This window comes from Lissotriton helveticus, chromosome 2_1, assembly GCF_964261635.1.
Source record: "Lissotriton helveticus chromosome 2_1, aLisHel1.1, whole genome shotgun sequence".
NCBI classification, from domain to species: Eukaryota; Metazoa; Chordata; class Amphibia; order Caudata; family Salamandridae; genus Lissotriton; species Lissotriton helveticus.
In genome coordinates this window covers 2,010,520,289-2,010,808,646 of record NC_136059.1, presented here as the reverse complement: position 1 = coordinate 2,010,808,646, position 288,358 = coordinate 2,010,520,289, and positions in this window count along the sequence as shown.

Sequence of the window (288,358 nt, the reverse complement as noted above, 5' to 3'; positions counted from 1 at the left end):
CATGTGCCTAAGATCGCACTGTGAGTCAAGCTCGATTTTAAATGGATCTGGGTTAATAATTTCCTTAGTTGATGTGTTTAAAAATATGGAAATACATGTTTTTTTAAAGTCAGTTAGGCTTTAGCATATGTACTAGTAGGGAATCTTAGGCAGCATGTCTGTTAGGCCTCTTACTTTGCAAGTAGGCTCTAAGCTGTGGAATCAAGATCTAGGGTGTGCCGTTGAAATGAAAAAGGAATGTTATGTCTTGCTTATATATATATGTGGTCTGTTTTTTGCCAGTAGAGACAGTGAAATAGTATGAGCAGAGACACACATACTGCATGCAGAGACAGACATGGTAGATTACATGTAACATCCTTGTCATGTGCCTAAGATCAGATTGTGAGTCAAGCTTGATTTTAAATGGATCTGGTTGAATAATTTGCTTAGTTGATCTGTTTAAAAATATGGAAATACATGTTTTCTTAAAGTCAGTTAGGCTTTAGCATATGTACTAGTAGGGAATCTTAGGTAGCATGTCTGTTAGGCCTCTTACTTTACAAGTAGGCTGTAATCTGTGCAATGAAGAAACAGGGTGTGCCATTGAAATAAAAAAGGAATGTTATGTCTTGCTTATATATATGTGGTCTGTTTTTTGCCAGTAGAGACAGTGAAATAGTATGAGCAGAGACACACATACTGCATGCAGAGCCAGACATGGTAGATTACATGTAACATCCTGGTCATGTGCATAAGATCACACTGCGAGTCAAGCTCGATTTTAAATGGATCTGGGTGAATAATTTGCTTAGTTGATGTGTTTAAAAATATGGAAATACATGTTTTCCTAAAGTCAGTTAGGCTTTAGCATATGTACTAGTAGGGAATCTTAGGCAGCATGTCTGTTAGGCATCTTACTTAACAAGTAGGCTCTAAACTGTGCAATGAAGATCCAGGGTGTGCCGTTGAAATGAAAAAGGAATGTTATGTCTTGCTTATATATAGGTGGGCTGTTTTTGCCAGTATAGATAGTGAAATAGTATGAGCAGAGACACACATACTGCATGCAGAGACAGACATTGTAGATTACATGTAACATCCTGGTCATGTGCCTAAGATCACACTGCGAGTCAAGCTCGATTTTAAATGGATCTGGGTGAATAATTTGCTTAGTTGATGTGTTTAAAAATATGGAAATACATGTTTTCTTAAAGTTAGTTAGGCTTTAGCATATGTACTAGTAGGGAATCTTAGGCAGCATGTCTGTTAGGCCTCTTACTTTACAAGTAGGCTCTAAGCTGTGCAATGAAGAAACAGGGTGTGCCATTGAAATGAAAAAGGAATGTTATGTCTTGCTTATATATATGTGGTCTGTTTTGTGCCAGTAGAGCCAGTGGAATAGTATGAGGAGAGACACACATACTGCATGCAGAGACAGACATGGTAGATTACATGTAACATCCTGGTCATGTGCCTAAAATCAGATTGTGAGTCAAGCTTGAATTTAAATGGATCTGGTTGAATAATTTGCTTAGTTGATGTGTTTAAAAATATGGAAATACATGTTTTCATAAAGTCAGTTAGGCTTTAGCATATGTACTAGTAGGGAATCTTAGGTAGCATGTCTGTTAGGCCTCTTACTTTACAAGTAGGCTCTAAGCTGTGCAATGAAGATCCAGGGTGTGCTGTTGAAATGAAAAAGGAATGTTATGTCTTGCTTATATATAGGTGGGCTGTTTTTTGCCAGTATAGATAGTGAAATAGTATGAGCAGAGACACACAAACTGCATGCAGAGACAGACATTGTAGAGTACATGTAACATCCTGGTCATGTGCCTAAGATCACACTGTGAGTCAAGCTCGATTTTAAATGGATCTGGGTGAATACTTTGCTTAGTTTATGTGTTTAAAAATATGGAAATACATGTTTTCTTAAAGTTAGTTAGGCTTTAGCATATGTACTAGTAGGGAATCTTAGGCAGCATGTCTGTTAGGCCTCTTACTTAACAAGTAGGCTCTAAGCTGTGCAATGAAGTAACAGGGTGTGCCATTGAAATGAAAAAGGAATGTTATGTCTTGCTTATATATATGTGGTATTTTTTGTGCCAGTAGAGACAGTGAAATAGTATGAGCAGAGACACACATACTGCATGCAGAGGAGACAGACATGATAGATTACATGTAACATCCTGGTCACGTGCCTAAGATCACACTGTGAGTCAAGCTCGATTTTAAATGGATCTGGGTGAATAATTTGCTTAGTTGATGTGTTTAAAAATATGGAAATACATGTTTTCTTAAAGTCAGTTAGGCTTTAGCATATGTACTAGTAGGGAATGTTAGGCAGCATGTCTGTTAAGGCCTCTTACTTTACAAGTAGGCTCTAAGCTGTGGAATAAAGATCCAGGGTGTGCCGTTGAAATGAAAAAGGAATGTTATGTCTTGCTTATATCTATATGTGGTCTGTTTTTTGCCAGTAGAGAAGTGAAATACTATGAGCAGAGACACACATACTGCATGCAGAGACAGACATGGTATATTACATGTAATATCCTGGTCATGTGCCTAAGATCACACTGTGAGTCAAGCTCGATTTTAAATGGATCTGGGTGAATAATTTGCTTAGTTGATGTGTTTAAAAATATGGAAATACATGTTTTCCTAAAGTCAGTTAGGCCTTAGCATATGTACTAGTAGGGAATCTTAGGCAGCATGTCTGTTAGGCCTCTTACTTTACAAGTAGGCTCTAAGCTGTGCAATGAAGATCCAGGGTGTGCTGTTGAAATGAAAAAGGAATGTTATGTCTTGCTTATATATAGGTGGGCTGTTTTTTGCCAGTATAGATAGTGAAATAGTATGAGCAGAGACACACATACTGCATGCAGAGACAGACATTGTAGAGTACATGTAACATCCTGGTCATGTGCCTAAGATCACACTGTGAGTCAAGCTCGATTTTAAATGGATCTGGGTGAATAATTTGCTTAGTTTATGTGTTTAAAAATATGGAAATACATGTTTTCTTGAAGTTAGTTAGGCTTTAGCATATGTACTAGTAGGGAATCTTAGGCAGCATGTCTGTTAGGCCTCTTACTTTACAAGTAGGCTCTAAGCTGTGCAATGAAGAAACAGGGTGTGCCATTGAAATGAAAAAGGAATGTTATGTCTTGCTTATATATAGGTGGGCTGTTTTTTGCCAGTATAGATAGTGAAATAGTATGAGCAGAGACACACATACTGCATGCAGAGACAGACATTGTAGAGTACATGTAACATCCTGGTCATGTGCCTAAGATCAGATTGTGAGTCAAGCTCGATTTTAAATGGATCTGGGTGAATAATTTGCTCAGTTGATGTGTTCAAAAATATGGAAATACATGTTTTCCTAAAGTCAGTTAGGCTTTAGCATATGTACTAGTAGGGAATCTTAGGCAGCATGTCTGTTAGGCCTCTTACTTAACAAGTAGGCTTTAAGCTGTGCAATGAAGATCCAGGGTGTGCTGTTGAAATGAAAAAGGAATGTTATGTCTTGCTTATATATAGGTGGGCTGTTTTTTGCCAGTATAGATAGTGAAATAGTATGAGCAGAGACACACATACTGCATGCAGAGACAGACATTGTAGAGTACATGTAACATCCTGGTCATGTGCCTAAGATCACACTGTGAGTCAAGCTCGATTTTAAATGGATCTGGGTGAATAATTTGCTTAGTTGATGTGTTTAAAAATATGGAAATACATGTTTTCTTAAAGTTAGTTAGGCTTTAGCATATGTACTAGTAGGGAATCTTAGGCAGCAGGTCTGGTAGGCCTCTTACTTTACAAGTAGGCTCTAAGCTGTGCAATGAAGAAACAGTGCTTGCCATTGAAATGAAAAAGGAATGTTATGTCTTCCTTATATATATGTGGTATGTTTTGTGCCAGTAGAGACAGTGAAATAGTATGAGCAGAGACACACATACTGCATGCAGAGGAGACAGACATGATAGATTACATGTAACATCCTGGTCACGTGCCTAAGATCACACTGTGAGTCAAGCTCGATTTTAAATGGATCTGGGTGAATAATTTGCTTAGTTGATGTGTTTAAAAATAAGGAAATACATGTTTTCTTAAAGTTAGTTAGGCTTTAGCATATGTACTAGTAGGGAATCTTAGGCAGCATGTCTGTTAGGCCTCTTACTTTACAAGTAGGCTCTAAGCTGTGCAATGAAGAAACAGGGTGTGCCATTGAAATGAAAAAGGAATGTTATGTCTTGCTTAAATATATGTGGTCTGTTTTGTGCCAGTAGAGACAGTGGAATAGTATGAGGAGGGACACACATACTGCATGCAGAGACAGACATGGTAGATTACATGTAACATCCTGGTCATGTGCCTAAGATCAGATTGTGAGTCAAGCTTGATTTTAAATGGATCTGGTTGAATAATTTGCTTAGTTGATGTGTTTAAAAATATGGAAATACATGTTTTCTTAAAGTCAGTTAGGCTTTAGCATATGTACTAGTAGGGAATCTTAGGTAGCATGTCTGTTAGGCCTCTTACTTTACAAGTAGGCTGTAAGCTGTGCAATGAAGAAACAGGGTGTGCCATTGAAATAAAAAAGGAATGTTATGTCTTGTTTATATATATATGTGGTCTGTTTTTTGCCAGTAGAGACAGTGAAATAGTATGAGCAGAGACACACATACTGCATGCAGAGCCCGACATGGTAGATTACATGTAACATCCTGGTCATGTGCCTAAGATCACACTGTGAGTCAAGCTCGATTTTAAATGGATCTGGGTGAATAATTTGCTTAGTTGATGTGTTTAAAAATATGGAAATACATGTTTTTCTAAAGTCAGTTAGGCTTTAGCATATGTACTAGTAGGGAATCTTAGGCAGCATGTCTGTTAGGCCTCTTACTTTACAAGTAGGCTCTAAGCAGTGCAATGAAGATCCAGGGTGTGCTGTTGAAATGAAAAAGGAATGTTATGACTTGCTTATATATAGGTGGGCTGTTTTTTGCCAGTATAGATAGTGAAATAGTATGAGCAGAGACACACATACTGCATGCAGAGCCAGACATGGTAGATTACATGTAACATCCTGGTCATGTGCCTAAGATCACACTGTGAGTCAAGCTCGATTTTAAATGGATCTGGGTGAATAATTTGCTTAGTTGATGTGTTCAAAAATATGGAAATACATGTTTTCCTAAAGTCAGTTAGGCTTTAGCATATGTACTAGTAGGGAATCTTAGGCAGCATGTCTGTTAGGCCTCTTACTTAACAAGTAGGCTTTAAGCTGTGCAGTGAAGATCCAGGGTGTGCTGTTGAAATGAAAAAGGAATGTTATGTCTTGCTTATATATAGGTGGGCTGCTTTTTGCCAGTATAGATAGTGAAATAGTATGAGCAGAGACACACATACTGCATGCAGAGCCAGACATGGTAGATTACATGTAACATCCTGGTCATGTGCCTAAGATCACACTGTGAGTCAAGCTCGATTTTAAATGGATCTGGGTGAATAATTTGCTTAGTTGATGTGTTTAAAAATATGGAAATACATGTTTTTCTAAAGTCAGTTAGGCTTTAGCATATGTACTAGTAGGGAATCTTAGGCAGCATGTCTGTTAGGCCTCTTACTTTACAAGTAGGCTCTAAGCAGTGCAATGAAGATCCAGGGTGTGCTGTTGAAATGAAAAAGGAATGTTATGTCTTGCTTATATATAGGTGGGCTGTTTTTTGCCAGTATAGATAGTGAAATAGTATGAGCAGAGACACACATACTGCATGCAGAGACAGACATTGTAGAGTACATGTAACATCCTGGTCATGTGCCTAAGATCACACTGTGAGTCAAGCTCGATTTTAAATGGATCTGGGTGAATAATTTGCTTAGTTGATGTGTTTAAAAATATGGAAATACATGTTTTCTTAAAGTTAGTTAGGCTTTAGCATATGTACTAGTAGGGAATCTTAGGCAGCATGTCTGGTAGGCCTCTTACTTTACAAGTAGGCTCTAAGCTGTGCAATGAAGAAACAGGGTGTGCCATTGAAATGAAAAAGGAATGTTATGTCTTCCTTATATATATGTGGTATGTTTTGTGCCAGTAGAGACAGTGAAATAGTATGAGCAGAGACACACATACTGCATGCAGAGGAGACAGACATGATAGATTACATGTAACATCCTGGTCACGTGCCTAAGATCACACTGTGAGTCAAGCTCGATTTTAAATGGATCTGGGTGAATAATTTGCTTAGTTGATGTGTTTAAAAATATGGAAGTACATGTTTTTTTAAAATCAGTTGGGCTTTAGTATATGTTCTAGAAGGGAATCTTAGGCAGCATGTGTGTTAGGCCTCTTACTTCAGAAATAGGCTCTAAGCTGTGCAATCAAGATGCGGGGTGTGCCGTTGAAATGCAAAAGGAATGTTATGTCTTGCTTATATATAGGTGGGCTGTTTTTTGCCAGTAGAGACAGTGAAATAGTATGAGTTGAGACACACATACTGCATGCAGAGACAGACATGGTAGATTACATGTAACATCCTGGTCATGTGCCTAAGATCGCACTGTGAGTCAAGCTCGATTTTAAATGGATCTGGGTTAATAATTTCCTTAGTTGATGTGTTTAAAAATATGGAAATACATGTTTTTTTAAAGTCAGTTAGGCTTTAGCATATGTACTAGTAGGGAATCTTAGGCAGCATGTCTGTTAGGCCTCTTACTTTGCAAGTAGGCTCTAAGCTGTGGAATCAAGATCTAGGGTGTGCCGTTGAAATGAAAAAGGAATGTTATGTCTTGCTTATATATATATGTGGTCTGTTTTTTGCCAGTAGAGACAGTGAAATAGTATGAGCAGAGACACACATACTGCATGCAGAGACAGACATGGTAGATTACATGTAACATCCTTGTCATGTGCCTAAGATCAGATTGTGAGTCAAGCTTGATTTTAAATGGATCTGGTTGAATAATTTGCTTAGTTGATCTGTTTAAAAATATGGAAATACATGTTTTCTTAAAGTCAGTTAGGCTTTAGCATATGTACTAGTAGGGAATCTTAGGTAGCATGTCTGTTAGGCCTCTTACTTTACAAGTAGGCTGTAATCTGTGCAATGAAGAAACAGGGTGTGCCATTGAAATAAAAAAGGAATGTTATGTCTTGCTTATATATATGTGGTCTGTTTTTTGCCAGTAGAGACAGTGAAATAGTATGAGCAGAGACACACATACTGAATGCAGAGCCAGACATGGTAGATTACATGTAACATCCTGGTCATGTGCATAAGATCACACTGCGAGTCAAGCTCGATTTTAAATGGATCTGGGTGAATAATTTGCTTAGTTGATGTGTTTAAAAATATGGAAATACATGTTTTCCTAAAGTCAGTTAGGCTTTAGCATATGTACTAGTAGGGAATCTTAGGCAGCATGTCTGTTAGGCATCTTACTTAACAAGTAGGCTCTAAACTGTGCAATGAAGATCCAGGGTGTGCCGTTGAAATGAAAAAGGAATGTTATGTCTTGCTTATATATAGGTGGGCTGTTTTTGCCAGTATAGATAGTGAAATAGTATGAGCAGAGACACACATACTGCATGCAGAGACAGACATTGTAGATTACATGTAACATCCTGGTCATGTGCCTAAGATCACACTGCGAGTCAAGCTCGATTTTAAATGGATCTGGGTGAATAATTTGCTTAGTTGATGTGTTTAAAAATATGGAAATACATGTTTTCTTAAAGTTAGTTAGGCTTTAGCATATGTACTAGTAGGGAATCTTAGGCAGCATGTCTGTTAGGCCTCTTACTTTACAAGTAGGCTCTAAGCTGTGCAATGAAGAAACAGGGTGTGCCATTGAAATGAAAAAGGAATGTTATGTCTTGCTTATATATATGTGGTCTGTTTTGTGCCAGTAGAGCCAGTGGAATAGTATGAGGAGAGACACACATACTGCATGCAGAGACAGACATGGTAGATTACATGTAACATCCTGGTCATGTGCCTAAAATCAGATTGTGAGTCAAGCTTGAATTTAAATGGATCTGGTTGAATAATTTGCTTAGTTGATGTGTTTAAAAATATGGAAATACATGTTTTCATAAAGTCAGTTAGGCTTTAGCATATGTACTAGTAGGGAATCTTAGGTAGCATGTCTGTTAGGCCTCTTACTTTACAAGTAGGCTCTAAGCTGTGCAATGAAGATCCAGGGTGTGCTGTTGAAATGAAAAAGGAATGTTATGTCTTGCTTATATATAGGTGGGCTGTTTTTTGCCAGTATAGATAGTGAAATAGTATGAGCAGAGACACACAAACTGCATGCAGAGACAGACATTGTAGAGTACATGTAACATCCTGGTCATGTGCCTAAGATCACACTGTGAGTCAAGCTCGATTTTAAATGGATCTGGGTGAATACTTTGCTTAGTTTATGTGTTTAAAAATATGGAAATACATGTTTTCTTAAAGTTAGTTAGGCTTTAGCATATGTACTAGTAGGGAATCTTAGGCAGCATGTCTGTTAGGCCTCTTACCTAACAAGTAGGCTCTAAGCTGTGCAATGAAGTAACAGGGTGTGCCATTGAAATGAAAAAGGAATGTTATGTCTTGCTTATATATATGTGGTATTTTTTGTGCCAGTAGAGACAGTGAAATAGTATGAGCAGAGACACACATACTGCATGCAGAGGAGACAGACATGATAGATTACATGTAACATCCTGGTCACGTGCCTAAGATCACACTGTGAGTCAAGCTCGATTTTAAATGGATCTGGGTGAATAATTTGCTTAGTTGATGTGTTTAAAAATATGGAAATACATGTTTTCTTAAAGTCAGTTAGGCTTTAGCATATGTACTAGTAGGGAATGTTAGGCAGCATGTCTGTTAAGGCCTCTTACTTTACAAGTAGGCTCTAAGCTGTGGAATAAAGATCCAGGGTGTGCCGTTGAAATGAAAAAGGAATGTTATGTCTTGCTTATATATATATGTGGTCTGTTTTTTGCCAGTAGAGAAGTGAAATACTATGAGCAGAGACACACATACTGCATGCAGAGACAGACATGGTATATTACATGTAATATCCTGGTCATGTGCCTAAGATCACACTGTGAGTCAAGCTCGATTTTAAATGGATCTGGGTGAATAATTTGCTTAGTTGATGTGTTTAAAAATATGGAAATACATGTTTTCCTAAAGTCAGTTAGGCTTTAGCATATGTACTAGTAGGGAATCTTAGGCAGCATGTCTGTTAGGCCTCTTACTTTACAAGTAGGCTCTAAGCTGTGCAATGAAGATCCAGGGTGTGCTGTTGAAATGAAAAAGGAATGTTATGTCTTGCTTATATATAGGTGGGCTGTTTTTTGCCAGTATAGATAGTGAAATAGTATGAGCAGAGACACACATACTGCATGCAGAGACAGACATTGTAGAGTACATGTAACATCCTGGTCATGTGCCTAAGATCACACTGTGAGTCAAGCTCGATTTTAAATGGATCTGGGTGAATAATTTGCTTAGTTTATGTGTTTAAAAATATGGAAATACATGTTTTCTTAAAGTTAGTTAGGCTTTAGCATATGTACTAGTAGGGAATCTTAGGCAGCATGTCTGTTAGGCCTCTTACTTTACAAGTAGGCTCTAAGCTGTGCAATGAAGAAACAGGGTGTGCCATTGAAATGAAAAAGGAATGTTATGTCTTGCTTATATATAGGTGGGCTGTTTTTTGCCAGTATAGATAGTGAAATAGTATGAGCAGAGACACACATACTGCATGCAGAGACAGACATTGTAGAGTACATGTAACATCCTGGTCAGGTGCCTAAGATCACACTGTGAGTCAAGCTCGATTTTAAATGGTTCTGGGTGAATAATTTGCTTAGTTGATGTGTTTAAAAATATGGAAATACATGTTTTCTTAAAGTTAGTTAGGCTTTAGCATATGTACTAGTAGGGAATCTTAGGCAGCATGTCTGGTAGGCCTCTTACTTTACAAGTAGGCTCTAAGCTGTGCAATGAAGAAACAGGGTGTGCCATTGAAATGAAAAAGGAATGTTATGTCTTCCTTATATATATGTGGTATGTTTTGTGCCAGTAGAGACAGTGAAATAGTATGAGCAGAGACACACATACTGCATGCAGAGGAAACAGACATGATAGATTACATGTAACATCCTGGTCACGTGCCTAAGATCACACTGTGAGTCAAGCTCGATTTTAAATGGATCTGGGTGAATAATTTGCTTAGTTGATGTGTTTAAAAATATGGAAATACCTGTTTTCTTAAAGTCAGTTAGGCTTTAGCATATGTACTAGTAGGGAATGTTAGGCAGCATGTCTGTTAAGGCCTCTTACTTTACAAGTAGGCTCTAAGCTGTGGAATAAAGATCCAGGGTGTGCCGTTGAAATGAAAAAGGAATGTTATGTCTTGCTTATATATATATGTGGTCTGTTTTTTGCCAGTAGAGAAGTGAAATACTTTGAGCAGAGACACACATACTGCATGCAGAGACAGACATGGTATATTACATGTAATATCCTGGTCATGTGCCTAAGATCACACTGTGAGTCAAGCTCGATTTTAAATGGATCTGGGTGAATAATTTGCTTAGTTGATGTGTTTAAAAATATGGAAATACATGTTTTCCTAAAGTCAGTTAGGCTTTAGCATATGTACTAGTAGGGAATCTTAGGCAGCATGTCTGTTAGGCCTCTTACTTTACAAGTAGGCTCTAAGCTGTGCAATGAAGATCCAGGGTGTGCTGTTGAAATGAAAAAGGAATGTTATGTCTTGCTTATATATAGGTGGGCTGTTTTTTGCCAGTATAGATAGTGAAATAGTATGAGCAGAGACACACATACTGCATGCAGAGACAGACATTGTAGAGTACATGTAACATCCTGGTCATGTGCCTAAGATCACACTGTGAGTCAAGCTCGATTTTAAATGGATCTGGGTGAATAATTTGCTTAGTTTATGTGTTTAAAAATATGGAAATACATGTTTTCTTAAAGTTAGTTAGGCTTTAGCATATGTACTAGTAGGGAATCTTAGGCAGCATGTCTGTTAGGCCTCTTACTTTACAAGTAGGCTCTAAGCTGTGCAATGAAGAAACAGGGTGTGCCATTGAAATGAAAAAGGAATGTTATGTCTTGCTTATATATAGGTGGGCTGTTTTTTGCCAGTATAGATAGTGAAATAGTATGAGCAGAGACACACATACTGAATGCAGAGACAGACATTGTAGAGTACATGTAACATCCTGGTCATGTGCCTAAGATCACACTGTGAGTCAAGCTCGAATTTAAATGGATCTGGGTGAATAATTTGCTTAGTTGATGTGTTTAAAAATATGGAAATACATGTTTTCTTAAAATTAGTTAGGCTTTAGCATATGTACTAGTAGGGAATCTTAGGCAGCATGTCTGGTAGGCCTCTTACTTTACAAGTAGGCTCTAAGCTGTGCAATGAAGAAACAGGGTGTGCCATTGAAATGAAAAAGGAATGTTATGTCTTCCTTATATATATGTGGTATGTTTTGTGCCAGTAGAGACAGTGAAATAGTATGAGCAGAGACACACATACTGCATGCAGAGGAGACAGACATGATAGATTACATGTAACATCCTGGTCACGTGCCTAAGATCACACTGTGAGTCAAGCTCGATTTTAAATGGATCTGGGTGAATAATTTGCTTAGTTGATGTGTTTAAAAATATGGAAGTACATGTCTTTTTTAAAATCAGTTGGGCTTTAGTATATGTTCTAGAAGGGAATCTGAGGCAGCATGTGTGTTAGGCCTCTTACTTCAGAAATAGGCTCTAAGCTGTGCAATCAAGATGCGGGGTGTGCCGTTAAAATGCAAAAGGAATGTTATGTCTTGCTTATATATAGGTGGGCTGTTTTTTGCCAGTAGAGACAGTGAAATAGTATGAGCAGAGAAACACATACTGCATGCAGAGCCAGACATGGTAGATTACATGTAACATCCTGGTCATGTGCATAAGATCACACTGTGAGTCAAGCTCGATTTTAAATGGATCTGGGTGAATAATTTGCTTAGTTGATGTGTTTAAAAATATGGAAATACATGTTTTCCTAAAGTCAGTTAGGCTTTAGCATATGTACTAGTAGGGAATCTTAGGCAACATGTCTGTTAGGCCTCTTACTTTACAAGTAGGCTCTAAGCTGTGCAATGAAGAAACAGGGTGTGCCATTGAAATGAAAAAGGAATGTTATGTCTTGCTTATATATATGAGGTCTGTTTTGTGCCAGTAGAGACAGTGAAATAGTATGAGGAGAGACACACATACTGCATGCAGAGACAGACATGGTAGATTACATGTAACATCCTGGTCATGTGCCTAAGATCAGATTGTGAGTCAAGCTTGATTTTAAATGGATCTGGTTGAATAATTTGCTTAGTTGATGTGTTAAAAATATGGAAATACATGTTTTCTTAAAGTTAGTTAGGCTTTAGCATATGTACTAGTAGGGAATCTTAGGCAGCATGTCTGTTAGGCCTCTTACTTAACAAGTAGGCTCTAAGCTGTGCAATGAAGATCCAGGGTGTGCCGTTGAAATGAAAAAGGAATGTTATGTCTTGCTTATATATAGGTGGGCTGTTTTTTGCCAGTATAGATAGTGAAATAGTATGAGCAGAGACACACATACTGCATGCAGAGACAGACATTGTAGAGTACATGTAACATCCTGGTCATGTGCCTAAGATCACACTGTGAGTCAAGCTCGATTTTAAATGGATCTGGGTGAATAATTTGCTAAGTTGATGTGTTTAAAAATATGGAAATACATGTTTTTTTAAAGTTAGTTAGGCTTTAGCATATGTACTAGTAGGGAATCTTAGGCAGCAGGTCTGTTAGGCCTCTTACTTTACAAGTTGGCTCTAAGCTGTGCAATGAAGAAACAGGGTATGCCATTGAAATGAAAAAGGAAGTTTACGTCTTGCTTATATATATGTGGTATGTTTTGTGCCAGTAGAGACAGTGAAATAGTATGAGCAGAGACACACATACTGCATGCAGAGGAGACAGACATGATAGATTACATGTAACATCCTGGTCACGTGTCTAAGATCACACTGTGAGTCAAGCTCGATTTTAAATGGATCTGGGTGAATAATTTGCTTTTTGATGTGTTCAAAAATATGGAAATACATGTTTTCTTAAAGTCAGTTAGGCTTTAGCATATGTACTAGTAGGGAATCTTAGGCAGTATGTCTGTTAGGCCTCTTACTTAACAAGTAGGCTCTAAGCTGTGCAATGAAGATCCAGGGTGTGCCGTTGAAATGAAAAAGGAATGTTATGTCTTGCTTATATATATGTGGTCTGTTTTTTGCCAGTAGAGACATTGAAATAGTATGAGCAGAGACACACATACTGCATGCAGAGACATACATGGTAGATTACATGTACCATCCTTGTCATGTGCCTAAGATCACAATGTGAGTCAAGCTCGATTTTAAATGGATCTGGGTGAATAATTTGCTTAGTTGATGTGTTTAAAAATATGGAAATACATGTTTTCCTAAAGTCAGTTAGGCTTTAGCATATGTACTAGTAGGGAATCTTAGGCAGCATGTCTGTTAGGCCTCTTACTTAACAAGTAGGATCTAAGCTGTGCAATGAAGATCCAGGGTATGTTGTTGAAATGAAAAAGGAATGTTATGTCTTGCTTATATATAGGTGGGCTGTTTTTTGCCAGTATAGATAGTGAAATAGTATGAGCAGAGACACACATACTGCATGCAGAAAAAGACATTGTAGATTACATGTAACATCCTGGTCATGTGCCTAAGATCACACTGCGAGTCAAGCTCGATTTTAAATGGATCTGGTTGAATAATTTGCTTAGTTTATGTGTTTAAAAATATGGAAATACATGTTTTCTTAAAGTTAGTTAGGCTTTAGCATATGTACTAGTAGGGAATCTTAGGCAGCATGTCTGTTAGGCCTCTTACTTTACAAGTAGGCTCTAAGCTGTGCAATGAAGAAACAGGGTGTGCCATTGAAATGAAAAAGGAATGTTATGTCTTGCTTATATATATGTGGTATTTTTTGTGCCAGTAGAGACAGTGACATAGTATGAGCAGAGACACACATACTGCATGCAGAGGAGACAGACATGATAGATTACATGTAACATCCTGGTCACGTGCCTAAGATCACACTGTGAGTCAAGCTCGATTTTAAATGGATCTGGGTGAATAATTTGCTTAGTTGATGTGTTTAAAAATATGGAAGTACATGTTTTTTTAAAATCAGTTGGGCTTTAGTATATGTTCTAGTAGGGAATCTTAGGCAGCATGTGTGTTAGGCCTCTTACTTCAGAAATAGGCTCTAAGCTGTGCAATCAAGATACAGGGTGTGCCGTTGAAATGCAAAAGGAATGTTTTGTCTTGCTTATATATAGGTGGGCTGTTTTTTGCCAGTAGAGACAGTGAAATAGTATGAGTTGAGACACACATAATGCATGCAGAGCCAGACATGGTAGATTGAATGTAACATCCTGGTCATGTGCCTAAGATCACACTGTGAGTCAAGCTAGATTTTAAATAGATCTGGGTGAATAATTTGCTTAGTTGATGTGTTTAAAAATATGGAAATACATGTTTTCCTAAAGTCAGTTAGGCTTTAGCATATGTACTAGTAGGGAATCCTAGGCAGCATGTCTGTTAGGCCTCTTACTTAACAAGTAGGCTCTAAGCTGTGCAATGAAGATCCAGGGTGTGCTGTTGAAATGAAAAAGGAATGTTATGTCTTGCTTATATATAGGTGGGCTGTTTCTTGCCAGTATAGAATGTGAAATAGTATGAGCAGAGACACACATACTGCATGCAGAGACAGCCATTGTAGATTACATGTAACATCCTGGTCATGTGCCTAAGATCACGCTGTGAGTCAAGCTCGATTTTAAATGGATCTGGGTGAATAATTTGCTTAGTTGATGTGTTTAAAAATATGGAAATACATGTTTTCTTAAAGTTAGTTAGGCTTTAGCATATGTACTAGTAGGGAATCTTAGGCAGCATGTCTGTTAGGCCTCTTACTTTACAAGTTGGCTCTAAGCTGTGCAATGAAGAAACAGGGTGTGCCATTGAAATGAAAAAGGAATGTTATGTCTTGCTTATATATATGTGGTATTTTTTGTGCCAGTAGAGACAGTGACATAGTATGAGCAGAGACACACATACTGCATGCAGAGGAGACAGACATGATAGATTACATGTAACATCCTGGTCACGTGCCTAAGATCACACTGTGAGTCAAGCTCGATTTTAAATGGATCTGGGTGAATAATTTGCTTAGTTGATGTGTTTAAAAATATGGAAATACATGTTTTCTTAAAGTTAGTTAGGCTTTAGCATATGTACTAGTAGGGAATCTTAGGTAGCATGTCTGTTAGGCCTCTTACTTTAAAAGTAGGCTGTAAGCTGTGGAATCAAGATCCAGGGTGTGCCGTTGAAATGAAAAAGGAATGTTATGTCTTGCTTATATATATGTGGTCTCTTTTTTGCCAGTAGAGACATTGAAATAGTATGAGCAGAGACACACATACTGCATGCAGAGACAGACATGGTAGATTACATGTAACATCCTGGTCATGTGCCTAAGATCACACTGCGAGTCAAGCTCGATTTTAAATGGATCTGGGTGAATAATTTGCTTAGTTGATGTGTTTAAAAATATGGAAATACATGTTTTCTTAAAGTCAGTTAGGCTTTAGCATATGTACTAGTAGGGAATCTTAGGTAGCATGTCTGTTAGGCCACTTACTTAACAAGTAGGCTCTAAGCTGTGCAATGAAGATCCAGGGTGTGCCGTTGAAATGAAAAAGGAATGTTATGTCTTGCTTATATATAGGTGGGCTGTTTTTTGCCAGTATAGATAGTGAAATAGTATGAGCAGAGACACACATACTGCATGCAGAGACAGACATTGTAGAGTACATGTAACATCCTGGTCATGTGCCTAAGATCACACTGTGAGTCAAGCTCGATTTTAAATGGATCTGGGTGAATAATTTGCTTAGTTGATGTGTTTAAAAATATGGAAATACATGTTTTCTTAAAGTTAGTTAGGCTTTAGCATATGTACTAGTAGGGAATCTTAGGCAGCATGTCTGTTAGGCCTCTTACTTTACAAGTTGGCTCTAAGCTGTGCAATGAAGAAACAGGGTATGCCATTGAAATGAAAAAGGAAGTTTATGTCTTGCTTATATATATATGTGGTATGTTTTGTGCCAGTAGAGACAGTGAAATAGTATGAGCAGAGACACACATACTGCATGCAGAGGAGACAGACATGATAGATTACATGTAACATCCTGGTCACGTGTCTAAGATCACACTGTGAGTCAAGCTCGATTTTAAACGGATCTGGCTGAATAATTTGCTTAGTTGATGTGTTCAAAAATATGGAAATACATGTTTTCTTAAAGTCAATTAGGCTTTAGCATATGTACTAGTAGGGAATCTTAGGCAGTATGTCTGTTAGGCCTCTTAATTAACAAGTAGGCTCTAAGCTGTGCAATGAAGATCCAGGGTGTGCCGTTGAAATGAAAAAGGAATGTTATGTCTTGCTTATATATATGTGGTCTGTTTTTTGCCAGTAGAGACATTGAAATAGTATGAGCACAGACACACATACTGCATGCAGAGACAGACATGGTAGATTACATGTAACATCCTGGTCATGTGCCTAAGATCACACTGCGAGTCAAGCTCGATTTTAAATGGATCTGGTTGAATAATTTGCTTAGTTGATGTGTTTAAAAATATGGAAATACATGTTTTCTTAAAGTCAGTTAGACTTTAGCATATGTACTAGTAGGGAATCTTAGGTAGCATGTCTGTTAGGCCTCTTACTTTACAAGTAGGCTGTAAGCTGTGCAATGAAGAACCAGGGTGAGCCATTGAAATAAAAAAGGAATGTTATGTCTTGCTTATATATATGTGGTCTGTTTTTTGCCAGTAGAGACAGTGAAATAGTATGAGCAGAGACACACATACTGCATGCAGAGACAGACATTGTAGATTACATGTAACATCCTGGTCATGTGCCTAAGATCACACTGCGAGTCAAGCTCGATTTTAAATGGATCTGGTTGAATAATTTGCTTAGTTGATGTGTTTAAAAATATGGAAATACATGTTTTCTTAAAGTTAGTTAGGCTTTAGCATATGTACTAGTAGGGAATCTTAGGCAGCATGTCTGTTAGGCCTCTTACTTTACAAGTAGGCTCTAAGCTGTGCAATGAAGAAACAGAGTGTGCCATGGAAATGAAAAAGGAATGTTATGTCTTGCTTATATATATGTGGTCTGTTTTGTGCCAGTAGAGACAGTGAAATAGTATGAGGAGAGACACACATACTGCATGCAGAGACAGACATGGTAGATTAAATGTAACATCCTGGTCATCTGCCTAAGATCAGATTGTGATCAAGCTTGATTTTAAATGGATCTGGTTGAATAATTTGCTTAGTTGATGTGTTTAAAAATATGGAAATACATGTTTTGTTAAAGTCAGTTAGGCTTTAGCATATGTACTAGTAGGGAATCTTAGGTAGCATGTCTGTTAGGCCTCTTACTTTACAAGTAGGCTGTAAGCTGTGCAATGAAGATCCAGGGTGTGGTGTTGAAATGAAAAAGGAATGTTATGTCTTGCTTATATATAGGTGGGCTGTTTTTGCCAGTATAGATAGTGAAATAGTATGAGCAGAGACACACATACTGCATGCAGAGCCAGACATGGTAGATTACATGTAACATACTGGTCATGGGCCTAAGATCACACTGTGAGTCAAGCTAGATTTTAAATAGATCTGGGCGAATATTTTGCTTAGTTGATGTGTTTAAAAATATGGAAATACATGTTTTCCTAAAGTCAGTTAGGCTTTAGCATATGTACTAGTAGGGAATCTTAGGCAGCATGTCTGTTAGGCCTCTTACTTAACAAGTAGGATCTAAGCTGTGCAATGAAGATCCAGGGTGTGCTGTTGAAATGAAAAAGGAATGTTATGTCTTGCTTATATATAGGTGGGCTGTTTCTTACCAGTATAGATAGTGAAATAGTATGAGCAGAGACACACATACTGCATGCAGAGACAGACATGGTAGATTACATGTAACATCCTGGTCATGTGCCTAAGAACACACTGTGAGTCAAGCTCGATTTTAAATGGATCTGGGTGAATAATTTGCTTAGTTTATGTGTTTAAAATATGGAAATACATGTTTTCTTAAAGTTAGTTAGGCTTTAGCATATGTACTAGTAGGGAATCTTAGGCAGCATGTCTGTTAGGCCTCTTACTTTACAAGTAGGCTCTAAGCTGTGCAATGAAGAAACAGGGTGTGCCATTGAAATGAAAAAGGAATGTTATGTCTTGCTTATATATATGTGGTATTTTTTGTGCCAGTAGAGACAGTGAAATAGTATGAGCAGAGACACACATACTGCATGCAGAGGAGACAGACATGATAGATTACATGTAACATCCTGGTCACGTGCCTAATATCACACTGTGAGTCAAGCTCGATTTGAAATGGATCTGGGTGAATAATTTGCTTAGTTGATGTGTTTAAAAATATGGAAGTACATGTTTTTTTAAAATCAGTTGGGCTTTAGTATATGTTCTAGTAGGGAATCTTAGGCAGCATGTGTGTTAGGCCTCTTACTTCAGAAATAGGCTCTAAGCTGTGCAATCAAGATACAGGGTGTGCCGTTGAAATGCAAAAGGAATGTTATGTCTTGCTTATATATAGGTGGGCTGTTTTTTGCCAGTAGAGACAGTGAAATAGTATGAGTTGAGACACACATACTGCATGCAGAGACAGACATGGTAGATTACATGTAACATCCTGGTCATGTGTCTAAGATCACACTGTGAGTCAAGCTTGATTTTAAATGGATCTGGGTGAATAATTTGCTTAGTTGATGTGTTTAAAAATATGGAAATACATGTTTTCTTAAAGTCAGTTAGGCTTTAGCATATGTACTAGTAGGGAATGTTAGGCAGCATGTCTGTTAAGGCCTCTTACTTTACAAGTAGGCTCTAAGCTGTGGAATAAAGATCCAGGATGTGCCGTTGAAATGAAAAAGGAATGTTATGTCCTGCTTATATATATATGTGGTCTGTTTTTTGCCAGTAGAGACAGTGAAATAGTATGAGCAGAGACACACATACTGCATGCAGAGACAGACATGGTAGATTACATGTAACATCCTGGTAATGTGCCTAAGATCACACTGTGAGTCAAGCTTGATTTTAAATGGATCTGGGTGAATAATTTGCTTAGTTGATGTGTTTAAAAATATGGAAATACATGTTTTCTTAAAGTCAGTTTGGCTTTAGCATGTGTACTAGTAGGGAGTCTTAGGCAGCACAACTGTTAGGCCTCTTACTTTACAAGTAGGCTCTAAGCTGTGCAATGAAGAAACAGGTTGTACCATTGAAATAAACAAGGAATGTTATGTCTTGCTTATATTTATGTGGTCTGTTTTTTGCCAGTAGAGACAGTGAAAAAGTATGAGCAGAGACACACATACTGCATGCAGAGACAGACATGGTAGATTACATGTAACATCCTGGTCATGTGCCTAAGATCACACTGTGAGTCAAGCTTGATTTTAAATGGATCTGGGTGAATAATATGCTTAGTTGATGTCTTTAAAAATATGGAAGTACATGTTTTTTTTAAATCAGTTGGGGTTTAGTATATGTTCTAGTAGGGAATCTTAGGCAGCATGTGTGTTAGGCCTCTTACTTCAGAAATAGGCTCTAAGCTGTGCAATCAAGATGCAGGGTGTGCCTTTGAAATGAAAAAGGAATGTTATGTCTTGCTTATATATATGTGGTCTGTTTTTTGCCAGTAGAGACAGCGAAATAGTATGAGCAGAGACACACATACTGCATGCAGAGACAGACATGGTAGATTACATGTAACATCCTGGTCATGTGCCTAAGATCGCACTGTGAGTCAAGCTCGATTTTAAATGGATCTGGGTTAATAATTTCCTTAGTTGATGTGTTTAAAAATATGGAAATACATGTTTTCTTAAAGTCAGTTAGGCTTTAGTATATGTACTAGTAGGGAATCTTAGGCAGCATGTCTGTTAGGCCTCTTACTTTACAAGTAGGCTCTAAGCTGTGGAATCAAGATCCAGGGTGTGCCGTTGAAATGAAAAAGGAATGTTATGTCTTGCTTATATATATATGTGGTCTGTTTTTTGCCAGTAGAGACAGTGAAATAGTATGAGCAGAGACACACATACTGCATGCAGAGACAGACATGGTAGATTACATGTAACATCCTGGTCATGTGCCTAAGATCAGATTGTGAGTCAAGCTTGATTTTAAATGGATCTGGTTGAATAATTTGCTTAGTTGATGTGTTTAAATATATGGAAATACATGTTTTCTTAAAGTCAGTTAGGCTTTAGCATATGTACTAGTAGGGAATCTTAGGTAGCATGTCTGTTAGGCCTCTTACTTTACAAGTAGGCTGCAATCTGTGCAATGAAGAAACAGGGTGTGCCATTGAAATAAAAAAGGAATGTTATGTTTTGCTTATATATATGTGGTCTGTTTTTTGCCAGTAGAGACAGTGAAATAGTATGAGCAGAGAAACACATACTGCATGCAGAGCCAGACATGGTAGATTACATGTAACATCCTGGTCATGTGCATAAGATCACACTGTGAGTCAAGCTCGATTTTAAATGGATCTGGGTGAATAATTTGCTTAGTTGATGTGTTTAAAAATATGGAAATACATGTTTTCCTAAAGTCAGTTAGGCTTTAGCATATGTACTAGTAGGGAATCTTAGGCAGCATGTCTGTTAGGCCTCTTACTTTACAAGTAGGCTCTAAGCTGTGCAATGAAGAAACAGGGTGTGCCATTGAAATGAAAAAGGAATGTTATGTCTTGCTTATATATATGAGGTCTGTTTTGTGCCAGTAGAGACAGTGAAATAGTATGAGGAGAGACACACATACTGCATGCAGAGACAGACATGGTAGATTACATGTAACATCCTGGTCATGTGCCTGAGATCAGATTGTGAGTCAAGCTTGATTTTAAATGGATCTGGTTGAATAATTTGCTTAGTTGATGTGTTAAAAATATGGATATACATGTTTTCTTAAAGTTAGTTAGGCTTTAGCATATGTACTAGTAGGGAATCTTAGGCAGCATGTCTGTTAGGCCTCTTACTTAACAAGTAGGCTCTAAGCTGTGCAATGAAGATCCAGGGTGTGCCGGTGAAATGAAAAAGGAATGTTATGTCTTGCTTATATATAGGTGGGCTGTTTTTTGCCAGTATAGATAGTGAAATAGTATGAGCAGAGACACACATACTGCATGCAGAGACAGACATTGTAGAGTACATGTAACATCCTGGTCATGTGCCTAAGATCACACTGTGAGTCAAGCTCGATTTTACATGGATCTGGGTGAATAATTTGCTAAGTTGATGTGTTTAAAAATATGGAAATACATGTTTTCTTAAAGTTAGTTAGGCTTTAGCATATGTACTAGTAAGGAATCTTAGGCAGCATGTCTGTTAGGCCTCTTACTTAACAAGTAGGCTCTAAGCTGTGGAATCAAGATCCAGGGTGTGCCGTTGAAATGAAAAAGGAAGTTTACGTCTTGCTTATATATATGTGGTATGTTTTGTGCCAGTAGAGACAGTGAAATAGTATGAGCAGAGACACACATACTGCATGCAGAGGAGACAGACATGATAGATTACATGTAACCCTGGGCGTAGTGGGCGTAGTGGGGCTCCGCGGAGCTACGCGGAGAGGGCGAGAAGCTACGCCCACTCCCGCACTCCGCGTAGCCCCACTACGCACCTCCCTCCCGCTCTCCCCTACATCCATTATTTAACCAACTACCCTTAATGAAACTATTTTAAGGCACTTACCGTGTCCGGGGGCTCGTCCGGGGCTCCCTCTGTGAATAGCGTTGTCCTGGATACCAATGCGCATGCGCGGGCGGCCGCGCATGCGCATTTCTCCCGAGAAATGCGCATGCGCGGCTGCCCGCGCATGCGCATTGGCATCCAGGAAAGGACGCTATTCCCAGAGGCAGCCCCGGACGAGCCCCCGGACACGGTAAGTGCCTTAAAATAGTTTCATTAAGGGTAGTTGCTAAAATACTGTATGTAGGGGAGGGCGGGAGGGAGGCGGGTGGCGGCCGACTCGGCTACGCTCACGGAGTGGGCGTAGTGTTGCCGGCTATGCTGTCTACGCAAAATGCGTAGGAGGCAACACTACGCCTACTCCGTGGGCGTAGCCGATTCCTCCGCCCAGGGTTAATTGCATGTAACATCCTGGTCACGTGTCTAAGATCACACTGTGAGTCAAGCTCGATTTTAAATGGATCTGGGTGAATAATTTGCTTTGTTGATGTGTTCAAAAATATGGAAATACATGTTTTCTTAAAGTCAGTTAGGCTTTAGCATATGTACTAGTAGGGAATCTTAGGCAGTATGTCTGTTAGGCCTCTTACTTAACAAGTAGGCTCTAAGCTGTGCAATGAAGATCCAGGGTGTGCCGTTGAAATGAAAAAGGAATGTTATGTCTTGCTTATATATATGTGGTCTGTTTTTTGCCAGTAGAGACATTGAAATAGTATGAGCAGAGACACACATACTGCATGCAGAGACATACATGGTAGATTACATGTAACATCCTGGTCATGTGCCTAAGATCACAATGTGAGTCAAGCTCGATTTTAAATGGATCTGGGTGAATAATTTGCTTAGTTGATGTGTTTAAAAATATGGAAATACATGTTTTCCTAAAGTCAGTTAGGCTTTAGCATATATACTAGTAGGGAATCTTAGGCAGCATGTCTGTTAGGCCTCTTACTTAACAAGTAGGCTCTAAGCTGTGCAATGAAGATCCAGGGTATGCTGTTGAAATGAAAAAGGAATGTTATGTCTTGCTTATATATAGGTGGGCTGTTTTTTGCCAGTATAGATAGTGAAATAGTATGAGCAGAGACACATACTGCATGCAGAAAAAGACATTGTAGATTACATGTAACATCCTGGTCATGTGCCTAAGATCACACTTCGAGTCAAGCTCGATTTTAAATGGATCTGGTTGAATAATTTGCTTAGTTGATGTGTTTAAAAATATGGAAATACATGTTTTCTTAAAGTCAGTTAGGCTTTAGCATATGTACTAGTAGGGAATCTTAGGTAGCATGTCTGTTAGGCCTCTTACTTAACAAGTAGGCTCTAAGCTGTGCAATGAAGATCCAGGGTGTGCTGTTGAAATGAAAAAGGAATGTTATGTCTTGCTTATATATAGGTGGGCTGTTTTTTGCCAGTATAGATAGTGAAATAGTATGAGCAGAGACACACATACTGCATGCAGAGACAGACATTGTAGAGTACATGTAACATCCTGGTCATGTGCCTAAGATCACACTGTGAGTCAAGCTCGATTTTAAATGGATCTGGGTGAATAATTTGCTTAGTTGATGTGTTTAAAAATATGGAAATACATGTTTTCTTAAAGTTAGTTAGGCTTTAGCATATGTACTAGTAGGGAATCTTAGGCAGCATGTCTGTTAGGCCTCTTACTTTGCAAGTAGGCTCTAAGCTGTGGAATCAAGATCCAGGGTGTGCCGTTGAAATGAAAAAGGAAGTTTACGTCTTGCTTATATATATGTGGTATGTTTTGTGCCAGTAGAGACAGTCAAATAGTATGAGCAGAGACACACATACTGCATGCAGAGGAGACAGACATGATAGATTACATGTAACCCTGGGCGTAGTGGGCGTAGTGGGGCTCCGCGGAGCTACGCGGAGAGGGCAAGAAGCTACGCCCACTCCCGCACTCCGCGTAGCCCCACTACGCACCTCCCTCCCGCTCTCCCCTACATCCATTATTTAACCAACTACCCTTAATGAAACTATTTTAAGGCACTTACCGTGTCCGGGGGCTCGTCCGGGGCTCCCTCTGTGAATAGCGTTGTCCTGGATACCAATGCGCATGCGCGGGCGGCCGCGCATGCGCATTTCTCCCGAGAAATGCGCATGCGCGGCTGCCCGCGCATGCGCATTGGCATCCAGGAAAGGACGCTTTTCCCAGAGGCAGCCCCGGACGAGCCCCCGGACACGGTAAGTGCCTTAAAATAGTTTCATTAAGGGTAGTTGCTAAAATACTGTATGTAGGGGAGGGCGGGAGGGAGGCGGGTGGCGGCCGACTCGGCTACGCTCACGGAGTGGGCGTAGTGTTGCCGGCTACGCTGTCTACGCAAAATGCGTAGGAGGCAACACTACGCCTACTCCGTGGGCGTAGCCGATTCCTCCGCCCAGGGTTAATTACATGTAACATCCTGGTCACGTGTCTAAGATCACACTGTGAGTCAAGCTCGATTTTAAATGGATCTGGGTGAATAATTTGCTTTGTTGATGTGTTCAAAAATATGGAAATACATGTTTTCTTAAAGTCAGTTAGGCTTTAGCATATGTACTAGTAGGGAATCTTAGGCAGTATGTCTGTTAGGCCTCTTACTTAACAAGTAGGCTCTAAGCTGTGCAATGAAGATCCAGGGTGTGCCGTTGAAATGAAAAAGGAATGTTATGTCTTGCTTATATATATGTGGTCTGTTTTTTGCCAGTAGAGACATTGAAATAGTATGAGCAGAGACACACATACTGCATGCAGAGACATACATGGTAGATTACATGTAACATCCTGGTCATGTGCCTAAGATCACAATGTGAGTCAAGCTCGATTTTAAATGGATCTGGGTGAATAATTTGCTTAGTTGATGTGTTTAAAAATATGGAAATACATGTTTTCCTAAAGTCAGTTAGGCTTTAGCATATATACTAGTAGGGAATCTTAGGCAGCATGTCTGTTAGGCCTCTTACTTAACAAGTAGGCTCTAAGCTGTGCAATGAAGATCCAGGGTATGCTGTTGAAATGAAAAAGGAATGTTATGTCTTGCTTATATATAGGTGGGCTGTTTTCTGCCAGTATAGATAGTGAAATAGTATGAGCAGAGACACACATACTGCATGCAGAAAAAGACATTGTAGATTACATGTAACATCCTGGTCATATGCCTAAGATCACACTGCGAGTCAAGCTCGATTTTAAATGGATCTGGTTGAATAATTTGCTTAGTTGATGTGTTTAAAAATATGGAAATACATGTTTTCTTAAAGTCAGTTAGGCTTTAGCATATGTACTAGTAGGGAATCTTAGGTAGCATGTCTGTTAGGCCTCTTACTTAACAAGTAGGCTCTAAGCTGTGCAATGAAGATCCAGGGTGAGCTGTTGAAATGAAAAAGGAATGTTATGTCTTGCTTATATATAGGTGGGCTGTTTTTTGCCAGTATAGATAGTGAATTAGTATGAGCAGAGACACACATACTGCATGCAGAGACAGACATTGTAGAGTACATGTAACATCCTGGTCATGTGCCTAAGATCACACTGTGAGTCAAGCTCGATTTTAAATGGATCTGGGTGAATATTTTGCTTAGTTGATGTGTTTAAAAATATGGAAATACATGTTTTCTTAAAGTTAGTTAGGCTTTAGCATATGTACTAGTAGGGAATCTTAGGCAGCATGTCTGTTAGGCCTCTTACTTTGCAAGTAGGCTCTAAGCTGTGCAATGAAGATCCAGGGTGTGGTGTTGAAATGAAAAAGGAATGTTATGTCTTGCTTATATATAGGTGGGCTGTTTTTTGCCAGTATAGATAGTGAAATAGTATGAGCAGAGACACACATACTGCATGCAGAGCCAGACATGGTAGATTACATGTAACATCCTGGTCATGTGCCTAAGATCACACTGTGAGTCAAGCTAGATTTTAAATAGATCTGGGTGAATAATTTGCTTAGTTGATGTGTTTAAAAATATGGAAATACATGTTTTCCTAAAGTCAGTTAGGCTTTAGCATATGTACTAGTAGGGTATCCTAGGCAGCATGTCTGTTAGGCCTCTTACTTAACAAGTAGGCTCTAAGCTGTGCAATGAAGATCCAGGGTGTGCTGTTGGAATGAAAAAGGAATGTTATGTCTTGCTTATATATAGGTGGGCTGTTTCTTGCCAGTATAGATAGTGAAATAGTATGAGCAGAGACACACATACTGCATGCAGAGACAGCCATTGTAGATTACATGTAACATCCTGGTCATGTGCCTAAGATCACGCTGTGAGTCAAGCTCGATTTTAAATGGATCTGGGTGAATAATTTGCTTAGTTGATGTGTTTAAAAATATGGAAATACATGTTTTCTTAAAGTTAGTTAGGCTTTAGCATATGTACTAGTAGGGAATCTTAGGTAGCATGTCTGTTAGGCCTCTTACCTTACAAGTAGGCTCTAAGCTGTGGAATCAAGATCCAGGGTGTGCCGTTGAAATGAAAAAGGAATGTTATGTCTTGCTTATATATATGTGGTCTGTTTTTTGCCAGTAGAGACAGTGAAATAGTATGAGCAGAGACACACATACTGCATGCAGAGACAGACATGGTAGATTACATGTAAAATCCTGGTAAAGTGCCTAAGATCAGATTGTGAGTCAAGCTTGATTTTAAATGGATCTGGTTGAATAATTTGCTTAGTTGATGTGTTTAAATATATGGAAATACATGTTTTCTTAAAGTCAGTTAGGCTTTAGCATATGTACTAGTAGGGAATCTTAGGTAGCATGTCTGTTAGGCCTCTTACTTTACAAGTAGGCTGCAATCTGTGCAATGAAGAAACAGGGTGTGCCATTGAAATAAAAAAGGAATGTTATGTTTTGCTTATATATATGTGGTCTGTTTTTTGCCAGTAGAGACAGTGAAATAGTATGAGCAGAGAAACACATACTGCATGCAGAGCCAGACATGGTAGATTACATGTAACATCCTGGTCATGTGCATAAGATCACACTGTGAGTCAAGCTCGATTTTAAATGGATCTGGGTGAATAATTTGCTTAGTTGATGTGTTTAAAAATATGGAAATACATGTTTTCCTAAAGTCAGTTAGGCTTTAGCATATGTACTAGTAGGGAATCTTAGGCAGTATGTCTGTTAGGCCTCTTACTTTACAAGTAGGCTCTAAGCTGTGCAATGAAGAAACAGGGTGTGCCATTGAAATGAAAAAGGAATGTTATGTCTTGCTTATATATATGAGGTCTGTTTTGTGCCAGTAGAGACAGTGAAATAGTATGAGGAGAGACACACATACTGCATGCAGAGACAGACATGGTAGATTACATGTAACATCCTGGTCATGTGCCTAAGATCAGATTGTGAGTCAAGCTTGATTTTAAATGGATCTGGTTGAATAATTTGCTTAGTTGATGTGTTAAAAATATGGATATACATGTTTTCTTAAAGTTAGTTAGGCTTTAGCATATGTACTAGTAGGGAATCTTAGGCAGCATGTCTGTTAGGCCTCTTACTTAACAAGTAGGCTCTAAGCTGTGCAATGAAGATCCAGGGTGTGCCGTTGAAATGAAAAAGGAATGTTATGTCTTGCTTATATATAGGTGGGCTGTTTTTTGCCAGTATAGATAGTGAAATAGTATGAGCAGAGACACACATACTGCATGCAGAGACAGACATTGTAGAGTACATGTAACATCCTGGTCATGTGCCTAAGATCACACTGTGAGTCAAGCTCGATTTTACATGGATCTGGGTGAATAATTTGCTAAGTTGATGTGTTTAAAAATATGGAAATACATGTTTTCTTAAAGTTAGTTAGGCTTTAGCATATGTACTAGTAAGGAATCTTAGGCAGCATGTCTGTTAGGCCTCTTACTTAACAAGTAGGCTCTAAGCTGTGGAATCAAGATCCAGGGTGTGCCGTTGAAATGAAAAAGGAAGTTTACGTCTTGCTTATATATATGTGGTATGTTTTGTGCCAGTAGAGACAGTGAAATAGTATGAGCAGAGACACACATACTGCATGCAGAGGAGACAGACATGATAGATTACATGTAACCCTGGGCGTAGTGGGCGTAGTGGGGCTCCGCGGAGCTACGCGGAGAGGGCGAGAAGCTACGCCCACTCCCGCACTCCGCGTAGCCCCACTACGCACCTCCCTCCCGCTCTCCCCTACATCCATTATTTAACCAACTACCCTTAATGAAACTATTTTAAGGCACTTACCGTGTCCGGGGGCTCGTCCGGGGCTCCCTCTGTGAATAGCGTTGTCCTGGATACCAATGCGCATGCGCGGGCGGCCGCGCATGCGCATTTCTCCCGAGAAATGCGCATGCGCGGCTGCCCGCGCATGCGCATTGGCATCCAGGAAAGGACGCTATTCCCAGAGGCAGCCCCGGACGAGCCCCCGGACACGGTAAGTGCCTTAAAATAGTTTCATTAAGGGTAGTTGCTAAAATACTGTATGTAGGGGAGGGCGGGAGGGAGGCGGGTGGCGGCCGACTCGGCTACGCTCACGGAGTGGGCGTAGTGTTGCCGGCTATGCTGTCTACGCAAAATGCGTAGAAGGCAACACTACGCCTACTCCGTGGGCGTAGCCGATTCCTCCGCCCAGGGTTAATTACATGTAACATCCTGGTCACGTGTCTAAGATCACACTGTGAGTCAAGCTCGATTTTAAATGGATCTGGGTGAATAATTTGCTTTGTTGATGTGTTCAAAAATATGGAAATACATGTTTTCTTAAAGTCAGTTAGGCTTTAGCATATGTACTAGTAGGGAATCTTAGGCAGTATGTCTGTTAGGCCTCTTACTTAACAAGTAGGCTCTAAGCTGTGCAATGAAGATCCAGGGTGTGCCGTTGAAATGAAAAAGGAATGTTATGTCTTGCTTATATATATGTGGTCTGTTTTTTGCCAGTAGAGACATTGAAATAGTATGAGCAGAGACACACATACTGCATGCAGAGACATACATGGTAGATTACATGTAACATCCTGGTCATGTGCCTAAGATCACAATGTGAGTCAAGCTCGATTTTAAATGGATCTGGGTGAATAATTTGCTTAGTTGATGTGTTTAAAAATATGGAAATACATGTTTTCCTAAAGTCAGTTAGGCTTTAGCATATATACTAGTAGGGAATCTTAGGCAGCATGTCTGTTAGGCCTCTTACTTAACAAGTAGGCTCTAAGCTGTGCAATGAAGATCCAGGGTATGCTGTTGAAATGAAAAAGGAATGTTATGTCTTGCTTATATATAGGTGGGCTGTTTTTTGCCAGTATAGATAGTGAAATAGTATGAGCAGAGACACATACTGCATGCAGAAAAAGACATTGTAGATTACATGTAACATCCTGGTCATGTGCCTAAGATCACACTTCGAGTCAAGCTCGATTTTAAATGGATCTGGTTGAATAATTTGCTTAGTTGATGTGTTTAAAAATATGGAAATACATGTTTTCTTAAAGTCAGTTAGGCTTTAGCATATGTACTAGTAGGGAATCTTAGGTAGCATGTCTGTTAGGCCTCTTACTTAACAAGTAGGCTCTAAGCTGTGCAATGAAGATCCAGGGTGTGCTGTTGAAATGAAAAAGGAATGTTATGTCTTGCTTATATATAGGTGGGCTGTTTTTTGCCAGTATAGATAGTGAAATAGTATGAGCAGAGACACACATACTGCATGCAGAGACAGACATTGTAGAGTACATGTAACATCCTGGTCATGTGCCTAAGATCACACTGTGAGTCAAGCTCGATTTTAAATGGATCTGGGTGAATAATTTGCTTAGTTGATGTGTTTAAAAATATGGAAATACATGTTTTCTTAAAGTTAGTTAGGCTTTAGCATATGTACTAGTAGGGAATCTTAGGCAGCATGTCTGTTAGGCCTCTTACTTTGCAAGTAGGCTCTAAGCTGTGGAATCAAGATCCAGGGTGTGCCGTTGAAATGAAAAAGGAAGTTTACGTCTTGCTTATATATATGTGGTATGTTTTGTGCCAGTAGAGACAGTGAAATAGTATGAGCAGAGACACACACACTGCATGCAGAGGAGACAGACATGATAGATTACATGTAACCCTGGGCGTAGTGGGCGTAGTGGGGCTCCGCGGAGCTACGCGGAGAGGGCAAGAAGCTACGCCCACTCCCGCACTCCGCGTAGCCCCACTACGCACCTCCCTCCCGCTCTCCCCTACATCCATTATTTAACCAACTACCCTTAATGAAACTATTTTAAGGCACTTACCGTGTCCGGGGGCTCGTCCGGGGCTCCCTCTGTGAATAGCGTTGTCCTGGATACCAATGCGCATGCGCGGGCGGCCGCGCATGCGCATTTCTCCCGAGAAATGCGCATGCGCGGCTGCCCGCGCATGCGCATTGGCATCCAGGAAAGGACGCTTTTCCCAGAGGCAGCCCCGGACGAGCCCCCGGACACGGTAAGTGCCTTAAAATAGTTTCATTAAGGGTAGTTGCTAAAATACTGTATGTAGGGGAGGGCGGGAGGGAGGCGGGTGGCGGCCGACTCGGCTACGCTCACGGAGTGGGCGTAGTGTTGCCGGCTACGCTGTCTACGCAAAATGCGTAGGAGGCAACACTACGCCTACTCCGTGGGCGTAGCCGATTCCTCCGCCCAGGGTTAATTACATGTAACATCCTGGTCACGTGTCTAAGATCACACTGTGAGTCAAGCTCGATTTTAAATGGATCTGGGTGAATAATTTGCTTTGTTGATGTGTTCAAAAATATGGAAATACATGTTTTCTTAAAGTCAGTTAGGCTTTAGCATATGTACTAGTAGGGAATCTTAGGCAGTATGTCTGTTAGGCCTCTTACTTAACAAGTAGGCTCTAAGCTGTGCAATGAAGATCCAGGGTGTGCCGTTGAAATGAAAAAGGAATGTTATGTCTTGCTTATATATATGTGGTCTGTTTTTTGCCAGTAGAGACATTGAAATAGTATGAGCAGAGACACACATACTGCATGCAGAGACATACATGGTAGATTACATGTAACATCCTGGTCATGTGCCTAAGATCACAATGTGACTCAAGCTCGATTTTAAATGGATCTGGGTGAATAATTTGCTTAGTTGATGTGTTTAAAAATATGGAAATACATGTTTTCCTAAAGTCAGTTAGGATTTAGCATATATACTAGTAGGGAATCTTAGGCAGCATGTCTGTTAGGCCTCTTACTTAACAAGTAGGCTCTAAGCTGTGCAATGAAGATCCAGGGTATGCTGTTGAAATGAAAAAGGAATGTTATGTCTTGCTTATATATAGGTGGGCTGTTTTTTGCCAGTATAGATAGTGAAATAGTATGAGCAGAGACACACATACTGCATGCAGAAAAAGACATTGTAGATTACATGTAACATCCTGGTCATGTGCCTAAGATCACACTGCGAGTCAAGCTCGATTTTAAATGGATCTGGTTGAATAATTTGCTTAGTTGATGTGTTTAAAAATATGGAAATACATGTTTTCTTAAAGTCAGTTAGGCTTTAGCATATGTACTAGTAGGGAATCTTAGGTAGCATGTCTGTTAGGCCTCTTACTTAACAAGTAGGCTCTAAGCTGTGCAATGAAGATCCAGGGTGTGCTGTTGAAATGAAAAAGGAATGTTATGTCTTGCTTATATATAGGTGGGCTGTTTTTTGCCAGTATAGATAGTGAAATAGTATGAACAGAGACACACATACTGCATGCAGAGACAGACATTGTAGAGTACATGTAACATCTTGGTCATGTGCCTAAGATCACACTGTGAGTCAAGCTCGATTTTAAATGGATCTGGGTGAATATTTTGCTTAGTTGATGTGTTTAAAAATATGGAAATACATGTTTTCTTAAAGTTAGTTAGGCTTTAGCATATGTACTAGTAGGGAATCTTAGGCAGCATGTCTGTTAGGCCTCTTACTTTGCAAGTAGGCTCTAAGCTGTGCAATGAAGATCCAGGGTGTGGTGTTGAAATGAAAAAGGAATGTTATGTCTTGCTTATATATAGGTGGGCTGTTTTTTGCCAGTATAGATAGTGAAATAGTATGAGCAGAGACACACATACTGCATGCAGAGCCAGACATGGTAGATTACATGTAACATCCTGGTCATGTGCCTAAGATCACACTGTGAGTCAAGCTAGATTTTATATAGATCTGGGTGAATAATTTGCTTAGTTGATGTGTTTAAAAATATGGAAATACATGTTTTCCTAAAGTCAGTTAGGCTTTAGCATATGTACTAGTAGGGAATCCTAGGCAGCATGTCTGTTAGGCCTCTTACTTAACAAGTAGGCTCTAAGCTGTGCAATGAAGATCCAGGGTGTGCTGTTGGAATGAAAAAGGAATGTTATGTCTTGCTTATATATAGGTGGGCTGTTTCTTGCCAGTATATATAGTGAAATAGTATGAGCAGAGACACACATACTGCATGCAGAGACAGCCATTGTAGATTACATGTAACATCCTGGTCATGTGCCTAAGATCACGCTGTGAGTCAAGCTCGATTTTAAATGGATCTGGGTGAATAATTTGCTTAGTTGATGTGTTTAAAAATATGGAAATACATGTTTTCTTAAAGTTAGTTAGGCTTTAGCATATGTACTAGTAGGGAATCTTAGGTAGCATGTCTGTTAGGCCTCTTACTTTACAAGTAGGCTGTAAGCTGTGGAATCAAGATCCAGGGTGTGCCGTTGAAATGAAAAAGGAATGTTATGTCTTGCTTATATATATGTGGTCTGTTTTTTGCCAGTAGAGACATTGAAATAGTATGAGCAGAGACACACATACTGCATGCAGAGACAGACATGGTAGATTACATGTAACATCCTGGTCATGTGCCTAAGATCACACTGTGAGTCAAGCTCGATTTTAAATGGATCTGGGTGAATAATTTGCTTAGTTGATGTGTTTAAAAATATGGAAATACATGTTTTCCTAAAGTCAGTTAGGCTTTAGCATATATACTAGTAGGGAATCTTAGGCAGCATGTCTGTTAGGCCTCTTACTTAACAAGTAGGCTCTAAGCTGTGCAATGAAGATCCAGGGTATCCTGTTGAAATGAAAAAGGAATGTTATGTCTTGCTTATATATAGGTGGGCTGTTTTTTGCCAGTATAGATAGTGAAATAGTATGAGCAGAGACACACATACTGCATGCAGAAAAAGACATTGTAGATTACATGTAACATCCTGGTCATGTGCCTAAGATCACACTGCGAGTCAAGCTCGATTTTAAATGGATCTGGTTGAATAATTTGCTTAGTTGATGTGTTTAAAAATATGGAAATACATGTTTTCTTAAAGTCAGTTAGGCTTTAGCATATGTACTAGTAGGGAATCTTAGGTAGCATGTCTGTTAGGCCACTTACTTAACAAGTAGGCTCTAAGCTGTGCAATGAAGATCCAGGGTGTGCCGTTGAAATGAAAAAGGAATGTTATGTCTTGCTTATATATATGTGGTATGTTTTGTGCCAGTAGAGACAGTGAAATAGTATGAGCAGAGACACACATACTGCATGCAGAGGAGACAGACATGATAGATTACATGTAACATCCTGGTCACGTGTCTAAGATCACACTGTGAGTCAAGCACGATTTTAAATGGATCTGGGTGAATATTTTGCTTAGTTGATGTGTTCAAAAATATGGAAATACATGTTTTCTTAAAGTCAATTAGGCTTTAGCATATGTACTAGTAGGGAATCTTAGGCAGTATGTCTGTTAGGCCTCTTACTTAACAAGTAGGCTCTAAGCTGTGCAATGAAGATCCAGGGTGCGCCGTTGAAATGAAAAAGGAATGTTATGTCTTGCTTATATATATGTGGTCTGTTTTTTGCCAGTAGAGACATTGAAATAGTATGAGCAGAGAGACACATACTGCATGCAGAGACAGACATGGTAGATTACATGTAACATCCTGGTCATGTGCCTAAGATCACACTGCGAGTCAAGCTCGATTTTAAATGGATCTGGGATAATAATTTCCTTAGTTGATGTGTTTAAAAATATGGAAATACATGTTTTCTTAAAGTCAGTTAGGCTGTAGCATATGTACTAGTAGGGAATCTTAGGTAGCATGTCTGTTAGGCCTCTTACTTTACAAGTAGGCTGTAATCTGTGCAATGAAGAAACAGGGTGTGCCATTGAAATAAAAAAGGAATGTTATGTCTTGCTTATATATATGTGGTCTGTTTTTTGCCAGTAGAGACAGTGAAATAGTATGAGCAGAGACACACATACTGCATGCAGAGCCAGACATGGTAGATTACATGTAACATCCTGGTCATGTGCATAAGATCACACTGTGAGTCAAGCTCGATTTTAAATGGATCTGGGGAATAATTTGCTCAGTTGATGTGTTTAAAATTATGGAAATACATGTTTTCCTAAAGTCAGTTAGGCTTTAGCATATGTACTAGTAGGGAATCTTAGGCAGCATGTCTGTTAGGCCTCTTACTTAACAAGTAGGCTCTAAGCTGTGCAATGAAGAAACAGTGTGTGCCATTGAAATGAAAAAGGAATGTTATGTCTTGCTTATATATATGTGGTCTGTTTTGTGCCAGTAGAGACAGTGAAATAGTATGAGGAGAGACACACATACTGCATGCAGAGACAGACATGGTAGATTAAATGTAACATCCTGGTCATCTGCCTAAGATCAGATTGTGAGTCAAGCTTGATTTTAAATGGATCTGGTTGAATAATTTGCTTAGTTGATGTGTTTAAAAATATGGAAATACATGTTTTGTTAAAGTCAGTTAGGCTTTAGCATATGTACTAGTAGGGAATCTTAGGTAGCATGTCTGTTAGGCCTCTTACTTTACAAGTAGGCTGTAAGCTGTGCAATGAAGATCCAGGGTGTGGTGTTGAAATGAAAAAGGAATGTTATGTCTTGCTTATATATAGGTGGGCTGTTTTTGCCAGTATAGATAGTGAAATAGTATGAGCAGAGACACACATACTGCATGCAGAGCCAGACATGGTAGATTACATGTAACATCCTGGTCATGTGCCTAAGATCACACTGTGAGTCAAGCTAGATTTTAAATAGATCTGGGCGAATAATTTGCTTAGTTGATGTGTTTACAAATATGGAAATACATGTTTTCCTAAAGTCAGTTAGGCTTTAGCATATGTACTAGTAGGGAATCTTAGGCAGCATGTCTGTTAGGCCTCTTACTTAACAAGTAGGATCTAAGCTGTGCAATGAAGATCCAGGGTGTGCTGTTGAAATGAAAAAGGAATGTTATGTCTTGCTTATATATAGGTGGGCTGTTTCTTGCCAGTATAGATAGTGAAATAGTATGAGCAGAGACACACATACTGCATGCAGAGACAGACATGGTAGATTACATGTAACATCCTGGTCATGTGCCTAAAATCAGATTGTGAGTCAAGCTTGATTTTTTAATGGATCTGGTTGAATAATTTGCTTAGTTGATGTGTTTAAAAATATGGAAATACATGTTTTCTTAAAGTCAGTTAGGCTTCAGCATATGTACTAGTAGGGAATCTTAGTTAGCATGTCTGTTAGGCCTCTTACTTTACAAGTAGGCCGTAAGCTGTGCAATGAAGAAACAGGGTGTGCCATTGAAATAAAAAAGGAATGTTATGTCTTGCTTATATATATGTGGTCTGTTTTTTGCCAGTAGAGACAGTGAAATAGTATGAGCAGAGACACACATACTGCATGCAGAGACAGACATTGTAGATTACATGTAACATCCTGGTCATGTGCCTAAGATCACACTGTGAGTCAAGCTCGATTTTAAATGGATCTGGGTGAATAATGTGCTTAGTTGATGTGTTTAAAAATATGGAAATACATGTTTTCTTAAAGTTAGTTAGGCTTTAGCATATGTACTAGTAGGGAATCTTAGGCAGCATGTCTGTTAGGCCTCTTACTTTACAAGTAGGCTCTAAGCTGTGCAATGAAGAAACAGGGTGTGCCATTGAAATGAAAAAGGAATGTTATGTCTTGCTTATATATATGTGGTCTGTTTTGTGCCAGTAGAGACAGTGAAATAGTATGAGCAGAGACACACATACTGCATGCAGAGCCAGACATGGTAGATTACATGTGACATCCTGGTCATGTGCCTAAGATCACACTGTGAGTCAAGCTAGATTTTAAATAGATCTGGGCGAATAATTTGCTTAGTTGATGTGTTTAAAAATATGGAAATACATGTTTTCCTAAAGTCAGTTAGGCTTTACCATATGTACTAGTAGGGAATCTTAGGCAGCATGTCTGTTAGGCCTCTTACTTAACAAGTAGGCTCTAAGCTGTGCAATGAAGATCCAGGGTGTGCTGTTGAAATGAAAAAGGAATGTTATGTCTTGCTTATATATAGGTGGACTGTTTCTTGCCAGTATAGATAGTGAAATAGTATGAGCAGAGACACACATACTGCATGCAGAGACAGCCATTGTAGATTACATGTAACATCCTGGTCATGTGCCTAAGAACACACTGTGAGTCAAGCTCAATTTTAAATGGATCTGGGTGAATAATTTGCTTAGTTGATGTGTTTATAAATATGGAAATACATTTTTTCTTAAAGTTAGTTAGGCTTTAGCATATGTACTAGTAGGGAATCTTAGGTAGCATGTCTGTTAGGCCTCTTACTTTACAAGTAGGCTGTAAGCTGTGGAATCAAGATCCAGGGTGTGCCGTTGAAATGAAAAAAGAATGTTATGTCTTGCTTATATATATGTGGTCTGTTTTTTGCCAGTAGAGACAGTGAAATAGTATGAGCAGAGACACACATACTGCATGCAGAGACAGACATGGTAGATTACATGTAACATCCTGGTCATGTGCCTAAGATCAGATTGTGAGTCAAGCTTGATTCTTTAATGCATCTGGTTGAATAATATGCTTAGTTGATGTGTTTATATGGAAATACATGTTTACTTAAAGTCAGTTAGGCTTCAGCATATGTACTAGTAGGGAATCTTAGGTAGCATGTCTGTTAGGCCTCTTACTTTACAAGTAGGCTGTAAGCTGTGCAATGAAGAAACAGGGTGTGCCATTGAAATAAAAAAGGAATGTTATGTCTTGCTTATATATATGTGGTCTGTTTTTTGCCAGTAGAGACAGTGAAATAGTATGAGCAGAGACATACATACTGCATGCAGAGCCAGACATGGTAGATTACATGTAACATCCTGGTCATGTGCCTAAGATCACACTGTGAGTCAAGCTCGATTTTAAATGGATCTGGGTGAATAATTTGCTTAGTTGATGTGTTTAAAAATATGGAAATACATGTTTTCTTAAAGTTAGTTAGGCTTTAGCATATGTACTAGTAGGGAATCTTAGGCAGCATGTCTGTTAGGCCTCTTACTTAACAAGTAGGCTCTAAGCTGTGCAATGAAGATCCAGGGTGTGCCGTTGAAATGAAAAAGGAATGTTATGTCTTGCTTATATATAGGTGGGCTGTTTTTTGCCAGTATAGATAGTGAAATAGTATGAGCAGAGACACACATACTGCATGCAGAGACAGACATTGTAGATTACATGTAACATCCTGGTCATGTGCCTAAGATCACACTGTGAGTCAAGCTCAATTTTAAATGGATCTGGGTGAATAATTTGCTTATTTGATGTGTTTAAAAATATGGAAATACATGTTTTCTTAAAGTTAGTTAGGCTTTAGCATATGTACTAGTAGGGAATCTTAGGCAGCATGTCTGTTAGGCCTCTTACTTTACAAGTAGGCTCTAAGCTGTGCAATGAAGAAACAGGGTGTGCCATTGAAATGAAAAAGGAATGTTATGTCTTGCTTATATATATGTGGTCTGTTTTGTGCCAGTAGAGACAGTGAAATAGTATGAGCAGAGACACACATACTGCATGCAGAGACAGACATGGTAGATTACATGTAACATCCTGGTCATGTGCCTAAGATCAGATTGTGAGTCAAGCTTGATTTTAAATGGATCTGGTTGAATAATTTGCTTAGTTGATGTGTTTAAAAATATGGAAATACATGTTTTCTTAAAGTCAGTTAGGCTTTAGCATATGTACTAGTAGGGAATCTTAGGTAGCATGTCTGTTAGGCCTCTTACTTTACAAGTAGGCTGTAAGCTGTGCAATGAAGAAACAGGGTATGCCATTGAAATAAAAAAGGAATGTTATGTCTTGCTTATATTTATGTGGTATGTTTTTTGCCAGTAGAGACAGTGAAATAGTATGAGCAGAGACACACATACTGCATGCAGAGCCAGACATGGTAGATTACATGTAGCATCCTGGTCATGTGCCTAAGATCACACTGTGAGTCAAGCTCGATTTTAAATGGATCTGGGTGAATAATCTGCTTGGTTGATGTGTTTAAAAATATGGAAATACATGTTTTCCTAAAGTCAGTTAGGCTTTAGCATATGTACTAGTAGGGAATCTTAGGCAGCATGTCTGTTAGGCCTCTTACTTAACAAGTAGGCTCTAAGCTGTGCAATGAAGATCCAGGGTGTGCTGTTGAAATGAAAAAGGAATGTTATGTCTTGCTTATATATAGGTGGGCTGTTTTTTGCCTGTATATATAGTGAAATAGTATGAGCAGAGACACACATACTGCATGCAGAGACAGACATTGTAGATTACATGTAACATCCTGGTCATGTGCCTAAGATCACACTGTGAGTCAAGCTCGATTTTAAATGGATCTGGGTGAATAATTTGCTTAGTTGATGTGTTTAAAAATATGGAAATACATGTTTTCTTAAAGTTAGTTAGGCTTTAGCGTATGTACTAGTAGGGAATCTTAGGCAGCATGTCTGTTAGGCCTCTTACTTTACAAGTAGGCTCTAAGCTGTGCAATGAAGAAACAGGGTGTGCCATTGAAATGAAAAATGAATGTTATGTCTTGCTTATATATATGTGGTCTCTTTTGTGCCAGTAGAGACAGTGAAATAGTATGAGCAGAGACACACATACTGCATGCAGAGGAGACAGACATGATAGATTACATGTAACATCCTGGTCACGTGCCTAAGATCACACTGTGAGTCAAGCTCGATTTTAAATGGATCTGGGTGAATAATTTGCTTAGTTGATGCGTTTAAAAATATGGAAATACATGTTTTCTTAAAGTTAGTTAGGCTTTAGCATATGTACTAGTAGGGAATCTTAGGCAGCATGTCTGTTAGGCCTCTTACTTCTCAAGTAGGCACTAAGCTGTGCAAACAAGATCCAGGGTGTGCCGTTGAAATGAAAAAGGAATGTTATGTCTTGCTTATATATATGTGGTCTGTTTGTTGGCAGTAGAGACAGTGAAATAATATGAGAAGAAACACACATACTGCATGCAGAGACACACATGGTAGATTACATGTAACATCCTGGTCATGTGTCTAAGATCACACTGTGGGTGAAGCTCAATTTTAAATGGATCTGGGTGAATAATTTGATGAGAGTTAGAGAGATGGAAACTGTGAGCAGACACAGGTGACATTATTGAAAAATGTGAAAATATAATTCCTTATTTCATACAGACACTCAATGTGATCCTTGTCAAAAATGTTAAAGCCATACTTTTTACTATGAAACATTTAGCAGAGTGAGATGAGACACACACAAACAGACAAATGATACTTAAAAAAGAGAGAGAGATGGGGCAGGCACAATCAATCAATCAATCAAGTCATTTGTAGAGCGCACTACTCACCCGTAGGGTCTCAAGGCGCTGGGAGGGGGGGGGGGTGCCGCTACTGCTCGAACAGCCAGGTCTTGAGCTTCTTCCTGAAGGAGAGGTGGTCTTGGGTCAGGCGCAGATTGGTCGGAAGTGAGTTCCAGGTCTTGGCTGCCAGGTAGGAGAAGGATCTTCCTCCTGTTGTCGCTCTTCGGATGCGGGGGACGGCGGCGAGGGCGTGGTTGGTTGATCTGAGGAGGCGCTTGGGAGTGTAGAAGCTGATCCGGTTGTTGAGGTAGCTCGGGCCTTGGTCGTGTAGGGCTTTGTGCGCGTGGGTGAGGAGCCGGAAGGTGATTCTCTTGTTGACCGGGAGCCAGTGCAGATCTCTCAGGTGTCCGGTGATGTGGCTGCGTCGGGGGATGTCGAGGATGAGTCTCGCCGAGGCGTTCTGGATCCGCTGGAGTCTCTTCTGGAGTTTGGCCGTGGTTCCGGCGTAGAGGGCGTTGCCGTAGTCCAGTCGGCTGGTGACGAGGGCTTGGGTGACCGTCTTCCTCGTCTCGGTGGGGATCCACCGGAAGATCTTACGTAGCATGCGCAGGATGTTGAAGCATGACGAGGAGACGGCGTTGACTTGTCTGGTCATGGAGAGGGAGGAGTCCAGGATGAAGCCCAGGTTGCGTGCGTGGTCCGTCGGTTTGGGTGCGGTGCCCAGGGCGGGGGGCCACCAGGAGTCGTCCCAGGCGGAGGGCGTGGAGCCCAGGATGAGGACCTCCGTCTTGTCTGAGTTCAGTTTCAGGCGGCTGGTCGTCATCCATTCGGCTACGTCTCTCATCCCTTCGTGCAGGTTGGCTCTGGCGGTGACGGGGTCGTTGGTCAGGGAGAGGATCAGCTGGGTGTCGTCGGCGTAGGAGATGATGTTCAGGTTGTGTTGGCGTGCGATGGCCGCGAGGGGGCTCATGTAGACGTTGAAGAGGGTTGGGCTCAGCGAGGATCCTTGGGGTACGCCGCAGATGACTTTGGTGGCCTCTGATTTGTACGGTGGTAGGCGGACTCTTTGTGTTCTTCCGCCGAGGAAGGAGGTGATCCATTCCAGTGCCTTCTCCTGGACTCCGATGTTGCTGAGGCGCTGTACTAGGGTGCGGTGGCAGACAGTGTCGAAAGCCGCGGAGAGGTCCAGGAGGATGAGGGCCGCTGTTTCTCCGTTGTCCATCAGAGTTCGAAGGTCGTCGGTGGCGGCGATGAGGGCGGTCTCCGTGCTGTGGTTCGCTCGGAAGCCGGACTGTGAGGGGTCGAGGGATCCATTCGTCTCGAGGAAGGCGGCCAGCTGTTTGTTGACGATCTTCTCGATGACTTTGGCCGGGAACGGGAGGAGCGAGATGGGACGGTAGTTCTTGAGGTCGGTGGGGTCTGCTGTGGGTTTCTTGAGGAGAGCGCTGATTTCGGCGTGCTTCCAGCTCTCAGGGAAGGTGGCGGAGTCGAAGGAGGTGTTGATGATGTCCCGCAGGTGGGGTGCGAGGACAGCGTCGGCCTTGTTGAAGACGTGGTGAGGGCAGGGGTCAGTCGGAGATCCGGAATGGATGGAGTTCATGGTGCGGATGGTGTCTTCGGTGCTGATCGGGGTCCAGGTGCGGAGGGTGGTGGATGGTGGAGTCGTTGCGGTTGTGGCTTGCGTTGGTTGGTTGTTGAAGCTGTTGTGTATGTCCGAGATTTTGTTGTGGAAGTAGGACGCGAGGGAGTTGCAGAGGTCTTGCGACGGGGTGATGTCGTTGTTTCCGGCGTTGGGGTTGGAGAGCTCTTTCACGATGTTGAAGAGTTCCTTGCAGTTGTGTGCGTTGTTGTCCAGCCGGTCCTTGTATGCGTTTTTCTTGGTGGCGCGGATCAGTTGGTGGTGTTTCCGGGTGGCGAGTTTGAGGGTGGCCATGTTGTCCGTCGTTGGTTCCCTTCTCCAGGCTTTCTCGAGGGCTCGACAGTTCTTCTTGGAGCACTTGAGTTCGTCGGTGAACCATGGTGTTTTTCTGCTGCAGGATCTGCTGGGCGGGGTCCTCAGAGGGGCGAGTTCGTCCGCGCAGTTGCTGATCCACTTCGTGAGGTTGTCGGCGGCCTGGCTGGGGTTCGCTGAGTTGGCGGGAGGGTGCTGGCTCAGGGAGGCGGTGAGCTGGTCGGCTGTGATCTTGTTCCAGCTTCTTCGAGCAACCTGTTGCTGGAGGTGGTGGATCGTCGTTCTTCTGAAGGTGAAGTGGACGCAGCTGTGGTCCGTCCAGTGGAGTCCTGTTGCGTGGCTGAAGGTGACGTCTTTGCTGGAAGAGAAGACGGCGTCGAGTGTGTGTCCGGCGAGGTGGGTGGGGGTGGTCACCAGTTGCTTGAGTCCGAGGTTGTCGAGGTTGTCGAGCAGGGTGGTGGTGTTGCGGTCGTTGTTGTTCTCCAGGTGGAAGTTGAGGTCCCCCAGGAGGATGTAGTCGGCGGAGGGGAGAGCGTGTGGGCTGACGAAGTCGGCGATGTCCTCGCTGAATCGTGTGCGTGGTCCCGGGGGTCGGTAGATCAGGGTGCCTCTGAGGGTGGTCTTCGGGTTGGTGTGGATCTGGAAGTGCAGGTGTTCAGCGGTGGTGAGGGTGTCGTCGGTGTTGGTCGTGATGCGGATGGTGTCTCTGTGGATGATGGCGATGCCTCCTCCGGTCTGGTTGTCGCGGTCCCTCCGGGTGATTTTGTAGCCTTCTGGGATGGCGATGGCGATGTCTGGGGCTGAGGAGGCGTTCATCCAGGTCTCGGTGAGGAAGGCAACGTCGGGGGCGGTGGTGTCGAGCAGGTTCCAGAGTTCTACGGCGTGTCTGTGGACGGAGCGGGTGTTGAGCAGGATGCACTTGAGGTGGGTGCTGCTGGAGTTCGGCTTGGCGGGTGCAGGGAAGGTCCGGACGCAGGTGAACTTGCAGGCGAGGCAACTGAAGGGTCCGTGGGTGTGCTTCGGGGCAGCTCGGTGACATCCTGGGATGTGGCCGGTGTTGAGTGCGACGAGGTCGGAGGCGCTGTAGGATCGTCGGGTCGGCTTCCGTCGGTGGGGGCCAGGGGTCCTGGCACTGGGCGCGGTCCAGGCGCGGACGGGCGCAGACGGGCTTACCTTTGGCGCGCCTTCGGCGCACAATCGGCGCGCCCGCTGCGCGTCAACGCTGCGCGTTTGCACGGTCGCCATTTAAGGCGAAGTGCGCGGGTGGGCGGGGCAGCTGGGAGGCGGGAGCGGGGAGGGAAACAGAAGAAAAAAGGGGCGGGGCTAAGGCGGTGGCGGGAAGCGGGAGCGGGGGGCGGCGAGATGGGCAGATGCGAAGACCAGCACAAATGCGGGCCAAAAAACGGGGAAAAGGCAGAGAAACACGAGGCAAACAGGCACAAATGCAGGCAAAAAGCGGGGAAAAATACAGAGAAACACGAGGCAACAAGCACAAATGCAGGCAAAAAACGGGGAAAAATACAGAGAAACACGAGGCAAACAAGCACAAATGTAGGCAAAAAACGGGGAAAAATACAGAGAAACACGAGGCAAACAAGCACAAATGTAGGCAAAAAACGGGGAAAAATACAGAGAAACACGAGGCAAACAAGCACAAATGCAGGCAAAAGACGGGGAAAAATACAGAGAAACACGAGGCAAACAAGCACAAATGCAGGCAAAAAACGGGGAAAAATACAGAGAAACACGAGGCAAACAAGCACAAATGTAGGCAAAAAACGGGGAAAACAAATGAGAGCGCTCAGGGCGGCAGCGAGGCCGGCGCTGAGACAGAGGCAGGCACTGGGGGCACACGCAGCAGCTGGTGGCCGTGCGGCGCGGGGGTGTCCCACAAGTGGGTCACACTCACCTGCGTCGCACGGTCGCCATTTAAGGCGAAGTGCGCGGGTGGGCGGGGCAGCTGGGAGGCGGGAGCGGGGAGGGAAACAGAAGAAAAAAGGGGCGGGGCTAAGGCGGTGGCGGGAAGCGGGAGCGGGGGGCGGCGAGATGGGCAGATGCGAAGACCAGCACAAATGCGGGCCAAAAAACGGGGAAAAGGCAGAGAAACACGAGGCAAACAGGCACAAATGCAGGCAAAAAGCGGGGAAAAATACAGAGAAACACGAGGCAACAAGCACAAATGCAGGCAAAAAACGGGGAAAAATACAGAGAAACACGAGGCAAACAAGCACAAATGTAGGCAAAAAACGGGGAAAAATACAGAGAAACACGAGGCAAACAAGCACAAATGTAGGCAAAAAACGGGGAAAAATACAGAGAAACACGAGGCAAACAAGCACAAATGCAGGCAAAAGACGGGGAAAAATACAGAGAAACACGAGGCAAACAAGCACAAATGCAGGCAAAAAACGGGGAAAAATACAGAGAAACACGAGGCAAACAAGCACAAATGTAGGCAAAAAACGGGGAAAACAAATGAGAGCGCTCAGGGCGGCAGCGAGGCCGGCGCTGAGACAGAGGCAGGCACTGGGGGCACACGCAGCAGCTGGTGGCCGTGCGGCGCGGGGGTGTCCCACAAGTGGGTCACACTCACCTGCGTCGCACGGTCGCCATTTAAGGCGAAGTGCGCGGGTGGGCGGGGCAGCTGGGAGGCGGGAGCGGGGAGGGAAACAGAAGAAAAAAGGGGCGGGGCTAAGGCGGTGGCGGGAAGCGGGAGCGGGGGGCGGCGAGATGGGCAGATGCGAAGACCAGCACAAATGCGGGCCAAAAAACGGGGAAAAGGCAGAGAAACACGAGGCAAACAGGCACAAATGCAGGCAAAAAGCGGGGAAAAATACAGAGAAACACGAGGCAACAAGCACAAATGCAGGCAAAAAACGGGGAAAAATACAGAGAAACACGAGGCAAACAAGCACAAATGTAGGCAAAAAACGGGGAAAAATACAGAGAAACACGAGGCAAACAAGCACAAATGTAGGCAAAAAACGGGGAAAAATACAGAGAAACACGAGGCAAACAAGCACAAATGCAGGCAAAAGACGGGGAAAAATACAGAGAAACACGAGGCAAACAAGCACAAATGCAGGCAAAAAACGGGGAAAAATACAGAGAAACACGAGGCAAACAAGCACAAATGTAGGCAAAAAACGGGGAAAACAAATGAGAGCGCTCAGGGCGGCAGCGAGGCCGGCGCTGAGACAGAGGCAGGCACTGGGGGCACACGCAGCAGCTGGTGGCCGTGCGGCGCGGGGGTGTCCCACAAGTGGGTCACACTCACCTGCGTCGCACGGTCGCCATTTAAGGCGAAGTGCGCGGGTGGGCGGGGCAGCTGGGAGGCGGGAGCGGGGAGGGAAACAGAAGAAAAAAGGGGCGGGGCTAAGGCGGTGGCGGGAAGCGGGAGCGGGGGGCGGCGAGATGGGCAGATGCGAAGACCAGCACAAATGCGGGCCAAAAAACGGGGAAAAGGCAGAGAAACACGAGGCAAACAGGCACAAATGCAGGCAAAAAGCGGGGAAAAATACAGAGAAACACGAGGCAACAAGCACAAATGCAGGCAAAAAACGGGGAAAAATACAGAGAAACACGAGGCAAACAAGCACAAATGTAGGCAAAAAACGGGGAAAAATACAGAGAAACACGAGGCAAACAAGCACAAATGTAGGCAAAAAACGGGGAAAAATACAGAGAAACACGAGGCAAACAAGCACAAATGCAGGCAAAAGACGGGGAAAAATACAGAGAAACACGAGGCAAACAAGCACAAATGCAGGCAAAAAACGGGGAAAAATACAGAGAAACACGAGGCAAACAAGCACAAATGTAGGCAAAAAACGGGGAAAACAAATGAGAGCGCTCAGGGCGGCAGCGAGGCCGGCGCTGAGTGAGATGACACACAAGAACAGAGTGAGGTGAGTCACAGGCACAGAGTACCCTTTTAGCTTAGAGATGCAAACTGTGAGCAGACACAAGTGACATTATTGAAAAATGTGAAAATATAATTCCTTATTTCATATAGAGACTCAGTGTGATCCTTGTCAAAAATGGTAAAGCCATACTTTTTACCATGAAACATTTAATAGAGTGAGATGAGACACATACAAACAGACAAATGATACATAAAAAAGAGAAAGAGATGGGGCAGACACAGAGTGAGATGAAACACAGGAACAGAGTGAGGTGAGACACAGGCACATAGTACCCTTTTAGCTTAGAGATGCAAACTGTGAGCAGACACAGGTGACATTATTGAAAAATGTGAAAATATAATTCCTTATTTCATATAGAGACTCAGTGTGATCCTTGTAAAAAATGTCAAAGCCATACTTTTTACCATGAAACATTTACCAGAGTGAGATGAGACACACGCAATGAGAGAAATGACACACACCAAGAGAGAGAGATGGGGCAGGCACAGAGTGAGATGAGACACAACCACAGAGTGAGATGAGATACAGGTACAGAGTGACATAAGACACAGGCACAGAGTGAGATGGTGCAGGCAGAGAGTAAGATTAATAATGAAACTGTACTGCACTGTTACTGTGACACAGTTGCTGTGGTATAAAGTAACACATGTTGAAAACTAGTATTTATATTGTTTACTTATTGTAATTGCTATGTAGTATGTTTGTAGTGATCTATAATATGTTATTTTTTCTTTACCACAGATTATAATCATCTATAGAAAGATAAAAGAATATGCCATCAAAGGAAAGACGTCAAAAGAAATACAAACAGGATTTAAGGTCCAAGAAAACAGAAATACAAGACTCATCCAAAACAAAATCTTCAGTGAAAAAAAATAATGTTCCTGGTAAGCAAACTAAGGATTTTTTCAGGAAGTTATTGAAATGTAAAAAAAAAAAAGATGTTGTTTCAAAGAAGAATAAGCCATCTCTAAGTAGAAACAAGAAACTGTGCCCCTCAAAAAATGTTAGACCTGTAGAAGAAGATGATATTGTCTATAGCAATAGAAGGAGAAATCAATTCATTGAAATTCGTAGACAAATGTTTTATAACAGAATAGTTTCAAATTTATTAAAAAATGTAAAGAGGTATCAAATAAGAGTGCTTTTTGCAAGAAAAAAAAGCATAGTGAAGATTGTGGATGAAGCATTTAAAGTGAAAAATAAATTATATAGTTTAGTAATCAATGGAATTCGTACACTAGATAAGGTAATCAATTTGTTCAAATCAAAATGTAAGTGGAAAAGAGTAATTAATCGGACTAATTTTTGTGATGTTTTTTCTGGAGAATGGAAGCATAGTTCAAGTTGTGAGCCATTTTTTAATGAATAAAGTTACTTTCAGGATAATGATTTGGTGCATGCAGTTGACACCAGTGGTCGAGCATATGAGGTGAAGGACGGTTGTCCAGTTGAAAAAGAAAAGATTGTGCCTAGAAATACAGAAGAGGTGTTAGCTGATGAAGTTTTAGGGAGATGTCCTAAGGCTCCAGTGTATACTTGGAATTGTAGTAGTATTTGCAGTGTGCAACAGGATTCAATTGATTTGTTTCGCAGTTTCTTACGGACATATACTAAGAAAAGTCTAAAACAAAAAATGAAAATTTTGCAAGAGTTAGATCCTTGTAGAGTGAGAGAAAAAACAGGTTTGCATGGGCATTCACTGGCTTGTCTTTCGAAAAAAGTATGTCAGAGTTTTTTTCACCATTTTAGGATGTTAGAAGTGCATCATAACAAAGTGAGGAAATTAGTGAGAAGGTTGTATTATGCAAAAAGTCCAGCACTTAAGTTAAAACAGTTAAACAGCGCTCTTTTGCATGGAACTGAATTAGATGTGAAGAACATTTGTGAAGAAATTGAGTTTTGTTACTTTGGTGAAAAAGAGGACAGTGCAGAAACTGATACAGTAATAAAAGCTAATGTGGAAGAGAATGTAGAGATTTCAAGTACAGAAAAATTTGACCATGAAATTACAAAGTTTAAGGTCAATTCAAGTGAAAGGCCTAATTTTACTTGTGTGTGTTGTCGACGAACTCATTATAAGAATCAGACTAGATTAGTTGATTTATATGTAAAAAGTGAAATGGAAAATAATAATGAGTGGAAGGATTTTGCAACTTATTTGTTGGTAGAAAATTGTTTTGATTTGGGTTCTGATCAACGTATTTGTAAATATTGTTATAATAAATTAAATGAAAACAGAATGCCTGCTAGAGCTATTCATAATAATCTGGAGTTGGTAGATATTCCTTCTGAATTGATGGATTTAAATACCTATGAGTCTATTCTGATTCAATGTGTGCATCCTTTTCAGGCTATTGTTCGCATGGAGCCTAAGAGAGGGAAATTGCCTCCTTCAGATTTACAGAGAGGATTAAAGGGAAGAGTTGTTTATTTGCCTCTAGATTTTAAGAAAAATATTGATACAATTGGTGTAGAAAAAGGAGGAACCTCTGGTTATTCTAGTTAATGGTGTTCCGACAAAGAATAAGAAAATCTGGCAAGAATTAGTGGATGTAAGGAAAGCCAAAAAGGCAACGTTGTATTTGGTAAAAAATAATCACTACTACAACAATGTATATGTAGGAGAAGAGGAAACAACTGTAGAAGAGTACAGTGATTTCTCAGCTGGGCAAATTGAAAAAGTTGATGTCTCTAGAAGTGAAGAAATTTATGAACATTATAGTGTTCATCCATTGCATTCCAAAGAAGTAATGGGGAATGCTATTGACTTGTTTCAAATGAAAGAAGCAAAAGGAAGTCCCATTAGTGTATGGGAAGAAAGTTTGGAAGCTCATTGTTTTCCACAGTTATTTCCAACAGGTCAAGGTGGACGATATGATGACCGACCTGTTCAAATTCCTGCATCTGAATACCGAACTTTAAGATTATATGCAGAGGATCCAAGGTTTCGTCAATGCATTCCATATTTGTTCCATCTACTGTTTGAGAGTGACTTGTCTGGACTTTCTTATGCAGTGAACCATATACTGAAAAGTAGAGTACATCTACAAAATGTTTCGGCAAGGGACTTTATGGATAAAGTGAAACTGCAAGACAGTGTTTTGGAATCTCAGCTAATTAATCTCATGGCATGTCAGCGTGGTGCTAACGAGTATTGGTACCGTCGTCATGGGGAATTGAAATGTATGCTAAGAAACGTAGGAACTCCTTAATGGTTCCTCACTCTTAGCTGTGCTGAGTATGCTTGGGAAGACTTACTTGAATTTCTACGAGAGGCAAATAAAAACTTTGAAAATATTGAATACAAGATACCTGGAGACTTTGCTCTTTGGATCCAGTTAATGTATGCAGGTATTCCAATCATAGGTTTGAAGCTATGATGTCTTTTATTACAAAGAAAAAAAATCCTCCTCTTGGAGAGGTTTTGGATTTCTTTTGGAGAAAGGAGTATCAAGCAAGAGGTGCTCCTCACATACATATGCTGCTATGGATTAAAGATGCACCAAAATGTGGAACAGATTCAGATAAGAAAGTGATGAGTTTCATTGAACAGTATTCTACATGTGCTGTTCCGAAAAGTACAAAAGAAAACAATTTAAGACATCAAGTTTTACGCTTTCAAACCCATCGTTGTGGAAAATACTGTCGTCGAAAATACAAATCCAAGGACAAGTTTCACACAAAATGTCGTTTTGCATTTCCACGTCCAGTAACATCGAAAGGAAGAGTGAACAATTTTATGTCTTCTCTGCAACATACTGTGACAAGAAAATCACCTAAAAATACATACAACCTAAGAAGAAATAAATAATCAAAATACATAAATGACTACAATCCAGTCATTTTGTCCATGTGGAATGCTAACATGGATATTCAATATGTTGCTGACAACTCTATTGCTGTGGCTCGATATGTGACGTCTTACATCACAAAATCAGAAAAGACGGAACTGAAGGAAATGTGGGAGGAAATTTCACATGAAAAGAGTCTAAGCAAGAAATTATACAGTTACAGTCTGAAGATGTTGTCGCATCGAGAAATTGGAGCATATGAATGTTCTGATCGGTTATCATCAGCAAGTCTATATGCCAAGTCTAGAACCATCATTTGGGTGAGTCTAGGTCTTGCTGCAACACGAAACAGAGTTTTGAAATCTATACAAGAAATAGATTATTTGGCGGAGAAAGAACCAAACAGTACAGATATTTTGAAGACAAACATGTTGGATACATACTATCCAAATAGAAGTAGTCATCTTGAGAACATTTGTCTGTATGAAGTTCTGCAAACCTATACTTTTAAGAGGAACGTCACAGAAGATATCAATAAAGGTCTATATGCTGTAATTGGATGTGAAGGCTGTCTGGTGAAACAAAGAAAAGGCCATTTGATTAATCATCGAAAATTGAGTTGTGAATCTCCAGACAAAAGAGAATTTTATTACTTAGCTCTTTTGCAACTCTTTAAGCCTTGGCGTACAGAAGAAGAACTACTTGGAGATTTTCGTACTTATGAAGATTCGTTCAATGCAACTAAGGATGCCATAGAATGTCCTGTTTTTTCAAATGATCTGCAAATGTTGAACGAGGAAATACAGCAAGAAGCTACCATTGCAGCAGAGACTGCTAGAGACATTTCTCAAGACAGTCAGAGTTCTGCTTCATTAAGTCAGGATCCACTAGGAGGACCAATTATACAAAATAAAGCTGCCACTGCCATGGATGAAGTTGAAAGAGCCATGGAACAAGCTCAGGAGGATGTAGTTAACTTAGAAGATTTGGAAAAAGAACTAAACGTTGAGCAGAGACAAATATATGACGAAGTCACAGAACAGATTGAGCATGGTTTATCTCATGAGAAAAAAGAGTGCTCATGTACATCATTAATACCTGTCCGACTGTACATGAGTGGAGAAGCAGGAACTGGAAAAAGTTTTCTGATTAAAGCAATTGCAACTTATCTGCAGAAAAGAACGGAGTCATCGCTGTCTTGTGTTGTTACCGCTCCAACTGGGTTGGCAGCACATGACATTAAAGGGATTACTTTACATCGCTTATTGATGCTGTCAGTAGAGCATGATAATAAATTACAATACCACAAGCTATCTGGAGAAGCTTGTTGTGAAGTTTCCCGAGTCTTGAAGAAAATGAAACTTCTTATCATTGATGAGGTAAGCATGGTATCGAATGTAATGCTTGCTTTTGTGCATTTAAGAATGCAAGAAATTCTTAAAACAGAGTATGATGTGTTATTTGGAGACAAACACATCATTGTTTTTGGAGATCTACTGCAGCTAACTTCAGTGAAAGGACAACCGGTGTTTAAAATGCTTACACATGAAGATACAAGGAAGTGCCTAGGAAGCATTGGAAATGTTAGCATATGGTTAAATTTCAAATATGCAGAACTGCTACAAAATATGCGACATGCAAATGATGAAGATTATAAAAAGATTCTACAAAATGTAAGAATTGGAAAAGTAAGTGAGCATGGGAAAGCAGCTTTACATGCACGATTAATTTCAAATTTGTTTCCAAACGAAAACATTCTTCCAGAGAATATTTTTAACAAAATTCCTGAAAACAAATCTGTCATATGCTTGATGCCAACTCTGCAAGAATGTTCAATCTTCAACAACAAAATGTTAAAGTTGGAAAATCAAGAGATTGTGAAACTGGAAGCTATTGATAAAATAGAACATGAAGGAGCTACTATTATTTTATCAGAAAAGTTGAAATCAAAATTGGATTATTTAGAGAAGACAATATCTAAAACTGCTGGTTTGGAAAAGAGTCTGTATGCATCTTAAAATTGTCGTATAATTTTACGACGTAATTTACATGTGGAAAGAGGTTTAGTAAATGGAGCAATGGGTCATGTTGTTGATTTTGTGAATTACCGAAATAGAGATGGAATTGAATTTATAAAAATTAAATTTGATGGTATTGAAGAAGTACAACGAATCAGTCGTTGCTCTGCTCGATTTTTGCTTGTGAAAGATTTATATGTCCGCCGAAAACAGTTTCCTGTTTCTTTGGCATATGCGGTGACTATTCATAAATCTCAAGGTTTAAGTGTAGATAGTGCTTTAATGAATATTGGAAGTTCTGTGTTCAAAGAGGGTATGGCATATGTTGCTTTATCTCGAGCCAGAACTTTATCTGGATTGTACTTGATTGATTTTGATGAGACAAAGATTAATGCAGATCGAAATTGTGTAAAAGAATATGATAGGTTAAGAAGAGAGTATGCTCCAAATTTACCTCATTATCCTCTATTTGAAAAGCATGTGGTAGGCCAAAAAAGAAGAAATGAGAAAAATTGTAGTGAAGTTGTAGCAAAAAGAAAAAACGTAGATGAACCAGTAATTGTAAGCAGAAAGGAAAAGGATTCAGTTAAAGATGTTGTTGGATTTCAGTTTGAAAACAGTTCTGGTGTCAACTGCTATGCTAATGTAGTGGTTGATGTTGTTTTTTTCTCCAAACTCTACAAGAACAGATTGCTGAAAATCGAGATCAAAGATTTTGTTGTTTATTGAATTCTGCGTTTGAGAAATGTAGCAGTGATAGAACAAAAATAGAAAGTGTTTCTGAAATTCGAAATGTTTTAGACATATGTTCTGGTCTAAGTCAATTTTCACAGAATATTCAGCAAGATTGTCAGGAATTTCTAATGTATATGCTTGTTGTATTGCAAGATGAAGGTGTAGATGTAGAAAATCTTTTTGGCCTTTCTTATAAATGGCAGCATAACTGCGACAATTGTTCCTTTTCAAGTAGTACTACAATAGACACTGAAAGATTTATATGTTTGACTTTACCAGACTGCAAATCAGTGTCTTTTAATAATGTAGTTAGAGAAGCAAATCAAAACATGGTCTGTACTCAATGTAAATCTGCAATGCTATCAACATTATTTATACAAAGATATGGACAGTATGTAATATTAATGTTCCAATGATGTAGACCTGATGGAACTAAATTGACAACTTTAATTAAAAATGTTGTGGCTTCTCAATTATCAATTTCAGGAAGAACCATTGCAACTGCAGCAATTATTTAGCATGATGGTCCTTCAACAACATCAGGACATTACACAGCTTATTTAAAATGTCAAAAAGGCTGTAGTAAATGTAATGATACTCAATTGACTTTCAAACAACGTTTGCCTTCTGACTTACAAAATACTTACCTAGTGTTCTTACAACCGAAATTTTAGGGAAGGTAATTGGTCTATGAAGATTGGAGCAGTTAATAAAACTTAGTTTGCTGTTCAAAATTACTTTCCGAGTGAGAGTGATCAAGATAATAAAAAATATGTAGTTCTCATAGAGGTAGTATAAGTGTATCACATAGTGTGTGATGTGAGTATTGTAGGAAATATTAATCAAAAGTAAGCCAGAGGTGGAAATAAAACTATTGTTTCATAATGTAAAAGATGTTGGAGCTTTTCTTTCAGAAACTCGGGTAAATGGGAGATTAAGAATACTCGTGAGTATTTTCCAAAGAAAAGGACTTTCCATATACTATGCCCTTGTTGAAAAGTACGTGGATCAAAAGTGAGTTAAGATATGTTTTTTCTAAATTTTACATTATTTATTGAAACGTTGTATGTTTTTTTTAAACACAATCATTTTGATTGTGGTTTTTTTTGCCCGCTGTCATATGATGAGTAGTATTGAAGTCACTGTTTTAAGTGAAATTCAATATATTCTGAGAACAGCAAAAATGAACCATATAACATGTTGTAGAAATTATTTTGTATTTTGTATTATCAAATATATATTATTATCCCCTTGTCTTATGCTCACTCACATTTTCCCACCTTCTATTACTCCTCTTAACTCAGCCTGACTGGCCTTCTCTCACTCTCCCTCACCTCCCTTCCTTATTCTATGTTCCTCACTTATCCTCATTCCCCATTCCTTCACTGCCCTTTCCCTCTCTCCCATCCACCACTTTCCAGCTGTCAGTCACTCTACTTCACTCCCCTTCCCCTTCTTCCCTATCTTTGCTCCCTCAATAATTCCCCTTCTCTCACTCACCTTACTCCACTTTACTCACTTCTTCTCTCACTTCCTCTGTCCTTGCACATCCTCACTCCCCTTCCCTCACTCCCTCTCTCTTAGCCTCACTCTGTCGGTCCTCTCACTCTCTCACTCCTCTTCCATCATGTTCACTCCCTATAACTCACCCACACTCCCTCACCTACCTTTCTTTGCTCCCTTACTCAGTCCTTTTCTCTCACTCTTTCCTTCACTACCTCTATGTCCTCACTCCTTCATTCCCCTTGTCTTACAATCACTCGCCTTTATCCACCCTCTATCACTCCTCTTTCCTCAACCTCACTGCCCTTCGCTCAGTCTACTTCACCCCGTTCCCTTACTCCACTTCCCTCAGTTATTTTCATTCCCCATGTTTACTGCCCTTTCCCTAACTCCCCTCCCACGCTCAACTTCTTTCCGTCTCCCTTCTTCACTTCCCTTCCCCTCTCTTTCCTTCCTGCGCTCCCTAACTCATTCTTCTTCCTTTGCTCACCTTACTCAAATTCTCTCACTCGTTAAGTCACTCCCTCTGTCCTCTCACTTCCTCAGTCCCCTTCCCTCAGTCCCTCTCTCTTAGCCTAACTTTCTCCATCCCTTCTGTCTCTCACTTCTCTTCTGTCTTGCTCACTCCCTATAACTTACCCACACTCCCTCACTTACCTTTCTTTGCTCTCTCACTCAGTCCCTTTCTGTCACTCTTTCCTTCACTACCTCTATGTCCTCACTCCTTCACTCCTCTTGTCTCATGCTCACTTGCCTTTATCCTCCCTCTATCTTCCCTCTTTCCTCAACCTCACTGCCCTTCACTCACCCTCCTGTAGTGTAGTTCCTATATTCCCAATAGGCTCTGCGCATTGGAATAATATATTCAGCAGTGTAGACGTAGGACTGAAGTCGACTAGGTCTCTACTGACTATTTTAGACTTAAGTTTTTGCCAGCTAGCTCAGAGGTCACTAGAAACTTTCTCGAATAAACGAGGAGGAGTTTAACCTCCCTGGATAGACAAGAAGGGATTAGCTTCTGACAAACATATAACATGACAACTTTGCTCCCTCAGAATAAGAGTGTATCTCTAGAGTCATGTGAAAACAATAGACAGCTATTTCACTCAGTCAAGTGTGCATACTTAGTTTCACCAGAGTGCAGAGAAAAGAAAGACGGGCGTTTTCAATAAAAGGTTGTTATTTATTGAGCAGTCTTCTTTCTCATACAAGAGAAATGAATTGCCACAATTGCAATACGCATAGTAAAGTAAAGTGCGTACAGTAAAAGGAGGATTAAGAAATAATACTGTAAAAGCATTGATATGGTTTCTTAGCCATAAGATACTTTAAAATAGATAAAATATATACATACTTATATACATTGACTAACATACTCAACTGGTGCTTCTAAATACGCCTACCCCGGTGTACCTGACCTAAGCCTAATACGTGGGAAGGAGTAAGTAAGTAGCAGTTTAAGTTAAGTTTGTTTTTGCCAAGAATCTGACTCAAGAATTCTCTCTAAGGTTTTAGTCAGCTCCGTACCTGGGTATTAGAAAGCAGTAGGTCTTGTATCTCTCTCTCAGGACTCGATATCCCAGTAACCCGCGAAGGTATCTGGAAACACCGGAGCTGGATTTCTCGGCAGGAGAAAAGACAGCGTCTCTCTCAGTGCGTCAAAGAGGAGGGGCAGCGTCCGTGGGCTCTTGCATCAGCTGGGCTCTCGGGCAAGTAGATAGCTGCTCTGCTCCAAAACCACCACTGTGTGTTTGCTTAAGGCAACGTTGGTATATTTATACCTGAAAGGTGCCGGGTTTGACGTAAGGTTGGACATAAGACGTCAATAAAGATGTCACTAAGAACTGGCCGTTCTTACAGTGCTTCACAGGAGTTCTAGGACAAAATCAAAACAAAAGCAAGGGGGATTTCCCAGGTTGCTGGAGGTTTGGTTTGTTTAGAGAACTCGTTGTGCTTTCTAGGAGTCTGGGGAAGTAGCCTTGCTTAATGTGACAGCATGTGCTACGACTGAATATGGATATGATTACTATACCGTTATAGGGATATTATTGATTATAACCGAACAAGGGCATAAAATAGTAATATCGATTTAGGCTCCTGGATAAAAACACAATACCCACTCCACGATCTAATGTCCATCATTACTAAAACTAAGCAATAGTAAACATTTAAAGGTGCATGTGTATTCCAACCCATCCCAAAATACATATATATATTTTTTTTACATGTGAAATGGTGTATGCGAAATACACGAAAATGTTATTGGTACTGTACGCTTTTCAAACAGTGTAATCATTCAGTTAAAACGATGCATATATATGATTAGCTGAACGATTTGCGAAATTTACACATGAAATGGCTCTTAATACAGAAAAGAAGGTCGAGACCATTCCATCACATATAAATACAGTTGCTGTAAATGTGCTAGAGGCTGAGGTAATATATTGTCTCTAGAGTTCCTAAAAATAGAAGCTCTGTTCTCTAAGAATAGTTCTACTTTAAGCAGAGTACAAGTGCCAGGAAAAAAGGTAAATATTTTGGAATCGAAGAAAAAATAATTTTGCTTTCAGTGGGAGAAAATAGTTCCAAATATTTTCAGTAGCTTTTGTTTATCAAAGCTGAAGGCTGAATTCAGAGTTCAGGGAACGCTGTGTGCTCGTTTGCTTAAAAAATTATTCTTTTTGTTCAGGGGAGAACATCGTTTCAGACAGACTCGCAAATAATTGGTCTACGGCTTCAGGTGAAAGTTCGATCAAGTTCGAAAATGCCGCAACTGAGCAGTCTCGAGCATGAGTGATATCTTCGATGTCAGGATCAGCAATGCTCACAGAAGGTCGTACCTGGGTGATGCTGCTCTCAACTCGTACTTCACTACCACCTAATCGTAGTGGTGAAGTCTCAACAAATGCCGTCATCAGAATGGGTAGCCGCTGCGGACAACACGATGCATGACCTGTTATCGGACTTAGCAAAGTATCTATATCCAATGGTAATGCTGATGGTAGTGTAAGACAGACGTCCAACACGCATTCTTCTCCGCATAGCATACATCGAAGCACAGGTAAGATGCAATTCTGCCAGATGGGTCTGAATGAAAGAAACCAGGTCATATTCAGATCTCTTAGCCGGGCTAATCCAAGGACTTTAGTTATGCGGTCCCGATAGCGTATAGCTAGGATTGTTTCTTCCATCGTTGTTGGAGTCTTTTCTGCGACTTGGCTTGCCATATCGGAGCAGAAGGATCAAAAATAAAATGCCTGCTATGAGTCCCAACAGAAGTGGTAGGCCGCCAAAGACAGAATGGACAAAAATTAGGAAAAATGCCCCGAACTTTTTCGAAGGGTATTAACAGTCCCGAAAAAATTGTCATAAATATATGTGGGATATCACTGGTATCTGACATATTTAGGATTTGGCTTAGCATTTCTACGAAATGCACGGGGCAATTTGTTGATAAAAGGGTATGTATCTCTGCCGTTGTCCTTGCGACTTGCAGATCATACGTTTCTTTTGATGACGTCAAGGGCACCGTTGTCTGTAAAAGGACAGACTTTATTCTGCTTAAAGTATCAATTCAAATAGAAGAGATATTCAAAGAAGGCAAAATTGTTGCCTCCGTATCTGGAGTGCTGTTTGGATACAATACTTGCATACAGCAAGTGACCATGGAACTCACGCTCACGAGATAGGCTTTTCCCGGCACCATGCCACAACAGCTGTGGTCCACTATTAGAATGTAACTCCCGTTAGAAAGTCGTCTAAAGAATGGCTCTATTTGTGTGGCAGGTGTGCCGTGCTGGTGACATGAAAGGTTATTTGAAGTCCCCTCACAGGCCCCATGCAGGTCAATACCTTGACACAGAAGTATACCGCTTAGTGATTGTTTGCAATTTTTTCCACTAAGAAATACATTCTGTTTATTTTCACTATAACATGTGTGTGTGTAAGGCAATTTCCATGATTTCTTAATGTAACCTTTACCCAACCTTTCATACTGGCCCGCTGGTATATACTCTTGACAGTATGTAAATTGGAAAGTTGTTATCGGAATTGTGATTATTCCATGTATTAAAGTCCCCAATACCCCAAATGGGAAGACTAAGTTTGCAGCTGAAATCAAGTACCCACTAGTGCCATTCAGTACAGGTTAATAATCATATTAACAAACATTAAAAATATTTTTACGAAACTTGTTTGAGTTTAAAAGTTTTTGATCAATAGTTTATTCATAAAAAACACATTTTATGCATATAAGTGCCATAACAAGCAAACATTAAAAACTGTGTCCACTACACAGTAGCAAGTTAAAACCATAAAATAACTTGAAGGAAAACAAAATGTCGACGCAGCGTTTCGGTATGTTGCAATACCACCTTCTTCAGGACCGTTCTCTCATGTAGATAGAATGCCTTTCTCTTTGATTTGCAGGCTTTCTTTTCTGGTCGGTCTGGTTGTCTGTCAGACTCTTAAAACTGGTAGTTTTCCAAGTTCTATTTTTGTTGTCTCACACTTTGACCTGTAGATCTCAATTCTGTTTCTTATATTCGGAATTATTAAGCACCGTTGCTTTTTTTCCTTTTTTGCACTTTGAAGGTTTAAATCTGTGATATCTTTATCGTGTCGTGCCTCTCTTTCTTTACGTATCGAGGAGCCACCGATATATTAATTAAAAATGCCAGTTATTTATTTTCTGGCCGGTGATTCACCCGTGATTGTATCTTCCTCTTTGGATTCAAGGGATACCTGTACTGCCGGTGGTTTATCAATTTCACCATCTGAAAAATAATGGTCGGCCTCCCTGCTCCTCGAATACGGATCGTCAATCGCGTCACTCCTAGGGTGGAGTGACGCGATTGACGATCCATATTCGAGGAGCAGGGAGTCCGACCATTATTTTTCAGATGGTAAAAATATATTGGTGGCTCCTCGATACATAAAGAAAGAGAGGCACGACACGATAAAGATATCACAGATTTAAACCTTCAAAGTGCAAAAAAGGAAAAAAAGCAACGGTGCTTAATAATTCCGATTAAGAGTCTGACAGACAACCAGACCGACCAGAAAAGAAAGCCTGTAAATCAAAGAGAAAGACATTCTATCTACATGAGAGAACTGTCCTGAAGAAGGTGGCATTGCAACATACCGAAACGCTGCGTCGACATTTTGTTTTCCTTCAAGTTATTTTATGGTTTTAACTTGCTACTGTGTAGTGGACACAGTTTTTAATGTTTGTTTGTTATGGCACTTATATGCATAAAATGTGTTTTTTTATGAATAAACTATTGATCAAAAACTTTTAAACTCAAACAAGTTTCGTAAAAATATTTTTTAATGTTTGTTAATATGATTATTAACCTGTACTGAATGGCACTAGTGGGTACTTGATTTCAGCTGCAAACTTAGTCTTCCCATTTGGGGTATTGGGGACTTTGCTTACTTTTTGAACCTTTGTCTCCTTGTCCCACAATGGATCATTAAGGAGACCTCCTTTTGTTTTTTACTTATTCCATGTATTATCCATTCAATGACAGGTCTTTCTGACATTGTCAATGGTAATCTCTCAAGTTTTTCAATGCTCTGAATCGTATAGTCTGCTCCTTTTTGTGCCATACTGATTTGTGTATCAGTAAGGTTAAAGATAGAGAATAATGAGGTTGTGTTGATTAAACGCCAAGGCACATAGCCTGAACGCAGATTTTGCAACGTCCAGCCAAGCTGTACAATAGAACGTAATTGGGACTGACCGTGTTGTAACATTAGTAAGTCTTGCTCTACGATATCAATAGCAGATGATAGAATACTGTCCAGTGAATATATTCTGGAGGACAGAGTCATTAACCCATTGTCCACAACAGAAAATGATTTTTCCAAATTAATACGATCAATTTCTCATATTTTTCTGCTGTTTTAATTTGCATCACTTTCCAAGCTTCGTTGTAAGTAGCGTATATACCGGCCGCTATGAAACGTTTCTGACGCTGTTTGCGTGGCCCCATTATGAAATCACGCAAATCAGCACCGTCTTTAAGTAAAGTCAAGTGTTGCTTAATTTCTGCCAGTGTGGAGTTCTGTAACCATTCGAGGCAGAGTTTTCCTACACTGTATGTTGTTACTATCCCTGGATGTTCTCTCTGGGAGTATCTTGGGTCTGGCCTGGTCATTTTTAACCCCTGTGTTTTGTTCAAGAATCTATCTTGACAGTTATTTGTGTCTGTGGGCCAGATCAACCATTTTTTCCAATCAGGATGTGTTCTGTTTTGGTTAAAAATATGGGATACGTCTATCTACACATCTGTAGTGCTATTACTGTCAGGTGTTGGCTTTGGAATAGACGGTTTGTTTTAAGTCTTTAATTTTGGCTAGGCCTAGACAGGTTGTCTGTTGAATTGTGTCATTCAAGAATATAATTTGTTCTGGGATCATGCAGGCTCTAAATAATGCTACTAGACCTTGGACCTGCCATTCTTTTGTACCCCAGATGGTTTTTGTTTCAATGTTGTTTTTCCAGAAATCAAAACCAAATGTAATCAATTTTTCATAAAATGTTTCCGAATAGATCAATTTAGTATTTGTCAGCATTGTTTTTACCCCTGTCTTATTTAACAGTTTGAAATAAAACGTTTCTGCATCACTTGTGTTAAATCCTGAAAAATATGGGAATCTCTCATAAAATGTTTCGAACTACCTTTCGGTGGAGTTGCACAATGTTCCCATTGATTATAATTAAAAATATTTTTAGGCTGAGCAGATTTATGCAAATAGTGATGTGCAAAGTGGTTGTAACAATACATTTCTTCATAATTTGATGAACCCTGTAAGTAATCATGTTCTGTAAATTTTGCTGACATAACTAAATCTGACATCATATCATTAATACTTTCAAAGTCCCAATCATCAGAGAATGTACTTGGTTTTACAAAGTCACTTAATGAAACCTTGAACTGGTGTGGATATTTCAAGAGCTCGACCGGGCCATAGATTTCGTAATCTGTTTTGTCCCATGCTACCCCACCGGGTATTGGTTTGGCTGTGACATTCACTGATGATAGTTCTCTTTTCTCGATGTGAGATGACTCACCAAGGACCAAGTTGATGTTCTGACTTGCTGACTTGCTGTGTCCATTGTACTGTATTTTCCCTCAATAAATCTTCCTAAACAAAGAACCATGATGAGCCAAAGCAGGAGGAAAAGTACACCTAACACAATCCAAAATTCAATCCATGGAGAAATCAGATAGGTTTCTTTGAGTTGATGAAAGAGTTCTGTTACTTTGTCTTTAAAAGTTTTTGTTGTTGGCTGTTCTTCAGGCTCGCTTGGATCCTCAGAAAAGTCATCAAAATTGATGAAGTAGCCAGATGCAGTTCTGTCAATCGTTGGAATCGCTTCCGAATTTTCATTTGCTTTTGGATTTTTCTTTGTTTCACTAGCATAGTCTGAGGCTACATCGTTGTAGACAGGTGTTTCTTGACGAACTGTTGCAATTTGGGTTTCAAGAGGCTCAAGTTCCATGGCATTGTTGCATAGTCCTTTTTTATTCTCTACAGGTTCATCAAATGTGATTAATCTCTCAGTTTGAACCTCTTGTATTGTAGCAAGTTTTGGCGTTCTGCTACATCTTGGGAGTCCACTGGGCCTACTACTTATTATTGACCACATGATTGTGGTTTTACCAGGTCGATGGATACAACTCGGTTCTCCTTTTTACCAGCAAGGGGCGGTAGTACAACTGATCTCGTTCCGCTGACAGCTGACAGGTACTGCTTTTCTGTAAGAAGGCCCAAATTCCTTCTTCACCGCGATCTTCTCTCTGACCAGATCCCCAATTTTTGGAATCCAGACAGGCCTTGCTGGGACAGGTGGTTTATCTTCAGTGGCTGTTGGCTGCTGTTTTAACTTTACGTTGCTCAGGCCTTTTCTTGTTTCATTTAAGTCCTGTAAAATAGCCAAACGATCTTTGATATCAAAGCATTTTTCTTCTACCACTGAAGTCTGACTATCTAAGTCCTGAATATGCATTCTAGTCCCGAACAATAGTTCGTACGGACTGAAACCTTTTAGAGAATTTCTTGGCAGATTATTAAGACTACGTTGGACACTTGTTAAATGTTGGACCCACCCATCACCCAAACCTAATACCCTCGCCGTTATAGATTGCTTTATGTCCCGGTTTTTTCTTTCCACAATCCTATTTCCCTAAGGATGGAAGGGACAAGAGTACCGCAATGCAATGCCCATGCTGGTCATGGCCTCCTTATAAGCTCGAGAGCTAAAAGCAGGACCCTGGTCAGAATGTAGCATGCCAATTGCGTATGTGCCGATATGGACTCGAAAATCTTTTATAACAGTTCTGGCGTCAGCCGAGCGCTGGTGTCTACATGTTTAAGCAAATTTAGTCTTTAAATGTTAATGTGAAGCATTTTTCCTGCTGGGTTTGTGTGCAGATAGCCTTTTGCGTTATCTATTAGAAGAGCCATGGCAATACTCCGGCCGGTTCACCACTGCGATCTCTGTTGCAGTCTGGACAGCTTATTGCAAATTTGTGATGTTGCAGACTCATTCCCGGCCACCAGTATTCTGATTGCAATTCTATTTGAGATTCCTTGATCTTCTGGTGTCTTAGACCCTCACCCATGTGTGCGTCTGCTATTAACAAGATTCTCTGGTTCGTGTTTGGAATTACCCTATCCCCCACTCCAGGGATTCGAGCAAAAGGAACGGAGTTTGCATTTATTACGTATGTATAATTGAGTGGATAGTTCAGGGGTAGTGCTGCACAGTTGCCTTGTAAAGACGTTTTTACCGCCAGCATGGTTTCCCCGTCTATGTATTTTTCTGAACGCTTTTTTGTGGCTACGGAAGCCGGAATATTTGCTTCCGCTGTGGCTGTGTCAGCAAATGAATTCCCTGCAGCGTGAACGCCATCACGCTGATGACTCAGTGTATGTATCACGTGAGTCTTTTGTAGTTCCTTCTGCAAAGGAACTCTCTGTTCCCTCAGCGTTTTATGCTTGATTGTACCACCTTTTGCATCTTTGAAACCGTTTTGAGCCCAGTTCTGCAAGTCATTATTGTAAGATTTGACGCAGTAATATGAATCGCACACTATTAGTGCGGAGAATTCGCGATCCGCAATATCGAACGCCATCTTTAAAGCTAGCAGTTCAGTTCGTTGATCCGAACTATCTTTTACAGATTGAATCATAGTTACCAATGGTCTCAATTTTCCTTCGTGCCACCGGCATTTAACAACCGCGCACGCAGCACTGTAATTGTGTTTACCCCCAACTGCGGGTTGTGCTGATCCATCTGTATATATTACACAGGCGTAAGGTTGTAGAGGCAGAATCTCGATTGGCAGAGGATATTCTAATTCATATTTTAGATTTTTTAATTTTTTCATTTCCGGGTCAAAGTAGTATTTTACGTCTTCTGCAGCAAGAGAATTTACCCATTCGATCCATTTTGGATCTAATGCCACGTTCGTCAAATTGCGTGGGCTTGTTAATGCCTCAAAGGCTGATTCTGCTGTTAAAACAGTTATTCTTTTGCCTTGTCCTTGGGCTCTTTCTTTTGCTACAGCAGTTTGAACCGCGTTTACAATGTTTTCTATAATTCTGAATGTTTTTTCAGCTTGTGTGTACAAATGTGATTTGTAAGCTATTGGTACCTTTTCTCCCTCATTAGAGGTCAGATACGTGAATCCGCATCTTCCTGGGATGATTCGGATTACAAGGTTGCGTGTGTTATCGCAAGTTTGTTTTAGCTAACATGTCTGCTTGCAATGACCTCAAAATTTCTGTGTGTTTTTAAGTCCAATTGACTGGTTTGAAATCAGGTTTTATTAATTCATAGAGAGGTTTAACCCTCTCCGCATAATTTAGAATGCATGTTCTTCCGAAATTCAGGAAACCTAGTATTGATTGTAAGCTCTTCAGCGTTTTAGGTGCTTGGAGTACAGCGCACTTCTCTAAGAAATTGTCTGCTAGGCTTTTGCCTTCACTTGATAATTCATACCCTAAATATAGGACAGTTAGATGGGCAATTCGTGACTTTTTAAAGTTGATTTTGTAACCCTCAGCAGCAAACCCAAGTATTATGGTGTTTACTCTTTTCAAGTGAGTATCCAAGTCATCATCTGTTAGATAGATGTCATCGACATAAGATAATGCCTCATCATCATATATTTGTAGTAACTCTGTTACTCTTGCTGAGAATAATCCTGGGCTATTCTTGAATCCCTGTGGGAGTCGACAGAAATTTCTGTGACCCCATTATTGAGAAAGCGGTCAAATACCTGCTTTCAGGTGCTATGTTTTGACAAAAGAATCCATTAGAGATGTCTAATGTTGTTTTGTATTTTTTGCGCATGATGTTATTCATTAGTGCTGCACTGTGTGAGTTTTGTACTGCAAATGTTTTGCAACATGAATTAAGGTGTCTGTAGTCCAAAACTAGAAGATATGAATCGTCTGGCTTGGAGACAGGAAACAAAGGATTGTTCATTTGAGAGTGGCATGTTTCAATCACCCCCTGGTATTCAAGTTGATCTAAGATCTCCCTGACTTCCTTTTTAGCTTCTTGCTTAATTGGGTACTGCCTTTGTGCAGTTGGTTGACATTTTAACTGGATTTTGTGAGGAGGAGAGTCCTCATCCCATCCTACATGATTTTTGTATAATGCAGGAGCTTGGGCTACTGCCCATTTTCTTGCATACGTATATTTTTTATGAATTGAAATATGATTTGAGAAGGCAGGCATGATCATTTCTTCGCCATGAGGGCACTCCCTGACAAACTCTGGTGGCCAGTCTTTTTCAGCTAAAAGGATGTCATAGCCTTTTGAAAGATTATCCCAAAAGAGACCCCTTACTTTCCTAGTCTTATCTCCCTCTATACGTAAAGTTATCTTGTATATTTTATGAGGTTTGCTAACTCTGGTATCTGCAGTTTCCACCTGAATGTATTCATTCGTGTCCAGTGTCTCCAGATGATTCATCAGGATCTTGCGAGCTATTGTCACTTCTGCTGCGCTGCCTAGCATTGTCTGGGCCCACTCTCCGTTTTTCAGTTGTGTCCTCATTATTCTCGGCATGTTTAATTATTTTAATACTGGCTACCTTCTTTCTTGGAAATTGTAATTTTTTACTTTGATGAGCAGGTTCTTTGTCTTTGGACTTGACGTGCTCGTCCCTGTGTTCTGACCGTCCTCTTCTTTCCGATTTCTGTGAGGATGTCTGAAAAGATCGAGAGGGACGTGCATCAATATCTTGATATCTGTCAGTTTTTTTCAGATTATCCCTATTTCTAATGTTATATCTTTTCTCAGAGGGCTCCCTCTGGGGAGACTTGTGTCCTTGGTCCGGAGATCTTTCTCTCCACCGAGGAGACCTTCCTCTGGACTTGAATCTTTTTTCTTTGGGAGTGGATTGTTTATTTCCATCCCAGCTCTTTTTTGGAGTGTTTAGATTATTTTTAATAAATATCTTTTCAGGATTTTCAGTTAGTTGGGGTTTTACTGGTTTTCCACCCAAACTATCTCTTCCTAGTTCTTCATAGGATTTTTCTATGATTTTGGCAAGTTCAATTGGTTGGTCTGCTATATCTGTTTCTTTAAATTTCTGGCGGATCGCCACAGATGCTGTTTCTCCTTTTATGTTGGCTAATAATATAGCCGAGACCTGCTTGAAGTCTTTCAGTAATTTCATACCCAGAGTTAAAGCAGGTTCTGGACCGTATTCATTTTGAATCTGTCTAAGCACATCTGGTATAACCGCCATGGACGGAACACCATATGTTTTTGTGTAAATGGAAGCAAAGACTGTGCCCCAAGTGTCACAGTCCTCCACATGTGGTGCGATCCCCATTGGAAGACAGATAGTCAGAATTCTGTGTTTCTCAGTAGGGGTAGTATCTGGAAATACTGCCTCTATTTGAGTGATTTTTTATGCTAACCAGAATGGAATTTGTTCCCGTTTTGCGGGTGTTTTACCAACACATGATTGTATGTTCTGTGGTGTAATTTTGTTTGCGTTCCCCTGATGAGGGGTCAGCTGTGGAATGTTAATAGCTGGTTGGACTGTTGTAGTCTGCATTACATATTGGACTAATTGTCTATGTATTTTAATCAGTTGTTTTAGCTGGGCTAAAAGTTCTGGTACTGACATTTTTTCTGTGTCAGGATGTGGTGTGTAGCTGGCTAGAACCGGCCACGTTGCTCCTGGTCTACCTAGTGGACCGAGCCTGGTGATGTGATTATTATGTTTTAGGGCGCCTTTAAACCAGAGCAGGTGCTCTTGGTATTTTAATGGGATTTCAACCTCCTCGAAAGGGGTGTATTCATCCGGTGGTTCCTCTATTTTGTAATAGTGGAAGTCGTGTGTGACAGCGTTTGCTGCTGGAAAGTTTATCCATGAATAGAATACCTCTGTCTGCCGATATTCATGGGCCTCAATTACGAATACGACTATTCCACCTCTCGGTGTTAGTCCGTTTTCTATAAGTTTAAGAGTTATAGTTTTCCTTATGTTGACCGGAATGAGTATAACACTCGGGTCATTTTCTTGGAGACTTGTGTCATCCGCTAGGAGTCGCGCTGCTATTCTAGCTGCCTCCCTTTCGTCTTCACTTTCTGACATTGTTTACTGACAGAAAGGTTTTTGTTGCAGATCAAGTTTCAAGGAAACAAAGATTCGGTGCGCAATATTTTGGAACACTGTATCCTTCAACGTTGACTATACCAAAAACTATACATAGGAATCTCTTCCTACTAAGTTCCGGCGGATTTTAACCTTTTACCCACTCCAGACGTCTTTTGGAGTATTTACGGGAAAAAGGGGTCTGTGTGAAAAAGCACGACTGAGTTACTCTAACGTCTTGCGTTAGATTTATTGCCTTACCAAACGTTGGGCGCCATGTAGTGTAGTACCTATAATCCCAATAGGCTCTGCGCATTGGAATAATATATTCAGCAGTGTAGACGTAGGACTGAAGTCGACTAGGTCTCTACTGACTATATTAGACTTAAGTTTTTGCCAGCTAGCTCAGAGGTCACTAGAAACTTTCTCGAATAAACGAGGAGGAGTTTAACCTCCCTGGATAGACAAGAAGGGATTAGCTTCTGACAACCATATAACATGACAACTTTGCTCCCTCAGAATCAGAGTGTATCTCTAGAGTCGTGTGAAAACAATAGACAGCTATTTCACTCAGTCAAGTGTGCATACTTAGTTTCACCAAAGTGCAGAGAAAAGAAAGACGGGCGTTTTCAATAAAAGGTTGTTATTTATTGAGCAGTCTTCTTTCTCATACAAGAGAAATGAATTGCCACAATTGCAATACTCATAGTAAAGTAAAGTGCGTACAGTAAAAGGAGGATTAAGAAATAATACTGTAAAAGCATTGATATGGTTTCTTAGCCATAAGATACTTTAAAATAGATAAAATATATACATACTTATATACATTGACTAACGTACTCAACTGGTGCTTCTAAATACGCCTACCCCGGTGTACCTGACCTAAGCCTAATACGTGGGAAGGAGTAAGTAAGTAGCAGTTTAAGTTAAGTTTGTTTTTGCCAAGAATCTGACTCAAGAATTCTCTCTAAGGTTTTAGTCAGCTCCGTACCTGGGTATTAGAAAGCAGGAGGTCTTGTATCTCTCTCTCAGGACTCGATATCCCAGTAACCCGCGAAGGTATCTGGAAACACCGGAGCTGGATTTCTCGGCAGGAGTAAAAAGAGAGCGTCTCTCTCAGTGCGTCAAAGAGGAGGGGCAGCATCCGTGGGCTCTCACATCAGCTGGGCTCTTGGGCAAGTAGATAGCTGCTCTACTCCAAAACCACCACCGTGTGTTTGCTTAAGGCAACATTGGTATATTTATACCTGAAAGGTGCCGGGTTTGATGTAAGGTTGGACATAAGACGTCAATAAAGATGTCACTAAGAACTGGCCGTTCTTACAGTGCTTTACAGGAGTTCTAGGACAAAATCAAAACAAAAGCAAGGGGGATTTCCCAGGTTGCTGGAGGTTTGGTTTGTTTAGAGAACTCGTTGTGCTTTCTAGGAGTCTGGGGAAGTAGCCTTGCTTAATGTGACAGCATGTGCTACGACAGAATATGGATATGATTACTATGCCGTTATAGGGATATTATTGATTATAACCGAACAAGGGCATAAAATAGTAATATCGATTTAGGCTCCTGGATAAAAACACAATACTCCCACACCCTTGTTCCCTTACTCCGGTTCCCTCAGTTATCTTCATTCATCATCTTTAACTCCCCTTCCTCTTTCTCTCCTCACGCACTCACCTTTTCCCAATCCCTTTGCTTCACTTCTCTTCCCCTTCTTTCCTTCCTTTGCTCCCTCAGCCATTCCCCTTCCCTCAATCACCTTACTCCCCTTTACTCACTCTTTTTCTCACTACCTCTGTTCTCTCATATTCTCACTTGTCTTCCCTCACTCCCTCTCTGTTACCCTCACTCCCATTGTCCCCTCACTGTTTTACATCCCTACATTCACCCTCACTCACCTTCCATCCCTCATTGTCATGAATCCACCGTCACTCACTCCTGCATCCCTGTCACTCACTCCCCTTTCTTTACTCCCCTTTCTTTCTTTAGTTTTCCTAATGCACATTTCTTTAGTATCTTACTCTCCTTCACTTCATTTCTCTCTCCTTCTCTTGTTCTCTGTCACTAAATGTATCCATCTCATTATCCTCTTAGTAATTTTCTCTCCCTCTATTTCTTTTCACTCTCTCTGACCTTCACCATTCCTTTGTTTTCCTTTCTGAGTCCTTTACTCCTACTTTATCTCTTACCATCCTTTTATGACTTGTATTCTCCTTCTTTGTCTCTTGTATTGTGAAATATATATTATAAATATTATAACTTACTTTTTTTTCTCTTTCACAGATATTAAATTTACTGAAAACATGTAATTAAGTTTACATTACTTATAAGGTAAGTTTGACGTACAGAATTTACTTTCACAACACTCTTTTCCTTAACGTCACTACTCTTCTCTCACCCACCCACACCCCTGTTCCCTTACTGCGCTTCCCTCACTTATTCTCAATCCCCATGTTTACTCCCCTTTTCCTCACTCCCCTCCCACAGTCACCTTCTTTCAGACCTTCTCCTTTACTTTCCTTCCTCCCTCTTCCCTTCCTTCGCTCCTTTACTCTTTTCCCTTCCCTTCCTCTCCTTACTCCACTTCACTAACTCCTTCTCTTACTCCCTCTGTCCTCTTACTTCTACACTCCCCTTCCCTCATTCTCTCTCTGTTAGCCTCATTCTCTCCGTCCTCTTAGTCTCTCACTCCTCTTCTGTCACGCTCACTCCCTATAACTCAGCCACACTCATTTTCTTTCAGATCTCCTGTTTTACTTCACTTCCTCTCTCTTCCATTCCTTCGCTCCTTCACTCTTTTCCCTTCTGTTACTGTCCTTATTCCACTTCAGTAACTCCTTCTCTCACTCCCTCTGTCCTCTTACTTCCTCACTACCCTTCCCTCACTCTCTCTCTCTTACCCCCATTCTCTCCGTCCTCTTAGTCTCTCACTCCTCTTCTGTCACGCTCACTCCCTATAACTCAGCTACACTCCCTCACTTATTTTACTTTGCTCCCTCACTCAGTCCCTTTCTGTCACTCTTTCATTCCGTACCTCTATCCCCTCACTTCCTCACTCACTTTGTCTTACCCTCACTCACTTTTATCCACCCTCTTTCATCCCTCTTTACTCATGCTCTCTGCCATTCTTTCACTCCCGTTTTCTTAGTCTGGTTCCCTCACTACCCCTCATTCCCTATCTTTCTCTCCCTTTCCCTTTACTTTCATCCCACACTCACCTTCTCTCAGTACCTATGCTTCAGTCCTCTTCCCCTCTATTCCCTTCATTCGCTCACTCATTCATTGCCCTTACCTCACTCACCTTACTCCACTTCACTCACTCTTTCACTCACTACCTCTGTCCCGTCACATCCTCATTCTCCTTCCCTCACTCCCTCTCTCTTAGCTTCACTACCTCCGTCCCCTCACTCTCTCACTCCTCTTCCATCACACTTACTCCCTATAACTCACCTACACTCCCTCACTTATCTTTCTATGCTCCCTCACTCAGTCCTCTTCTCTCACTCTTTCCTTCACTCCCTCTGTCTCCTCACTTCCTCACTTCCCTTGTCTCATGCTCACTTGCCTTTATCCACCCTCTATCACCACTCTTTCCTCAACCTCACTGCTCTTCTCTTACCCTTCTTCACCCCCGTTCCCTTACTCCGCTTTCCTCACTTATCCTCATTCCCCATGTTCACTCCCCTTCCCCTCACTCACCTCCCACACTCACCTTCTTTCAGTCCCCCTACTACACTTCCCTTCCCCTCTCGTCTCTTCCTTTGCTCCCTCACTCATTTTCCTTTACTCTCTCACTGTACTCCACGCCACTCACTCCTTTAAATTATGTAAAGAATATAGCTCTTTTTGGAGAATTGGAGGTAGTTCTAAAAAGAACTGTTTTTTTTTTTGTTTTTCTTTTTCCGAACGTTTTTACATTTTTTGGGTATTTTTTTCAGAACAAAAACAAAACTAAGGAATGCCAAACTGCTCAACAGGAGCAAAAAAAATGTGAAAAATTAGGGCTGGGGAGGGCAGCGGTGTTTTTCCCTTTTTCGTACAATTAGTAGGATACTCTGCTCTCCATAACAAAGCAGTTTGTCACACTGCTTACACCTAATTGTAATGTCAGCAAAAACAGGCTGAACATTTGGTATCAACTCAAGTGGTTTTCCTCTCACAGATGGTGTTGCTCCTCCGGTGGAAGTCGAGGGGCCATCTCTCGGGGGATTGCGTGACAGGTCCCTGACACTCTCCCGGGCATAGTTCTGGGGGTGCCTTCTTTTCACATGCCTTATCATGGTGGAGTTCCCAAAACTATATTTTCTTGTGGGGTCACCCCGTGAAAGAATAGTATGGCAAATCTTGCACTCCACCTTTGGAGCATTTACCTTTTTCTCTCCTTGTAGAATGCTGAAAAACTTCCAAATGAAGTGCTCCTTCACTTTTGGCTGAGGGGGGTCCTCCTGGAGAAACTCATCAGGGTCATCACTGCTCCTTGGTGGTCTTGCGGCCATTGTTTCCAAAGAATTGAAGAGAAGAAGGGAATAGGTCTTGCACTCTCCAAAGTGAAAGAGGTAGTGAAGGAAATGGGTGGGGTTTTCATTAGTTGAAAAAAAAACTGTTAACAACCAATGAAAAGTGTTATTTTAAGGTCACATGACTTGACGCGCTTACGCTACGCGCACCGGACCGCTTCTGGGGGCGCTTACGCGGCACGTACGTAGGCGCTTCCAAGGGCGCTTACGCGGCGCGCCTGAATGACGTTTTGTTAGATTTTAGGAAATGAGTTTAAAGTTAAAATACGGTTATTTAAAATCAAAAATACTACTTTTATAAGTATGCCACTGAATGTCTTGCATTATTATTTACTTTAACCCCTTCGATGCTGATGACGGAGCGGTTCCGTCATCAGCATCGGTTGGGCTGTGCTGATGACGGAACCGTTCCGTCATCAGTACAGCCCTGGGGGGGAGCGCTGGCGCTCCCCCCCCCTGTGCAGCGATCTTGTGTTTTTTTGCAGGGGTGGCAGCGGAAGACTTTCCGCTGCCACCCCTTGGCCCCCCCACGCTTCCTGGTGACGTCAGCGCGCATAGCGCGCGCCGACGTCATCAGGAAGCGCTGGACGCGCTGGAAGCCATTTATTTCCAGCGCGTCCAGCAAAGAGGTTCGTGTTTTGTGCTCCGGTGAGGCGGGGGGGCCGGTTTTCGGTGCCTTGGCATCGGGGGGGAGGAAACTGTGTTTCCTCTCCCCTGATGTCCCAATGCAGGGCATTCCTGGTGCACGATCGCGCACAGCGTCGCAATCGTGCACCAGGAATGCCCCACTAGACACCAGGGATTGTATTTGGCCATAAATATTTGTGCAGGAAGCGACCCCTTGGACAAGGGTCGCTTCCTTTAGGGGCTATAATGGTTCTCAGACTTTTCTGCCTCCCCTGGGGCAGATCGGCCTTTTTTTTGGCCGATCTGCACCCGGGGGGGGCGAAAATCCCACTAGACACCAGGGATTGATATTTGGCCATATTTATTTGTCGAGGAAGCGACCCCTTGGGCAAGGGTCGCTTCCTTTTGAGGCATGAATATTTTCAGACTTTTCTGTCCCCCCCTGGGGCAGATCGGCCGTTTTGTTTGGCCGATCTGCACGTAGGGGGGGCAGAAAAGCCCACTAGACACCAGGGATTGATTTTTATTTATAAAGGAAGCGACCCCTTGGGCAAGGGTCGCTTCCTTTTGAGGCATGAATATTTTCAGACTTTTCTGCCCCCCCTGGGGCAGATCAGCCGTTTTGTTTGGCCGATCTGCACCCAGGGGGGGCAGAAAAGCCCACTAGACACCAGGGGTTGATTTTTAATTTTAAAGGAAGCGACCCCTTGGGCAAGGGTCGCTTCCTTAGGGGGATAAAATATTTTTCAGACTTTTCTGCCCCCCCTGGGGCAGATCGGCCGTTTTTTCGGCCGATCTGCACCCAGGGGGAGCAGAAAAGCCCACTAATCACCAGGGATTTGTTTTTTATTTGAAAAGGAAGCGACCCCTTGCGGAAGGGTCGCTTCCTAGTGGCCCTAATATTTTTTTAGACTTTTCTGCCCCCCCTGGGGCAGATCGGCGTTTTTTTTTGGCTGATCTGCCCCCAGGGGGGGGCAGAAAAGCCCACTAGTCACCAGGGATTTGTTTGGATTTGAAAAGGAAGCGACCCCTTGGGGAAGGGTCGCTTCCTAGTGGCCCTAATTTTTTTATAGACTTTTCTGCCCCCCCTGGGGGCAGATTGGCTGTTTTTTTTACCATTTCTGGACCCAGCGGGGGGATAGAAAAGCCCACTAGACTCCAGGGTTATTTTTTTTATAGGGAGCGACCCCTTGGCCAAGGGTTGCTTCCTTGGGCCCATTTGTTTTCAGTATGTTCTGCCGTGTCTTTATTTGGCCTCTCTGCCCTCGTAGGGTTGCTTCCAGGGGGCCCACGTTTATAATGATTTATAATCTTCCCCCCTTGGGGACAGACACCCCATTTGTGACATACCCTGTGACATAGTCTGTTGTAATGTGTGTTGTTTTTGTTTCTTCTAATGTGTATTGTTTTTTTTTCTCTTTAGATTGTTGCAGTGTGCGGTTCTGTTACTGGTGGTTCTGTTGTTCTGCTGTTTCTGTAGTTGCATGTGTTTGGTAAGAGACCTTTTTTTGTTCAATTGGAATGTAATTGTTTATTTTGCAAAGTGTGTAGTAATACGAGTATGTTTTGTTTCTGTTTGTTGTGATTGTAAAACATGTTTTGTATTTGTTTTTGATGTGTCCTTCTGTAGATGTAAGTTTTTTTTTCTTCTTTCTAGTGGGATATCGTTGCCTATTTGCTGTGTCTTTGCAGAGTAGGTGCTGGTGAGTGTAGTTGTGTCTTGTAAGTGAATTGTATATTTTTTCTAAATATAGTTTTTTGTGAAAAAGTCTTACATTTTTTATCTTACTTTGCGCAGTGTTGGGGTTGTTGAGTTGTTTGTGCAGACTCCTTTATTTGTAAGGATAATGGCTAGCCGCCGGATTACTGCTCAGCAAGTTGTTGGAATGCTTTTTGATTCTTCCTCTGACCATGGTCCAGAGTCTTGACTCTGATTCTGAGCCAGAGGTGGGAGGTGAAGATTCAGGTAGTGAGTTTTCTCTACACATGGCTTCATCTGATGATGAAGACACTTTGAGTGCTGATGAAGCTACTTTTGGTGTGGATGATGTGCCTGTGGTTGGGGAGGACATTGCTGTGGTTGTGGTTGGGGAGGACATTGTTGTGCCTGTGGTTGCGGAGGACATTGCTGTGCCAATAGTGCAGCAAGAGACATCTGGGCTGCAGCCTGGGGCTGCTAGACTTCCAGTTGGTGTAGTGAGACAAGAGGCAGCTGGGCGGCGGCCTGCGGCTGCAAGACTTGACGATGAAAGTTCTGACCTCTGGGTTGCACCAGGCATGGTGCAGCCGGCATTGCCTGAATTTACTGGTGTTCCAGGGTATAGGGTGAACACTGAAAACTTTTTGCCTATTGATTTTTTCTAGTTGTTTATGGATGATGTGTTTTTGGCAGAGATTGTAGAGCAGACTAATTTGTATGCTGAAATTTTTTTGAGGGTGAACAGTGCCAGCCTTAAGCCCCACGCTAGAGCTACCCGGTGGACTCCCACAAATTTGGAGGAGATGAAAAAGTTTTTGGGTTTAACTTTTTTGATGGGCTTGCTTAGGAAACCATCAATGGCTTCATATTGGTCTACTAGTCCCTTGATGGCAACAGCTATATTTCCGGCAGTCATGAGTCGTGATAGGTATTTGCTTCTGCTGCGGATGATGCATTTTGTTGACAATAGTCTTGCTTTGCCACGAGATCACCCTGATTGTGACCGTCTTTTCAAGATTCGGCCTGTCATTGATCATTTGGTTGATCGATTTTCTGAGATCTTTTATCCTGGGAAAGAAATTGCAGTGGATGAGTCTTTGCTGTTGTTCAAGGGCCGCTTGGTATTTCGGCAATACATTCCTAGTAAGAGGGCACGCTATGGAATCAAACTGTATATGCTGTGTGACAGTGAGAATGGATATGTCTCTAATTTCAGGGTGTACACTGGTAAGGAATCCAGGATTAACCCCCCTGGTTGTCCGTCGACTTTTGGAGTGACTGAGAAAATTGTGTGGGAACTTGGTCGTGGATTGTTTAACAAAGGCCATCATTTGTATGTCGATAACTTCTACACTGGTGTGCGGTTGTTCAGGGAATTGCCCAAAGTGGACACTGTTGCTTGTGGCACAATCCGCTCAAACCGTAAAGGTTTCCCAAAAGAACTTGTTTGTCGAAAGCTTGCTCGGGGACAGTGCAGTGCATTGCGTTGTGAGGAGCTTCTAGCTGTGAAGTTTTCGGACAGGAGAGATGTCTACATGTTGACTACAATACATGATGAAAGCACTGAACCGGTGACTGTTTGGGGTCAGGTTGCAGAAGTGCGCAAACCTGTGTGCATACTGCACTACAATAAGTACATGGGTGGTGTTGATAGAGTAGATCAGAGGTTGGAACCGTATGCTGCTCTTCGTTAGGCTTACATTTGGTACAAGAAGTTGGCTATCCATCTTTTCCACTTGGCAACCTTTAATGCTTTTGTTGTGTTCCAGAAATCTTGTCCCCAGTCAAAGATGACTTTTGTAAAGTTTCAGGAGTCTGTAATAGGCAGCCTTGTTTTAGTGGAACAGGCAAGTGTTCCTAGAGTTGGAGTGGTGGAGGATGTTGCCAGATTGAAAGATCGCCACTTTCCTGATACAATTCCTCCTACAACCTCAAAAAACTTTCCCAGTCGGAGATGTAGAGTCTGTTGGCGAAGAGGTTTGCGAAAGGAGGTTCGCATGTACTGCCCCGACTGCCCTTCAAACCCCGGGCTGTGTGTACCTGCTTGTTTTAGATTGTACCACACGCAAAAGAATTTTTGGGAGTATCAATGAGTGGTAAAGTGAACTGGTTGGTCTTCATTCTGTAAAACTTATTGTTCAGTTTCAAAGTTGGCATTTGTGTAGTCTTTTTAGATATAGTTGTCGAGTTAGTAGATTTGTATCAATTTGCAATTTGTTTTTGTTTCTCTTTTATTTAAAAAAAAAACTAAAGTATGATGTTGGTTTGCGTGTAGTGTCCATTGTCTGACTGTGTGCATGGTTTGGCGCTTGGCTGCCGGTGTCTGTGGACTGGTGCTTGTCTGGCGGTGTCTGCGGACTGGTGCTTGACTGGCGGTGTGCGTGGTCTGGTGTTTGGTTGGCGGTGTGCGTGCTCTTGCGCTTGCCTGGTGTTGTGTTTGTATTTGTCTTTGGCTGGTGGTGTTTGTGGAGTGGTGCTTGGCTGGCGGTGTGTGTGGAGTTGTGCTTGGCTGGTGATGTGTGTTGAGTGGTGCTTGGCTGGTCGTGTGTGTGGAGTGGCGCTTGGCTGGTGGTGTGCGTGGAGTGGTACTTGGCTGTCTGTGCACGGAGTGGTGCTTGGCTGGTGTTGTGTTTGTGGAGTGGTGCTTGGCTGGTGTTGTGTTTGTGGAGTGGTGCTTGGCTGGTGGTGTGTGTGGAGGGGCGCTTGGCTGGTGGTGTGCATGGAGTGGTACTTGGCTGTCTGTGCACGGAGTGGTGCTTGGCTGGCGGTGTGTGTGGAGTGGCGCTTGGCTGGCGGTGTGTGTGGAGTGGCGCTTGGCTGGACGGCGTGTGTGGAATGGTACTTGGCTGTCTGTGCACGGAGTGGTGCTTGGCTAGTGTTGTGTTTGTGGAGTGGCGCTTGGCTGGTGGTGTGCGTGGAGTGATGCTTGGCTGGTGGTGTGTGTGGAGTGGTACTTGGCTGTCAGTGTGCGCTGAGTGGTGTTTGGCTGGCAGTGTGCATGGTCTGGTGCTTGGATGGTGGTGTGGGTGGACTGGCGCTCGGCAGGTGGTGTGTGAGTAGTTACTTTCTGTTGGTCACTACACATACAGCTAGTTGAGTGACACTCCACACAGTCCATCATTTTGTGTAGTTGCAGTGTCAGAAATGTGGGCGTGTGAAAGTGATGGGCCCTTGAATGGCGCTGTTTGCTGGTGTGAGTGTTTAAATGTGATGGGTCCGCGGCTGGCGGTGTGAATGTTTTGTATGTGTCACGCGTACGAAAGGTGTATGAATGGCCTGTAAAGAGGTTGGTGCCTTGACGTGGCTTTACAGCTCACGAGCTGTGAGTCAGTGGTTCAGTTTATCATACTTTCGATTATACGCAGTGTATTTCATTTTTGATGAAATTACTTGCGTATCCAATTGTATGTACTGAATCATCACTCACCCTCGTGCCAAATCCAACCAGTATGTGTGTGTGCTTGCGGATTAGATGGGTGTGCAGTAATAATTGTTTTTTTCTCTTTCTGCAGTAGGGTGTACCTTGTCCCTTATTGTGATTGTTGTTATGTGTTGCTTTTCCATTCGGATGGTGCCAATGGTCTGGTTTGTATCAGGTATGAAAGGTGCGTGAATGGCCTGTAAAACGGTTGGTGCCTTGTTGTGGCTTTACAGCTCGCGAGTTGCGAGTCACTGGTTTGGTTTTTATGCATTTATTTATTGACAGAGCATTTCATTTTTTTGAAATATCTTGTTAATAAAATTTTATGTACTGAACCATCACTCGCCCTCGTGCCAAATCCAACCTGTATGTGTGTGTCTTTGAGGAATAGATAGCCGTGCTTGAATGTTTGACTTTTGAGTAACTCTGTTAAGGTGTGGTATCATTTTACTCGGGAGAACAAGGGGAACGCAGGGTGGTAGGACATTTTTGCCGGCACGGCGATCCCACGCCAAAAAGTTTGGAAAAGTGCTTTTTTACCTAATTTTAAGGTTTGCAAGGAGTTCTGGGTAGGAAAACATTGGGGGACCCACGCATGCCATACCTCCCTGGACTCTCCCGGGTGTCTAGTTTTCAGAACTGTTTGGGTTTACTACTTTCCAAAGAATACCACCCAGCCCCGGGCCAAAAACTCAGGTGCCCCCCCCCCAAAATCAAAGTTATATTGCTTCAGGGTATTTTAAATTCACCACCGTACGATTTGGACCTTTTCCTGTTGCAGCCACTATGGCTACCCACGCAAGTGAGGTACCGTTTTTATTGGGAGACCTGGGGGAACGCTGGGTGGGAGGTAATTTGTGTGAGCCCAGTGATGCCACGCTTTCCCACACTACAACGTGTGAAAAAATTGATTTTTTTCTGCTAAAATTGAGGTTTGCAAGGGATTCTGGGTAAAGGAACGTTGGAGGATCCACGCAAGCCATACCTCCTTGGAAGCCCCCGGGTGTCTACTTTTCAGAAATGTGTGGGTTTGGTAGGTTTCCATAGATGGCTGTCTCGCACGGGGCCAGAAACCCAGGTAACCCCTCTTGCAAAAGCTGGTGAATTTGACAATGGTGACAATGTCAAGTCCACCAGCTTTTGCAAGAGGGGTTACCTGGGTTGTTGGCCCCGTGCGAGACAGCCATCTAGGGAAACCTACTAAACCCACACATTTCTGAAAAGTAGATACCCGGGGGCTTCCAAGGAGGTATGGCTTGTGTGGATCCTCCAACGTTCCTTTAGCCAGAATCCCTTGCAAACCTCATTTTTAGCTGAAAAAAAACAGTTTTTTCACACGTTTTAGTGTGGGAAAGCGTGGCATCACTGGGCTCACACAAATTACCTCCCACCCAGCGTTCCCCAAGGTCTCCCGATAAAAATGGTACCTCACTTGCGTGGGTAGGCATAGTGGCTGCAACAGAAAAAGGCCCAATTCTTACTGTGGAGACCAAAAAATTTCCTTTAGCCAAACAATCTTATTTTTTGAGGGGGTCACCTGAGCTTTTGGCCTGGGGCTTGGCGGGCATCTTTGGAAACTACCAAACCCAAACAGTTCTGAGAACTAGACACCCGGGGGAGTCCAGGGAGGTATAGCATGCGTGGGTCCCCCAATGTTTTCCTACCCAGAAACCCCTGCAAACCTTAAATTTTGGTCAAAAAACCCACTTTTCCGTACTTTTTTGGGTGGGATCTCGCTGCCGGCACAAATGTCCTACCACCCAGCGTTTCCCTTGTTCTCCCGAGTAAAATGATACCTCACTTGTGTGGGTGGGCCCAAGGCATGTGACTCAGGCTGGGGGGCTTAATTTGTAAAACTTAAATACGACTAAATACTACTTTTTTCAAAATTCATTTTTGGCGTGTTCTGCTTTGGGGCACCCACACAAGTGAGGTATCCTTTTACTCGGGAGAACAAGGGGAACGCAGGGTGGTAGGACATTTTTTTGCCGGCACGGCGATCCCACGCCAAAAAGTTTGGAAAAGTGCTATTTTTACCTAATTTTAAGGTTTGCAAGGAGTTCTGGGTAGGAAAACATTGTGGGACCCACGCATGCCATACCTCCCTGGACTCTCCCAGGTGTCTAGTTTTCAGAACTGTTTGGGTTTGCTACTTTGCAAAGAATACCACTGAGCCCCGGGCCACAAACTCAGATGACCCCCCCAAAATGAAGGTAGTTTTGCAATAGGGTAATGTAAATTCACCACCGTACGATTTGAACCGTTTCCTGTTGCAGCCACTATGTCTATCCACGCAAGTGAGGTACCATTTTTTTCAGGAGACCTAGGGGAACGCTGGGTGGGTGGAATTTTGTGGATCCATGCAGATTACAGAACTTTCCACCACAGAAATGTGACGAAAATGTGTTTTTTTGGTCAAATTTTTCGGTTTGCAAGGGATTCTGGGTAACAGAACCTGGTGGGAGGCAGTCGAGTCACCCCATCCTGAATTTCCCTGGTGTCTAGTTTTCAAAAATGTATAGGTTTGCTAGGTTTCCCTAGGTGCTGGCAGAGCTACGGCGCAAAAACAAAAGGTAGTCTTTTTGGCCAAAACGTGCTAGATTTCACTGGGAAATTGAGGTGCAGCCATGTTGCGTATTGCGCTGTTTCATGTCGCAGCCACTATGCCTACCCACGCAAGTGAGGTACCATTTTTTTTGGGAGACCTGGGGGCACGCTGGGTGGGTGGAAATTTGTTGATCCACGCAGATTCCAGAACTTTCCACCACAGAAATGTGAGGAAAATGTGTTTGTTTTGTCAAATTTTTATGTTTGCAAGGGATTCTGGGTAACAAAACCTGCGGGTAGGCAAACGAGTCACCCCATCCTGAATTCCCCTGGGTGTCTAGTTTTCAAAAATGTATAGGTTTGCTAGGTTTCCCTAGGTGCTGGCTTAGCTACGGTGCAAAAACAAAAGGTAGTCTTTTTGTCCAAAACTTGCTAAATTTCACTGGGAAATTGAGGTGCGACCATGCTGCATTTTGCGCTGTTTCATGTCGCAGCCACTATGCCTACCCACGCAAGTGAGGTACCATTTTGTTTGGGAGACCTGGGGGCACGCTGGGTGGGTGGAAATTTGTTGATCTACACAGATTCCAGAACTTTCCACCACAGAAATGTGATGAAAATGTGTTTTTTTGTCAAATGTTTATGTTTGCAAGGGATTCTGGGTAACAAAACCTGGGGGTACGCAGACGAGTCACCCCAACCTAAATTCCCCTGGGTGTCTAGTTTTCAAAAATGTATAGGTTTGCTAGGTTTCCCTAGGTGCTGGCAGAGCTACGGCGCAAAAACAAAAGTTAGTCTTTTTGTCCAAAACGTGCTAAATTTCACGGGGAAATTGAGGTGCGACCATGTTGCGTTTTGCGCTGTTTCGTGTCGCAGCCACTATGCCTACCTATGCAAGTGAGGTACCATTTTTTTCGGGAGACCTGGGGGCACGCTGAGTGTGTGGAAATTTGTTGATCCACGCAGATTCCAGAACTTTCCACCACAGAAATGTGAGGAAAATGTGTTTTTTTTGTCAAATTTTTATGTTTGCAAGGGATTCTGGGTAACAAAACCTGGGGTTAGGCAAAGGAGTCACCCCATCCTGAATTTCCCTTGGTGTCTAGTTTTTAAAAATGTATAGGTTTGCTAGGTTTCCCTAGGTGCTGGCAGAGCTACGGCGCAAAAACAAAAGGTAGTCTTTTTGTCCAAAACGTGCTAAATTTCACTGGGAAATTGAGGTGCGACCATGCTGCGTTTTGCGCTGTTTCATGTCGCAGCCACTATGCCTACCTATGCAAGTGAGGTACCATTTTTTTGGGGAGACCTGGGGGCACGCTGGGTGGGTGGAAATTTGTTGATACACGCAGATTCCAGAACTTTCCACCACAGAAATGTGAGGAAAATGTGTTTTTTTTGTCAAATTTTTATGTTTGCAAGGGATTCTCGGTAACAAAACCTGGGGGTAGGCAGACGAGTCACCCCATCCTGAATTTCCCTGGGTGTCTAGTTTTTAAAAATGTATAGGTTTGCTAGGTTTCCCTAGGTGCTGGCAGAGCTACGGCACAAAAACAAAAGGTAGTCTTTTTGTCCAAAACGTGCTAAATTTCACGGGGAAATTGAGGTGCGACCATGTTGCGTTTTGCGCTGTTTCGTGTCGCAGCCACTATGCCTACCCATGCAAGTGAGGTACCGTTTTTATCGGGAGACCTGGGGGAACGATGGGTGGGTAGAAATTCGTTGATCCACGCAGATTCCAGAACTTTCCACCACAGAAATGTGAGGAAAATGTGTTTTTTTGTCAAATTCTTAGCTTTGCAAGGGATTCTGGGTAACAAAACCTGGTGATAGGCAGTCGAGTCACCCCATCCTTATTTCCCCTGGGTGTCTACTTGTCAAAAATATATAGGTTTGCTAGGTTTCCCTAGGTGCCGGCTGAGCTAGGGCTCAAAAACAAAAGGTAGTCTCTTTGTCCAAAGAGCGCAAGATTTCACTGGGAAATTGAGGAGCGACCACGTTGCATTTTGTGCCGTTTCCTGTCGTAGGCACAAGGCCGACCCACACAAGTGAGGTACCGTTTTTATCGGGAGACCTGGGGGAACGCTGGGTGGGTGGAAATTTGTTGATCCACGCAGATTCCAGAACTTTCCACCACAGAAATGTGAGGAAAATGTGTTTTTTTTGTCAAAATCTTAGCTTTGCAAGGGATTCTGGATAACAAAACCTGGTGGTAGGCAGTCGAGTCACCCCATCCTGAATTCCCCTGGGTGTCTACTTTTCAAAAATGTATAGGTTTGCTAAGTTTCCCTAGGTGCCGGCAGAGCTAGGGTGCAAAAACTACAGGTAGGCACTTTGCCAAAAAAGGGTCAATTTGGAACTGCAAAATTTAGGTGTGACCACGTTGCATTTTGCGCCGTTTCCTGTCGCAGGCACAAGGCCGACCCACACAAGTGAGGTACCGTTTTTATCGGGACACTTGGGGTAATTCAGATTCGTAAATCATCTGTTATTACCAATTGAGCTTTCATGCATTTCTCCCTTTCAATGAAAGACATTGTGTGAAAAAAAAATCTTTTTGAAAAATGACCAATAATTCTCATGCTAGTATGAGTATTCCCAATTTTGAAAATGTGCAATTATATACTGTTTCTGAACTCTATAATTTGTACCCAATTCAGAAATACATAGGTGTCTTTCATACAGATTATTCCATGTATACATTTTCCAAGACAAAGTGCTCTATACCCAGTAAATGAAAAAATACCATTGCAAGTTGCTGCTCAGTTTTTGGATCTGGGTTCGTCGGGTTCTTGGTGAAACTACAAGTCCTATATATCCCCACAACCAGGAAGGTCTAACGGATGTAACGGTATATTGCTTTCCATGAGCTGTCAAAATTAGAAAAAGGTATAGGTGAAAATGTTGAGACAAAAGGCTGTTTTTTTCAACAAATGTTCAATTATTCCAATATCTAACTGTTAGTTTCTATTATGAAACCTTCATGGATTTAGACAAATGACCCCTTTCTGAATTAAGAATTTTGTCTACTTTTCGTAAATGTAAAGCTTTCCAGGATCCATTATTGCTTTCAAACTCATTTCTACCATTAACTGGAAGGAGGTGGAAAGCTCTAAAAATAGCAAAAATAGGCTATGTCCCAGAAAAATGCCAAAACTGAGTGAAAAATGTCGGTTCTCTGACAAAAGACTGTCATTCCCTAAAAGCTGAGAAAATGGAGATTTCAGCCCCACAAACCCTTTTTTGATACCATTTTCAGGGAAAAACCCAGAGGCTTTCATTTGCAGCCCGTTTTTCCCATTTTTCTGAAAAAAACAAAAAAATCACTATATTTTGGTCAATTTCTGGGACCCCTCCAAGGGAATCCACAAACCCTGGGCGCCTTAGAATCCACATGATGTTGGAAGAAAAGGACGCAAATTTGGCGTGGATACCTTATGTGGTCAAAAAGTTACAAGGGCCTAGGCGCCCACTACTCCAAAACGCCAAAAAAAGCCTTAACACAGGAGGGGAAAAGGCCTAGCAGCGAAGGGGTTAAATCCATACTTTTTTTTTTCTGCTCACGCGAATAGCGCTCTCGCTACGTTTACGGTGCACTTACCGGTGCGCGCACCCTGAGCGCTCCAAAGTAAAATGATAAAAAAAACACATGAAAAATACATTGAAACATTAATTTTAGAAAAAAATAAAAATAAAAAAATATATAAGAAATATAATATTTAATAGTTATAAAACACAGCTACTAAAAAAACTTAATAATTCACTTTAAAACTCATAGGTTACAAACTCGATATAGCAAGGAATTAGCTTTTAAAAAACCTTTGAAATTCACTGAAAAAACCATAGGTTTCACAATCGTTATAGTTAGGAATTAGCATTTAAAAAACCTTTGAAATTCCCTGAAAAAGCCATGGGTTTCACACCAGTTATAGTTAGCTGAACATTTTACTCATACAAAACCATTGAAATTCCCACGTTATAGTTAGTTGGACTCACTATAACTCGCGTGCCCGCAATCCACTGCTGATGATGTCACATATTACATCATTCATGACATGGTCAGTGATATCACTGATGACATCACTGATGACATCTCAAATGACATCACTGATGACATCACTGATGACATATCAAATGACATCACTGATGACATCACTGATGACATCATCCATGTGATAATACGATGCACCTGCTCACACTCTAATCTAACCTTTGATACACCAAGTGATAAATACAAACTACCATTCCTGAAATTATTGACACACCAATATCAGTAACTACATACGCACTCACTGATTCCTAGGTCTACACACACATCCACTCATTCACACATACAATCCCTCATACATACAGACACTCATCAATACAACACTATCATATGCACTCATTCACCTATACAGACACTCACACACTGCCACTCATCCATGGAGTTACTCACACACCTAGTCAGTCATGCAAAGAAACAATCACACTCCCATTTCCTCATCTATACAGTTATACACACAAAACCTTACTTATTCAAACATAGACTAACACATACTTACTCTCTTTTACAATCACTGATACAAGTACACATTGATAGATACAGTCACTTATGCAATCACAGGCTCTCATGTATAGTCATTTATATATGCCAACTCTCACATGCACTGTATTTTACATATGTACTTACTTGGACATGTAGCACTAAGATATACATTCACTCACCAACACACCCTTGCTCACAGTCAACCGCCCATACAGTTGTTTTCACATGCACTCTTGAACCCATACACCAAGTGAATCAACTGCTCACACATGTATGCACAGAGTTACACACCTCCTAGCCACCCACACACACGCAGTCTCACATACAAATACTTGGGCAACCAATCAATAACTCGTATAGCCACTCATATAGCTACTGATCAACACATGCAGAAGCTTACACAACAACAGACATAATGATGCACACATTCAGACACTTTAGTCACTAACCCATGCATTCACTAAAACACATTTAATCACTCACTCATACAGTCAGTCACGCACCTACTAAATCTTTCATCCAGACACTTATACATCCACTCATTCTTCAATATATAAAACATATTTAAACTTTACAGAAACACACAACCACTGGATGATGTCATCAGTGATGTCATTTGAGATGTCATCAGTGATGTCATTTGAGATGTCATCAGTGATGTCACTGACCATGTCATGAATGATGTAATATGTGACATCATCAGCAGTGGATTGTGGGCGCGCGAGTTATAGTGAGTCCAAATAACTATAACGTGGGAGTTTCAATGGTTTTGTATGAGTAAAATGTTCAGCTAACTATAACTGGTGTGAAACCTATGGTTTTTTCAGTGAATATATATATATATATATATATATATATATATATATATATATATATATATATATATATATATTTATATTCACACAACCTCTTCGGTAAAAAAGATCAGAAGCCTCAGCTGGGGACAACACGGAGGTCATTTATTTTCACAGAATTGGCGAATGCATTTCGCCATAACAATGCCTTCCTCAGCGCCACAAGTATTCAGGAGGTTTTCATTGAAGCAATGATGTTGTCCTGCTGCCTATATTGGCCAAGTGACCCAGGCTCCGCCCCCGATTTGAACAGCCCACCTGTTGCAGTTCTTGGCGTAGTCCGGAACTGCAACTCCCAGGATGCAGCGCTTGGCTCCCAGGTACGTGTATGCATGGAATGTCAACCTCGTGGTCGGGCGGGAAGCAGGAATTGCCAAAAATGAAACCAAGTTCCCCTGCTTGCAGTAAAAACAATATACCTCCTTGGGTCCCCATACCGCTTCAGCCCCTAAGCACAGGTCCAAATGTCAGCGGGGGCTGCGGTGTCAGTGCACGCCGCCCAAGACGAAGAACAGTGTCATCACAACCGCGTAGTTTCTTCCTGCACGTCGAGGCGGTCCCAGACAATACCAATCCCTTAGTATCCACACAACGCCGAAGCAGTGCCAGAAGGGTCCGGGCCAACTTTGAAAAGCGGGGGCTTCCAACAGCGTCTCTGGCAAGACGCAGTAAATATTCACACAACCTCTTTGGTAAAAAAGAGCAGAAGCCTCAGCTGGGGACAACACGGAGGTCGTTTATTTTCACAGAATCGGCGAATGCATTTCGGCATAACAATGCCTTCCTCAGCGCCACAAGTATTCAGGAGGTTTTCATTGAAGCAATGATGTTGTCCTGCTGCGTATATTGGCCAAGTGAACCAGGCTCCGTCCACGATTCGAATAGCCCATATATATATACAAACGAGGCACAATTACAGGGCAAATATATGATACACATGTGAAATTAATATATAATGAAGTATACATCTATAAATTGAAAACTGGGAAATAAATGAATATATAAAATGCATTGGGGTTTATAAGTAGAAAAGGTCAAATATGAATCATATTGATTGTTGAAGAATGACTAGGCAGAGAAATGAAAACAGGGCAATTGCAAAAGGAAAGACAGAAGGAAAGGCAAAAAAAGGAAGAGAACCCCCTACAAAGCAAAGTGAAAAAAGACACAAGGAACCGAGAGAGTTGTTCCCGCTGCAGGAGGAAGAGGCCTCCATGTAGCTAGAGCACCCAAAGAACCTTTCCAGATGTCAGATGGACTCACAGACCATGTGTAGGGGCAGGAAATAGGAATCTTAGCTGCATAAGATGCCAACCCACAGGAAGGTAACACTCTGACAACACAGCTAGAAGCAGAAATGTGATGGACAACTGAACAGACCAATACACAAATAGGTCTCCTCCAAAGCCATTAGGAGTACATATACGTTTAGGTGTTTTTTCTTTGTGAATATTCTTTTGATTGAATGAGTCTGGCGAAATAGCTAATGCTATCTGTTTCTGTAGGTGACACCTAAGAAATGCAAGAAGGAACGGAACTTGAAAAGGCTTGTCTTTATTAACACAGATTTTTTAGTTTTTTTGATGTAATTTTAAAAATGTTTCCTCCAGTTAGACAGTGGGGGTATTGGTTAAACTGGAGAGGGATAATCAAATAAATTACTTAGAAAGAACCACAGAGTGGAGATTTATTTGATAAATCAAGAAAAATAAGACGTTGAGTAGTCACAATGATGTAAGACTATTGAAACTAACAACAGCAGTTGTTTCTAGGGACTAGGTAACCAGGCTATTGGGGTTTACAACTGTGAACCTAATAATCACATTCCATTTGAGATGGGGCAGCCATATATAATTGGTACCAAGTAAATCTGGGAGATCAGTACTGAAAACCGAGAAGCTAGAAATAACTAAACCAAATCTATGAATAACCACACCAAGTCTAAGAATATAACATATATCAAATCAAATCAAGCATCTAAAGCATCAGGCACAAATAGTTTTTCGGTTGATGCACTTAGATCTGACCCAGGAAAATAGAGTGTTCACATAAGTATGATTCTTTCTAATTTTCCACCTTGTGGAATAATTCCATTAACTTAGAGGGGGTCAATTGTTTGCCTCATAATTGTGGGGTCAAAAATGTAGCTGAGTAGTAAACTTTTCATTGCTATGCTTGATGCAAAAGGAAAACTATTTGAAAAAATACTTTGGCACAAATGATTGGCCTGGACTTCTGACATACAATGATTGAATTATGCCCAGGCAAGGTAGGAAATTATTGCTAAACAATATTATGGCACAATCCTTATTTGAAGTGGTTATTAAAAGGAGTAAGCTGATTGATTTGCATGTTTTCCTCATCTAGAACCACCAAATGTTAGCACATGCCTTGTCCATCTAATTCCCAGCTGTCTTCCTTTATTGGGAGACAGGAAAAATGCCCTTTTTCTGATAGTTAAGCCACTGTAAGCTCTTATTTGCAAAAATATAGAAATGTTAAGTTTCATACGGTTTTGCACCCACATTGATGTGAAAACCAAAGAGACATTCTTATTTTCTTGTTTTATATTGTGATTGGGGTATCTATGTTTCTAGGAGTATCCTTCATAGGATTCACTGATTCTCACCCACTAAGGTGGCATGCTTTATCATCATGTTGTGCTCCATGCTGGCTGGGCAGTGCAATACTAGTAAACTCCCCAAAAAGGGGACTCTTCTGTGGATTTATTTTCTTGCCCTTGACCTAATAGGATGAGGGTGAAGAGGTGAATAGAAAATCGTGGGTGTAGTAACTATAATATTACCTACAGATAATCTTCTGAAACATATTTTTGATTTGTAGCCTTTATCTGTGGTAAGATTAAAAGCTGGTTTTGACGAAAAGTTTATAAGCTATTAACTGGTCTAATTAGTGGTTGACATGTTTCACGCCACTCTGTCTACATAGGTCAATGGCATTTCTTCATCTAAACTGAGTGCAAACATATCAAACAATGGGTTCACTTTCTCCCGCGTGAATCTACTGTTTGGTATGTTTATATTACCCTGGTTCTTAAAGTTATAGAGTTGACCTCATCAATAACTACCTATAAATTGAACCCTACTATTTTCATAAGTAGGCATGCTCTAATGTAGTTTAGCTATACCTAATAGCTTATATTAACTTTCCCTATATTAAATTTCCCTGTGTATGTGCAGGAAACATCAGATTGATACCTAATTTAGGAGACAAGCAAGTTAAAAACTAGGAAGATCAAATAGATCATTTGGTAGGGCGCCCTTGAGATGCAGGGAAGGGCATACTTTTAGTTCAATGACTTAGTATTAGAGATGTCCTTACTGAACCACCGACCCTCATTGTCCGCTATCAAGAAGAATTCCCACAGAGAGCCCTTCTTCAGCATTTGGCAGTTAAGATTGGAGGCCTAGCACAGGCCCCTGTGGTGCATTAAGGCCCGACCGTCCTGGGGGCCACAACCCTTCAAGGGGGCCCCTTTCAGCCACTCATTGCATTCTACAGGCGGGCCCGAACATTTTCTTTTACATGACTGGTTAAGATGGTGTGCAAAAGCCTGCGTTATTCCCGGGAAAAAATGTCTATGCCCTCCGTATATATACATCTCACAGCGCAATACTACAAACAAAGTTAATGGAGGTAAAAGGCTCTACAAATATTTTATTAGGATTTGAACACAAAAGCGTATCAGGTTTAACATAACAGCAGGTTCAGGCTCTCTATCAAAGGTGCAGGCAACTTTCCCGGTCCTGTGGCCTATAGGTCAGTCTTTACACATATCACAGTTCTTAAAACTATGACATTGTTCCAAACCACATTAAATCAATATGTAATGCACCCATGAGAGTTCAAAAGTTCTTGGCTTTTCCGGTGTTTTGCCCATCATTCTTAAGATTCTCACAGCATGTCAATGAGTCACCCGCTCATCGGACACCTTTAAGTCGCCCATGAACTCTACAGGCATGCAGGCACAATAATTGAAAACTTTTGCCAGAGTCAGCACCAATCACTTTAGTGCATGACAGTGACATCCTCTCTGGGGTTTGAGTGACAGCTTGTAGAGGCTGGTCTTTCAAGACACAGATACCTGTTTCTGTAGGTGTTTCAGGTCAGAGTCCCTTGCTGTAGCAAGTAATTCTACTCACAGTCAATTGTTGTCTCAGAACGTTAAAGTGGATCATCACAGCAGCATTGCAACTCTTGCAGTAAGAATGGGTAACTTGATTTTATCTGGGAGACACCTTCCAACCTCAGGTGAGCACTACTTTCACTCACATGACAGTTTACGATGTCTGCATTTTCATTGCTACTGTGAAGCGGTTGTGGTTCTCCTTCTTGGCAATTATCTCTCTGAAGGTCCAAGTTCCCCGTCATCTGGCTAACAAATCCAAGATCACTGGCAGACACAAAGTGCCCCTCAGAAATCTTGATGACTTCAGATGATGTCCACTCACAAATGGGAAACTGGCTATACAAGACACAAGTTCAGGTTCTCAGGATATCTTTGAGTACTCTGAGAAGTACCCTCTCCCCTAAAAAAACTGAAACAAGTAGGAAAGATTGGGGGCCACTTTTATAAACATTTTCCAGATGGGGGATTTGGAATCCACTGTCAAAAGCCCGGAAAGTGTTTGGGACAGTTTCTCTATTCCCAATCTCTGGAGTAAACATAGTTTTTAGTCTTCGATGTTGCTCTTCTTAGCAGGTAGAGGCAAGGGGTGACTTCAACGGAAGCACCCACAACAGCAGCATAATCAAATGTGAAACTCTACACCTTGCTGTCAATAGTCCTTTGGGAGTAGCACTTGGGGGAAGTCAAAAGTTCAGGTGTTGATTGAAAAACTACTTTACACCTGAAAAGAATCAGTTGACACACCTTCCCATGCCCACAATCATTCCTGGTGGCAGATCTCTCAGAAAGGACATTTGATGGCCCTCTACCAAATGGTTACTGATGCTTTTCTAAATCAGTGCTGTCTCCATCTACCCACACTTTATTGTCTCATTTTGCATTAGGTTGTATCAGAAGCCTTCTAAAATGGATACTTTTGGTCTGGTGAACCATACATTCATATTTACCATGGACACCTTCTATTGGGTCCGGTTCTACAGTACACAAGCACATTCAGTCTGGATGTCAGTGCTACAGTCTGAGCAATACATTTCAATCAATCAGTCAATCGATCAGGATTTATAGAGCACAGCTAATCACTTGTGAGGGTATCCATAAGCTGGGAGCCAAGCAGCTCTAGTGGTATCAGTTGAACAGCAAGGTCTTGAGTTCCCTCCTGAAATTCCTGATGAGAAGGTGAGGTCCGAAGATGGAAGGGGAGGCTGTTCCAGGACTTCGCAGCGAGGTAGAAGAAGGAGCATCTTATACTGTTATTTTGGTGAAAGCGTGGGGAGAGGGAGGTGGAGCGCAGGAGTCTGGAGAGTTGGTGAAAGCTCAGGCAGTGTTTGATGTAAGCGGGTCCTAAGTTGTGCAGTACTTTGCAGGCAAGAGTTAGCATCCTGAATTTACATTTCTTGTGGACAAGGAGCCAGTGGAGTTCCTTCAGGTGAGGAGTGATGTAGGTCCATCAGGGGAGGTCGGGATGAGTGTGGCTGATAAGTTCTGAATGGTGTTTGTTTGTCAAGAAGAAGAGACAGTGTGGTGGGCTTTTTTAGAGGTCCAGCATACGTGCCCAAGTAGCGAAGTCAAGAAAGAAGTATGCAGTTCCTCGAGAGACTAAGAGTGACTAAGTGGAAGAGTGCAATGAACTGACCACCAGAAAGGAGGATGGGGAATTCCTCCTTTATGATTTAGCGCTCTCACACACCTCGCCAGGTGGGTGTCATGCTTCATCATTAGGCATGCTCCTCGTCAGCTCGGCGTCGCAATACCTGACGGGCACCCTCAGTGGGTGCTCTTTGGCGGAGATCTTTTAATCCTTGCAATAAAGGTGAGTGCGTGTAAGGGGCCCTAGAGTGTAGAAGTGTGGTGGGTTGGTGTATAGGACGTGAGTAAAACAAGGAAAGGGAGAATCAGGGCAACTAATTTAATAATCCTGTCTCCCCCCTTGTTTAAAAACGGGCTGTTGACGACTGTCTATAGCAATGTTATAGGCAGTTGCTCAATATATCTTATGGTCAACATGTTTCTTGCCTTAAATTTGTCCCCTAGGGGATCAGCTGGCAATTCTTCAGGACCTAGAGAAATGTTGTAATCTACACTAAGTGGCTGGTGATGGGGTATATTAGCCTAAATATTACCAGTCTGAAAGCACCACTGGTGTCCTGTTGTCCGTAGGTGCAGTAGTCAATCTAGGAGAGAGCACAAATACATAAAAACAATAGTCACTAATAGCCTGACTAACCCACATAGGTTGTCACAACAAAGAATTACCAAGTAGTAGCTAAGACTTCTTTTGCACATCAGTGTCCTACTACTTGGATTTAAAATGAGTCAGTAAGGTGATGATGTTTAATCTGAAAAGAATAGCTGTTTTTAAAAAACATACATAGAGTGGCAGAGTAGTAAAAAAACTGTGGCCACTCACCTATATAAAGTATAGGATTGGCCTCATCGGGATTGCGGCATCAAATGGACCTGTTCATCCAACATCTGTCCTAAAAGGTGTGGCCATCAGGGAGGGTGAAGTGAAAAGCAAGTTAAAAACGCCATGTCAATGTAGATTAAATATGGGGCGTGGTGGATCCAGCATTAAGAGTGATGAGTCAGTGGTAGTGGTTGAGCGAAGTCTTGAAGGTGGTCCGGTCATTGGGCCCCTTGCTGGTATGCAATTTCCTTTCCAGTTGCTTATAGTTGCGTTTCGTGGTTCTCAGTTCCAGGGTGTACCAGCTGGCATGTTTGGTGACTCTTTTGGGTTTGATGGGGCAACTCTGTTGGTGCAAGCAGAGATCCAAGTGATTAAGTACTTGAGAGCCTGTTCAAAGTTGATTGTAGTGTTGTCAGGGTGATAGGTGGTGAGGGTGCTGGGCCATTGGCTTTCGGATACTTTGTTACAGCTTGTGTGTGGGGTGATGGGTGGTCTGGTGGCAGCGCTTGGAGCTGCTGTGAAGGTGAAGTAGAAGATTGAGTGATCGGTTCAGGTGAGCTCGGTGACATGGCTGTACTTGATTCTGTTGCTGGCTGTGAAGATAGGGTTCAGTTTGCCCTGTGATGTTTGTGGGGATCATTACTAGCTGGGTGAGGTCGATGTTGTTCATGCTTTAAAGAAGGTTGGCTTTGTTGGCGTTGTTGGAGTCATTGAGGTGAAAGTTGATGTATCTAAGGAAGATGTAGTGTTTAGAGTCAAACGTTTGAGGAGTAATACATTCGGAGATGGCATCGCAGAACCCAGGGCATGGTCCTGGAGCTCTGTAGGTGAGGGTGCCCCTGGCGGTAGTTTTGCTATCCGTTCTGAGTTGGAAGTTGAGCTGTTTCATGACCGGAATGGTGTCATCCATGGCGGTGGTTCAGTGGATGAAATCTTTGCAGAAGATGATAATCTCACCTCTGTGTTTGTTGATGTGGTCCTGGTGTACAATCTTGTAGCTGCTGGGTGTGGCCGAGGCGATGTCGGGTGCGGATGCAGGTGGAGCCAGATCTCAGTGAGGAAGATGACAGTGATGTGAGGGAGTTGATGGTGCACTGGATCGCTTGATGTGTTTGCAGAAGGATCTGGCATTGAGCAAGAGGCCGTGGACATTGAGCAGTCATGGTCTGCTTAGTGGTGGCAGCTGTTTGTGTGGGTGCTCCAGTGTTGCAACAGAAGCGACAGTGGCAGCATTCAAAGGTCCCACTGTTGAGTGGGGAGAGTTGCAGCAGTAGCTGTTGTTGCAGAGTCCAGGACTCTGAACTCGATGCCGGTTGCGGGTGATGGAAGATTCAGGGTTCTTGGCACTGGGTGCAGTCCAGGTGTGGACGGGCACAGAGGGGCTTGCCTTTGGTGCGCTGGTGGCATGGCCATGCTGTGGCCTCCATTAAGTAGGTCCTGGGAGAGGGAGGGGACTGGGAGACAGGAGTGGTGGGAAAGTAGGAGAGCAATAAAAGAGAGCGGCAGGCGCTGCTGAGCACAATAAGAAGAATATCAGGCAAAAGGCAATGATAAAATGGCAAAACTAGCAAGAGCGCAAGAGATAACAGACATAGATTAAAAATTAAGCAAAAGGCAAAATATGCAAACTGCAGAACAAAAGACAAGAATAAACTTGAGCACAATAGATAAGAGGCATGGGAAAAAAATAAGTGGAGCACTGGAGATAATAGGCACATAATTCATTAGGCAGAAGGCTAGGACTAACAGGCACGAGGTTAAAGCAAAGGCCAGGCAGAGAATAGCAAATGAAGCAGAGAATGGTGGGCAGCCGCTGAGAGCGCTTGGTAGTGAGGGGGAGCTGGCAGAGCTGTTAAGCAGAACTTTCCAAATATGTGGCTAGTCTGAGCCACGCTCTCCCGAAACAGGAGTAGGGCCTGATTTAGGATTTCAAATAAAAACTTAGACCCCCGCAAATGCTGATTTTGTAAAATGTTGGTGCGCAATAGGCAACCAATTTTGCAATCAGTATGATAATACGTTTAGCCCCTAATCATGTCGTTTTTCATGCAATGTAATTGCTCGTGTAAATAAATCCCCACTTTGTTCTTGCAGCTGATACATCTCTGAATATTTTCGAGGTGGGAAAGGGTCAGAAAATTAGTTGTAAAGACTGTAGGTTTGTGGGATGTGTATAGATTTCCCGGAACACCCACTCCCCACCTGCAGGAGGATATTCAGTCATACTGAATACTGTCCGATTTTTCTACTGATTTTGCTAAACAATGGGGCCTATTATTTATTTTGCCTTTTATTCGTCTATTATTCTACTATCGAGAGCCTTCATGGCAATGATTTAAATGTGATTTGCTACATCTGCATTTTACACTGCATGTGTTGTACCCTGTTTTATGATAAGCCTTCACCGTTTTACTAAATTCCAACCTAAAGGGCACTTTTTGAGTGAGTCTTTTTTTATTTGAATTATTTTATTCAATGTTGGTTGTACCTTGTCTCCAGGACACATTGTCTCATGAAATTGAGATTTAATACCGTCCCCAATACATTTTCCTACTCTTGCATTTCCTGACTATCCCCAATAGACAGGGGCCAGGCCCAGGTCTGCTGTTACACCCTCAATGCACTCCAATCTCTAGACCACGGATTCCCAATATTCATCCACCGGGGGCAGTACCTGGCTAAGTGAAGGAAGGTGGCAGGTTTGCTCCGACACCGGTGGTATCCGTCTGTTTTGGCAGGGTGACACATGTGCCGTGTATATAATTAAAATGTACTAATCTGAACTGGGCATTGCATACATCCTGTTTAACTAGTGCTCAAATACCTTTCCATTGTGTGTCTTCTAGTGGGGTGCCCAGTTCCTCTTCACATGCCACCCTTGTCTGAAATGTGGTCCTAGGCGTATCTGCAGCTATGGCCGTGTATAAATGGGAAACTAACGGGCACATGCATCAATATTGCATTTTGCGATTCCTTAATTGCGAAAAATAAGGAATCTCAATTAAGGAATTGCAAAATGCAATGCATCAAGAAATCGCTAAATAAATTGCGATTTCCTAATATTCCTTAATTGCGACTTGCAAATTGCGAGTCGCAATTAAGGAATACCTCCCCATTCATTCCTATGGGCCTGGAGGCCCATAGGAATGAATGGGAAGACATTCTCAATTTGTGATTAGCAATTTGCGAATCGCAAATTGAGAATGCGATTTCAAGGGTGCAGGGGTGTCCAAAGGACACCCTGTTGCACCCCTGAAAGCAATCTGTGCACATATGTTGGGCACACACATGCCCTAAGGGCATGTGTGTGCACAACATGAAACTTTGAAAAATGCACAAAAGTGCATTTTTCAAAGTTTTCGCAAATTACCATGAGGTTCAACCTCATGGTAATTTGCTCCCCCTAATTGCGAATTCGCAATTTTTTAAAGTGTCATGCATTGCATTTAAGGAATCGCAAAATGCGATTCCTTAAATGCCATCGCAATTTGAGAATTCGCAAATATTTGAGAATTCTTAATTTGCGAGGGCCTTGACCCTTCATGCATTCCAAAAGAGGATTTTGCGACCGCAAACGTCCGATTTTTGCGATTCGCACCGTTTGCGATCGCAAAATCCTTTGATGCATGTGCCTATTAGTGTCTACCTCTGCCAAATTCCAGTAACCTCCTAAACTGTTCAGAGGAAGTCAGGACATCCAGTGATGTGGGCCAGACTTCTCACACTATGTCGACAATGCTGGTGTACAATTGAAGCTGGCTCTGACCCACACCATAGGTCTCCTGTACCGTTTCAAAGATAATCTGCATGTCATTGGGGTAAAGGTCACCCAGTGTCAAACACCCCCCATTTCTTCAGGCGTCAACCACAGCAGTCAACATATGGAACGCCGGGAGGTCCCGAAAGACAAACTCTTGTGGGACAAGTGCACCACTTTCACTGTCCGGTTCCACAGTTATGATATTATTTTGATTAGGTATGGCATATCAAGGTCATGTCTCCCACCTCTGTGAAGCAACTGTGGCAGCCTCCCCTCCTGCGAGTCTTCCGTGAGTGAATCCTTTTCCTAGCTGTCCTCATAGGACAACCAGTGCGCTGCATGTTGCAGCTGAGATGCCAGATCATACAATTCCATATTGGGCAATGCTAATTCCAACCATCCAAGGTAGGTGAAGAACTTCTCGGGTGTCCCTACTCCACCCTCCCGCACATGCCAACGTCATTAATAAGGGGTGTAGATGCCTAAAGACTGACCTAGGTTGGTGATCTAAAGAGTGCAGTACAGTATAGAGGCAGAGTGGTAAGAAAATAATGTTCTCCACTGCTACACGACACATAAGGGACCGAGTTAGTGTGTTGCAAATTTGTACTGATGTAGTTAAGCTCTCTGTCACTTGAGTAATATTGTGTTGCATCTGTTTCTGGGCTGTGTCTGCCACCATTATCCCCAAATAGCAGAAGTGGTCAGATTCTCAGCGCATTGACGACTCCAGCAACATGGCAAGGTTTTGTTTCACTAGTTGGCACAGAGGGAATATCAAAGACTTATTCATATTAATATGCAATCCTAATATGTCCCCAAAGGTGTTGAAATGCTCTAGAAGCAAGGGGATCAAATCCGTTGGAGCAGTCAGATAGAAAACTGTCTTCTGCATACAGCGAGATTAGATGATTCGTTCCTCCCATTTGGATTCCCCACCTCTCTCATGAGTCTCGGTCCCAGAGCCTTCGCAAGCAACATGGCTGACAATGGGCACCACTGTTGTGTGCCCCTTATGACCTTCAGAGGGATAGAGCACAGTCTACCCAACCTGACCCAGGCCATGTGTTCCGTATATAACACACTCATCCAGTTTTTCAATTGAGGGCCAAACCCCATTTCCTCCAGGACCGCCAGACTGTACCGCCAATTGACAGTTTCAAAGGCTTCAGCAATATCAATCCCCAAGCCCAATTCTTCCTCCCTGTCTCCTACTTGTGTTAACCACTGGATATTAAAGTTAGTACTCTTCCTGGGTATGAACCCACACTGATCAGGGTCAAACACCCTGCCAATTTCCAGGCCCAATCACAGAGCAAAAACTTTACTCAGTATCTTCTTGTCAATATTTATCACTGTGGTAGCAGGACCGGTCAGATGCCATCTTTACCGGCTTTCAAGATCATTGAAATGGTACCTTCGAGCATTGAGGTTGGGAGTATTTTCTTAGCTCGTTTTTCTGTAGAAACCTCAATCAGACTGTGAACCTCCACTGTACTATAGGCCTGATAAAATTCTGCTATAAAGCCATCGCTCCCTGGCATTTTCCCCGTTGGAAGAGATTCAAAGCCACCCAAACCTCCTCTAAGGTGTGTTCATTGTCCAGTTCCTATGTCACCCAGCTGTGGGATCTGTGTCCCGGTCAAATAACCTAATTCAATTACGGTCAGGTTTCTCTGGGTTGGCGTGCACCTGCTCCAAGTGCCTCCAAAACACCTCCAGAATGTTACTCTGGGTTCGTGCCTCACAACCACAGGGATCTATAGGTGAAGTACAGGGATACAGGACAGCTTATGGCGAAGGATCCAGGCCATTAGTCTGCCCAAACTATCTCCCTCCAAATGAAGCTGTTGTCTATATGATTTCAATGTGTAATGCTTTAGCCTGTTCTTAGTTTCCGTCAATTGCCTCAAGAGCTCTGTTTCTCTCCTCCCCATCCGACGCCTCTGTAAGGCTGCTAAGGCTTCCTCCTTAAGAAGGAGTTCTGCATGTTGGGTGTGTCTCACTCCACAAGAAAGACCCCCACATCTACCCCTCAGCACTGTTTCATCGCCTCCCTTTCCATCGCTCAGCTCTGGGTAGTTGTTCAGTTTGTATCAGTATAGCCTGAGCTGCTATTGTTTCCCTTTCCGCTGGTCTTTCAGAGGGGAATCTTCATGAGAAGGGGGAACGGGGGCTCCCCCTCCATTGGAATCCACCCCCGAGTGAGTGTTTTCCAGATATCACTGAACCCCAATTGAGACATAACCTCGACAAATCTGGTTGTCATCTAAGGTTTAGTGCCCTGTCCAGGGGAGGGGGGTGGGCGATTTTAGCGATCTACATCCCTATTCACCACACAAATGAAATCGCCCACCCAGAGCGTATCAATCCAAGGTGTAGCTAACATTACATCTGTGAGTGTACTGTAAAAAGAGTTGTCATCAGTATTGGTACCATACCAGTTAATGTCCACCATTTCCTGGCTATCTAATGTACCCTGAATCAGTATGCATCAGTGTTAGATCTGGGGGTCTCTAGTTGGCAGAGGTAGGTACCACTGTTCAAATAGGGACCCTTGCTTCTAGTCAGGGCAAGGAGATAACCCTCTGAGATAACCCCTGCTCACCCTCTAGGTAGCTTGGCACGAGCAGTCTAGGCTAACCAGAGGCAATGCGTAAAGTATTTGTACCAACACTCACAGTAACACAGTGAAAACACCACAAACTGACTCCACAACAGTTTAGAAAAATAAAGGTATTTTAATCTAAACTACACAAGACCAAAACGACAAAAACCCAACATACACAGTTCAAGAATATGTTTTCAAAAGAGTTCTTAAGGTTGCGTTAGAACTTTCTACGTTGCGATAGAAAAGTTCACAGTTGCGTCACGTGTACTCACAGTACCTTTTAGTTGCAACAAAGTTCCAAAAGCAGAAGCTGGTGCGGTGGAAAACAAGCAATGCGTTGCTCCTGAGATCCTGGGGAGGCGTTTGCGACAGCCCCGCTGCAGCAGCAGGCGTGTTGCGACGAATCCGGTCTGTATGGGGAGGAAGGCCACTTGTATGGATTCCGGTGCGTAGGTTCCGTAGGAAGTCTGTTCACGCAAAGGCACGATGCGACGTTCTCGTAGGGGCTGCGACGATCTCCGGGGCGACGATGCGCGGTCCAGCGGTGATCCTCTCTCTTGCAGCTCCTCGATGCGATGGTTCTGCGACGATGCTCGCAGCGACGTGATGTGGTCCACAATCAAGCGGTGCGCCGGTCTCACCCAGCGACGACAGGCTCTGCGACGATACTCGCAGCGATGTTCGATTCTCCCGCACCGGTCTGGTGCGTCCCGCAAACGAAGGATGCGACGTCTCTGGCAGCGGCGTCAGGCGCTGCGACGATCTCGACCTCCGTAGCGGCGGGAAACTTCTCGCACTGTCGGGGATGCGCTCCGCAAGCGAGCGATGCAACACTTTTCAGTTTCAAAAGTCTCTCAAGCTTAGTTTCAAACTTCCCAGTACAGGTACAACTTCCAGAGGCCCCACAACTGGATCAAGCGCTCTAGGAAGGACAGAACTCTCTCAGCAGAGTTGAGGGAAACTGGGGGTGAAGTCCTTTTGTTCCTGGGATTTCAAAACAGGGAGCCAGCTCTTCTCAGGCCCTTGGAGATTCCTTCAAGCAAGGGGACACAGCACAAAGCAAGGTCCTTCCCCTCTCCTTGGCAGCAAAGCAACAGGTCAGTCCAGCAGAGCAACAGCAGGACAGTCTTCCTTCTTCAGTTTCAGCTTTCTCCTTGGCAGAGGTTCCTTCTTGATTTCCAGGATGATCTAACTTTCTGTTGTCAGGGGTCCTGTACTTATACCCCTAAAGTCTGTGTTCTCTTGGTGCATGTGGGCCCTGAGCCCGGTCTAAACCAGTTCTGGGTGGATCCTGAGCACTTTGTTATGCTGGCTGCATCTTTCCTTTCAGAGTGAGGGGCAGGGTCCTCAGCCGCCCAGCAGGGGGGTGGAGCCAGCATTGTGGAAGGCAGGCACAGCCCTATTCAGGCCCAGGTGCTAACTCCTCCCACCAATCCAGTTGCAATTGCAGTCATTCAGCCTAGTGCTGACTCATCCAGCCTCCTGGGGAATCCCCCAGCCCCTTTCACTCTCAAACCAGACAGTCAATACACAAACAGGCCCAGGCACACAGAAGGGTCAGACAAGAGAACAGCAACTTTCTAAAAGTGCTGTTCTCAAACACAGGATTTAAAAACAACCTTTCCCAAAAGATGTGTTATTAAATTCTGAGTTCAGGGATACTAGATACTTATGTCCTATCTTGTTCCTATGGGAAGAAATGCTGTTAACCACTGTAGCCAGCATCCCCCATGTTACCCTATGGAGCAAGATAGCCTTACAGTAGTGAAAAACGAAAATGGCTGCCATTCACTACCAGAGCATGTCACCTGCACTAGTACATGCTCTACCTTTTACATACACTGCACCCTGCCCAGGGGGGTACCTTGGGCCTTCCATAGGGGTGACTGATGTGCATGAAAAGGGAAGGGTTAGGTCTGGTCAGTGGGGACACTGACCAGGAGGACATGGCAGTTCTAAACTGCACACAGGCACTGCAGTGTCAGGCCTGAGACATCATTTTAGGGCTACTCCTGTGGGTGGCACAATCAGTGCTGCAGGCCCACTAGTAACATTTGTCATCACCAGCCCTGGCACACCCAGTGCACTTTACTAGGGACTTCATGGTGATACAAATATGCCAAACATGTATATTCAATCAGAATAACAATTTGCACAGGGAGCACTTACACTCTGGCACTGATCAGCAGTGGCAGAGTGTCCAAAGCATCTAAACCAGCAAAAACGAAATCCAGCACAGCATCAAAAATACAGGAGGTAGAGGCAAAAAGGTAGGGGAAACCACGCCAAAGATGCCAGGTCTAACAATCAGTCCTCTACATCAGCCTCCTTATACGTCAATGCGAACGGCACCCCAGGTCCTATCCATGTCAATACCCGCCTAGTGAATTATGAATAAGTAGCATAATATGTGGGCCCCCTCCATTTTCTTAGGTGGAGCCTGAGCAGCGCTTGTGTTGCTCTGCGAGACATGTTGTATTGGAGTATGGTTTTGAAGCTCTCCCCGTATTTGTCATTAGATTGTGTCATTGTCCTTCGTAAATGCCTGTTTCTGATTTGTTAATAGGCTTGTTAGTCCCGCTTTAGTGTCGCCTTGTCTTCATTTGTAACCTCCCATGAGGACTGGCCCTTTTACTTCAGTTGTTACACAGTACGTCTTCTTTAGTCTGTACCTGCAAACACAACAATGATGGACAGAATGTGGATCAATGTCACACATTCACCCCAGTCCAAAGATCTGGGCCCAAATCCATCGTTTTTCCACTCCACACCACCCTGGGTTAGACAATGGCGATATGCAAATCAGCGCTGACCCTGTGCCCCATGGGAACAGTCCAGTCCGAACTACAAAAGCCATGTCCTTCCCAGAACGGAAACAAGCATCCGAGGACCGGCCCGGTTTCGAGGTAACACCTCTCATCAGCCCGGCTAGCTTGATTCCAGTGGTGTGGAGTGCCTGGGACTCACGTCTGAGCATCCCCAGTACACTTAGAGCGGTACCTGCAAACACAACAATGATGGACAGAATGTGGATCAATGTCACACATTCACCCCAGTCCAAAGATCTGGGCCCAAATCCATCGTTTTTCCACTCCACACCACCCTGGGTTAGACAATGGCGATATGCAAATCAGCGCTGACCCTGTGCCCCATGGGAACAGTCCAGTCCGAACTACAAAAGCCATGTCCTTCCCAGAACGGAAACAAGCATCCGAGGACCGGCCCGGTTTTGAGGTAACACCTCTCATCAGCCCGGCTAGCTTGATTCCAGTGGTGTGGAGTGCCTGGGACTCATGTCTGAGCATCCCCAGTACACTTAGAGCGGTACCTGCAAACACAACAATGATGGACAGAATGTGGATCAATGTCACACATTCACCCCAGTCCAAAGATCTGGGCCCAAATCCATCGTTTTTCCACTCCACACCACCCTGGGTTAGACAATGGCGATATGCAAATCAGCGCTGACCCTGTGCCCCATGGGAACAGTCCAGTCCGAACTACAAAAGCCATGTCCTTCCCAGAACGGAAACAAGCATCCGAGGACCGGCCCGGTTTCGAGGTAACACCTCTCATCAGCCCGGCTAGCTTGATTCCAGTGGTGTGGAGTGCCTGGGACTCACGTCTGAGCATCCCCAGTACACTTAGAGCGGTACCTGCAAACACAACAATGATGGACAGAATGTGGATCAATGTCACACATTCACCCCAGTCCAAAGATCTGGGCCCAAATCCATCGTTTTTCCACTCCACACCACCCTGGGTTAGACAATGGCGATATGCAAATCAGCGCTGACCCTGTGCCCCATGGGAACAGTCCAGTCCGAACTACAAAAGCCATGTCCTTCCCAGAACGGAAACAAGCATCCGAGGACCGGCCCGGTTTCGAGGTAACACCTCTCATCAGCCCGGCTAGCTTGATTCCAGTGGTGTGGAGTGCCTGGGACTCACGTCTGAGCATCCCCAGTACACTTAGAGCGGTACCTGCAAACACAACAATGATGTACAGAATGTGGATCAATGTCACACATTCACCCCAGTCCAAAGATCTGGGCCCAAATCCATCGTTTTTCCACTCCACACCACCCTGGGTTAGACAATGGCGATATGCAAATCAGCGCTGACCCTGTGCCCCATGGGAACAGTCCAGTCCGAACTACAAAAGCCATGTCCTTCCCAGAACGGAAACAAGCATCCGAGGACCGGCCCGGTTTCGAGGTAACACCTCTCATCAGCCCGGCTAGCTTGATTCCAGTGGTGTGGAGTGCCTGGGACTCACGTCTGAGCATCCCCAGTACACTTAGAGCGGTACCTGCAAACACAACAATGATGGACAGAATGTGGATCAATGTCACACATTCACCCCAGTCCAAAGATCTGGGCCCAAATCCATCGTTTTTCCACTCCACACCACCCTGGGTTAGACAATGGCGATATGCAAATCAGCGCTGACCCTGTGCCCCATGGGAACAGTCCAGTCCGAACTAAAAAAGCCATGTCCTTCCCAGAACGGAAACAAGCATCCGAGGACCGGCCCGGTTTCGAGGTAACACCTCTCATCAGCCCGGCTAGCTTGATTCCAGTGGTGTGGAGTGCCTGGGACTCACGTCTGAGCATCCCCAGTACACTTAGAGCGGTACCTGCAAACACAACAATGATGGACAGAATGTGGATCAATGTCACACATTCACCCCAGTCCAAAGATCTGGGCCCAAATCCATCGTTTTTCCACTCCACACCACCCTGGGTTAGACAATGGCGATATGCAAATCAGCGCTGACCCTGTGCCCCATGGGAACAGTCCAGTCCGAACTACAAAAGCCATGTCCTTCCCAGAACGGAAACAAGCATCCGAGGACCGGCCCGGTTTCGAGGTAACACCTCTCATCAGCCCGGCTAGCTTGATTCCAGTGGTGTGGAGTGCCTGGGACTCACGTCTGAGCATCCCCAGTACACTTAGAGCGGTACCTGCAAACACAACAATGATGGACAGAATGTGGATCAATGTCACACATTCACCCCAGTCCAAAGATCTGGGCCCAAATCCATCGTTTTTCCACTCCACACCACCCTGGGTTAGACAATGGCGATATGCAAATCAGCGCTGACCCTGTGCCCCATGGGAACAGTCCAGTCCGAACTACAAAAGCCATGTCCTTCCCAGAACGGAAACAAGCATCCGAGGACCGGCCCGGTTTCGAGGTAACACCTCTCATCAGCCCGGCTAGCTTGATTCCAGTGGTGTGGAGTGCCTGGGACTCACGTCTGAGCATCCCCAGTACACTTAGAGCGGTACCTGCAAACACAACAATGATGGACAGAATGTGGATCAATGTCACACATTCACCCCAGTCCAAAGATCTGGGCCCAAATCCATCGTTTTTCCACTCCACACCACCCTGGGTTAGACAATGGCGATATGCAAATCAGCGCTGACCCTGTGCCCCATGGGAACAGTCCAGTCCGAACTACAAAAGCCATGTCCTTCCCAGAACGGAAACAAGCATCCGAGGACCGGCCCGGTTTCGAGGTAACACCTCTCATCAGCCCGGCTAGCTTGATTCCAGTGGTGTGGAGTGCCTGGGACTCACGTCTGAGCATCCCCAGTACACTTAGAGCGGTACCTGCAAACACAACAATGATGGACAGAATGTGGATCAATGTCACACATTCACCCCAGTCCAAAGATCTGGGCCCAAATCCATCGTTTTTCCACTCCACACCACCCTGGGTGAGACAATGGCGATATGCAAATCAGCGCTGACCCTGTGCCCCATGGGAACAGTCTAGTCCGAACTACAAAAGCCATGTCCTTCCCAGAACGGAAACAAGCATCCGAGGACCGGCCCGGTTTCGAGGTAACACCTCTCATAAGCCCGGCTAGCTTGATTCCAGTGGTGTGGAGTGCCTGGGACTCACGTCTGAGCATCCCCAGTACACTTAGAGCGGTACCTGCAAACACAACAATGATGGACAGAATGTGGATCAATGTCACACATTCACCCCAGTCCAAAGATCTGGGCCCAAATCCATCGTTTTTCCACTCCACACCACCCTGGGTTAGACAATGGCGATATGCAAATCAGCGCTGACCCTGTGCCCCATGGGAACAGTCCAGTCCGAACTACAAAAGCCATGTCCTTCCCAGAACGGAAACAAGCATCCGAGGACCGGCCCGGTTTCGAGGTAACACCTCTCATCAGCCCGGCTAGCTTGATTCCAGTGGTGTGGAGTGCCTGGGACTCACGTCTGAGCATCCCCAGTACACTTAGAGCGGTACCTGCAAACACAACAATGATGGACAGAATGTGGATCAATGTCACACATTCACCCCAGTCCAAAGATCTGGGCCCAAATCCATCGTTTTTCCACTCCACACCACCCTGGGTTAGACAATGGCGATATGCAAATCAGCGCTGACCCTGTGCCCCATGGGAACAGTCCAGTCCGAACTACAAAAGCCTGGACTGTTCCCATGAGGCACAGGGTCAGAGCTGCAAAAAAACGATGGATTTAGGCCCAGATCTTTGTACTGGGGTGAATGTATGACATTGTTCTACATTCTGTCCATCAACTGTGTTTTTTGCAATTTTCACCCCGAGTGTGCTGGGTATGCTCAGACGTGAGTCCCAGGCTCTCCACACCACTGGAGTCAAGCTATCCAGGCTGATGAAGGCTGATAGCCAGAAACCGGTCCTTGGATGCTTGATTCCGGTCTGGGAAAGACATGGCTTGGTAGTTCGGACTGGACTGTTCCCATGAGGCACAGGGTCAGAGCTGATTTGCATATAGCCAGTGTCTAACCCAGGGTGGTGTGGAGTGCAAAAAAAGATGGATTTAGGCCCAGATCTTTGTACTGGGGTGAATGTATGACATTGTTCTACATTCTGTCCATCGACTGTGTTTTTTTGCAATTTTCACCCCGAGTGTGCTGGTTATGCTCAGACGTGAGTCCCAGGCTCTCCACACCACTGGAGTCAAGCTATCCAGGCTGATGAAGGCTGATAGCCAGAAACCGGTCCTTGGATGCTTGATTCCGGTCTGGGAAAGACATGGCTTGGTAGTTCGGACTGGACTGTTCCCATGAGGCACAGGGTCAGAGCTGATTGGCATAAAGCCAGTGTCTAACCCAGGGTGGTGTGAAGTGCAAAAAAACGATGGATTTAGGCCCAGATCGTTGTACTGGGGTGAATGTATGACATTGTTCTACATTCTGTCCATCAACTGTGTTTTTTGCAATTTTCACCCCGAGTGTGCTGGGTATGCTCAGACGTGAGTCCCAGGCTCTCCACACCACTGGAGTCAAGCTATCCAGGCTGATGAAGGCTGATAGCCAGAAACCGGTCCTTGGATGCTTGATTCCGGTCTGGGAAAGACATGGCTTGGTAGTTCGGACTGGACTGTTCCCATGAGGCACAGGGTCAGAGCTGATTTGCATATAGCCAGTGTCTAACCCAGGGTGGTGTGGAGTGCAAAAAAACGATGGATTTAGGCCCAGATCTTTGTACTGGGGTGAATGTATGACATTGTTCTACATTCTGTCCATCAACTGTGTTTTTTCCAATTTTCACCCCGAGTGTGCTGGGTATGCTCAGACGTGAGTCCCAGGCTCTCCACACCACTGGAGTCAAGCTATCCAGGCTGATGAAGGCTGATAGCCAGAAACCGGTCCTTGGATGCTTGATTACGGTCTGGGAAAGACATGGCTTGGTAGTTCGGACTGGACTGTTCCCATGAGGCACAGGGTCAGAGCTGATTTGCATATAGCCAGTGTCTAACCCAGGGTGGTGTGGAGTGCAAAAAAACAATGGATTTAGGCCCAGATCTTTGTACTGGGGTGAATGTATGACATTGTTCTACATTCTGTCCATCAACTGTGTTTTTTGCAATTTTCACCCCGAGTGTGCTGGGTATGCTCAGACGTGAGTCCCAGGCTCTCCACACCACTGGAGTCAAGCTATCCAGGCTGATGAAGGCTGATAGCCAGAAACCGGTCCTTGGATGCTTGATTCCGGTCTGGGAAAGACATGGCTTGGTAGTTCGGACTGGACTGTTCCCATGAGGCACAGGGTCAGAGCTGATTTGCATATAGCCAGTGTCTAACCCAGGGTGGTGTGGAGTGCAAAAAAACGATGGATTTAGGCCCAGATCTTTGTACTGGGGTGAATGTATGACATTGTTCTACATTCTGTCCATCAACTGTGTTTTTTGCAATTTTCACCCCGAGTGTGCTGGGTATGCTCAGACGTGAGTCCCAGGCTCTCCACACCACTGGAGTCAAGCTATCCAGGCTAATGAAGGCTGATAGCCAGAAACCGGTCCTTGGATGCTTGATTCCGGTCTGGGAAAGACATGGCTTGGTAGTTCGGACTGGACTGTTCCCATGAGGCACAGGGTCAGTGCTGATTTGCATATAGCCAGTGTCTAACCCAGGGTGGTGTGGAGTGCAAAAAAACGATGGATTTAGGCCCAGATCTTTGTACTGGGGTGAATGTATGACATTGTTCTACATTCTGTCCATCAACTGTGTTTTTTGCAATTTTCACCCCGAGTGTGCTGGGTATGCTCAGACGTGAGTCCCAGGCTCTCCACACCATTGGAGTCAAGCTATCCAGGCTGATGAAGGCTGATAGCCAGAAACCGGTCCTTGGATGCTTGATTCCGGTCTGGGAAAGACATGGCTTGGTAGTTCGGACTGGACTGTTCCCATGAGGCACAGGGTCAGAGCTGATTTGCATATAGCCAGTGTCTAACCCAGGGTGGTGTGGAGTGCAAAGAAACGATGGATTTAGGCCCAGATCTTTGTACTGGGGTGAATGTATGACATTGTTCTACATTCTGTCCATCAACTGTGTTTTTTGCAATTTTCACCCCGAGTGTGCTGGGTATGCTCAGACGTGAGTCCCAGGCTCTCCACACCACTGGAGTCAAGCTATCCAGGCTGATGAAGGCTGATAGCCAGAAACCGGTCCTTGGATGCTTGATTCCGGTCTGGGAAAGACATGGCTTGGTAGTTCGGACTGGACTGTTCCCATGAGGCACAGGGTCAGAGCTGATTTGCATATAGCCAGTGTCTAACCCAGGGTGGTGTGGAGTGCAAAAAAAAGATGGATTTAGGCCCAGATCTTTGTACTGGCGTGAATGTATGACATTGTTCTACATTCTGTCCATCAACTGTGTTTTTTGCAATTTTCACCCCGAGTGTGCTGGGTATGCTCAGACGTGAGTCCCAGGCTCTCCACACCACTGGAGTCAAGCTATCCAGGCTGATGAAGGCTGATAGCCAGAAACCGGTCCTTGGATGCTTGATTCCGGTCTGGGAAAGAAATGGCTTGGTAGTTCGGACTGGACTGTTCCCATGAGGCACAGGGTCAGAGCTGATTTGCATATAGCCAGTGTCTAACCCAGGGTGGTGTGGAGTGCAAAAAAACGATGGATTTAGGCCCAGATCTTTGTACTGGGGTGAATGTATGACATTGTTCTACATTCTGTCCATCAACTGTGTTTTTTGCAATTTTCACCCCGATTGTGCTGGGTATGCTCAGACGTGAGTCCCAGGCTCTCCACGCCAGTGGAGTCAAGCTATCCAGGCTGATGAAGGCTGATAGCCAGAAACCGGTCCTTGGATGCTTGATTCCGGTCTAGGAAAGACATGGCTTGGTAGTTCGGACTGGACTGTTCCCATGAGGCACAGGGTCAGAGCTGATTTGCATATAGCCAGTGTCTAACCCAGGGTGGTGTGGAGTGCAAAAAAACTATGGATTTAGGCCCAGATCTTTGTACTGGGGTGAATGTATGACATTGTTCTACATTCTGTCCATCAACTGTGTTTTTTGCAATTTTCACCCCGAGTGTGCTGGGTATGCTCAGACGTGAGTCCCAGGCTCTCCACACCACTGGAGTCAAGCTATCCAGGCTGATGAAGGCTGATAGCCAGAAACCGGTCCTTGGATGCTTGATTCCGGTCTGGGAAAGACATGGCTTGGTAGTTCGGACTGGACTGTTCCCATGAGGCAAAAGGTCAGAGCTGATTTGCATATAGCCAGTGTCTAACCCAGGGTGGTGTGGAGTGCAAAAAAACGATGGATTTAGGCCCAGATCTTTGTACTGGGGTGAATGTATGACATTGTTCTACATTCTGTCCATCAACTGTGTTTTTTGCAATTTTCACCCCGAGTGTGCTGGGTATGCTCAGACGTGAGTCCCAGGCTCTCCACACCACTGGAGTCAAGCTATCCAGGCTGATGAAGACTGATAGCCAGAAACCGGTCCTTGGATGCTTGATTCCGGTCTGGGAAAGACATGGCTTGGTAGTTCGGACTGGACTGTTCCCATGAGGCACAGGGTCAGAGCTGATTTGCATATAGCCAGTGTCTAACCCAGGGTGGTGTGGAGTGCAAAAAAACGATGGATTTAGGCCCAGATCTTTGTACTGGGGTGAATGTATGACATTGTTCTACATTCTGTCCATCAACTGTGTTTTTTGCAATTTTCACCCCGAGTGTGCTGGGTATGCTCAGACGTGAGTCCCAGGCTCTCCACACCACTGGAGTCAAGCTATCCAGGCTGATGAAGGCTGATAGCCAGAAACCGGTCCTTGGATGCTTGATTCCGGTCTGGGAAAGACATGGCTTGGTAGTTCGGACTGGACTGTTCCCATGAGGCACAGGGTCAGAGCTGATTTGCATATAGCCAGTGTCTAACCCAGGGTGGTGTGGAGTGCAAAAAAACGATGGATTTAGGCCCAGATCTTTGTACTGGGGTGAATGTATGACATTGTTCTACATTCTGTCCATCAACTGTGTTTTTTGCAATTTTCACCCCGAGTGTGCTGGGTATGCTCAGACGTGAGTCCCAGGCTCTCCACACCACTGGAGTCAAGCTATCCAGGCTGATGAAGGCTGATAGCCAGAAACCGGTCCTTGGATGCTTGATTCCGGTCTGGGAGAGACATGGCTTGGTAGTTCGGACTGGACTGTTCCCATGAGGCACAGGGTCAGAGCTGATTTGCATATAGCCAGTGTCTAACCCAGGGTCGTGTGGAGTGCAAAAAAACGATGGATTTAGGCCCAGATCTTTGTACTGGGGTGAATGTATGACATTGTTCTACATTCTGTCCATCAACTGTGTTTTTTGCAATTTTCACCCCGAGTGTGCTGGGTATGCTCAGACGTGAGTCCCAGGCTCTCCACACCACTGGAGTCAAGCTATCCAGGCTGATGAAGGCTGATAGCCAGAAACCGGTCCTTGGATGCTTGATTCCGGTCTGGGAGAGACATGGCTTGGTAGTTCGGACTGGACTGTTCCCATGAGGCACAGGGTCAGAGCTGATTTGCATATAGCCAGTGTCTAACCCAGGGTGGTGTGGAGTGCAAAAAACCGATGGATTTAGGCCCAGATCTTTGTACCGGGGTGAATGTATGACATTGTTCTACATTCTGTCCATCAACTGTGTTTTTTGCGGTTCTTTAGTCTGCAAGTATTTTATTTTTTTCTTTAATGAGTTTTTCTTCTTCTGCAGGCAACACATGCTACCTGCAACATTCAGTGCGGCATAGGTGCTTTCACGGGGCGCGTTTGCAAAAAAACACACACTTTTTTGACAACTTGAAAAACAAATGCTTTATTTGGTACAAGTACCCCTATACCACACTTTCACTTTAATAGCGGCCGCGGACCTCTCTTTAGACACAACTCATCTAAAGAAAGGGACGTGGCCTCTATTAATGGGAAAGCGCAGCAGGGAACACTTTTAAAGAACACGCATTTGCAATGCAATGGGTCTCGCATTTCAGAAACGTTTACCTATTGGCATTGTAAATGGCAATGCCTTTCATTATTGAAGGTTTTGTAAACACATAAATAAAAAGCATTGCCATTTACAATGCCAATAGCTCAAAATCTCGCTATTGCGAGACCTATTGCATTGCAAATGCTTGTTTCATTTGCACATCTGACTTTGTGACTGCTGCATGCACAAAGTAGATTTGGCAGTGAGCTAACGTTATATTGTGCAGTGCTATGCACCTGTGGGCTCATATATGGGTAAGTGACGCAATGCAGCAAATCACCTTGCTGTGCTGCAGTACTTGACTGGGAAGGCAGGAAGGCACCATAGTTAAGGCAACATGGCGCATTGCTGATGTTTCCCCTGCACTGGCCCCGTTTTGGTGCAAGGGTGCCTGTGTTGCATGAATGTTTGTTTTATTTGCATAAATGTTTCCATATTTAGACATAAGCTAGTCCCATTCTAACAAGTACCTGGGCTCCCTGGGTCCTATTTGTGTATTTAAGCGTTTCTTTGGGCAAGATTCTCTATGAGCTGAAAGCCTGATAGCGGTTCTTACAAACCCATGCTAGCATGTCATCTGTTGACCTCCCTCTCCCTGAGAACAGTGAGTGCAGCCTGTCGACTTCGAGGAGTAAAGGATACCCATGTGGTGGCGAGTGTCAAAATGCAAGGTATTCCTTAGTTTTTTCAAATTGATATATGCAAGGAATCAATTTTAACAGAGAGTGTGGTGGTGCAAGGTGGGAGAACAATAAGGGGCACATGCATCAAGCATTTTTGCCTTCACAAATGGGCCAATTCGCAAAAAAGGCTTTTCCGATGCAGCAAACCCCAATTTGCGATTCGGTTACATATTACCGAATCGCAAAATGGGTTTAAGATTCGGCATTTGGAAGGGGCGTGTTTAGGGCATCCCTTCCAAATATCGAATCCTAACGGTATGCATAAATGTTTTATGACCATGAATGCAGTCACAAAACATTCAAATATTTCAACCTTCCCCTATGTGAATAGTTGTAAAAGCATTTTTAAGAGCAGGCAGTGGTCCCATGGACCACTACCTGGTCCTAAAAAATTAAAAGGAACAATATGGCTTTATTTAAAAGCAATCACGGACATGGAGGTCTGCTGAACTCAGCAGGCCACCATCCCTGTGATTTTTCCAATTCCTAGGCAGTTGCAAATTGCGATCTACCTAATTAATATTAATGAGTAGAGCGATTTGCGACTCCCTAGGAATCGCTATCTGACACTCTTTGAGTTTCATGCATTGTAAATTGCGATCACTTAATTCCCCTTCTCAGGAATTCGCAATTAGGTATTTGCAATTTACAAGTTTGATGCATGCGCTCCACATATTTTTAAAATGAAAAATGTGAGAAAGGGAATATATATGAACTTCATTTAAATATTTGGTTCACGGCTTGAGAGAACGTTCATTTGAACCTTGAAACAGTTATATCCTATATTTTCCCTTTTGCAACTCCCTGTGCTACTAAATCGATTGCAATTGCACACTTTAGAATCCCAGTTAAATTCGAGCAAATATATAGAACCAATGACCAAATCCCCATTTGGTTTGGTCAACAGCAGGAAGATTTATTTAGACCATGAAATATTTGGCTCTTATTGAGTTTTTTTTGTTTTTTGTTTTTGCGACTCCTTGTAACACTATCGCCACTTCCGGCAGACACCAGTTTGTACCAAATGTATAGAACCGTTACCAAATCCACGTTAGGCTTACACCCCCAAACTGGATTTATTCACCAATATGAGTCTCATGTAAAAACTCCATACATTTCAGTCCATCTTAATCCTTATCTAAGTCCAGGACAAAGAAATGTTTTCGCAATGGTTAGATTTCTATATATGGTATTTTAGTCTTAAGAATTCTGATTAGCAGATTACATTTTAAGAGTTACTATTTTTGTGATCACTTCACGGTCCAGCATTCCGTCATGAGCACAGAAAAATAACATATTGCTCGAGGCAGCACATTCTGACTGAGGAAGATTGGGAGAGGTTTTTCGTCGTCCTCCGTCTGTGGGAAGATCGCACCAAGACTGACCTCTAAGCCATCTGTTTTTAAAACTAAATCACACAACACACTCGGGAAAAAAACAGGCATGGTTTGCATAAAAAACAAACAGTTTAAAACATGGGAAGCTTCATATGAATTTTAAACAAAAATAGTTTATCGATTATTCCAACTTTTGTCAACAGGAGATCAAATAGTTCAGCTCAACTGTTTTTGTACAGTTACCATTACTGGCCTTGCACAAACACAGGAGCAGCACACAAATGATGAAAAGTAGGAAGTAAAATTACACATTAATGCAACATCGCATACACTAGCACCAGTGGCACTTTTCGGCTAAGGCTGAGGAGCGTCCCCTCACCGAGGAGGTCAAAAAGGTAAGAATAAAATGATAATAACTCATTGCAATAATCATTTTATCTTTACGTCCTTCCTCTGCTGATGTGGGCCGAGACTGTTCTGCTCACAGAGAAGGTCAGGAGAGGAGTGGTTTGCCCACTCCTACTGCGCATGACTCTTTAGCTGGCCCTCTGGGGCTGGTCAAACCGTCATACACACTTTGTATCTTCTCCATGCAGGCTGCATTACACCCTGCATAGAGAACATGCCCAGCCTCCCATTCTATGGGTGAGCGCCGATCCACGGCGCTCAGACCAATCACAAAGCTGCATTGTAGCGTTGTGATTGGTTATTGGGAGACAGGGAGCCGGGTGCTTCCTGCTTTCTGCCCTGTGGGCAAAGAGGGGCGAGAGGAGGTGAAGGAGGCGGCAGTGGCGGCGGCAGACAGTTAAGTGTATTTCATTTTATTTTCACTCTGTCCCCCTCGCCCCCGCGACATAATTCCCCGTCGCCGGTAAATACAAGCCGCCACTGAGTAGCACTTTGGAGGTAGTTGGTCAAAATATTGAGTTGTAAGTATAGGAAGACAGATATATCAGGAAAAAAATAGCATGATACAAAAATATGTTTTCAAGAAGTGTAAACGTGTGGGAGACTATGTTGCATGTGCCTTGTTGAAAGTACTGAACCCCTCTGATTTACTATCTCAGTGGAACCGACCAGCCATGGTAGGTCACGTCAGATGTGTGACATGCAAGGTTTGTATCTGAGCAGGAGAAACCAAATAGTTCAGACACAATGTGAGTAACTACATTCTTAGAAACCACACAAGCTGCAACAGCACATATGTAATCTATGTAGTGAAGTGCTCATGTGACCAGAACAATGTAGGACAGTCAAGCCAGAAAGTCAAGGTTAGAATCCTGCAGCACTGTAGTATAATACATTGCAAACTGCAGGGGACACTACAGTACATCACACAGCAGATAACCTCAGACGGTTTGTTGTAGAAAAAGTTACCATCAACCCCTTAGGCGGTGTTATAAATATTGTCCTTAATATTAGGAAATGTAAATTGATACATGTATTGGACAGAGTGAATAAAGGACTAAATGATTTGAGGAAATTTAAAAACAGGTTGCTTTGTTGAACAACAGCTAACTAACTTGTCTGTCATAACTCTATAACACGAACAAACAATACTGTGTTCTATATCCAGGAAGAGGTTTTTTTTTAAATTTGATGACCAACATTTAAAAAAAAAAATCAAATTGAAGGTCCTACAGGGATTTGCCAGAATATGGACAAACCTTTAAAATCTGACGGGACTCAACTACTTCTCTAATTTAGTTCCACCCTGGGACTCTCCGAGCTCGCCAGAATGTCTTCGGGACAAGCTGGCGATGCCACTCAAAGATGCTGGACTAGAAGTGTGGGGAGATCTGGTTAGCAATAAAAAGTTCATCTCATGGAAAGATCTAAAGATGAGAGTGGGCAGAGGTCTTTCAAGATTCAAGTATATTCAGCTACAAAGTTGGGTACAGTCCCAGATCAGACAAAAAAAATCTATTGGCGAGGGAGACAGCCTAGAGCAGCAGTTGGTGGAAAGGCCAGTAGGGAGAAGGAGGTGTGATACTGGTATTGGGCCATTAAAGAGGAGGTGGATGGGGAATTTAAGCTGGCTAACAAGCTCTGGAGTGAACACATGCCAGGTGTACAGTGTGATCTATTATGGCAAGATTCTATTAAAATGATCTTTAGCTTAGTTAAACCTTCATGGTTGAAGAGGAATCACATTTTCACGGTCCATCGATCATACTTATCTCCCCTTAGGCTATCAAAAATCCTTAAAGGCTCTCAAGTCAAGTGTAAAAAATGTGGGTTAGCAGAAGCCTCGGACTTAAACATGTTCAAAGACTGTCCCTCAATTGGCATATTTTGGGAAGAGGTACGGATAACAATGGAGAGCATTTTGAAAGTACCGATCCTAATGGACCTGACTTTGATTATCTTTGGTCTTAATAGTCACATTGGAGATCCAGCTAGAGATTTTTTATTTTATGCTATTTTATTGGATAGGAGACAAATTTGCAAACAGTGGGTAGACCCGGACCCTCCTAAACATTCGGATTGGCTGAATTCGGTATATGAAACATTTAAGATGGACCTGGCTAGATCTGGCAGTCAAAAGAAGATTGCACACTGGGACCTCCTGCTTCAATGGAAATAGTTAAAGAAAAATCTTTATATATGTATATATATATATATATATATATATATATATATATATATATATATATATATATATATTACCTACTGGCGGTCGCCAGTAGGTAGTTATAGTTATGATTGTTTTCCATAGGAAATCTGCAACATTCTATTGGGAATAACTTTGGCGCCGAATGAGTGATCTGCCTGTAATTTTCCTTAACTTTGCCTCGCTGCGCTCCGCTCCTTCCCTGACAGTTTCGGGGGGATCCATCAAGCGGGGGCCGAGATATAAGGGGGTCCCGAAACGTTTTTTTCCCATGTTAATTTCCATAGGGCGGTTGGACTCACTTTTAGCCCGAACGGCTAAATGGATTTCCACCAAACTTGGCAAAATTGTAGGGACTGGTACCCCGATGTGCCTTTGCTATGTCTCAAGAAATATGCTCCAGTGGTTTTTACGAAAATTAACTTTGAAAAAATATATATTGGGCTACATTGGGCTTGAGCCCAAATGTAGCCCAATGTAGCCCAATGTAGCCCAAAGATGGCCACCAGAGACAAAAAAAAACAAATGTAGCCCAAATATCAGCCAGATGTAGCCCAACTATAGCCCAATGACAGAATGTCCCAGAGTGTTCTAAAGAACAACTAGAGCGCTAACAGTCTTACTTATGACAAAAGTATGGCACACCTGAAGTCATCTTGATTGGAATAAAGTGGTAACACTTAATACATTTAATTTGAAAATTTGATACATTTAATTGAAAAGGATGTCATCAGTGATGTCATCAGTGATGTCACTGACCTTGTCATGAATGATGTAATATGTGACATCATCAGCAGTGGATTGCGGGTACGCAAAATATAGTTAGTACAACTAACTATATAGGAGCAATTTCAATGGTTTTTTAAATGCTAATTCCTAACTATATAAGGCCTGAAACCTATGGTTTATTAAGTGAATTTGCAAGGTTTTTAAAATGCTAATTCCTAACTATATAAGGCCTGAAACCTATGTTTTTTTAAGTCAATTTTCAAGGTTTTTTAAATGCTAATTCCTAACTATATAAGACCTGAAACCTATGGTTTTTAAGTGAATTTGCAAGGTTTTTTAAATACTAATTCCTAACTATATAAGGCTTGAAACCTATGGTTTTTTCAGTGAATTTGCAAGGTTTTTTTAAATGCTAATTCCTAACTATATCAGGCAAGAAACCTATATTTTTTTTCAATAAATTGCAAAGGTTTTGTAAACGCTAATTCTATTAGCAGATAACGTTTATATATGTTATTATCCTTCTGGGACCACCTGAGCAGCCATCTTGTTTCTCAGGAGAAGTGAGGCACAAGAGAGTACAAAACAAGAGTGGAAAACGCGAAAAGGGGGCAGGGTTGAGACTCCCTGACCCCCTAGCCCTTCTCAGGGGGTCCCAGAAGGACCACCACGTGCAAACAATTTCTCTTAAACAAATAGAAACACATACTAATTTAAACAGGAACTCTTACAATCTCTTACTCTCACATATACTCACTTATATACATCAATATTCACATATACTAGATTAATACATATGTAGTTACTGATAAAGACACTAGTGAGACACTCATTCACTCACTAACACACACATATACACACTCATCCACCCATAGAGTCCTGCACATATGCTGTCTTTAAAACACATACAAAGAGAGAGTCAGTCATTCATGCATCTATGTGCTAGGTAATACCCCCATCAAACCAAACAAACACTCATACTGATTCTAAGAAAAACATGTAATAACCCATATACATACACATGCAGCTACTCACCAAGCCAAGCAGCCACTTATACACAAAGTAAAACACTAATACATATATTTAAATATTTAAACATTACTCACTAATATATGTATTCACTAAGATACACTTAATAAGCCAGTTAACCAATCAATAAAAAAAAACCATGTAAACACTTATTTAAACATTTATTCTTCCATCAACTTTTACATATACATATATAACTCATATTTATTTTTCAGAAAGACACACATTCACTGGATGGTGTCATCAGTGATGTCATGAGTGATGTCACTGACCATGTCATGAGTGATGTAATATGTGACGTCATCAGCAGTGCATTGCATGCGCAAGTTATAGTGAGTCCAACTAACTATAACGTGGGAATTTCAATGGTTTTATGCGAGTAAAATTTCCAGCTAACTATAACTGGTGTGAAACCTATGTTTTTTTCAGTGAATTTAATAGGTTTTTTTAAATGCTAATTCCTAACTATAACTGGTGTGAAACCTATGTTTTTTCAGTGAATTTCAAAGGTTTTTTAATAGCAAATCTCTATAGGTATGAAATGTAATATTCTTTATAATGAATTTTATATTGTATAATTATGTAATACTATTTGTTTTATGTTTTTATTTTATTTTTTAGCCCCGGAGCGCTCCCGGGGTGCGTACCGATGCGCTCACCGGTGAGCGCAGTGTTACGGCGCGCCCCGGGGCGCGTACCAGTGAGCGTCCCGTTAGCGCTATTGCCGCGAACGAAAACAACATCGTGACGTTTCGCGTAGCCGCGTGATGCGTCTTATGACGCTCGGTGTAAACGCAGCCGGAGGCACCCGGACGTATACGATCGCGCAACGTCCTGACGCGTTTACGCTACGCAGCCCCGGGCGCTCCCCGGGGCGCATAGCGTAAGCGTGTCAGGTCATGTGACCTGAAAATAACACTTATCATTGGTTCAGATCAGTTTTGGTTTCCAAATGATGAAGGCCCGAGTCATGTGACCTGAAAGTAACACTTTTCATTGGTTCAGGACAGTTTTGTTTTCCAAATGATGAAAGCCCCCACCTATTTTCCTCATTCTCACTTTGTACTTTGAGTGAGGAAGACCTGTTGAAAGACCTCTCTGTACCTATTTGTCTGAAAAATGGCTACAGTAGCAGCAGCTGCAGGAGCATCTGCACCACCACCACCACCACCACAAGGACCACCACAACACCACAGTGGTGGAGACCAAGAAGAGGAGGAGGAGGAGGAGGAGGAGGGGAGGTTCCTACCAGAAGATACTACCCCATATAAGCCAAAGGAGCACTTTATCTGGCAGTTTTTTTCCATCCCAAAGGACAAGAAGAAAGTTAATGCGCCAAAGGCGACTTGTTTAATCTGTGGTTTTCAACTTTCAAGGGGGAACCCTAACAAAAAATACTCTTTTGGCAACAACACCATGATTCGGCACATGCAACGCCGGCACCCTAATAACTATGCTAGGGCAGAGGTCAGGGAACTGGCCAGAAACCCTGCCCAATCTTCTGCCAGCACCTCCCAAAGTAATCAACCCACCCCATCGGGTCCAGAAGCGAGGGAGATGAGCCCAACTATTCAAACCAAGTTTTCCAATTTTAAAATCGTTTGCATATTTTGTGGAGGGACAATATGCTATGGTGAGCAAAGCATTACACTTATCACCCGTGCTTGGGATCACCACAAGTGCCCGAAGAAACATTAATTATTTCCTGTTTTTTTTTTTGCTCCAGTTGAGCCATTTACAATTCCCTGTTTTTTGTTTCTCCCCATAAAAAATACAAAAAAAATATAAAACTGTTCAGAAAAGCCAAAAAAAGTAAAAAATGTTAAAAAAACAATAAAAAAAATATAAAACAACAAAAAGAATAAAAAAACAGTTCTTTTTAGAACTACCTCTAATTTATAAAACAAATTACATTTTTGGGAAACTCTGTCATTCTTTTTTCTCCAGGTTACGCGTATCGGTACGCTCCCCGGTGCACGTACCGGGGCGCGCCCCCCCAAAAAAAAATAATTAATAAAGGAGTGAGCATGAGGGAAGGACACAGAGAGAGTGATGTTAAGAGAAAGAGAGCTAGAGGGAGCAACACAGAGGGACTGTGTGTTAGATAGTGAGACAGAGAGAAGGTGTAATAGGGTGTAAGTGAGAAAAGGAAAATGAATAAGGGAGCGAAAGAAGGGACAAGAGAGGAAGAAGACTAAAACAGAGGAACTGGGAGAATGTAAGTGGGTGTTGAAAGTAAAAGGAAGGACAGTAAAGGATGGGGAATGAGGGGTAGTGACGGAACCGGAGTAAATGAACAACGGTGAGGGAGGGTGAGAAAAGAGCAGTGAGTTTAAGTAAAGAGGGGTGAAAGAGGGTGGATAAAAGTGAATAAGGGTAAGACATGGGGAGTGACAGAGAGAAAGGACAGAGAGAGTAAAGGAAGGAGTAACTGAAAGGGTCTGAGTGAAACAGCAAAGAAAGGTAAGTAAGTGAGTGTGGGTGAGTTGTAGGGAGTGAGCATGACAAAAGAGTAGTGACAGACTAAGGGGACAGACACAGTGATGGTAAGAGATACAGAGTGAGGGAACGGAAGTGAGGAACTGTGAGGACAGACGGACTGAGAAAAGGAGTGAGAGGAGTGAAGTAAATGAGTAAGGGAGGGAGTGAGGGAAGGGAACAGAGGGTAAGGGAAGTAAAGCAGGGTGACAGAAAGAAGTTGAATGTGGTAGGAGAGTAGGGGAAAGAAGAGTAAACATGGAGGATAAGAATAGTGAGGGAAGCAGAGTAAGGAAACAGGAGTGAGGTAGGGTGAGAGAATAGTAGTGAGGTTAAAGCAAAGAGTGATGACAAACTACATTTTTTTAGTCATACTTACCATATAATTATTGTAAATTTAATTACATGTTTTTACTACACTTTGTGTCTGTGAAAGAGAGAAAAAAAATAAGTTATAATTAGTAAAATATATATTTTAAAATAGAAGAGACAAGTCAAGAGGTTAAAAATCATAAAAATGTACTAAGAAATAAAGTAAGAGTGAAAGACACAGAAAGGGAATTAAAGAAATATAGAAGGACAAAAAGAGGAAAACAGAAATAGAAGGAGAGCAAATTACTAAGAGTAATGCAGATACGTTCAGTGACAGAGAGGAACAGAAGAAGAGAGAAATGAACTGAAGGTAAGAAAGATACTAAAAGAATGTGAATTAGCAAAACTAAATCAAGAAACAGGAGTAAGTGAAAAGGGAATGACTGAGAGAGAAAGGAGTCTAATTGAGGATGCATTTAGAAGAATGAGGAATGGAAGATAAATGAGAGTGAGTAAAGGGGAGTCATAGAATGAAAGGATGAAGGGAGAGAGGATCATATAGAAGGATTGAGGGAAAAGGAGTGAGGAAGTTAGTAGTCAGAGAGACTAAGGGAAAGACTGAGTGAAGTGGAGTACAATGAGTGAGGAAAGAAAAATTAGTAAGGGAGCAAAAGAAGGAAAAAGAGGAGAAGAGGACTAAAGCAGTGGTACTGAGAGAAAGTGATTCGGTGATGAAAGTAAAGATAAGGACACTGAAAGATAGGAAATGAGGGGTAGTAATGGAACCAGAGTAAAAGAATTGGTTTGAAGAACGATGAGAGAGGAGCAGTGAAGTTGTTTTTAGAGAAATGATAGAAGGTAGATAAACACAAGCGAACATAACACAAGGAGAGTGAGGGACTGAGGACATAGAGGTAGTGATTGGAAAATAGAGAGAAGAGGTCAATAGAAAGGAGCAAAGAAAGATAAGCAAGGGAGAGTGGGTGAGTTATAGTGACAGAGTGCGACAATAGTGCTGAGTGAGTAAAGAGGAATTACTAAAAGAGCAAAGAAGGAAAAGACGGAAAAGGGAAATAAAGCAGAGAGACTGAAAGCTAAAAAGTGATGCAAGTGAGAGAGGGGATGTAGACAGTTGAAATGGAAATGAGGGGTTGTGAAAGAAGTGTAGTAAACGAATGGGTGTGAAACAGAGTGAGAAAGGCAGTGTGAGTGAGTAAAGAGAGCTGAAACAGAGAGGAAAAAAGAAAGTGAGAGTGAGACAATGGGAATACAATACAAATTATACAATACAAACTATACAATAATTTGTACAACATGTTAGATAGTTTATTTTTGCTGTTCTCAGAACATATTGAATTTCACTAAAAACAGTGAGTTCAAACTATTCATCATATGACAGCGGGAAAAAAACCACAATCAAAAAGATTGTGTTTAAAAAACCCATATAAACTTACAAATCACATATGTACATTAATCTTTGATTCACTTACTTTTCCTTTAGGCCAAATAGTACATCATGAAGGTCCTTTTCGTTGGAAGGTACTCTGCTGTTCTCTAAAAATTCCATTTCATCGACTTTCTAGAAGAAAAGCTCCAAGAACATCTGAAATATGTTTCATATTTTCATATACTCCTTCTGTTCAGTCATGACTCTTTGCTCATTCCTTCACCTTTCCTTAAGGCCAAATAGTGTCAGATGTATCAGTATATTTTGAAATTACTTAAAACAAACTCTAAAATTACCTTTTTCCCGACGTTCTGAAAGAAAGGCTCAAACAACATTTTCACAATATTTAAATATTCATAATTCTTTCTCTGGCTCTCTCATGTAGAACATTTCCTATAATACTGATATCACTTACTATGCGATCCACTTACTGTACCTTTGTTAGAACTATAATTTTTATATTATCTTCATCACTTTTACTCACAATATAATTTTAAACAGCAGACTAACTTTTATTAACTGCTCCCGTCTTCATAGGCAAATTACCATTACTTAAATTTTGGTTGTAAAAACACTAGGTATGAATTTTTTAAGTCAAAAGGCAAATTTTGTTTGAAAGTCAAATGAGTATCATTACAGTTAGTCCAACCTTTTCGACATTTTAAATAGCATGTGTAATGCCCTGATGTTGTTGAAGGACCGTCATGATAAATAATAGCTACAGTTGCAAAAGTTCTTCCTGAAATTGATAACTGAGAAGCCACGAAATTTTTAATAGAAGTTGTCAATTTAGTTCCATCAGGTCTACATCGTTGGAACATTAAAATGACATACTGACCATAATTTTGTATAAATAATGTGGACAGCATTGCAGACTTACATAGGGTACACACCATATTGTGATCCGCTGCTTTAACTAGATTATTAAAAGGCACTGATTTGCAGTCTGGTAAAGTCAAATATATAAATCTTTCGGTGTCTATTGTAGTACTACTTGATAAACTACAGTTGTTGCAGTCATGCTGCCATTGATAAGAAAGGCTAACAAGATTTTTTATATCTACACCTTCATCTTCCAATACATAAAACATATACATTAAAAATTCCTGACAATCCTGCTGAATATTCTGTGAAAATTGATTTTGACCAGAATATATGTCTAGAAGATTTCGAATTTCTGAAACACTTTCAATTTTTGCTCTATCACTGCTACATTTCTCAAACACAGAATTCAATAAACAGCAGAATGTTTGATCCCGATTTTCAACAATCTGTTCTTGTAAATTTTGAAGAAAAAAAACAACATTAACCACTACATTAGCATAGCAGTTGACACCAGAACTGTTTTCAAACTGAAATCCAACAACATCTTCAACAGAATCCTTTTTCTTTCTGCTTACAATTGCAGTTTCATCTACTTTTTGTCTTTTGCTACTACCTCACTGCAATTATTCTCATTTCTTCTTTTTCGGCCTACCACACATTTTTAAAACAGAGGATATTGAGGCAAATGTGGAGCATACTCTCTTCTTAACCTATTGTATTCTTTAACACAATCTACATCTGCACAAATCTTTGTTTCATCACACTCAATCAAATACAATCCTGATAAAGTTCTGACTCGTGATAATGCTACATATGCCATACCCTCTTTAAACACAGAACTTCCAATGTTCACCAAAGCACTATCTACACTTAAACCTTGAGATTTATGAATTGTCACCGCATATGCCATACAAACAGGAAACTGTTTTCGGCGAACATATAAGTCTTTCACAAGCAAAAATCTAGCTGAACAACGACAAATTTGTTCTATTTCGTCAATGCCATCAAATTTAATTTTTAAAATTTCAATTCCATCTCTATTTTTGTAATTCACAAAATCAACAACATGACACATTGCTCCATTTACCAGACCTCTTTCAACATTTAAATTCCTTCTCAAAATGATACGACAATTTACATTACATTCAGAGTCTTTTCAAAACCAGCAGTTTTAGATATACTCTTCTCTAATAAATCCAATTTTGATTTCACATTTTCTGACAAAATAATTGTTGCTTCCATATCCTCAATTTTATCTATAGCTTCCAGTTTCACAATCTCTTCAATTTCTAACTTTAACATTTTGTGGTTGAAGATGGAACATTCTTGCAGAGTTGGCATCAAACATATCCCAGATTTTTTTTCAGTAATTTTCTTAAAAATATTCTCTGGAAGAATGTTTTCATTTGGATACAAATTTGAAATTAATCGTGCATGTAAAGCTTCTTTCCCATGCTCACTTACTTTTCCGATTCTTACATCTTGTAGAATATTTTTATAATCTTCATCCTTTGCCTGTCGCATACTTTGAAGCAGTTCTGCATATTTGAAATTTAACCATATATTAACGTTTCCAATGCACTTCCTGGTATCTTCATACATGAGCATTTTAAACACTGGTTGTCCTTTCACTAGAGTCAACTGCAGTAGATCTCCAAAAACAATAATGTGTTTTCCTCCGAATAAGACATCATAGTCTCTTCTAAGAATTTCTTCCATTCTTAAATGCACAAAAGCAAGCATTAGATTTGAGACCATGCTTACTTCATCAATGATAATAAGTTTCATTTTCTTCAGGACTCTGGAAACTTCAGAACACGCATCTACAGATAGCTTGTGGTATTGCAATTTGTTATCATGCTCTACTGGTAGCATCAGTAAACGATGTAAAGTAATCCCTCTAATGTTATGGCCCAGTTGGAGCGGTAACAACACAGGACAGTGATGATTCCGTCCTTTTCTGCAGATAAGTTGCAATTGCTTTAATCAGAAAACTTTTTCCAGTTCCCGCTTATCCACTCACGTACAGTCGCACAGGCTTAAATGATATACATGAGCACTCTTTTTTCTCATGACTGAATCCATGTTCAACCTGTTCTGTGACTTAGTCATATATCTGTTTCTGCTCAAGGTTTAGTTGTTTCACCAAATCTTCTAAGTTAACTACATCATCTTGAGCTTGTTTCATGGCTCTTTCCACCTCATCCATGGCAGTGGCAGCTTCATTTTGTATAATTGGTCCTCCTAGTGGATCCTGACTCAATGAAGCAGAACTCTGACTGTCTTGAGAACTGTCTCTAGCAATCTCGACAGCAATTGTGGCTCCTTGTTCTATTTATTCGTTCAACATTTGCAGATAATTTGGAAAATCGGGACTTTCTATGGTATCCTTGGTTGCATTAAAAGAATCTTCGTAACAGAGAAAATCTCTAAGTAGTTCCTCTTCTGTACGCCATGGCTTAAAGAGTTGCAAAAGAGCTAAATAGTAAAATTCCTTTTTCTCTGGATTTTCGCAACTCAATTTTCGATGATTAATCAAATGGCCTTTTCTCTGCTTCACTAGACATCCTTCACACCCAATGATAGCATATATTCAATTATTGATATCTTCTCTGATGGTCCGCTTATAAATATAGTTTTGCAGAACTTCATACAAACAACTGTTCTCAAGATGACTACTTCTATTTGGATAGTATGTATCCAACATGTTTGTCTTCAAAATATCTGTACTGTTTGGTTCTTTCTCCGCCAAATACTCAATTTCTTGTACAGATTTCAAAACTCGGTTTCGTGTTGCAGCAAGACCTAGACTCACCCAAATAATTGTTCTAGACTTGGCGTAAAGACTTGCTGATAACCGATCAGAACATTCATATGCTCCAATTTCTCGATGCGACAACATCTTCAGACTGAAACTGTATAATTTTTTACTTATACTCTTTTCATGTGAAATGTCCTCCCACATTTCCTTCAGTTCTGTCTTTTCTTTTTTTGTGATGTAAGACGTCACATATCGAGCCACAGCAATAGAGTTGTCAGCAACGAACTGAATATCCATGTTAGCATTCCACATGGACAAAATCACTGGGTTGTAGTCGTTGATGTACTTGGACTCTTCGTTTCTTTTTAAATTGTATGTATTTTTTGGTGATTTCCTCGTAACAGTATGTCGCAGAGAAGACATCAAATTATTTACTCTTCCTTTAGAAATCACTGGTCGTGGAAATCCGAAACGACATTTTGTGTAGAACTTGTCCTTGTTTCTGCATTTTCGACGATAGTACTTTCCACAACGATGTGATTGAAAGCGTAAAACTTGTTGCCTTAAACTGTTTTCTTCTGTAGTTTTCGGAACAGCACATGTTGAATACTCTTCAATGAAACTCATCACTGTGTCATCCGAATCTGTTCCAAATTTGGGTGCATCTTTAATCCACAACAACATATGTATGTGAGGAGCACCTCTCGCTTGATACTCCTTTCTCCAATCGAAATCCAAAACCTCTCCAAGGGGAGGATTTTTCTTGTTGGTAATGAAAGACATCATAGCTTCAAACCTATGATTGAAATATCTGCATACATTCACTGGATCCAAAGAACACAGTTCTCCAGGTGTTTTGAATTCTATATTTTGTATGTTTGCATTTGCCTCTCGTAGAAATTGAAGTAAGTCGTCCCATGCATACCCAGCACAGCTAAGAGTGAGGAACCATGTAGGAGTTCCTAAGTTTCTTAGCATACATTTCAATTCCCCATGACGACGGTACCAATACTCGTTTGTGCCACGCTGACATGCCATGAGATTGATTAGATGAGATTCCAAAATATTGTCTTGCAGATTGACTTTCTCCATAAAGTCCCTCGCCGAAACATTTTGCAGATGTGCTCCACTTTTCAGTATATGGTTTACTGCATAAGAAAGCCCAGACAAGTCACTTTCATACAGTAGATGAAACAAATATGGGATGCATTGACGAAACCTTGGATCTTCAGCATATAATCTTAAAGTCCGGTATTCAGATGCTGGAATTTGAAGTGGTCGATCGTCATATCGTCCACCTCGACCTGTTAGAAATAGCTGTGGAAAACAACGAGCTTCCAAACTTTCTTCCCATACACTAATGGGACTTCCTTTTGCTGCTTTCATTTGAAACAAGTCAATTGCATTCCCCATTACTTCTTTGGAATTCAAAGGATGAACAGTATAATGTTCATATATTTCTTCACTTCTAGACACATCAACTTTTTCAATTTGGCCGGCTGAACAATCACTGTCTTCTTCTGCAGCTGTTTCCTCTGCTCCAACACATACATATTTGTAGTACTCATTGTTTTTGACCAAATACAATGTTGCCTTTTTGACTTTCCTAACATCCACTAAATGTTGCCAGATTTTCTTACTCTTTGTCGGAACCCCATTAACTAGAACAACCAGAGGTTCCTCTTCCACTTTCTCCACACCAATTGTATCAATATTTTTCTTGAAATCTAGAGGCAAATAAACAACTCTTCCCTTTAATTCTCTCTGTAAATCCGAAGGAGGCAATTTCCCTATCTTAGGCTACATGCGAACAATAGCCTGAAAAGGATGGACACATTGAATCAAAATAGATTCATATGTATTTAAATCCATCAATTCAGGAGGAATGTCTACCAACTCAAGATTATTATGAACAGCTCTAGCAGGCATTCTGTTTTCATTTAATTTATTATAACAATATTTACAAATACGCTGATCAGAACTCAAATCAAAAGAATTCTCCACCAACAAAAAAGTTGCAAAATTCTTCCATTCAGTATTATTTTCCATTTCACTTTCTGCATATAAATCAACTAACCTAGTCTGAATCTTATAATGAGTCAGTCGACAACACACACAAGTAAAATTAGGCCTTTCACTTGATTTCACCTTAAACTTGGTAATTTCCTGGTCAAACTTTTCTATACTTGAAATCTGTACATTGTCATCCACATTACCTTCTATTACTGTGTCAATTTCTACACTGTCCTCTTTTTCACCAAAGTAACTTGACTCAATTTCTTCACAAATTTTCTTCACATCTAATTCAGTTCCATGCAAAAGAGCACTGTTTAAATGTTTAAGCTTAAGTGCTGGACTTTTTGCATAATACAACATTCTCACTAATTTCCTCATTTTAGTATGATGCACTGCTAACATCCTAAAATGATGAAAAACACTCTGACATACTTTTCTAGAAAGACAAGCCAGTGAATGCCCTTGCAAACCTGTGTTTTCTCTGACTCTGCAAGGATCTAAGTCTTGCAACATCTTCATTTTCTGTTTTAGACTTTTCTTACTATATGTCCGTAAGAAATTACGAAGCAAATCAATTGAATCCTGTCGCACACTACAAATACTACTACACTTCCAAGTGTACACAGGGCCCTTAGTACGTCTCCCTAAACCTTCATCAGCTAACACCTCCTCTGCATCTCTAGACACAAGTTTCTCTTTTTCAATCGGACAACCGTCTATCATCTCATATGCTCGACCACTGGTGTCAACTGCATGCACCAAATCATTCTCCTGGAAGTAACTCTCCTCATTAAAAAATGGCTCACAACTTGAACTATGCATCCATTCTCCAGAAAAAACTTTACAAAAATTAGTCAAATTAATTACTCTTTTGCATCTACTGTTTGATTTGAAAACATCAATTGTCTTGTTAAGTATCCTAATTCTATTGATTACTAAAATAAATAATTTTTTCTTAACTTCAAAAGCCTGATCAACAATTTTCTCTATATTTTTCTTTTTCTTGTAAAAAGCAGCTCTCTGTTTACCTTTCTTAATGTTTTTTAACAAATTTAAAACTACCCTATTGCGATAGATTCGTTTACGAATGTCCCTAAATTGGTTTTGCCTTCTATTCCTATACATATTATTCTCTCCTGCTGCAATAGTAACATTTTTGGGGGCCTCTCCTTCCTCTTCAAATTTGCTCTCTCCTTCTGTTTATTCACATTCTCATCAACATTTTTTTTTATCTACATATGTTCCGAAAGAAAGACTTAGTTGTCTTACCAGGAGCTTTTTTCCTGTCTTTTGAAGTATTTGTTGTAGAGGAGTGCTTTAATTCCGTTGCTGTTTTTGATTTTTTTCCGCTTGACATCTTTTCTTCTCCTCTGCCTTGAGGGCATATTTCATTACTATGCAAATCTTGATTTCAATCTGTGTTAAAGAAAAAAGATAACACATTTTAGACCACTATTACCAATGAACAAAGCAATGACAATATGCAAACGATATAAACACTACTTTACAACATATCTAAGTTTATATCACAACAACTATGTAACTAGGATTAAGACAGAGAAAAAGAGAACTAGAGGAACTAACACAAAAGACAGAGAGAGTAAGACAAAGAAACAGGTAGAGGGAGTAAAACATAGAGAAGGAGTAAGACAGGAAGAGTGTATAATATGTTGTAAGACAGAAAAAGGATGTAATAAGGAGAGGGAGTCAGTCAAAGAAAGGGACAAAGGGAATAAGTCAGAAAAAGGATATAACAGGGTGTAAGACAGAGAGAGTGTGTAAGAGGATGTAAGACAGAGAGAGGGTGTTAGAAGGGGAGAGGATGTAAAAGAGACTAAAACAGAGAGAGGCTGTAAAAGGTAGAGAGGGAGACTAAGTTTGAGAGAGGGTGTAAGAGGAACTAAATCAGAGAGAGTATGTAACAAGGAGTAATGAGAAGAGAGGGAATAAATCAAACACAGGGTGTAAGAAAAAAATAGTCAAAGAGAGAGTGTAAGAGAGTGTAACACAGAGTCAGGATGTAAAAAAGAATAAGTCAGAAAGAGGGTGTTAGAAGGGGACAGGTGGAAAAATACAGTAAGTCAGGAAGAGAATATAAGAGAGACTTATACATTCTTGATAATACTTAGTAAAGAAATATTGGTGCATAAAGGAATTGTATTTTGTAAATGAGCGAGGTTTCAGTACTGTAATGAAATACTTATACATATGACCTTTTCTCTGTTTTTTAAATGTTATTTTTAAAAAGAATTTGGGCACATGAATTGGTTTTACATTATTGACAAGGATTAGATAGTATCTACATGATTAAAAAAAAATATTAGAAGATTTCACAATCATGTCACCTGTGTTTCCTCAGATTAGTAAACAGATTGTGCACATGATGTGAGGCCTGTGTCCAGGGGTGCAGAGAAGGTTAGGCCTATGTCCAAGAGTGCAATGGACAGGACTCATCTCCTCTGACCCTTGAACAAGCCTCACCTCCTCCGTGCGCCCAGGACAGGCCTTACATTTTTTGGTAAAATTAATGGTAACAGGATGCAGATGTTACATACCTGTCCAGGGGTGTAGATGAAGTGAGGCCTGTTCAGGGGTGCAGATGAGGTGAGTCCTAACCAGGAGTGCAGATGAGGTGAGGCCTGTCCAGGGGAGCACAGGAGGTGAGGCCTGTGTCCAAGAGTGCAGTGGACAGGACTTCATAAAGCGTCTCTCCCACTGCACTCTTACACACAGGTCTCATCTCCTCAGCAAATTTCACAATCATGAAAGCCATTTCGACTTTCCTCACCTCCGCTGCACCTTTTGCAATCATGTCAGGTGTGTTTCTTCATATTAGAAATCACATTGTGTTTTTTTTATTGTTGCTTTCTGTTATTTCTTTTCTTAATGCTTCATTAAAATTTTCTGCTGCATACAGGAATTGTATTTTGTAAAAAAAGCTGAAGTTTCAGTAGTGAAATGGAATGCTTGTACATATAACCTGTACTCAGTTTTCTTAATGTTAATATAAAAATGATTAAAGGGCAAATGAATGGCATTTACATTTTTTAGAAGGAATAAATAGTGTCTGCATGATTAAATAAATATTTTTGAACTTTTCACAATTATGTCACCTTTAGGCCTCTTTAAAAAACGATTTAGGGTTGCAGATGGGTTAAGGATTGTCCAGAGGTACAGAGGAGGTGACACCTGTGTTCAAGACTGTAGTGGGAGAGAGGCCTCTCCTGGGGAGCATAGGTGGTGAGGCCTGTGTCTAAGAGTGCACTGGACTGGACTTCATGAAGCCTATCCCCCACTGCACTCTTAGACACAACCCTCACCTTCTTTGCACCCCTGGACAGACCTCTCTTGCAGTACACTCTTCAACACAGGCATCACCTCCTCTGCACCCCTGGACAATCCTCACCTCATCTGCAACCCTGAATAGACCTCAACTCATCTCAACCCCTAGGCAGGCCTCAGCTCATCTACATCACTGGACACGCCTCATCTCATCTGCACCCTGTTACCATCAATTATACCCAATATATTGAGGCCTGTCTAAGGGGCACAGATGAGGTGAGGCTTGTCCAAGGGTCAGAGGAAGTGAGTCCTCTCCACTGCACTCATGGACACAGGCCTCAAATCCTTTCCACCCCTGGACATGCCTCACCTTATCTGCACAATCTACTTCCTAATCTGAGAAAACACAGGTGACATAATTGTAAAAGGTTCAAATGTATTTATTTAATCTTGCAGACACTATTTATTCCTTCTCAAAAATATAGAAGCCATTCATTAGCTGCAAAATCGTTTTTTAAATAAAATATACGAAACAGAGCGCAGGTCCTATGTACAAGCATTCCAGGTCACTACTGAAACCTCACTATTTTACAAAATACAATTCTTCTATCTAGGAAATGTTAATACCAAACATTATCATTAAACTTAACAAAATGCAGCAAGAAAAAAGCTCAATCTGCTCCCTAATCTAGAGTAACACAATTGACATGATTGTGAAATCTGCAAATATATTCATTTAATCATGCATACACTATTTATTCCTCGTCAAAAATGTAAAAGCTATTCATTTGCCCAAAAATCGTTTTTCAAATAAGATTTTAGAAACAGAGCGCATGTCCTATGTACAAGCATTCCATTTCACTACTCAAACCTCACTATTTTACAAAATACATTTCCTCTCTCTTCCAAACATTGCTACCAAGCATTATCGAAAACCATGACACAATTCAACAAGAAAAATGCTCAATCTGCTTCCTAATTTCGTATAACAGAGGTGACATCATTGTGAAAGGTTCAAGTATATTTCTTTAATCATGCAGACACTATTTATTCCTTTTCAAAAATGTAAAAACTATTGATTTGCCCCAAAATCGTTTTTTAAATTACATTTTAGAAACAGAGCGCAGAACCTATTTTGGTGAAAAACAGTGAAAAAAGTTAGAGTAAAATAATCATTTTGAGTGATGAGAGGTAGGGTAGCCCTGAAAAGAGCTTTTGGGTTCTGTGGCTGATTTAGGTACCTACAAGTAGGTTCCAATGCACAGTCTTAAATTCAGGAGGAATATTCTATTCCCCTCATCTGAGAAGTGCACACCATCTCTTCTGTAGATATCTTGCATGTTGTAACGCAAGTTATTGTTGTATATTGAACCCATTCCATAGTCTCTCATGTAAGCAGAAACAGATTTATTCACATGTTTCCGTGCTTTCTCAAATTGTGGACAAAATTGGTTGGACCACTTCCATTTCTGTCTTTGGCATATATTGGAATATACCAAGGCAGTTTGAGGAAAAAGTGCCATCAATTGCTCAAAGGTGTCCTTTAAAAGCATTTCCAGACCTACCCCAGTCAAAGTGCCTAAGTCATTTCCACCACAGTGCAGAATTATGAGGTGAGGGTGTGGCAGATGCAAAAAGGTTTTCACCAATGGTATCAATTGATGACATCTCAATCCGCTTTGGCCAATCCACTTGATGTCTACATTTGGTAAATCAAGGTTGTGAAAATTTCTGGTAGCTGCATACCTTTGAGCCCAGTGGATGTAGCTATGTCCAATAATCCAGACCGAATACATGGTGAGAGGAGGTTCAGGTGGAGTCAGATGAAGTGTGGGAATGAAATGGCAGTTGGAACAGTAGGAGTTTGTAAAAAAAAACTGTGGAGTTTCAGTGCTCTTGAATCACAAGCAATGATTGGTGGATTCAGATAGTTGAAAACTGAAAGTTAGGGTGCATGGTTCTGTTCTGTGAAAGAAGTAATTTGAATGGTTAAGAAAAAGTCATTTAAAGAAACATTGCACTGGATAAGCTGGTGTATTGAGAGGTCAAACATCCTTGCTGAGTTCATTTGCAACATTGTAGAATAAACTTTTAAACCTGAGAGGTCAGTGAGGAGGGAGTTGCTATGGTAACAGGTAGAAAGGGCTGAGGGGGGGAGGGGTGTTGGTTTGCAAATAGAGAGGGAAGAGTTTTAATTGGTTAACATGAGGGATATGTGTGTAGAATTAGAGGTTTTCTGTGCCATTCATGGGTGCAGTGCCTGGAGTACATACCTTTTGCTCTGCTAAAGAAATATTGGTGTGTGTGTGTCTGACACTGTTCTCAATCTCCCAAAGCATTTGTAAAGGTGAGTAATGATTCATTTAATATAGAGAGAGACTTGTATACTCTATGGAGAAGATTTGGAAGCAAATTGTGTTTTTTTAATGTTGCTTTGTGTCATGTTTTTTGATAATGCTTGGTAAAAAGTTTTTACTGCATAGAGGAATTGTATTTTGTAAAATTGTGAAGTTTCAGTAGTTACATGGAATGCTTGTACATAGGACCTGTGCTGTGTTTCTTAAATGTGATGTGAAAAACGATTTTGGGGAAAATGAATGGCTTTTACATTTTTGAGAAGGAATAAATAGTGTCTGCATGCTTAAAGAAATACATTTGAACCTTTCACAATGATGTCACCTGTGTTAACTCAGATTAGGAAGCAGATTGAGCTTCTTTCCTGTTGGTTTGTGTCATGTTTTTTGATAATGCTTGGTATTAACATTTACAAGATAGAGGAATAGTATTTTGTGAAATAGTGACGTTTCAATAGTGAAATTGAATGCTTTTACATAGGACCTGCGCTCTGTTTCTAAAATGTTATTTAAAAAACGATTTTGAGACAAATGAATGAATTTTACATTTTTGAGAAGGAATAAATAGTGTCTGCATGATTAAATAAATATATTTTAACTTTTCACAATGATGTCACCTGTGGTACCTCAGATTAGGAAGCAGATTGAGATTATTTCTTGTTGGTTTGTGTCATGTTTTTTTATAATGCTTGGTATCAACATTTGCAAGATAGAGGAATTGTATTTTGTAAAATAGTGATGTTTCAGTAGTGAAATTGAATGCTTGTACATAGGACCTGCGCACTGTTTCTTAAAAGTTATTTAAAAAATGATTTTGGGGCAAATGAATGGCTTTTACATTTTTGAAAAGGTATAAATAGTGTCTGCATGATTAAATAAATATATTTGAACCTTTCACAATCATGTCACCTGTGTTACCTCAGATTAGGAAGTAGATTGTGCTTTTTTCTTGTTGGTTTGTGTCATGGTTTTTGATAATGTTTGGTATCAATGTTTGCAAGAGAGAGGAATTGTATTTTGTAAAATAGTGATGTTTCAGTGGTGAAATTGACTGCTTGTACATAGGACCTGCACACTGTTTCTTAAATGTTATTTAAAAAACGATTTTGGGGCAAATGAATGGCTTTTACATTTTTGAGAAGGAATAAATAGTGTCTGCATGATTACATAAATATATTTGAACTTTTCACAATGATGTCACCTGTGTTTCCTCAGATTGGGAAGCAGATTGAGATTCTTTCTTGTTGGTTTGTGTCATGTTTTTTGATAATGCTTGGTATCAACATTTGTAAGATAGAGGAAAGGAGGTGGGGCCTGTGTCTAAGAGTGCAGTGGGGGAGAGGTTTCATGAAGTCCATTCCACTGCCCTCTTAGACACAGGCCTCAACACCTCTGCTCCCCAGGACAGACCTGACCTCATCTGTACTCCTGGTTAGGTCTCACCTCAGCTGCATCCTGTTACTATCTATTTTATCCAATAGAGTGAGGCCTGTCCAGGAGGCACGAGGAGGTGAGGCTGTATAGGGGTCAGAGGAGGTGAGTCCTGTCCACAGCACTCTTGGACACAGGACTGACCTCCTCCGCACCGATGGTCAGGCCTCACCTCATCTGCACAATCTGCTTACTAATCGAATGCTTGTACATAGGACGAGCGCTCTGTTTCTTGAATGTTATTGGAAAAATGATTTTGGGGCAAATGAATAGCTTTTACATTTTTGAGAAGGAATAAATAGTGTCTGCAAGATTAAATAGATATATTTGAACCTTTCACAATCATGTCACCTGTGTTTCCTCAGATTAGGAAGTAGATTGTGCAGATGAGGTGATGCATGTCCAGGGGTGCAGAGGAGGTGAGGCCTGTATCCAAGAGTGCAGTGGAGAGGACTCATCTCCTCAGACACTTGGACAAGCCTCACCTCATCCGTGCCCCCTGGACAGGCCTCAATCTATTGGGTATAATAGATGGTAACAGGGTGCAGATAAGGTGAGGCCTGTCCATACTTCAAAAAACAGGAAAAAAGCTCCTGGTAAGACAACTAAGTCTTTCTTACGGAACATATGTAGATAAAAAAAAAATGTTGATGAGAATGTGAATATACAGATGGAGAGATCAAATTTGAAAAGGAAAGAGAGCCCCCCCAAAAATGTTACTACTGGAGCAGGAGAGAATAATATGTATAGGAATAGAAGGCAAAACCAATTTAGGGACATTCGTAAACAAATGTTTCGCAATAGGGTGGTTTTAAATTTGTTAAAAAATATTAAGAAAGGTAAACAGAGAGCTGTTTTTATAAGAAAAAGAAAAGTGTAGAGAAGATTGTTGATCAGGCTTTTAAAGTTAAGAAAAAATTATTTATTTTAATAATCAATAGAATTAGGACACTTAACAAGACAATTGATGTTTTCAAATCAAACAGTAGATGCAAAAGAGTAATTAATCGGACTAATTTTTGTAAAGTTTTTTCAGGAGAATGGATGCATAGTTCAAGTTGTGAGCCATTTTTTAATGAGGAGAGTTACTTCCAGGAGAATGATTTGGTGCATGCAGTTGATACCAGTGGTCAAGCATATGAGGTGAAAGACGGTTGTCCGATTGAAAAAGAGAAACTTGTGTCTAGAGATCCAGAAGAGGTGTTAGCTGATGAAGTTTTAGGGAGACTTACTAAGGGTTCTGTGTACACTTGGAAGTGTAGTAGTATTTGTAGTGTGCAACATGATTCAATCAATTTGCTTCGTAATTTCTTACGGACATATAGTAAGAAAAGTCTAAAACAGAAAATGAAGATGTTGCAAGAGTTAGATCCTTGCAGAGTGAGAAAAAACACAGGTTTGCAGGGGCATTCACTGGCTTGTCTTTCTAGAAAAGTATGTCAGAGTGTTTTTCATCATTTTAGGATGTTAGCAGTACATCATACTCAAGTGAGAAAATTAGTGAGAAGGTTGTATTATGCAAAAAGTCCAGCACTTAAGCTAAAACAGTTAAACAGTGCTCTTTTGCATGGAACTGAATTAGATGTGAAGACCATTTGTGAAGAAATTGAGTTAAATTACTTTGGTGAAAAAGAGGACAGTGTAGAAATTGACACAGAAATTCAAGGTAATGTGGAAGACAATGTACAGATTTCAAGTACAGAAAAGTTTGACCAGGAAATTTCCAGGTTTAAGGGGAAATCAAGTGAAAGGCCAAATTTTAGTTGTGTGTGTTGTCGACGAACTCATTATAAGCACCAGACTAGATTAGTTGATTTATATGAAAAAAGCGAAAAGGTAAATAATAATGAGTGGAAGGATTTTGCAACTTATTTGTTGGTGGAGAATTCTTTTGATTTGAGTTCTGATCAGCGTATTTGTAAATATTGTTATAATAAATTAAATGAAAACAGAATGCCTGCTAGAGCTGTTCATAATAATCTTGAGTTGGTAGACATTCCTCCTGAATTGATGGATTTAAATACATATGAATCTATTTTAATTCAATGTGTGCATCCTTTTCAGGCTATTGTTCGCATGGAGCCTAAGATAGGGAAATTGCCTCCTTCAGATTTACAGAGAGGATTAAAGGGAAGAGTTGTTTATTTGCCTCTAGATTTCAAGAAAGAAATATTGATACAATTGGTGTAGAGAAAGTGGAAGAGGAACCTCTGGTTATTCTAGTTAATGGGGTTCCGACAAAGAATAAGAAAATCTGGCAAGATTTAGTGGATGTTAGGAAAGTCAAAAAGGCAACGTTGTATTTGGTCAAAAACAATGAGTACTACAAACATGTATGTGTTGGAGCAGAGGAAACAGTTGCAGAAGAAGACAGTGATTGTTCAGCCGGCCAAATTGAAAAAGTTGATGTGTCTAGAAGTGAAGAAATATATGAACATTATACTGTTCATCCTTTGCATTCCAAAGAAGTAATGGGGAATGCAATTGACTTGTTTCAAATGAAAGCAGCAAAAGGAAGTCCCATTAGTGTATGGGAAGAAAGTTTGGAAGCTTGTTGTTTTCCACAGTTATTTCCAACAGGTCAAGGTGGACGATATGACGATCGACCACTTTAAATTCCTGCATCTGATAACCGGACTTTAAGATTATATGCTGAAGATCCAAGGTTTCGTCAATGCATTCCTTATTTGTTTCATCTACTGTATAAAAGTGACTTGTCTGGGCTTTCTAATGCAGTGAACCATATACTGAAAAGTGGACCACATCTGCTAAATGTTTCGGCGAGGTACTTCATGGAGAAAGTCAATCTGCAAGACAGTATTTTGGAATCTCAGCTAATCAATCTCATGGCATGTCAACGTGGAACAAACGAGTACTGGTTCCGTCGTCATGGGGAATTGAAATGTATGCTAAGAAACTTAGGAACCCCTACATGGTTCCTCACTCTTAGCTGTGCTGAGTATGCATGGGACGACTTACTTCATTTTCTACAAGAGGCAAACGCAAACATACAAAATATAGAATTCAAAACACCTGGATAACTGTGTTCTTTGGATCCAGTGAATGTATGCAGATATTTCAATCATAGATTTGAAGCTATGATGTCTTTTATTACGAACAAAAAAAATCCTCCCCTTGGAGAGGTTTTGGATTTCTTTTGGAGAAAGGAGTATCAAGCGAGAGGTGCTCCTCACATACATATGTTGTTGTGGATCAAAGATGCACCCAAATTTGGAACAGATTCGGAGGAGACAGTGATGAGCTTCATTGAAGAGTATTCAACATGTGCTGTTCCGAAAACTACCAAAGAAAACAGTTTAAGGCAACAAGTTTTACGCTTTCAATCCCATCGTTCTGGAAAGTACTGTCGTCGAAAATTCAGAAATAAGGACAAGTTCTACACAAAATGTCGTTTCGGGTTTCTACGACCAGTGATTTCTAAAGGAAGAGTAAATAATTTGATGTCTTCTCTGCGACATACTGTGACGAGGAAATCACCAAAAAATACATACAATTGAAAAAGAAACGAAGAGTCCAAGTACATCAACGACTACAACTCAGTGATTTTGTCCATGTGGAATGCTAACATGGATATTCAGTTTGTTGCTGACAACTCTATTGCTGTGGCTCGACATGTGACGTCTTACATCACAAAAAAAGAAAAGACAGAACTGAAGGAAATGTGGGAGGACATTTCGCATGAAAAGAGTATAAGTAAAAAAGTATAGAGTTTCAGTCTGAAGATGTTGTCGCATCGAGAAATTGGAGCATATGAATGTTCTTATCGGTTATCATCAGCAAGTCTCTACGCCAAGTCTAGAACAATTATTTGGGCAAGTCTAGGTCTTGCTACAACAAGAAACCGAGTTTTGAAATCTGTACAAGAAATTGAGTATTTGGCGGAGAAAGAACCAAACAGTACAGATATTTTGAAGACAAACATGTTGGATACATACTATCCAAATAGAAGTAGTCATCTTGAGAACAGTTGTTTGTATGAAGTTCTGCAAAACTATATTTATAAGAGGAACATCAGAGAAGATATCAATAATGGAATATATGCTGTCATTGGGTGTGAAGGATGTCTAGTGAAGCAGAAAAAAGGCCATTTGATTAATCATCGAAAATTGAGTTGCGAAAATCCAGAGAAAGGAGAATTTTACTATTTAGCTCTTTTGCAACTCTTTAAGCCATGGCGTACAGAAGAGGAACTACTTGGAGATTTTCTCTGTTACGAAGATTATTTTAATGCAACGAAAGATACCATAGAATGTCCTGTTTTTCCAAATTATCTGCAAATGTTGAACGAAGAAATAGAGCAAGAAGCCACAATTGCTGTAGAGATTGCTAGAGACAGTTCTCAAGACAGTCAGAGTTCTATTTCATTGAGTCAGGATCCACTAGGAGGACCAATTATCCAAAATGAAGTTGCCACTGCCATGGATGAGGTGGAAAGAGCTATGGAACAAGCTCAAGATGATGTAGTTAACTTAGAAGTTTTGGTGAAACAACTAAACCTTGAGCAGAAACAGATATATGACGAAGTCACAGAACAGATTGAACATGGATTCAGTCATGAGACAAAAGAGTGCTCATGTAAAGTAAAGTAAAGTCCACATTTGTAAAGCGCACAATCACCCGTAAGGGTCTCTAGGCGCTGGGGGCCGTCGGGAAGATTAAGCGAGCTATTGCCCTGAGTCACATGGTGCTGGGATAATCTGCCGCCGGAGCTGGGGATCGAACCGTGATCCCCAGATGCCAGCGTCAGTCGCCCTGGCCGCGGCGCCACACCTCTCCCCGATGTAATCATTTAAGCCTGTCCGACTGTACGTGAGTGGAGTAGCGGGAACTGGAAAAAGTTTTCTGATTAAAGCAATTGCAACTTATGTGCAGAAAAGGACTGAATCACCGCTGTCTTGTGTTGTTACCGCTCCAACTGGGCTGGCAGCACATAACATTAAAGGGATTACTTTACATCGTTTACTGATGCTACCAGTTGAGCATGATAACAAATTGCAATACCACAAGCTAACTGGAGATGCGTGTTCTGAAGTTTCCAGAGTCCTGAAGAAAATGAAGCTTCCTATCATTGATGAAGTAAGCATGGTCTCAAATCTAATGCTTGCTTTTGTGCATTTGAGAATGCAAGAAATTCTTAGAACAGAGTATGATGTGTTATTTGGAGGGAAACACATTATTGTTTTTGGAGATCTACTGCAGTTGACTCCAGTGAAAGGACAACCAGTGTTTAAAATGGTCACGCATGAAGATACCAGGAAGTGCCTAGGAAGCATTGGAAACGTTAATATATGGTTAAATTTCAAATATGCAGAACTACTTCAAAATATGCGACAGGCAAAGGCTGAAGATTATAAAAATATTCTACAAGATGTAAGAATCGGAAAAGTAAGTGAGCATGGGAAAGAAGCTTTACATGCACGATTAATTTAAAATTTGTATCCAAATGAAAACATTCTTCCAGAGAATATTTTTAAGAATATTAATGAGAACAATTCTGGGATATGTTTGATGCCAACTCTGCAAGAATGTTCCATGTTCAACAAAAAAATGTTAAAGTTAGAAAATGAAGAGATAGTGAAACTGGAAGCCATAGATAAAATAGAGCATATGGGAGCAACAATTATTTTGTCTAAAAATTTGAAATCAAAATTGGATTCATTAGAGAAGAGTATATCTAAAACAGCTGGTTTTGAAAACACTCTGAATGTGTGTTTAAATTGTCGTATCATTTTGAGAAGGAATTTAAATGTTGAAAGAGGTCTGGTAAATGGAGCAATGGGTCATGTTGTTGATTTTGTGAATCACAAAAATAGAGATGGAATTGAAATTAAAAAAATTAAATTTGATGGCATTGACGAAATAGAACAAATTTGTCGTTGTTCAGCTATATTTTTGCTTGTGAAAGACTTATATGTTCGCCTAAATCAGTTTCCTGTTTGTTTGGCATATGCGGTGACAATTCATAAATCTCAAGGTTTAAGTGTAGATAGTGCTTTGGTGAACATTGGAAGTTCTGTGTTTAAAGAGGGTATGGCATATGTGGCATTATCACGAGTCAGAACTTTATCAGGATTATACTTGATTGAGTGTGATGAAACAAAGATTTGTGCAGACCTAGATTGTGTTAAAGAATACAATAGGTTAAGAAGAGAGTATGCTCCACATTTGCCTCAATATCCTCTGTTTGAAAAACGTGTGGTAGGCCGAAAAAGAAGACATGAGAATAATTGCAGTGAGGTAGTAGTAAAAAGACAAAAAGTAGATGAAACTGTAATTGTAAGCAGAAAGAAAAAGGATTCTGTTGAAGATGTTGTTGGATTTCAGTTTGAAAACGGTTCTGGTGTCAACTGCTATGCTAATGTAGTGGTTAATGTTGTTTTTTTTCTTCAAACTTTACAAGAACAGATTGTTAAAAATCGGGATCAAAGATTCTGTTGTTTATTGAATTCTGTGTTTGAGAAATGTAGCAGTGATAGAGCAAAAATAGAAAGTGTTTCAGCTGGTCAAAAACAATTTTCACAGAATATTCAGCAAGATTGTCAGGAATTTTTAATGTATATGTTTGATGTATTGGAAGATGAAGGTGTAGATATAAAAAATCTTTTTAGCCTTTCTTATCAATGGCAGCATGACTGCGACAACTGTAGTTTATCAAGTAGTACTACAATAGACACCGAAAGATTTATATATTTGACTTTACCAGACTGCAAATCAGTGCCTTTTAATAATCTAGTTAAAGCAGCTGATCACAATATGGTGTGTACCTAATGTAAGTCTGCAATGCTGTCCACATTATTTATACAAAATTATGGTCAGTATGTCATTTTAATGTTTCAACGATGTAGACCTGATGGAACTAAATTGACAACTTCTATTAAAAATGTTGTGGCTTCTCAGTTATCACTTTCAGGAAGAACTTTTGCAACTGTAGCTATTATTTATCATGACGGTCCTTCAACAACATCAGGGCATTATACAATTTATTCAAAATGTCGAAGAGGTTGGACTAACTGTAATGATACTCATTTGACTTTCAAACAACGTTTGCCTTTTGACTTAAAAAATGTATACCTAGTGTTTTTACAACCAAAATTTAAGTAAAGGTAATTGGCCTATGAAGACAGGAGCAGTTAATAAAAGTTAGTCTGCTGTTTAAAATTATATTGTGAGTAAAAGTGTTCAAGATAATATAAAAATTCTAGTTGTCATATAGGTACAGTAAATGGATCTCATAGTAAGTGATATCAGTATTATAGGAAATGTTGAATATCAGTGAGGCAGAGATGGAAATATGAATTTTTAAATATTGTGAAAATGTTGTAGGAGCTTTTCTTTCAGAACGTTGGGAAAACAGTAAGTTCAGAGTTTGTTTTCAGTAATTTAAAACATACTAATACATCTGACACTATTTGGCCTTATGGAAATGTGAAGGAATAAGGAAAGAGTCATGACTGAACACAAGAAGGAAATGAAAACATTGAAAAATATTTCACATGTTCTTGGAGCTTTTCTTATAGAAAGTCGATGAAATGGAAGTTTTAGAGAACAGCAGATTATTTTCCAATGAAAAGGACCTTCATGATGTACTATTTGGCTTAAAAGAAAAGTAAGTGAATCAAAGATTAGTGTACATATGTGTTTTGTAAGTTTATATGGGTTTTTTCAAACACAATCTTTTAGATTGTGTTTTTATTTTCCCGCTGTCATATGATGAGTAGTTTGAACTCACTATTTTTAGTGAAATTCAATATATTCTGACAACAGCAAAAATAAACTATGTAACATGTTGTACAAGTTATTCTATAGTTTGTATTGTGTAATTTAAATTGTATTCCCATTGTCTCACACTCACTTTCTTTTTTCCACCCTCTTTCAGTTCTCTTTACTCTGTCTTTCTCTCACTCTGTTTCACCCCCGTTCCTTTACTCCACTTCTTTCACAACCCCTCATTCCCATTTCAACTGTCTGCATCCCCTCTCTCCCTTGCTCCACTTTTCAGCTTTCAGTTTCTCTGCTTTACTTCCCTTTTCCGTCTTTTCCTCTTTTGCTCTTTTAGTACTTCCTCTTTACTCACTCACCTCTTTTGACGCAGTCTGTCACTGTAACTCACCCACTCTCCCTGACTTATCTTTCTTTGCTCCTTTCATTTGTCCTCTTCTCTCTGTTTTTCGTTCACTACCTCTATGTCCTCAGTCCCTCACTCTCCTTGTGTTATGCTCACTTGTGTTTATCTACCTTCTATCATTTCTCTTACAAAAACTTCTCTGCTCCTCTCTCATCGTTCTTCAGCCCCTTTTCTTTTACTCCGGTTCCATTACTACCTCTCATTTCCTATTTTTCAGTGTCCTTCTCTTTAGTTTCATCACCGAACCACATTCTCTTTGTTCCACTGCTTTAGTCCTCTTCCCCTCTCTTTCCTTCTTTTGCTCCCTTAGTCATTTTCCTTTCCTCACTCATTGTATTCCACTTCACTCAGTCCTTCCCTTAGTCCCTCTGTCTACTAACTTCCTCACTCCTTTTCCCTCAATCCTTCTATATTATCCTGTCTCCCTTCATCCCTTCACTCAGTGACTCCCCTTTACTCACTCTCAGTCATCTTCCATTCCTCATTCTTGTAAATGCATCCTCAATCAGACTCCTTTCCCTCTCAGTCATTCCCTTTTTACTTACTCCTGTTTCCTGATTTAGTTTTGCTAACTCACATTCTTTTAGTATCTTTCTTACCTTCAGTTCATTTCTCTCTTATTCTCTTCCTCTCTGTCACTGAATGTATCTGCCTTACTATTAGTAATTTGCTCTCCTTCTATTTCTTTTTCCCTCTTTTTGTCCTTCTACATTACTTTATTTCCCTTTCTGTGTCCTTCACCCTTACTTTATTTCTTAGTATACTTTTATGATTTTTAACCTCTTAACTTGTCTCTTCTATTTTAAAATATATATTTTACTAATTATAACTAATTTTTTTCTCTCTTTCACAGATACAAGTGTAGTAAAAACATGTAATTAAATTTACATTAATTATATGGTAAGTGTGACTAAAAAAATGTAGTTTGTCATCACCCTTTGCTTTAACTTCACTACTATTCTCTCACCCTACCTCACTCCTGTTTCCTTACTCTGCTTCCCTCACTTATTCTTATCCTCCATTTTTACTCCTCTTTCCCTTACTCTCCTACCGCATTCAACTTCTTTCAGCCCCCCTGGTTTACTTCCCGTACCCTCTGTTCCCTTCCCTCGCTCCCTCACTAATTCCCTTACTCATTTACTTCACTCCTCTCACTCCTTCTCTCAGTCCGTCTGTCCTCACAGTTCCTCACTTCCGTTCCCTCACTCTGTCTCTCTTACCGTCGCTGTCTCTGTTCCCTCACTCTGTTACTACTCTTTCGTCATGCTCGCTCCCTACAAGTCACCCACACTCCCTTACTTACCTTCCTTTGCTGCTCAACTCAGACCCTTTCAGTCATTCCTTCCTTTACTCTCTCTGTCTTTTCTCTCTGTCACTCCCATGTCTTACCCTTATTCACTTTTATCCACCCTCTTTCACCCCTCTTTACTTACACTCACTGCTCTTTTCTCACCCTCCCTCACCGGTTCCGTCACTACCCCTCATTCCCCATCCTTTACTGTCCTTCCTTTTACTTTCAACACCCACTCACATTCTCCCAGTATCTCTGCTTTAGTCTTCTTCCTCTCTCTTCCCTTCTTTCGCTTCCTTATTCATTTTCCTTTTCTCACTTACACCCTATTACACCTTCTCTCTGTCTTACTATGTAATAAACAGTCCCTCTGTGTTGCTCCCTCTAGCTCTCTTCCTCTTAACATCACTCTCTCTGTGTCTTTCCCTCATGCTCACTCCTTTATTTTTTTTTTGGGTGCGCGCCCCGGTACGCGTACCCTGGAAAAAAAAGAATGACAGTTTTAAAAAAAATGTAGTTGTGTTTTTATAAATTGGAGGTAGTTCTAAAAAAGAACTGTTTTTTTTAATTCTTTTTGTTGTTTTATATTTTTTTATTGTTTTTTGAACATTTTTTACTTTTTTTGGCTTTTTTGAACAGTTTTATATATTTTTTATATTTGTTATGGGGAGAAACAAAAAACAGGGAATTGTGAACGGCTCAACTGGAGCAAAAATAAAACAGGAAAAAATTAAGGGTTCTTTGGGCACTTGTGGTTATCACCAGCAACGTTGATGAGTGTAATACTTTGCTCACCATAGGTAATTGTTTTACCACAATATATACAAACAATTTTGTATCTACCAAACTTGGGGGGTCATTATGATGGCGGATTTTCCGCATACTCCGGGCCGGCGGAAGCCACTGCCGGCCCGGAGTATGCGGGAAATCCGCCGAGGAGGCCTGAAAGACCCACCGCCAAATCAGGATGGCTGGTGGGTCTCACAATGTGTCCGCCGCTTTTCCGCCGCGGTTGGAAGGCGACCACGGCGGAAAAGCACTAACATGGCTGGCGGTGTCTATCAGACACCACCAGACATTTTAGGATGTAGGAAAAGTAATGCTTTTCCGCGGCGGCTTTTCCGCCGTGGAAAAGCATACGGACAATCACTTTGGGGGCCCGTTGCGGGCCCCCTGGGTGAAGGTTACGTGGGGGGTGCACATGGGGGGTACCTATGGTACCCCCCTGCCTTTGCGTGCACGAAGCGGCAGGCACCGCGCGGTGCCTGCCGCTTTGTGCATGCAAATGCACAGCTTTCGTTTTTTACATTGCTTGAAGCAGCACCCGCCGCAATAAAAAACATACAGGATGTGACCGCCAGGGTGGCGGTCACATCCTAATTGCCATGGAGGGACCGCCGCTGCCCATGCGGACGGTCCCTCCTACTCAGGGGTGGCGGACGGACGCAAGTCCATCCGCCATCCGAATCGGCCCCTTGGTTTGGATGTTTGGGATCATCTTCCTTGCCTCTGGACCCGATGGAGTGGGTTCTTTGCTTGTTGAGGCTCTGGAAGATGTTTGGGGAAGGTTTCTGGCCAGTTCTCTCACCTCTGCTACAGAATAGTTATTGGGGTGCAATCGATGCATGTGGCGAATCATTGTGTGATTCCCAAATGAATATTTTTTGGCAGGGTTCCCCCTGGATAGTATAGCACCACAGATGAGACAGGTCACCTTTGCAGCATTTACCTTCTTTGCATCCCTTGGGATTTAAAAAAACTCCCATATAAAGTGCTCCTTAGGTTTATATGGGGGATTGTCTTCAGGCAGGAACTGCCTTCTCTCATCCTCCTCCTCCTCGTCCTCCTCTTCTTGTTCACCACCAATGTGATGTTGTGGTGGCCCTTGTGGTGGTGGTGGTGGTGGTGCAGATGCTCCAGCTGCTGCTGCTACTGTAGACATTTCTCTATCAATAGAAGCAGGTCTTCCTCACTCAAAGAACAAAGTGAGAATGAAGAAAAAAGGTGGGGGCTTTCATCATTTGGAAAACAAAACTGTTCTGAACCAATGAAAAATGTTATTTTCAGGTCACATGACCCGAGCTTTCATCATTTGGAAACCAAAAGTGTTCTGAACCAATGAAAAGTGTTATTTTCAGGTCACATGACCCGACGCGCTTACGCTACGCGCCCCGGTGCGCGCCCCGCGCCCGGTGGCGCTTACGTTATGCGATCGTATGCGCTTGGGCGCTTCCGGGTGCGCTGACGCCGTGCGTCATAAGACGCATCACGCGGCTACGCGATACGTCACGATGATGTTTTCGTTCGCGGCAATGGCGCTAATGGGACGCTCACTGGTACGCGCACCGGGGTGCGCCATAACACTGCGCTTACCCGTGCGTTCCCCGGTACGCGCACCGGGAGCGCACCAAGGCAAAAAAATAAACAAAGAAAAGAGAAAAATATACATAAAAAATAGTATTACATTAATATACAATATAGGATTTATTATAAAAAATATTATATTTCATAGCTATAGAAATTAGCTATTAAAAAACCTATGAAATTCACTGAAAAAAACATAGGTTTGAGGCCCTATATATAGTTAGGAATTAGCATTTACAAAACCTATGAAATTCACTGAAAAAAACATAGGTTTCACACCAGTTATAGTTAGGAATTAGCATTTAAAAAACCTATGAAATTCACTGAAAAAACCATAGGTTTCACACCAGTTATAGTTAGCTGGAAATTTTACTCGCATAAAATCATTGAAATTCCCACGTTATAGTTAGTTGGACTCACTATAAATTGCGCGTGCAATGCACTGCTGATGACGTCACATATTACATCACTCATGACATGGTCAGTGACATCAGACACCATCCTTGTGACAGAGTTACAGACCTCCTTTCACTATAATGTAACCCTTGAAACACATATTCAAAAAAAGAAACAAAAATGTTCCCAAAAATCGAGATACCCATACTAGTTACAACAACCAATTCAGTAATTCCACCATCTATATACACATCCAATCATTCACCAACAGTTCTATATAGTCACTCATACATATACTCAATCATCATATGTAGTGATACACCTATACATCCTGTTACACACCGACAGTCATCCAAAAGTTACTCACACACATACTCACACATGCAAATAATCTATTGAACATCCATTTATTTGCATATACAGCTATACACACACTACCACCTTACTTCTAAGCAAACTTACACATACTTAATCTCTTAAACAATCACTTATAGAAAAACATATTTATTTAAACAGGAACTCTTACAATCTATTACTCTCACATATACTCACTTATGTACATTAATATTCACATATACTAGATTAAAACATATGTAGTTACTGATAATCACACTAGTGAGAGTCATACACTCACTAACACACACATATACACATTCATCCACCCATACAGTCCTGCACATATGCTGTTTTCAAAACACATACAGTCAGTTATTCATGCATCTATGTGCTAAGTAATACACCAAACCATACAGATACTCATACAGATACTAAAACAAAAAAAAACTTCTAACCCATATACATACACATGTAGCTACTCACCAACCCATGCAGCCACTTATACACAAAGTGAAACACTAATACATATATTTAAATATTTAAACATTAGTCACTAATATATGTATTCAATAAGATACACTTAATAAGCCAGTTAACCAATCAATTTAAAAAAAATCCCTTTAGACACTTATTTAAACATTTATTCTTCCATCAACTTTTACATATACATATATAAAACATATGTATTTTTCAGAAAGACACACATTCACTGGATGGTGTCATCAGTGATGTCATGAGTGATGTCACTGACCATGTCATGAGTGATGTAATATGTGATGTCATCAGCAGTGCATTGCACGTGCAAGTTATAGTGAGTCCAACTAACTATAATGTGGGAATTTCAATGGTTTTATGCAAGTTAAATTTCCAGCTAACTATAATTGGTGTGAAACCTACGTTTTTTTCAGTGAATATATATATATATATATATATATATATATATATATATATGGATATATATATATATATATATGTTATTTACTTCTATTTTGAATTTGTGATAATGAAGGGCGGGTCCGATGACTATGCCTATTGGATACTCCCTGGACTATGCTGGACCTTCCCTCGGGACACCGAAAGAGTCCATCTGGTCGTACAGATCAAGTGGGAGTGAAACCTAACCTCTTTCTCTGAGGGATAGTAGCATGTCAGTCTGGAAATATACCCCTACAGGCTGAAGGTATCAAGAGAATTTGTCAAAAGAGCCTATATCATTCTAGATTGTTGAGTAGGGGTATGAACAGATGGTCTGTCTACAATGGTTAAAAGATGAATGAGGGCAAACAAAAAAAAGACAACTGTGTTCTATATTTATGTGATCAAAAGGCCTGCATATTCTCTGTGCTGCTACCACCTGACCAGATTGGAATAGCCCATAACCAACGTTACTTTAAATGATTATGGTTTAAATGCATGCTTAGTGTTTTTTCAGGTTGGCACATTTTGTCATTAAACTTATAACTGACTAGCGCTCAGTCAGACATGCTCTCCGTGTATGTTGTCTATATATCACAATATGATCTAAACAACAATAGATCAGAACCGCACCACCTTTCTTGGCATATATGCAAGAAATCTTAAGTGTCCATGAAAATCCGGTTGAACCAATTAGTGCGAGAGAAGTTGATTGTCCCAACAGATAATTTATAATTTCTTTTCTTTTCAATCAAAAAATCCTTCAGCCAACGAGTTTCCTATTAATCTACTAGGACGTCTTCAGGGCAATTGTATTTTCCTTGTAGTATAAGAATAAAGTGAGAGCGACCATCTGATGTTAAGTAACTAGCAATCTCATATGACTGATATTTCTCAGCTATTTCATATGCCAGCATATTTGGATTCACCCATAGTTAGTATCAAGGGTGGCTTCTTTCCAATCTCAAAAACAATGATCCGATATAGTGGCCAGTGACAACAAAAGTATGCAGCGTGTGCCAAAACAATCTGTTAGCACATGTGTTGGTGGGTATTCTCCACTCAAACAAAGGGTCCTATAACTGTTGCGCACCGCGTAGTCACTTAATTCACCAAAATTCAATCATAATATGATCTGTATCAGTTCTTTGAAGGACTGCGCTTGTTATGTTGGAATAATATGCTTCCTGTAGGAGCAGATTTTAAGAATTTTTCAGTATCTCACGTTGTGTCTACTCTTATTTGTATGTTTATGGTCATAGTGTTAATTTAGGATGTAAGATGGAACCACACACGCTATTACCATGCATGGCTTTAGAACGCTGTCATTACAATGACCGCAACACTACCACGCATGTCTTTAACATGCAAGTCTTTAGCACACATATGCCTTCATCATGCGTGCCTTTACAACAAAATTCGCACTAAGGCATGTATAGTAAAGGCATTTGTCTGGTAAAAAAACGTACCAAGTAACTATAACCCCAGGTGACATTTTTAGATATATATATCGGGAGCCCCATCCACCCAGTCAAAAGAAGAATATTAGAACATGCAAGGGCCATTCAGCATAATGACCCAAATTACCCAGTGGCGAGACACTTCGCCAAAGAACACAAGAGTGCTCTCAATCTCCTGCGTTTTTTCTGTCTAGACCAAATCCCTATGAAAGAGAGGGGAGGAGACAGGGAAATAGAGCTGCGGAGGCTGGAATCGAGATTTATTATTGATCTCCAAACAAGAACCCCACTAGGTCTTAACACAGAAGAAGAAATAACCATACACCTAGGCAAATAAGTTCTCCTCTCTCCTACAATAATTTAAGACATTACCTGTAAACTCCCAACCCGTTAAGTATTCATACACATATATATTTTCTTTGCTTACACATTCTAACATTTGTTTCCTTCTATAAATGTGAAGAATTGCGTACTGTAAATGAATTTCATGAACAGGGAGATGTTCAAAGTCTGATTGAGCTATTTAAATTGATTGTAGTGATTATTTATTCGTTGAATGTGTATACATTGTTGATTCTTTGGCAAAATCAAGTGCCCATCCAGGGCTTAATAATTTCTGTTTTAATAAGGCCACTTCGCTTAGGTTAAATGTATGTGAACTAAATACATTCTAAGATGGCCGCACTATTAGTACATGTAATGAAGTGCATCGTTTGTTTCAATGAATTAAGGGAAATGATCCATTTAAAAAAAAAAATCATGTGAAACTTTATTTAAAAACATCAGGCAATCTGCTGTGCATTAACAGTTGGAAGAAGGCGCGATACCGAAACGCTTCCTGTTTTGCTGCTAAATAAATTGTGTACCTCCCTCAGCCTCGAGAGTGCGGTCCATCCTTTTGCCGACGCAAGGGAAAACTGAGCAGCCATTGTTCTGCGGTCGCCACCACCACGGTTACGGACACCCACCCGTTCCGGAGTGCACCTTGGCGTTTTGAGGTGGAAATCGAATCGAAGCGAAGCTGACACCGCCTCCTGCACCATCGCAGCAACTGAATTCAAAGGAATCTCCGTGTCTGAGAGCAGCTTCAACTATGAGGACGGGTGAGTTGGACGCCTGACACGCCCACTGCTCTGCGTTGGTTGTCTGCCTTGTCACGCTGCTATCTGCAAGTCTGTGCATATGAGGCATATGAGGCACATAAACTTGACTTAAAGACTGTGACTGGAACGAGTAGCTTGAGCATATGAACACATGAGCACAGGTGATAAAGTGTTCACATATTAAAACCACGATGTACTCAGATCAAGAGCGGCGCAAAGCCGCAGCGGATATATTCAAGCCTAAAGAAGGGCAAAGTGGAGCATCAGGCAATGCCGCGATGAGCACTCAAAATATACAAAGCCCCCTCAAAGCTTTATTCGTGCAACTGGAAAGACTGTATGAACGCGAAATTAGAAAGTGGTGGGAGGCCACGTCACTTCAGAACTACTTAGAAGTTCAACGGATCCCGAGCGGGCTCCGTGTTTACACGGTTCCCGCCTATGAAAATCCCGACCCACAATTGCTTGATGAGCGGGCAAGCTATACTGCAGAGATGTCTGGAGGCATGCTGAAGATCTTAATTAAATTCACCTGGAGCAACAGGGCAAAATGCCAAAAAGAAATCGAAGTGCTAGAAGCATTAATTGCACAGGATCCAGACTCGATGCAACGGGATCAATTACGGGAAGCAATGAAAAAACGCCTTATTGCTTACGAAGACAAAATCAGAAAACGTAAGCAAACCAAATTTCAGAGGGATGCCAGGGACTACGAGCAAGGGCGTATCCTGACCTTTGCTCGTAAGTATGATGCACCAAGACGAGCCCTGAGAAGTGGCACCAACAGGAGAAGCTACCAAGTTGTTCTTACATCAGAATTCGATATAACGGATACCGAGCAATCCGGGGATGAAAGACCAGCTGCAAGGGATATGATGTCTTCGCAGTCCCATTTTTGCGAGGAATTTCAATTAATGCGACAGTCCTACCAGAGAGGGGTCAAAGGCAAACCCCCAGATCAAAGACAAAGACAAGACAGACGCGAAGAGGCGGCTTCCCCATCAGAACATCAAGGGGTGGCGTCTCAAACCAGGAGCAAGAGAGGCAATCGGAGATAGATCCTCCTGAGGATCTCACAATAGTGAATTTGACATCGTACAAACTCTCCAAAATTGAAGAAGAGGTCCTTAAAAAGGGACTAACATTCTGTCCATCACACAACTTTGAGTATACTCAAACTAGAATCGATTTATACCTATTCACACGTAAATTGAAGCTTTTAAAATTTCATAGGCTTAGAAATTTCACTAGTGTGGATCAGGACACCTTGAGCAATGTACCAACAATGGAAAACTTAGAGGAGGAGGACTTGAATCTCTTGCAAATCATGGCTAGTCAACCGATTAGTGACTCACAGGAACAATCCATCAACACTGCAGAAACTGCTGAACAGTTTGGTATCACACAAACAAGAGCGAAAACTAACTTCAAACAAAATTTGTACCCACAATGCCACATGATTCTATAGATGTGTTTGAGGAATCAGTTAAGATCGGATTGGACAAACTGAGGAAACACGGCTCAAAGAACAACAAACAATGGAACTTATCTTATGTCCACCGAAAGGCATTGGAAAAACTAAAATCCAACCCTAACTTAATTTGCAAACCATCGGACAAGGGTGGAAACATCGCCTTAATGACGCCGGAATATTACTGCACAGAGGCATTACGCCAATTGAGGGACACTTCCTGTTACACCAAAATCAGTAAAGATGAATACAATAGCAGCATCATAAAATATCACGAAATGCTTGAGAAATGGGTATCACAAGGGATGCTTGACACTAATGAATTCAAATTCTTGACATGCCAACAACCGGTCGTACCGACCTTTTACCATCTGCCCAAAATTCATAAAAACAAAACTGTACCACTGGGCAGACCCATTATATCATCGAAAGGAAGTCTGACTGAAACAATGTCGCAGTATTTGGACTTCTTTTTGATTGATCATGTAAAAGCTTTACCATCTTATATTCGTCATTCTACTGATTTTATCAGAATAATCTCAGATATTGTATGGGAGCCTGAGATGCTGATGATTGTCTTGGATCACTGAACTATATACTTGTATCTCTCATGAAAATGGCATACATGCAGTGAAGTATCTCCTAAAGACCCGTTCTTTAAGGTTTTCCAGACATAATGAGATGTTAATTGAGTTTTTGTCTTTCTGCCTTCATAACAACATCTTCTTGTTCCAGAAACAATATTTCAGACAGTGTAGGGGTACAATGATGGGAACCTGCTTCACCCCCAGCTACACGAACTTGTTCATCGGCTGGTGGGAGAAGCAGGTTGCCCGGGCCGAGAAAAACCAACACTGGGTCTCATCAGTTATTGGGTGGCACCGATATATTGATGACCTTTTCATCTTTTGGAAAGGTCCTACAATTGAAGCTAAATCCTACATTAGACACCTGAATACAAACACAGTCAACCTACATTTTAGTGGCAATATAAGTGACACAGAAGTAGACTTTCTAGAACTATTCATAAAGGAAGGAAAAATCTGCACCTCATTATTCCGTAAAGTTACAGCAGGAAATTCGATTTCATCCAAAATCTTTAAAGAATAGTATTCAGTACGGGGAATTACTACGTCTTAAGAGAAATTGCACATTAGCATAAGATTTTGAATTAGCAGCTAAGGAGTCAATTTTGAGATTTAAAGTTAGAGGATACTCAGACCAGATTTTACAACAGGCCTATGAGAAGGTTCAAAAGATACCGAGAACCAATCTACTTAAGGAGAAGAGTAGACCAATCAATGTGGTTGATCAAACACCTCGCTTTATCACAACCTTTTCAAGTGACTCCATAAAAATACATCAAACCATGGCACAATACTGGTTAAATGCAAAAGTGGTTATGTTGGGTAAAGCAAATCACTTTGTTAATGCTAATTAATGCAAAACATACGTATGAGAGCTCTCTGAAACACATATAAAGTGAGATAATGAATCCTCAAGCAAAACAAATTAATCAATTTCTTAAAGCCAAGAGGTGATTTGCAATGTATTTATATTGTGATTCAATCACGTTACATTGGAAGTAATTCATTCAACAATGGCATTAAAAAAGACTGTCAAACACAAGTGAAAATTATGTGACAAGTGGTGACAAGTGCTTAGTGCGTGAAGCAATGTACAGTGAGATCCAAAAAATTCATATATACAATTATGTACAGGGGTATAGTTGGTCAGAATATATTTCACATCCGAGGAAACCTAGCATTTTATTTCAAGGATCCTGGAGTTTTCTGAACCATTGGTGGGCGTCGACGTTTCAACCCTATTGCGCCCCAGTTGGTGGTCGCGTCGGGTCTTTATCAAGACTGGAGGGGAGGGGGTGGACAGTATTGAAGTCAGGAGGGATTTCTCTGCCTGATCTTGTGCCAACCGGTCAGGTCCGATCTAAGCGGAAGACAAGCTGGGTCTTCACTCTCTGGATGCGACTGCTTGCTAAGGGTAGCGTGCACGGCTGTAACGTGATTGAATCACAATATAAATACATTGCAAATCACCTCTTGGCTTTAAGAAATTGAGGATTGAGGATTCATTATCTCACTTTATATGTGTTTCAGGGAGCTCTCATACGTTTGTTTTGCATTAATTAGCATTAACAAAGTGATTTGCTTTACCCAACAGAACCACTTTTGCATTTAACCATAATCACCCAGGTTCTGAGGGACACAGGGTAACCCCTTTTTCTTTAAGCCATGGCACAATACTGGCATATTCTTAAATCATACAGTATCATTGGGGAGGATAGAGCCAGTTTTCCCAAAATCACTTACAAAAAGAATCGTTCATTGAGAGACCTTCTAGTGCACAGCCACTTCGATTCAGTTCCTAGGACACCAAGATTAGGAAATCTGACTGTTTTTTTTCCCTGTCAAAACTGTAAAGCATGCAGGGCAAGCACTAAGATAACAACATATGAAATCCCAGGCACTTCGGTGATCAGGAAAATTAACAAATTCCTGACATGTACTACCCCGTTTTGTGTCTATTGCTTAGAGTGTCCCTGTAAATTGCATTATATCGGGAGCACCATCTACCCAGTCAAAAGAAGAATATTAGAACATGCAAGGGCCATTCAGCATAATGACCCAAAATACCACGTGGTGAGACACTTCGCCAAAGAACACAAGAGTGATTGCAATCTCCTGCGTTTTTTCTGTCTAGATCAAATCCCTATGAAAGAGAGGGGAGGAGACAGGGAAATCCAGCTGCGGAGGCTGGAATCAAGATTAATTATTGATCTCCAAAAAAGAACCCCACTTGGTCTCAACACAGAAGAAGAATTAGCCATACACCTAGGCAAATAAGTTCTCCTCTCTCCTACAATAATTTAAGACATTACCTGTAAACTCCCAGCCCGTTAAGTATTCATACACATATATATTTTCTTTGCTTACACATTCTAACATTTGTTTCCTTCTATAAATGTGAAGAATTGCATACTGTAAATGAATTTCATGAACAGGGAGATGTTCAAAGTCTGATTGAGCTATTTAAATTGATTGTAGTGATTATTTATTCGTTTAATGTGTATACATTGTTGATTCTTTGGCAAAATCAAGTGCCCATCCAGGGCTTAATAATTTCTGTTTTAATAAGGCCACATCGCTTAGTTTAAATGTATGTGAACTAAATACATTCTAAGATGGCCGCACTATTAGTACATGTATTGAAGTGCATCGTTTGTTTCAATGAATGAAGGGAAATGACGTATTTAAAAAAAAAATCATGTGAAACTTTATTTAAAAACATCAGGCAATCTGCTGTGCATTAACAGTTGGAAGAAGGCGCGATGCCGAAACGTATCCTGTTTTGCTGATTACAATAAATAAATTGTGTACCTGCTTAAGCCTTAAGCCACGAGAGTGCGGTCCATCCTTTTGCCGACGCAAGGGAAAACTGGGCAGCCATATATATATATATATATATATATATATATATATATATATATATATATATATATATATATATATATATATATAGTTATAGTTAGGTTCTACTTTCCATAGGAAATCAACAACATTCTAATTTGGAATAAGTTTGGCGTCGGTGGACGAATCTTCGTGAATTTCACCAGGAAAATGGCCTGCTCGGTTCTGCTCATTCCCTGAAAGTTTGGGGGTCATTCGTTCAGTGGGGGCCGAGAGAAAAGGGGGTCCCAAAACATGTTTTCCACATGCAATTTTCCATAGGGACCTTTAGCCTGGGCTACAGCCCGAACGGCTGAACGGAATTACACCAAATTTGGCAGAGAGGTAGAGTTCGGTTTGCAGATTGTGCTTTTTGTTAAATGGTGTAATTTCGTTCAGTAGTTTTTGAGAAAATTAGAAGTAAAATCATAGCGATATCTAGAGACGGAGTTCTGCACGCATACGGAAATTCGCACAATTACGAGCACGAGCTGCATGCTGATTGGCTGTCACCTGTCTGTCAACACTCCAAATCAGGAAGTGTTGGCAGCCATCTTGTTCGTCGCTAGAACCGAGGCACAAGAAAACAGTAAAACAAAGTTGAGAAATAAGGACAGGGGGCAGGGTAGAAGAATCCTGACCCTCTAGGCTTGCTCAGGGGTTCGGTTATAAATTGTTAGGCTATTTTTTTTGTTTTTTTTAAATAGAAAAATCGCGGGGTACGCGTACGGAAATTCGTATAATTTCGAGCACGAGCTTCATGCTGGTTGGCTGTCAACTGTTTGTCGACACTCCAAACCAGGAAGTGTTGGCAGCCGTGTTGTTGGTCGCTAGAACCGAGACACAAGAAAACAGTAAAAGAAAGTTGGGAAATAAGGAAAGGGGCAGCGTAGAAACATCCTGATCCTCTAGGCTTGGTATGGGGGTTGTTCATGAATTTTTAGGCTACATATATTTTTTTATTTTAAAGAATGGAAAAATCGCAGCGTACGCATATGGAAATCTGTACAATCAGGAGGTGCAGGCTGGTTGGCTGTCAACGCTTCAAACTAGGAAGTGTTGGCAGCCATCTTTTATTTTGAAGTATGTGGGAGGGAGTTCATGGCTCTCGTACATGCGCCGGGGACCGCCACCTTACTGGGGCAGTAATATTTAAAATAGAGGGGGTCCGTGACGGCACGCAGCTTCCAGCCCCGGAGATTATCACTTTTCGGGGCTTTTTAATGTTGGGATAGGATCGCGCAGCCTCCGTCCTGGAGCTCTTGATTGTTCTGGGGTGCACTATGTCTCAGGGCCAACTCCTTCAGTGTCCCGGGGTGTCTACCCCCGTGACTCTGCTGTTTGGTTTGGTAGGGTGGGAGCGTCGCGGCTTCCTCTTTAGCACAGCAAACCTGTTTCTATTTGAAAGAGAGAGCAAGTTAAGCTGCTGTGTCTTTGAAGTAGGAAAGCATATTGCTTTTCGTTAGAGAGCAGCATATAAACTGCTCTCTCTGACAAAGCAATGCCGGCTCTCAAAGGACGTGGGGAGCTGGCTGGGACCGTGGGGGTATTGGTGTTCCCCACACGTTCCCTAATGATATTTTTTGAATCCCGGGAAATGGGGTCTTTTGCAGCTCCTTAAACATTTGTACATATAATTTTTCCAAAATCCTTTTTTGTGTTGGGGAAGAGAGTATTACTCCAGTGACTTTGTCATCCATGTATTTATTTTTCTTTTTTTTTACTTGAATTCCGTTTTATTTACAGTATGTTTCCAACTCTCTTCAGAATGAGTTCCACAGCGTAGCGTCCGTTGCAGTGTTGTTAGCTTTTTTGTTTTCTTGTCTACTTACCAGTTTGTTTTCAAGATTCGGTGTCCTATTTCTGTTGCTTTCGTTTGTGTAACTTTTGTGCAGCCTTCTTTTGTGTATGTTTTTTTGCATCTGAGTTTGTTTATTATGTGCTTCATCGAGTGTTGTGAATATAGCAGTACATCTGTAGACATACATTTTACTACTTTTCTTTGCCTCCCTGCACCCTAATTGACAACGTAATGGGGTGAGTCAAGAGTAAGGCGGTGCTGTCATCACTGTTTTAAGTTTACAACACAGTAGGTAGGATAAATAAATAAAGCACTTGACACAATGCAGAGCAACACTATTTATTGTATTTAATTTTTGCAATGTTTTTAAACTAGAATACACTCATGTTCAAAATATTGTTTTATTTGAAAAATAAATATTTAATATAATTCATATGAATCACCACATATGCTGCTATTACAAGGAGCTACAACATAAGAAATTCAGTATGGAAAATCAACAAAACAATTTAGAATACACTTTTGAAATCAGTAACATTGTCAAGGAAGAGCTGAAAATACTTTTTACAAGTACCGGTAATGAAGAGGAAGATATAAATGCTGCAGACATTAGGTGTAATTTCACAGAGTTAAGCTTGGGTATTGATTTTCTGTAACCATTAGATGGCATCGAGTATGATCATATGACTTTCGAAATTGATAATGAGGCATATGAAATACATGAAATTATTTTAGAAGCTCTATTAAGTTATGCGATGTTATAAGTATACATTTATTGAAATGGTTTGAGACATTCTTCTTCCAGAATTGTAATCAGTCAAAGCACTCTTTATTCGATTTTTAAAAAACCATAAAAAGCACATACAATACATATACATTAAAATCACATTTCATAATTAATACAACAACAGGGCAAACCCAAAATTGGCTAAGCTGCATCGTGTCTAACACTAATAAAAGATACCTTATTTACAATAAAATGTTCAGTGGAGCTCGTTTTTTCTAGAACGAAAAGCTTCTGCTAGGAAACTGGCAACACTAAAAGTAATGTAAATATTGCCCAACATCTGGAGGTAAATTAAAGCAGGTCTAACTTGAATACAACCCGCCTCCCTCAGCACAGGTAATAGATATTTTTTCCTAGCAGCAGTATAAAACCCACAAAACATCGTAAAAGGCATGGTATCCTGCTCAGAGAATTTATCACAGTCACAAGGGGGTGCATCTTTCGAATGGTTCCATAATGGGTAATAACCTAGAGAAAATTGAATCAGATTAAACCTGAATCTCGTTAATAAAAAATCTATGAAGGGGTCTTGTAACAAAATTCAGGTATGGTTCCAGGGTTGGGGTAGTGATTAACATAGCGTGAGCTCTTATAGATGGTTTCATTATTTCCCTCCCCTCTCTATTAAGGCGGGCCCTATCTGTAAAATGGACTTTAATCCACTTTACGTCCTCTCTCTTAATGTTACGAGGAGATAAAAAAAGTTCCAATCTACCTAGGGCTGAAAATTGTAATCATTTAGATAGTACAGAAGTAGTCATGTTGCAAAGTGGGAATTGGTGCATGGACTGCTTCAAACCCTTTTAGACTGAGTATGCACTCTTCTATGCACCTGCAAATGTGTCTTTTATATCTGTAATTGCCCAGTCTGTATCCTTAAAGTTCCAGGAAACAGTAACACAGTTTTCGAAAGGCAGCAATTCTGCAAATTTCTTACTGCCTTAGGCTGGGGTAGTTGTTACATCAAAAAGGCTTGATAAAGGGCCTGCACTCTGAGTACGAATATGATATAGAATAGTTGATAACCATAGCCAAGAAAGGCAGCAAGTAGGTGTGTGTACTTGTAGATGGTGTGTTGATTGAGTGGAAGATGAATAAGGGGAAAAATAACAAATGCAGCAGACCCGCACAATACCCACTGCCTTGTGAGGGAAGTGGATGTTTGGATTGCCAGTTGATTACACAGACTGTGAGTCGGATTCAGCAGTGGGAGGCTGAGAAATGGGTACCACATCTAAGCAAGTAATGGAAGTGCACAAAGTACACACACTGTGAGGTAGAAAAGATGCAATAAGGGACGCACGTGTGCAAATTACTCACTGCTATTCATGCGTAGTACTTACCAAGAAGGCTCAAGAAAGGGCCTGTAGTTTGACTTTGAATTACTTGAAGAATAATTGATAACCCCAGTGAAAAAGGCAGCAAGTAAGTGTGTGTATGTGTCGATGATCTGTTGATTGAGTGGAAGATGGAAAAGGTGTAAAATAAGAAAGACAAGTAGACCTGCAAACTATCTACTACTTTGTCAGGGAAGTGAATATTGGGATTTGGGGCTCATTACACAGACTGTGTGTCAGATTACGCAGTGGGAGGGTGAGAAATGGGTATCACATCTAAACAAACAATGCAATCAGAATATGAAATTGAAGTATAATTGATATACCCACTCAGGAAAGGCAGAAAGTGTGCAAATTAAGCACTGCCTTAGGCTGAGGTAGTTGATACTAATTACAAGATAATGTCAAAAAAAGTAATGTTGAGCATAGTGATGCTACTGTTCCTTGCATTTTATTAGGTCGATAGACTGATCCTCGTAAGAGGAAAGTTCATCACAATAAATTAATACAATGTTAATTTCACCGAAATTAGGTTAATTTCTGGTTGTGGATTGCATTCTGAATAGGCTGGTGCAGCAATCGATGTGCTTGGTGCAGCAGTAGGTGGGTTTTCCTGTAACATCCGTGTTGGAGGTCAAGCAAAGTTATTGGGGTGCAAGTTCTTGATATGTGGCATCATAGTTGGTGTGCCAAAGGAGTATTTTATGCAAGGATGACTCCTTTAAAGAGTTGTTTGGCAAATTTTATAGGTTAGTAACGCAGTATTAATTTTTTTTTGCCCATCAGGGATAGTAAATAAGTTGCAAAGTAGAGCTTTTTTCTTCTTCTTTGGAGGCTCATCTTCTACATTTTCTACACCAATTGTTTCAGTTGTTTAAAAAAATCTGCTGGCAATTATATAACTCTTCCCTTTAATGGTGTTAGTAAATCAGAAGGAGGCAATTATCCTGTCTTAGGCTCTATATGAACAATAGCCTGAAATGGATGCACACATTTAATAAGAATAAACTCATAGGTATTTAAAACCATCAGTTCAGAAGGAATAATTATGAACTCAAGATTATTATACAGTACAACATTGTATATTCTGCTCCACATTTTCTTCTATTAATATCTCAGTTTCGGCACTATCTTCCTGAGGATCAAAGTAAGTAAGCTGAATTTCAACAGAGACATTTGTTACATCTGATACAGATGCACGGAAACGAGTACTGTTCAACTTTTTTTTAACATTAGTGCTGGAATTTTTGCGTAATACAATGTTCTGACTTTTTTCCTGATTTGAGTATGATGAACTGGTAACATTCTGAATTGATGAAAAACACTTCGCTATACTTTTTCAGAAAGACAAGCCAGAAAATGACGTTGGAAAGCAGTATTTTTTCTTACTGTGCAAGAGTCTAGTACTTGCCACATGTTAATCTTTTGCTTAACACTTTTCTTAATATAGTTATGTAAGAGATTGCATAAAAAAATAATAGATTCTTGACTTACAGTATAAATACTACTGCAATTGGAAATGTTCTCTGGAGTTTTAGGGCATCTCCCTAAAAGTTCCTCAGCTAACACTTCTTTTGCATTTCTAGGAATAATTTTGTCTTTCACAATAGTACAAGCATTTCCAACTTCATAGGCACGACTACTAGTGTCATCTGCATGCAACAAATCATTACTCTGAAGATACCTCATCATTAAGAAAAGGCTCAGAACTTGAACTATGGTTCCATTCACCCAAAAAAGCTTCTGAAAAATGACTTCTGTTAGTTTGTATTTTTCACTTGGTTTCATTAAAGGGATTAGTTTATCTAATGATCGAATTGTATTGATTACTAAAACAAATTTTAAAAAATGTAATTCGAAAGCCTTCTCAAGTAGATTTTCTATAGTTTCCTGTTTCATATAATATGCGTTTTTTTAAAAATGTGGACACATAGTAGAATTATGTCTGCATTAAATAAATGAAGGCTGAATTTTCAAGTGTTCAAAGTTTAAGAAAATCTGAGGACATTGTGCAATTGTCTCTGTTTTAAGTAAATCAAGATTGTATTGAATGTTTTCTGTAGTGCTGGCGGTCTTGGTATCTGGTTGTGAACTCTACTGAGTGCAGGATTTTTTGAAGGCTCTTCTAAGCACACATACTGAAGAGAAATTTACATGCAAAACTGAATTGAAGCCGTGAACTCTGCTGTCCGTAATATGCATTGAAGGTATTAATTGACACAAACATCGATGAATGCTATTTTGTACAGTTAACAGAATGTGAGGACACAGTTTAATTGTCTTTGCCAGAAGGAAAGCAAGGCTGAAAACAATACTGTCCTTAATGTAGAAGGAAAACTGAATTGAAGTTGTGAACTCAGCTCTCTGTAGTGTAGATTGAAGGCAGTTGTTGACACAAAAATCGATGAATTCTATTTAGTCATAGATAATAGAATCTGAGGATACAGTATAATTGTCTCTGCCTTAAGAAAATGAAGGCTCAATGCAATGCTGTCCTTTATGTAGAAGGAAAGCTGAATTCAAGTTATGAACTGAGCTGTCCGTAGTGTAGATTGAAAGCTCTAGTGAGCAGTTATAGATGAATACTATTTGTGACATTCTTTTACAAAATCAGAAGACATAAAATCCGTTAGTGTCTACCTTAAATAAAGCAAGGCTGAATTGAATGTTTTCTGTAGTAGTGGAGCTCTTGCTATGAATTTTTAATTTTTACTGACCGCAGAATATACTGAAGGCTGTTGTCAGGACAGATATTGAAGATAATTTTAGTTCTAAAGCTGAATTGAAGTTGTGAACCCTTCTGTCCGCAGTGTAGATTGAAGGCAGTTGGCACAAAGATCGATGAATGCTATTTAGTCATAGATAATAGAATCTGAGGATACAGTATAATTGTGTCTGCCTTAAGGAAAGCAAGGCTAAATGCAATGCTGTCCTTAATGTAGAAGGAAAGTTGAATTCAAGTTGTGAACCCAGCTGTCCTTAGTGTAGATTGAAGGCAGTTGTTCACAAAGATTGAAGAATACTATTTAGTCACAGATAACAGAACCTGAGGACACAGTATAATTGTCTCTGCCTTATGGAAAAAAGGCTGAATACAATGTGGTACTTAATGTAAAAGGAAAGCTTAATTCAACTTGTAAATGAAGCTGTCGGTAGTGTAGATTGAAGGCAGTTGTTGACACAAAGGTTAATGAATACTATTTTATCTCAGTTAACAGAATCTGAGGACACAGTATAATTGTCTCTGCCATAAGGAAAGCAAGTATGAAAACAATACTGTCCTTAATGTAGAAGGAAAGGCCAATTGAAGTTGTGAATGCAGCTGTCCACAGTGTAGATTGAAGGCAGTTGTTGACACAAAGATTGATGAATGGTATTGTATCTCAGTTACCATCATTTGAGGACACAGTATAATTGTCTCTGTCTTAAGGAAAGCAAGGATGAATATAATGCTGTTCTTAATGTAGAAGGAAAGCTGAATTCAAGTTGTGAACCCAGCTGTCCGTAGTGTACATAAAGGCAGTTGTTCACACAAAGATTGAAGAATGCTATTTAGTCACAGATAACAGAATATGAGGACACAGTATAATTGTTTCTGCCTTAAGGAAAAAAAGGTTGAATACAATGCGGTCCTTAATGTGGAAGGAAAGCTGAATTCAGGTTGTGAATGCAGCTGTCCGCAGTGTAGATTGAAGGCAGTTGTTGACACAAAGATTGATGCATGGTATTTTATCTCAGTTAACAGAATCTGAGGACACAGTATAATTGTCTCTGCCTTAAGGAAAAAAAGGCTGAATACAATGCAGTCCTTAATGTAGAAGGAAAGCTGATTTGAAGTTGTGAACTGAGGTGTCCACAGTGTAGATTGAAGGCAGTTGTTGACGCAAAGATCGATGAATGCTATTTAGTCACAGATAATAGAATCTGAGGATACAGTATAATTGGCTCTGGCTTAAGGAAAGCAATGCTAAATTAAATGCTGTCCTTAATGTAGAAGGAAAGCTGAATTCAAGTTGTGAATGCAGCTGTCCGCAGTGTAGATTGAAAGCAGTTATTGACACAAAGATTGATACATACTATTTTGTCACAGTTAACAGTATCTGAGGACACAGTATAATTGTTGTGGAGAAGTGTGGCTCACTGGTTAGAGGCGGCAGACCCGTAAGCAGAGAACGGCCCGGGACCAGGGTTCGATTCCCGACGCGGCAGGGTCGTGGACCAGGGTCAGCGGACTCGATAATTCTCGCCTCGGTGCCTACTCTAGTCAGAAACCACACTCGCCAACTCTGGGCATCAGCTTGCCTCCTCTTCACAACGGCCCCCCCAGACCGCCGGGGATGCTTGGTCGCACCTTAGAGATACCCATCAGGGACCATCTCTCAGGGTGAGCCAGGACGGGTTCCCCAGCGGTTGAAGCGTGGAGATACTCCTCCGGGAGTCGATTCCTAGCGCTATATAAACCCTAAATTAAATTAAATTAAATTGTCTCTGCCATCAGGAAAGCAAGGCTGAAAACAACACTGTCCTTAATGTAGAAGGAAAGCTCAATTGAAGTTGTGAACTGAGCTGTCTGTAGTGTAGATTAAAGGCAGTTGTTGACACAAAGGTCAATGAATGCCATTTAGTCACAAATAATAGAATCTCAGGATGCAGTATAATTGTCTGTGCCTTAAGAAAGGCAAGGCTAAATGCAATGCTGTCCTTAATGTAGAAGGGAAGCTGAATTCAAGTTGTGAACCCAGCTGTCCGTAGTGTAGATTGAAGGCAGTTGTTCACACAAAGATTGAAGAAAGCTATTTAGGGGACGCTACATCAAATCATTTTACCTGCCGGGACTTTGAACTTTGGTTGCTGTTTGTGTGCTCTAGTTCCAGCACTGCACCTTGCGGAACCCGCTCCGCGGGTCCCGCTTCGTTGTGTGCGCCACCCCTGGACTGTGGACCAAAGGAGGGTCGGGTCCTTGGAGATTGCTGCTGTGGGTGCGTAGTTTCGCTGCAGGGCTGCGAGCGGTGGGACCAAGGGCTCCATCTCCCAGGAGTCCTTGCGAGCCTAACCCGTGTCACCTGGGCCGCTCTCCCTGCTTGCCCCGCCCCACCAACGACTTTAAAAACCTTTGCCCCCAGAACCTGCTTGGGACACTACATCAAATCATTTTACCTGCCGGGACTTTGAACTTTGGTTGCTGTTTGTGTGCTCTAGTTCCAGCGCTGCACCTCCCGGAACCCGCTCCGCGGGTCCCGCTTCGTTTTATTTATTTATTTATGCATTTTTATATAGCGCGGACTTTACCCGAAGGTGTCAGAGCGCTTCACAATAGGAACAGAACTGATACATGAGAACATTACAAGTGAGCAAAATACAAAAGCAAGCGTTACATTAAATGAAGCAAAATGACAATTGTGCGCCAACAAAATATAAGAGGTAGTAAACGGTGCATTACAAAAGTGACAATCGTGAGTCAACAAAATACAAGAGGTAGCAAACGGTGCATTGCAGGAGGAAAAAGTGACGTGTGCAGGTTACAAAAAGCGTACAAAATAAATATAGAGGTATAATACTGCAATATATGGAGGACACTCCAGCACAAGAACAAATGTTACGTAGGCACTGGTGGCACTTGTGCAGGTGTCAAAACAAACAAATGTAGGAGGTAGAAAACAGTGTGTTACAGGAGAAAGTGACGGGTGCAAGTCACCCACGAGTCCCAGACACAGGAAGAAGGACAATACTGCAATAAGAGGCAGACTCTCAAACCACAAGAACACACTTGGAAGACACTTCCATGGTCAAGTTCGTTGTGTGCGCCACCCCTGGACTGTGGACCAAAGGAGGGTCGGGTCCTTGGAGATTGCTGCTGTGGGTGCGTAGTTTCGCTGCAGGGCTGCGAGCGGTGGGACCAGGGACTCCATCTCCCAGGAGTCTTTGCTAGCCTAACCTGTGTCACCTGGGCCGCTCTCCCTGCTTGCCCCGCCCCCACTAACCAATTCCTCTATATTAACAGACCATCCTACCCGCTGCGCGGGAGCGTCCCAGGAGAAGCCCGGGCAAAGGGCGGGCCCTCTATGGCCCTCAGAGGCACGATGAGGCCGGGCTGGGCCCATATCCTAACAAGTTGCAAAGGATTATTTGGGTATTCTTGTTGGACGCCTATTTGCTATGGCTGCGACTCTTGACAAATCCGCATCTGGAGGCGCAGTTGGGATTAGCAAGGGTACACTAGAAAATTACTTTACTAAGGTCGTTACAGATTTAGAAAAGGAGAGTGTTTTGGCTCAGCGTAGGGCTGAGCGACGTCGCTCTATTGAATGCATGAAAAGTAGACCTCTCTTGGATTGTTTGCATCAAACTACTTCACTTGATGCAAGTTCTCACACTGAAAATGAGGACCCGCTATCCATAGGCAGTATCCCTATACTCTTGCGAGACACTCCCCCTCCACCTGATACCTACAACACCCAGGACTTGAATAATGCATCCCTCTCTAGCAATCCTATTATAGGAGCAGCCGTGATAGCTGAGCCACCTCTACTAATAGAAGAGACCTATAAAAAAAAGAAACAGGTTAGGAAATCAGCCATGCCCAAAGTTTACGGTCCGCCACCAAATAAAAGATGGAAGAGGGACAGTGATCCACAAAGAAGCAAGGTTAGCCACTCTGACTTTGGTAAAACTATAAAAGCTAATGCAATAACTGTCCCTACCTCAAAGGCTACTGTATCAACTGCTCCAACTCCAATGGCTCCCACGGAAGCAGTATTAACTCCAAGAGTTCCTGCATTGACTGTATTAACTCCACCAGGTTTAGCTACTTCTTTACACTGTCCGCCTAAGGAAGCACTGTCCGCTGTTCCTCTTGAAAGTTTTGAACATTTAATCAGGTCATTTATCTTGCCCATTATAGAGAGGCTGAAGAGGGTGGAGCAACAGCGGGAAGATTTAGAACTGGCTTTATGTAACAATGTTGGATTACCTAAGGACCCTGTGAAGTCAGTGCCACCCCCTGCAGTTATAGTGCCATCTCTTACCCCTGTTGCCGAAAAGGGTATAAAAAAGATTGGCAAGCTTACGAACTCTATAAAACAGGAGGCAATACCCCCTAAACCGGCTCAACAACCAGCACCGCATGCTGCTAGTGAAGTTTTGAAGGCAGGGAATAAATCTTTCACAGGAAATCCGCGAGATAAGAGGGGAATTCCCAGCCCTGCCAGGACAGAGAAGCATAGGAGGCGCCAAGTCGAATTACCCCCTGAGGCGGTTCCTTTTGTGGTTGTGCTTACTGGAGTCCCAAAATTAGAGGTTGGCAAGAGGGAAGGGTTCTCTCAGCTAAAAAATAAAACTATGCATTGGCTTAACCAAAATCGACCACTTCCTTTTAATAGTATTGGAGATATTTTGAATGTTCGGCGACTTCCCTGGCTGGGAAGTAGAGTGAAAGACATAAAGGGGGACCTAATTGTCATCAACTTTAAAGATCCTGGAACTGTTAGATATATTTTAAATTGGATTCCAGGGATCGCTGGTAATTCCATCATTCCTCGTGATCTGACTTATTTTTATCCAAGATCCCTAGTGAACCCTACAATCTATCCTGGGGCTCTAGCATGTCCACAGATTAAACCGTCTATACCCTCTAACAACCGGTATATGACGCAGGCACCTAATCCTATGATTGCTGAAAATGCATTTGGGTGGGAAACCGTACCCTTTAGGAGTCATAGAAATGGATTCTGGAGGATGGATCATTTCCCAGGAAATAGGAAGATGGACCATCTGTTACCATTCACCCCGCTGGAAGTCGCAAATAGGTTTGATGCCTTTTCAGGTTTCGATGATTGCGATTGACAAACGGACCACCCTATCAATATGCGACCTACCACTGAGAACCAAGATGCAAATGTTAATCTAAGCCCTTTAGTGCAAGTCTTGACATCAGAACAAACTACTCATCATGTAATTGTTATTTCTCCTGATGACCGACCTATAATGAACTGTCAACCTGAGTCGGGGACAGATCCTAGTCCCTGCACTATTAATGATCTTTCTGGTATTTTAGATTGTGAACCAACTAAGCAAGACTTGTTGGCTGCCCAGGTCAAAATCCTCTCTTGGAACGTGGTGGGCCTTAAAAGTAAATTGCCCATTCCAGATTCGGGCTCCTTTATGGCTACACATGACATCTGTATGTTGCAGGAAACCTGGGCGTTAAAAGAAAGTAGGGTTCAGGGTTTTGCAACATACGATGTTTTGGCAAGCTTGGGTGAGAGAGGTAGGCCCTCGGATGGGCTGTCCATATGGGTTGGTACACACCTAGGAGTTAAGGCATCCCAAATTTCAACTAATTCAATGGATGTCCAGTGTGTATTGTTGACTACTTTAAATGGGCCAGACATTGCTTTGATTAATGTTTACTCAAGGCCAGTTAGGCGGGGCCTCGAGTCAGAGGCTATTGAAACCTTGTTAACCTTCATTCAGTCGATTGACCCTTCCACCGTGCTAATCCTGGGTGGAGATTTTCACTGTCACTTCGAGCCGCTTATGGACCCGAGTTTGAGCAACCCGGACGAGGTTGATTTGTTGTGGGCTATTCCTGAGCCATTGACTACCCGGGTCAAGGCATGGACTCCTTTAGTCCTGCAATTGCAGTCATTTGCACTAGCGACATCATTGCGAGCTTGCAACGGGAGGGTGGAGCCTGATAGACCAGGGAAAGACACGTTTAATCGATTAAAATTTAGTACCTCAGTAATCGATTATATTTTTATCGAGGCCAGGCACTGGGACAGGCTTCATGAGTTCAGGGTTATTGAAAGATCTGACAGTGATCATAATGCCCTGGTCCTGTCACTTAAACCGGGGAGTTTTGGGTTGAAATGCCAAACTCCGGTTGAACATTGTGCCACTGCGCCTTTAAAAATAACAAATTGCAGGCGTAGGGTCAAATGGCCAGACCTCCAGATGTCCACTAGTAAACTTGCCGAATTATATGAGACCGTTATCCCATTTATTGAAGATATGGGGAAAGTTGGCCATCTAGGAAGGGCATCTGAAATACATATCCAACTGGTTGCCGCACTTAAATATACTTTGTATCCTGTGAGAAGGGCAAATCAGCCTCAAATCACGACTTCTCGATGGTTTAATACCTCCTGTCGGAAGGCCAAGAAGGCCCTTCTAATAGCAATAAAAACCAATAACAGGGAGGCAATCAGGGTCCATCGCATCTTGTATAAAACGGCAATCCGTGATGCCAAGAAGGAATGGGAGGCCACTATGTGGGAGGAATTGGGATTTGCGCTTAGATCCAACGATTCCAAATCTTTCTGGTCCATTGTCGCAACTGGACTTAGTGGGCACACCCCCGCACTTGCCCCCAATATTGCTCCTTCAATTTGGGAAAGCCACTTTAGTGCTCTTTATGGCATCTCTGAGTCTGATGGAATGCCTGTTACACCTGAATTCCACCAACTTCGAAGTGACAGCGGGGCCGAAGAACGGGGTTAGTTAACTACAGTCCCCTCATGCACCGCCCCAGTTTAATTTTTCACCTTGACTGAGGTAGTGACAGCTATAGGCAAATTGATTCCTAATAAGGCCCCAGGTTTGGATAAACTACCAGGGGTTTTGTTTAGGACGCAACCGAAAATCTGGGCACCCTATTTGGTTGTTCTATTCAACGGCATCCTTCAGGGAGATGACCTGCCCCCCACTTGGCTTTGAGCTGAAATTGTGCCTATTCTAAAAAAGGGCTGCCCCCTAACCCCCTCTAACTATAGACCCATCAGCCTAATCGATACATCTCAAAAGCTGATGGGGAGGGTTATCCTTGATAGGATTCTTGGGTGGATTGAGGATAACGGGATATTGTCTACATTACAGGCAGGCTTCAGGTCCGGTACCTCCACTCTAGACCAGATATTCCGCCTGCAGGTCTTGTACTGGAAAACAGCAAAGGTGGAGGGTGGCAGCCTCTACTTTGTGTTTGTGGACCTGCGGGCGGCATTTGATCTAGTCCCGCGTGAAAAATTGTGGGGAGCACTAGCAGACCTGGGCCTTCCGCCCTACTTGTTAGCTATTCTTTCTAGGCTTCATGCAAACAATTTTGCCCAGGTCAGGTGTGGTAGGCATGGCGAACTTACAGATCAATTCCCTGTTCAAAAAGGAGTTCGCCAAGGGTGCGTATTGGCACCAACGCTATTTAGTCTCTATGTAAATGGCCTTGTGGAATACTTGAATGGTGTGGAAAATAACGATGCCCCTAAATTGGCTACAGGTAGAGTGCCCGCTCTGATGTTCACAGACGACACTCTGTTGTTGTCTAGAACATCATCGGGCATTCAAAGAATACTTGATGGCTTTGTGGAAATTTGCGAGCTTCGGGGATTGGAAATCAATTTAGGGAAAACAAAGTTTATGATTTTTAATCCCCCTAAGCGTGTACGCCCAAACCCTGTTTTACATGGTACTCCCCTTGAAAGGGTTAAAACATTTGTTTATTTGGGTGTCACTCTGACAGAGAATTTTGATTGGAATATGCAGATCGCTAAATCTTCACTCAGGTTATCCCAGTTAGCAGGGGCATACGTAAAGTCTTCAGGGAGTCTACCTTTAGGCCGGTGTCCCCAGCCCTAGAGGTATATTGTCACCAGGCTAGACTGGCAGCAACCTATGGGGCTGAACTCTGGAGGCACAAGCAGATAACAAATTTAAAAAAGGTGGAGCAGTCTTTTGTCAAAAATTTAGTTGGGTTACCATCCAGCACGCCTCTGATCCCTCTTAGATATGACCTTGGCATGTTGCCAATAGAGGAGATCACAAGTGCTAGACAAATTATGTACTGGAAGAGGTTGTGGTCAGTCCCTGAATTGGTCGCATACAGAGCGGAATTCTCAGAGATTTGGTCTCTTCTTAAAAATAAAAAGATCCCTTGGCTTCAGCACATTAGTGCTGTTAGTATCCGGTTAGGTTATCCTGAATTGTGGGAAACCCCTGAGATCTTTTGCCTCGGGATATCTAAGAAAGAACTTCTTTTCCAGATACGTACGTTAAATTACCAAACACTAATGAGCTCTGCATCATTGGGTAGGCTGACATCCGAGTGCCTCCTAGTTAAACCAGAACCTAAAGTTGAGGAATTCATGGACCTAATTGAACCCCCAGTTGCTCGAAAGCTATATTTACAGTTAAGGCATGGCACTCTTCCTATTAGGTCCTTTACATCTAAATGGTCAAACCCGATCAATGAAGTTTGCCCTGCATGTAGCTACAAAACTGAGAATGTAACCCATGTATTGTTTTTCTGCCCTGCGTATTCTGCAATTAGAAAACGCTGGTTAAAACCTATTTGTAAGAACTTGGGACTTTTGCACTTTTCACAGGCCTGTAGGATACTGATTCATGATACCCATCCTCCCATTGTGTTTGCGGTTTCTCGCTATTTATTTAACATGTGGCGTAGGAGAAAAACTTGTTTAACTTAACAGCTGTATATTCTGTTTTTTAATGTCTTGTACTGTGATAACTTCTAGTTCAATTCTTTTTTTAAACATTCTATGATTAATTATTATTTTAATGTAGTGCTGATGTATTTTATATGCACTTTTTATGGTCGTTTGACCGACATAAAAGTTATCAGCAACAACAGCTATTTAGTCACAGATAACAGAATCTGAAGACACAGTATAATTGTCTCTACCTTAAGGAAAAAAAAGGCTGAATACAATGTGGTCCTTAATGTAGAAGGAAAGCTGAATTGAAGTTGTGAATACAGCTGCCCCCAGTGTAGATTGAAGGCAGTTGTTGACACAAAGATTGATGAATGCTATTTTATCTCAGTTAACAGAGTCTGAGGACACAGTATAATTGTCTCTGCATTAAGGAAAGCAAGGCTGAATACAATGCTGTCCTTAATCTAGAAGGAAAGCTGATGATTTGAAGTTGTGAACTGAGCTGTCTGCAATGTAGATTGAAGGCAGTTGTTGACACAAAGATTGATGAATGCTATTTCGTGAATGTTTATAGTATCTGAGGACACAGTAAAATTGTGTCTGTCTTAAGGAAAGTAAAGCTCAATACAATGGTGTCCTTAATGTAGAAGGAAAGCTGAATTGAAGTTGTGAACTGAGCTGTCCGTAGTGTAGATTGAAAGCTGTAGTGAGCAGTTATAGATGAATACTATTTATGAAATTCTTTTACAAAATCGGAAGACATAAAATCCATTAGTCTCTACCTTAAACAAAGCAGGACTAAATTCAATGTTTTCTGTAGTAGTGGAGCTCTTGCTATGATGTTTTAATTTTTACTGACCGCAGAATATATTGAAGGCTGTTGTCAGGACAGATATTGAAGATAATATTAGTTCTAAAGCTGAATTGAAGTTGTGAACCCTTCTGTCCGCAGTGTAGATTGAAGGCAGTTGTTGACAGAAAGATAGATGAATGCTATTTTGTCACAGTAAACAGAATCTGAGGACACAGTACAATTGTCTGTTCCTTAAATAAAGCAAGGCTGGATTCAATGCTGTCCTTAATATAGAAGGAAAGTTCAATTCAAGTTGTGAACCCAGCTGTCCATAGTGTAGATTGAAGACAGTTGTTCACACAAAGATTGAAGCATGCTATTTAGTCACAAAGAACAGAACCTGAGGACACAGTATAATTGTCTCTGCTTTATGGAAAAAAAGGCTGAATACAATGCGGTACTTAATGTAGAAGGAAAGCTTAATTCAACTTGTGAATGCAGCTGTCCGTAGTGTAGATTGAAGGCAGTTGTTGACAAAAAGATTGATGACTGCTATTTAATCTCAGTTAACAGATTCTGAGGACAGAGTATAATTGTCTCTGCCTTAAGGAAAGCAAGGCTGTATACAATGCTGTCCTTAATGTAGAAGGACAGCTGATTTGAAGTTGTGAACTGAGGTGTCCACAGTGTAGATTTAAGGCAGTTGTTGACACAAAGATCGATGAATGCTATTTTGTTGCAGTTAACAGAATCTGAGGACGTAGTATAATTGTTTCTGCATTAAGGAAAGCAAGGCTGAATACAATGCTGTCCTTAATGTAGAAGGAAAGCTGAATTCAAGTTATGAATGCAGCTGTGCATAGTGTAGATTGAAGGCTCTAGTGAGCACAGGTATATATGAATGCTATTTGCGCCATTCTTTTACAAAATCGATGCTCCTGCTTCTTATTTTTGATGAGGTTGATAGACTATTTCTCGTAACACAAAAGTTCATTGCAATACATGCATAGAAATTTAAGTTTACCAAAATTAAGATTAATATGTGAGTTTGGATTGCTTGCTGAAGATGCTGTTGCAGTAGTTGATGTGCTTGGTGCAGCAGCAAGTGGGTTGCCATTCAATCTTTGTGTTGTAGCTCAATCAAAGTTGTTGGGGTGCAAATTCATGTGTCACACTATATTGGCTGTGTAAAGAAGTATTTTTTGTGTGGATCAGCCTTTGAGAGAGTTGTTTGGCAAATTTTACAGATTACTTTTGGAGTATTAAGCTTCGGCTAGGGTAGTAGTTATGACAAAAAGGTTCGATAAAGGGCCTTGATATTCAATCAGAATATGAAATTGAAGAATAATTGATAATACCAGGCAAGAAAGGCAGGAAGTGTACATCTAAAGCAAAAAAGTTCTGTGGAGTTTGCGATGAGGAGTGGTCCAAGCAGGACACATTGGTAGCAAAGTCTTTAAAATCAAGTTTCCTAATAAATATTGGTTGTGTATTCACAAACGTAAGTTGAAGTATATCTCCAAAAAGTATGATTTTTTTTTTCTAAATAAGTCATCTCATTCAATACGGTCACGAGGTGATGATTTCTGGTGCACTGAGTTAGTAATCTTTGTCCCTGAGCTTGAACGCATCCAGTGATGATGTGTAGTCGGGGGGGGGACAGTAATTGAAGTAATGTCTTTTGTCGATTGAATTCTGCATCAATTCCATTTAAAAAGGACAGTATCTCTCACTGTGACATACATGTGTTCAGTCTTCTTTGTGATAATCTCTGGTGCACTGAGTAAGTAGTATCTTTGGTGCTGAGCTTGTACGTTCCCTTTGCAGTGTAGATTGAAGGCAGTTGTTAACAGATATAAACAAATGGTTTTTGTCACTTATTTAAACAAAATCTCAAGACATACAGTAGAATCATTTCTAAACTAAAGAAATGAAGGCTGAATTTCCGACTGTTCAAACTGTAAGAAAATCTGAGGACATTGTGAAATTGTCTCTGTTTTAAATAAATCAAGATTGTATTGAATGTTTTCTGTAGTGTTGGCGCTGTTGGTATCTAGTTGTGAAATCTACTGAGCGCAAAATTGGTAGCCTCATGCAAGAAATGCAGCAAGTGTGCACATTTTCCACTGCCTTCGGCCGGGGTAGTAGCTAAAACAAAAAAGCTCGCTAAAGGGCCTTCACTTTGAATCAGATTATGAAATTGAAGAATAATTGATAACCCCAGTAAGAAAAAGCACCAAATAGGTGTGTGTATATGTATAGATGATGTGTTGATTGAGTGGAAGATAAAAAAGATGAAAAATTAGAAAGGCTGCAGGCGTGCAAAGTGCCCACTGCCTTGTAAGGGAAGTGGGTGTTTGGTTTTTCTGGTCATTATACAGACAGGGCGTTGGATTCCGCTGTGGGAGCCTGAGAAATGGATATCTCATCTAAGGAGTTAAGGAAGTGCACAAAGTACACACAATGTGTAGTAGAAAGGACGCAAGTGTGGAAATTATCCACTGCCATTCAATGGGTATTAGTTACCAAGAAGTTTCAAAAAAGGGCTTGGACTTTGAAGTTGAATTACTTGAAGAATAATTGATAACCCCAGCTAAACAAGGCTGCAATTGTGCAAATTTCCCACTGCCTTCGTCCGGGGTAGTTGATAGAACAAAAAGGGCTTGATAAAGGGCCTGCATTTTGAATAGGAATATGAAATTGAAGAATATTTCATAACCCCTGCGAGGAAACGCAGCAAGTGCGCAAATTTCCCACTGCCTTCTGCCAGTGCAGTATCTACATTAAAAAGGCTTTATAAAGGGACATGAGTTTGAATTAGAATATGAAATTGAAGAGTAATTGATAACCACAGCGAAGAAAGGCAGGAAGTGTGTAAATTTCCCATTGCCTTTGGTCGGGGTAGTAGCTACAACAAAAAGGCTCGATAAATGGTCTTGAGTTTGAATCAGGATATGAAATAGGTGTTATACTTAGTTTAGTTTCCATTGAGTTAGTAGTACGTGAAACAACAAGGATTGTGAAGCTTGCGAAGATGTGTGGTCCGGGCAGGACGTACTGATAGTAATTTTTTTGTGCTTTCTGGCTTAGTAAGGGCAATTGGCGATTTTGTGTAGGTTTGAGAGAGATTACTTTATTTGGTACTGTACTTTATACATAATGAATGAAGAATCAGTTAAATTGTGGCTGAATACGGACATGTGGTGATGGTAGGAGGTAGCGGTTACCAAGACTTCATGACTATGTGGCATTGATTATAGCTGCACAATATTGGTAATTTAGTGTGTGTGAATGCAGTGATGATAAGTGGCGGAATGAGTTAGTGGCACCTGAAGGAACAAAGTTCTGTGGAGTCTGCGATTATGCGTGGTCCAAGCAGGACGCATTGGTAGCAAAGTCTTTAAAATCAAGTTTTTTTAATCAATGTTGGTTGTTCATTCATAGAAGTAAGTTGAACTATATCTCCAAAAAGTAGGATATTTTTTTTTTGTAAATAAATCATGTTATTCAATACGGTTGTGTGTTGATGATTTCTGGTGCACTGAGTTAGTAATAACTTTGGCGCTGAGGTTGAACGCTGAGGTTGAGTGTACCCTCTGATGATACATGATTAGGGGGAGGAACAGTAATTGAAGTAATGTCTTTTGCCGATTGAATTCTGCATCAATTTCATTTAAAAGGAATAGTATGTTTCACTATAACATAAAAGTGTTAATTCTTGGTGATTATTTATGGTGGAGTGAGTAAGTAGTATCTTTGGCGCTGAGCTTGTACGTTCCTTGCACAATATATATTGAAGGCAGTTGTTGACACCGAGAGAGACGAATGCTTTTTGTCAGTTATTTAAAGAAAATGTGAAGACATACAGAAGAAACATCTCTAAATTAAAGAAATGAAGGCTGAATTTCCGACTGTTCAAACTTTAAGAAAATCTGAGGACATTGTGCAATTGTCTCTGTTTGAAATAAATCAAGATAGTATTGAATGTTTTCTGTAGTGCTGGCGGTCTTGGTATCTAGTTGTTAACTGTACTCAGTGCTGAAATGATTGAAAGCCGTTGTCAGCACAGATACTGCATCCAAAGCTGATTTGAAGTTGTTGACCCTGCTGTCTGCAATATAGATTGAAGGTACTACTCGACACAAACATCAATGAATGCTATTTTGTACCGTTAAAAGAATCAGAGGACATAGTAAATTGTTTCTGCTTTAAATAAATCGAGAGTAATATGTCATACTCTGTTTTAAGAATGTGTTGCATTCTTAAATGCATAAAGGCAAGCATTAAGTTTGATACAATGCTGAGGTCATAAATAATGAGGTTTCATTTTCTTCAAGTGTCTTCACAACAAGCTTCTCCAGATAGCTTGTGGTATTCAAATTTGTTGTCATGTTCCACAGGTAGTATAAGTAAATGATGTAAGGTAGCATTGAAAATGTTAATATTTGGTCATATTTTGAATATAAGGAACTTATTACAAATGTTCAACATGGAAATGATGTTGAATATGGAACTATTCTACAAGAAATAAAAATTGGAAAAATGACTGAACATGGCAAAGAAGTTTTACAGAGACGATTACTTTGAAATTTGTTTCCAAAAGAAAATATTGTTCCTAAGCTGGTAGCTACTTTTAAAATAATTGAGAAGAACAGTAAAGAAAAGCAGCAAGTGTGAAAATACCCTACTGCCTTCGACCAGGGTATTAGCTACAACAAAAAGGCTTGATAAAGGGCCATGACTTTGAATCAGAAAATGAAATTGAACAATAATTGGTAACCCCAGCCAAGAAAGGCAGTTAGTGTCCAAATTTCCCACTGCCTTCGGCTGTGGTCATAGGTGCAAGAAAAAGGCTCAAAAAAGGCCCACGAGTTTGTATCAGAATATGAAATTCACGAATAATTGATAACCCCAGACAAAAACGGTAGCAAGTTGGTGTGTGTTATGTGTAGATGATGTGTTAATTGAGTGGAAGATAAAAAAGGTGAAAAGTTAAAAAGGCTGCAGATGTGCAGACTATCCACTGACTTGTCAGGGAAGTGGATCTTTGGATTTCCACCTCATTATACGGATAGGGCATTGAATTTTGCAGTGGGAAATGGCTACCACATAGAAGGTAGCAATGTGAGTGCATTAAGTTACCACTGTGGGTGGTAGGGCTGAAAAATACAACACCAGGCTCCTTTTAGGGACTGTAGTTTGAATTAGAATAATACTTGGCAAAGGCTGCAAGAAAGTTAGCAGGTAGGTGTGTTTGAGGTAGTGGATGCAGAATAAGGTGAAAAGGAAGAAAGGTAGCAGAAGTGGAAAGAACCCACTGTCTTGTAAAGGAAATGGGTGTTTGGTTTTCTAGTGCATTACAGACTTTGAGTCGGATTCCGCAGTGGGAGCCTGAGAAACGGGTATCTCATCTAAGGAGTTAAGCAAGTGCACAAAGTGCACATACGGTGCGGTGGAAAGGATGCAAGTGTTTAAATTACCCACTGCCATTCACGGGTAGTAGTTACCAAGAAGGTTTAATAAAGGGTCTGAACTTTGAATTATTTGAAGAATAATAAATAATTTCAGCCAAGAAAAGCAGCAAGTGTGAGAATTTGCTACTGCCTTCGGCCTGGGTATTAGCTACAACGAAAAGGCTCGATAAAGGTCCTTGATTTTTAATCAAAATATGAAATTCAAGAGTAATTGATAACCCCAGCCAAGAAAAGCAGCAAGTGTGTAAAATTGTTACTACCTTTGGATTGGGGTAGTTGTTGCAACAAAAAGGCTTGATAAAGGGCCTTGATTTTCAATCAGAATATGAAATTCAAGAATAATTGATAACCCCAGCTAAGAAAGGCTGCAAGTGTGCACATTTTCCATTTGCTTCTGCTGGGTTAGTATCTACATGAAAAAGGCTTGATAAAGGGCCTTGACTTCGAATCAGAATATCAAATTGAACAATAATTGACAACTCCAACCAAGAAAGGCAGCAAGTGTGCAAATCTCCCAGTGCCTTCGGACAGGGTAGTTCTTGCAACAGAAAAGCTTGATAAAGGGCCTGCACTTTGAATACGAATATGAAATAGAAGAATAGTTGATAACCGTAGTCAAGAAAGGCAGCAAGTAGGTATGTGTAGATGATGTGTTGATTGAGTGGAAGATGAATAATGTAAAAAATAAGTAAGGCTGAAAGTGTGTAAATTAACCACTGCCTTTAGCGGGGAAGTAGTTACAACAAAAAGGCTCGATAAAGGGCCATGACTTTGAATTAGAATATGAAATTCAATAATTGATAACCCCAGCCAAGGAAGGCAGCAAGTAGGTGTGTGTTCATGTAGATTATGTGTTGATTGAGTGGAAGATAAAAAAGGTGAAAAATAAGAAAGGCTACAGATGCGCAAAGTACCCACTGCCTTGTGAGGGATGTGGATGTTTGGATTTCCAGTCCATTACACAGACTGTGCATCGGATTCTGCAGTGGGAAATCGAGAAATGGGTAGCACATCTAAGCAACCAATGCAAGTGGACAAAGTACATACACTGTGTGATAGAAAGGACGCAAGAAAGGTAGCAAGTGTGCAAATTTCTTACTGCGTTTGGACGGGGTACTTCTTACAACAAAAAGGCTTGATAAATGTCTAATGACTAATGTTGAGGACAGCGATGGTCCCGTTGCTTTTTTTTGATGAGGTTGATAAACTGTTTCACGTAACACAAAAGTTGATCGCAATAAATGCATAGAAATTTAAGTTTACCAAATTCAAGATCAGTATGTGAGTATGGACTGTTTGCTGAAGATGCTGTTGCAGCAGTTGATGTGCTTGGTGCAGCAGCTAGTGGGTTGTCCTGCAATCTCTGTTGCAGCTCAAGGAAAGTTGTTGGGGTGCAAGTTGCTTGTGTGTTGCACTATATTTGCTGTGGCAAAGGATTATTTTTTGGATTGATCACACCTTGAAAGAGTTGTTTGGCAAATTTTACAGGTTACTAGTGGTTGGTGTGTTTCAGTTAGTATGTGTCTGGACTTTGCTGGAATCTTTAAGGGACACATTAGGGCTTACACAATACAGAAATACTTTGTACTTAGTGATATCCTATTTTATGATAAACGGTTGAATTCTACATCCGCCTTTAGGAGTAGTGGGAGGGTAGCATTTTAAAGTGTTTGACAGCTCACACTACATGTGTCCATGCAGGTAAAGAAAACTTAGCATGGTTATGCATGGGCACCCTCTCACAGAAAACGTAGTACTCAGTATTCAGGATTGTAAAAGCTTGCAATAGGAGTGACTGATGAGTTTATATATGTCAGTGAGATAAGAAACACAAGTATGCTTGTTTTATATTTGAGATATACAGACTTGAAAGAATATGCATGTCAATGCATGATATATTTTTTGAAGGTATGGAAGAAAGCAGTGAAACGGTGTTTAGAAACATTATTGTCCAGCCTAAAAAGTGCTCAATTGTTCTTTTTGTTGAGTGAAAAGACACCTTTTTGATTAGGACTATGGAATAGTGGTGCAACTATATCATAGTTTCTATTGTCAGATATCTACCATAGTGATAGTGGAATTAACACTACTTTTTAGACTACCATTGAATAATCATGTGTAGAGGAGCTGTATTGCTTCTTCACCTTTAAAGAGAAGGAAGATTTAAATGTATATTTCAACACCTAAACAAAATAATTTTTGTATTTCAAAAAGAAAATTAAGTAGGAATGTTAGAGGAAGTGCTGTCCAACTTTAAAAGAATTGTGCAAATCGTGACAGCTGAAAGAAGTTTGTCAAGAATAGTTTTTTACATATGTAAGCAGTAAAAGATAAGTAACAGTTACATTTGGATTTAGAAAATTAAGGATGGAGTCATCGCCTGCATTCAAAACATTGGACCTGTTGGGAAAATAGTGAAAAGTAAGTTATTAGTAACATTGTATTGTTTAAAGGTCAATAGCTGTTTGAAATGAAAACTTTATATGTATTTATATGGTAAACATAGTTATCTCTCATCACTTAGTGGAAACGTGGTAATGAGTCCATAAGTTGGAAGGGTGTATAGGCAGCTTTCGCACATGGTGAACGTAACTCTAAAACAGGGGTGTGGAATTTAATAAAATATCTACTTGTCCGTAGGATAATAATAATAATAATAAAAATAATAATAATGGAAATTTGTAGAGCGCCTGGTTACGCGCAACGGCGTGTCCCCGCGCTGTGGTGAATGGAATCAGCAGAGTCACAACCGCAAAGTCGACCCGGGTTACTGCGTATAGAGGTGAGTCTTTAACTTCTTCCTGAAGCCAAGTTCAGAAGGCTCCAGGCGAAGGTCCAGTGGTAGGGCATTCCAGCTTTTTGCGGCCAGATATCTAAAGGACCTGCCCCCCATGCGTGCCTTTTTTATCCCAGGGACCTTCAATAGCCCTGCACAGGAGGAACGCAGAGCGCGCGCAGGCGCGTACCGGGTGACCAGACCCCGAAGCGGAGCAGGTGCGTTACCGCACAGAATGCGGTGGCATGTGCAGAGAGCCTTTAACTCACCCCTGCTCCTTACTGGGAGCCAGTGAAGGGCCTGAAGGGCTGCCTTAGACGCCGATCTTTTGGGGAGCTTCAAGATCAGGCGGGCTGCTGTGTTTTGCAGCACCTGGAGGCGGTTGATGGCCTTTCCCGTGGCTCCCAGATAGAGCAGATTGCCATAATCCAGGCGCGATGTGACGAGGGCATGCACCAGCGTCCTTCAGGCTGTCGTAGGGAGGAGATTGAAAACTTTCCGCAAGCTTTTCAGGACGCTGAAGCAGACCCCCACCACACGGCCTATCTGAGGTCCAAAAGACAGATCCGCGTCAAACCATACTCCCAGATTTTTCGCTTCCTGACAGGGTGTGGGAACATCCCCCAAACAGGGTGGCCACCACGCCGATGACCAAACTTACGGCCCCCCCCACCACGAGCACTTCAGTCTTGCTGCCGTTTAACTTCAGGCAGTTGGTGGACATCCAGGTAGCCAGCTCCTGCATGCAGCCTCTGAAACTGTCCACCGCAAGACTGGGCGCGCGCGATAGGGAGATGACCAGCTGCGTGTCATCGGTATAGGACATTATGTGCAGGCCGTGGCTTTCGACGATGGGCGCCACCGGCGAGACATAAAGATTGAATAAGGTTGGGCTCAGGGACGAGCCCTGAGGCACGCCCTGGCCCAAACCAATCTCCCTTGAGTAGTAGTCCGAAAAGACTGGATCCATTCAAGTGCAGCTCCTGATATCCCTCCATCATTCAGACACTGTAGCAAGGTGGTATGGGCTACAGTGTTGAATGCTGCACTTAGATCCAGAAGGATGAGAGCCATAGTCTGGCCCTCATCCACCCCCTGGCGTATGGTCTCCACTGTAGCGCCGATTCAGTAGAGTGGCGGGGACGGAAACCAAACTGGGTCTCGTGCAGGAGGGTAGCCTCTTCCACGAAATCCATCAGTTGGGTATTTACCGTTTTCTCCGCCACTTTAGCCATATAGGGTAAAAGGGAAATTGGCCGGAGGTTCTCCAGTTTTTTGAAGCTGATGTTAGGCTTCTTTTGGAGGAGTAGCACCACCGCCTGTTTCCAGTCTCTGGGCACAGTTTTGGTCCTAAAGGAGACATCCAAAAGATGTCTAATGTACGGCTCCAGAGCCGCCAAGCTGCCGACTAGCCGTTTTGGCATTGTTGGATCCCGAGGGGAGCCTGACTTTACTGACCCACAGATTGGATAGGTTGCTTAATTCCCATAGTAGCCCATGTTCTGGTGTTAACGTGGGCTTCTATGGGAATTCGCAAGGGCATATTATCAAGCCCATTATCACGGCTTTAGAGGCAGTTTCCTGTCATTAAATCAGCGATAATTTTAACACTCTTCTTGATATTATGCCCCGCAGTTCAGAAATATTTTCTAGGAGTACTATGTCTTGTCCTACTTCTGTAAAATTTGTGGGAATTCATGAAAGCTGTATAGCTGTACTTAATGCAAGGATATATACCATGGGTGCACTTTTGAGACTTGGGCCCCAAATTGGGTCTGGCATTTACTGTGACCTTTTGTGTTTATTGAAATTCTGCCTCTCTCTGTATCAGCTGGCTTCTCTGTGAGTGACAGCATTCTTGTGTTTCAAAAAGAGCATACCAGCACGCAAAGTAGCTTTGTTCAGTGCCAGTAGGTACTGCGGCAGTGTGTGCTTTTTGAGACCAAAAACTATTTTTGCTTTTGCCAATGTTTGTTAGAATGGTGAGGGCCTAGCAGCTCCCACACCACTAAGGTTTTAGAAAAACTAAGCCAAAACAATTCACACATTGACAAAACTAAAAAGCTAACCTCAATTTCACACCAACTGTCTTTGTCAGTGCTTGTTTATTTTTGTTTCCCATTATTTTATTGAAACTGGTTATATTGATTTTTCATAATGAATATTTTTGAGAATACTAGCATGCACCAATAAACACATGTTACTAAATGATGCTGAAAAGAAATGGTACCTGAAATTTGACAGTGGTTTAGCTAAATGTTGTTTTCCTGCTTTCATTTTTAGATGAAAATTTTATTTTGAAAGTAAAGAATCATTAATCTTGCTTTTAAAGTTCTGCAAATTTTTGTATCAAATCAGAGAGCATTCTGGGAGCATTATCCATAGCCTCATATTGCTATACTTTGAAAACCTGTGTACACATTTTTATACTGGAACCACTGTCAGTAGTGCAGTCAGAGCTCACAACATTTACTTAGAGCGTTCACCCTAATAATAAAGCTTTCAATTAATAAACTATGAATACAAGTTTCAACAGCAACAACATATGGACAAAAATGTTACCTTAACTGCAGACAGGGCCCTTCCTTGATCCATAATGTGGTACTGCAAACTGGTAGCCAAAGGGTTTGTTCTGCAGGGGGTTGGGCTACTTGTCCTAAGGACAAAATACACATAAAAACGTGTTGCCCTTGACCCCAAACAATATGTCGTGGGCGTCGGGCTATAGGAATTCCACATCCCTGCACTAAAAAGACCATTGCAAAGGCCTCAGTTATTTGAGTGAGAGTTACATACTCCCTGTATTAGCAAATGTGAACTGGAGAGTTCAGGCGTTCTAAAGACTCCAAGGACTTTTAATAGTTATAATGTTGTCTATTTACACTCATTGACGGTATTTACTATTAACTTTTGGACGTATGTTGTTGATGTACCTTGGTTGCAGACAACAATTATTTTCAACAGACTGTAAATGTAAAAAAAGATGTACATTAGGACATCGTAACAGCAATGCTAACAATTGAAAACTTAGAGGTCCATTAGGATGGCGGACGGACAAAGTCCATCCGCCATCTTGTCAGGGGTCGGTACCGTCCGCCATAAGGGCGGAGGAACCGTGCCCCCAATTAGGATGCATCTGCCACAGTGGCGGATGCATCCCGCTTTTTTACATTGCGGCGTACGGTGCTATGATTAACCATATATGAACAATAAGAATGGAGACCTGGGAAGCAGGTCGCAATAAATATAAATTTGGAGGGAACAAATACGATGAAGCAGAAAGCATGTGCCTCACAAAAGTAAAGCAAAAAGGCTGAGAGGGGCACGTGACATTGTAAAAATTTACCAATCCGAATGCACAAATTGGACCAATACAGGCTAAAACTCGGGGCACAATTCAAAAATACGTCACAGAAATTCATGCACGCATAATTTATTTAACCATTGACGGTGCCGTCGGCCGCTGAACATTCGGAGCAGCACCTGGATGGTGCTGCAAATGTACAACGTCCGACGGGGCCTAGCGCACTCTTCAGAACGCCCACACTGCGCCGAAATAACGGTCGCTGTAAACGGGTAAATTATGATAAACGATATATGATCAATAAGAACAGAAGGCCTGGGAAGGCCACGTGAGGGAGGAACAAACATAAAAAGTCACGGGACGAGTAGGAAGGAGCAAATACGATGAAGCAGAGAGCATGTGCCGCAGGAAAGTAAAGCAAAAACGGCTGGGAGGGGCACGTGATGTAGTAAACAAATACCAATATGAATGCACAAATTGGACCAATACAGGCTAAAACACGGGGCACAGTTCAAACACGACATAGAAATTCGCTGAAACACAATTTAGTTAAAAAAAGGCATAGGACGGCCCTGTGACGCAGAAGGAAATATTATGATTTACCATATATGAATAATAAGAATGGAGACCTGGGAAGGCCACGTAAGGTAGCAATAAAAATAAAAAGTTAGAGGACGATTTGGAGGGAACAAATATGATGAAGCAGAGAGCATGTGCCTCACAAACGTAAAGCAAAACGGCTGGGAGGGGCACGTGACGTAGTAAAAAAATACCAATATGAATGCACAAATTGGACCAATACAGGCTAAAACTCGGGGCACAATTCAAAAATACGTCACAGAAATTCATGCATGCACAATTTATTTAACCATTGATGGTGCTGTCGGCCGCTGAATGTTCGGAGCAGTACCTTGTTGGTGCTGCAAACATTCAACGTCCGATGGGGCCTAGCCCACTGTTCAGAACCCATACACTGCGCCGAGCGAACGGCCGCAGTAAACGGGTTAATTATGATAAACGATATATCATAAATAATAATAGAGGCCTGGGAAGGCCACGTGAGGTAGCAATAAACACAAAAAGTCTCGGGAGGAGTAGGAGGGAGCGAATAGGATGAAGCACAGAGCATGTGCAGCACAAAAGTAAAGCAAAACGGCTGGGAGGGGCACGTGACGTTGTAAAAAAATACCAATATGAATGCACAAATTGGACCAATACAGGCTAAAACTCGGGGCGCAATTCAAAAATACGTCACAGAAATTCATGCACGCACAATTTATTTAACCATTGATGGTGCTGTCGGCCGCTGAACGTTCAGAGCAGTACCTGGCTGGTGCTGCGAACGCTCAACGTCCGACGGGGCCTAGCGCACTCTTCAGAACGCCCACACTGCGCCGAAATAACGGTCGCAGTAAACGGGTTAATTATGATAAACGATATATCATAAATAAGAATAGAGGCCTGGGAAGGCCACGTGAGGTAGCAATGAAGATAAAAAGTCACGGGAGGAGTAGGAGGGAGCAAATACGATGAAGCACAGAGCATGTGCTGCAGAAAAGTAAAACAAAACGGCTGGGAGGGGCATGTGATGTAGTAAAAAAACACCAATATGAATGCACAAATTCGACCAATACAGGCTAAAACTCGGGGTACAATTCAAAACACAGAAATTCATGCATGCACAATTTATTTAACCATTGATGGTGCCGTCGGCCGCTGATTGTTCGGAGCAGTACCTGGCTGGTGCTTCAAACGTTCAACGTCCGACGGGGCCTAGCGCACTATTCAGAACGCCCACACTCCGCCGAAAGAATGGTCGCTGTAAACGGGTTAATTATGATAAATGATATATGATCAATAAGAATAGAGGCCTGAGAAGGCCACGTGAGGGAGGAATAAACATAAAAAGTAACGGGACGAGTAGGAGGGAGCAAATAAGATGAAGCAGAGAGCATGTGCCGCAGGAAAGTAAAGCAAAAACGGCTGGGAGGGGCACGTGGTGTAATAAAAAAATACCAATATGAATGCACAAATTGGACCAATACAGGCTAAAACACGGGGCACAGTTCAAACACGACATAGAAATTCGCTGAAACACAATTTAGTTAAAAAAGGCGTAGGACGGCCCTGTGACGCAGAAGGAAATATTATGATTAACCATATATGAACAATAAGAATGGAGGCCTGGGAAGGCCACGTGAGGTAGCAATAAATATAAAAAGTTACAGGACGATTTGGAGGGAACAAATACGATGAAGCAGAGAGCATGTGCCTCACAAAAGTAAAGCAAAATGGCTGGGAGGGGCACGTGACGTAGTAAAAAAATACCAATATGAATGCACAAATTTAACCAATACAGGCTAAAACTCAGGGCACAATTCAAAAATACATCACAGAAATTCATGCACGCACAATTTATTTAACCGTTGATGGTGCCGTCGGCCGCTGAACATTCGGAGCAGTACCTGGCTGGTGCTGCAAACGTTTAACGTCCGACGGGGCCTAGCGCACTCTTCAGAACGCCCACACTGCGCCGAAATAACGGTCGCTGTAAACGGGTTAATTATGATAAATGATATATGATCAATAAGAATAGAGGCCTGGGAAGGCCACCTGAGGGAGGAATAAACATAAAAAGTAACGGGACGAGTAGGAGGGAGCAAATACGATGAAGCAGAGAGCATGTGCCGCAGGAAAGTAAAGCAAAACGGCCGGCAGGGGCACGTGACGTAGTAAAAAAATACCAATATAAATGCATAAATTGGACCAATACAGGCTAAAACTCGAGGCACAATTAAAAAATATGACACAGAAATTCATGCACGCAGAATTTATTTAACCATTGATGGTGCCGTCGGACGCTGAACGTTCGGAGCTGTACCTGGCTGGTGCTGCAAACGATCAACGTCCGACAGGGCCTAGCCCACTGTTCAGAACCCTCACACTGCGCCGAAAGAACGGTCGCAATGAACGGGTTACTTATGATAAACGATATATGATCAATAAGAATAGTGGCCTGGGAAGGCCATGTGAGGTAGCAATAAACATAAAACTAAAGGAAAACAGAGCTTGGAGGGTCACTTGACAGTAAAAAAAAAAATACTATGATGCAGGTACAATTTACAGCGGAGGGTGATGCTAACGGCTTCTCCTACCTTTGATTCTGTTCTCTCTTGCCTTGTCTTCAAAGGCTGGGGCTTAGGCTGGGCCTGGGTGAGTGGGTGCGGGCGAGGCCGACACTGCGGCTTTGGTGGCCTCACTGGACGGCAGCAGCAGTGACACCACGTCGAGTGTCATGAGTCCTTCTGCTCTCGAGCAAACAATTTGTAGTACAATCAATGACAATGAGAGTCTATCTGTCACCGAAACGCAGGCAAAAGAGAGCGTGCTTACGTTAGTATCCGATTTATATGGGAACCGCGGGGGCTGACCAAACTAATTCCAGGGCCATCATTGGTGGTGTTTTCCTGGTCTAGAAGAATAACGGCCCTGGGGGACCTCCTATTGGCTAATGTATTGGTTTCCAGGCTTAGTAATAACAAGAAAGCTACGTGGTGATATCTAGGAAAGTGTGGGCGGGCGTGTACAAGTGTGAGTGTGTGGACCAATAATTAACAACAGAGAGAAACATGGGCGGGGTTTTAATGCGCGCAGAGGAAGGGCCACTAATCAGATCTCCAATGAGTGACCACGTGTAACCAATCTCGTGGCGCGCCCTGTGCTCTGATTTGACAGTGAGAAAGTAATCGCATCATAGTTTGTACTGGTAATCATTCTCAGCGCGTACTCTCGCATACGCTACGAATACGCTTGGACGTTAGCTGAACTAACTATAACGGGGGAATTTCAATGGTTTTGTATGAGTGAAATGTCCAGCTAACTATAACATGTGTGAAACCTATGGTTTTTTCAGTGAATTTCTATGGTTTTTTAAATGCTAATTCCTAACTTTAACGTGTGTGAAACCTATGGGGTTGTCAGTCAATATATATATATATATATATATATATATATATATATATAATATATATATTACCTACTGGCGGTCGCCAGTAGGTAGTTATAGTGAGGACCTAGTTTCCATAGGAAATTCGCAACATTCTATTGGGAATAACTTTGGCGCCGGTTGATGAATCTTTGTGAATTTCTCAAAGAAGATAGCCGGCTCCGCTCTGCTCCTTCCATGTTTTCCCCATGTTATTTTCCATAGGACGATTAGACACGGCTACAGCCCGAATGGCTGAACGGAATTACAAGAAATTTGGCAAAATGGTAAAATCTGGTTCGCAGATCACCCTCTTGTTTAAATGGTGTACATCCCTCCAGTAGTTGTTGAGAAAATTGAATTTGAAAAAATGTATATATCTATAAGCACGCACCTTGCGCGCACGGTGCGCCCATTGGGTGTGCGCGAGTGGAATTCTGATTTGCTGTTAGACGTCCCTAGGCTTTCTTAGGGGGTCCCTGAAGGACCCCGTAGGCCAATAGAATTTTTTTTTTTTTTAAACCGCGGGTGCGCGCGGTGCCCGTACCCTCGAGGCACAAGAGAGTGAAAAACAAAAGTGGAGAACGTGAAAAGGGGGTATGGTAGAGACTCCCTGACCCCCAGGCCTTCTCAGGGGTGCCCTGAAGGACCCCAAAGGGCAAAAAACCAATAAAAAAATAATAATAATAAATGCGAGGTGCGCGCATGGTCCGCGCACCCTTCAGCCGCCATTTTGTGTCCGAAGCAGAAGAGAGTGAAAAACAAAAGTGGAAAACGTGAAAAGGGGGCAGGGTAGAGTCCCCCTGACCCCCTGGGCCTTTTCAGAGGGTTCCTTACGGACCCTGAAGGGCAAAAACATTTTTTTTTAAATCGCGAGGTACGCGCACCCTTCAGCCGCCATTATTTATAGTTTCAGAAGAGTGAAAAACAAAAGTGGAGAACGTGAAAACGGGGCAGGGTAGAGTCTCCCTGACCCCCTAGGCCTTCTCAGGGGGTCCCTGAAAACATTTTTAAAAAAACGCGAGGTGCGCACGGTGCTCGCACCCTCGCGGCAATGGTGCGCGCACGTTGGAAACATTTTTTTTTTTTAAATAATTGACAAATTTGACTGTTTATATTTTGATTGAAGATGTAGACTATACAATTCAACTTCCTACAAATCATAAAAACTACCTGTGCCTTGCATATTATAGGATACAGTCAATGTATTACAATATACAAGGGCAGTTTGTTGAAAAATAAATATATACAAAATTAAAAAAAGATACAGAAAATAGCATTTTTAAAAACCTTTGAAATTCACTGAAAAAAACCATAGGTTTAACACACGTTATAGTTAGGAATTAGCATTTAAAAAACCTTTAGAAATTCACACAAAAAAACATAGGTTTGACACACGTTATAGTTGATCCAGGGAAGGGGGGGCTATGCTGCACCGTCCCCTTATTTTTTTTATGTAAAAAAATGGCTAAGGGCCTGGGGGATGGGGTCCCCAGGGCCCAAAAAAGATCAAGAAAAGGGGGGCCACACAGCGCCCCTTCTAAAAATATTAAAAGTAAAGAAAAGCCGATATCTCGATGGAGGGCCCGCCCCCTCCCTGTACCACTGTGCAAACACACCTCTTGGCGTGTTTTGGGGATGGGAGATTGAGTCCTCTCACATCTTAAGCTTCCTTAGGGGCCAACTAGCCCACCAGGTACCTCCAGTAAGGCCCATTCAGTGGCATTACTGAGAGGTGGTCTGAGGCTAAGCCCCTTTTTACACCACTCTGCAATTGTGCCTCTTGGTACACTGCTGGTGGATCAATGAGGTCCCGAGGACCTCAGGACACAAGTGGATTTCATGCCCGAGCAGCAGTGTACCAGGTGGCGCATTTGCAGAGTGGTATAATAAGGGGCCATGGCCTTGGACCACTCTCAACAATCCAGCTGTGTGGGGCTTACTGAAGGTATCTGGTGGTCTAGTTGGACCTCAGGGATCCTCATGAGGCAAGGGGACTTCATCCCCCAACAAAGAGCATGGCAGGAGGCGCGTTAACAGAGTGGTGGAGAAAGGGGATGTGGCCAGTGTCCACCTCTCAGCAATCCCACTGTGTAAGGCTCACAGGAGGTAAGAATTAAGCTGGTTGGCCCCAAAGGACCCCCAGCAGCAAAGGTGACTTCAATCCCCACCCAAGAGCGTGCCAGGGAGCACGTTTGCAGAGTGGCGGGCAAAGGGTGTGTGGCCTGCTATGAGAACTTAGCAATCCTGCTGTGTGGGACTTACTGGAGGTAATAGGAGGGGTAGTTGGCTCCCAAGGATGTCCTTGGGGACCAACTACCCCTCTTGTCAGTAAGTCCGACACAGTGGGATTGCTAAAACGTATTCAGGTGCAACGTCCCCTTTCTCCACCACTATGCAAACGCGCCACTTGGCAAACTACGGGATGGGGAATGAAGTCCACTTTACTCCTGAGGGAATTTGAGGGCCAAGAAGCCCTCCTGGTTCCTCCTGGAAGTCCGATGCAGCAGAATTCCTGAGCGCTGGTCAGGGGCCCAGCACCTCTTCTCCACCACTATGCAAACGTGACTACTAGTTAAAGAAGCATTTGCAATGTAATAGGTTTCACATTTGCAAGAGTTAGAGTTATTGGCGTTGTAAATGTAAATGTTTTTTATTAATATTTTTGGGTGTAGAGTGGAGGTATGTTGTGTGTAGTGAAATTATGTGAATAGAAAGTATGTGGTATTTAGTGTACAGGAATTACGTGGAGTGGGAGTATGTGTTTTGGAGAGTAATTATGTGGTATTGTAGTCTGTGTTGTGGAGTGGTAACCTCAGGTTTAGTCTTCCTCATTTCCATAGAAGCTACACTATAAACTAAATGAGACACAAAAAAAAGGAACCACTGAGGAGCACTTCTGGACCTAGTCGGAGGTATGAGCAGGGCCACTGGAATTATGTGACTGTTCAGCTGCACCAATTTTCACTTAATTAAACATTTTACGCATTTGCCAAATGTTCCATCATCTGCTGCCTAATCCACAGATTTGAACAAAAAAAGCCAAGTATCTAACTCAAACAGCTCAAATTTTCCAGAAATGCAGACTCATGTGTTACAGCCTGGTGGAAGGCCCATTGCAAAGCTGGAATGGTCATGTGTTACTTATTGCAAAATGTGTTAAACTGGGACTAAATGTGCACAACCTCTCTTCCTTCTGTGCCTCTCTTGCCTCTTTCTGAATTTCTCTTGCTTATTTCTGCTCCTTTCTTCCTCTTTCTGCACGTCACTGTCTTCATTCTGCACTTCTCTTGCCCCTTTCTGCACCCTACTCACCTCTTTCAGCACCTCTGTTGTTTTTTCTGCAGATCTCTTGCCTCTTTATGCATCCCTCTTGCTTCTTTCTGCACCTCTCTCGCTTCTTTCTGCATCTCACTTGCCTCTTTCTGTACCTCTCTCGCTTCATTCAACACCTCTCTTACCTCTTTCTACTCCTCTCTTGCCTCTTTGTGCATTCTCTTGCCTGTTTCTGCACTTCATTTGCCTATTGCTGTATCTCTCTTGCCTCTTTCTGCACCTCACATGCCTCTTTCTGTACCTCACTTGCCTCTTTCTGCACTTCGCTTGCCTCTTTCTGCACTTCTCAAACCTCTTTCTGTACCTCTCTTGCCTCTTTCTGTACCTCAAGTACCTCTTTCTTCACTTCTCCAGCCTCTTTCTATACCCAGTTACTCACCCATACTGACTCAAGCACGCAATCACTACAGACACTCCCTCACCCATTCATCTTCTCACATATGTACTCACTATCCCATTATCCCATACAACCACTGACTCAGCCACTCACTCATCCATACAGGCAGTCACAGACCTCCTCACCCACACACACACAGACACCCAGAAAACCATATAGTCAGACAACCAATCAATTACCCAGACAGCATTCACATACCCACTAACACACTCATACACCCGCTTAGACATCAACTGACAGACAGATACACACATTCACACAACCAGGCACTCACCGATACATTCATGAGACAACTAATCACTCACTTATACAGTTAGTCATGCACCCACTCAGTCATCCATACAGTCACTCACACACCCACTGATTCACCAATACACCTTGGTTTATATATTTAACACTCATAAACTTTTTAAAGACAGTCTCAGTCACTGGATGTTGTCATCAATGATGTCATCAGTTATGTCATTTGAGATGCCATCAGTGATGTCATCAGTGATATCACTGACCATTTCATGAGTGAGATAATATACAAGGTCATAAGCAGTGCATTGTGGGGCGTGGCTGAATTTCTCTAATTTTGTATGAGTAAAATCTGACCCAAACTATAACGTCCATCTAACGTTTGTTTTTTTTGTTTGTTTTTTCTGTGAAAAAAATTCATTGTTTGTTTGTCTCTATATTCACAAACTTTGCACTTTGCACATTTGAAAAGTGAAAATAATGGAAATATAATAAAATAAAAAGATGCTCTGAAACTACTACATATCGTGGATTCGCTGACGTGAGTGTTGCCTTTCTGTGTCCCTCGACGATATTGCTGAGACGTGAGTGAGGGGAGTCACAGAATACCTTATTCCCGTATATATATATATATCTATATATATATATAGATATATAGATATTACCTACTGGCGGTCGCCAGTAGGTATATATAGTTAGGATTTTTTCTCTATGGGATTTTTGAAAATTCTATGTCTAATAACTTTGGCGTTTGTGGACGGAATTGGCTGAAACTTTCAGGAAAATGGAACATTTTGTTTCTGAGCAGATACTGAAAATTTGGGGGGGGTTTGTCAAGGGGGGGCTGAGAAAAAAGGGGGGTCCCAAAACGTGTTTTTCCCATGTTAATTTCCATAGGGCGGTTGGCCTCACTTTTAGCCCGAACGGCTGAATGGATTTGCACGAAACTTGGCAAAATTGTAGGGACTGGTAGCCCGATGTGCCTTTGCTAGGTCTCAATATATGTGATCCAGTGGATTTTGAGAAATTAGCACCGGGAAGCGCTCTGGGGAGCGTAGTATAAGGAAAAAAGAATGATAGACTTTTCAAATATTGTATGTTAATTGATTGTTTGTTTTGTTGATTTTTTTTTATTTCTTTATTTTTTAAGCAATTATTTATTATTGTGATTGTGTTTCAAAATGTAATAAAATGTCTAATATTTCACTGTCTGAAATGTCGTTATTTTCATTGAACATAGCTTGTAATGTTTGAGTGTGTAAAATGTCCTCATTTTTAAGGAGGACATCTACTGATTGCACACATTGCAGTAGTTCTTGGTCCCAAGTTTCATCCATAAATTCAATGTCATTTGAATCAATGATTTCTTGGTTGGTCTCTGCAGGGACAATTTCAAATGAAACTTTCTGTTCGCCTTCCATTTTGTCTGAAATTTGCATAAAAAAATATATATTAGTAGAGATAGGGCACTGTTGGGTTTAATTTTAGATAGGCAGTTTTTAACAGTGAATTTATCTTTGGGCAGTGTATAGTATCAGAGTGGAAGTAGGAATATAAAAAAGTGTTTGTGATTTAACGTAAGTAAATTCATAATTATACAAGAGAAGCCTAAGTCCATCCATAACTATAACAGAGAAGTCTATCTAAATCTATAACTACTACAGAGGGATAGTATATAACTATCAGAAAAAGTTTACCATATTAACTTAAAGTGCACAATATACTTCAGTTTTTAAAATAACAACTTACCTTTAAAAAGAAGTTGAAGTTATTAGTGAAAATCCGATTGAAATGTACACCAGGAAGTAGTAGTCAAAATGGCTGTGTTTCCTTCTCTTCCTTTACATATATTCAGGTACATAACCAATCAAATGTCAGGTAAAAAAAAATAGAAAATGAAAGTAACATTTTAATTGGTTGTCAATTCCAACACTTCAGATGTGTTTTGTGAAGTAATTTACCTCAGGGTATTTAGAGAGGTCTACAGGCTAAATGGCTAAATGGAATTCCAACCAAATTTGTGAAAATGGTAGGGATTGGTATGTAGTATGAGCTAATCTAAATTTGGTGAAAGTGTCTCCAGGGTTTCTTCTGTAAATTACTTTCCCACCTTTTTTGATGGAGCGCTTCCCGGTGAACGCCCCGGTACGCGAACCGGCAGCGTTACGGGAGTCCACCATTTTGTGTTTCGGTCGAATTAAGATACAAGATGGAGGGCAAATAATGTTCAGAATGGGTAGAAGGGGGCACGGTAGACGTATCTTGACCCCCTAGGTTTTCTGAGGGTGGCTGAGGAGGCCCATATATGTGGGAAAAAAACATTTTTTTTTTAAATTTCGCGTGGTTAGCTTCCGGTTCGCGTACCGGGTAGCGCTCCGGGGAGCGTACTTTGTTGAAAATTTGTGAAAAAAGTTAGAGTAAAATAATAATTGTGAGTGATCAGATGTAGGGTAGCTCTGAGAAGAGCTTTTGGGTTTATGGTACATTTAGGTACTTATAAGTAGGTACCAATGCACAGTCATAAATTCAAAATGAAAACTCTGTTGCCCTCATCTGAGAAGTGAACTCCATCTCCTCTGTAGATATCTTGCATGTAGTAACGCAAGTTATTGTTGTACATGGAGCCCATTCCATGGTCTCTCATGTAAGCTGAAACAGATTTGTTTACATGCTTCCTCGACTTCTCAATTTGTGGACAAAATTGGTTCGACCACCTCCATTTCTGTCTTTGGCATATATTTGAATATACCAAGGCAGTTTGAGGAAAAAGTGCCATCAATTGCTCAAAGGTGTCCTTTAAAAGCATTTCCAGACCTACACCAGTCAAAGTGCCCAAGTCATTTCCTCCACAGTGCACAAATAACAGGTCAGGTTTAGGCAAATGCATAAAGGTTTTCACCAATGGTATCAATTGGTGACATTTTAATCGTCTGTGGCCAAACCACTTAATTTCCACATCTTGTAAATTGAGGTTAGGTAAATTTCTGTTCTCAGCATACCTTTGAGCCCTGTAGATGTAACTATGTCCAACAATCCAGACAGAAAACATGGTGAGAGGAGGTTCTGCTGCAGTCAGATGAAGTGTGGCAATGAAATGGGAGTTGAAAAAATAAGAGTTTAAAATGAAAAAAACTGTGGAGTTTCTGTGTTAAGGAAGCAGTAGCAGTGATTGGTGGATTTTGATTGCTGAAAACAGAAAGTTAGGGTGCATGGATGTGTTGTTTGAAAGGTGTAATTTGAATGGTCAAGAAAAAATCATTTAATGAAAGATTGCACTGGATACGCAGGTGCACTGAGAGTTCAGAGTTCAATTGAAACATTGTTGTGTGAACTTGCAAACATGAGAGGTCTTTCAGGAGGTGGTTGCTATGCAAAAAAGGCAGAAAGGCCAGAGGGGGGAAGGGTGTTGATTTGAAAAAAGTGAGGGAAGAGTTTTGATTGGGTGACATGAGAGATATGTGTGATGAGTTACAGCATTTCTGTGCTTTTCATAGCTGCAGACTCTGGAGTGCATACCTTTTGCTCTGCTAAAGACAATTTGGTGTGTTTCTGAGACTGTTTTGAAACTCATAAAGTATTTGCTAAGGTGAGAAAAGATTCATTTAATTTAGGTAGAGAATAGTATGGTTTAGGGAGAAAATTATGAAGAAAGTTGTGTATTTAAAATGTTGCTTTGTGTCAAGTGTTTTACAAATAGATTTTGTTTCTTTGTGTTACATAGCCATGTTAAAAGTGATGCAAAAAAAGTGCAAGGGTCTTACAAAAATGCTTTCATGTGTCTTAGGGTATTTTAACTCACTTCCCCATGAATGTATGAATATAATTGTTTTACAAGATGTGTTTAAAAACGTTTTTAAAAATCAATTAGGTTTCTTGATATGTACTGCTAGAGTTTCATAGGTTGCTTGGGGCATATTTTCAAGGCTTTTGACTTCCTTTGATGTAATTTTTCCCATTTTAATTTAAGACCTTTCCCTGTGGTGCAAGGTACTTGTAAATATGCCCCCATCTGTGCTTGGCAAATTTAGATTTTAATTCTTTGACTAACATAGCCATGTTAAAAGTGAACCAAAAATGTTGCAAGGGCCTTAAAAAAAACGCTTTCATGTGTCTTGGGCCATTTTAAGTCATTTCCCCTTGAATGTAGGTATCTAATTGATTTAGTTGATGTGTTTAAAAACGATTTTTGAAATCAATTTGGTTTCTTGATATGTAATGCTAGAGGTTCATTGGTTGCTTGGGGCATATTTATAAGGCCTTTGAGTCTCTCTGATGTTATTTTTCCCATTTTAATTTAAGACCTTTCCCTGTGGTGCAAGGTCCTTGTAAATACGCCCCCATGTGTGCTTGGCAAATTTAGATTTTGATTATTTGACTTACATAGCCATGTTCCATACAGTTCTAACCTTCTGCGTAGTCTTTGATATGCTAGACTCCATCTGCACTGTGAGATACCTAAGCAAAGGAAACATAGGTGATGTGATTGTGAAATGAGGAAAAGGAACTCCACATTTTTCAATTACATCACCTGTGTTTCCTAAGTTTACGAATGACATTGTGCAGATGAGGTTTAGGTCTGTCCACGGACACAGAAGAGGTCTGGCCTTTGTTCAAGAGTGAAGTGGACATGACTTACTTCATTGGTAGGCCTTCACATGTATTATCTCCTCTATAGTCTTCAACAAGCGTAAATTTCATCTGCAACCCTGAGTAGGCCTCACCTCAAACAAACCTCTGGATAGGGCACACCTTATCGTCATCCTGAATCAATCATTTAAAATATTAGGGACATATTTATGATAGGTGTATGCCTCTTTTGCGTCACTGTGCGTCACTTTTGTGACGCAGCGACGGTGCAAAAGATTTGCTATGTGGTGACATATTTACAACTTGATGCATCTAGGCAGATGTGTCATGCTGTAAAGTCCCGTGCCACATGAAACTGATGCAGCAGTGATGCAAAAGATGCACCATGTTGCAAGACAGGCCTCATTTCATCTCCAACAAGATAAGAAGCTGAATCTTCTCTAAATGTCAAAATTGTTGTATTCACTGCTCAACTTATGTGTACTCTTTGATATGCTAGAGTCCATCTGCACTATGAGATACCTAAGCAAAGGAAACACAGGTGATGTGATTGTGAAATGAGGAAAAGAAACTCCACATTTTTCAATTACATCACCTGTGTTTCCTAAGTTTATGAATGACATTGTGCAGATGAGGTTTAGGTCTGTGCACGGACACAGAAGAGGTCTGGCCTTTGTTCAAGAGTGAAGTGGACATGACTTACTTCATTGGTAGGTCTTCACATGTATTATATACTCTATACTCTTCAACAAGCGTAAATTTCATCTGCAACCCTGAGTAGGCCTTACCTTAAACAAACCTCTGGATAGGCCACACCTTAATGTCATCCTGAATCAATCATTTAACATGTTAGGGACAGATTTATGATAGGTGTATGACTCTTTTGCGTCACTGTGCGTCACTTTTGTGACGCAGCGGCGGTGCAAAAGATTTGCTATGTGGCGACATATTTAAAAATTGATGCATCTAGGCAGATGTGTCATGTTGTAAAGTCCCGTGCCACATGAAACCGATGCAGCAGTGATGGAAAAGATGCACCATGTTGCAAGACAGGCCTCATTTCATCTCCAACAAGATAAGAAGCTGAATCTTATGTAAATGTCAAAATTGTTGTATACACTGCTCAGCTTATGTGTACTCTTTCATATGCTAGAGTCCATCTGCAGTATGAGATACTTAAGCAAAGGAAACACAGGTGATGTGATTGTGAAATGAGGAAAAGAAACTCCACATTTTTCAATTACATCACCTGTGTTTCCTAAGTTTACGAATGACATTGTGCAGATGAGGTTTAGGTCTGTCCATGGACACAGAAGAGGTCTGGCCTTTGTTCAAGAGTGAAGTGGACATGACTTACTTCATTGGTAGGCCTTTACATATATTATCTCCTCTGTACTCTTCAACAAGTGTAAATCTCATCTGCAACCCTGAGTAGGCCTCACCTCAAACAAACCTCTGGATAGGCCTCACCTTATCGTCATCCTGAATCAATCATTTAAAATGTCAGGGACAGATTTATGATAGGTGTGTGTCTCTTTTGCGTTGCTGTGCGTCACTTTTGTGACGTAGCGGCGGTGCAAAAGATTTGCTATTTGGTGACATATTTACAACTTGATGCATCTAGGCAGATGTGTCATGCTGTAAAGTCCCGTGCCACATGAAACCGATGCAGCAGTGATGCAAAAGATGCACCATGTTGCAAGACAGGACTCATTTCATCTCCAACAAGATAAGAAGCTGAATCTTCTCTAAATGTCAAAATTGTTGTATTCACTGCTCAACTTATGTGTACTCTTTGGTATGCTAGACTCCATCTGCACTATGAGATACCTAAGCAAAGGAAACACAGGTGATGTGATTGTGAAATGAGGAAAAGAAACTCCACATTTTTCAATTACATCACCTGTGTTTACGAATGACATTGTGCAGATGAGGTTTAGGTCTGTCCACGGACACAGAAGAGGTCTGGCCTTTGTTCAAGAGTGAAGTGCACATGACTTACTTCATTGGTAGGCTTTCACATGTATTATCTCCTCTGTACTCTTCAACAAGCGTAAATTTCATCTGCAACCCTGAGTAGGCCTCACCTTAAACAAACCTCTTGATAGGTCACACCTTATCGTCATCCTGAATCAATCATTTAAAATGTTAGGGACAGATTTATGATAGGTGTATGTCTCTTTTGCGTCACTGTGCGTCACTTTTGTGACGCAGCGGCGATGCAAAAGATTTGCTATGTGGTGAAATATTTACAACTTGATGCATCTAGGCAGATGTGTCATGCTGTAAAGTCCCGTGCCACATGAAACCGATGCAGGAGTGATGCAAAAGATGCACCATGTTGCAAGACAGGCCTCATTTCATCTCCAACAAGATAAGAAGCTGAATCTTCTGTAAATGTCAAATTTGTTGAATACACTGCTCAACTTATGTGTACTCTTTGATATGCTAGAGTCCATCTGCACTATGAGATACCTAAGCAAAGGAAACACAGGTGATGTGATTGTGAAATGAGGAAAAGAAACTCCACATTTTTCAATTACATCACCTGTGTTTCCTAAGTTTACGAATGACATTGTGCAGATGAAGTTTAGGTCTGTCCATGGACACAGAAAAGGTCTGGCCTTTGTTCAAGAGTGAAGTGGATATGACTTACTTCATTGGTAGGCCTTCACATGTATTATCTCCTCTGTACTCTTCAACAAGCGTAAATTTCATCTGCAACTCTGAATAGGCCTCACCTCAAACAAACCTCTGGATAGGCCACACTTTATCGTAATCTTGAATCAATCATTTAAAATGTTAGGGACAGATTTATGATAGGTGTATGTCTCTTTTGCGTCACTGTGCGTCACTTTTGTGACGCAGCGGCGGTGCAAAACATTTGCTATGTGGCGACATATTTACAACTCGATGCATCAAGGCAGATGTGTCATGCTGTAAAGTCCTGTGCGAAATGAAACCTGCGTCAGTTTTCATATAAGTGTTTTGTTGCAAGATATGCATTAATTTGCATGAAAGCCCTGTAAAACTAACACAGTGAAATTTAGAAGATTTCACTGAGTCAGCTTTATAGCATTGTTGAATCAAATCCTTACGCCTGTTTGAAACAGGCATAAGAAGTGATGCACCATGCAATGTGAGGCTTCCTCCTGTGCATTGCAGTAGACATGTCGCGCTTATGACGTGATTCCTGCAATGTGCTGCTTTTGCGGCACAGATGCGTGACGCATCTGTGCTGTTTTTGCTCAATGGTGCTCCACATTGTAAATGCGGCACACTATGGGTGGCAGAGCAGCGGTGCACATTAACTGGTGCATCCGTGGGGATGCGCCACTTAGCATAAATCTGCCCCTGTACATTTAAGTAAGAGCAGGGGACACAGAGTCGGTGAGGCTTATCCAAGGTTAAGAAGAGATGAGTCCTGTTCACTGAAAACTTGGACATAGGCCTCACCTCCTCAGCATCGCTGGACATGGCTAAATAATAGCTGCAAAATGTTACTCTTGTTAAACAAATTTACTATTATAATCTCTGAGATTTGTCTCTTACTCTGCAACATCTCATTGTTGTTCTCTTTCTTTAAAGATAACGACAACATCAACATGAGTGACAATCAGCAATCAGTTGATCTCGACCTCATCATTGAACTTGTAATTGAAACGTCAGTGGAAGTAGATCCCTTGGATGATTTAAATCCTGAGGATGATGAAGAATATGATGAGGATGCCGATTTGTCAGAATTGTATGACATAGGGTGGGAAGCTGACGTGCTTGAGCCTATGGAACTATAAACATTTATTATTAAAATTTACAATAAATGAAAAGTAAAAATGTAAACTGTTTAATTTTAAATTAAACACACCTTCAAAAACAGGTTATGTGTAGTGTCTTCAATAAAATATTAAAATATGCTCATAAAATTAGATCAGATTCACATATAAAACAGGACAGGTAAAATGAAGAAGAATTCCATTTCTTTTCTGCTATTTCTGTATTCTAAATTTGCCAAAGCACTAAAAAATATTATATGTAAAAATGTTAAGTAGTGTGTTAAGTTTTTGATGACTGTTATTGATTTACTGTTTGGTAATAGTGGTTAATAAAAATTTTTATTATATTTTACCACAGATTCAACTGCAGATCATTTCAAATTTTGAGAATGCCAACTAAGGAGAGAATGAGAAAGGCTACAAAACGTCAAAGACAGCAGGTCCATCATTTACAGCAGCAGTCCTCTACAATAAAAAATCGTCAAGTCACCAAGAAAGCACTGGGTAAGACCACGAAAACATTCATAAGAAACATTTCTAGAAAAAAAAGTAGTACTACAGAAAATGTTTTTGTCCAGAAAAAGAGAAGCAATTTAAACGGAAAGGAAAGGCCAATCAAAAATGTTACTGCTAGAGCAAGAGATAACTCTGTGCATGATAGTAGAAGGAAACAACAGTTTAGGGACATTCGTAAACGAATGTTCCGCAACAGGATAATTGGCAATTTGTTAAAAAATATTAAGAAAGGTCAACAGAAAGTGGTTTTTTATAAGAGAAAAAAAAAGTTGAGAAAGTTATTGATCAGGCATTTGAAATTAAACGAAAGTTATTTATTTTGATAATCTATAGAATTAGGAAGCTAAACAAGGCAATTTATGATTTCAAAAGAAATAGTAGATGGAAGAGAATAGTTAATCGTAGTAATTTTTGTGAAGTTTTTTCCGGAGAATGGATGCATAGTTCAAGTTGTGAGGCATTTTTCAATGAGGAGAGTTATTTCCAGGATAATGATTTGGTGCATGCAGTTGACACCAGCGGTCGAGCTTATGAGGTGAAAGATGGTTGTCCAGTTGAAAAAGAAAAACTTGTGACAACAGAGGCAGAAGAGATGTTAGGTAATGAGGTTTTAGGAAGACGTCCTAAGGGACCTGTGTACACCTGGAAGTGTAGTAGTATTTGCAGTGTGCGACAGGATTCCATCAATTTGCTTTGTGATTTTGTACGGACATTTAATAAGAAAAGTTTGAAGCAGAAAATGAAGTTGTTGCAAGAATTAGATCCTTGCAGAGTGAGAGAAGTGACAGGTTTGCATGGTCATTCACTGGCTTGTCTTTCCAGGAGAGTATGCCAGAGTGTTTTTCATCATTTCAGGATGCTAGCAGTGCATCATAATAAAGTGAGGAAATTAGTTAGAATGTTGTATTATGCTAAGAGTCCAGCAGTTATGCTTAAACAATTATGCGCTGCTCTTTTGCATGGTTCTGAAATAGATGTGAAGAATATGTGTGAAGAAATTGAGTTTTGTTACTTTGGAAGTAAAGAGGAGAATGTTGAAATTGACCCGGAAGAAGAGGGTAATGTGGAAGATAGTGTACAGGTTTCCAGTACAGATAATTTTCAGAAGGAAATTGCCACGTTTCAGGTGAAATGAAGTGAGAGGCCTAATTTCACTTGTGTGTGTTGTCGACGCACTTATTATAAGAATCAGACTAAGTTATTGGATTTATATGCAAGAAGTGAAAGGGAAAATAATAGTGAATGGAAGGATTTCGCTACATACTTGATGGTAGAAAATTGTTTTGATTTGGGATCGGATCAACGTGTGTGTACTTATTGTTGTAACAAATTAAATCAAAACCAGATGCCTGCTAGAGCGGTTCATAATAATCTGGAATTGGTTGAGATTCCTTCTGAATTGAAGGATTTAAATACTTATAAATCTATTTTGATTCAAAGTATCCATCCCTTTCAGGCTATTGTAAGAATGGAGCCAAAGACAGGGAAATTGCCTCCATCAGATTTACAGAGAGGATTAAAGGGAAGAGTTGTTTATTTGCCTCTAGATTTGAAGAAAAACATGAACACAATTGGAGTAGAAAAAGTGGAAGAGGAACCTCTGGTTATCTTAGTTAATGGGGTTCCGACAAAGAATAAAAAAATATGGCAAGATTTAGTGGATGTTAGGAAAGTAAAAAAGGCAACATTGTATTTGAAAAAAAATAATAAGTACTATAAGAATGTATATGTTGCAGAAGAGGAAGTAAGTGAGGAAGAGGATAGCGATTTGTGTGCTGGTCAAATTGAGAAAGTAGAACCCTCTAAAAGTGAAGAAATATATGAACATTATAGTGTTCATCCTTTGCATTCCAAGGAAGTCATGGGGAATGCTATTGAGTTGTTTCAAATGAAACAAGCCAAAGGGAGTCCCATTAGTGTCTGGGAGGAAAGTTTGGAAGCTCGGTGTTTTCCACAGCTATTTCCAACAGGTCAAGGAGGAAGATATGATGAGCGACCTCATCAAATTCCTGCTTCCGAATACCGGACTTTACGATTGTATGCAGAAGATGCTAGGTTTCGACAATGCATTCCCTATTTGTTTCATCTCCTGTTTGAAAGCGATCTGTCTGGACTGTCATATGCAGTGAACCACATCTTGAAAAGTGGTATACAGATGCAAAACATCTCGGCAAGTGACTTTATGGATAAAGTCAATGTCCAAGACAGTATTTTGGATTGTCACCTGATTAATCTCATGGCGTGTCAGCGTGGTACTAATGAGTACTGGTACCGTCGTCATGGTGATTTAAAATGTATGCTGAGGAACTTAGGAACTCCCACATGGTTCCTCACTCTGAGCTGTGCCGAGTATGGCTGGGAAGACTTACTTGAATTTCTACGAGAGGCAAATGGAAACATCGAAAACATCGAATTCAAGACACCCGGAGAACTGTGCTCTTTGGATCCAGTGAATGTATGCAGGTACTTCAATCATAGATTTGAAGCTATGATGTCTTTCATCATGAATAAGAAGAATCCACCTCTTGGAGAGGTGTTGGATTTCTTCTGGAGAAAGGAGTACCAAGCAAGAGGTGCTCCTCATATACATATGCTGCTGTGGATCAAGGATGCACCTAAATTTGGAACAGATCCAGAAGACTTAGTGATGAGTTTCATAGAACAGTATTCTACATGTGCTGTTCCAAACGCAAAGGAGGACAAAAGCCTAAGAGAACAAGTTCTACGCTTCCAAAGCCATCGTTGCGGAAAGTACTGTCGTCGTAAATTCAGAAACAAGGACAAGTTCTACACCAAATGTCGTTTCGCCTTTCCACAACCGGTGATTTCTAAAGGAAGAGTGAACAGTTTGATGTCTTCGCTGCGACATAATGTGATGAAGAAATCACCTAAAAACACGTACAATTTGAAGAGGAACGAAGAGTCCAAGTACATCAACGACTACAACCCAGTGATTTTGTCCATGTGGAATGCTAACATGGATATACAGTTTGTGGCTGATAACTGTATGGCTGTGGCTCGGTATGTGACATCTTACATCACCAAAAAAGAAAAGACAGAATTGAAGGATATGTGGGAGGACATTTCCCATGAAAAGAGCCTCAGTAAGAAGTTGTACAGTTTCAGTCTGAAGATGTTGTCGCATCGAGAAATCGGAGCTTACGAATGTTCTGACCGGTTGTCTTCAGCAAGTCTCTATGCCAAATCTAGGAGTATCGTTTGGGCGAGTCTTGGTCTTGCTGCAACGCGTAATCGAGTTCTGAAACCTGTGCGGGAAATTGAGTATTTGGCGAAAAAGGAGCCAAACAGTACCGACATTTTGAAGACCAACATGTTGGATACATATTATCCAAATCGAAGCAGTCACCTCGAGAATGTTTGTCTGTATGAGGTTCTACAAAATTACATATTCAAGAGGAACATCAAAGAAGATATTGATAAAGGAGTGTATGCTGTAATTGGAAGTTAGGGATGTCTGGTCAAGCAAAGAAAATGCCACTTGGTAAACCATCGAAAATTGAGTGGCGAATCTCCTGAAAAAAAGGAGTTTTTCTATTTAGCACTTTTGCAACTTTTCAAGCCTTGGCGTGCAGAAGAGGAACTGCTTGGAGATTTCCTCTGTTATGAAGACTCTTTCACTGCCGCCAAGGAGACCATAGAATGTCCTGCTTTTCCCAAATATGTACAAATGTTGAATGCGGAAATCGAGCAGGAAGCAATGATTGCAGCCGAGATTGCCAGAGACAGTTCTCAGGACAGTCAGAGTTCTGTTTCATTGAGTCAGGATCCACTAGGAGGACCTGTTATCGAAAATGAAGCTGCCACTGCCATGAATGAAGTGGAAAGAGCCATGGCACATGCTCAGGAGGATGCGGTTAACTTAGAAGACTTGGAAAGACAACTCAACGTTGAGCAGAGGAAAATATATGACGAAGTTACCAAGCAAATTGATCATGGATTAAGTCATGAGAAGAAAGAGTGCTCATGTACATCGTTGAAGCCTGTCCGACTGTACGTGAGTGGAGAGGCGGGAACTGGAAAGAGTTTCCTCATTAAAGCAATTTCATGTTATTTGAAGGAAAGGACTGAGTCATCGCTGTCTTGTGTTGTCACCGCTCCAACTGGACTGGCAGCACATAACATTAAAGGTATTACTTTGCATCGTCTACTGATGCTGCCAGTGGAGCATGATAACAAATTACAATACCACAAGTTATCTGGAGATGCTTGTTGTGAAGTTTCAAGAGTCCTGAGGAAAATGAAACTTCTTATCATTGACGAAGTAAGCATGGTTTCCAATGTCATGCTTGCCTTTGTGCATTTGAGAATGCAAGAAGTTCTTAACACAGAGTATGATGTGTTATTTGGTGGCAAACACATCATTGTTTTCGGAGATCTTCTGCAGCTGACACCAGTGAAAGGACAACCTGTGTTCAAAATGCTCACGCATGAAGATACCAGGAAGTGCCTTGGGAGCATTTGCAACGTCAATATATGGTTAAACTTCAATTATGCTGAACTGCATGAAAATATGCGTCAGGCGAAGGATGAAGTTTACAAGAATATTCTACAAGATGTTAGAATTGGAAAAGTGACCGAGCATGGGAAACAAGCTTTACATGCACGATTACTGTCAAATTTATATCCAGAACAAGACGTTGTGCCTGAGAATATTTTTCAGAAAATTACTGAGAAGAAATCTGGAATATGTTTGATGCCAACTCTTGTAGAATGTGCCATCTTCAACAACAAAATGTTGTATTTAGAAAACCAAGAGATTGTGAAACTGGAAGCTATTGACAGAGTAGAGCATATGGGATCAACAATTATTTTGTCTGAGAATTTGAAAACAAAATTGGATTCATTAGAGAAGACTATATCTAAAACTGAAGGTTTTGAAAAGACTCTGAATGTGTGCTTAAATTGCCGTATAATTTTAAGAAGGAATTTACATGTTGAAAGAGGTCTGGTAAATGGATCAATGGGTAATGTTGTTGATTTTGTGAAATACAGAAATAGAGATGGAATTGAATTTTTAAAAATTAAATTTGATGGCATTGAGGAAGTACAGCTAATTGGTCGTTGTTCTGCTAGATTTTTGCTTGTAAAAGACTTATATGTTCGCCGTAAGCAGTTTCCTGTTTGCTTGGCATATGCGGTGACAATCCATAAATCACAAGGTTTAAGTGTAGACAGTGCATTGGTGAATATTGGCAGTTCTGTGTTCAAGGAGGGTATGGCATATGTGGCATTGTCACGAGTTAGAACTTTATCGGGATTGTACTTGATTGAGTGTGATGTCACAAACATTTATGCGGATCTAGATTGTGTTAAGGAATACAATAGGTTAAGAAGAGAGTATGCGCCACATTTGCCTCAATATCCTTTGTTCGAGAAACGTGTGGTAGGCCGGAAACGAAGAAATGTGACCAATACTAGGGAGGTTGTACCAAAAAGACGAAAAGTTGATGAACCTGAAATTATAAGCAGAAAGAAAAAGGATTCTGTTGAAGATGTTGTTGGTTTTCAATTTGAAAACAGTTCTGGTGTCAACTGCTATGCTAATGTAGTGGTTAATGTTTTGTTTTCTCTACAAAATGTAAAAGAAGAGATTGTGGTCAATTCGGATCACAGATTTTGCAGTTTGTTAAATTCTGTGTTAGAGAAATGTAGCACTGATAGAACAAAAATAGAAAGTGTGTCTGAAATTCGAAATCTGTTAGACAGATGTTCAGGTCAAACACAATTCTCTCAAAATATTCAGCAAGATTGTCAGGAGTTTTTAATGTATATGCTTGATGTATTGCATGCTGAAGGTGTAGATGTAGATCACCTGTTTGGGCTTTCTTATCAATGGCAGCATGACTGCGAGAACTGTAGGGTATCAAGTACTACTAGTGTAGACTCAGAAAGATTTATATATTTAACTTTGCCAGACAGTAAATCAGTGTCCTTTAATAAGCTAGTAAAAGCAGCTGATCACAACATGGAGTGTAGCCAATGTAAATCTGAAATGATGTCAACATTATTTATACGAACATATGGCCAGTATGTCATTTTAATGTTCCAACGATGTAGGGCTGATGGAACAAAATTGACAACTTTAATTAAACATTTTGTAGCTTCGCAGTTGTCAATATCAGGAAGGACTTTTGTAACTGCAGCAATTATATATCATGACGGTCCTTCAATAACATCAGGACATTACACAGCTTATTTAAAGTCTAGAAACGTCTGGTCATTCTGCAACGATTCTGTTTTAACTTTAAAAAAAAAATTGCCGTATGACCTTAAAAATTCTTACCTGGTGTTTTTAAAACCAAAATTTTAGGGAAAGAATCTCGGGATGTGCTCTGAGGAATTTCAAGAGGTTCTAATGGCTCCTACACAATTTGGCCTTGAGGATAAGTGTAGTACAGAGACAATAGTTCCTGGAAAAAAAGAAGATTTTCTTACAGAAAGTGGTGGGCACAGATTAGTTGAAGGACAACAGAGTATTTCCCAAAGCAAACGGTCTTCTTACCATAAAACTTGACGTCATGGAAAAATAACTGCACTTTGAATGAGTTCAGAAAAACTGTTTCTTTTTATAAGCTAATTCAAGCAGCCAATCAAAACATGGAGTAGAGGGAATGTAAGTCTGCAATGCTGTCTAGATTATTGGTCCAAACTTTTGATTATAATGTCATTTTAAAAATCCAATTATATAAACCTGATGAAAGTAAGTCTTCAACTTTAATTACAAATGTTGTGGCTACACAGTTGTTGATTTTAGGAAGAAGATTTGTAACTGCAGCTATTATATTGCATGATGGTTATTTGACAAGATCCGCTTATTACACAGGTTATTGAAAATGTAAAAAAATTAGCTGTTTCGGAAATTATTGCCTTTTGACTACGATACAATGTTGCCTTTTTACTAAAAAATATTCTTACTTTCTGTTTTCAGAAAAGAGAATTTAGGGTAGGTAACTGGCGTATAATGATTCTAGGGGTTGATATAATTTTATCTACTGTTTTATATTGCTTTGTGATTAAAAGTGATGTAGAGAATTAAATAATTGTAGTAGTCATAGAGGTAGTGTAAGTCTGCTTCATAGTAAGCAGTATCAGTGTCATAGGAAATGTAGAACATGAGTGAGCAAAAAGGGTAAGATATTACTAGTCTAGGATTGTGAAAGTGATCTTGAACGTTTTCTTTCTGAAAGTTGCGGAAATACAAAATGACGGGATTTGCTTACAAGAATTCCAAGAGTTATAAATGGCTCTTACACGATTTGGCCTTGAGGAAACGTGTGGTAGAGAGCGAGAAGTCATTTATTGTATGTAACATATTTTTCAAAACGATGGAGCTATTCTTTCAGAAAGTGACGGGCTGAAAATAATAACAGCACAACAGAGTGTAAGCTGTTCATAGGATATCCTTCGACGTCATGGAAAGTAAGTTACTTTTGAGGAGTTTTGATTTCTGATTGGTTATGTTATATGGGTTTTTTAAACACAATCATTTTGATTGTGTTTTTTTCCCCCGCTGTTATATGATGAATACCTTCAAGTCACTGTTTTTAGTGAAATTTGATACATTCTGAGAACAGCAAAAATAAACCATTTAACATGTATAGTTAATTCTGTACTGTTTGTATTTATGATGTACATTTAGAACTGTGTAGGAGGCATGGAGAAGGTGAGGCTTCTGTAAGTGTCAAAGTTGTTGCATTCAGTGCGTACTCTTTCATATGCTGGACTACATCTGCATAATGAGATACCTAACCAAAGGAAACACAAGTGATGTGATTGTGAAATGAGCAAAAGAAATTGCATATTTTTCAAATACATTACCTGTGTTTCGTAACATTACGAATCAAATTGTGCAGATGAAGTTTAGGCCTCTCCAGGGAAACAGAGGAAGTTTGAACTTTATTGGTTGCCCTGCACATGTATTATCTCCTCTGTACTCTTCAACAAGGCTAAATTTGATCTGCAACCCTGAGTAGGCCTCACCTGAAACAAACGTCTGGATAGGACACACCTTATTGCCATCCTGAAACAATCATTTAAAATGTTAGGAACAGTTTTATGATGATTGTGCACCTCTTTTGCGCTGCAATTGCGTCACTTTTGTGAGACAACAGCAGTGCAAAAGATGCACCATGTTCCAAGATAGGCCTCAGTTCATCTGCATCAAGATACTGTTAGTTTAAAATGTATATCTTTAGGACTGTGTAGGGGGCCTGGAGAAGCAGAAGCTTCTGTAAGTGTCAAAGTTGTTGAAAAACTGTTTGTCCTTCAATCTTTTCCCTTGTCTTTTCTAATTTTTAAATACATGTTTTAATATTTTTCAAATGTTTGTTCTCTCTTTCACAGATTGAAAGTATAAAAATAACAAGTGACTAAGTTAACGACAATTTAAGGTAAATGTTTTGTACTCTTTTCGTTACATTTCTATCACATTTAACTACTATTAGTTCCACTGCTTCATTTCTTTAACCCTAACTTTCCTGCCTTTGCTACTTCCCTCATTCCTTTCTCTATTACTTACTTACTTACTCTACTCCTTCCACTCCTTTTCTCAGTCCCTCTCCTCATAGTTCCTCACTCTTGTTCACTCACTCCGTCTCTATTACTCTTAGTGTCTCTGACTGATTACTCTTTCACTACTTGTTCATTATGCTTTCTCTGTGTGGTTGAAGCACACTAAGGGGCATATTATGAACACAGCCAATAAAATTATTGCTGCTTTTATCGGCAGAAAACTGCTGCAAAAGCGGCTGTAGCGGCAGTTTTCTGCTGCAAAAGCGGCTTTAGCGACACATTTCTGCCAATAAAAGCTGCGAAACTTTTATTGCCTATGTTGATAATATGCCCCTATGTTATTTACATTTCTTTGCTGTTTCAATTATTCCTTTTCTGTTACTTCTTCTTTTCTGCTTTCTGTTTTTTCTCTCTGTTATTCCACATGTTTTAATCTTATATTGAACATTCACTCACATTCTCTAAGAAACTCTTCTTTGTTATTCTTCTACTCTCCTTTTTTTCTTTCACTTCCTTATCTATTTTCTTTTTCACAATTATACCCTCTTCCATCTTTTCTTCGGTAAATACATCTATTAAACAGTATCTCTGGTTTAGTCCCTATAGCTGTCTTTGTTTTAACATTACTCTCTGTTTACTTCCCTTATACTTACTCTTTTTTTTTTTTTTTGGTTCGCTTCCGGTTCGCGTACCGGCGAGCGAACCGGGAAGCGAACCAAAAGAAATAGAGCTTGCCAGAGTGCTAAAACATTCTAGCAATTTTTTTATAAAGGGGAGGTAGTTTGTTGTTTTATATATATATTTTTTTTTTCTGAACATTTTTTTTTTGTGGTATTTTTTGAACAGTTTTATGTTTTTTTTGGTTTTTTTGGGGGGGAAACAACAAAAAACAGGCATTGGAAAGGGCTCAACAGGAGCAAAAAAAATGTTTTACTTTTTGGGGCGTTTAGAGCACTTGTGGTTTCAAATGCTCTGTTTATTAAGTTAATGCTCATATTGGCACATGAGAGCAATGTACCACAATATAAACAGGTAATCTTCATATGGACAAAGTTGTCCTGAATGTTTGGCACGGTTTCCCGTGCCTCTGGCCCCGACAGAGATACCTGTGACGATGTCCTGGCCACAGGAGTTGGTGGATTGTCCTGAAGGTGACGCATCTCTGCCCGGCTGTAGTTTAGTGGATGCCACCTCAGCATGTGACGGTGCATAGTATAGTTGCCGTACTATGCTTCTTTTCTGTGCCTCTAGATAAGTCCTCTTTACATATCAGGCACGTCACATATCGAGCATTAACTTTTTTCTGTCCTTCAGGAAATGAAAAAAACTGCCAAATGAAACTAGTTTTATGATGAGATACCCGGGGCTCCTCTTGTAAAAACGGTGTTTCCTGTATCTCCTGTTCCTCTTCTTCATCCTCTTCCTCCTCTGTGTTGGTAATGAACTGTGGAGGTGGTCCTCTCTTCCTATGAGGAGGTGGTGGTGGTGGGGGTGCACCAGCTGAAGCTACTAATGAAGCCATTGCTCAGTGATCACAAAGGGTCTTCCTCTCACAAAGATGAAAGTCAGAGTGAAGAAAGAAGGAGGGGTTTTCATCATTTTGGAAAAAAAATAGGTCTAAACCAATGAAAAGTGTTATTTTTAGGTCACATGACCTAGCCTTACATCATTAGGAAACCAAAAGTGAAATGAACCAATGAAAAGTTTTATTAACAAGTCACATGACCTGTTACGCTTAAGTTACGCACTGCGGAACGCGCCCCGGATCGCTTGGTTCGCGCTCCGGAGCACTTCCGGGTGCGCAAACGCGGCGCGTCATAAGACGCATTACGCGGCAACGCGATACGTTGCGCTTTCGCGATGCGCCCCGGATCGCTTCCGGGGAGCTGCGCTTCGCGCCGCGGTTCGCGTACCGGAGCACTTCCGGGTGCGCTAACGTGGCGCATCATAAGACGCATTACGCGACAACGCGATACGTCGCGCTTCCGCGACGCGTCACGATGTTGATTTCTAACGCGGCAGTTGCGCAAACGGAACGTTTACTGGTTCGCGGACCGGGTCGCGGCACCACATTGAGCTAACGGGAAGCTTCCCGGTTCGCGAACCGGGAGCGAACAAAAAAAAATAATAATAAAAAAAATTATTAATAAACATATAAAATATATTTTTTGATTTAAAGAAGAATACATTTTACAGCTATAGATATTAGCTTTTAAAAAACCAATGAAATTCACTGAAAAAACCGTAGGTTATAGACCATATATAGTTAGGAATTAGCATTTACAAAACCTTGAAAATTCACTGAAAAAACCATAGGTTATAGACCATATATAGTTAGGAATTAGCATTTAAGAAACCTTTTTTTTACTCACACAAAACCATTGAAATTCCATATATAGTAAGTTGCACTAACTATATATCGCGCACCCGCAATCCACTGCTGATGATGTCACATATTACATCATTCATGACATGGTCAGTGACATCACTGATGACATCACTGATGACATCTCAAATGACATCACTGATAACATCTCAAATGACATCCCTGATGACATCACTGATGACATCTCAAATGACATCACTGATGACATCTCATTTGACATCAATGGTCACATCACTGATGATATCATTCATGTGACAATACAATGCATCTCCTCACACTTTAATATAACCTCTGTTACACCCAGTGTTAAATACAGAATATAATTTTTTAAACCATTGACACACCAATACTAGTTACTACATACGCACTCACTGATTCCTACGTCTACACACACATTCACTCATTCACCCATACAATCATTCATACATACAATCACTCATCTTTACAACACTATCATATGCACTCATACACCTATACAGACACTCACACTCTGCCACTGATCCATGGAGTTACTCACACACCTAGTCAGTCCTGTAAAGAATCAATCACACTTCCATTTTCTAATCTATACAGTTAAACATAGAGTACCTTACATTTTCAAACATATACTAACACATACTTACTCTCTTATACAATCATTGATACAAGAACACATTGATCTGCACAGAGTCAGACATCTCCCAGCCAGCCACACACACACTCAGTCTCCCATACAAATACTTGGACAATCAATCAATAACCCATATAGTTACTCATATAGCTACTGATCAACACATGCAGCACTTTACAGAACAACAGACATAATGATGCACAAATTAAGACAGTTTAGTCACTAACCCATGCACTCAGTGAGACACATTTAATCACTTACTTATTAATAAAGTCAGTCACGCACCTACTAAATCTTTTATTTAGGCACTTCTACATCTACTCATTTTTCAATATGTAAAACATATTTAAACTTTACAGAAACACACAGTCAATGGATGATGTCATCAGTGATGTCATCAGTGATGTCATTTGAGATGTCATCAGTGATGTCATCAGTGATGTCACTGACCATGTCATGAATGATGTAATATGTGACATCATCAGCAGTGGATTGCGGGTGCGCGATATATAGTTAGTGCAACTAACTATATATGGAATTTCAATGGTTTTGTGTAAGTAAAAAAAAGGTTTCTTAAATGCTAATTCCTAACTATATATGGTCTATAACCTATGGTTTTTTCAGTGAATTTTCAAGGTTTTGTAAATGCTAATTCCTAACTATATATGGTCTATAACCTATGGTTTTTTCAGTGAATATATATATATATATATATATATATATTCACTGAAAAAACCATAGGTTATAGACCATATATAGTTAGGAATTAGCATTTAAAAAACCTTATTTTACTCACACAAAACCATTGAAATTCCATATATAGTTAGTTGCACTAACTATATATCGCGCACCCGCAATCCACTGCTGATCATGTCACATATTACATCATTCATGACATGGTCAGTGACATCAATGATGACATCACTGATGACATCTCACATGACATCACTGATGACATCACTGATGACATCTCATTTGACATCATTCTTGTGCTAATACGATAAACCTCTTCAGACTCTAATAAAACCTTAGATACACTCAGTGTATACAGACACTCACACACTGTTACTCATCCATGGAGTTACTCACACACCTAGTCAGTCATGCAAAGAATCAATCACACCTCTATTTCCTCAACTATACAGTTATACACACCTTACTTATTCAAACATATACTAACACATATTTACTCTCTTATACAATCCCTGATACAAGTTCACAATGATCCATACAGCCACTCACACATTCAGTGGCTCTCATGCACAGTTATTTATATATGCCAACTCTCACATGTACTGTGTTTTACATATGTACTTACTATGACATGTAGCATTGACATATCCATTCACTCATCAATACACTCATGCACACAGTCAACCGCCCATGTAGCTGTTTCCACATGCACTCTTGAACTCATACACCTAGTGAATCAACTGCTCACACATCTATGCACAGAGTCACACACCTCCCAGCCACCCCCACACAAACTCAATCTCCCATACAAATACTTGGGCAACCAATCAATAACATATGTAGCCTCTCGTATAGCTAATGATCCACACATGCAGCAGTTTACATCACAACAGACATACTGAAGCAAACATTCAGGCAGTTTAGTCACTAACCCATGCATTTAGTACGACACATTTATTCACTCACTCATACAGTCAGTCACGCACCTACTAAATCCTTCATCGAGACACTTATACATCCACTCATTCTTCAATATATCTAACATATTTAAACTTTACAGAAACACACAGTCACTGGATGATGTCATCAGTGATGTCATCAGTGATGTCATCAGTGATGTCACTGACCATGTCATGAATGATGTAATATGTGACATGATCAGCAGTGGATTGCGGGTGCGCGATATATAGTTAGTGCAACTAACTATATATGGAATTTCAATGGTTTTGTGTGAGTAAAATACGTTTTTTTAAATGCTAATTCCTAACTATATATGGTCTATAACCTATGGTTTTTTCAGTGAATTTCAATGGTTTTTTAATAGCAAATATCATAAGCTGTCGAATGTCAAGTACGTGGTAAGTAAAAACATTTTCGTGTTTATGCACACTGATCTGCTTTGAATGCTGCCCCCAACCCCTCATTTCTATTAGGAGTACTCTCTCTTTGCAGATAGTGAAGGGTAGTTAACGCAGGCCTTTGCCCCCGTTGTAATCCATCGTGCCTGCTTCTCTCTCCATTTGATTGATTGTTCTCTTTGGTTCATTCTCTATTTCCAAAAAGCACAGATTCGCAATACTCTGTTTAGTCTTTGCAGATAGCGAAAAATCGTGTAAAAAAAGAAAAGGAATCAAGCAAAATCAGTAGGCCACTAATGGGATCTCTTTTTGACCTCCCTAAAATAGAAACATTAGGAACAACCTGTTGATAATACCAATGTGTATGTACATAAGCGGCGTTCATTTGTGTTCACAGTACCCCTTCTTGATTGTTTGAATCGAGCATTGAATTGTTCGAAGTTGGTTCTCTTAAGAATCTTCTCTGCCTGCAAACGAGGAAGAATAGGAATATTCTCTCTCCCTTTGCAGATAGTGAAGGGTAGGTAACGCAAACCTTTAACACGTCGTGCCTATTTCGTTCCTCATTGATTGATTGTTTCCCCAAACATTGACTGTTTGGGAATTGGTTCTTTTTGGAGGTATTCCCTGTTTGCAAATATACGTAGGAAAATCTTTGCAAATAGTGAAAGGGTACGTAATGCGGACCTTTCTCCCCCGTTGTAATCTGTCATGCCTATCTACTCCCCACTGATTGATGCACCTGTTTCACCCGGACCATTTACTAGAGATACGTCATCTGGCCCGACCAGAGAGCACCCCTAGTGAAAAGGACATATGCAATAATAACGAAGTGATCACTGTATCCTGTTAACAGAAACTTTAGCATGAAACAACCTGGAAAGAAAAGAATAGGAAAACGAAAATCAGTAGGCCACTGATGAACATAAACTTTTATTAAACAACGAACAAAGAAACGATAACATAACGTAATGATAAAACCTATTAATGTCCTAGAAACAAGAAAACGTTAGAAATATGCCAGTGGTGAGAGACCAGAAAAACAGTAAGAGAAACCAAATCACCCCTCGCTGTCCCACCGCCTGCCACGCCAAAAAAATCGATAGACTAGGGAAAATGCAAGTCAGTAGAACATCCGCCCCCACTCTGGAAACTTCCAAGGTGGGGCAGGGTTGCGGCTACGCCCAGCCGGGAGCAGCCCATATAAGGCGGATCCTGCTGCCACGCCTCGGCCAGGAGATCCTAACGTAGGGTGTAGCCGGAGGAGAGGCCGAGGCCAGCGGGACCCGGCCAGGGGATTGCCTTTACAACGCTGAAGAGTTTCAGGGGGGGGGAATGTCTCCTCGACCCTCCCCTCTCTCTCCCAGTCCGGCCGCGGTGGCCCTTGAGAGTTGCAGATAGTCCCGCCACATGCTCTTCCGGTCCGGCCACCAACGGTCGGGGGGCCGAGGCCGACGAGATCCGGCTGCAGCCGATAAACCAAGAAACCCGTTCATGGGGCCAGAGCCAGGGGCGTCCGGCCGACATCCACCGGAAGCCCGGCCCGAAGACGGACGGGACACTTCTTCTCTCTTGAATAATGGCTGTGACAACACTGGGGGGGGATGTCTTGCACATGCCTCCGACCCCCCCCCCTCGTCCTCATCGCCTGGTCCGGCCATAACAAATCTCAAGCGAGACGCCGTGGGGTGCACTGGGAGGGAGAGACGATGCGAACAGGCCTCTCCCGCCTCCCCAGTGGAGGCTTCCCACCTGCACCCTCGGCGCTCCAAGCGCCCGGAAAAGGGTTCTTCCACTGTGGCGATGCTGCAACGTCTCGCCCGGCAGGGTGGAGCCCGTCCGCTCATTTGACCCCGCGATCGCCAGTAGCTACCGAACTCTCAAAATGGCGGTCGACCTGGCAAGAGCGGGCCCAGCATAAAGAAATGGCCCGGTCACTGGTTGACTCCACCACCGTAGTCCTCCACGACCTTGAAGATTCTACAGGAGCCGCGGGAGTCTCCGACCCCCGCAGACACCCCCGATGGGGAATGACTGCCATAAACGCCCGTGGAGTGACGAAACTGTATCCGCGGGATGTCGGCGCTCCCATGCTGGCGCCAGCCTCACTTTGAATTACTAGAATCCTGCAGACCTCAGTTCCGGTGAAAGCACAGTGTGACCCGGTAGGAAAAATTGTTGCACCCCCTCCCCTTTTTGACTGATAGTTCAAACCACCGATCCTTTCCTTTGCCCTTTTAACGGAACTTTGGACTGCCTCCCCCTCTTTTACATTTTCTAGAGAAAACAAAACATTAACCACTACATTAGCATAGCAGTTGACACCAGAACTGTTTTCAAATTGAAAACCAACATCTTCATCAGAATCCTTTTTGTTTCTGCTGTGACCCTGCTACAGCACAGGCATTGTCCCCAGCAGTAATTCTGCAATGCCGGTAAGAATAGCTGTGGTGCCTACTGGACTCACTCACCCCCGCGGCGCCCCACGCCGTTATTTGCTGGGCGGCAACTTACTAGACATCCCTTTCGTGCCATCTAGATTTCAGCGCGTTCTGCTGCCTTGGAACTATTCGCACAACAGACTGCTACTGACGACCCACCCCCAGGCAACATCTTCTGAATTTTCATAATTTGAAAGAACTAGTAACATGTCCTCATCAGGAATTCAAAAGAAATTGCCACGGTCTCTTCGTTGTTTAAATGTTTTTACTGTTTTTGTTTTGTTGTATATATTTATATGTTATTAAAGTTTTATATTCCTACTACTTTGTTGGAGTGCTATATATTTTTAATATGACACATAATTGTAAAAACTTTGATGTACAAAGAGTCATTCCTAGAATCTTCCGCTTCAGGCTCGGTCCCCTCCCCAATCACAATACAGGATGGTTTTCAGATAGTAGGAACACGTGTGGTGTGACGGATCTCATCGGGTGTGGGCCTTGATCTACTATAACTCCTTTGAAGAGGGGTGAATCTTTACAGCTGGAGCCATAAACTACATCTGCAGGGCTAGCTGATAGCCTGGACAATCGGACACAGAGGAAGAGGAGTGTCAGAGGGTGCGGTAGTGAATAGGGCGAAAGGGAGGTGTCGGGCGGGCACAGAGTGTGATTCTCAGGGAAGAGCAGCGCAGATGGGGGGAGGTTTATTGCCCATGCATAAGACAGAGAGCGGGGGTGACCAGTGCCTGGGGAAGATGCTTGCGAGGGTGGGGAGCCATGCTACGAATCGACAGCGTGCAGAGAGTGGGTCTGGTCAAGGCATCTAAAATGGCTGCCGTGCACGACAAAAGTGTGGCATTTCAAAAAAGGCAAGATGGCGCAAACAATGTTTTTCAACACTTCCTCATTTCCTTCGAATCGAACGTTAACAGACGTTGGTGCATATTACCAAAGTTAAGCGATATTTATCGCTAACGATGCTTACCAACGAATTTTTTACCGCTAAGCATCGTCAGAAATTATCGAAGATAAACCTTGCTATTATCAAGGTTTATCGCAAATGCGATAAAAAACGGCCGCAATGCATGAATATCGCTAAAAAGTCAGCGATATTCATGCATTACCGAGCTAATGCTCTTAGCCATGTTATCCACCTCCCATTGGATAACATGGCTAAGAACTGCTCAGGGCAGGTATAACTTTTTTGAGATATTCGCGCTTAGCGCGAATATCTCCAAAAGTTGGTAATAGGAGATAGATATCTTGCATGTTGTAATGCAAATAATTGTGGTATATGGAACTCATACCATAATCTCTCAGGAAAGCAGAAACTGATCCTTTTGGGACCGCCTGAAAAGGCCTACGGGGTGAGGGGTACTCTACTTTGCCCCCTTTTCACGTTCCGAACTATTTTATTTTACTCTCTTCTGTAATTACACAAAATAGCAGCGATAAGATGCATCGGAGACACACAGTGAGAGAAAGGAGGCCGGAGATGAAGAAGAGATGTCAAATACACATTGCAGATAATATAGTGGCAGAAGGGAAGTAAATATGAGTAAACTTACCATGTAACATAAAAATGTTGCACTCTATACTATAAGTCTCATTTTATACTACAATCACTTCGCTACAACCTCATAAATTAAAAATAAAAATGAATAATGTCTCAAACAATTTTTGATTTCTAAATATAAATTTATTCTTCTGAATTTTCTAAATTTGAAAGAACTAGTAACATGTCCTCATCAGCAATTTCCTCATGAAAAGTCTGCAATGATGATTCTTGTAACTCTATGGTCTCCAAACATTCGATAAATTCGCCATCAACAGATTGATCAAAAAAATCATTCAAGTCATCTCCTCCTTGTGACAATATTTCATTATTGGTGCTGTCAATTTCAATCAATGTAGTGGAATCATTCAAGTCATCTCCTCCTTGTGACAATATTTCATTATTGGTGCTCTCAATTTCAATCAATGTAGTGGAATCATTCAAGTCATCTCCTCGTGACAATATTTCATTATTGGTGCTCTCAATTTCAATCAATGTAGTGGAATCATTCAAGTCATCTCCTCCTTGTGACAATATTTCATTATTGGTGCTGTCCATTTCAATCAATCTAATGGAATCATACAAGTCATCTCCTCCTTGTGACAATATTTCATTATTGGTGCTCTCAATTTCAATCAATGTAGTGGAATCATTCAAGTCATCTCCTCCTTGTGACAATATTTCATTATTGGTGCTGTCCATTTCAATCAATCTAATGGAATCATACAAGTCATCTCCTCCATGTGACAATATTTCATTATTGGTGCTCTCAATTTCAATCAATGTAGTGGACAATTCAAAAGAAATTGTCACGGTCTCTTCATTTTGAGCCATTTTATTTTGAAATTGCTTGCTGTAAATTGCAGAAAAAAATAATCACTTTCATTTATCGTTTTTAGTAATACATAATATAAAACTAACTTTATCAAGTATTTAGTATAACAGAAAGGACTGCAAATAAATAACAGAAAACATTTTTCAAATTATCTTCAAGTGTACAACATAGTTCCCCTTACAAATTAACAACTCACCTTTTTAAAAGTAGGAGAAGTGTTAGTACTGTGTAAATCAAACACCAGAAATTCACCACCAAAAATTCCTCACAAATGTACCTCAGACAGTAGTATCACAAAATGGCTGTGGTTTCCTCTCATTTGACATATATACATAACCAATTAACTTTCATCACACACAAATACAAAACCAAAGTAACATTTTAATTGGTTCTAAATTTCAACACTTTCAAATGTGTTTTCCCCATGCAATTTTCCATAGGACATTTACATACGTCTACAGCCTGAATGGCTGAACGGAATTACACCAAACTTGGCAAAATGGTACATCAAACCTAAGAGGTCAGGAAGGATCTACTATGCCCCCTTATGGTAATTTCCCCCTTCGCTTTGGCCTCCTCTTGTCTCTCGATCCTACCGAGAGACAAGATGGCGGCCGCTACGGACTGTTTGGAATGTTGACAGACGCCGGAGAACCAATCAGCTTCGCAAAGCTCCGTAACGCGAAAAGTACGCGAAGCGGAGCGCTGTTACAGATATATATCTTTTTTTTAACGTTAATTTCTCAAAATCCACTGGAGCACATATATTGAGACCTAGCAAAGGCACATAGGGCTACCAGTCCCTAATATTTTGCCAAGTTTCGTGCAAATCCATTCAGCCATTCGATTATTGACATTTAGATACGTCTACAGCCTGAATGGCTGAACGGAATTACACCAAACTTGGCAAAATGGTACATCAAACCTAAGAGGTCAGGGAGGATCTACTATGCCCCCTTATCGTCATTTGCCCCTTCCCTTTCGCCTCCTCTTGTCTCTCGATCCTACCGAGAGACAAGATGGCGGCCGCTACGGACTGTTTGGAATGTTGACAGACGCCGGAGAACCAATCAGCTTCGCTTCACAAAGCTCCGTTGCGCGAAAAGTACGCGAACTGGAGCGCTGCCCGGTCCGCTGTTACAGATATATATCTTTTTTTAAACGTTAATTTCTCAAAATCCACTGGAGCACATATATTGAGACCTACAAAAGGCACATCGGTCTACCAGTCCCTACAATTTTGCCAAGTTTCGTGCAAATCCATTTAGCCGTTCGGGCTAAAAGTGAGGCCAACCGCCCTATGGAAAACTCAATGTTAAAAACACGTTTTGGGACCCCCCTTTTTTCTCGACCCCCCCTGGACGAACCCCCCCCAATTTTTAGGGGCTGCTCAGAAACAAAATGTGCCATTTTCCTGAAAATTTCAGCCAATTCCGTCCACAAACGCCAAAGTTATTAGACATAGAATTTTCAAAAAACCCATAGAGAAAAAATCCTAACTATATATACCTACTGGCGACCACCAGTAGGTAATATATATATATATTCACTAAAAAAACAAAGGTTTCACACTCATTATAGTTAGGAATTAGCATTTAAAAAACCTTTGAAATTCACTGAAAAAACCATAGGTTTCACACCAGTTATAGTTGGCTGAACATTTTACTCATACAAAACCATGAAATTCCCACGTTATAGTTAGTTGGACTCACTATAACTCGCGCGCCTGCAATCCACTGCTGATGATGTCACATATTACATCATTCATGACATGGTCAGTGACATCACTGATGACATCATGATGATAACTATAACGAGTGTGAAACCTATGTGTTTTTTTTTGTGAATTTCAAAGGTTTTTTAAATGCTAATTCCTAACTATAACGATTGTGAAACCTATGTTTTTTTAGTGAATATATATATATATATATATATATATATATATATATATATATATATATCGACATCCAAAGGGATCCCCAAGCCAGTCGAGAGCGCTCTGCAGTGTGTGCTCTGCCCAGGGGTCGGATCCTGACCCTGAAGATTCTTGTCATACAAAAGAGGCGGCACAACCAGGATACTTTTTTAAGTCTGTTTATTAGACTTCACCCCACCAACGCGTTTCAGCCACAACTGGCCTTGCTCAACCGTGAGCAAGGCCAGTTGTGGCTGAAACGCGTTGGTGGGGTGAAGTCTAATAAACAGACTTAAAAAAGTATCCTGGTTGTGCCGCCTCTTTTGTATGACAAAAATATATATATATATATATATATATATATTCACTGAAAAAACCATAGGTTTCACACCAGTTATAGTTAGGAATTAGCATTTAAAAAACCTATTAAATTCACTGAAAAAATCATAGGTTTCACACCAGTTATAGTTAGCTGGAAGTTTTACTCGCATAAAACCATTGAAATTCTCACGTTATAGTTAGTTGGACTCACTATAACTTGCGCGTGCAATGCACTGCTTATGACGTCACATATTACATCACTCATGACATGGTCAGTGACATCACTCATGACATCGTGACGTATCGCGTAGCCACGTGATGCGTCATATGACGCACTGCGTAAGCGCACCCGGAAGCAATTCCATCTCTATTTTTGTAATTCACAAAACCAACAACATGACCCATTGCTCCATTTACCAGACCTCTTTCAACATATAAATTCCTTCTCAAAATGATACGACAATTTAAACACACATTCAGAGTCTTTTCAAAACCAGCAGTTTTAGATATAGTCTTCTCTAATGAATCCAATTTTGATTTCAAATTTTCTGACAAAATAATTGTTGCTCCCATATGCTCTATTTTATCTATAGCTTCCAGTTTCACTATCTCTTCATTTTCTAACTTTAACATTTTGTTGTTGAACATGGAACATTCTTTCAGAGTAGGCATCAAACATATGCCAGATTTCTTCTCGTTAATTTTCTTAAAAATATTCTCTGGAAGAATGTTTTCATTTGGGTACAAATTTGAAATTAATCGTCCATGTAAAGCTTCTTTCCCATGCTGACTTATTTTTCTGATTCTTACATCTTGTAGAATATTTTTATAATCTTCATCCTTTGCCTGCCGCATATTTTGGAGTAGTTCTGCATATTTGAAATTTAACCATATATTAACGTTTCCAATGCTTCCTAGGCACTTCCTGGTATCTTCATGCGTGACCATTTTAAAAACTGGTTGTCCTTTCACTGGAGTCAACTGCAGTAGATCTCCAAAAACAATAATGTGTTTTCCTCCGAATAACACATCATACTCTGTTCTAAGAAGTTCTTGCATTCTCAAATGCACAAAAGCAAGCATTAGATTTGAGACCATGCTTACTTCATCAATGATAAGAAGTTTCATTTTCTTCAGGACTCTGGAAACTTCCGAACACGCATCTCCAGATAGCTTGTGGTATTGCAATTTGTTATCATGCTCCACTGGCAGCATCAGTAAACGATGTAAAGTAATCCCTTTAATGTTATGTGCTGCCAGCCCAGTTGGAGCGGTAACAACACAAGACAGCGATGATTCAGTACTTTTCTGCAGATAAGTTGCAATTGCTTTAATCAGAAAACTTTTTCCAGTTCCCACTTCTCCACTCACGTACAGTTGGACAGGCTTAAATGATGTACATGAGCACTCTTTCTTCTCATGACTGAATCCATGTTCAACCTGTTCTGTGACTTCGTCATATATCTGTTTCTGCTCAAGGTTTAATTGTTTCACCAAATCTTCTAAATTAATTACGTACTCTTGAGCTTGCTCCATAGCTCTTTTCACCTCATCCATGGCAGTGGCAGCTTCATTTTGGATAATTGGTCCTCCTAGTGGATCCTGGCTCAATGAAGCAGAACTCTGACTGTCTTGAGAACTGTCTCTCGCAATCTCTGCAGCAATTGTTGCTTCTTGCTCTATTTCTTCATTCAACATTTGCAGATAATTTGGAAAAACAGGACATTTTATGGTATCCTTCGTTGCTTTAAAAGAGTCTTCATAACAGAGAAAATCCCCAAGTTTAAAGAGTTGCAAAAGAGCCAAATAGTAAAATTCTCTTTTGTCTGGATTTTCACAACTCAATTTTCGATGATTAATCAAATGACCTTTTCTCTGTTTCACTAGACATCCTTCACATCCAATGACAGCATATATTTCATTATTGATATCTTCTCTGATGTTCCTCTTATAAATATATCTTTGCAGAACTTCAAAGAGACAAGCGTTCTCAAGATAAGGACTTCTATTTGGATAGTATGTATCCAACATGTTTGTCTTCAAAATATCTGTACTTTCTGGTTCTTTCTCTGCCAAATACTCTATTTCCTGTACAGATTTCATAACTCGGTTTCGTGTTGCAGCAAGACCTAGTCTCACCCAAATGATGGTTCTAGATTTGGCATATAGACTTGCTGATGACAATCGATCGGAACATTCATATGCTCCAATTTCTCGATGTGACAACATCTTTAGACTGTAACTGTATAATTTCTTGCTTATACTCTTTTCATGTGAAATGTCCTCCCACATTTCCTTCAGTTCTGTCTTTTCTTTTTTGTGATGTAAGACGTCACATATCGAGCCACAGCAATAGAGTTGTCAGCAACGAACTGAATATCCATGTTAGCATTCCACATGGACAAAATCACTGGGTTGTAGTCGTTGGTGTACTTGGATTCTTCATTTCTTTTTAAATTGTATGTATTTTTGGGTGATTTTCTCATCACAGTATGTCGCAGAGAAGACATCAAATTATTTACTCTTCCTTTAGAAATCACTGCTCGTGGAAAACCAAAATGACATTTTGTGTAGAACTTGTCCTTGTTTCTGAATTTTCGACGACAGTACTTTCCACAACGATGGGATTGAAAACAAAAAACTCGTTGCCTTAAACTGTTTTCTTCAGTAGTTTTCGGAACAGCACATGTTGAATACTCTTCAATGAAGCTCATCACTGTCTCATCCGAATCTGTTCCAAATTTGGGTGCATCTTTAATCCACAACAACATATGTATGTGAGGAGCACCTCTCGCTTGGTACTCCTTTCTCCAAAAGAAATCCAAAACCTCTCCAAGGGGAGGATTTTTTTTGTTGGTAATGAAAGACATCATAGCTTCAAATCTATGATTAAAATATCTGCATACATTCACTGGATCCAAAGAACACAGTTCTCCAGGTGTTTTGAATTCTATATTTTGTATATTTGCATTTGCCTCGCGTATAAATTGAAGAAAGTCGTCCCATGCATACTCGGCACAGCTAAGAGTGAGGAACCATGTAGGAGTTCCTAATTTTCTTAGCATACATTTCAATTCCCCATGACGACAGTACCAATACTCGTTTGTACCACGTTGACATGCCATGAGATTGATTAGATGAGATTCCAAAATATTATCTTGCAGATTGACTTTCTCCATAAAGTCCCTCGCCGAAACATTTTGCAGATGTGCTCCACTTTTCAGTATATGGTTTACTGCATAAGAAAGCCCAGACAAGTCACTTTCATACAGTAGATGAAACAAATATGGGATACATTGACGAAACCTTGGATCTTCAGCATATAATCTTAAAGTCCGGTATTCAGATGCTGGAATTTGAAGTGGTCGATCGTCATATCGTCCACCTCGACCTGTTGGAAATAGCTGTGGAAAACAACGAGCTTCCAAACTTTCTTCCCATACACTAATGGGACTTCCTTTTGCTGATTTCATTTGAAACAAGTCAATTGCATTCCCCATTACTTCTTTGGAATGCAAAGGATGAACAGTATAATGTTCATATATTTCTTCACTTCTAGACACATCAACTTTTTCAATTTGGCCAGCTGAACAATCACTGTCTTCATCTGCAGCTGTTTCCTTTGCTCCAACACATACATGTTTGTAGTACTCATTGTTTTTGACCAAATACAATGTTGCCTTTTTGGCTTTCCTAACATCCACTAAATCTTGCCAGATTTTCTTACTCTTTGTCGGAACTCCATTAACTAGAATAACCAGAGGTTCATCTTCCACTTTCTCTACACCAATTGTATCAATATTTTTCTTAAAATCTAGAGGCAAATAAACAACTCTTCCCTTTAATCCTCTCTGTAAATCTGAAGGAGGCAATTTCCCTATCTTAGGCTCCATGCGAACAATTGCCTGAAAAGGATGGACACATTGAATCAAAATACACTCATATGTATTTAAATCCATCAATTCAGGAGGAATGTCTACCAACTCAAGATTATTATGAACAGCTCTAGCAGGCATTCTGTTTTGATTTAATTTATCATAACAATATTTACAAATACGCTGATCAGTACTCAAATCAAAAGAATTCTCCACCCACAAATAAGTTGCAAAATCCTTCCACTCATAATTATTTATCTTTTCACTTTTTACGTATAAATCAACGAATCTAGTTTGATGCTTATAATGAGTTCGTCGACAACACACACAAGTAAAATTTGGCCTTTCACTTGATTTCACCTTAAACCTGATAATTTCCTGGTCAAACTTTTCTGTAGTTGAAATCTGTACATTGTCTTCCACATTACCTTGAATGTCTGTGTCAATTTCTACACTGACCTCTTTTTCACTAAAATAACAAATCTCAATTTCTTCACAAATCTTCTTCACATCTAATTCAGTTCCATGCAAAAGAGCACTGTTTAATTATTTAAGCTTAAGTGCTGGACTTTTTGCATAATACAACCTTCTCACTAATTTTCTCACTTGAGTATGATGTACTGCTAACATCCTAAAATGATGAAAAACACTCTGACAGACTTTTCTAGAAAGACAAGCCAGTGAATGCCCTTGCAAACCTGTGTTTTCTCTCACTGTGCAAGGATCTAAGTCTTGCAACATCTTCATTTTCTGTTTTAGAGTTTTCTTACTATATGTACGTAAGAAATTACAAAACAAATCGATTGATTCCTGTCGCACACTACAAATACTACTACACTTCCAAGTGTACACTGGACCCTTAGTACGTCTCCCTAAAACTTCATCAGTTAACACCTCTTCTGGTTCTCTAGGCACAAGTTTCTCTTTTTCAATCGGACAACCGTCTTTCACCTCATATGCTCGACCACTGGTGTCAACTGCATGCACTAAATCATTCTCCTGAAAGTAACTCTCCTCATTAAAAAATGGCTCACAACTTGAACTGTGCATCCATTCTCCAGAAAAAACGTTACAAAAATTAGTCCGATTAATTACTCTTTTCCATTTACTGTTTGATTTGAAAACATCAATTGTCTTGTTAAGTGTCCTAATTCTGTTGATTATTAAAATAAATAATTTTTTCTTAACTTCAAAAGCATGATCAACAATCTTCTCTACACTTTTCTTTTTCTTATAAAAAGCAGATCTCTGTTTACCTTTTTTAATATTTTTTAACACATTTAAAACCACCCTATTGCGAAACATTCGTTTACGAATGTCCCTAAATTGATTTTGCCTTCTATTCCTATACATATTATTGTCTCCTGCTGCAGTAGTAAAATTTTTTGGTGATCTCTCCTTCCTCTTCAAAATTGCTCTCTCCTTCTCTTTTTCTACATACTGTCCAACATTTTTTTTGGATCTACATATGTTCAGTAAGAAAGACTTAGTTGTCTTACCAGGAGCTTTTTTCTTGTTTTTTGAAGTATTTGTTGGAGGAGACTGCTTTAATTCCGTTGCTGTTTTTGATTTTTTCCGCTTACAATCTTTTCGTCTCCTTTCCCTTGAGGGCATATTTCCTTACTATTGAAATCTTGATTTAAATCTGTGGAAAACAAAAATAAAAATAAAAAAATCATTATAGACCACTATTACCAAACAACAAAACAATGACAATAAGCAAACAATATAAACACTATAATACTTCTACATATGACCTTATCTCTGTTTTTTAAATATAATTCTAAAAAATTATTTCGGGCACATGAATTACTTTTACATTATAAACAAGGATTAGATAGTATCTGCATGTTTAAAAAATATATTTGCACATTTCACAATCATATCACCTGTGTTTTCTCAGATTATTAAGCAGATTGTACACATGAGGTAAGGACTGTCCTGGGGAACATAGGAGGTGAGGCCGGTGTCTAAGAGTCCACTGGACTGCACTTCATGAAGCCTATCCCCCACTGCACTCTTAGACACAGCCCTCACCTCCTTTCCACCCCTGGACAGACCCCTCTTCCACTACACTCCTCAACACAGGCATCACCTCTTATGCACCCATGGACAATCCTCACCTTATCTGCAACCCAGAATAGACCTCAACTCATCTGCACCATTAGACAGGCCTCAGTTCATTTACACCCCTGAACACGCCTCATCTCATCTGCACCCTGTTACCATCAATTATACTCAATGTACTGAGGCCTGTCGAAGGGCCACAGAATACATAATGTTTGTCTAAGGGTCAGAGGAGGTAAGTCCTCTCAATTGCACTCATGGACATAGGCCTCAACTCCTTTGCGCCCCTGGACATGCCTCACCTCATCTGTACAATCCACTTCCTAATTTGAGGAAACACAGGTAACATACATTTCCTCTCTCTTGCAAACATTCCTACCAAGCATTACCATAAAAATGACACAAACCAACAGCAAACAAGCTCAGTCTGCTTCCTAATCTGAGGTAACACAGGTGACATGATTGTGAAAGGTTCAAATATTTTTATGTAATCATGCACACACTATTTATTCCTTCTCAAAAATGTAAAAGCCATTAATTTGCCCCAAAATCGTTTTTTTAATAACATTTTAGAAACAGAGCACAGGTCCTATGTACAAGCATTCAACTTCACTACTGAAACCTCACTATTTCACAAAATAAAAATCCTCTATCTTGCAAATGTAGATACCAAGCATTATCAAAAAGCATGACACAAACCAACAGCAAAAAAGCTCAGAGCCTAATTTATGAGGCCCTGCGTTAGTTTTCCGCTGGTGATGCGTCACTTTTTGTGACGCATCGGCAGCATAAAACATGTGCCTTGTTGCGCCATATTTAAAAAATGACACATCTAGGTAGATGCGTCACTTTTTAAACCCCTGCGCCACATTATACCTGTGTCAGTTATAATGTATGCAGAGGGAGCATTCCCCCGTAAAAAACCTTGTAATAGTAATGTAATAGTGACGCAGTGAAATCTATGAGATTTCACTGCGTCACTTTTAGGACACTGTTATGTCAAAATCTTGTACCTGCCTCACAGCAGGCGTAAGACTGATGCAAACCCTTTCACAAGGGGCTTTCCCCATTTGAAAAGACGCATTGCTGGAGTTGCGTCACTTTTGTGACACACTCCAGCAATGCGTCACTTTTGCGCTTACAGATACGTCAGAAATACTGACTTACTGGATCCACTGGATCACATATCTTGAGACATAGCAAAGGCACATCGGGCTACCAGTCCCTACAATTTTGCCAAGTTTCATGGGAATCCATTCAGCCGTTCGGGCTAATAGTGAGTCCAACCGCCCTATGGAACTTAACATGGGGAAAACATGTTTTGGGACCCCCCTTTTATCTCGGCCCCCGCTTGACGAATCCCCCCCAATCTTTCAGGGAAGGTGCAGACCACCGCAAGGCAAATTTGAGGAAAATTACAGGCAGATCCCTCAATCTGCGCCAAAGTTATTCCCAATAGAATGTTGCAGATTTCCTATGGAAAACAATCCTAACTATAACTACCTACTGGCGACCGCCAGTAGGTAATATATATATGTGTATTTATATATATATATATATATATATATATATATATATATATATATATTATATATATATTATATATGTATTACCTACTGGCGGTCGCCAGTAGGTATATATAGTTAGGATTTTTTCTCTATGGGAATTTTGAAAATTCTATGTCTAATAACTTTGGCGTTTGTGGACGGAATTGGCTGAAATTTTCAGGAAAATGGAACATTTTGTTTCTGAGCAGCCACTGAAAATTTGGGGGGGTTTGTCAAGGGGGGGCTGAGAAAAAAGGGGGGTTCCAAAACGTGTTTTTCCCATGTTAATTTCCATAGGGCGGTTGGCCTCACTTTTAGCCCGAACGGCTGAATGGATTTGCACGAAACTTGGCAAAATTGTAGGGACTGGTAGCCCGATGTGCCTTTGCTAGGTCTCAATATATGTGATCCAGTGGATTTTGAGAAATTAACGTTCAAAAAAAGATATATATCTGTAAGCGCGTTCCGGGCAGCGCTCCGGTTCGCGTACTTGACGCGTAACGGAACTTCGCGTAGCGAAGCTGATTGGCTCTCCGGTGTCTGTCAACATTCTAAACAGTCCGGAGCGGCCGCCATCTTGTCTCTCGGTAGGATCGAGAGACAAGAGGAGGCCAAAACAAAGGGGGAAATGACCATAAGGGGGCATAGTAGATCCTCCCTGACCCCCTACGTTTGATGTGGAGGCTTTAAAAGGGCCCCGCGGGCAAAAAAAATAAAAATAATTTTTTTGTTTTTTTTGCGTGGGGAGCGCCCGGTACGTGCACCGGGAAGCGCTCTGGGGAGCGTACTATAAGGAAAAAAGAATGATAGACTTTTTAAATATTGTATGTTAATTGATTGTTTGTTTTGTTGATTTTTTTATTTCTTTATTTTTTAAGCAATTATTTATTATTGTCATTGTGTTTCAAAATTTAATAAAATGTCTAATATTTCACTGTCTGAAATGTCGTTATTTTCATTGAACATAGCTTGTAATGTTTGAGTGTGTAAAATGTCCTCATTTTCAAGGAGGACATCTACTGATTGCACACATTGCAGTAGTTCTTGGTCCCAAGTTTCATCCATAAATTCAATGTCATTTGGATCAATGATTTCTTGGTTGGTCTCTGCAAGGACAATTTCAAATGAAACTTTCTGTTCGCCTTCCATTTTGTCTGAAATTTGCATAAAAAAAATATATATTAGTAGAGATAGGGCACTGATAGGCAGTTTTTAACAGTGAATTTATCTTTGGGCAGTGTATAGTATCAGAGTGGAAGTAGGAATATAAAAAAGTGTATGTGATTTAACGTAAGTAAATTCATAATTATAAAAGAGAAGCGTAACTCCATCCATAACTATAACAGAGAAGTCTATCTAAATCTATAACTACTACAGAGGGATAGTATATAACTATCAGAAAAAGTTTACCATATTAACTTAAAGTGCACAATATACTCCAGTTTTTAAAATAACAACTTACCTTTACAAAGAAGTTGAAGTTATTAGTGAAAATCCTATTGAAATGTACACCAGGAAGTAGTAGTCAAAATGGCTGTGTTTCCTTCTCTTCCTTTATATATATTCAGGTACATAACCAATAAAATGTCAGGTAAAAAAAATAGAAAATGAAAGTAACATTTTAATTGGTTGTGAATTCCAACACTTCAGATGTGTTTTGTGAAGTAATTTACCTCAGGGTATTTAGATAGGTCTACAGGCTAAATGGCTAAATGGAATTCCAACCAAATTTGTGAAAATGGTAGGGATTGGAATGTAGTATGAGCAAATCTATATTTGGTGAAAGTGTCTCCAGGGTTTCTTCTGTAAATTACTTTCCCACCTTTTTTGATGGAGCGCTTCCCGGTGAGCGCCCCGGTACGCGAACCTGCAGCGTTACGGGAGTCCACCATTTTGTGTTTCGGTCGAATTAAAATACAAGATGGAGGGCAAATAATGTTCAGAATGGGTAGAAGGGGGCACGGTAGACGTATCTTGACCCCCTAGGTTTGAGGGTGGCTGAGGAGGCCCATATGTGCGGAAAAAAAACATTTTTTTTAAAAAATTCGCGCGGTTAGCTTCCGGTTCGCGTACCGGGTAGCGCTCCGGGGAGCGTACTTTGTTGAAAATTTGTGAAAAAAGTTAGAGTAAAATAATAATTGTGAGTGATCAGATGTAGGGTAGCTCTGAGAAGAGCTTTTGGGTTTATGGTACATTTAGGTACTTATAAGTAAGTACCAATGCACAGTCTTAAATTCAAAATGAAAACTCTGTTGCCCTCATCTGAGAAGTGAACTCCATCTCCTCTGTAGATATCTTGCATGTAGTAACGCAAGTTATTGTTGTACATGGAGCCCATTCCATGGTCTCTCATGTAAGCTGAAACAGATTTGTTTACATGCTTCCTCGACTTCTCAATTTGTGGACAAAATTGGTTCGACCACCTCCATTTCTGTCTTTGGCATATATTTGAATATACCAAGGCAGTTTGAGGAAAAAGTGCCATCAATTGCTCAAAGGTGTCCTTTAAAAGCATTTCCAGACCTACACCAGTCAAAGTGCCCAAGTCATTACCTCCACAGTGCACAATTAACAGGTCAGGTTTTGGCAAATGCATAAAGGTTTTCACCAATGGTCTCAATTGGTGACATTTTAATCCTCTGTGGCCAAACCACTTAATTTCCACATCTTGTAAATTGAGGTTAGGTAAATTTCTGTTCTCAGCATACCTTTGAGCCCAGTAGATGTAACTATGTCCAACAATCCTGACAGAAAACATGGTGAGAGAAGGTTCTGCTGCAGTCAGATGAAGTGTGGCAATGAAATGGTAGTTGGAAAAATAAGAGTTTAAAATGAAAAAAACTGTGGAGTTTCTGTGTTAAGGAAGCAGTAGCAGTGATTGGTGGATTTTGATTGCTGAAAACAGAAAGTTAGGGTGCATGGATGTGTTGTTTGAAAGATGTAATTTGAATGGTCAAGAAAAAATCATTTAATGAAAGATTGCACTGGATACGCAGGTGCACTGAGAGTTCAGAGTTCAATTGAAACATTGTTGTGTGAACTTGCAAACATGAGAGGTCTTTCAGGAGGTGGTTGCTATGCAAAAAAGGCAGAAAGGCCAGAGGGGGGAAGGGTGTTGATTTGAAAAAAGTGAGGGAAGAGTTTTGATTGGGTGACATGAGAGATATGTGTGATGAGTTACAGCATTTCTGTGCTTTTCATAGCTGCAGACTCTGGAGTGCATACCTTTTGCTCTGCTAAAGACAATTTGGTGTGTTTCTGAGACTGTTTTGAAACTCATAAAGTATTTGCTAAGGTGAGAAAAGATTCATTTAATTTAGGTAGAGAATAGTATGGTTTAGGGAGAAAATTATGAAGAAAGTTGTGTATTTAAAATGTTGCTTTGTGTCAAGTGTTTTACAAATAGATTTTGTTTCTTTGTGTTACATAGCCATGTTAAAAGTGATGCAAAAAAAGTGCAAGGGTCTTACAAAAATGCTTTCATGTGTCTTAGGGTATTTTAACTCACTTCCCCATGTATGTATGAATATAATTGATTTACAAGATGTGTTTAAAAACGTTTTTTGAAATCAATTAGGTTTCTTGATATGTACTGCTAGAGTTTCATAGGTTGCTTGGGCATATTTTCAAGGCTTTTGACTTCCTTTGATGTAATTTTCCCCATTTTAATTTAAGACCTTTCCCCGTGGTGCAAGGTCCTTGTAAATATGCCCCCATCTGTGCTTGGCAAATTTAGATTTTAATTCTTTGACTAACATAGCCATGTTAAAAGTGACCCAAAAATGTTGCAAGGGACTTAAAAAAACGCTTTCATGTGTCTTAGGCCATTTTAAGTCATTTCCCCTTGAATGTAGGTATCTAATTGATTTAGTTGATGTGTTTAAAAACGATTTATGAAAAAAATTAGGTTTCTTGATATGTACTGCTAGAGCTTCATAGGTTGCTTGGGGCATATTTATAAGGCCTTTGTGTCTCTCTGATGTTATTTTTCCCATTTTAATTTAAGACCTTTCCCTGTGGTGCAAGGTCCTTGTAAATACGCCCCCATCTGTGCTTGGCAAATTTAGATCTTGATTATTTGACTTACATAGCCATGTTAAAAGTGATCTAAAAATGGAGCAAGGGCTTAAAAAAACGGTTTCGTGTGTCTTAGGGTATTTTAAGTAACGTCCCCATGAATGTATGAATATAATTGCTTTTCAAGTTGTGTTTAAAAACGTTTTTTGAAATCAATTAGGTTTGTTGATATGTAATGCTAGAGGTTCATAGGTTGCTTGGGGCATATTTATAGGGCCTTTGAGTCTCTCTGATGTTATTTTTCCCATTTTAATTTAAGACCTTTCCCTGTGGTGCAAGGTCCTTGTAAATACGCCCCCATCTGTGCTTGGCAAATTTAGATCTTGATTATTTGACTTACATAGCCATGTTAAAAGTGATCTAAAAATGGAGCAAGGGCTTAAAAAAAAACGATTTATGATAGGTGTATGCCTCTTTTGCGTCACTGTGCGTCACTTTTGTGACGCAGCGGCGGTGCAAAAGATTTGCTATGTGGTGACATATTTACAACTTGATGCATTTAGGCAGATGTGTCATGCTGTAAAGTCCCGTGGCACATGAAACCGATGCAGCAGTGATGCAAAAGATGCACCATGTTGCAAGACAGGCCTCATTTCATCTCCAACAAGATAAGAAGCTGAATCTTCTGTAAATGTCAAAATTGTTGTATACACTGCTCAACTTATGTGTACTCTTTGATATGCTAGAGTCCATCTGCACTATGAGATACCTAAGCAAAGGAAACACAGGTGATGTGATTGTGAAATGAGGAAAAGAAACTCCACATTTTTCAATTACATCACCTGTGTTTCCTAAGTTTACGAATGACATTGTGCAGATGAGGTTTAGGTCTGTCCACGGACACAGAAGAGGTCTGGCCTTTGTTTAAGAGTGAAGTGGACATGACTTACTTCATTGGTAGGCCTTCACATGTATTATCTCCTCTGTAGTCTTCAACAAGCGTAAATTTCATCTGAAACCCTGAGTAGGCCTCACCTCAAACAAACCTCTGGATAGGCCACACTTTATCATCATCCTGAATCAATCATTTAAAATGTTAGGGACAGATTTATGATAGGTGTAAGCTTATTTTGCGTCACTGTGTGTGACTTTTATGACGCAGCGGCGGTGCAAAATATTTGCTATGTGGCGACATATTTTCAACTTGATGCATCTAGGCAGATGTGTCATCCTGTAAAGTCCCGTGCCACATGAAACCGATGCAGCAGTGATGCAAAACATGCACCATGTTGCAAGACAGGCCTCATTTAATCTCCAACAAGATAAGAAGCTGAATCTTCTGTAAATGTCAAAATTGTTGTATACACTGCTCAACTTATGTGTACTCTTTGATATGCTAGAGTCCATCTGCACTATGAGATACCTAAGCAAAGGAAACACAGGTGATGTGATTGTGAAATGAGGAAAAGAAACTCCACATTTTTCAATCACATCACCTGTGTTTCCTAAGTTTACGAATGACATTGTGCAGATGAGGTTTAGGTCTGTCCACGGACACAGAAAAGGTCTGGCCTTTGTTCAAGAGTGAAGTGGACATGACTTACTTCATTGGTAGGCCTTTACATGTATTATCTCCTCTGTACTCTTCAACAAGCGTAAATTTCATCTGAAACCCTGAGTAGGCCTCACCTCAAACAAACCTCTGGATAGGCCACACCTTATCGTCATCCTGAATCAATCATTTAAAATGTATGGGACAGATTTATGATAGGTGTAAGCTTATTTTGCGTCACTGTGTGTGACTTTTATGACGCAGCAGCGGTGCAAAATATTTGCTATGTGGCGACATATTTACAACTTGATGCATCTAGGCAGCAGTGTCATGCTGTAAAGTCCCGTGCCACATGAAACCGATGCAGCAGTGATGCAAAACATGCACCATGTTGCAAGACAGGCCTCATTTCATCTCCAACAAGATAAGAAGCTGAATCTTCTGTAAATGTCAAAATTGTTGTATACACTGCTCAACTTATGTGTACTCTTTGATATGCTAGAGTCCATCTGCACTATGAGATACCTAAGCAAAGGAAACACAGGTGATGTGATTGTGAAATGAGGAAAAGAAACTCCACATTTTTCAATTACATCACCTGTGTTTCCTAAGTTTACGAATGACATTGTGCAGATGAGGTTTAGGTCTGTCCACGGACACAGAAAAGGTCTGGCCTTTGTTCAAGAGTGAAGTGGACATGACTTACTTCATTGGTAGGCCTTTACATGTATTATCTCCTCTGTACTCTTCAACAAGCCTAAATTTCATCTGAAACCCTGAGTAGGCCTCACCTCAAACAAACCTCTGGATAGGCCACACCTTATCGTCATCCTGAATCAATCATTTAAAATGTTAGGGACAGATTTATGATAGGTGTAAGCTTATTTTGCGTCACTGTGTGTGACTTTTATGACGCAGCGGCGGTGCAAAATATTTGCTATGTGGCGACATATTTACAACTTGATGCATCCAGGCAGATGTGTCATGCTGTAAAGTCCCGTGCCACATGAAACCGATGCAGCAGTGATGCAAAACATGCACCATGTTGCAAGACAGGCCTCATTTCATCTCCAACAAGATAAGAAGCTGAATCCTCTGTAAATGTCAAAATTGTTGTATACACTGCTCAACTTATGTGTACTCTTTGATATGCTAGAGTCCATCTGCACTATGAGATACCTAAGCAAAGGAAACACAGGTGATGTGATTGTGAAATGAGGAAAAGAAACTCCACATTTTTCAATTACATCACCTGTGTTTCCTAAGTTTACGAATGACATTGTGCAGATGAGGTTTAGGTCTGTCCACGGACACAGAAGAGGTCTGGCCTTTGTTCAAGAGTGAAGTGGACATGACTTACTTCATTGGTAGGCCTTCACATGTATTATCTCCTCTGTACTCTTCAACAAGCGTAAATTTCATCTGCAACCCTGAGTAGGCCTCACCTTAAACAAACCTCTGGATAGGCCACACCTTATCGTCATCCTGAATCAATCATTTAAAATGTTAGGGACAGATTTATGATAGGTGTATGCCTCTTTTGCGTCACTGTGCGTCACTTTTGTGACGCAGCGGCGGTGCAAAAGATTTGCTATGTGGCGACATATTTACAACTTGATGCATCTAGGCAGATGTGTCATGCTGTAAAGTCCCGTGCCACATGAAACCGATGCAGCAGTGATGCAAAAGATGCATCATGTTGCAAGACAGGTCTCACTTCATCTCCAACAAGATAAGAAGCTGAATCTTCTGTAAATGTCAAAATTGTTGTATACACTGCTGAACTTCTGTGTACTCTTTGATATGCTAGACTCCATCTGCACTATGAGATACCTAAGCAAACGAAACACAGGTGATGTGATTGTGAAATGAGGAAAAGAAACTCCACATTTTTCAATTACATCACCTGTGTTTCCTAAGTTTACGAATGAAATTGTGCAGATGAGGTTTAGGCCTGTCCACGGACACAGAAGAGATCTGGCCTTTGTTCAAGAGTGAAGTGGATATGACTTACTTCATTGGTAGGCCTTCACATGTATTATCTCCCCTGTACTCTTCAACAAGGGTAAATTTCATCTGCAACCCTGAGTAGGCCTCACCTCAAACAAATCTCTGGATAGGCCACACTTTATCGTAATTTTGAATCAATCATTTAAAATGTTAGGGACAGATTTATGATAGGTGTATGTCTCTTTTGCGTCACTTTTGTGACGCAGCGGCGGTGCAAAAGATTTGCTATGTGGCGACATATTTATAACTTGATGCATCTAGGCAGATGTGTCATGCTGTAAAGTCCTGTGCCACATGAAACCTGCGTCAGTTTTCATATAGGTGTTTTGTTGCAAGGTATGCATTAATTTGCATGAAAGCCCTGTAAAACTAACACAGTGAAATTTAGAAGATTTCACTGACTCAGCTTTATAGCATTGCTGAATCAAATCCTTACGCCTGTTTGAAACAGGCATAAGAAGTGATGCACCATGCAATGTGAGGCTTCCTCCTGTGCATTGCAGTAGATATGTCGCGCTTATGCAAGATTCCTGCAATGTGCTGCTTTTGCGGCACAGATGTGTCACGCATCTGTGCTGTTTTTGCTCAATGGTGCTCCACATTGTAAATGCGGCACACTATGGGTGGCAGTGCAGCGGTGCACATTAACTGGTGCATCCGTGGGGATGCGCCACTTAGCATAAATCTGCCCCTGTACATTTAAGTATGAGCAGGGGACACAGAGTCGGTGAGGCTTATCCAAGGTTAAGAAGAGATGAGTCCTGTTCACTGAAAAGTTGGACATAGGCCTCACCTCCTCAGCATCGCTGGACATGGCTAAATAATAGCTGCAAAATGTTACTCTTGTTAAACAATTTTACTATTATAATCTCTGAGATTTGTCTCTTAATCTGCAACATCTCATTGTTGTTCTCTTTCATTAAAGATAACGACAGCATCAACCATGAGTGACAATCAGCAATCAGTTGATCTCGACCTCATCATTGAACTTGTAATTGAAACGTCAGTGGAAGTAGATCCCTTGGATGATTTAAATCCTGAGGATGATGAAGAACATGATGAGGATGCCGATTTGTCAGAATTGTATGACATAGGGTGGGAAGCTGACCTGCTTGAGCCTATGGAACTATAAACATTAATTTTAAAAATTTACAATAAATGAAAAGTAAAAATGTAAACCGTTTCGTTTAAAATTAAACACACCTTCAAAAACAGGTTATGTGTAGTGTCTTCAATAAAATATTAAAATATGCTCATAAAATTAGATCAGATTCACATATAAAACAGGACAGGTAAAATGAATAAGAATTCCATTTCTTTTCTGATATTTGTGTATTCTAAATTTGCCAAAGCACTAAAAAATATTCTATGTAAAAATGTCAAGTAGTGTGTTAAGTTTTTGATGACTGTTATTGATTTACTGTTTGGTAATAGTGGTTAATAACATTTTTTATTATATTTTACCACAGATTCAACTGCAGATCATTTCAAATTTTGAGAATGCCAACTAATGATAGAATGAGAAAGGCTACAAAACGTCAAAGACAGCAGGTCCATCATTTACTGCAGCAGTCCTCTACAATAAAAAATCGTCAAGTCACCAAGAAAGCACCGGGTAAGACCACGAAAACATTCATAAGAAACATTTCTAGAAAAAAAATTAGTACTACAGAAAATGTTTTTGTCCAGAAAAAGAGAAGCAATTTAAACGGAAAGGAAAGGCCAGTCAAAAATGTTACTGCTAGAGCAAGAGATAACTCTGTGCATGATAGTAGAAGGAAACAACAGTTTAGGGACATTCGTAAACGAATGTTCCGCAACAGGATAATTGGCAATTTGTTAAAAAATATTAAGAAAGGTCAACAGAAAGTTGTTTTTTATAAGAGAAAAAAAAAAGTTGAGAAAGTTATTGATCAGGCATTTGAAATTAAACGAAAGTTATTTATTTTGATAATCAATAGAATTAGAAAGCTAAACAAGGCAATTTATGATTTCAAAAGAAATAGTAGATGGAAGAGAACAGTTAATCGTAGTAATTTTTGTGAAGTTTTTTCCGGAGGATGGATGCATAGTTCAAGTTGTGAGGCATTTTTCAATGAGGAGAGTTATTTCCAGGATAATGATTTGGTGCATGCAGTTGACACCAGCGGTCGAGCTTATGAGGTGAAAGATGGTTGTCCAGTTGAAAAAGAAAAACTTGTGACAACAGAGGCAGAAGAGATGTTAGGTAATGAGGTTTTAGGAAGACGTCTTAAGGGACCTGTGTACACCTGGAAGTGTAGTAGTATTTGCAGTGTGCGACAGGATTCCATCAATTTGCTTTGTGATTTTGTACGGACATTTAATAAGAAAAGCTTGAAGCAGAAAATGAAGTTGTTGCAAGAATTAGATCCTTGCAGAGTGAGAGAAGTGACAGGTTTGCATGGTCATTCACTGGCTTGTCTTTCCAGGAGAGTATGCCAGAGTGTTTTTCATCATTTAAGGATGCTAGCAGTGCATCATAATAAAGTGAGGAAATTAGTTAGAATGTTGTATTATGCTAAGAGTCCAGCAGTTATGCTTAAACAATTATGCGCTGCTCTTTTGCATGGTTCTGAAATAGATGTGAAGAATATGTGTGAAGAAATTGAGTTTTGTTACTTTGGAAGTAAAGAGGAGAATGTTGAAATTGACCCAGAAGAAGAGGGTAATGTGGAAGATAGTGTACAGGTTTCCAGTACAGATAATGTTCAGAAGGAAATTGCCATGTTTCAGGTTAAATCAAGTGAGAGGCCTAATTTCACTTGTGTGTGTTGTCTACGCACTTATTATAAGAATCAGACTAAGTTAGTGGATTTATATGCAAAAAGTGAAAGGGAAAATAATAGTGAATGGAAGGATTTCGCAACATACTTGATGGTAGAAAATTGTTTTGATTTGGGATCGGATCAACGTGTGTGTACTTATTGTTGTAATAAATTAAATCAAAACCAGATGCCTGCTAGAACGGTTCATAATAATCTGGAATTGGTTGAGATTCCTTCTGAATTGAAGGATTTAAATACTTATGAATCTATTTTGATTCAAAGTATCCATCCCTTTCAGGCTATTGTAAGAATGGAGCCAAAGACAGGGAAATTGCCTCCATCAGATTTACAGAGAGGATTAAAGGGAAGAGTTGTTTATTTGCCTCTAGATTTGAAGAAAAACATTAACACAATTGGAGTAGAAAAAGTGGAAGAGGAACCTCTGGTTATCTTAGTTAATGGGGTTCCGACAAAGAATAAGAAAATATGGCAAGATTTAGTAGATGTTAGGAAAGTGAAAAAGGCAACATTGTATTTGAAAAAAAATAATAAGTACTATAAGAATGTATATGTTGCAGAAGAGGAAGTAAGTGAGGAAGAGGATAGCGATTTGTGTGCTGGTCAAATTGAGAAAGTAGAACCCTCTAAAAGTGAAGAAATATATGAACATTATAGTGTTCATCCTTTGCATTCCAAGGAAGTCGTGGGGAATGCTATTGAGTTGTTTCAAATGAAACAAGCCAAAGGGAGTCCCATTAGTGTCTGGGAGGAAAGTTTGGAAGCTCGGTGTTTCCCACAGCTATTTCCAACAGGTCAAGGAGGAAGATATGATGAGCGACCTCATCAAATTCCTGCTTCTGAATACCGGACTTTACGATTGTATGCAGAAGATGCTAGGTTTCGACAATGCATTCCCTATTTGTTTCATCTCCTGTTTGAAAGCGATCTGTCTGGACTGTCATATGCAGTGAACCACATCTTGAAAAGTGGTATACAGATGCAAAACATCTCGGCAAGTGACTTTATGGATAAAGTCAATGTCCAAGACAGTATTTTGGATTGTCACCTGATTAATCTCATGGCGTGTCAGCGTGGTACTAATGAGTACTGGTGCCGTCGTCATGGTGATTTAAAATGTATGCTGAGGAACTTAGGAACTCCCACATGGTTCCTCACTCTGAGCTGTGCCGAGTATGGCTGGGAAGACTTACTTGAATTTCTACGAGAGGCAAATGGAAACATCGAAAACATCGAATTCAAGACACCCGGAGAACTGTGCTCTTTGGATCCAGTGAATGTATGCAGGTACTTTAATCATAGATTTGAAGCTATGATGTCTTTCATCATGAATAAGAAGAATCCACCTCTTGGAGAGGTGTTGGATTTCTTCTGGAGAAAGGAGTACCAAGCAAGAGGTGCTCCTCATATACATATGCTGCTGTGGATCAAGGATGCACCTAAATTTGGAACAGATCCAGAAGACTTAGTGATGAGTTTCATAGAACAGTATTCTACATGTGCTGTTCCAAACGCAAAGGAGGACAAAAGCCTAAGAGAACAAGTTCTACGCTTCCAAAGCCATCGTTGCGGAAAGTACTGTCGTCGTAAATTCAGAAACAAGGACAAGTTCTACACCAAATGTCGTTTCGCCTTTCCACGACCGGTGATTTCTAAAGGAAGAGTGAACAGTTTGATGTCTTCGCTGCAAAATAATGTGATGAAGAAATCACCTAAAAACACATACAATTTGAAGAGGAATGAAGAGTCCAAGTACATCAACGACTACAACCCAGTGATTTTGTCCATGTGGAATGCTAACATGGATATACAGTTTGTGGCTGATAACTGTATGGCTGTGGCTCGGTATGTGACATCTTACATCACCAAAAAAGAAAAGACAGAATTGAAGGATATGTGGGAGGACATTTCCCATGAAAAGAGCCTCAGTAAGAAGTTGTACAGTTTCAGTCTGAAGATGTTGTCGCATCGAGAAATCGGAGCTTACGAATGTTCTGACCGGTTGTCTTCAGCAAGTCTCTATGCCAAATCTTGGAGTATCATTTGGGCGAGTCTTGGTCTTGCTGCAACGCGTAATCGAGTTCTGAAACCTGTGCGGGAAATTGAATATTTGGCTGGAAAGGAGCCAAACAGTACCGACATTTTGAAGACCAACATGTTGGATACATATTATCCAAATCGAAGCAGTCACCTTGAGAATGTTTGTCTGTATGAGGTTATACAAAATTACATATTCAAGAGGAACCTCAAAGAAGATATTGATAAAGGAGTGTATGCTGTAATTGGAAGTGAGGGATGTCTGGTCAAGCAAAGAAAATGCCACTTGGTAAACCATCGAAAATTGAGTGGTGAATCTCCTGAAAAAAAGGAGTTTTTCTATTTAGCACTTTTGCAACTTTTCAAGCCTTGGCGTGCAGAAGAGGAACTGCTTGGAGATTTCCTCTGTTACGAAGACTCTTTCACTGCCGCCAAGGAGACCATAGAATGTCCTGCTTTTCCCAAATATGTAGAAATGTTGAATGCGGAAATCGAGCAGGAAGCAACGATTGCAGCCGAGATTGCCAGAGACAGTTCTCAGGACAGTCAGAGTTCTGTTTCATTGAGTCAGGATCCACTAGGAGGACCTGTTATCGAAAATGAAGCTGCCACTGCCATGAATGAAGTGGAAAGAGCCATGGCACATGCTCAGGAGGATGCGGTTAACTTAGAAGACTTGGAAAGACAACTCAACGTTGAGCAGAGGAAAATATATGACGAAGTTACCAAGCAAATTGATCATGGATTAAGTCATGAGAAGAAAGAGTGCTCATGTATGTCGATGAAGCCTGTCTGACTGTACGTGAGTGGAGAAGCGGGAACTGGAAAGAGTTTCCTCATTAAAGCAATTTCATGTTATTTGAAGGAAAGGACTGAGTCATCACTGTCTTGTGTTGTCACCGCTCCAACTGGACTGGCAGCACATAACATTAAAGGTATTACTTTGCATTGTCTACTGATGCTGCCAGTGGAGCATGATAACAAATTACAATACCACAAGTTATCTGGAGATGCTTGTTGTGAAGTTTCAAGAGTCTTGAGGAAAATGAAACTTCTTATCATTGACGAAGTAAGCATGGTTTCCAATGTCATGCTTGCCTTTGTGCATTTGAGAATGCAAGAAGTTCTTAAAACAGAGTATGATGTGTTATTTGGTGGCAAACACATCATTGTTTTCGGAGATCTTCTGCAGCTGACACCAGTGAAAGGACAACCTGTGTTCAAAATGCTCACGCATGAAGATACCAGGAAGTGCCTAGGGAGCATTGGCAACGTCAATATATGGTTAAACTTCAATTATGCTGAACTGCATGAAAATATGCGTCAGGCGAAGTATGAAGTTTACAAGAATATTCTACAAGATGTTAGAATTGGAAAAGTGACCGAGCATGGGAAAGAAGCTTTACATGCACGATTACTGTCAAATTTATATCCAGAACAAGACGTTGTGCCTGAGAATATTTTTCAGAAAATTACTGAGAAGAAATCTGGAATATGTTTGATGCCAACTCTTGCAGAATGTGCCATCTTCAACAACAAAATGTTGCATTTAGAAAACCAAGAGATTGTGAAACTGGAAGCTATTGACAGAGTAGAGCATATGGGATCAACAATTATTTTGTCTGAGAATTTGAAAACAAAATTGGATTCATTAGAGAAGACTATATCTAAAACTGCAGGTTTTGAAAAGACTCTGAATGTGTGCTTAAATTGCCGTATAATTTTAAGAAGGAATTTACATGTTGAAAGAGGTCTGGTAAATGGATCAATGGGTAATGTTGTTGATTTTGTGAAATACAGAAATAGAGATGGAATTGAATTTTTAAAAATTAAATTTGATGGCATTGAGGAAGTACAGCTAATTGGTCGTTGCTCTGCTAGATTTTTGCTTGTAAAAGACTTATATGTTCGCCGTAAGCAGTTTCCTGTTTGCTTGGCATATGCGGTGACAATCCATAAATCACAAGGTTTAAGTGTAGACAGTGCATTGGTGAATATTGGCAGTTCTGTGTTCAAGGAGGGTATGGCATATGTGGCATTGTCACGAGTTAGAACTTTATTGGGATTGTACTTGATTGAGTGTGATGTCACAAACATTTGTGCGGATCTAGATTGTGTTAAGGAATACAATAGGTTAAGAAGAGAGTATGCGCCACATTTGCCTCAATATCCTTTGTTTGAGAAACGTGTAGTAGGCCGGAAACGAAGAAATGTGACCAATACTAGGGAGGTTGTAGCAAAAAGACGAAAAGTTGATGAACCTGAAATTATAAGCAGAAAGAAAAAGGATTCTGTTGAAGATGTTGTTGGTTTTCAATTTGAAAACAGTTCTGGTGTCAACTGCTATGCTAATGTAGTGGTTAATGTTTTGTTTTCTCTACAAAATGTAAAAGAAGAGATTGTGGTCAATTCGGATCACAGATTTTGCAGTTTGTTAAATTCTGTGTTAGAGAAATGTAGCACTGATAGAACAAAAATAGAAAGTGTGTCTGAAATTCGAAATCTGTTAGACAGATGTTCAGGTCAAACAAAATTCTCTCAAAATATTCAGCAAGATTGTCAGGAGTTTTTAATGTATATGCTTGATGTATTGCATGCTGAAGGTGTAGATGTAGATCACCTGTTTGGGCTTTCTTATCAATGGCAGCATGACTGCGAGAACTGTAGGGTATCAAGTACTACTAGTGTAGACTCAGAAAGATTTATATATTTAACTTTGCCAGACAGTAAATCAGTGTCCTTTAATAAGCTAGTAAAAGCAGCTGATCACAACATGGAGTGTAGCCAATGTAAATCTGAAATGATGTCAACATTATTTATACGAACATATGGCCAGTATGTCATTTTAATGTTCCAACGATGTAGGCCTGATGGAACAAAATTGACAACTTTAATTAAAAATGTTGTGGCTTCACAGTTGTCAATATCAGGAAGGACTTTTGTAACTGCAGCAATTATATATCATGACGGTCCTTCAATAACATCAGGACATTACACAGCTTATTTAAAGTCTAGAAACGGCTGGTCATTCTGCAACGATTCTGTTTTAACTTTCAAAAAAAAATTGCCGTATGACCTTAAAAATTCTTACCTGGTGTTTTTAAAACCAAAATTTTAGGGAAAGAATCTCGGGATGTGCTCTGAGGAATTTCAAGAGGTTCTAATGGCTCCTACACGATTTGGCCTTGAGGATAAGTGTAGTACAGAGACATAAGTTATTTTTGAGTATTAAATAGTTCCTGGAAAAAAAGAAGATTTTCTTACAGAAAGTGGTGGGCACAGATTAGTTGAGGGACAACAGAGTATTTCCCAAAGCAAACGGTCTTCTTACCATAACACTTGACGTCATGGAAAAATAACTGCACTTTGAATGAGTTCAGAAAAACTGTTTCTTTTTTATAAGCTAATTCAAGCTGCGAATCAAAACATGGAGTAGAGGGAATGTAAATCTGCAATGCTGTCTAGATTATTGGTCCAAACTTTTGATTATAATGTCATTTTAAAAATCCCAAGTATATAAACCTGATGAAAGTAAGTCTTCAACTTTAATTACAAATGTTGTGGCTACACAGTCGTTGATTTTAGGAAGAACATTTGTAACTGCAGCTATTATATGGCATGATGGACATTTGACAAGATCCGCTTATTACACAGCTTATATAAAATGTAAAAAAATTTGCTGTTTCGGATATTATTGCCATTTGACTACGATACAATGTTGCCTTTTTACTTAAAAATATTCTTACTTTCTGTTTTCAGAAAAGAGAATTTAGGGTAGGTAACTGGCGTATAATGATTCTAGGGGTTGATATAATTTTATCTACTGTTTTATATTGCTTTGTGATTAAAAGTGATGTAGAGAATTAAATAATTGTAGTAGTCATAGAGGTAGTGTAAGTCTGCTTCATAGTAAGCAGTATCAGTGTCATAGGAAATGTAGAACATGACTGAGCAAGAAGGGTAAGATATTACTAGTCTAGGATTGTGAAAGTGATTTTGAACGTTTTCTTTCTGAAAGTTGCGGAAATAGAAAATGACGGGATTTGCTTACAAGAATTCCAAGAGTTATAAATGGCTCTTACATGATTTGGCCTTGTGGAAACGTGTGGTAGAGAGCGAGAAGTCATTTATTGTATGTAACATATTTCTCAAAACGATGGAGGTTTTCTTTCAGAAAGTGGCGGGCTGAAAATAAAAACAGCACAACCGAGTGTAAGCTGTTCATAGGACATCCTTCGACGTCATGGAAAGTAAGTTACTTTTGAGGAGTTCTGATTTCTGATTGGTTATGTTATATGGGTTTTTTAAACACAATCATTTTGATTGTGTTTTTTTTTCCCCGCTGTTATATGATGAATACCTTCAAGTCACTGTTTTAGTGAAATTTGATACATTCTGAGAACAGCAAAAATAAACCATTTAACATGTATAATTAATTCTGTACTGTTTGTATTTATGATGTACATTTAGAACTGTGTAGGAGGCATGGAGAAGGTGAGGCTTCTGTAAGTGTCAAAGTTGTTGCATACAGTGCTCACATTTTACGTAGTCTTTCATATGATAGACTACATTTCCACAATGAGATACCTAAGCAAAGGAAACACAGGTGATGTGATTGTGAAATGAGCAAAAAAAATTGCACATTTTTCTATTATATTACCTGTGTTTCCTAACATTACACATCACATTGTGTAGATGAGGTTTAGGCCTGTTCCAGGAGACAGAGGAGGTCTGACATTTGTTCAAGAGTGCAGTGGGCATGACTCACTTCATTAGTAGGCCTGCACATGTATTATGTCCTCTATACTCTTCAACAAGCCTAAATTTCATCTGCAACCCTGAGTTGGACTTACCTGAAACAAATCTGTGGATAGGTTACACCTTATCAGCATCTAGAAACAATCATTTAAAATGTTAAGGGCAGTTTTATGAAGGCTGTGTGCCTCTTTTACGCCGCTGTTCCGTCACTTTTGTGTAAAAGATGCACCATGTTGTAAGATACGCCTCAGTTCTTTTCCAGCAAGATACCGTCAGTTTAAAATGTATATAATTAGGACTGTGTAGGAGGTATGGAGAAGCTGAGGCTTCAGTAAGTGTCAAAGTTGTTGCATGCAGTGCGTACTCTTTCATATGCTGGACTACATCTGCACAATGAGATACCTAAGCAAAGGAAACACAGGTGATGTGATTGTGAAATGAGGAAAAGAAACTCCACATTTTTCAATTATATCACCTGTGTTTCCTAAGTTTACGAATGACATTGTGCAGATGAGGTTTAGGTCTGTCCACGGACATAGAAGAGGTCTGGCCTTTGTTCAAGAGTGCAGTGGGCATGACTCACTTCATTAGTAGGCCTGCACATGTATTATGTCCTCTATACTCTTCAACAAGCCTAAATTTCATCTGCAACCCTGAGTTGGACTTACCTGAAACAAATCTGTGGATAGGTTACACCTTATCAGCATCTAGAAACAATCATTTAAAATGTTAAGGGCAGTTTTATGAAGGCTGTGTGCCTCTTTTACGCCGCTGTTCCGTCACTTTTGTGTAAAAGATGCACCATGTTGTAAGATACGCCTCAGTTCTTTTCCAGCAAGATACCGTCAGTTTAAAATGTATATAATTAGGACTGTGTAGGAGGTATGGAGAAGCTGAGGCTTCAGTAAGTGTCAAAGTTGTTGCATGCAGTGCGTACTCTTTCATATGCTGGACTACATCTGCACAATGAGATACCTAAGCAAAGGAAACACAGGTGATGTGATTGTGAAATGAGGAAAAGAAACTCCACATTTTTCAATTATATCACCTGTGTTTCCTAAGTTTACGAATGACATTGTGCAGATGAGGTTTAGGTCTGTCCACGGACATAGAAGAGGTCTGGCCTTTGTTCAAGAGTGAAGTGGACATGACTTACTTCATTGGTAGGCCTTCACATATATTATCTCCTCTGTACTCTTCAACAAGGCTAAATTTGATCTGCAACCCTGAGTAGGCCTCACCTGAAACAAACGTCTGGATAGGACACACTTTATTGCCATCCTGAAACAATCATTTAAAATGTTAGGAACAGTTTTATGATGATTGTGCACCTCTTTTGCGCTGCCATTGCGTCACTTTTGTGAGACAACAGCAGTGCAAAAGATGCACCATGTTCCAAGATAGGCCTCACTTCATCTGCATCAAGATACTGGTAGTTTAAAATGTATATCTTTAGGACTGTGTAGGGGGCCTGGAGAAGCAGAAGCTTCTATAAGTGTCAAAGTTGTTGAAAAACTGTTTGTCCTTCAATCTTTTCTCTTGTCTTTTCTAATTTTTAAATACATGTTTTAATATTTTTCAAATGTTTGTTCTCTCTTTCACAGATTGAAAGTATAAAAATAACAAGTGACTAAGTTAACGACAATTATAAGGTAAATGTTTTGTACTCTTTTCATTACATTTCTATCACATTTAACTACTATTAGTTCCACTGCTTCATTTCTTTAACCCTCACTTTCCTGCCTTTGCTACTTCCCTCATTCCTTTCTCTATTACTTACTTACTCTACTCCTTCCACTCCTTTTCTCAGTCCCTCTCTTCTCATAGTTCCTCACTCTTGTTCACTCACTCCGTCCCTATTACTCTTAGTGTCTTTGACTGATCACTCTTTCACTACTTGTTCATTATGCTTTCTCTGTGTAGTTGAAGCACACTAAGGGGCATATTATGAACACAGCCAATAAAATTATTGCTGTTTTTATCGGCAGAAAACTGCTGCAAAAGCGGTTTTAGCGGCAGTTTTCTGCCGCAAAAGCGGCTTTAGCGACACATTTCTGCCGATAAAAGCTGCAAAACTTTTATCGCCTATGTTGATAATATGCCCCTATGTTATTTACATTTCTTTGCTGTTTCAATTATTCTTTTTCTGTTACTTCTTCTTTTCTGCTTTCTGTTTTTTCTCTCTGTTATTCCACATGTTTTAATCTTATTTTGAACATTCACTCACATTCTCTAACAAACTCTTCTTTGTTATTCTTCTACTCTCCTTTTTTTCTTTCACTTCCTTATCTATTTTGTTTTTCAGAATTATATCCTCTTCCCTCTTTTCTTCGGTAAATAAATCTATTAAACAGTATCTCTGGTTTAGTCCCTATAGCTGTCTTTCTTTTAACATTACTCTCTGTTTACTTCCCTTATACTTACTCTTCTTTTTTTTTTTTTTTTTTTTTTGGTTCGCTCCCGGTTCGCGTACCGGCGAGCGAACCGGGAAGCGAACCAAAAGAAATAGAGCTTGCAGAGTGCTAAACATTCTAGCAATTTTTTTATAAAGGGGATGTAGTTCTGAAAAGAACTTTTTTTTTTAATGTTTTTGTTGTTTTATATATATATTTTTTTTCTGAACATATTTAGTTTTTTTTGTATTTTTTGAACAGTTTTATGTTTTCTTTGTTTTTTTTGGAGGGGAAACAACAAAAAACAGGCATTGGAAAGGGCTCAACAGGAGCAAAAAAAAATTTTTTTTCTGGGGCGTTTAGAGCACTTGTGGTTTTCAAATGCTCTGTTTATTAAGGTAATGCTCATATTGCCACATGAGAGTAATGTACTGCAATATAAACAGACCATCTTTATGTGGACAAAGTTTTCCTGAATGTTTGGCACTGTTTCCCGTGCCTCTGGCCCCGACAGAGATATCTGTGCCAATGTCCTGGCCACAGGAGTTGGTGGGTTATCCTGAAGGTCACGCATCTCTGCCCGGCTGTAATTTAGTGGATGCCACCTCTGCATGTGACGGTGCATAGTATAGTTGCCGTAACTATACTCCTTTTCTGTGCCTCTAGATAAGTCCTCTTTACATATCAGGCACGTCACATATCGAGCATTAACTTTTTTCTGTCCTTCAGGAAAAGAAAAAAACTGCCAAATGAAACTAGTTTTATGATGAGATACCCGGGGCTCCTCTTGTAATAACTGTGTTCCCTGTATCTCCTCTTCCTCTTCTTCATCCTCTTCCTCCTCTGTGTTGGTAATGAACTGTGGAGGTGGTCCTCTCTTCCTATGAGGAGGTGGTGGTGGTGGTGGGGGTGCACCAGCTGAAGCTACTAATGAAGCCATTGCTCAGTGATCACAAAGGGTCTTCCTCTCACAAAGATGAAAGTCAGAGTGAGGAAAAAAGGAGGGGTTTTCATCATTTTGGAAAAAAAATAGGTCTAAACCAATGAAAAGTGTTATTTTTATGTCACATGACCTAGCCTTACATCATTAGGAAACCAAAAGTGAAATGAACCAATGAAAAGTTTTATTAACAAGTCACATGACCTGTTACGCTTATGTTACGCGCTGCGGAACGCGCCCCGGATCGCTTCCGGGGAGCTGCGCTTCGCGCCTCGGTTCGCGCTCCGGAGCACTTCCGGGTGCGCTAACGCGGCGCGTCATAAGACGCATTATGCGGCAACGCGATACGTCGCGCTTTCGCGACGCGCCCCGGATCGCTTCCGGGGAGCTGCGCTTCGCGTCTCAGTTCGCGTACCGGAGCACTTCCGGGTGCGCTAACGCGGCGCGTCATAAGACGCATTACGCGACAACGTGATACGTCGCGCTTCCGTGACGCGTAACGATGTTGATTTCTAACGCGGCAGTTGCGCAAACGGAACGTTTACTGGTTCGCGGACCGGGTCGCGGCACCAAATTGAGCTAACGGGAAGCTTCCCGGTTCGCGAACCGGGAGCGAACAAAAAAAATAATAATAAAAAAAATTATTAATAAACATATAAAATATATTTTTTGATTTAAAGAAGAATACATTTTACAGCTATAGATATTAGCTTTTAAAAAACGAATGAAATTCACTGAAAAAACCATAGGTTATAGACCATATATAGTTAGGAATTAGCATTTACAAAACCTTGAAAATTCACTGAAAAAACCATAGGTGATAGACCATATATAGTTAGGAATTAGCATTTAAGAAACCTTTTTTTTACTCACACAAAACCATTGAAATTCCATATATAGTTAGTAGTACTAACTATATATCGCGCACCCGCAATCCACTGCTGATCATGTCACATATTACATCATTCATGACATGGTCAGTGACATCACTGATGACATCACTGATGACATCTCAAATGACATCACTGATGACATCACTGATGACATCTCAAATGACATCACTGATTACATCACAGATGACATCTCAAATGACATCATTGATGATATCTCTGATGACATCACTGATGACATCATTGATGACATCTCAAATGACATCACCGATGACATCACTGATGACATCACTGATCACATCTCAAAAGACATCACTGATGACATCACTGATGACATCTCAAATGACATCACTGATGACATCACTGATGACATCACTGATGACATCTCAAATGACATCACTGATGACATCACTGATGACATCTCATTTGACATTACCGATCACATCACTGATGACATCATTCATGTGATAATACGATGAACCTCTTCAGACTCTAATATAACCTTAGATACACTCAGTGCAAACAGACACTCACAGACTGTCACTCATCCATGGAGTTACTCACACACCTAGTCAGTCATGCAAAGAATCAATCACACCTCCATTTCCTCAACTATACAGTTATACACACCTTACTTATTCAAACATATACTAACACATATTTACTCTCTTATACCATCCCTGATACAAGTTCACAATGATCCATACAGCCACTCACACATTTACTGGCTCTTTTGCACAGTTATTTATATATGTCAACTCTCACATGTACTTTGTTTTACATATGTACTTACTTTGACATGTAGCACTGAGATATCCATTCACTCACCAATACACTCATGCACACAGTCAACCGCCCATACAGCTGTTTCCACATGCACTTTTGAACCCATACATCTAGTGAATCAACTGCTCACACATCTATGCACAGAGTCATACACCTCCCAGCCACCCACACACACACTCAGTCTCCCATACAAATACTTGGGCAACCAATCAATAACCCATATAGTTACTCATATAGCTACTGATCAACACATGCAGCAGTTTACAGAACAACAGACAGAAAGATGCACAAAATAAGACAGTTTAGTCACTAACCCATGCACTCAGTGAGACACATTTAATCACTCACTCATACAGTCAGTCATGCACCTACTAAATCCTTCATCCAGACACTTATACATCCACTCATTCTTCAATATGTAAGACATATTTTAACTTTTCAGAAACATACAGTCACTGGATGATGTCATCAGTGATGTCATCAGTGATGTCATTTGAGATGTCATCAGTGATGTCATGAATGATGAAATATGTGACATGATCAGCAGTGGATTGCGGGTGCGCGATATATAGTTAGTACAACTAACTATATATGGAATTTCAATGGTTTTGTGTGAGTAAAAAAAAGGTTTCTTAAATGCTAATTCCTAACTATATATGGTCTATAACCTATAGTTTTTTTCAGTGAATTTTCAAGGTTTTGTAAATGCTAATTCCTAACTATATATGGTCTATAACCTATGTTTTTTTCAGTCAATATATATATACACATATATACATATTACCTACTGGCTGTCACCAGTAGGTAGTTATAGTTAGGACCTACTTTCCATAGGAAATCCACAACATTCTATTTGGAATAACTTGGATGAATCTTCATGAATTTCTCAAAGAAAATGGCCTGCTCCGCTCCATTCCTTCCCTGAAAGTTTGGTGTTGATTCGTCAAGTGGGGCGCGGTGAAAAAAGGGGGTCCCAAAACGTGTTTTCCCCATGCAATTTTCCATGGGGACTTTTAGCCAGGGCTACAGCCTGAACGGCTGAACGGAATTACACCAAATTTGGCAGAGAGGTGGAGTTTGGCTCTCAGATTGTGCTTTTTGTTAAATGGTGTAAATCCGTTCAGTAGTTCCCGAGAAAATCAAAAGTAAAATCATAGTGATATCTAGAGACAAAGTACTGCACGCGTACGGAAATCCGTACAATTACGAGCACGAGCTGCATGTTAATTGGATGTCAACTGTCTGTCAACATTCCAAACCAGGAAGAGTTGGCAGCCATCTTGTGCCTCGGTAGAACCGAGTCACAAGAAAACAGTAAAACGAAGTTGAAAAATAAGGAAAGGGGCAGGGTAGAAGTATCCTGACTCTCTAGGCCTGCTCAGGAGTCTCACATGGATCTTTAGGCCCAATTTATTTATTTTTTTAAATCGCGTGGTACGCGCTTTGGGAAAAAAAGACCTCTTTATTGTTAATTAGCTCACCGGGGGGGCAAATATCGGGGGCAATTTTTTTTTCATAATGGGGGGCACAGAGGGGTCCCTCTACCCCTGGGATCTCCATCCCCTGGGGCTTTAACTATATGTATGCGGGGGGCTCATGGCCCCCTCGGAGCCCCGGGGACCACCAGTCCATTGGGCCTCTTTTTATTTAAAAAAAACTGTGTGGGGGTTTCAAGCCCCCCACACATGCCCCGGGGACCGCTACCTCCCCAGGGCTCTAATATAGAAAAAAGTGGGGCGGACCACCCAGCCCCAGGGACTACCACCCCTCGGGGCTTTTAATTGTTGGGAGGGGGGTCGCACGGTCCCATTCCTGGAGCCTTTGATGGCCCTGGGGACCTCCACCTTTCAGGGCCGGCTTCTGCAGTGTCCCGGGGTGCCTACAGTGCGGCCTTCTGCAGTGCCCGGGGTGACGAAAAGCGATGCCTGCTCCCGAAGGACGCGGGGAGCGGGCTGGGACTGTGGGGGCTTTGGGGCTCATAAAAAACAGTTATTTTCAGAACTAACTTTACTGGTCAAAGAAAGAACTATATTTCTATATTAGTATGTAAAACTTTCCGTTTTTTTTTTCTGCACCAGTTGTACTCTCTACGCATGCGCAGCCTCGTTTCCAAGCACGCGCTTCTTTGTTTTTCTTCAAGTTCGCCAAGCAAACCTCTCCTCATTTCAGGTGTTACATTTTCTTCTTTCTACCGCCGGGTCGTGTGCCTCACCCGCTGCTATACTTTTGCAATATATTAATAATCATATTCTATCTATATGTATTTGAAACATATTGCAGAGGCACCAAACGTTAATTACATACTCCGTCCTCTGCCATTTTAGTAGTTTTCCTCCATTATTTTTATTATACCAGCTACTTTCAATTTACCTCCGCCTACCTTCTCTGTGAGATTTCCTGCCACAGACACCACAGTGTTTGTCGATGGCCTCCGATCTTATCAGACTTGGTCACACGCATACCTAAAAGCTCATTTGAAGCATGTAAGGCACAGCCATTACAACGCGTGACCGTTACCACAAAGCCATTACCGTGCCTATGCCTTTATCATGCGTGGTAAATGTATAGTAGTTGTAAAAGCATGCGTGGTAAAGCCATATGTGTGCTAATGAATTTGTGGTGACGGTCACGCGTGGTTATGACTGCGTTGTAATGGCTTTTTTCCCCCAGGACACTGCAGGAATCGGGTCTGGGTGTGGCGGACTCCAGGGCATCAGGTGGTGGGACACGCAGCCTCCCTCACACAATATAGAAATCTCCACAGGTGGTTGTTTTCGTGGTTTGAGGGGCGTCATTGAGGCCCACACAGTTCATTTTGTAGGGGGGTAGGTTTGTACGCGAAAATGTCACAAGAGGTTTGTAAATGTGGTACACATTGTTTTGTTTTACTTTGATTTCCTTTCTATGTTGTAGTCTTACAACATATAACTTATTGCACAGCCAGTACTTTTCAACCCTACTGTCAAACATCTTACTATAGTACTTCAAATTATAAATATTATTATTATTCCGTCCCCACCCCCACAAAAAAACAAGTATATAGTTTTTTTATTAACTTTTATTAAAACAACAATAACTGTAAACGTAACTTAAAGATAATATAATCAACAACTAGAAAAATAACTTTAATAAAACAGTATTATAAACAAATTTTGATGTGGACTCCAAAAGACGTTGGGTAGGTAATCTGCAAAACAAGAAAGAAAAAAAGAGTTTAAAGTTACGTAGATGTGACTAAATAAGGTGAAGCATTATAAGTGAAGGTAACACTACGATTTTACGTGTGCAGTGTGCCTAGTACATTTCACTTCTGTTATAGTCCCGCGTTCAAGTGGTGTCTATATGGAAGTGCCTACTGCAATACTGACACAAAAGTGGCACAACGGGATTGTAAATACGCGGACTTATTTCTAATGCATTGCAATGGAGGCTTTGTATATCTAGGCCGCTGTGCTTACCTTGTATAAACACTGCGGCCACCAGAGTTCACAACTTCAATTCAACTCTGCGTCTACACGTCAAAGTATATTCAATACGTTGCAGACAATTCTATTGCTTTTGCTCGATATGTCGTGATTGCTTCTAAAGAACGTTTGGTGAAGGCAAAGAAAAGAACATTTGATTAATCACTGTAAACTGAGTTGTGAAACTTCTGACAAAAGTTAATTTTAATGTGAGTTCTTAAAATAGCGTACCTACACTATTGCACCCCATTAACTTGCAGAGTCTGTAGAGTTTTTCTTGAAAAATCAGACGCAGATTTACAAGCTTATTGAGACAGTTTTCACATGTTAAATGTGTCACTAAAGTGGGGCAATATGCTTATAGATATGTTCCTCAGACTGTTGTAACCTATCTGTTGTCACTGATCGGAGGTACGCACTCTCTCCTTTCACAGATAACTTGTTGTTCTTTCGGAAACAAGCTTTTTTGCTCATCTTGTGCCGTTGCCGTCATTCAAAGAGTGTGCACCATGTGTGGAAGCAGGCTTCTCAGTCGTTGTTGCAATGGCCACGCATCATCGCAGAATACACGAACGTAGAGCTTTTAGGTTTCTTTTTGCGGGGGTTTCGCCAATTTGTAAAACACAACCTATAAGATAAAAAGGTGGTTAACATTGTGTGTAATTTTTTTATGAAACGAGAGAAGAAAAAAGAGTGACTGAAAACAATACTCGCAGCTCACCTTTCTGTCACTGGTGTTTTTTGCCACATGCTGGACATAATGCACCCTGAAGCTCTACATCTAAAAGATAATAAAAGAAAGATGTTATGATTGGTAATTGTTACCATATTAATTTGGAGTTGGATAACATCACGCTTTTATACACATTCCTTCTCACATTTCTACGAACTATTTGTATTGGTAATATTCCGGCCATTTCAGCGATTATAAAAACGTTCCTGCTATTGGAAAAAAAATGTATACATGTAAATTAATACACTATATAGGAGTGCGTTCGTCTAAAACGGTAAGTCACGTTTTTGTATGTAGTCTGCTACAACCGTGACTCCTTCCGGTGCGTACTCAAGCCTCACTGCTCACCTTTTTGTGGAAAAGACACCTTCTGCATGATGTAGTCCCGATCTCCAACAAATAAGTCTCATATATGGGGCCGAGTCTTGATATCTCTATGGCTAACAACATACTCCTGCTCCCATCATCATCTTCGCAGGTTCTTCACCCGCTCAGTGCTTCCGGCACCACTAACTCAGTGACCAAAGAGGCCACGCATGTAGTAGTCGGCTCCCTTGTTTGGTACATTGGGAACAACTCTAAAATGGCGTACAACACGTGCGCTCCATCTTTTTTATACATAGGGTCACGTGTGTAATGACGGATGTGCTGAATGGGTGTGTTGTGGGTGTATACCAGCCATTAGGGAGTGTGTGTGTCGATCTGACAACTAGACCTGCAACTAAGAAATCACTACAATTGAAATTTGGGTCTTATACTGTTGTTGTGTTTTCCTGTTAGTGTAAGAGTGGCGTGTACTAACGTATTCAGTATTAATTTACCATCTCCCCCCGGGGCTTTTAAATGTTGGGAGAGGGGCCGTGCGGCTCCAGGACACTGCAGGAGCTGGCCGTGGGGTGTGGCAGTCTCTAGAACCTTCGAGGGCTCTGGGCATAGGGTCACGCACTCTACTTCATACAATACACTAAAAAAGAAGACAACGTGATGAGAGATGATTTGTGACGTGTTTAAGTTGAGAGCCTGGATAATCATTAAATGGGGTCTGGCAGTGAAGTGCGTACTTTTTTTGGAACAAGCCTTTTGTGAAAGAAAGTCATCTATAATAATTCCCTCTCGCTTCATGTACAATCCAAAATATCTGATTTACTCGTATGTTAAAAACACAAACTTTTTACACCTGTTTTTGATTGGTTGTGAAGGATTATAAGAAAACGTATTAGCGACCAGTACGTTTCCTTCCGCAGATTTTGAAAAAGATTTGATTGGCTGTTGTCTACTTACGTCTATGTTCTTCATTCTAATTTTGATTGGCTTTCTTTTTTCTATGTGACGTTACGATACAGTCACCATTTATGTAGCCTACTTGTGACGCATTTTATTGTAGGGTGCTTTTAACTTAAACTGTGTACTCTGTGAACTCTGCTTACGAGTTTGTTGAGTGTAGAAGTATTTTTTTCTATTTTCTATTCTATCATAATTGTGCTGACTTTTCTCCTTTAGCGTGCAGTACTATATTATTTTATAAAATGTACAACTCTTGAAATCATCTTTGAAAGAAAAATGTAAGCATGTAAGCTGCTCTCTGTGACGAAAAGCAATGCCGGCTCCCGAAGGAAGTGGGGGCCTTGGGGCTCCTCCCATGGTCCCCAAAGTTATATTTGAGCCCAGGGGAATGGGGTCCTCTGGAATTATAAAAAATTAGTGATAGAGGCTATTTTTTTATGGTAGATTTATCGTACATGCACGTATGGACGACGTACCGCGCGATGATTGGAAGTCGTCCCATAAGCGTACTGAAGGAAGAAAAATAAAAATATTTTTCAGATATTTATGAAGTGTATGTGTTTAGATGTTGGCTGGCTCTAAAAAGAGCCCTTGTGTTTATTGGGAGATTTTAGTACCTACAAGTAAGTACCAATGCAGATGTACACCATCTCTCCAATAGATGTCATGCATATTGAAATGCAGATTGTTGTGGTAGATGGACCCCATTCTATAGTCTCAGAGAAAGGCAGAAACAGATTTATTCACATGTTTCCTAGCTTTTTCAATCTGTGGACAATAGTGGTTAGACCAGTCCCATTTCTGCCATTGGCATATATTAAAAGAGACAAAGGCAGTTTTGGGGAAAAGTGTCATCAATTGTCCAAAGGTGCCCTTCATAAGCATTTCCAGACCTACCCCTGTCAAAGTGCCTAGGTCATTGCCACCACAGAGCACAATTATGAGGTCAGGGTGTTGGAGATGTAAAAAGGATTTCACCAATGCATCAATTGGTGCCACTTTAATGTCTACATTTGGTAAATCTAGGTCTTTGTGAATTTCCTTCTGTTCTGCGTACCTTTGGCTCCAGAAAATATAGCTGTGTCCCACAATCCACACTGTAAACATCTTGAAGAGAGGTCTGGATGCACTCAGATGGTCTCTGTAAATGAAATGGCAGTTTGAAAAGTAAGATTTTATAAAATGGTGGACAACATGCAGTTTTGAAAAAAGAAAAGAAATGATTGGTTGTTTGAAAACATTCTACACAAAACTGGGATGCATGTTTCTGTTTTTTAAAAGCCTGATTTTTATCGGTTAAGAAAAACTGATAGAAAAGAACGTTACATAAGATAAGCTGGTATATTCTCAAGTCAAGCACACTTGCTGTTTTAATTTGCAAGAATGTATGATTAACTTTTCACCTGTGTGCTCAGTTAGGTGTTCCCTAAAGTGTTTCTATGGTAACTGGCAGAATGTGGAATGGGGAAAGGGTTGAAAGTGTTTTCAGTGTGTTTCGTTTTGATTTAATGTGGGAATAAATGTGATTTTTTTATTTATTTATATATGTGTGTAGATTGACAGGAAAAGTTTGCTATTTGCTATAGGACTTCCTGACCCCCTAGGACTGCTTAGGGGGTTTTACAATGATCCCCAAGGTCAAAATCTTTGATGGCCTTTGTTGAGCCTACGAAGACCCTGGGGACCACCACCTCCCAGGGCCGGCTCCTGTAGTGTTACGGGGTGCCTATCCCCGAGACACTGCTGTTTGCTATGGTAGGGCGAGAGCTCTCTTTCAAGTAGTAAAGCAGATTGCTTTTCGTCAGAGAGAGCAGCATGAAAGCTGTTCTCTCTTACAAAAAGCAATGCCGGCTCCCGAAGGACGCAGGGAGCGGCTGGGATCGTGGGGGTTTTGGGGCCCCCCCCATGGTCCTGAATGTTATATTTGAGCCCCGGGGGATGGGGTCTCCGGGGATTTAAAAGATTTGTGATAGATGCGATTTTTTTTACGGTAGATTTAACGTACGCGTATCATGCACGTACGGACGACGTACAGTGCGAATTCTGTAAGTCGTTCCATAAGCGTACGTAAGCAAGAAAAAATCAATAAAAAATATTTATTTTACAGATATCTTTCAAGTTTATGTGTTTATATGTTGGTTGGTTCTAATGAGACCTTTTCTCTTTATTGGTACTTATAAGTAAGTGCTTATGCATAGTCTAATATTGTTGAGGAACAGTGTTTTATGGAGTGCTGAACTTTTGACCTTTGCATGATCTGTTGGGGGTAGGGTGGAAAGTTATGTCAGTTGGAAAGGCTTGAAATTTTGAACCAATAGAAATGTGTGTTTCGTTTTTAATTAATGTGTGAAGGATTTTAATTTGTTATTTACATGTATATATGTGTAAATTGAGAGGGAAATGTGCCATGTCTTGGTTCTGCTGCAAACACTGAACTAGAGAGATTCTGTATAAGAATATCTACTGTGTGAGTGGCATTCTTCTTAATCTAGAAATCATTTTCGGTGTGTTGATAAGTTGCATGGGAATGTATGTGGTTCATTTTGTTTTTAGTTAGAGTAATGTATTCTCTGCATTTGGATAAATATTGTGATAAAATCATTTGGTAAGTTAATTTGTTTAGTGAGTCACCTTTGTGCAATAAAGTGAGGTACTAAAAAATGTAGAATGCGCGCAGTCACTTTTTCAGTTGTAGAGTAGTTAATAGTGTTGCTTCATAGAATTAGGCTTGTGTTCTAAAGCTACAATTTTGCAGTCAGTATACATACACTGCTGCATACACTTTTGGCAGATTAATAAGCCCCTTTTGACTATTTGTTGTTGTATTCTTCTGTGTCTCCTCATAATCCTTCTGTCTCCTCATTTTCCCGCCTCTCTGTTCATACTTCATCTTTCTCCCTGATCTGGCCTCTTACTCTTCACTCTCTCCCTTCATATACTTTGGGGCAGATTTACAAGCCCCTTGTCCGTCTTTGTTGTCACATCGTGTCACGTTTTTTATGTAATGTTGGCGAAAGTAATGTATGAAATTGCATATGTATTTGCAAAATGAGTCAGGGTTGTTCACTGAAATGTAGTAATTATATACATGTAATGTGTACAGTCACTTAACCGTTTTACAGTAGTAAATGTGTTTTGGTAAAATGCATGGTCTAATTTTTTTGTCTAATATCACACTGTGCATCTGTGTACATTAAGGAATTATATTTGTCCCTTTTTCCATATTTTCTACCCTCTCTTGTCATACTTCTCCCTCTCTCCTCTTACTCCTTTCTCTCTCCTGGTACTACCCTCTTTTTCTTAGATTCTCCTCTGCCCTCATACTGCCCTTCTTTGTGTTTATATTTCCCTATCTCTCATCATATTCCAGCTGTCTCCTCATTTTCTTACCTCTCTCTTCATACTTCATTTTTCTGTTCATACTCTCTGTTCTCTCCTCTTTCTCCTTTCTCTCTCTCTATATATTCTCTGGGCATATTTACAAGCCCCTTGTGCAATTTGGTTGTTTTATTGTGTCACTTTTTTGTATGTAATGTTGGCAAAAATAATGTTGTAAATTGCATATGTATTTGCTAAATGAGTCAGGGTTGTTTACTGAAATGTAGTAATTATATACATGGACTGTGTATAGTTACCTAAACGTTTTACATTCGTAAATGTGTTTTGTTATAATGCATGGTCTCATATTTTTTTGTCTAATATCACACTGTGCGTCTGTGTACATTAAGGAATTATATTTGCCCCTTTTTCCATATTTTCTAACCTCTCTTGTCATACTTCCCCCTCTCTACTCTTACTCCTTCCTCTCTCTGGTACTACCCTCTTTTTCTTATATTCACCTCTGTTCTCATACTGCCTTTCTTTGTGTTTATATTTCCCTGTCTCTCCTCATATTCCAGCTGTCTTCTCATTTTTTCCCCTCTCTGTTTATACTTCATTTTTCTGTTCATACTCTCTGTTCTTTCCTCTTTCTCCTTTATCTCTCTCTGTATACACTCTGGGGAGATTTACAAGCCCCTTGTGCAATTTGGTTGTTTTATTGTGTCACTTTTTTAATGTAATGTTGGCAAAAATAATGTTGTAAATTGCATATGTATTTGCAAAATGAGTCAGGGTTGTTTACTGAAATGTAGTAATTATATACATGGAATGTGTATAGTTACCTAAACGTTTTACATTCGTAAATGTGTTTTGTTATAATGCATGATCTCATATTTTTTTGTCTAATATCACACTGTGCATCTGTGTACATTAAGGAATTATATTTGCCCCTTTTCCCATATTTTCTAACCTCTCTTGTCATACTTCCCCCTCTCTACTCTTACTCCTTCCTCTCTCTGGTACTACCCTCTTTTTCTTATATTCACCTCTGTTCTCATACTGCATTTCTTTGTGTTTATATTTCCCTGTCTCTCCTCATATTCCAGCTGTCTTCTCATTTTCTCCCCTCTCTGTTTATACTTCATTTTTCTGTTCATACTCTCTGTTCTTTCCTCTTTCTCCTTTCTCTCTCTCTGTATAGACTCTGGGGAGATTTACAAGCCCCTTGTGCGTTTTTGTTGTTTTATTGTGTCACTTTTTTTTAATATAATGTTGGCATAAATAATGTTGTAAATTGCATATGTATTTTCAAAATGAGTCAGGGCTGTTTTTCTGAAATGTAGTAATTATATACATGTAATGAGTACAGTCACTTAACCGTTTTACAGTAGTAAATGTGTTTTGGTAAAATGCATGGTCTCATATTTTTTTGTCTAATATCACACTGTGCATCTGTGTGCATTAAGGAATTATATTCGTCCCTTTTTAAACGTTTTATAGTAGTAAATGCGTATTGGTATAATGCACGGTGTTATATTTTTTTGTTTAATATCACATTGTTCGTCTGTGTACATTAAGGAATTATATTTGTCCCTTTATCCATAATTTCTACCCTCTCTTGTTGTACTCCCTTCTCTCTACTCTTACTCCTTCCTCTCTCCTGGTACTACCCACTTTTTCTTATATTGTCCTCTGTGCTCATATTGCCCTTCTTTGTCTTTATATTTCCCTGTCTCTCCTCTTATTCCTTCTGTGTCCTCATTTTCTTCCCTCTCTGATCATATTTCATTTTTTCTTGATTCTCCTTATTCTGTCCTCTTTCTCCTTTCTCTCCCTCTGTATACACTCTGGGCAGATTTTAAAGGCCCTTGTGTGTCTTTGTTGTTTTTTTTTTTTTTTTTTTTTTTTTTTTTTTTTTTTAGTCCTCATCACGCAAAGCTTCGAGTAGTAGAGTGTTATAGCAAAACAGATAAGGCGCCTAATCATTGGACCTCATAGTTTGCCGAATCGTGGTTCTCTATACTCTTCCCTCCCAATACTGTTCCCAATTATTCCAAAACTCTAGCCTTTTACTATGTGGCCCCGCTTTATCCAATTTATTTATTCTGATAACTGAGTTTGACCAATCTTCTACTGTAGGGGGGTTGGGGTTAACCCATTTTATACATATTTCACGTCTAGCTACTGACACCATCATGAATAGCAAATTCCTAAGCCTTTTATTAAGGCTAGAAACCCCAGTATCATCTAGTTTCACCCCAAAAAGTATCAAATGGGCGCTTACCTGTATTTCTTGTTTGAGGACCTCAGAGAGGATCTTACCTTCATTATCCCAATAAGACCGGAGGTGCGGGCACTGCCAAAACATGTGGATGTCATCCACTCTTGCTTCACCACATTTGGGGCATCTCCTTATTCTCCCTTAGTTGATTTTTGATAGCCTCTTGGGTGTCCAATACGCTCTATGCACAGTGATCATGAAATTCTTTTTCAAGGGTGTGGATTTTATCACTTCCCCGCATGCAGCCACAGATACTTGCCATAATGCTCTAACATCCTGCGACGGCAGCGCCTTCCCCCATATCTCGATTGGTCGTGTGAAATCCTCTCGCCCCTCATTGATAAGCGCCCAGTACCAGTAGGCTACTTCTTTCTTCTCAAATCTTTGTTGGATTTTGGCCTCTAACTCAAGATTTCCTGGCCCGTCTTTCCCTAAAGTGTTAGCCCAGCTTATTAGCTGGTAGTACTTACATTTTGAGAGACTTCCGTTTGTTAAGTCTACCAGTTTTTCCCAATCAATTATATTAGGTCCAGTTAATACTTGTCCCCATTCCATTATTCCATTTTCTTTCAGTGGAGATGATAACGCATCCTTTAAGCATTCGGGAGTGCCAGGTGAGTCCCAAATTGGGGCGTGGTAACTATAATAGGGGATCTTCCAAAGACGTCTTAACTGTACCCATAGTCTAATAGCTGTTCCCAAAATGTTCAATTTCATCTTTTTGAAGTATTTTGTGTGACCGAATTTGTACAGAAAATAGCCCCCTTCTGGGCCTGTCATAGCTTGCAAATAAGCTGGGAAACGGTTGAGGGTTTTAAACAGCACTCTGATATTCTTAAACTGGAACGCCCTATAATATTGAAGAAGATCTGGGCTAGCTATTCCTCCATGCTCCAGTTTCCTTCTCAACTTCTTCCATGAAATTCTGGCTCCCTTGGAGTTCCAAATAAAGCTGTTAATTTCGCTCTGTATTTTGACTATCAGTTCTTTTTTAAACTCTAATGGTAGTGAGTTGAAGAGGTAAGTAAATTTGGGTAAAATCACCATCTTACCCAGATTAGAGCGACCTATAAATGACAAAGGGAGCGAGCTCCAAGCATTAAATAATTTTTTAACCTCGGACTGCACCTTGTTAAGATTTAACTGTGCAATCTTGTTAATCTCTTTTACAATTAAAATCCCTAGATATCTAATTTGCGATTTCTCTGAGGGGTAATTAGCCTGCGTGTTCCAACACATTAACTCTGTCTTTTGTTGGTTAATTTGATAACCTGACAGATTCCCAAACTGCTGTAATGTGTCTGTTATTTCAGGTAGAGAGTCTGTCAGGCTATTTGTATAGATCATTAAATCGTCTGCATAAAGTGTGACTTTTTTTTCCCAATTCCTACAGGTGAAAGGAGATATGTGTGGGTTTGATCTTAAGGCACAAGCTAAGGGCTCGATATAAGGATTAAATAATATAGGTGATAACGGGCAGCCCTATCTAGTGCCTCTTTCTATATACATTCTCTCCGTTAGAGACCCATTAACCAACACACAAGAGGATGGAGAGCTATCTATGGCTCTAACTGCTCTTGAGAAATTTTTGCCCACATTATAAGCCTCTAACGCTTTGTGTAAAAAACTCCAGTTAACCCTATCAAAAGCCTTAGCGGCATCGAAGGTAATAAAGGATAGGGGGAGATTTCCTCATTAGCTAAATCGATAGCTCCTATCAGCTCATGTGTGAGTTCCTGAATCTGTCTGCCCCTAATAAACCCTTTCTGGTCAGTGTGGATTAAATGACCTGCGCATGTTCCTAGTCTCTTTGCCAACAACCGTGTGAAGATCTTATAGTCACAATTTAACATAGAAATCGTCCTATAAGACTCGCAGCGCTTAGGATCTTTCCCTGGTTTCAATATTATACAGATGTTAGCTTCGCTCCATGATTTAGGAGGCATTTGTCCTCTTATAAAAATATAATTAAACAGATTGGTGAGTTCTGGGACCAACTTCCCACGCAGTGCTTTATAGAACTCATTAGGCAAGGCGTCCGGGGCCGGCTGCCTTAGCGTTTTTCAGACCTTTAATCACGTCATCGACTTCAGATTCCGTAAATTCTACATTAAGTTTTTTATTATGATCTGCTGACAGAGTTTGTCTAACCCAGTGCCTAAGATATTCTTGAGTTGAGGCCTCGCTACTCTTTATATCCTCCTTATATAGTTCTGAAAAAAATCCAAAGAAGGCATTTTTGATATCTTCCACCAATGGTTGAGTGCTATTTACCTCTTGGGTGCTTGCGATTTTGTTTTTTGTTAGATCAGTCTTTGTTTTACAAGCTAATAGCTTGCCACACCCCTCCCTGTATTGCTAGTGTGCTAACTTGCTCACTTCCCACCTTTTCTTAATTCTTGAGTCTAGAGTATGTATTAGGTTGTTTTTAGCCTTTACCAATCCCTTCATAGATGTTTCTATTCTCTCAGTTAATGTTTCCTCATTAATCTTCTTTTCGCACCTGTATATTTCATCCTCCAACCTCTCTATTTCCTTCTTATTTGTTTTATTTCTATAAGCTGTTATGCCGATCATTTTACCTCTGAGTACTGCTTATAAGCCTCCCATCTAATCTGGCTCGAGGTCTGTTTCTGATTTATTTGAAAATATGTTAAAGTTTCAACCCTCAGAACCTCTACTATTTTGTCCTCTAGAAGTATTACTTTATCTAGAGTCCACCTTGACTGAGTCCAGAGTTTGTCGAACTCAATTTCCAATATTACCGCAGAGTGATCTGAGAGGTGCTCAGGTAAATGTTTGACCTTTTTAGCTTCTCCTAGTAGTGCTTTATCTATTAAGAAATAATCGATTCTAGAAGAATGCACTATTTTTTTGTTTTTGAAAGTGAAAGGTTGGTTTGTTAATTCCCCCTTAACTCTCCACACATCTATTAACCCTAAATCATCTTGATACGTCTTAAGCCACCTCCTCATTTTAGGCAAAGTATGTCTATTTTTGAAGGGCTCCTATCTAATACAGAAAAAACAGCAATGGACCGCACACCGCTAGCCCCTCCTCCGAGTCGCCCTTAAGCACTCTGGTATGTGCAGTGCCTGAAGTTCGAAGAATTACTGAAAGTTCGTAAGTGATTCACCTATGTAGGTGCAAGTAGATACTTGTTGCTCCCCCGATCTCTAGACCCGGGACATGGCCCGGGTTTTGGGATATCTTCCCTCATCAGTAGAGAAAGTCAGTAGGGGTGAAAGAGAAGGCCGCCTCGTAACCGTCACGGGCCTCGTTGCCCAGCATGCAGGTGCGTTGTCCAGAAGCTCGTCAGCTTGGGAGGATCAAGGGAGCTCTTATGTAGAAAAAACAGCAATGGACCGCACACCGCTAGCCCCTCCTCCGGGTCGCCCCTAAGCACTCTGGTATGTGCATTGCCTGAAGTTCGAAGAATTACTGAAAGTTCGTAAGTGGTTCACCTATGTAGGTGCAAGTAGATACTTGTTGTTCCCCCGATCTCTAGACCCTGGACATGGCCCGGGTTTCGGGATATCTTCCCTCCTATCTAATACAGGGTCTAACAAGACGTTAAGATTGCCACAAAGGCCCTGGAGCATCTAACAAGTGTGCATAAAGCTCCTGCAGAGCCAAGGGATCATCATTATTGGGACCATAATATCCTCCAATCGCTAGTGTTCTGCCAGCTATGCGTATGTTTCCGACAACCCATCTCCCTTTTACATCGGCTCTGTGAGGCTCCATAATTGCTTTTGCTGATTTTTAAAAAATAATAATTACACCCTTAACACAGCACGTTTGTTCCGTACAAATGTAAAAGTCCACCCAGTGCTGGCCTTTCATTATTCCATCCCATTCGGATAACAAGAGATGTGTTTCTTGTAAAATAACCCTTTCGATCATAGAGTTCATCTTCGTCTTCAATGTCTCACAGACCCCTTGAATTCTGAGTTGTTTTTTTTCTGATTTCAGAAGTTTGATCTCATTTCCGTAATTAAGATTTTCATTAATTGGTCCGTTTTTTTGACCCCTTCTTTTCTCTCCTTTGAGGCAGAGGGCTGTATATTTCCCTGTGTATTTTCCTCACTTTCTGCTGTCTTGTCTTCCTCCGATACTGCCAGTTCACTAAAGCGATTGGGGATATGCGGAATACCTGCTGTTACGTTCCCCTCGGCTATTGTAAGCTTTGGTAATTCCTTTTCTAGATGAGCGACCACCCTCTCTTTTTCTGGGCTTTGATCTTTTGAGTCCTTAGGGATTGTATGTTTTACCTTAAAATAAGTTCGGAGGGAGGGAGTAATTTTAACCTTCTTTGTTGTGGCTTTAGAGACCGTATTGGGACTATTTTTGGCTCCAGGGTTTGAGGAGGTGTCACTACTTTAGTTTTTTCCTTAATTTTCTCCCTTTTCTCCCTTTGTAGTGCTTCGGAATTTATAACAGCCCCTGAGAAGTTTCTGCTTCTCAAATAATATCTTTTCCCTCTTTTTGACAGGGTATCCGTGGGGTCTATGGGGGCCGTACCCTCGTCACTAACCAAGTTACCAGCAGTCCTACCCCCTTCTGTAACCTCCTATTCAGGTGATCCCTCTACATTTACTGAAATGCTTCCCAAATACAACCCAGATTTTTCACCTACTTGAATGACCCCAGGCTTCTTTGTTATTTTCCAGGTCTTGTTCCAATCTCCTACTGAAGAATTAGCAGCTCTCCTCCCTCCTGGTTGTTCTCCCCTGCCTGCCAGCTCTTTCCCTTGTGTCCCCTCCCTTTAAATGGCCCCCTTGCTGCCGGGGCTGACTGTTACCTTTGGCCGACAGGAAATCCTAGCAGCAGCCTTCCTGCTCTGCCTGAGAATAGCCCCTGCCTTGTTCCACAGTGTCTCCCTCGGTCTCTCCGCCCCTCTGAGAGCTGCCCCTGAGATCCTGGCTGGGAAACGCTGGCGCCCTGACTCAGACTCTGCCGCTGCTGCTACACGCAAGTCCACAGTCTCGGGAGGCTCCAAAACACCACTCTGCATTCCGTGCCGATCCCAGCCTCTGCCACCGCCAAAAATGAACCGCAGCCAGCAGGGGCTGCGCAGAGCACACTGCGACGAAATCCCCCGGAGGAAGACCTGGAGGCAAGTATTCCTTTTCCTTGTTTGTTTTTTTACTTCTTCCTCTGCAATATCTCCGCCAGTTATTATACCGGTTTAATGCACAAGCTTCAACGTTTGCCGGGCCGTCATTCCGCCTATCGCTGTACTATCTGCCCATGTGATTGTGGGAGCTCCCGACGGGGGCCTCTATCCGGCCGCCATGTTCTCCTCAAAGTTGGCCTTTGTTGTTTTATTGTGTTAGTTTTTTGATGTAATGTTGGCAGAAATAATGTAGTAAATTGCATATGTATTTGGAAAATGAGTCAGGGTTGTTCACTGAAATGTAGTAATTATATACATGTAATATGTATAGTCACTTAAACGTTTTTCAGTAGTAAATAGTAAAATGCATTGTCTCATATTTTTTTGTCTAATATCACACTGTGCATGTGTGTACATTAAGGAATTATATTCGCCCCTTTTTAAATGTTTTACAGTAGTAAATGTGTTTTAGTAAAATGCATGGTCTTATTTTTGTTGTCTAATATCACACTGTGCATCTGTGTACATTAAGGAATTATATTCTATATTTTCTACACTCTCTTGTCATTCTCCCTCCTCTCTCGTCTTACTCCTTCCTCTCTCATTATACTATCTTCTTTTTCTTACATTCTCCTCTCTTTTTATACTTTTTTTTCTTCATACTTGCTCCTTTATTTGCATATTTCTCCTACTCTTTATATTCTCTCTTGTCTTTATATTCACCACTGTCCTCATAGTTCTTACTGTCTCCTCATAGTACTCCCTCTCTCATTATACACTCAGTTTTCCCTTATATTTGTCTTTTCTCCACATTTTGGTCTCTGTCTCTCTTTATATTCCTTCCTCTTTCTTCATATATACTCTTCTCTTCTTATATTCTCTCTTTCTTCTGATTCTCGCTATTCTTTGCACATATTCCCTATTCTTTTCTCATAGTTTTCTTTTTCTTCTCATACTCCCCTCTCTCTGCTCACACTTCTCCTCTCTTTTCTTATACACCACACTCTCTACTGATATTGCCCTGTTTTCTTATTGTCACATTCCTCTACTCATTCTCCCCCTGTCCTTATACTCCCCTGTTTTCATATTCTCCTCTGTCTTCTCTTACTTTTCCATGTCTCCTCATACTACTGCCTTTTTCTTATATTCCCTTTTGTCCTATACTCCTTCTCTCTGTGTTCATATTTTCCTGTATCTCTTCATATTCCTTTACTATTTTCATTTTCTGTCCTCTCTGTTTATACTTTTTCTTTCTGTTTAGTGCTTGCTCTCCTCTCTTACTCCTCCTTGACTCCCTGCATACACTCTACAGCACTTTCCTCATATTCTCCGTCTTTTCATACTGACCTCTCTCTTTATATTTGTTTCTCTTGTCATACTTCTGCCTCTTTCGTCATACACTTTTCACTCTTCATAATCCCCCATCTGTTTATAGTCCTTATTTTCTCCTCATACTGTATCCTCTGTTCTTGTACACCCCTTTTTTCCTTATGTTCCACTTTTCCTCACATTCTCTGTGCTCTCGTCTGGTACTGTCCTCTCTCTCCTTATACACACCGTCCTTTCCTAGTATTCCTTTTTTGTTCTTATACTTGCGCCTCTTTCCACATATTTTTTTTACATTTTTTATTTTTTTTTATTTTCAAAAACCTTTATTTAGGCATCGTACATCTCACACAGCTTGCAGCCTACCACCCTGGGGCCGGCAGCGAAACATAGGCAGCTAGGTCACGCTATCTGCGTGGAGCAAACACAGCCGATTAGTAACCCTGGGCGTAGTGTGCGGAGTGGGGCTCCGCGGAGCTACGCGAAGTGGGCACACAACTACGCCCACCCGCGCACTCCGCGTAGCCCCACTCCGCGCCGCCCGCCTCCCTCCCGCCCTCCCTAAATACATCAATAAAAGTATAAAAAGCTATTAAAAACACTTACCTTGTCTGCCGCGTCCCCGGGGCTCCCTCTCGCCGTTCCTCATGAGAAATGCGCATGCGCGGCCGCCCGCGCATGCGCATTAGGACCCGAAATGGCGGCGAGAATCGCGGGACGGTGAGAGGGAGCCCCGGGGACGCGGCAGACAAGATAAGTGTTTTTAATAGCTTTTCATACTTTTATTGATGTATTTAGGGAGGGCGGGAGGGAGGCGGGTGGCGGCCGGCTACGCACCGTCTGCGGAGCGCGCATAGTGCCGCCTGGCTACGCCCGCTACGCAAAATGCATAGGAGACGGCACTCCGTGCACTCCGTGCACGGAGCGTAGCTGGCCGCCCACCCTTACCGATTAGCTGACAACCCGGAGGTTCGGCGGCGTGCGGTAATATGAAATGCAATCATCTCCAGTTCCCATGTAGTTTCGCTACCCTCCTCCCTGTCCTGCCCCTCAAGGGTGAAGGCAGTCTCTTTTTCATAAAACACTGTTGTGGCAACTTTGCCAGGAGGTAGACCAGTATAATCCCTTCATGCTAAACAATGTATAAACTATCCCCAACAACCCCCCCCGCAACATACAAGCTGCCCGCCTCTTCGCCCTGTACGCGCCAAAAATTAGACCATTACACAGTTCCTCAAATCACCCTCCATGAATCAACCCACACACCCTCCCTGAATCAAACTCTTAAACAATATCTACGTTGTTATGTACAGGATAACTCTGATGCCTGGGTGGATTGGTTGTGGGTGGCGGAAATAGCGTACAACAGCACACAACACTCGTCTACAATGCACACCCCATTCTTCAGTTCTTATGGGCATCATCCCCGGTTTCATCCAATGCTGGTTCCTACTACCAATGCCAGACTGCCTGACGTCAGGGAGAGGATTTTGAAGGTTCGCCGTATACTCCTTGCTACACGTGCGAACCTCATCAAAGCCAAGAGTAGGTATAAGGTTCAGGCGGATAGGCGGCGGAGGCCGGGCCCTGTCTACAGCCCCGGGGATTGGGTATGGTTGTCCACCCGGAATATACGGTTCAAGAAACACAGTGTGTTTAACCCCAAGTTTATTGGTCCGTATCGTGTCGTCAGACACATCAACCCGGTGTCTGTGAAGCTAAGCCTGCCGGCGCAGCTTAAGATACATCCCGTATTTCATGTGTCTCTTCTGAAGCCCTCGCATTTTCCGGTGAGGCGTGCCCCTTCACCTGTATGGGTGCAACAGGACTATGAATATGAGGTTCAGCGGGTGTTGGATTCTAAGATGGTGAGGGGTGGAGTGCAGTATCTCATTTCATGGAAGGGGTATGGCCTGGAGGAGAATTCCTGGGTTCCGTCCAGAGAAGTGCATGCTCCCCGATTGGTGGCTAGATTCCATCATTTGTTTCCAGGTAAGCCCGGTTATAGTCAGCGTCCCTCGTGAAGGGGGATGTACTGTCACGATCTGGTTGGTGTGCCGCTGACTGTATTCACTTTTCAGTAACCTTCGCGGCATAACGGGACAGGAAACTACATTTCCCAGCATGCTCTGACGCCAAGAACGTGACGTGCGTCTGCGAGCGCAAACCCGGAAGAAAAGAGCATCGCGGATGATGGATCGCCGCCGATTATTTCGTGTTGGTTCCAGAGTTCACGGTGAGCTGTCTACTTTGGAGCAAGTAAGTGCCAGTCTTCTTTGGAGCGGACCTGTTTACTCGTACTGGCTGGGTACAGGTTCCGCTCACTCTTGGACACGTTGTGGTACGAGACGCTTCTCGTCCCTTGTCGACTTTACCTTTGCTTGAAAACTGTTATGCAGCAAGGAGAAGAGAGTATTGTATTTCAAGTTTGGGTTCATGTATGCAGAACGGAGTGTGGACCCTGAACTTTGTCACAGTACATACTTATCCTTGAACTTCCCTGAATTACTTCATTGAGTGTTCAGATTTATGTTGTTTGCCTACAGGAGTGCTACTAGCGGTTCCGCTGGGGTTTTGTTATTCACTCAATTACAGAGACATTGTGTACTTACAAAGACTTACCCCAGCAACAGAGGGTATTGATCTGATTAAGACGTATTAATTGGATCTTCTTGCCTTCTTCTTTATTTTCTCTTCGCAACCTTTTCTTGTTTATTTTGTCTCAACCTCAGAAGAGAGATTCACAGGGGGATACAGGGAACCTGGGACCGTGACATGTACCTGTTGATAATGGTATGAAGCAAAGTTCTTATTGCATATTTTTGTGTTAACCTTTGCAGCATTCTTAGGTTGTTCTTTGTTTCATGTGATAGGTCTGGTCTTTGGTATTTCCTTATCTCTTCTGGTATTGAGGCCCTCACCTATTCCTTTTCCAGGTAGGCAATTAGACGTACCTTAGTATAGAGGTAAAGGAAGTACTTCTATGCTCCACGACTGTTTCATGTCATATATACTTAGTGTATTTGTATTGTAGTTACAGCTCTCCCTCCCCGCAGTCCCCTTCCTTTCCCTCCCTCGCTCGACTGCCTTGGTGATCTGTATGCTTTCAGCTAGACACCGGGGACGTCGGGAGGTGGAACCACTATATCTTCAGCGCCATCCCGAAGACAAGAACGACTAAGCCTGACAGAATAATCGGCCCACGTTGTATCGTCTTCTTCATCGTGCCGAGACTGAGGTATGGCTTCCCTTGATGATGTTATGGCGGCTTTGGCATTGGTACAATCGGAACTTGCTGCATCTAGGCAAGAAGTAGCTGATTCAAGGGCTGAAACCGCACAATTACAGGCCAGAGTAGACAGGCTACAAGGAAACCCCTTTAATGCCAGTGGGACTCAAGCACCTCTAACATCAGTAGTAGTAGAGATGCCTGCCCAAATTCCGTTGGCTCCCCCTGAGCGCTTTTTAGGCGACAACAAGAAGGTACAAGTCTTCATGACTCAAGTCCTGTTGCACTTCATGTGCAAGCCCAAAATGTTTGCCACCAATCAAGCTCGGGTGGCATTTGTGATTTCCTATCTGGGAGGAGACGCACTCAGTGGGCGGTTCCCATAGTGAAACGAGAGGATCCATTGTTATATGATTGGGATGAATTTCGTCATGAATTCGAAAAAACATTTGATAGAAGAGCAGAAACGTTTTCAGCCGACAGGGATCTTCTTCAATTGAAACAAGGCACATTAGACTTGGTAACGTACCTTAATCATTATCGTCGGTTGGTGGCTGAAACAGAATGGCCTGAGTCCAAACAGTCAGTGGTGTTTTATCAGGGACTCAACGATGAGCTTAAGGACTCCTTGGCCCACATTGATCCTCAGCCCCGCACGTGTAAAGCGCTCATTGAGTTGACTCTTCGATTGGATCATAGACTGAGAGACCGAAAAGGAGTTTCTCAAACGAAAGATCATCCGTTACAGCCTTTTGATCGGGTGAGTCAAGGTGATAAAGCATCCGCATCTGCCGAACCTATGGAAAACGGGGCAGTGAGAGCTTCATTAACGCTGAGCGAAAGGGACCATAGAAGAAAACAGGGGTTATGTCTTTATTGTGGGAAAAAAGGACATTATCTTCGTGACTGGGAGATTTAGACCTAGACAATCGGTTGCTGGAATTTCGGAACCTGAGTCGGAAAACTCCAAAGCTTGAAGGTGGATGAAGGGGTACCCTCAAGTGTGAATATTATCCCTTCATTGACTCCTCATACTGCATACGAGAAACATCATGTGTTCCTGGAGTTATCTCTGGTGATCAATACGGTAGTGAAGGACATCAAAGCTATGGTGGATTCAGGAGCTACGGGGTGTTTTATGGATCATGACGTAGCCATACGGTTGGGGGCAAGCCTTGTGACTAAAGAAGTGCCTGAAATGGTTTAAGCAGTGGATGGTCAAGAATTGGAAGCTGGTCCCATAAAACAACATACCCTTGATTATGTACTTATTTGCGATGGAAATCATCAGGAAACCATGTCTTTCAACATCATAAGGGCCCCTCAATATGGGGTGATTTTGGGTCTTCCATGGCTACAAAAGCACGAACCATAGATCCATTGGACATCCGGTACAGTGGTGTTTGACTCAGATTATTGTATTACCAACTGTCTTTTGCCTCTGATCAATCCCTCCAGAGAACTCGCTTCTTTGCAACACATCGCCACAGCAGCCGAGAAAGAAGTGGTTTTACCCCACGTGTACCACGACTACAGAGACGTTTTCAGTGATGCTCAAGCAGAGAATACGACTCTCGTATTGACCTTATTCCGGGAGCTGTGATACCTAGTGGCAGAATTTACGCTCTCACTATCCCTGAAAATGAACATCTTCGAAGTTATCTGGACAAGTATTTAGCGGCAGGTTTCATCAGGCCGTCCAGATCCCCGGCAGCATCTCCTCTTTTTTTTATCCCGAAGGCGAATGGAGAGAAGAGATGCTGCATTGACTACAGAGCACTCAATGCCATAACGATAAGGAACCAGTACCCATTGCCTTTGATCCCTGTACTACTAGAACAAGTGAGACAGGCAAAGATATGTACCAAGCTGGACCTGAAGGGCGCCTACCACCTGGTTCGCATAAGAAGGGGAGACGAGTGGAAAACAGCTTTCAAGACGCGGTATGGGCTCTACGAGTATCTTGTGATGCCTTTTGGGCTCTGTAACGCCCCCGCCGCATTTCAATTCTTTTTGAATGAGGTTCTACGAGAACATCTTGATCGATACGTAGTAGTCTACATCGATGACATTCTTATATATTCTGAGTCTACCGAAGAACACGTGGAACATGTAAAAAACACCTTACAGGCCTTGCAAAACAACCAGTTATACTGCAAGATCACGAAGTGCGAATTTCATGTCACCACAGTGGAGTTTTTGGGAGTTATGCTGACACAATCGGGGCAGGTGATGGCCACCCGAAAGGTTCAAGCGGTGAAAGAATGGCCCAGGCCTGAAACAGTGAAAGATATTCAAAGCCTACTGGGTTTCGCTAATTTTTACTGTAGATTCATACGAGGATTCTCCGAGATGGTAACTCCATTAACCCGCCTTACCAAGAAAAACGTTCCGTTTGAGTGGACTGAACATACTCAAAACGCATTCATGCAGCTGAAGAAAGCCTTTTCCTCAGCCCCTGTCCTCACTCATGCCAACCCTGACCAGCCCTTTCTGGTAGAGGCAGAGGCCTCTGAGGTGGCATTGGGAGCGGTGTTATCCCAACGAAACGTGAACACCGGACAGTTGCACCCCATAGCATTTATCTCTAGGAAACTCCATTCCGCGGAGAAGAATTATACGATAGCGGAAAAAGAACTCTTGGCCATAAGAGATGCTTTTTTTGGAATGGAGGCATTGGCTTATGGGAGCACGTCATCAAATCACAGTTTACACCGACCACCGAAACCTACAGTTCATGCGCGATACACGTCATCTCACTCCACGGCAATTACGTTGGATGCTGTTTTTTGAGGAATATAATTTCCTGCTAACTTACAGACCCGGGGTGAACAACAAAAAGGCGGATGCCTTAACCCGTCAGGAGAATCCGACACTGCATGCCATCACACCGGAAAGAGCCATTATCGAACCTTCCAAAGTGGTGTGTGCCACACACACTGAAGAATTCCAGATGAAAGTAAAACAAGGAATTCAAACCTGCACGTGGAGAACGTGGCTCCGACACCATAAGGAATGGAGGATAAAACATGGAATACCCATGAAAGGGGCACAGGTGTTGATCCCTACCACTGATTTGCGTAAAACTGTGTTTTCATGGTGCCATGATTCGCCGTGTGCTGGACATGTCGGATACGTCAAAACGTTGGAAACAGCTTTAAGACAATTCTGGTGGCCTTCCATACGACCCGACCTGCAAAAATGGGTGCGAGAGTGTTCTAAATGCGCCCAGATGAAGACCGACAGGCAACAGCCTCAAGGACTGTTGCTTCCTATGCCCACTCCTGAACTGCCTTGGGAACAATTTTCTGTTGATTTTATAGTAGGACTACCCAAAGACCAGGGCAAGACAGCCATAGTGGTGGTGATAGATTACCTGACTAAAATGGGCCATTTTATAGCCTGTAACCAAGTCCCCACGGCTGGTCAGTTGGCACAACTACTATTGATACATGTGGTCCGTTTACATGGACTTCCGAGGGTTATAGTCTCGGACAGGGGCACACAATTCACAGCTCACTTTTGGAAAACCTGGTGCACTGCCCTACAGATTTCCTCGTCACTTTCCACCAGCTTTCACCGCCAAACTGACGGGCAAACCGAACGCCTGAATCAAACTCTTAAACAATATCTACGTTGTTATGTACAGGATAACTCTGATGCCTGGGTGGATTGGTTGTGGGTGGCGGAAATAGCGTACAACAGCACACAACACTCGTCTACAATGCACACCCCATTCTTTAGTTCTTATGGGCATCATCCCCGGTTTCATCCAATGCTGGTTCCTACTACCAATGCCAGACTGCCTGACGTCAGGGAGAGGATTTTGAAGGTTCGCCGTATACTCCTTGCTACACGTGCGAACCTCATCAAAGCCAAGAGTAGGTATAAGGTTCAGGCGGATAGGCGGCGGAGGCCGGGCCCTGTCTACAGCCCCGGGGATTGGGTATGGTTGTCCACCCGGAATATACGGTTCAAGAAACACAGTGGGCCTTATTTATGAAGGCCTTGTGCCGCCGGTGCGTCATTTTTAACATGGGAAAAAGTGACGCACCGGCGGCGCAAGGCTTCATAAATCTGCCCCAGTGTGTTTAACCCCAAGTTTATTGGTCCGTATCGTGTCGTCAGACACATCAACCCGGTGTCTGTGAAGCTAAGCCTGCCGGCGCAGCTTAAGATACATCCCGTATTTCATGTGTCTCTTCTGAAGCCCTTGCATTTTCCGGTGAGGCGTGCCCCTTCACCTGTATGGGTGCAACAGGACTATGAATATGAGGTTCAGCAGGATCTTCTTGCCTTCTTTTTTATTTTCTCTTCGCAACCTTTTCTTGTTTATTTTGTCTCAACCTCAGAAGAGAGATTCACAGGGGGATACAGGGAACCTGGGACCGTGACATGTACCTGTTGATAATGGTATGAAGCAAAGTTCTTATTGCATATTTTTGTGTTAACCTTTGCAGCATTCTTAGGTTGTTCTTTGTTTCATGTGATAGGTCTGGTCTTTGGTATTTCCTTATCTCTTCTGGTATTGAGGCCCTCACCTATTCCTTTTCCAGGTAGGCAATTAGACGTACCTTAGTATAGAGGTAAAGGAAGTACTTCTATGCTCCACGTCTGTTTCATGTCATATATACTTAGTGTATTTGTATTGTAGTTACAGCTCTCCCTCCCCGCAGTCCCCTTCCTTTCCCTCCCTCGCTCGACTGCCTTGGTAATCTGTATGCTTTCAGCTAGACACCGGGGACGTCGGGAGGTGGAACCACTATATCTTCAGCGCCATCCCGAAGACAAGAACGACTAAGCCTGACAATGGATAAGGCTGCAGCAAATGGTCGTCGGGCCAGCCGCACTGACCTGTCCAACTCCGGGTCAAACACTAAGTTAAAATCTCCCCCCCAAATCATCCTGGAGTACATGTGAGTCCTACAATGCTGGGCCAGCGTATCATAAAAGTCTGGGGAGTCATAATTAGGGCCATAGACATTTACTACTATAAGATTGTGCCCCTTGCCTACACATCTGGAAATTAAGTAACGCCCTTCAGAGTCCGCCTCAAGCGCCGTCAATTTTAATTTGGATTTGGGGTTGACCCACCTGACCACCCCCCTAGAATGTGTTGTAAACCCTGCTGCTACGCTGTTACCCTCAAACCCCTTAGCAGAGAGCATTTTGCTAGTGAGAGGGAGGTGAGTTTCTTGGATAAGTGCCAGATCAATGTGTTGTCTGCGTAGGTAATTTAAAACCTTTCTAAGCTTCCGATAGTCGTTTAGACCTCTCACATTCCACGTCAATGCTCTCAGCGATTCAGTGGCGCTTTCTGCGTTCGGTACTTTAGTATCAGTCATTTCTGAAGTAAGGGTATGTATACCTCAAATGGATATTCGGCAGTCTCGGGGTACAGTACTGGGATGTGCATCGACCACACAGGCAATCTTGACAAGGTGGACCAAAAGACGCAGGCCACCGAGTGAGCAGTAGACAACTCAGCAGTGTGACAGATCTACATATAGTAACAGGGAGCACAAGACCAGCGCAGGCGGTGCGAGCAGGCAAAAGGTATAACATTGTATCAAAAACATTCCCCGAACCTCCACCCCCCTACCACAGCAGACCCACCCCAACTTGGCCTTGCCGGTCCACATCCCTCCATTCCCAACCCCTTATCATACCACCAAACACGTTGATACAAACTTCAACAGAGCAATGCGCTCGGGGGCCAAGGTCACCAGACAATTTCAGCATCTCAATAACCTCTGTTAGTAGTGTCCGGCCCCCTCCCCCCTCCGCCATGCACCACCTGAGTAATGATCAGAGCTTCTGCATATTACCACTAACCATCTTTCAGGGAAACGCTTTCCCTTCCCCCGCCCCCGAACTCGGCGGATCCCAACCTTAAAAGAACTAAATGAGGGAGTACAGTCATATGTCCCATTCTGACTTGCATTTTCAAACTACCACATGTTCGTCATGTGCAAGTCCCTTGAGACTCGTCTTTTACTTATCTGCAAGGCACCAGTCCGTTCGTAGAGTGGGCCGCTCAGTCATCTTCATCTCCGCAGCTCGTCTGGGATTCAGAGCAGCCGCCAGTGTCCGCAGCATATCCACCCCGCCTCAGAATGCCAAAATCCGAGCTCACTCTTGCTCATCCAACTGGCTATTGTCACCTTCCACCTGCCGGTCCGCGTTACCGTTCCTCTTCTCTCTAGACCAACTCTTCAGAGCCTTCTGCAATTCTGTAGGGTCTGTGAAAATGTGCGAGTGACCCTGTTTGTTGACACGCAGTTTGGCAGGGTACAGCATCGCGTAGTCTAGACCCAGTTCCCTGAGGCGTTTCTTGTGCGGAGCGAAGTGCTTACGTGCTTCCTGAACTCTAGCCGTGATATCCGGGAATATTAATATCGCTGAACCTTCATATTGTAGATCCGCTTTGGCTCGAGCCAGCCTGAGAGCCGTGTCCCTGTCTCTGTAGTTGAGCAGTTTCGCTATAATTGGGCGAGGAGGCATCCCCGGGCGCGGCTGTGGGCCCAGGGATCGGTGTGCGCGTTCCACCATGAACATCGTCGAAAACACCCCCTCACCCAGGAGGGTAGTAAGCAGCCTCTCAACGAACAGTTATATCTTGCCGGTTTGAGTGGACTCCGGCAAGCCCGTAATGCGGAGGTTACAGCGTCGTGAACGTGCCCCCAGGTCTTCAGTCTTGTCCTGGAGGGATCTCAACAGGTTCTCCACTCACTTGTGGGCCGTGTCCAGCTCCGTCTGCGCCTCTTCGACTTCCGTTATTCTCCGTTCTGCCATGTCATGCTTCTCTGCGTGTTTGTCAAGGCGTTCAGCCATGCGGTCCATTCTATACGACATGGCCTCCATTTTGGAGCCCAGCGCTGAGATGCTAGATTGCAGACTCTGTTCCATAGAAAGGAGCATAGACTTCAGGTCGGTGTCCACCGCGTGTGCCTCTTCCGAGTGTGAGTCCTCACTGTGCTGTGTAGGAGGGCTCTGTACCTGCACTTGTTGTTGCGCAAAGGGGAGTCTGCTTTGCGTCTTATCCCCTTTTCCCATCGTGGCGGAGTAATCGGCGTCTGTACACCTCAATTTGTGAGTGGAGCCCACCAGGGGGGACCCACCGAACGTGCAGACGTGGCCTCTAGAAGCAGGATATCTCCGGGTCCAGCGCGGTGTCTGATGCTATCCTCCTAGCTGCGGGTTATACTCCTGCTGGTCAAACTTCAGTGGTTTATGTAGAACTACTCTACAATCTAGGGGCAAGGGTGGTTTTGATGTCCTTTACAAACTTGAGTGCAGCTTGATGTAGTTAGCGCTACACGAAGACCTAGTGACATCTATCGCCCCACTTCAGTCTTTCCCTGTATTTAGCCATGTTTAACTTGATTGAATACTGGCACAATGGTATTAAGTTCTTAATAAGGGTGACCCTTCTCCTTAGTTTTGAATAATCAACCTCTTGACCTGGAGTTGAGTTATTACTCTAGCACAACCACTGTGGTTTAGGAGAGGCACAACCCTTATAGGAACCATCTCCCCTACAGGTATGAGTATATTGGAGGTGAATTTTTACGTTCATCACCAGCAATGCCACTCAGCTGGTGGATGAGAGATAAATCTGCGCTATTCATCACTACGCAGTCATAATCTAGGGCATGCTAGAGGAGGGTTTTTGAATTTTAGTCGTTGAGTGCTTCCATCTTGGTCCCCGTGGGGGAGACCACGTTGGGCAGTTCAGAAAACTGTTGGGTTTTTAAACTGTAACAGAGTCATATTGTGTGACAGGTATCTAATCAAGGAACTGTCCTTACTTACATGTTTAGAGCGGGGCCTCATTCTTCCGAGCGGTTGCCGGGCGAGGTGAGGTTTTCTTCCCACGCATAGTTGGGTAAGTGTTTAATTAAGTTTTTGAAATAATACACAGATTATCTGTTGGCGACTTAATATAGCGCACATTTCAAGTGGCCATCACTATATGGTGATTGGCGTGGCTGAGTTAACGTTGAACTATCACTGGTTTTGCACAGAAAGCACTTCTCATTAAGTGCGCACATAAGTCGTATTGTAAATGTTGATTCTTAAACGAGCAGCATGTGTTTGTACAGTTTACATGGTCTTTTCTTTTTCTTTGTATTTTTCACAGGGAAGACCTCATCCTACTGCAGAGCCAACTGAGAAGATGTGGTAGGATGGTCCTAATGACCACTCATCTTTTACTGATAATGGTCTGTTAGATTTTCCAAACATTTGGTATTGTTTCATTAAGCACGATTGATAGTGTTATTGCAGTAGCATATATAAGAGCTTGGCCCTGATGAATGCCGGTGAACCTTCACCTGACGGCAGAAACATGTTGGCCCTATATAAAAATTCCACCAAGCAATCTAGACAGTGATTTTGTCACACTGTCCTTTCACTATTTTTTAATCTGACGTCTAGGCAAACACTAATAAAGGTCTTTGTTTTCCTTGACAGCCATTTTATACACTTCACTTGATTTATTTTTTGCACTGCACACATCAGCTCCACCATTTGTAAGAACAACTGCGGTGACCAGACTATGGCCGAGTGATGCGAAGCCAAAATACATCAGGGCTTTCGCACACAGACCGAGGTTTGGGAGTCCTACATGATGAGGTTCCGCCACTTTGGTGGGCTGATAGGACTTAAACAGCATTTGTTGATAGTCAGTCCGACTTTTGATTATTGATGTATCAAAATCTTTGATGTGCAATTTGTCCAGTGTTAGTTCAAGTATCTCAGCGTTACTCGACCTACAGGTTCTTTGTTCTTTATGTAGTTACAGCAACGTGTCATAAGTCAGCACCAGCCCAACTCCGCTTGGCCAGTTATGATGTGGAAAGTTCTTCCTCTACACCGGGCCAGGCGCCGTAAACGTCGTTGTCTGCACCGCAGCCCTGATCCCGCGTAATCAATGCTGCTACTCGGTTGTGCCTTCAATCACACCCACCATAAGTCAAGGTGTGCTCCGTGGGCGAGTTTGCCCCAGTGAGTGTTCCGCACAGTCCCTCTATGGGCTACTGGAATCGGGCCTCGGCAAGGGGGACCCCTTGGGGATTATTCAGGCTGAGAGGGGAACCCCCAACATTGTGTACAACCCTCCGCAGCAATATGGTATATGCCGGCCTTCTGTACTATCAACCGGCCCCAGGCGTGTCCCGGCTCGCCCACTCTGCTCCCAGCCTCACCAATAGTGCGTCTCTGTCTCAGCCATGCTGGAACCCAAAATGGCGCTTCCCAATGGCGGCGTGCTTTCCCTGCCACTCGGGGCTTCCTAGGCGCTCACCGTTGTTGCTCCGCCACCGTTAGGATTGCACTGGGGCCACTCCGAACTTGGTTCCACCGTAGGTGCCCTAATCCAGCCAATACAGGGTCTGTTCCCCGGCACCCGGGGCCGACTCACTTCCCGTGGCCGCACGTACGTGCACGTCGCCCGGATCGGGGGATTGCTGGAGACCGCGGATTGTGGCCCACCGCCGCCCGACTCTCCGCCGAGCTGCCCACACTTCCTACTGTGTCGATTTTCCTCCGCAGCAGGATCGCAAGAGTCATGATCCCCTCCGATGTCTGTAAAGGAGGGCGGGGAGTCAAATTCGTAGCTCTGGACAAGGATATTTGCAGGATAATCGGTAGCGCCGGCAGAGCTAGGGAATTAGGCTGCAATCGTCGCTGCCTGCAAGCTCGGCCCCCCCTCTTTCCACATATTCCTTCTTTTTTCTTTATAGTCTTTCTCTTCTTATAGTGCCCCCTCTCTCCTCTCCTCTCACTCTCTTTCTTTCTTCTTACACTCTTTCTTCTCTCCTCATATGTCTACCTTTTTCTGCATACTTTCCAGTTTATTCATACTCCCTTTATCCCCTTATATTGCAGTGTCTGTTTATACTCCTCTTTTTCCTCATATTTTCCCTTATTTCATACTGCTTCTTCTCTTGTTGTTGTTGTTGTAAGTCCTTCTATTTTCATAGTCCCACCTTTGTCCTCATAATCCTCCCTCTCTTCTTATAAGTAATATAATAGAATAATTCATATATTTATTTTTGTAATGTTATATATATTTTTTATAATAGATTCTGTTTATCAACACTGAAAACAATTAATCATACTTACAAAAGCTCAAAAGAGGAAACAACGAAAGAAAGGTGTTTATTTAAAGAGAAGTCATCCACAATATTTACATGAAGAACAATGTGTTAACAAAAAGAAAAAGTCCTGGTAAGAGAACGAAGACTTTTCTGAGGAAAATATTAAACACTAAGAGTAGGGTGCACAAAGAGAAAAATACTATTAGTGTATCTGCAACGAAAAAGTAAAAGAAGAATAAAGAGAACAATCATGGAAAGTCAACTTCTGAAAAAATAGTGTATAGTAAAAGGAGGAAAAACCTATTTATGGAAATTAGGAAAAAAATGTTTTATAATAGAGTTGTGTCAAATTTGATCAAGGAAGTTAAGAAATGTTAAAGAAACCAGCATTTTATAAGAAGAAGATACGTATAGGAAATGTAGTTGAGAAAGCTTTGGAATTGAAAAAGAAATGATTTGTTAAAGTAATCAATAGAATTCGATCACTAGATAAGCCAATCCATTTAATGAAGGCCAAAAGTAAGTGGAGAAGAGTAATCAACAGAAGTAATTTTTCTGAGTTTTTTTGGGTGAATGGAAACATAGTTCAAGTTCTGAGCCTTATTTTAATGAAGAGAGTTATCTTCAGAGTAATGACTTGTTGCATGCAGTTGACACTAGTGGTCGTGCTTATGAGGTTAAAAAGGTTATCCTATTGAGAAAGAGAAAATTGTTCCTAGAAATGCAGAAGAGGTGTTAGCTGAAGAAGTTTTAGGGAGACGTCCTAAAGCTCTAGTGTACTCTTGGAATTGTAGTAGTTTTTGTAGTGTACGGCAAGAATCTATTGATTTTTTAAGCAATTTCTTACATAACTATACTTAGAAAAGTTTTAAACAAAAGATTAAGATGTTGCAAGGATTAGACCCTTGCAGAGTGAGAGAAAATACTGGTTTGCAAGGTCATTCTCTGGCTTGTCTTTCTAAAAAAGTACTTCAGAGTGTTTTTCACCATTTTAGGATGTTAGCAGTTCATCATACTCAAATGAGGAAATTAGTCAGAACGTTGTATTATGCAAAAAGTCCAGCACTAATGTTCATAAAGTTGATCAGTGCTCTTTTGCATGGATCTGTATCATATGTAATGAATGTTTGTGAAGAAATTCAGGTTAGTTACTTTGGTCCTCAGGAAGACAGTGCAGAAATTAAGAGATTAATAGAAGGAAATGTGGAAGAGAATGTACAATGTTGTAGTGTAGAACATTTTGAGCAAGAAATTACAAAGTTTAAGGTGATTTCAGGTTGAAGGCCAAATTATTCTTGTATCTGTTGTCGACGAACTCATTATAAAAATCAGAACAGGACTGTTGATTTGTATTTAAAAAGTGAAAAGGAAAATAATACTGAGTGGAAGGATTTTGCAAATTATTTGTTGGTAGAGAATTGTTTTGATCTGGGTTCTGATCAGCGTATTTGAAAATATTGTTATAACAAATAAGACGAGAACAACATGCCTGCTAGAGCTGTGCATAATAATTTTGAGTTGGTAAATATTCCTTCTGAACTGATGGATTTAAATACCTATGAGTCTATTCTTATTCAATGTGTGCATCCATTTCAGGCTATTGTTCGTATGGAGCCTACGACAGGGAAATTGCCTCCTTCAGATTTACAGAGAGGATTAAAGGGAAGAGTTGTGTATTTGCCTTTAGATTTAAAAAAAAATATTGAAACAATTGGCGTACAAAATGTTGAAGATGAACCTCTAGTTGTTTAGTTGGTGGTGTTCCTACTAAGAGTAAGAAAATCTGGCAAGAATGAGTGGATGTTAGGAAAGTGAAAAAGGCAACGTTGTATCTGGTAAAAAATAATCAATATTATAAAAATGTGTATTTGGGAGAAGAAGAAATAACTGTAGAAGAAGATAGTGATTCCACATCTGGACAAATTGAAAAACTAGATGAGTCCAGAAATGAAGAGATCTATGAACATTATAGTATTCATCCACTTCATTCCAAAGAAGTGATGGGGAATACTATAGAGTTATTCCAAATGAAAGAAGCAAAGGGAAGTCCCATTAGTGTATGGGAAAAAAAATTGGAAGCTCGTTGTTTCCCTCAGTTGTTTCCAACAGGGAAAGGAGGACGATATGATGACCGACCTGTGCAGATTCCTGCATCTGAATACCGGACATCAAGGTTGTATGCAGAAGATCCAAGATTTCCACACTGTATTCCGTATTTGTTTCATCTTTTGTTTGAGAGTGACTTATCTGGACTTTCTTATGCAGTGAATCATATATTGAAAACGGATGTACATCTGCAAAATGTTTCGGCAAAGGAATTTATGGATAAAGTACGGCAGAAAGATAATGTTTTGGAATCTCAGCTAATTAATCTCATAGCATGTCAGCGTGGTACTAATGAGTACTGGTACCGTCGTCATGGAGAACTTAAATGTTTGCTAAGGAACGTAGGAACCCCTACATGGTTCCTTACTCTAAGCTGTGCTGAATATGCTTGGGATGATTTACTTCAATTTATTCGAGAAGGAAATCCAAATATACTAATTATTGAATACAACCGCCTGGACAATTGTGCTCTTTGGATCCAGTTAATGTATGCAGGTATTTCAATCATAGATTCGAAGCTATGATGTCTTTTATCATCAATAAAAAAATCCTCCTCTTGGAGAGGTTTTGAAATTTCTTTTGGAGAAAGGAGTATCAAGCAAGAGGTGCTCCTCACATACTTATGCTAATATGGATCAAAGATGCTCCAAAATTTGGAACTGAGTCAGATGATACTGTGCTGTCTTTTATTGAAGAATATGCTACATGTGATATACCCAAAAGTACACAAGATAAGGACTTAAGACAACAAGTCTTACGATTCCAAAGCTATTGTTGTGGAAAATACTGTCGTCGAAAGTACAAATCTAAGGACAAGTTCTACACCAAATGTCATTTTGGATTTCCACGTCCTGTAATATCGAAAGGAAGAGTGAACAGTTTTATGTCATCTTTGCGACATACTATCACAAGAAAGTCTCCAAAAAATACCTATAACTTAAAAAGAAATGAAGAGTCAAAATACATAAATGTTTACAACCCAGTCATTTTCTCCATGTGGAATGCTAACATGGACATTCAATATGTTGTAGACAATTCCATTGCTGTTGCTCGATATGTAACATCCTACATAACAAAATCAGAAAAGACAGAATTGAGAGAGATGTGGGAAGAGATTTGCCACGAGAAGAGTCTAAGTAAGAAATTATATAGTTACAATTTCAAGATGTTATCTCATCAAGAAATTGGAGCGTATGAATGTTCAGATCGCTTATCATCTGCAAGTGTTTACCCCAAATCTAGAAGAATCATTTGGGTGAGTTTAGGTCTTGCTGCAGTATGTGAACAACAAGGACCCCCTGGTACAAATGCGTATCCTGGGACAGGGTAAATAATGTATGTAAATTAACACTCCCAGGCATAAACTACAACAGTAACACAATAGAGTGAACAAACAAACTACTAGGGTATCAAAAAATATACATTTTTAATTCGAATAAAAATACAGTTAGTGACAATCAGTGCAATGATAAAAATTAATAAAAAATCCTAGACTGATATATAAGGATTCACAAAACAATCAATTTAAAAATCAATTTTAGAGATCAAAGGAGGTTAGGTGGTATCCGGTCGACGCGTTTCAACATAAAATTATGTCTTCATCAGGACATTTACCATCCAATTTCTAAAGTTAGAATCACGAACTCTGTGCACAATTTTCTCTGTGTTTCTAGCTGTGCGCTTTATCAACAAATTCCAAAAAAGGATATTTACTCAGTAGGTATCTCAAAGGTAGTCAGTAGTTATTTTCATTAAGGGCATTCAGGTCCCAAATATCTAAATTTCACCGAATAAATTCGACCACAAAGAGGATTATTTCAAGCCTTCTCACTTTGAAGTCCTTTATATCAGTCATGTATCGCAACTTTAAAATATTTTATTCAATAAAATCCAAGCTCTAACTGAGCCGATCATATCCGGTAGCTGTATTCAAGGATAAAAACAGCGAGAGATTGTGATATTCTTCTGCTGCGCTCATCAGTCCCTATTTGTTTCCTTTTCCAAGCCTATTATTGTTCGCGCTGTTCCCAAATACGTGCGTATGTCAGCCTTAGTCCAGTCTCGGCGGTTGGGAGCTGATACTCTTATTCTGTGTATTTTTAGTGTCTGCTAAAAATACACAGAATAAGAGTATCAGCTCCCAACCGCCGTACCTTACAGACTGGACTAAGGCTGACAAACGCACGCATTTTACCAACTGTATTCCTGACCGACCGCCAGGATTTGACATTATTTGTTTTCACCGTGCAAACTCCAGGAGTGGCGAGCGTCTGCTAAAAATATATATAATAAGAGTATCAGCTGCCAACCGCCTAGACTGGACTAAGGCTGACATACGCACGTATTTGGGAACAGCGCGAACAATAATAGGCTTGGAAAAGGAAACAAATAGGGACTGATGAGCGCAGCAGAAGAATATCACAATCTCTCGCTGTTTTTATCCTTGAATACAGCTACCGGATAAGATGTAACAAACTTAGGAAACTTGGAAGAACAACTAAATGTTGAGCAGAAACAAATATATGAGCAAGTGAGAAAACAGATTGACCATGGATAACTTCATGAGAAGAAAGAGTGCTCTTGCTCATCATTTGAACCTATCCGAATGTACGTGAGTGGACAACATGGAACAGGCAAAAGTTTTTGAATTAAAGTAATCACATCTTTTCTACAGAAAACAACTGAGTCGACTTTGTCTTGTGTTGTCACTGCTCCAACTTGATTAGCAGCCCACAATTTTAAAGGAATTACTTTACATCGTTTATTAATGCTACCAGTAGATCATGAAAACAAATTAGAATACCACAAGCTATCTGGAGAAGCTTGCGTGAAATTTCAAGAGTCTTGAGGAAAATGAAACTTCTCATTATTGATGAGGTAAGCATGGTATCAAACTTAATGCTTGCCTTTGTGCATTTAAGAAAGCAGCAAATTCTTAAAACCGAGTATGACAGATTATTTGGAGAAAAACACGTCATCGTTTTTGGAGATCTTCTACAACTTACTCCTGTAAAAGGACAACCAGTGTTTAAAACACTGGCGCATGAAGATACCAGAAAGTCTTTGGGGAGCATTGGAAATGTAAAAATGTGGTCATATTTTGAGTATAAGGAACTTATTACAAATATGCGACAGGCAAATGATGCTGATTATGGAACTATTCTTCAAGATATAAGAATTGGAAAAGTGACTATACATGGCAAAGAAGCTTTACAGAGACGATTACTTTCTAATTTGTTTCCAAATGAAAATATTGTCCCAGAGAAAATATATATGAGAATTGCAGAAAACAAATCTGTAATCTGCTTAATGCCAACACTGCGTGAATGTTCTCTATTCAATGAAGAAATGTTAAAGTTGGAAAATGAAGAAATTATAAAATTGGAAGCTATTGATAAAATAGAACATGAAGGAATCACTATTATTTTGACTGAAAAGTTGAAGAGAAATTGGATTCTGTAGAGAAATCGATAAGTAAAAATGCTGGTGCCGAAAAGAATTTATTTGCATGTGTAAATTGTAGGGTATTTTACGACTTAATTTGCATGTGGAAAAAGGTGTAGTAAATGGAGCAATGGGTAAAATTGTTGATTTTGTTAATTATGTAAATAGAGATGGAATAGAATTTTTGAAAATCAAATTTGATGAAATTGAAGAAGTGTAACAATTTAGTCGTTGTTCAGCTCGGTTTTTGCTTGTAAAAGATTTGTATGTTTGCAGAAAACAGTTTCCTATTTCTTTGGCGTATGCAGTGACCATTCATAAATCTCAAGGTTTAAATGTAGATAGTGCTTTAGTAAATATTGGAAGTACTGTGTTTAGAGACGGTATGGCATATGTTGCTTTGTCTCGAGTGAGAACTTTATCTGATTGTACTTGATTGATTTTGATGAGACAAAGATTAGTGCAGATGCAAGTTGTGTGAAAGAGTATGATAGGTTAAGAAGAGAATATGCACCCAATCTAGGTCAATATCCAGTATTTGAAAAGTGTGTGGTAGGTAGAAAAAGAAGATTTGAGAATATCTGTAGTGAAGCTGTAGAGAAAGAATAAAACCAAGGGGGCATATTACCAAGGGCCATTATCGCCGCCTTAGCAGGACTTTTTCCCACTAAAGCGGCGATAATTTTATCGCCCTATTACCTAGCTGTCGCTAACACCAGTTAGCGACAGCTAGTAGGAGATAATGAGCATCTGGGGGCCCCTTTGCATGTCAGTGATATATATCGCTAATGACATGCAAAGTGGGCGTGCCAAGATGTTAGCGACTGGAAACAGTCGCTAATATCACTATCTCCAATTATCAACAAAGCCTTACTTTTGGAAATATTCGCGCTAAGCGCGAATATTTCCAAAAGCTAATGCCTGCCCAGAGCAGTTCTTAGCCATGTTATCCAATGGAAGGTGGATAACATGGCTAAGAGCACTGTCACGATAATGCATGAATATCGCTGATTTTCCTGCGATATTCATGCATTTCGCTATATTTTTACCGCTTTTGAGATAAACCTTGATAATATCAAGATATCTCAGCGGTAAAAATCGTTGGAGCGCGGCGATATAATTTTAGCCGCTAACCATGCATAGCGATAATTATCGCTATTGCTTGGTAATATGCCCCAAGATGAAGTTGTGATTGGAGGCAAAAAGAAAAAGGACAGTGTTGAAGAGAATGTTGGTTATCAGTTTGAAAATAGTTCTGGTGTCAACTGCTATGCTAATGTAGTTATTAATGTTGGTTTTTTTCTTGAAAGTTTGCAACAACAAATTGTCGAAAATCGGGAAAAAAGATTCTGTTCATTGTTGTATTCTGTTTATGAGAAATGTAGTGGTGATAAAAGTAAAATACAAAGTGTTTTTATATTCAAAATGTTTTGGACATATGTTCTGGTTCTACTCAATTTACGCAGAATATTCAGCAAGATTGTCCGGAATTTCTAATGTATATGCTTGTTGTATTGGAAGATGAAGGTATAGATATTGAATACCTTTTTGGCCTTTCTTATAAATGGCAACATGACTGTGAAAATTGTTTGTTTACATGTAGCAGTAACATTGACAAACGGGAAAGCAAGATAGCGGCTGTTACTGCAGCCGTGTGAGGAGCTGTGGCGTTCGCTGCCTAATGACCGACCCGACCTGGACCTGATTCTAATCGGCGTTGCTCCCCGCTTCCCGTCGCTTTACAATTGCTTTTGGCCACAATAATTACCTGGTGTTTGGTGTGAGCTCCGTGGTCCACGGAGGTGGTTCCCGAGATTCGGTACTTCACCGAGACTGAGACCAGGAGTGAGACCGGCGCGGCATGTTGGTGTGTTCCCTTCTACGCTGCTGCCGTCTGGAAGGTGCGGCGGCTGGGTGCTGTTACGGGCTGCGAGTAAAGTTCTCCCGCAGCACTTCTTTGTGTGCACCATTGTTACTACCGAGGCTAGGACCAGTGTGGCGTGGAGCCTGCTTGCTGCGAGTGGAGACGCGATTCACGGCGTCTCTGCGGGAGAAGTGAGAGACACAGGCAGGTCCCGGTGGATAGAGTCTATCGCTCATTGTGTTTTTTTTGTTGGTTTTTTTTGCTACATTTTCGCTACATTGTATTGCTCGAGGGATTGCTGGAACCGTCGGACATTGTGCTCAGCTCGAGAGATGAGCTGCTTCACTACTGGCAAGAATAATTAATATTGAGCCCGATATAATGTGACTTGGCAGGACATATTCACAGAAACTGTAGGTAAGAGTTGCAACATATAAAAAAAAAACGTGGTGAGAAACAGAGAAAAAAAAAAAGGGGGAAGGAGCCAGCAGTAAAAGAAGATTGAAGTTTTTGTGTTTGAACTGAACTAAATAATAAGTGAAACAGGAAGATTGAGCTTTGGAGGCTTACTGGAATATCTACAGGATTACAAATCTGTTTGTAGAGTGTTCTTCTTTCTCTAATTAGCTGCATAAAGTAATAATGTCATGGCTCCCAAAGGTAGAGGAGCTAAAAAAAAAATTGCCAATTCAGTTAACTCCGTCAATACCACTCCAGGAGTTACAGAGAGAACAGCAACTATATCAGTGCCAGAATTAGAAAATCGGGCTGATCAGGTGAATGGGGTTCTTACCAAAGAGCCTGTAATACCCGATCTATTTAGAAAAAAATATATAGCTAACTCTTCTAAAATCAGTACTAACGAACAGACCTCCTCTAAAGCTTTATCTGGTGCTATCCCAAAAAAACCTGATGCAACCCAATCAGCCAAATCTCCTGTAAACGTAGCAGCGAGAGCAGTTGAGGAAGCAGTCGGAGCAGGAGCGGGAGTGATAGATGATGCACTAGCTGAACTCTGTCATGCTGTGGAAGAAGTCAGAGTTTCACCCAGGGCGAGTGAGCAATATGATGCAGACTCCGTTGAATCAGGGGGCCAATTTTTCTCCATGTCTGATGTGTCCCTAGCATCTGAAGGGGATCCTGACGAGGAGTTATCTAGTGACAGTCATCCACTTGTAAAACATTGGGCGGTTGATCGTAATGATGATTCAGAAGAAGACCCTCTCGGATCAAACTTTTTATCGAAAGAAGGAGCCCCAAATACCGTGCGTAGGGTCATAGAGGCTAAAGAAGGTGAAAATGTAGGCTCTATAAGTCAGCCGCAATGGGAAGGAGCTGGCACGAACGTTGGAACTGATTCCGAATCCTTAGAGATATTGGAGGGAGACGAAGAGGTCACATTGAAGTCAATCTATAAATTACAAACATCAATGTACAGAATGATCATGACTCACAGAGAGGAAACTAAAGCAGAGGGACTTCGTACTCAAGGAGCTGTGCGTAAGCTCCAGAATGTTGTTCGTCGGTTGGCCAAATCAAATACAGATACCAATTTAAGAGTACAGGAGATGAGACTCGTATATCTGCAATAGAGGATGAACTAACTTTACAAAAAACCTCAATTAAAGATCTTGACAGTACTAGACAAGATGTCGATTGGAAGTTAATCGATTTGGAAAATCGTGCAAGGCGTAACAACCTACGTATACTGGGAGTGGCAGAAAAATCGGAGGGAAAGGACGTACGTCGATTTGTTGTTGAGATGTTCTCAGATGCCTTTCAGGATCTTAAAGGATGGGACTGGGATAAAGAAGTCTTAAGAGCTCACCGTTTTCCTTTTAATCTAAAAAATGGCCAGGAAGGGAGAAGTAAAAATTCAAGAGCTATCCTGATAAGTTTGCAGAATTACTTACTTCATGAGATTCTATATGATTTGGCAAGGCCATCCAAAACTA